Source organism: Drosophila arizonae, chromosome 2 (genome assembly GCF_054131065.1).
Source record: "Drosophila arizonae isolate 15081-1271.41 chromosome 2, UAZ_ARI_1.0, whole genome shotgun sequence".
NCBI lineage: Eukaryota > Metazoa > Arthropoda > Insecta > Diptera > Drosophilidae > Drosophila > Drosophila arizonae.
The window spans coordinates 12,253,631-12,465,230 of record NC_142922.1 but is presented as its reverse complement, the minus strand read 5'-3'; the positions used below and the strand labels follow the sequence as shown (position 1 = coordinate 12,465,230).

The 211,600-nt window shown below is 41.4% G+C and overlaps 2 protein-coding genes and 1 long non-coding RNA gene across 3 annotated transcripts; 1 reads left to right on the top strand and 2 right to left on the bottom strand.

Moving 5' to 3' along the window:
- Window positions 1–8,168: 8,168 nt before the first annotated feature.
- On the bottom strand, window positions 8,169–9,200 carry LOC149270312 (uncharacterized). The gene is made up of 3 exons (XR_016268704.1): window positions 8,928–9,200; window positions 8,674–8,864; window positions 8,169–8,615 (listed from the first exon to the last, which is right to left on the bottom strand). It is a non-coding gene; the product is annotated as an uncharacterized LOC149270312 (long non-coding RNA).
- A 70,371-nt stretch (window positions 9,201–79,571) lies between these two features.
- On the top strand, window positions 79,572–182,659 carry LOC108608951 (cytotoxic granule associated RNA binding protein TIA1). The gene is made up of 9 exons (XM_018000600.2): window positions 79,572–79,791; window positions 80,448–81,462; window positions 136,477–136,564; window positions 170,999–171,074; window positions 180,187–180,289; window positions 180,357–180,549; window positions 181,816–182,163; window positions 182,249–182,417; window positions 182,477–182,659. Exons 2-9 carry the CDS (start codon window positions 81,168–81,170, stop codon window positions 182,516–182,518), a joined length of 1,314 nt encoding a protein of 437 aa, XP_017856089.1. The 5' UTR covers window positions 79,572–79,791; window positions 80,448–81,167; the 3' UTR covers window positions 182,519–182,659.
- Window positions 182,660–192,631: 9,972 nt separating this feature from the next.
- On the bottom strand, window positions 192,632–194,732 carry LOC149270311 (uncharacterized). Its single transcript, XM_089463216.1, has one exon. The coding sequence runs from the start codon at window positions 194,614–194,616 to the stop codon at window positions 193,564–193,566; it is 1,053 nt and encodes a 350-aa protein (XP_089319342.1). The 5' UTR covers window positions 194,617–194,732; the 3' UTR covers window positions 192,632–193,563.
- Window positions 194,733–211,600: the final 16,868 nt, after the last annotated feature.

Here is a 211,600-nt window from a genome sequence, read left to right as displayed (position 1 = left end):
AAATTTATTCTCATTATCCAGCGGCAAGCAGGATAAATGTTGCCTGCTCTCGAGGTGAGTGCCATTCGAAAACATTTGTGCTTTGTTTGGGATATGCGATAGTAAGAGATGTGTGTTTTCATATGAACAACATGTGGTCCTCCCCTGGGCTCGGCAGATGGGCGCGCTGCCATTCAGTTGCCCACCTAGCATAAATTGTCATAACAAAGGCAAAAGACAACACGTGCAACAATAACAAATCAAAAAATTTCCAAAAAATATATATACCTACATACATACATACATATAAAAAAGAAGAGACAACGCAACGAAAACACGCACAGTCAAAAGCAACTGCTTGCCGCAGGTTAAAAAAGAGTGGTGGGGGCTGGGAGCAGGCGAAGGGCAGGGGGGCAGCGCGTAATACTGCCCGAATGACTGCCGGTAACGGGAACTGCGAGCAGCGAGCAGCGAGTAACGGAAAAATGCAAAGTGGAGTAAAATGTTTTAAACATATACATATACATATATATTTTTTTTTTCTTTAAAGCCCTGATAGAGGTAGACAGGGTATATTGGCTCTGCATATAGCCGGGGTTGAGCATTTGATGAAGACTTCAAAAACTCATACAGGGATATAACTCAGCCTGTTGGTGGCCGATGCTAAGCTGGGAGTAGATATTTTTGAGAATCGCTGTTGACTTCTAGAAATAAACAAACTTTGTATATCAATTAATATACATACTTCGATTCGATTGAGACTGTTGAAACTGTCGAGAGTGTTTCTCAATGGAAATTCATTAATAATATGAATGAATATTATAAGTAATTAATTATTAAGATATATAATAATTCACTTGCATGGTATAAACGCTCAAAAAAATCATGTTTTCAGATTCTAGATTCAGATTCAGAGTATCTTCTAGTTGAGCAGCAGTAAAGCAGTCGGGCCTTGTTTTTATGCCGCGGCTGGCAACGTCTTTCTGTAGTTGTTATTTCGCGCAGTGCCGCAGGTGAAGAGCTGCACACGCACACATACAAAGGAACGCGCTTATGTTTCCTTTGCGTTATTATCACAATGATTCAAGCATAACACACAGACACAGGCGAAGGGACAGACAGACAGACAGACAGACAGACAGACAGACAGATGTTCGTGTGCTTCGAAAGCAACATATGCGCCGAGGTTTCACTTTCATTTCTACATAACAAGTAAATGTGTGCATGCGTGTGTGTGTGCATGTGAGTGAAATAATAGCGCCATGTTTGATTTGCATTGCAAATCGTGGCAATTTTCCCGAATGTCTTCCTATATAAGAAACAATATGTTTTATTTACTTACATCTCGACTTTGATTTTACCGACTCTCCGCCATCTGTGTGTGTGCCCATAAATTGTCCATGCTTGTGCTTGGCTAAAAAGATAAAAAACCAACAGACAAATCAAAGCTCCAAGCCCCATTGCTTTGCTAGTATTCACAAGCCTCTTCTAGCCTTGAAGCGTAGCTATTATAGAGCTCTCTTTTAAATTTGCCCTCCTTGCTTTGTTTTCAATAAGCTGAAAACTGCGACGTATTGGCTCACGAATGGAATCAAGTTAGAAACATTAGCCAAAGCTTGCCCCATAAAATGTTATGATGGGCTTATTAAGGCAAGTAGGAGGCGGAGCAGGAGGCTGGCGCTGCAGCTGCTCATGCATGTCAAAATGCACACATAAACACAGGCACACACACACTCATAGAGTGCCTAGTGGGTGGGTAATTCAAACAATGCCACACATCATAATATTTTTGCAGACTTTATGGACGCCATCAACTGAAGCTCGAAGCGATGCGAAGCTGCATTCTGGCATGCAGACGCCATAACGTGCATTACCTTAACGGTATGGCATGATGTCCTTGTTGTTGGTGTCGATGTGTTGTTGTTGCCGATGTCGATGCCAATGCTGCTGCTGCTGCTGCTGCTGATGCTGGCTGTTTAGTTAATAATTCCCATGCATGAAGCCGTCAGTCGATGGCTGCAACAACAACAGCAGCCATAGCAGCATCAGCCATAGCGAGAGCACGACAGTGGAATAAGAAGCATTCGGTGCATAGCAGGATATTTTCTGCATATAAAGAATGTATCTATGGCGGCATGGGAGTTCGTTCAGGACGTGCAACTGCAACGGAAACCGGAAATGCGCAAATAGCAAAGCACTGAAGATTTTGACGCTCAGCACAGCAGAGCAGAGTAGAGCAGAGCTCGGCACGGCACGGAACAGCACGACATGAAACGGTGCACACAAACTTGCCGGCTGCCTTCAGTGACGACCACATGCAGTGCGGCAGTTACAACTGCAGCCGGATGCACCCGGAGTGGCTGCATTTCCATGTAGATAAGACATTAGACGCAGCCATTTGCCGTCTGATGGGCGGCCGAGCGAGGCATATGTGTGTCGAATGGATTGCTGGATTAACATGATTAATAAATGCTTGTCGGAGTTGGGCTACAGCCGGCTTGATACAAAAATTCCGCAGATGGCAATCGAGATGCTAATTAGGCAATTAATCAATTCAATTGATTGTTCGCATCAATCAGAGGGAAATGCGCCAGAGTCGCGTATCTGGCAGTCACATAAATGGAATTTATGAAAAGCTCTTCAAGCACCGGGCTGGCCCGGTATTTCACAGTTTGCTTAGGGCCAAGTCGCGGACACGTGTAGCCGTATTATCCACTGGACGCTGCTGTGCCCCAAACTGATACAGATGCCACCCCAAGGAGAGCCTCCTGCACGCCGGCCACCGCAGTGGCTCACCATTTACACGGAAAAACCTTGTAGAATGCGCTGCGTGGTGGGGGCAAAAGGAGCATGTCTTGCTTTGGGGCTCTTCTGCGCTGCGCTGTCCTGTACTGCCCTCTCCTGTCCTGTCCTGTAAGGCTGCTCTACGAGTAGCCAAATATTCCCAGTTCATAACACGGCACGGAACAAATGTATTCTGCTGATAAAGCCTCATAATAAATGTCGACCTTTCGTTTTTCCATTTATATTATCAACTGCTGCTTGAGCTGGGGCTCAAGGCCCAACCTAACCTTGCCTGGCTTTGACCAGTAAAAATATGTATTGTTGTTGCTGCCGTTGCTGCTGCTCTGTTTGCTCTGACAATGCGCCTCTTCCTCTCAATGGGCATCTTTCACCTGGGCGCCCAATGCCCCGCATGCAACGCATCGACCTACCTACATATATTAAAATTTATAATAAACAGTGAGCAGGGCGTATTAAGCGTGGGCGTGGGTGCGTGTTTGTGTGTGTGCCTTTAAATAAACAAGTTTTTGCCCCGGGTACTCTGCAAAGACGATCGAGCATGACAACTACGCAATATTGTATACGAAATTACTCGCTTCGAAATGAAGCTAAGAGCGAATAAACAGAATTAATAAAGTTCATTCGAAACTCAACAGCTTCAAAGTGGAAACTTTATTCATATGCAAATGCAAATGTAAGGCAAAGCCATTCGAGTCGATATGTTTCTTTACCTTAATTACCATTACAGTCTAACTCCACTGTAACTGTAATAATATATGTATACCATAAAAATTAAAAAAAAAATAAAATATTGAAAAAAAAAAAAAATATTATATTTATAAAAAATCTAATAAATATATGTATAAATAAACATATAAAATGAATGAAAATAAAAATAAATAAATAAACAATATAAATAAACAATAAAATAAAGAATTAAAAATAAACTTATCAATCAATAAGCATATAAACATATGAATAAAATAAAGAAATAATAAAGAAAATGAATGTGTAAATTTAAAAAAAATAAAATTAATAAATAAATAAAAATAAAAAATAAAGAAGTAAGAATAATGCAATTTATTTATTAACTATAAGAATTTAAAATCAAATTAAAATAATGAAAAAAATAAATAAATAAATAAATAAAAATAAAATAAATAAAACAACTCAAATTAACTTCGTCTACCTAAAGAGGTCTCATATGCTATCCTTAGCATGTCTCAGCGGATAACTATAATTAATTATTACAAAAATTACTTTAAATTCTTTAACTAAACTTACTAAGGTCAACCCCTAAACGAATTCACAAACATCACTTCAGTTTCAAGCAGCAGAGTATGAGCGAGTCGCTGACAGTATTTGAATGGATTCACCCTCGATGCTGCTGTACATTTTTTGAATAGACCGGACCCGGGCGAATCAAAGAGACTTGGCAAAGCAGTAGCGGCAAGTGAATTTATGTTATTTCCTTGTTGTTGGCGTATCAGATAAGCTAATAAAAATATTATAATTACATAACGGTGGCCCACGACGCTGCCGCTGCAGACATTGTGCGCAAATAGTTGGCTGTGTTGCGTTACACGTGCTTTTAATGTTGTCCCTTCGCCGTCGCTGGCTATCTGGCCCAGAGTCACAGCGAGCACCTGGGGGTATGCTCTCTATGTGTGTGTGTGTGTGTTTGCAGTCGAAACGAATGAAGCCATCAGGATAATTTAGACTTTGAAGTGCCATTGCCATGCGAACTTATTTTAATTAGATGCGCAAACGTAAATGCTTAGTGCGCTCGCCGCAGACCTTTTTTATGGCGAAGGCCTCGAAAAGACAATGCGACGCGGCATTAAAACAGGTGGGCGGCCGTTGGGCGGGGCCGGCCAACGGGCGCCAAAGTGGGGCTGTGTGGCCGGGTATGTCGTGTAGCACACATTAACCGATGCCATGCAATGCAGCCATAATAACCGTCGAGCACAAGTTTAATTAGTGCAGCCAACGAGGCCAGCGCCGGCAATGGGGAGGCCTGTGGCCAACGTTGCGTATGAGCAATGTGTGTTCGTGTGATAAAATGGCCACGCCATGCCACACACCACACCACGCCACGTCAAGGTTGTGCCTGTGTCTATGTGTCTGTGTGTGCGTGTGTGTGTGTGTGTGTGTGCACCTTTATTGCTGTCATCCATCTGAGAAGTAAAACTCTTATGGTCATAAAAACTCTAGAACGCATTGTGCGCGCAAAAACAAAGCCAAAACCCCCAATAGGATTCTCTAGAGCTGAAAAAAAATGTCAGAGTGCTGAACTAATAATGGCACATGTCAAAATTCGTTGAGCCCGCAGTCGTTTTGGGGGGAGGTGGGTGTAGCGCGGTGCGAGGCGTTCGCCAACTTTTGGTCGAATGACGAAACCCAGGTGACATTCATAGTGATTTCGTTTTGGCAGTTGGGTGTCATTTGTTAGATTTAACTGATGCCTGGACACACGGATGGCATCGGGGCCATGGCCAGCCAGCGTTCGGTCAGTTGATGTGGCTCGCAGCATAGATGGATGAGTACCAGAAAGAAGAGCAAAAAACGAAAGCAAAGCTCCAAGGGGTTCGATAGAGACTCACTGCAGTAAAGCACTTGATTATCGCAAAAGGACTTTTTACTATTTGTCCATGCTATAAACCTCTGATGCGCGCTGTATTAGTGATATCTGTCAAATTATAAATACCAGCAAAATCGTAAAAAGGCAGCCAAGTCCTGGAATATTTTACTGTCCAGCATCCAATGAACAGCTGGACAACATTGAAGCCAGAGACACAAAGTGCAGCCAGAACTTAGCTGTGGCTTGGCTGCCGCACGCACCAGCTGCATGCCAATGTCCGTTGCCATATCAACAAAATAAAAAACTTCATTCCGCTGCACAATAAATGCATATTTCTATAAATATATATATTTGTGTGTGTGTGTGGCCAAAAGCCGATCGGTGTCCCGTTGCCAAGACGACTGCTAACTGACACAGGGCCATGTGCGTATGTGTGTGTGTGTGTGATTGTGGCACTTCCGGTGACAATGTGCCATGGTGCCAAGGGAATGGATACGATGAGTACGACGGCTAGTAAGTGCACAAGCGGGTTGAAGGCTTATGACAGTGCAAAGCACAACTAGAACAAGCCAGTGGTGTCTGGGTGGCATTGATGAGCCGAGGAATACCCTAGACTAGTACTGGCGCTACAGCTAATTACTTTTTTATACCCATTGGGGAAAAAACGCTTCCTGTTAAGTTTAAGTGGTATTCTTTGCGAATATCAGGCCGTAAAAACGCAGAAGGAGGAAGTTGAAGAAGAAGTAACTCCTGAGGGTAAAATATGATAATAATAATGATAATAAATGTTTAAAAATAATAATACTCAAACAATAAGTTAACATAAAATATGTAAAGAAATAAAATATAAATATAAATGAAAAAAAAAAAAATAAATAAATAAATAAAAATAGATAGAGTGATTAACTTAGTTGAAAGTTATATATATCAACTCTAATTAAAATAGTAGATAAATATTTATTTCTTCTGCTCCTTTTTTGAGTCTCCATAGAATCCTGAGGCTTGTAGGATTTTAACTCTCTTATACATTATACCCTGTTTACTTGTATTCAATCAGCTTACACTGAAAATACCAAAAGCCGCTGAAAAACTATGTGCTCGGCTCACATATTTATACGTAGATGTATATGCATATATGTATATATATATGTGTATATATATATATATATATATATATATATATATATATGCGTCTGAAGCTGTAAGCGATTCCAAACAGTTGCCAGTTTGCAATATTTGAAATACATTTTAAAATTGCATTGCGTGGCAAAAGGGACATTCATCTCATTGCTGGCCCTGGCTCGGGCCGTACGCTCGGTCAGCTGGGCCCCCGCCCCCGGCGGCTGTCATATGATTTATGGTGAGTGGACATGTGTACTTTAAAGCTCATAAATTTGTCGCTCTGCCATGCAGGACCTGTCGACAGGCTGACACTCGCATCTCTCTGTGCCGCTGTGTCCATTCGAATGACTTACGAATTGTACCCATTGGCTGCCCAAAGCACATAGTATTTCAATGCTATTCCCTTTATTGGCCCAAATACGCGTAATCAGGGATACTCGAATCGCTCCCCGATGAGGGGGCGCCATATTATGTGATTGGCTCTCGGCCTTACTGCCAGTCATTTGCCTTGACATTAATGATGCGAACCAAAACAAATGCAACAATAAATTCAATTAATTGCATTTTATTTCGATTATGCGCGCCCAGCACCGCCGCACCGCCACACCGCCACACCGCCGCACCATCGCCCCATCATAAATGTCAATTGTGGTCATTGAATGTGGCCCGAGGACGATTGCGCTGAGCAAAGCCAAAGCTCGTTCCGACTCTTTCGCATCTAATTTTTGCTCATTAATTTCATGCAACATTTTTATGCATTGTCATAAAACTAATTTTACGATGTCAGCACTCACACGCACACACACTCATGCATATGTCTTGATGTTTGTCTAATTAGATTAGTTTGATGCGCATTTCGCATTCTTTCTCAGCTTTAATTGATCAGCTAGTCTAGCATACACACTATCGCTTTCTCTCTCTCTCTCTCTCTCCCACACTCCTCTTTTATTTCATGCTTGTCAGCTAAAGTTTAGCTGCTGTGAGCCAAATTATAATGGCTGTTTAAATTGCATGCAGTAATTGATGTTTTTATTTGCAATTTCCGGACTTCTTAACCCAATTGTCAAATTGATATTCGAGCTATATTGGACAGTGCAGTGCATGCTTCTTTCACTTCGAATGGGAACAACAGCAGCTGTCAAGTGCAAATACTCTTGGCCACAGGCAGTACGGCAGTCAACTAAGCGCAGTCATGACTGTGTCTTAAGGGGATAAGCTAAGCAATGCTAGTTGAAGACAGCTGATTATAGTTTGACTATCTTTACTAGATGTCATTAAGCTGTTGCTCTTTAGTTTTATATACAGAAACTTTCGTAAAATAGTATCCCCCATACACTTAATGCTAGCTACGCCACTGGCTGAGCACACACACACACACACAGTCATAGAGAAACTGATCTATTGCCGGCAGTGAAGGCAGCAGCAGCTATACAATGGGCTAGAATGGTACGTTATCAGTGCGTATACTTGATTTTTATACGCACACTTAAGCAAATAACTGCAGGCATTATTTCAAAAATTCGAAAATTAAAAGCAAACAACATAGAGCAGAGGTATGCGCAGTATGGGATGGGGGCGTGGCAGGTGGCCATAAGAAAATACTCAGAAATTGCCAGCATTGCAAACGACAGATAGAGACTGAGAGAGAGAGAGAGCGAGAGAGAGCAGGCAAAAAGACAGTGCTGGAGCGAGAGAAGCGTAAAGTTTTAATGTAAAGTGATGTGAAATGTTTTCTTTGCGAATTTACCTTCAATTTATGCATTTATGAATATGTAAGCACATTCGAGACCCAGCTCTTGGCTGTGTGAGCAGTCAAGTGGTAAACGTGAATACAGAAATAAACTCACACACACACACACGCATACGCATGCTGATACATACACATACACACACACACACACACACACAGCACTCTGCAATACATTCATTAACAAAATGCTTTTGGCTAAGAAGTTTTGCCTTTGCCCATTCGCATTTTCACATTTCAGATCTGAGCAGCCAGGCAGCTCTTAAAAAAGAACCATAAATAATTTATTGTTAAATGTTTTTCGTTTCTTGTTTCTCGTTTTTCGTTCTCCGTATTTCGAATTTCGTATTTCGTGGCCGACTCCGAATGTCTCAAATTGCTTATGAAATGCAATCACATAACCTACAGGCAGAGAATTTAATTGAAATTTTTGTTAAACAAGCGTAAACCAGGTGCTTACATGTCTCTGCCATTGGATTATGGCCGGCTGCACTGGAATTGCGAATCAGATTTAATCAATTACGAGACAAGTCAAAACTCGTCACTCGACTGTACGAAACATTTCATCTTTTGCGTTCTGCCGGCACGAAACATTTGGCATAGCAACCCAAGTCTGAGTCGGCCTCACCGATTGCCCTCAAAGTCAATCAACTAAATGTCGACATGGAAAACAATTATCGTGATAGTTTCGGTGACAATTGGAAATGTTCTCACCTGTGCTAGGTGTCGATTATTATTGTCCTTTATTGTTTTCTTTTTTCTGTCTCTGTTTGCCTCACTCTGCCCTCCGCCACACCTCGCCTCGCCTCGCCGGCAGAAGCAAAACGAGTATTTGTGAGTATTGAATTGCGTTTACAATATGTTGTCACGCCTACTTATTATTGATTTATTTACCCCTTGCTTGGTGAGCAATGTACCTCACATAATATATGCTACGCATACATTAACATTTTAAGTAACTGTCAAATGTTGACTTTATTTGTTTACTCTTTTTGATTTTAACATATTTAATAAGGAAGAGCAGGGTATAGTATACCCTATATAATATATGTGCAAGTGCTTGGAGCAGCAAAAGAACGCCTGGCAGGAGTCATACTCTATACGTCCGTTCGTCTATCTATTTAAGATACCGAATTCGTATAAACGATAGTGAACATATCCAATCGAACTCTGAAATAATTGAAAGAAAAATTGTTTTACTAGAACTCATCTATAAACTAAAAATTTTTTAAAATTTTTTTTTATGTAAATTAAACTCTACTCAAAATGTAGGATATTCCCCGACTTAGTTTGAACTTAGAAATATTATTATTAAAAATTTTTTATTTATTATTATTATTATTTATTATTTTTTATAATATCCCTTGAAATAACCTTGTTCATTTGCGTCAGCCAATTTATCGCATTTTATGATAGACAAATGGCACGCTCTAATCAATGCGTTGTTTTCTCTACATTAGCTATCCTAATAAACAAAACAAAATAAAAAACTAGACAAATATCCGTTACGCATCGATTGACATGGGGCACAGGAGGCATGCAACAGTGCCTAATAGTCCTGAGCCACGACATAGAAACACGCTTCGCGTTGGTAAAATTAAAAGAGCATTGCGACAATTGACGAAACAAGTGAATAGAATGTTTTATTTTTGTTTTGTTTTCTATACACATAACAGAGGAGAGGAGTGGGTCATATGGGGCAGACCATTTATTAACCGAATGGCGATAATTTCGATAATGATGCAATAGCAATAATGTTTAATCAATGTAGTAAATATTTATTATGTGCTACGAAAACATTTTATAAATTTATGATGGGATTTAAATTCTTTCGCTTATATTCTAATAAAAATTGGAGATAATTTTATGAAGAAATTCCATTTTGGAGCATTTGTTGGTGTAAATCTAATTTGAAATGTGGCTAATTTAACATATTTCGGTTTATATTTCTGCTTGAATAGGAACAAGTTTCTGTAATCTATATACAATTTTGTATACGCCTCTCGGAGCTAAAATACTAAACTATACTTATCTGATGAGCGATTGGAATATTGTTATACTTATATATTATTAATAGTTATTAAAAATGTTGTAAGTCTAAGCGCTCAATAATCACAATACTGCAAAATACTTTTTTTTTTTTTCAGAGAATATCCCCCACTTCTGCATAGGATATGCAAAGCTCATAAGGATTCTAGTTGCTCTGCAGCTTCGCCTGTGGCAGTGGCAGCTGTTAATGCAGCTTTCTTTCTGAGCTCTTTACTTATACTTATAGGTGTCTTAGATATTCCCCTTTGGTATGCTTAGGTCACTCCCGATATCCTATGCAGCTTGATGTGTTTTCAGGTCTGGCGCTGCCTTTTTGTGAAGACTTACAGTGCTTCACGTTGTGTACTGTCACTTTTTCTACTTTCTACTGTCGCCTTTATTGATTTGCTGATGCCTTTTATAGTCCAGACACCGACTGTGCTTCTCTCTCTGAAAGGAGCGTGCTCTATATGTTAGGCTCTTGAGTGGAATCTACCTGCAATGGGATTGATCGTCTGATCGTTTGGCAGACTCTCATTGGTCGAAGCATGAGTTGCTACGAGAGCGTGTATTGTGGGAACGAACACAACATCGGCTGACAGTAGTCGGTGGATGAATCAAATAAGAGTATTTCTCACAGCATAACACAATCTAATATGAACAGCTGATCCAATGGGCTGTCTCTCACAGAAAATTCTGAGTAATCCTGCTGTCGTTTTACTTGAGACTAGGCTATAGTCTCTTATGATTTTGTTATCAGAGCGCCAAGTATCATTAAGAGAGCTATGAGTAAAATTAAATAATTAAATAAATTATTATACTATAACTAATAGTTGTTAGCTATGCACATATACCTATAAACAAATATACATAGTTATTGATATATACATGACATATACATATACATGTATATTCTCATATTTCGTATATAACTTAACTCATGATCAATGAGTCGGAATTTTTGCTGTAAACTATGCTGATATAAACGCTTTATGGAAACCTAATCGGCTTATAACTACGACTGCCATATACTATATGTCTAAAAGCCAAGCGAGGGGCCACATACATAAGTGGCAATAACAATAAAAACCAAAAGTACTTTTACACGCACTTCAAATACAAATAAACCACTCGCCGCGACGAGTGTATGTAAATGTATTGCATTTGCGTGTGCGTGTGTATGTGTGTGTGTGCGCCAAATAGAGTGCGACTGTGAGCGTGTTTATATGAGCGTGTGTGTACGCATTTTTGAGTGGACGATAAATAAATTAGAAAGTTGCAAAAGCGAAAAGCGCTGAATTCGCTGCTAGGCAGGAGGCGGGAGGCGGGAGGCGGGAGGCGGGCCAAAGAGTGCGACGCACTGCGACATAATGGCGTCCACTTTGTGTTCTTATGCTTAATTTGCTTAAAAGGGTGCTGCACTACAGTAACCGACTGCACTGCTGCACACACACACGCACACGCATACACACACACACACGTGAACGGGGACACGCACTCACGCACACACAGTTTAACGGGCGCGCCAAACTGTTAAAAGTAGGCGCATTTGAAACGGGAGCGGGAGCAGGAGCAAGAGCAGGAGCAGGAGCCGCAATTGAACTGGGCATAGACATGGACACGCAATGTGAATGTGAGCAGCGCTGTCAGTGGGTCGGCTAAGTGTATTTTACATTTCACGCACAATTTTCCATTTTCCACTGCACGCAATTTACCGCTTAACGCACAAATACAGCATTGCCTCTGCCTTTGCCTTTGCCGGGCTTTGCATGGCGCGCCAATTTAAAAGCCACCTCAGCCTCGTCCCTACCCTCGCTGACACCCTCATCCTTGGCCAGGGCAGCAACCACAACCGGCTCATAACACATGCAGAACGGCATGCAGGCGACAGCTTAGCTAACGCTAAGCAAGTCCAAGTCTTGCCCTAGCCCCTACTCCTGCTGCTCCTGCTCCTGCTGCTCCTGCTGCTCCTGCTCCTGCTGCTTCTTAGTCGCATATTACATCACTCGCAGTGTGCTTCGACGCGCTCTCTTTCCAGCCATGTCACGTTGTTGTTAGCATTCTCCAAGTGGGCGGGGCGACGCGGCTGTGTTCAGGACATGGGACGCACAATATGTGCGTGGCCAAATAGTTGAAATAGTTTGATGCGCACTTTTCAGCGACTCTGACGGGGGGGCTTGGCCTTTGAGCCCTGAACACTGAACAGCTGAACACTGAATGGAAAGAGTCAACCGCCGCACCCACTGCATCGTCCCTGGCAAATTTCGACCCTACGCACTGCTCGTTGAATTGTTAATAACATTTTGGGAGTATACGCATTTAAATGAGGCGCACGTACGCGGACGATTTGTCACAAAATAATTTTTACGACTTGACGACTCCATTGCCAGTGACCAAGCCCAATTCTAAAGGAAGTCAAAGGCACACCACAACCTCGCTTGATGTTGTTGTTGCTGTTGCTGTTGCTGCTGTCATTGCTGCTGCTGCTGTGTCACCAACTGCGACCATAATGCTTCCAGTTAGCGTCAAACACTTGACAGCCCTTCTGGCCCTGGCCCTTGTCTGGCTGCTGTTGGTGCAGTATAACATACATATGTACATATATGTTTATATATATCTATATCAAATGCATTTTTCTATAGCAAATCAATTGAAATGCTTCAAAACAACATCAGCAAATAATTTATGTTAACTATGAGCAATTTAACAAAGACCTCATTATGGAATGAGCTCATGCGATGTCTGAATATGAATAAAAAATAAATAAATATGAATAGTTACAAGCTGTGAGGTTGGATTCATATACTCTTGGATTACTTCTCACTTACTTATTTATTTTTTTATTTTTTTAATTTGTTTATTTCTGTCTAAATAGATTTAATCATTAGCATAGAATATAATATTATAAGCAGATGTACTTAGAGATAAAAACGTTTCAGAATAATTCCATTTTTGCTTGAAAAATTTTGTGTCAAATTTTGGAGTTTCTCAGCCTTTATAAGCTTTGAAATCAATGCATTACATACGGAAAAATTGAAAGACATAAAACGAAGCTGGAATTAATTTCTGTAAAGTGTATAAAAATGGCGCAGAGTATTTGTAGACAAGTTCAAGTTAGAAATATTTTTAATAATTCTGGGAAATACATTAAAAAAAAAAAAAAAAAAACAAACAAACAAAAAAACTAGGTAAGTTACTATCTGTTATAAAATAAAATTGACATAAATCAATACATAACAAAATTACTGTATGCCCATATAAAATAAATATGATTCAAAGGGACTTCAGTCGCTCTGCACGTGAGTATTTTTTTAATACCGACATATAAATACTTAAATAAATATATATTTATCTATTTTCCATAAATTATTTTACAAAAGAGTCATGGAAAGTAATATTTTGGGGCTGATATTTATTTTATTATTTTTTTCCCGTTATGTTTTGGTTGGGTTTTGTAAAACAGTTAGTAAATAATTATTGGCCGCTTCTCTGCGTCCGTAAGCCCCGTGCTTCTATTCACGATTGGGAGATTGTCATTAGAAGAAGAAAAAAACTCAGAGTCGGTCTCTCTCTTCACAGTACATCGGCTGTTTAAAGACTTTACGATCCGCCTCAACACTTTTCTTTGTGCTTTGTTCCACTCTGGTTCTTCCCAGACCGTTTGCATTGGTATGTATGCGAGAGTTGTGCTCGTACTCAATTGGTATGTGAAATGCATGTGTATATGTAAAGGTGAATATAAAGAGCGTTTTCATTGATTATTCGTGTGATCACTCTCACGATTGCACGAAGGCCAATCGTATCTCTCCGAACATTGTTCGTGAATAGAGCGTCACACGAATAGTTCAGTCCAAGGCGCTCAACAGAAGGCAGAAACGAAACAGATCGAAACGAAGTCTTTGTGACAACGAGAGCCAGAGAGTACGCTCTCTTCGGCTGCTTTTGCCAACAGAACGTATTATTTTCATTATTTTTTCTGCATTAATTTATATTTAATATCAATATTTTATTTTAAGCTCTTTGTTTTTCCGCGTTTCAACAACATATTTCAATAAATAAATAAAATAAAACTGTTTTCTCCGTTTTTGCCGTCTATTGTGAATAGCTGCTACTCCGATTACAATCTAATTAGCCATTCTGCAGTTGCTTCACACACACACTCACACACACGCTGGGGTATATCATATATAAATTGACAATTTAAAATTTAAATGACGTGTGATTGAAGAATTTAATTTTCTATTCGTGTTCGCAGCATGAAATTCACTTTCAATTGCCTCCACGAAAATGGCAACCAATGACGATAAATACACTGAAAAAAAAAAAAAAAATAAATAAAATAAAAAAATTGATAATTCTGCATAAAATATAAATCGTATAGTAGTATAGTGGTAGGCATAAAAATGGGGTAGTAAATAATACATAATATATAAATAAATATTTTACGTGATGACTCAATGCTTGAGCAAACATTTTTACTATAAATTTTTTCTTTTCTTTATAGGAATTTTCTTCTGGTGTATGCAATCGACTATTTTGAGTTTATTTACTTCGCAACGAGCCGTTGATTTCTTGTTGCTGTTGCGAACGGGTACGCAGTCCGCATCGGAGTCGATGTCGTCGTATTGCAACTAACACCGCTCGACATTTGGCAAAATGACAAATTCGCCGAGCAATGCTGTCGCTCAAAACGTAGCAGTGGGCGGGGCTGGACGCCGACCGGTCGCTGGCGCTGGCTCTGGCTCTGGCACTGCTTTGTTCGTGTGCAGCCCGACGGCAGCCAATGGCACAGCGTTTGGTTTAAGTTTCAGTTTCGATCCGATCCGCGGCCCCACCAAACAACAAGCGTTGCGTTAAGGCTGTGGCTGCGGCAGGGGCAGGGGCTGAGGCGGTGGCTGTGGCTGTGTGTCTGCCAAATGCGTTGCCTACTTTTAGGCTGGCATAATGAAATTCCAACTTTTGACTTATTGACGACGACGAGGACAGCGACAACAGCAAGGACAACGACAAGTTCAGCTCTTAGTTCGTTAGCTGGCAGTTGCTGTTGTTGTTGTTGTTTTTGCTGTTTTTGCTGTTGCTGTTGTGGTTGTTTCTACAGGCAACACAGCCACGCTGGCACTTTGTGTTCATTCGTTGCTTGTTAGCGAATTAATTTGCATTCGCCTTTAGTCAGTGCTCAAAATGAACTTACAGCAAACGGATCTCAAAGCCAAATTGAAAATATGTCAATGGCTTCAATTTAATTATGTAATACCATAAAGTATTAACATTAATAAGCAATATGGACTGCTAGAATCCTCTATATATATGTATACCTATGGCCGTCTCCTCCTGGCATGCAGAGCGCAGTTTTGCTTTCACCTTCATTTGACATGTTGCTCGTTGCAACGCTTGATTAAAATGGCAAATTCTTTTGCATATTTTTAATTAACATCGGCAGAGAGTCTCTTTGACATCCGAAGCTGTCAAAGTGAAAATATTTAGTTAGAAACAAATTCCGTAGTAGCTTTGACTTTGCGTTAATTAAGACCGTTTTCTCAAATAAAACCGACTGCAGCGCTTACCTACAAATATGTCGCTTTGAGGATTCATTACTTCGTATTTATTACGATTCACAAATGCTCCGAGATCTGCGCTCCCATTGTTCGCCCTGACTGCTGACTGCTGACTGCAGCGAGCAGCAGCAGCGCCCTAAGAGGTATTTGTAGAGCAATGTGCATTATTCGTTGCTGCTGGCACCGGAAATGGCGCAATTTTCTAGATGCTTTCACAGCGCCAAAGACTCGAAATGAATTGAACTGAGCTTCCTCCTCATTTTTTAGTCAGTTTCACGCGCCAGTGGACAGTGCCTTTTGATAATATTTGCACCTTTAAAGTGCTGGCCGCTGGGCATTCTCTGGTCGAACGCAAACTAATTTTCATTTTAATTGAGTATTACGAGAACTGAGAGAACTGAGAACTTGCGCTGTTTACTCGCGCCTGTCAATATTTACATGCGACATATTAATTAAATATATAAGTATATACATATACATACATACTCAGCACACACTGACATACATACACAGATATATATATATATAAATATACATATATTCAACTGCTAGCATTAGGTAGAACAATGGCCAATTTCCTGGGCCACGTTCCCGGAACCAGCCCCGGGCTGAAGCAGTCGCATGGAGCTGCTTATTGGGAAGGAGGTCAGCACGCGAGAGCCGTAACAAGCGCGAGCAGTCAGCATTAGCCCCCTCCTGTGCATAGCTCGGCATAGCCAAGCCAAAGCCATCGAACTTTTACGCATTGTTTATGTTAACAAAATGTAAATAAATGTCGCGTACAAACGATGTTGGCGCAACGCTGACGAAAACAAAGGCCAATTAAATTTCTGGCCAAAATAAAGGCGCTGGCACACGCAAGTCGTTTGGGAGCTGCCAACGTCCAACAACAGGTGTTCAGGCTTACAGGGCTCAGTTGGCTCACCAGAGCGCGAAAAGAAAACAAAAAAAGCTAAATAAATCAAATCGTGGGCGGACAAAGGAAGCATAACAAAACAACAAAAAATACTCACTCACTCCCACAAAATGCTTGAGTTGCCCCAGGACGTTGCATATCGAACAGTTTCATCGAAGTGGCCACCATTTACGCAGCCAATTCGTCGTCGCCTTTGCCTTTGCCTTTGCCTTTGCCTTGGCCATTGCCTTCGCCTTTGTTGTCGCAGTTTGGTTAAGTGGCTCGCGTGTTAATTGTCGGGGAATGTGCTGGCCACGGCGATAATACTGGACAGCCAGACCCAGACCCCCAGTGGGCAGTGGCGCCCGCTGGATGCCTAACGTGCTCGCTGACAATTCAAAATTAACTGGCCAATTGACCAGCGCGGCAGCAAATGTAACGCATAATAAAATACCTCAAATAACCAATAGAGAACAGGTGAAAGTGTTTGTAAACTCAGTTGCGTGATACCCTGTACCTGATGGCCCCTAACTGTTTTACTGCTCTCATTTCATAGCTCAGCATTTGAAATGGCAATTTGCAAAGATTTTCCTTTATAGAGATTTTTACTGTATTTTGCTTGGCAACTTTTAATAGTTCTAAATGCAGATTTACTTAAGATGAGTGTTCAATTAATAATTTATATATCAATAATTTAACAACATTTATATATTATATAAATTAGCGATTCGTATGCAATATATAATACTATTAATTTAATTATGTTAAATGACTTATATATGAACTATAATTCGTATGCTAATTTATATAAGAATCGCTTTTACATTATCACAGCACAGGAGCTTTTACTTGTAAGAATGCGAAATTCGCTTATCCTCTACACAGGCTGTGTTCGCTCTCTCTCTCTCTCTCTCTCTCTCTCTCTCTCTCTCTCTCTCTCTCTCTTTCCCTCTATATATAGTTATATAGTTACAAAGACAATTTTAAACTGTTGTGCTATTTGAGAATCTCTATATAAGAAAAGGAAAGTCTTAAGTTAATGTCATACCCAAACAAAGTGAGGATAAAGCCTACGATAACTAACTTGAAATTCTTTTTACTTAAATTTTTTCAGCGCATTGCATAGCATTGGGTAAAATACATAGCTTATCCACAAATCAGAGTCTAACAAGATTATTTATATTTAGATGTGCTCAGCTGCCATGTTTTATCGTTTTGCTTTAAGTCAATCCACAATTAATTTTAGGCACTGGACTTTCACATTATTGTTTGTGTTAAGCTTACGAAATTTTATTATAGTAATAGTAAATTTAGACAAACTTACAGAGCTGTTGGCATTAGAGCATCTAAAATAATGAAAGGAAGTATTAGTTTTTTCTCATGCCGACATCGGCTTAATGTGATCAAGCTGAAGTACTGAAAATACGATCATGTATGCAAAGAATAGAGAGGAATCGGAACCAATGATTGCAATCTGATCTAGCGCTGTGCCCAACAAGATGTGAGTCACATTCAGATGAAACTATAAAACAAACTAAAGTATTTATCAAATTTAAATATAATTAGTTTTGAATGTAATATAAGACTTGTAGTTCAATTCACACCACTTCAATCAGGAACCAAGAATGATGTAAGCCTACGTGATATCCTACAGCAGGACACTTGAGTAATGCGAATTGCTTTGGATAAACCTGATATAATAAACCTAATATTGTTTCGCTTTTGAGCTGCTGACTCAATGAAACGTGATGTAAAACTGATACATAAATGATCTTATTACTAGTACAATTATTAATAATTCATTGCTCAATATTCAATACTCAATAATCATTAACTTATTAGCGAATAAAATATGATTGAAAATTCTAAGCAAACCTAGGTAGATTCCTCAGCTGGACTACATTTAAATTCGTACGCTGAAAACAGCTTTATTTTTTTTTTAAGAATTCAGTTTATTTATGTTATTCTATTTATATCAATTTCTATTTATATATACCTACATTTAGTTGACTTAAGCACCAATATGAGCATTCATACATATTCCATCAAGCCATCCCAATAACTTACATATCTATGGAAAATGTCTACATGGGCTAGCCAGGGCCATTTGGAATCACTTGTGAAGCCATTTGGTGTCAAATGTCTGGGACTTTTGGGCCGTGCATAAGCAGACGCCTTCAGGCAGCCAAGAGGCAATCTTTCCTTAACGACCATTAAATGCTGCCAGCCGCCATTAAAGTCGCTTCCGTTTATTTTTATCGTTTTTAATTGCTTTTTTCTTGTTGTTTGTTGTTGTTTTCGTCTATTGCTTGGCTTGCGTGTTGTTGTCTCTGTTGTGGCTGGCTCATTTGTCGCCGTGTGTGTTTGCTCGTTTATTTTATTTAGCAATTTATTTCACACGTTGCCGCAACGGCACTCCGACCCCACTTGGCCGCGGAGTGTGGAGTGTGCCTATGTGGCTGCCCCGTGCTGTGTATCTAGCGACTGTTTTTAATTTCTGGCTATTATGAGCTGTCCAGCTAGCCCGCCAGGAGCTGGGCCAGCAACTGGGGCTGCGCCTGGGGCTCGTTGTCCATTTGCAGTCAGGGCCAAAAATTATGGTCATACATATAAATTGTCAAGCGACCATTCGTCTTGCTGAATAAATGTTGCAATTTGTTGGCTTAAGGTTTTCGGTCGTTCGCGGACCCACTGCACAAGATGGCGCCCAAGATAGCCGAGATAGACAGCAGCTTCCGCTGCGCACAAAAGTATGCTACGTTTTGCGTGCAGTTTCCAGCTCGCACTCAGAGCGCCGGCGCGCACCTTCGCTTGACCAACTGGAGCTCGTCCTGTAGTTGTAGCTGCTGCTGGCAGTGCTATAAATTCTAATGCAATGCATGCGACTCCATGTGCGACACGAGACACAAATAACTCAGCGTCTGCATGGCCAAGCGCGTTTTATTAAAAAGGGCCGCTGCTGACCACTGAAGGCATATATTTGCGCACAATTAATTATTATAAATGTCGTGGTCTCCACCCGGACACGGACACGGATATGGAGTCCGGGACTGAAACGGATGCGGATGCGGATGCGGATGCAGATACGGATGCGAATGTGAATGCGAATGCAAACGCGAAGGGCTACACAAAAGGCGCACAAAACGTTCTCCGTTTGCGAGCTAAAGCGAAATTGTTTATGAAAATTTATGATTACAATATTTGTGTCGCATCGTGCATCTTCCACGTTCCGCCTCCTCCTCCCGCTCCCGCTCTCGCTACCACTTTTCAGCCATTTCTCATTTGCTGTGCATGGCTTTTAGTTTTTATTTATTCGACTCGACATTCTGATGCTGCATGCGAAACTAGCAGCGCGCCGGCCTCATAAACTGATGCGAGTTTTCTGTGAAGCGGAAATCGGATTATGATTATCACCTCTTAATATTACACCTACTTGCATGTTAATATATATATGTATGTGTATTTGTATGTATTACTAGCACGCATGCTTGCACTTGTATTGATGCCTTCTTCCCAATTCAGTTCATGTGACTGATTTCGTATTTATTCAAAGGAAAAAACTTTTTCTGCCTTTACACTTTACACTTGACACACTCACACACACACACACACACACACACACACACACTCACACGCACTTGAGCTGATGTCTGTGATATTCAACTTTGGCAAATAAAAATTCTTGACTCATTCATTCATTGATGTTTGTCTGTGGGCTCTGCCTGCCCCGCCTCCATTTAACTTCAGCTTGTCGGCATATATTTGCTGATGTGATGTTTTATTTATTCTCTCAATGGGTATCGATTTATTTGGCTTGTAATGGATATGTGATTGTTTAAAATTTGGCCAACTTGCGGGAGCTTAAGCGGTGAGCGGGGCGAGGATATTGAATTAGATTTCATGCTTCATAAGTCTCATTTATCAAGGAAAAGCAAGAATTACTCATGCTTTAGCTAAGTAAAAGGAATTTTATATTCTAGTCGGCTGATAGCTCTACTCTCGCTCTCGCTCTCTCTCTCTCTCTCTTTCTACTCACACTCTTAATCACTTCAATCCACCCTCTCAACTAAATTCCTTTGCATTCGCCTGCTGGTTCATTATTTCCACATTCATCATTCGAGCATTTTTCGCTTGAGCGCGAGGCGCTTAGGCCCACTGCCCCGCCCCTTGGACAAGGTTGGTTATCAAACTCTATGCAGCTAATTATGCGCTAAGTAGACATGCTGCACACAACAACAACAACAATAACCAACCGGGAGGCAGCGGCGAGCGGATAATTTATGGGCGCGATTGCAGCCAAAAATCCTTTGTCGAAAAGTTGCAAATACCTGGAACTTAATGTTGGACTTTGAACTTGCGAGCGACTCTGCGCCCGGCCGAAATATGATAAATGTTGTGCGGAAGTTGGCGACCGACACTGTGGCACGCCTCCTGCCGCACAGCCCAGCCGGCCAAGCCGGCAGCCGCCACAAGGTGCGCAAAAGGCCGTCAATTTGCGAATATGCGCGCCATCGAAATTCCCATAGACATAAGCATTGGCATTGGCATTGGCACTGCGAGCAGGAGTCGGTGCATAGCTCTTTGGGGTGGCCAATTGCATTGTGCAGTGCATGCGGCTCAGCTCGACTCTGTGTGTGTGTGTGTGCTTAGGCATTCGGAGTATTATCCAGCCTTTGTGGCGGCTGTTCTGTAATGCAGACGATAAACGTCGACAAATGCCTTTGAAATCCTTGGCAATTTGTCATATGCGAGGCGCATGTATGCATGTATATGTGTTCATTTGTGAAGTAGCCTAGCGTATATGTTTGTAATATTGTTATTTTGTTGCCGGCGAAACGAAACTGGAGTTATAACGCCAGAGAAAATGTTCAACCATTTTTTACCATTTTCGCATATATATAGTAATATATGCATCAGCACTCACCCACACTTAAACTCGACACCAAAGCCACGATCCCCTTCATAACTCAACATAAACAAATCGCCTCAGCAATAATCATCACTCTGCACCAAAGCCACTCAACATAAACAAATCGCCCTAGCGACTACTTATAAACAAATCGCCTCAGCAACAATCATCCCATCGTCCACACATACAAACGAATCGCACTCCAACGCACTAAACCCTTCCCGTGGGAACTGCATACGCAGCATATTTGGGAGTCACCGATCAGGCCACTCACTTCGCCACAATCACGCCACCATCGATACATATTTCTAGCTATATAAGACAAACAAATCATCAATTCTACTTCAGTTTCAACTCAGCTCTAAGACCGATTGTACATAAGTTATTAAGAATAAAATTTTTTTTTTATCTCAACAATAACGTCGGTTTTATTATTGGCGCAGCCGGTAGGATTGATTTGGTGAATAATCAAGATCATCATTCCAATCCGCTAAAGTACTACGTGACCTCTCGCGTGTGCAATCAGACTTCTAGTTAAAATATAGACCCGCTGGACTATTTAGAAGTTCTGCGTAGTGGAAATCAACCACTACATAACATTTGTGTCCGGGACTTACATATCGCTCGATCCCAAAAAGTCATAAGTGTTATATCAAAAAAAAAATTTATTTAACAGCCCGTTCAATTACAAACGATTAATCCAACTAAGTGAAATAATCGAGTGAACGAATAATTCAATCACAATTAAATGCCAACTGTGTGCAAGTTAAAAGTGAATTAACAAAACCAAAAACTGTTCAACTAATAACGATTGATCCAATTAAGCGAAACAATCAAAAGAACAGAAACCCACTCACAATTTCGTGCCAACTGTGTGTAACCTAATAGTGAGCTAACTATTTAAAAAAAAAAAAAAAAAAAAAAAAAAAAAACTCTCAAACAAACAAGTGCTTAAGAACCAATTAAACGGCTCCACCATGACTCTGGAATTATCGGAGACCCACCTCAATCAGGCCCTAACTCTTCTAAGGCAGGTGCCTATATTCGACGGTGACACCAACGGATTAAGTGCTTTCATCAGACGCATCGACTATATAATACAACTATATCCAACAAAAGACGTCCGCCAGCATAGCCTAATGTATGGAACCATCGAGATGCTACTAACTGGAGCAGCACAACGAGTGTCCCAACTCACACAAGCCACTGGTTGGACTAGTCTTCGATCCGCCCTGATCAGTGAGTTCAAAACTCACACACCTTGCGAGGAACTTCTACGACGTTTGTACAACACCAATTTCAACGGAAGCCTTCGTAAGTTTATCGAAGAATTAGAACATAAGACATTCATAATTGTAAACAAGTTAACATTAGAAGGCAACCCCGCCAATGCTATACTCTATATAAATGCAATGAATAATACAGTAAAAGAAGTTATTACTAGAAAGTTACCAGATAGGCTCTATATGACTTTAGCGAAGTTTGATATTTCAACAGTGTCTAACTTAAAACAAGTAGCCCAAAGAGAAGGCTTATATGAAAATAGTTTCGCAGATAAACCCAAGTACTCTTCGAAGTCAACTGATTCTCAAACTTATTCTAAACAAAACCAAACTCAAAGTAATTATAAACCAACACAAAATCAAACGAATTACAAACAAAATAATTATCAATCCACTTCAACAAGACAGAATAATCCTACTAACCAACAACTTTATACTGAGTTCCGTAGCAAATTAAATCACGAAACGCAACAAAATCCTCTAAACTATCAACAGACCACCCAAACTCAAAGTCCTTTCCCTAACCAACCAACTAAACGAATTAGAGAAAGCAACAGCGGACAGACTAAAATGGATTGGTCAGAAAATTTTCATCAATCTGCCTCGGATCAAACCAGACCGATAACACCAATCGAACAAACCCCTACATCAGACTCATCTTAAATGATACACCCCTTAAATGCATAATAGACACAGGTTCTTCCATAAACCTTATTAACAAAAACTTTTTCAATTTTCCAGAAACTAAAGAACATCTAAAAGTTCAAACCATTAAAGGTATAATAGAACTCAATAAAAGCGTCTCATTCGCAAGCAGCAAACTCTGCCCCACTATACAAAAATTCTATTGTCACAATTTCTCAGACAGTTATGATATACTATTAGGTAGAAATTACCTCTCGGCATCCAAAGCCATCATTAATTATGCAGAAGATAACATAACCATAGGGAACTACACTTTCAAATTCAAATATAATAAAGAAATTTCCAATGAAACCCCTTACCCTCCAACAGAATTCGAGTACGACTTATTTTCGTACGAAATAAATAATAATATTGAAGAAAAATACGAATACAGACTGGACCATCTAAATCCAGAAGAAACAAATAAGTTAAAAAAAATACTTCACGACTATAGTGACATTCAGTACAGAAAAGGTGAAAATTTGACCTTTACTAGTACAATCAAACATAAAATAATAACCAAACATGAGGACCCCATCTATAAATACCCTTATAGACACCCTCAAATTCTTGACCAAGAAGTCAACAAGCAAATTAACGAAATGTTAGAACAGGGAATCATTAGAAAATCTAATTCACCCTATTGTTCACCCATATGGATCGTACCTAAAAAAGAGGACGCTTCCAAAGAAAAAAAATATCGATTAGTCATTGACTATCGTGGACTTAATGAAATCACAATAGATGATAAATACCCAATACCCATCATGGATGAAATCCTTGATAAACTTGGCAAATGCCAATATTTTACCACTATCGATCTAGCAAAGGGCTTCCATCAAATTCAAATGGACCCTCAATCAATCGCAAAAACTGCATTCTCAACAAAACAAGGGCATTACGAATTCACCCGTATGCCTTTCGGGTTAAAAAACGCCCCTGCAACCTTTCAAAGATGTATGAATAACCTTTTAGAAGACTTAATCTTCAAAGACTGTCTAGTTTACCTCGACGACATAATCATATTCTCAACTTCACTAGATGAACACTTAGCTTCCATAAAAAAGGTATTTGACAGATTACGCAAAGCAAATTTAAAACTCCAACTAGACAAATGCGAATTTCTAAAAAAGGAAACACAATTCTTAGGACATATAATAACAACAGAAGGAATCAAGCCTAATCCCGATAAAGTAGCAGCTATAGTAAATTTTCCAATTCCCAAGACACCAAAAGAAATTAAATCGTTCCTAGGTCTTTGCGGATTTTACCGCAAGTTTATTCCAAATTTTGCCAAAATAGCAAAACCACTCACTCTAGGATTGAAAAAGGAATCCAAAATTGATATAACTAACCAAGAATTCATCTCAGCTTTTGAGAAAATGAAAGTACTTATAACGAATGACCCAATACTAATCTATCCAGATTTCAATAAAACTTTCTCTCTAACCACAGACGCAAGTAATGTGGCTATAGGAGCAGTCCTCTCACAGGACCACAAAGCAATCTGTTTCGCAAGTAGAACTTTAAATGATCACGAACTCAATTATTCAGCAATAGAAAAAGAACTATTAGCCATCGTATGGGCTACCAAATACTTCAGACCATATCTCTTCGGTCGAAAATTCCAAATCCTTAGCGATCATAAACCACTAGTATGGCTACACAATATTAAAGAACCAAACATGAAATTACAAAGATGGAAGATTAAATTAAATGAATACGACTATACTATAAAATATCTACCAGGAAAGGAAAACCACGTAGCAGATGCCCTCTCTAGAATCAAACTAGAAGAAAATCTTTTAGGAGAAGAAATTAACAGTTCCCGAGCAACCATTCATAGTGCTCAAGAAGACAATCAAACCTCAATACCTATTTCAGAAAGACCTTTAAACTTATATAACAGACAAATCGAATTTATAAAAGGTAACGAAGACAAAATCGACATAATACATTATTTCCACAAAACAAAAATAAAAGTAACATATATAGAAATGACAGATACACTTGCCAAAAACATAATTAAAGAATATCTTTGTTTAAAAAATAATGCCTTATACTTTCATCACCTCTCAGATTTCCCAATATTCCAAAAAGCTTACGCTGATATTATAAATCCCGATAGTAAAACGAAAACGTTAAGAGCTTCAACAAAATTACAAGATATCCTCACCTTTGCAGAATTTAAAGAAATAATTCTTTCAAACCATAAGAAATTACTCCACCCAGGTATTACAAAAACGACCAACTGGTTCAGAGAAAAATATTACTTTCCAGACCACCAAAATCTAATACAAAATATCATTAACGAATGCGAAATTTGCAATCTATCTAAAACTGAAAACAGAAACACAAAACTGACTTTTGAAATCACTCCAGAAGTATACAATCCCAGAGACAAATACGTCATGGACTTTTATTTAATTGACAACAGACAATTTTTATCTTGCATTGACATATATTCGAAATACGGAAACTTAGTAGAGGTAAACAGTCGTGATTGGCTCGAAACTAAAAGAGCAATCATAAAAATTTTCAATGACATGGGAAAGCCCATCGAAATAAAAGCAGATAAAGATTCAGCATTTATATGCGCAGCTCTCCAAGCTTGGTTACAATCTGAAAAGGTAAAAATTAATATCACCACTAGCAAAAACGGTATTTCAGACATAGAAAGATTCCACCGAACAATTAACGAAAAACTTAGAATTATTAATACAGAATCCGACATAGAAAACAAACAGACGAAATTCGAAACCATTCTATATATCTATAACCATAAGACAAAACACTTGACAACAAACAGAACCCCAGCTGACATATTTATATACGCAGGTACACCTGAATATAATACACAAGCAAATAAGATAAATCAAATCAAAAATCTCAACAAAAACCGAATCGACTTCGAAATAGACACAGACTATAAGCACGCCCCATTAGTTAAAACTAAAACAACGACTCCATTCAAGAAGACAGGACAAATAACACAAACTGACGAAAAACATTACATAGAAACTAATAGAGGACGACAAACTACACATTACAAATCAAAATTCAAACGAAAAAAAAAGACTAACGAAAGTAAATACGACAATTAATTCCAGAAATCACCATATTACTACTATCAGTTTTATCAATGGCATCTCCCACCCTCAATCAAAGCATTGAAATCAACCCAATAGAAGCACCGAACGGCTATTTAGTTTTCAAAACAGGAACCATGGACTTGCCATCTGACTACGAATATCATTACTTAACAGTAAATTTAACAAAAATACAAAATACGTATAACAACCTACTCAAAGAGACAGAACCGTTTAAAGACATTACGCATATAAAATACTTAATAGACAAATTAAATCGCCAAATGAATGGCATACAAATTATTAAAAGAAATAAAAGAGGCCTAATAAATGCAATAGGAACAGTAAGTAAATATCTTTTCGGCACTTTAGACCAAACCGACAAAGAAGAATTAGAACAAAAAATCAACAATTTAACTCAAAACGATGACTTAAGCTACTTAATAAACGCAGTAAATAAAAACATAGAATTGCTCAATAATTTAACCACCTCACAAGAGGCAGAAAAGAAACTAGATTATCTGATATTCAATATAGAACACTTCACAGAATATATAGAAGATATTGAGTTAGGAATGCAACTAACAAGACTAGGCATTTTCAACCCCAAACTTTTACAGCATCAGCATATGCTAAATATAAATTCTGAAAAAATTCTAAACACAAAGACTTCTACTTGGTTTAAGCCAGACACAAACGAAATATTCATAATTTCGCATGTACCGAAGAAAATAAGCAAAACACCACTTTATAAGATTTTACCATACCCAGATAACCAAAATAATACATTAATAGAAAATACTTTTGAGACTTACTACATCTTAAATGATAAAGCATATATAAGAGCCACAAAGAAACAAGAAACAAACGATTGTATAAGTAGCATAATCACTCAAAAATCAACAGAATGTAAATATACCAAAACATTTAAAACATACCAAATCAATTATATAGAACCGAACATTATTGTAACTTGGAACTACCCAAAATCAGAAATCATTCAAAACTGTAATAAAAATAACATTAATATTCAGGGCAATAATATAATTAAAATATATGATTGTAGCCTTCAAATAAATAACATCTCAATTGTAAACACACTTTCCGACTACACTCAAACTATCTATGTAACAAATAATATCACAAAAACAGAACCAATATCATTACTACAAACAAAGCAAATAATTTTAGAAAATACTAAATATAATAAGACATTCAATATTATAACCACTACAACTTTTATAATTACTATTATAAGTCTAATACTATTTGTAATCATTAAATTTAAAACAATATCTAAGAAAATTATTATAAGACACGAAACAGCTATAACATCAAGTAATTCAACACCAGAAGAGCAACCACTCCCCGAAATTCATGCACCATTAGAAACCATACCACAATTGTACCCTACATTTTCCGCCTGAGGACAGGCTAATCTCTTTAGGATGGGGAAGTAATATATGCATCAGCACTCACCCACACTTAAACTCGACACCAAAGCCACGATCCCCTTCATAACTCAACATAAACAAATCGCCTCAGCAATAATCATCACTCTGCACCAAAGCCACTCAACATAAACAAATCGCCCTAGCGACTACTTATAAACAAATCGCCTCAGCAACAATCATCCCATCGTCCACACATACAAACGAATCGCACTCCAACGCACTAAACCCTTCCCGTGGGAACTGCATACGCAGCATATTTGGGAGTCACCGATCAGGCCACTCACTTCGCCACAATCACGCCACCATCGATACATATTTCTAGCTATATAAGACAAACAAATCATCAATTCTACTTCAGTTTCAACTCAGCTCTAAGACCGATTGTACATAAGTTATTAAGAATAAAATTTTTTTTTTATCTCAACAATAACGTCGGTTTTATTATTATATATATTTTTTCTGCCATCTCAACTCTCTTGCGCGACGTCGGCCTGAAATTAACGACAGTCGTAACTTTTTTAACGCGACAATTTTAGTTTTTGGTCGCTCGGCATTTCACACGCTGCCAAAACGTTTCCGCTTCCGCAGGCAATCATAACTTTATGCCTCTGGCTCCACATCTCTTTTGTTGTTTATAATACATATAAAACTCTTTTTTTTTTATTTCACTTTTTTTTTTTTTTTTGCAAGTTACGAGCATGCCAAAAACTGTGACACTCAGGGTGAAAGGTAAAGAAATTTTCGGGCTTCAGCCAATGCAACTTTCGCTGCCTTTGAACTTTGCTCTGCGGCAGGCAGCAGGCAGCAGGGCGTGTCGGCCAAAAGCTAAAACAAACAAGCCGGAAACACGATGCAACGACGACGCTTGCATTCACCAGCGTTGCCACTCCGTTTGCAGTTGCAGCACTTTCATATGCAGAACTTGACAAAGGTTTAATTGCAGCTCTGGAAACTGCGAAGCCAAGTGATGCCACTGCAACTGCCGCCATGTTAATGATATGCATTGTGAGTGCTCATAAAAGATTTGTAACAACTCCACGGTGTATGGAATTTGAATAAAATCAATCCTTGCCTCTTGTAAAAAATAATAATAATATTTTTTAGTTGAGCAAAAAAATTGCATTAGTTTAAGTAAACAAAACTCTTCAACGAAGCTTAACAGAAGACCCAATGTCACTGTTACTAATCTACAAAATCAAATATTTATCTACACATTAAATTATATTTTTATATAATTATTTTATTTTTATTCTTTTCTTTAATATTATTTATTTATTTAATTTTATTATTATTTTTTTATTTTTATTTTATTTTGTTTATTTTTTTATTTTTATTTTAGTTTATTTTATTTTAACTAATTTGTTGTTTTTTTTATTTATTTATTTATTTATTTATTTTTTTTTTTTTGATAAGGCAAAAACTTTAATTTAATACATTTTTTTTATATTTTGAGTTTATAAAAAAAAAAATGAGTAAGCTCATGTAGCGTGTCTCTTTCTCTCTTTCTCTTATCAAAACCTGCAATATATATTTATTATAGCTTAATCGAATGCCATTAGCTTTTATATATATTTTTGGGTATATATTTTTGTTCGTATTATTTTTATATTTTTGCTCAATTCAATTTGTTGCAGTCTTGGATTATATATCGCATTTAGCTCTAAGCCTTCAGTAATCATATGAGCTTCGGCATTTACATTTGAAATCTGAATTTAATCTAATGTATTCTACAATATCTCAAGCTGAAGAGCCTGAGATCATTTCACCCTTCGTCAGTTTTTAGTGGTAGCCGGATTGTAGCTGGTTTTGATGAGCTATCAGTACATTTGCGTAGCTGGAACTGTGACACTTAGCCAGTGCTCTCTAGATGCTGCTTCTATCAAAATATGAAATGTTGAAGGGAATGTGTGTTTCCCCTACCCATTTAAATTTTACATATTTATTATGCATGACTTAATGTTGGTAAATATTTAAAATGCTTGTTACTTGGCACAAATCTGAAGGGAAACGCAATTTTAAGTACCATTAGGAATATTAAAACAATAAACGAAATTAAATCGGCTTATGGCTGCACTGATATTAGACTTTTAGCAGAGGCATAAAATGTTTTCCACCCAGGCCGGTAACCCGTCTAATTGTTACATTTGCTAATTGAGAACAGCTCAGACGGTGTAGATAAAAATAAAAAGGGAAATTATAAAAGAAATTCGTATTTTTTAACTCGGTTTCCAATCTGCTTCGCAAGGCATGTCAGCTTTCTTATTTAGACATTTAAGCCACTCGGCTTGACATACATTTCAAAATGCTTCATGCTTCATTTCATACAAAGTCTGAGGGGAAACGGCGCCCTGTTTCAGGGCCGTTCGGTTGCCCTCGAAGGCTGAGCTGCCGTACAAAATATGCACTTAGCACGAACCTTTTGGCCACTTGAGTCCCTTCGCTTGGGTCTAGAGATGACGCGTGTCGGATTTATTTGCCGGTACAGCGAAATGGTATATATTAATCTCACGAGCACGCGCTCATCTCTAATATCGATGACTGCGCTGGCTGTTCGTCTGCTGCTCGAACTCATTTCGAATTTTTTCTTTTTTTTTTTTTTTTCTAATTACTTTAGGGATTAATTTAAAGAAGCAAACGAAGTGCGCACACACACCTATATCCGCTCATTTACATACACACACACATACTCAAACATGCAACACGTTTCTTTACTTTTAATTTCAATTACTTTTATTATACCCAGCAAATGCGTTCAAATGAAGCAAGAAAAAAAAGGTCATACATATATTTATATATATATGTACATATGTACATAATAATAGCTATAGACAGGCATATGTATATACGAGCTGTAGCGCCAAAAAGTAGATATGCATATTTATATATATGTATATAGGAATACATTATACATTCGCTGTGGAGCAAACCTGGGCGCAGAAAAAAAGTTAACTTATTAATTTTCATAAGAGTAATTTTGTGTATTTTATGTTTGGCTTATGCCTGAGTGTTGCTGTTGCTGTTGGAGTCGTTGGTAGAAACGCAAATATAAGCTTAAAAAAAAAGAGAGATGAAGAAGCAGAAGAAGAGCCCAGCCACAACCACAGTGGCAACAACAAATGGCAGCTCATGAGCGTGGCGGGCCAACGTTAAACGGTTAAGGACATGCAAAAAAGGGCGCGCTCTGATGAGTTGATGAAGTGTTCAACGCCTGGTTGGCCAGAAGAGCAGCGCGAGCACCCACGAGCCCAGCACACATAGAGCACAGAGCCCGCGGAGCCCTGCCCTCAGCTAACTGAACTGGGTGGCCCCAGCTGAACTTTGGGGGCTGCCCGCAGCGCAAATAAAAAGTCAGGTTTTTAACTAAATGACTTTTTGTTGTTGTGCACACGCATTGCTACACATAAACGCACTCAGTGCGGCAACAACAACCACAGTAACAACAACAACAACAACAACAACAACAATGGTACTCGAATACAGTACATGTGCATGCATGTCGACGTGTATCGTAATTATTTTGATGGCGGCAGCCTTTTTCTACACAACAAAACACATACACACATTCTTCATGTATAAATACATGTGTGTGTGTGTATGTGTGAGTGTGTCGGTTGCCCAAATGCGTGGCAGTGTTAAGTAAAATTGCGAGGACCTCACCTTTTTTTTCTCTTGTTACGACCTGAATGTGTGTTAATGCATATACATATGTATGTGTATGTGTATATGTGTGTGTGTAGGCTTGTGTGTGGATATTGAAGGCTTTCGGTGTCTCTGTTTACCTTTACTGCGCTGCGCAACAACGGCGGCCTAAGCTGGTTTGTTGTCTCGTTGATTATGCGCTGATAACAAATTATTCACTTGGGAGCGGACTTCAGCCAATACAACAAGCTCGAGCTCGAGCCCAAGCCCCAGCAGAGGCACAGCTTATGCCTGTGTATGTGCGTCTGGCTTACATGAAAACATTAGACATAACACAGCTTGTCTCTCTGTGTACGTGTGTGTGTGTGTGTGTGTGTGTGTGTGCACGCGCTCACGCCCCACCGTCTATATCCGTTTTGGGGTCTTGGGGCTTGCGTGTCCAAAATTAATGAATAGCCGCCGACGCCGTAGTAAAGCAGCCGACTTTTTGCCTATTTGCTGTGTCACCTGCACTTTCGTTTTATTGTATTTTTTTTCCTTCTCTATATGCTTTATTATCCAAGATTACAATCGCTAAACAGCCACTGACATTACACACAGAAATATTACGCATACGCCGCGGGCAACACATTTCGGGTCCTTTGTGCAGAAGGTCAACGGAACGCGACTGTGGTACGAAATCGATGCATCGATTCCAAATAAAAATGCTCAACCAATTATTGCCCTAAGTTTAGTAATTATGTCTATAAATACTAAGCAGAAAATACATGCAAGTCTTTTGCTCAACAAATGTGCTGTACAAATCTGTGCTCAGTATATCTATATAACTGTTAATTGACTAGCATTATGATATTATCGGAGAGACAGCATGCTTATGACGATAGAATATAGAGTTTTGGATAGCTAAAATGGCTACAATGGCTACAATTCTAGCAAGAATTGTATAAGAACTTGACCAAATATTGGTAAGTGAGGCTATCTTAAACCATATCTCTTGCTTTGGTCTCATATGGCATTTTATTTATCTGATGGTAAGAGGTTTCGTATGATCCTAAATTCCTCCATGCCCTTCCACAGCCTAGAGACGGCCGCTAGCAACATGCTCTTGCTTCAACTGCAGAAACCCAATTGTGTCAAGCAATCTTTTCATTCTTGATATACAGTCATGGTCAAATTAATAGGTGTGACCCAAAGATTCTAGCATATTTTAGAATAATTACGGTTTGACAACATCTATCAGCACGAAATTTTTTTTGTTAGGTATGGCCACACTATTTGAAAAGGAAATAGGTAAATCTTCCAAAAAAATTTACTCGCTAAAAAGTTTTGGCTGTTATACATTCTCTACCTCAAAATTGACCTGGACACATTAATAGGTGTGTTTAACTTAACAAAAAATGATTAAAATATTAAAGACTTTTTGAGTAAGCAAAGGTAGTATTTTTATTGAATATAATTTGATTGAAGCATCAAAATTTTCATTTGCAACATTTATATAAAATTAGATGGATCGTGGAGTTCACTGCAGTGCTGAAGAGAGAAATCTTGTTCTCAAGCTTCGTGAAAAGGGTAAAACTTATAAATGCATTGCCTCACTAATGGGACGATCGGAAAGCTTCGTTACAAATGCTCTAAAACCAAAAAAAGATAAAAAGAAGCCGGGTGCCCGGAGGAAATAGTAATAGTCACCTTGGCTAAAAGGGATCCTTTTAAGTCTTCGAGAGCGATTGCCATCGAAATGAGCAATGTTGTATCGGCACGAACTATTCGTCGACTTCTATTAAGCTCGAATCTACCTGGGAGAGTTGCTCGCAGGGTTTCTCTATTGCGTAAATCAAATATTCGGATGAGGCTTAATTTTGCTCAAACTCACAAGGCCTGGTGTGGTTTAGAGGGAGAGCGTAAATGGAGGAACATTCTCTGGAGTGATGAAACAAACAAAAATTTCTTTGAGAATGACTCAAATATAAATGTTCGAAGACCTAAAGGCAAAGAATTGGATCCTAGATATACAAAAAAAAGGCGGTTAAGCACGGAGGAGGTGGCATAATGGTTTGAGACTGTTTTTCATGGCATGGTTTTGAAATGCACCATCGACCATTTTCATAATAAACAGATTTCTGTAAAAGGAACTATTGAGTAGTGTTTTATGCTACCATATGCCCACGACAACATACCTCTAAAATAGAAATTCCAACAGGATAACGATTCTAAATAGGACTCTCCAGTAGTTAAGGATTGGTTTCATGAAAATATAATTGAAGTTTATGAGTGGCCAAGTCAGTCTCCAGATCTCAATCCAACTGAGAACCTTTGGGGACACTTGAAAAGGCTAATTTTCAAGACTACCTGCTTCAATTACACCCAATTATTGGAAAATACTCAGGAGGAATGGAGCACCATTCCTGTGGAAAGGTGTAGAAGGTTAATATCGTCTATGCCCCAAAGAATCAGCAAAGTCATTGCGAATAAAAGCGGATATACAGGGTATTAACCATACTTATCCAAATATATTCTAAATATTCTACAATATTTCAGAATTTTTAACTTTTTTTTTTTTTAATTTGCTGGGTACACCTATTAACCTGGCCAGCAAAAATTTGAGTTTTTTGTGAAGTATGCCAAAATTATGCTAAAAATTATTATTTTTTAAACTTGTTTTTTGTTGTTGTTATTCTATAATGTGTCTATTTTTTAATATAAATTAAATTTTTTAGTTACATGAAAAAATATAGACGTTATTCTCATTTAAAAAAAAAAAAAAATTTCACACCTATTAATTTGACCATGAGTGTATATTAGAGGTATTCCAATTTGGGAAACTTGCTCATCTAGCTGATCCCTTCTTTCTCAGATTAGGGCTCGCATGATCATAATTAATAACAAACATTATTAATATTATCAAACATACATAGTAGAAATAAGTTTAATTTAAGTTCTAGTCTTTAATAATAATAATAATAAATAAAAATTAAATAAAATATAATAAAAAATGATCCTCTTGCTATATCGAATTATAAGAGCTCGACTGGTTATTTTGAGTAAATAAATTAATTGAAAATTAATATAGAGTTAAGCATTGCCCAATGGAACCCTCGGCTTACTATATTAAATAAAAAGTCAAGCACATCTTCATCTCAATTTTTTTTAAATTTTTTTTATTGATATTGATTAATATTGTTAATATTATATGCTATAAACTTATTTTGTTATTATTTCTGCTTAATTTATTTTTAAGTTTATTTTTTATTAATATTATTTATTTATTTTAGTTTTTTGTTTTTTTTTTTTTTTGTCTATTTAAAGCACTAATTTCTGGCATATAAATATTTGAAGTGTTTCTAGTTGCCTCTGCTGGTCTTTGGGGAGGCGGTTAAAGGCCATAATTAGAGGACGTCATTACGGACTCGCTGGGGAATTAGGCTCAACTCATTTATGTTTTATCTATTGGCGCGGCCCAGACGCATAAAAATAGCAATGCCGAAATCAAATGCTAGCGGAAACAAACAGGCCAACTGCCGGTGAGCCAATAAAAATAAAAAAGGGACACAACTGGCCAACCGGACCCCAGAGGCTAGGCCAGCCGCTGGGCGGCCAACTGGATGCTGGTTGCTGGATGCTGTTGGATGCTGTTTCTCAATTCTCAATTCTCACTTTTCTCATTCGACGACTGCTGCTTTATTATGCGAAACAAGCGAACGAACAACACAGCAAACAGGCATGCCGACGAATTTCTGCTTAAGAATAACACCAGTAACAACAACAACAACAACAAAAATGGCTAGAATGTATTCGGTCTGCCCTGCCCTGCCTCCTGCTCTGCTGCGACAGTTGGCAAAGAGTCGTTTGGTGCTGGAACGAGTCACCATTTATCTTAATCTACCTTTTAACTTATCTCGTTGTTGGATTTGAACTTCTTTTGCTTTCTTTTGCCTGATTCTCAGCCACTCGAGTGCTTTGTGCGCTCGCTCGTTGCGCCTCTCGCCTCTCGCCTCTCGGTTATCGCTCTTCGCTCTTCGCTATTGTTGCAACAGAAATCAATTAATTATTTATCACTTAAACTCTCCGCCACTTGTCATTATGTCATTGTTTACTCATTGCCCAGGGGGAGGAACAACGGACAAAGGACAAGGACGGCGGATGCCAGACGGCGGACCACAGCAGAAGCCAGCGAAAATTTTCTGTGCTTTCAACTTTATCAATACTCAATTGAGATGGCGGTGACACTGGAGCCTGGTCATAGGGCAGCAGCATTAGCTGACCCCATTGATGTTTGTGCGCTTAACTTTGGGCAGGCAGTTTGTCTCGGCGGGCCTTGATATCGTTGTGGCAGGAGCAGGAGTCGGAGGGGAGCAGCGGGCAGGGAGCAGTAGCAGGGCGCAGGGCAAATGGTTTGGCTGTTGCCGTTATTCTTCTTATTTTATTTAACTTAATACTTATGTTGGCATTTTTCCTTTCCGGCCACCTTCGATGCCGATGTCGTCGCTGTGGCCTCTTTGCAACAATCGAAATCCCCAATTGACAAAAAGAAAACCAATTTAGCAGACAGCAACAGCAACAGCAGCAGCTGAAGCAGGAGCAGCAGGAGCTAGGGTCTGACAAGTTGGCTTGGTGGTTTCTTCGAGTCCTGTGTCTCTTCGGCTATAGCACACGTTGTGATAAATTCATCAGGTGAATGCCAAAGCACTGCGCAAATATGCGCCCGGCTGCCGCACCACTGGCTGCACGCCTCCACACAAATCCAGCGCCTTGATGCGGCTTGCTGTGGCTGCGCCGTCGCCGCATCAAACGACAATTGAATTTGCCATGTTGAGAGGAGCATGGACAGGCGGCCCAATAGCGACAGCTGGCTTGTTGCCTTTGGCTTTGCCATTGGCCATTACCCAGTGACCCGTTGGCCACTGGCACGAGCTGAGCGAGCGTATTGTGCTGGCCCTGACCAGGAGCCGGCAGTCAGCTAGGAGCCAGCAACCAGGAGCCGTGTCTGATGCCCCACATTCCTTGGCCAGTTGTCGTTAGTCGTATTTATTTCGTTGTGTTTGCCGTCGGCATGCCTTCAATTAATGTCAATTTGTTTTTAAGTAAGCTATCGATGGCAACTTGGCAGCGATTGCACGGAGGCATGTCTCGAGCCTTGGAAGAGGACGAAGGGGCAGGAGCTGAAGCAGCTCAAGCTGACAAAACGCATCAAACGAAATGAAAACGTATGAGCCGGCAATTTGTTTATATTTGGCGTCACCATCTAATATGCCCGAAATGAAGTCAATCCCCAATGCCGAGCCCCACTAACTGGGTCAGGTGATCAGCCCGACGACAGCTGATGTGTGTGAATATAAACTTAATGTTAATGTCTTGTCCTCGTCGTCGTTGGCTTCGTCGTTGACTCTGCGTCTAATAGAAGGCTACCAGAAATGTTTTCCATTATGTTAGAATGCAATAAATTACCTGTAAAAGCAACGACAAAAACCACACACACACACACAGAGTGAGAGAGAGAGAGAGGGGGAGAGGGGGAGAGACAGTCTTTGGGTTGGGTACAAGCAATTGGGCATGGGTCTGGGCCTGGGCCTGGGGCTGTGACTAGGTCTGCGGCTGGGCACATGTATATGCACGCACATTAATTTACTTTTGTTGTCACTTTGCCAGTGGGCCACATTTGAAGTGCGCTGCCGGCAGGGATATAAAACAAATACAAATGACAATGCAAAGGCAATGACAGAGTGTGCGGCAAAGAGAGTGAGAGAGAGAGAGTGTGTGTGTGTGTGTGTGTGGGGACAGTTGGTGGACAGGCGACAGGAGACATCCCGTGCTACTCAACTCACACAGCCAGCTAGCTAGCTAGAGCTGCCAGCTTGATATGTAAATGCGTTTCGCACACACATTTCGGGGCCGAGTGTGATGGAATTGTATGACATTACTTTTAATTAAAAGTGCTCGACATTTGGCCGGCAACTTGAGTGCCAGGCTAACAGTATTCCGTGTGTCGCTCTGTCTTCTTTCGGCTGATATTTTCACTTTTTTGGTTATTTGTTGGGCAGGTGCAAAATGCTTGCCAGCTGGGGAAACAAAGGCTTAAGCCACGCACTTAGCCTCAGCTGCCAAGCCATAAAGCTCTCGCATCGAGGCGCGCACATTCGCTTGTCAGTTGCATCACATCTAATGGTCAGGCGCAGGAAATTACAAGCAATTCAATTCCACACCTGACAACGCCAAACCCAAAGAGCCCAAAAATGAAGCGAAGCCAAGCAAGCATTGGAGCTCTCATACAATGGGAACACGCTCTCAGTACAATAACTACAATTACTAGACTATTTCCGACTCTGGGCCATATTAAATTGATTGCATTGCCGAACTGTCCAACTACATCAGGATAATGAGATGTGAGAGTTGTTGCTACTATCTTTTTCTATTGCTCTCTTCATAGCAATTATTCCTATAGTCATAAAGTTTATTGAGGAGGAGTAAGAGAGAGAGAGAGAGAGAGAGAGAGAGAGAGAGAGAGAGAGAGAGAGAGAGAGAGAGAGAGAGAGAGAGAGAGAGAGAGAGAGAGAGAAAGAAAGGGAGAGCTACGAACAGACAACGACGATTGTGACTTATAACAACAAGAAATAAAATCTTTGCTTAGCAATAATCTTGTTAAGTTTAAGTTTAACATCTACCGAAAATTATTCCGATTCTATATTATTATTTTACGAAATAAGACTTAGTAAAATCAAGAAAAATAAAATGAATAATTTCTTTTGCAAATACATTGTTCATAGATCAAAGAGTTTGTAAAAGCTAACTGATTAACTTTATTGAAGTACATCGTATTGATTGATTGGTACTCAAGACTCACTAAATGAGAATTAAATAAAAACATTTGGAGAATAATAAAAAATGAAATGGAAAGTCTTTCATAATTACAAGATTTAGTAATACATAATTCTTTTATTATTTATTGAAAAAATATCGGATCCCTTTACGTGAATAAAATGTTCTATACCTACTAAACAATTCACAGACTCCGAATATTTTCATTAGAAGTAAAAGCTCTTGAACAGTGAATGGCAATTGATTGATATTCAAGCAGATTAAATTTTAATAATTTATAATATAAGAATATTCATATCTAACAGCTCCAACATCTCTTTAGATCTCACATGACAGTATATTTTACATTCACTAACTTCTCTTTTAAAGGAAAAGTCTTATATGACAGACCGTATTCGAGGCCGTGAACTGTTTGGTATCTCATTTCATTGGCACTGCAGATTTTGTGAAATATTCATACAAATAATATTTATGTTGTTTCGTTTTCGCAGAGTTTTGTATTTGATGGAATTGCAGTCTCATCTCTGCCGCATGTCAATCCCACATCCAGACACTACAACAGCAGCGCATAAAACGTCAAAGCAACAAGGGAGAACAGCAGCAGAAAAGAGTAAAGAGAAGTAAAAAGCCAAAATTGCAAATAATGCGAATCACGTGGCGCTGTGACCCCTTTGAGCAGAACCAAACCAACAACAACAGCAACAACAACAACAACAACGAGAGTAGGAACAACCATAAATGAGAGGTTACTAGGCATGTGGGCGGGGCAGTGCAGGGTAGGGGGTGTGTGTGAAGGTGCATGTAGCGGTGCCCCCTATCGCGCAATCAACCATTACCGAGCGCGATTCAAGTTGAGTGTTTCGATTTGCAGGCAAATCATAAAAACAAATGTATAAAATCAAATGGAAAATCAATGGAGCCAGCCATCAACTGCGTCGATGGCATCGCCCGCGGTTTGTATAAATTGCTTTATGGCCTAAATAACACAAAAGAGTTGCTCCGGCCCGGGCTCGGCTAGGGGGCAATTTTATTAAACATGTATGTGTGTGTGTGTGTGGGCCATATTGATTTTTTCTTATTTATTTATTTATTTGCCTATTTTCACATTTTTTGGTAACTTAATGCAAAAATAACATTCGAGCACAGCCTCCGCTGCTCAATGTCAGCTAAAACAACAACAACAACAATTAGCTCTGGCACTGGAATTCATATTGAGCATGATGCAGTGTAGGCGGAGTGGGGCTGGGGAGGGGCCTGAGGATGCGAGGTGTGGGACCTGAAATGTACACAATGGCTTCTTTGCATTCGACCGCCGAACCCAAAATAATTAAAAGTATTTGGCGTCTGTAAAGTAATTTTTAATTAAGTTGAAGTGCGCTGAAGTGGAGCGGCTGATGGGTTTTTTATATTTCGAAAGGGAGGGGGGAAAGGGAGAAGCGGCGGAGTGAGAGCGGCGATGGGCCGATGCTTATAACTGCTGCCGGTTGCTTATTACCGTACATAAACATAAACAATTTTAGAAATTAAATGATAATTTTGGAATATTTACATAATTTTGTGCATTATCCCCAACGACTGGTCCACAAAAAAGGCAGCCATTCGCCATTCGCCATTCGCCACACCCCCCACACTCCCATTCCCCCTTGGGAGGAGAGCACTGCCTGGCATAGAACAGGGACCCTCCGCAGTATTCGGGGCTGGCATTCATTTTCGCGCTCTGCCAAATTAAGATACATGGAATGGTAATGTTCGTTTTCGTGTTTCTTGCCAAATATTTACCTTATGAAATTTCATGCGCTTTGGCGTGGTGGATAGAGAGTGCTCCCCGTTAATCTCAATCTCAACGATTGCTATCAGCAGGCCCCAAATTGATTTTAGTTTCATTTACGTTTCCTGCTGTTCATTTTCGCCATCCTCATTGCATTTGGCAAAGGCCGCGCAACGCCGTCGCATAAATATTTATGACGAGCGCGGGGCGTGGCGCGTGGTGCTAAGTGGCGGCCGGTAAGTCTGCCATGCCCTGGCAGTGGAGCTCAACTTTTGCTCTATTCTGGATGCCAGCCAAATGCAATGAAATTCTATTTGAGCATTTTCAATGCGCCCGCTTCAGTTTTTCAGCTTCGCGTTGAGGTTCATTTGGCGCGTCTATTTTTTCATCCATTTTTGTTTTTTTGTTTTTTTTTTCCATCTTCCATCCAGTTTAAAGTTTTAATTAAGTGCAAATTATAAAAGTGTTAATTTATCTGCTCACAATGGAAGCGAGCCAACGTGGCATTACATGGCATCAAAGCGAATGCTCAACAAATTGCATCCTAATAATATTATAAATAAATTATACAAAAAGGCTCACAATGGCTGGCTAGATATATGCAAAGTTTTCGTTGATCTGGAGCTGGAGTGTTTAGGTGCTCGATGGCATTGTGTGCACCTGCTGCTGTGCCAGGTGCCAGGCAATTATTGAAATAAAATTATACAAATTCGGGCAGAGATATTAAAACAGCCAGAAGGTGGGTGAGCCTGCCCCTGCCCAACGAATGTGAGTCGCTAATGAGCAAGACAGACAGCTCTTAATGAAATGAAGAAGTTATGAAACAGTGGCAAAGGGGTAGATAGACGTTGCCATAAAACTTTGCATATGAATGAATATCCCAAGAGAGGGGGTGGGGCAGGTGTGTGTGGTGGGTAGTGGGTGGTGGGTCGAGGCATAAAGAAAGCATTAATATGCTGCATAATTATGCGATAACCATGGCATGTGGTGCCATACTTTTGCTTCACTTTTCACTCTGCACTCGTCTCACTATATCCCCTTCTGCCGCCCTCTCTCTCTCCCCTTCTCTCTCTATCATGCTGTCTGCCAGTTTGGGCTACAGCAAAGAGCGTAGTGGAACATCATAATATAATGATACATAACGTTAACGCTAATGATGCCAGCAGAACCGGAGCCAGGCACAACTACAACGGCAGCACAAAGGTGTGTGTGCCAGGTGTGTGTGTGTGTGCGTGTGTCTGTCTGTCTGTCTGTCTGTCTGTCTGTGTGTGTAAGTATTGGGTGTTACATGCTGCAAAGTACTCCCCAAAGTGCCCCTAAATGCAAGAAATGACAGTCATTTCATATTTGTTGTACTCAACGGACTGCGCTGTTGCTGTTGTTGTTGTTGCTGCTGCTGCTGCTGTTGCTGTTGCTGCTGCTACTGTTGCTATTGCTGTTAAGGATACGCACACAAATACACAACGTGTCATAAAATTAAATACTTCACTGGAGAATTAAATGCAGTAAAAAGTGGGCGTGGTCCGCACACAGCAAACAACAAACAAACAGCAAGCACACCTACATCAGGTGCGACAAAGCGGGGTAGTTGCTTGTTGCTTGGGTGGTGGGGTGGTGGGGTGGTTGGTGCGGTGGTTGGCCTGGCTCGAGCTAGTTGCTGTGAGTGGCAGGTCGTTGCTTTCGCCTGCAACAGCAAAACGTTGCTAATAACAAGTTTAAAGCTAAACGTGTTTCCATCATTATGACCATTATTTATTCCACTCTGTACAGCTACTCTAGATTAATATATATGTACATTTCTTTAAAACGGTGGCAGTACGAACGTCCATAAACTTTAAGCTGACAAGCTGACTTTGCGCCTGGCCTGAACCGTTTCGACAGCTGCCGCATTATCCGATAGCCCAACCACACAGCCGTCCATAAAATATCGCAAAAAGGTGCATTAAGATGCTCAGCTCGGCTTTTAGCTGCTTGGCGCTGCTGCCTAATAACTCGGCCAACAACTGACCGCAATTCCAGATGCTGGCGAACTGATGTAAGCACCTGTCAATCTCAAAGATGGCAAATGAACGCAGCTATCAACATTTGAACGGCGGATTTGCTGCTTCACTTTGCTATCGAACTGTGAGCGCTGAGGTGAAAAATGCAGTGGAAACTCTCTAGTAAATTTATGAATCTATCAATATGATATTTAATATTAAAGCAAAATATTAGTGAAGCTACAATAATTATTTTGATTTGTGGTAATATTAATATATAGTCTAATATACATTTTATTTATGTATATAAGACTCAGACTTACTGCCTCGCTTCATTTAACTTTCAACTCAACTATTCTCACCTCTCTCTGATCATCTAAGACTTCAGTGATGCATGCTCAACTGCAGTGAGCGGACGGTCAGCAAACACAGGCATAGCTAGCATAGGGAGAGTTCTATACCCATACTAAATGGCGCTCTTTGAAATCAAACTGCGAGTGTCACTCTTATTACTTACGATAGCTCAAACAAAAGATTTAACAGTATGCGTGTTCGTGAAGCCGATGCTCGTAGTTCGAGCAGTAGAAGGACCTAGCTATCGTACGACTCGTGGCGTTGCTCGGCTGACGACAGCTCCACAGCGCAGGCAGAGCGATATTCCAGCTCTTAGGAATTCAACTGTTAATGCTGCTCTTAAAATCTGAAAACTAGTTTCGTTCTTACTACCTCTAAATATTTATTACCTTAAAATATATGCGAATGACTTCATAGCAATGACAAACTGGGAAAGTATATTATAAATTTGAATTAATGGAATTTAGTAATAGATGTAAACTGAACTATGAAAATAAAATAAAATAGAAATATATCAATAATAGAGGATGTATAAGTAAAATAAATAATTATATAAATAAGTACTCAATTAAAATAATATTACTAATTTATATAATCAACAAAAGAAAAACAAAAATATTTTAGTTACATATGTATTAGACGATAGTGTTTGTATAAAAATAAAGCTTATTCAAAATTAAGCACTGGCTTCTGAGGCGTTCAGCTTGTAAATGTGTATATTTTGATTGATAAGAACAAAAATAGGAATCAAAAAATATTTATATTATATCTATTACATTATATTCAGAAAACTCTTTTCAATATATTTAAGTATATAAGAAATGCATTTGTTTTATCTGTTTTATATAATTGAAAGGAAAAATTTTTGATTCAATTTATTAATTTAAAAATTTAAGGCCAAACGAGTTCAGCTATATATATTTAAGAAAATAAATAAATTTAGTAAGAATTTAAATAGACAAAAATGAATGCATTTAATAAAATAATTTTCAAAATTATTCATTTATAATTTAAAATTATATATAAAATTAAATAATATAGTATAGTAATACCTAGGTAACAAATAGCAAATTCACTTTGTTTAATGAGAGTAAACCTATTTAATGGAGGCGCATAAATTGATGCAATGACAAACAGATTCACTTACTGCTTGAATATGGAAACTGATTTGTTTAACTAATCAATAAGTTATTTATGAGGAACACGAGCGCCACATCTGCTGTATCGGGAAGGGGCGAAAATCTCCCGATCTGATTGGCCCATTGAATGGCACGGAGTTTGGCCCAAATTGCATGGGCTCAATTGCTGTAATTAAAACTAACCAACGCTGATTTCAGCCAAGATCTGGCGCTGGCTTTTGGCTGGCGGTGGCCACCAGAGCTGACTGTCTTGAGCAGGCGGCGATGCGGTTTTGTTAAAATTACATTTGGCAAAGTTTTATCGCAGCTGCGGCGGTAGCGGCTGCAACTGCGACTGAGACTGCGGCAGTGGCAGTGGCAGAGGCAGTGGCAGTGGCATGATATCAGGACTGTAATTAATTGTGGCCGCTGCATTTCGGGGTGGCCATGGTAATTGTGGCGTGCAAATTAAAAGCCAGCAAGCCAGCGCGAAGGAACAGAAAGAAAGCGTGTGGAAAAGTTGCGAAAAAAAAGAAAATTAAACAAACAAACAAAACCAGAACATTTGCGAGTGTGCTCAGAAATAAACCGAAACCAAAACAACAGCAAAACGCCGGAAAATCCCCCTGAAAAAAAGAAAACAACAACAGCAACAGCAACTGCAACAACAACAGCAATGCAAACAGTGACAGGAGCAGCAGCAGCTGGAACTCCGGGAAGCATCAATAGAGACCAGCAAAATAAAAACATATACACTCACTCAACCTATAGAAAACATATAGAAAACGAAAATCGAAAAAAGGCGAGTAAATAGAAAAACAATAATAAAAAACAAAAGCAAACCGCAAATTTAGCTGCTGGCAATTTACGGTTGGCAAAGTGAAAAGCAACACTCAGCACGAGTCGCTGGGACTAGCAAAAAGTCTTCGATTTCAAAGTGTTTGATGTTATTTTTGTGTTGCTGTTGTTGTTGTTGTTGTTGTTGTTGTTGTTGTTGCAGCCGCTAATGGCAGCGGTTGAAGTGTTGCCGTTGACAACAACAGGAACGGAGATTATAAAGCACCACAGCGAACGGAGTGAGTGGGCGGGGCTGGGCACAAATCAGATCAAAAACATATTTGAATATTTGCCGTCACTTTGCTTTTAGCCATTGTTAAGGGCGCCGCGCCGCGAGTGGCATGTGGCAAGCGGCAAGTGGTTGCGAGGCCTGGCCCCGGTGTCAATGTCGCTGGCAGCGTTTGCCTAAGCGAAATTCTTGAAAGTAATCCAGCCTGCACATGAAGAAGAAATGATATACTACGGCTGCCAGCAACTGAAACTTGGCGTTAAACTAAAAACAATTTGTTCTACATGACAGCCGCATGGATTCGCCTGCATCGCATAAGCAGTTTCACTGAAAATTCCAAATGAGAATAAATGAAAAATTGGCAATGCTTTCAAAGTGCTTGTGCCATTACACAGAATGAGTCAGGGAAATTCAGTTGGCAATCTCGGCACTTTAAGCAGGCAAAGCCAGCCAGCCAACTCGGCTAGCATTTTAATTCGGCGTGGTAAGTAAAGCTTAACCGTTGCCTGACACCTTGTGTACATAAGGAAAAGCAACGGCACGGAGCTAACGGTACAGCTCACCTGCCTATCGCAGTCGGACAGAGTTGAATGTGAATGTGTATGTGTGTGTGTGTGTGTGTGTGTGTGTGTGTGTGTGGTGAGGGTATTGTCAGTTAAATGCCTGGGGCAAAAGTGTGCATTACGAGGTTTTAAATTACGCGAAAATACGCGCACACCCACAGAAACACACTCACACACACACACACACACACACACATAGGAGGGGGCACACACATGTCTACATGACAGAAGCCATGCTCAACCTTAACGTTCTCATGTCGTCTTGTGTGTTGTTGATTCTACTTACCGAATAGAACTGAACAGGGACAGCAACAGCGGCGAGAGCGAGAGGGCCTGAGATGGGCGCAAGCTTCTACGGCAACATTTGTGGGCACAATATGTAGTCCTTTATTGTATCAATGGCAACGCGAGCGCGCGTTTGGGGCGGCAGCAAAGACGTCGAAGACGTAGCCCCCACTGCACGTGTCAAAATTTGCGCAAAGGATATACAAAGTAACTCATGCTAATTTTACCATTGTTGCCCCATCGCTAGGCACGAGCCTGGGGAGTTGCCAAACTTCAGCTGGCTCACGATCGATGCCTGCCTGGAATTCGGTATTCAATGGGACGAAACTCTCGAATCGAGGCCCATAGAAATTGTGATGAGAGCTTAACACTCACACACACACACACATACGTTAAATTGGTTGTAATTATTAATGCAATTACTACGGATTACTCATACGTGAAGTGCCTATGTGTGGGCGTGCTTGATTGTTTCACTGCGTATGTGTGTGTATCAGTGTGTGTGTGTGTGTGTAGTGCAGCTTAATTATAACTGAGAAATTATGAGCAGCTTAAAACGGAACGGAAAATAGCTGCACTTGTTAGCAAATCAGCAATTGTAACGGATTAGGCATCGCATTTCAATTGATTTGCTGAGCGAAATATCAAATTTGAGGAATCGAATGAACAAACGAACAAAGAAGAAAAAGAGAAGAGAATTATTATAATAATTATATTTTAATTAAACTATTAATAATTTCCATTGAACTATGTAAATATGATTTTTCATGCCGTTAGCTTCATTTTAAAGCGACTAGAAATAAAGTGCAACTTTTATAAAAATCTCCGACAACTTTGATCTTTCTCTCAGCTGACCTTCTCCACTCACTGCTCAGCAGCTGAAAAGGTCAGCTGCCGCTCGACTGTGTGAGTTGAGAACTTTGAGTCTATTGACAAGAACTGTGAAAGGTAAATACTTTTGCCATTTGGCTCGCTAGTCCACTTGGCTCTCTCTCTATGTGGAGTGTAGGCTTCGCATGATATTTGTATGCACATGGCAAGAGCTGGCAAAGGCCCCGTTCTCCACCCGGAGCTAATTGTGTACTAGTTGTACATGACTAAATTGCAATTTTCGTTTTATTTTATCACATTTTGAAGGCAACGCAACGGCAGCTGGGTGGGCGGGCGGTTGGTTGGGCGGGCGGTTCAGGAGCCAACGGCTGGCTTCTAGTTACAGTGCAAGCAAATAGAAAGGCAGCTGATAATTGACTGGCCTATGTCAAGACCTTTGGCTTAGCTGAGGGACCAGAGACCAGAGACCTGTGGCCAGAGTGCGGATATCGGGGAGCGGGGAGCGGTAAGCCGAGTGGCAAAGCCTCTACCACGCAGTATGCTCAGTGCCACTGAGCAAATACAATTTGCGGCTGCCATTTGCCATTCTCGCCTTAATTTGATGCACTTTAAGTTGCAAATGGCGAGTGCAAAGTTTTTGGTGAATGCAACGCATTGAAAGTGATGCCAACTAATTGGCAAATGCTCAGTGCTGATAACGTGGCGGTGATTGCTGTGGCTGCTGTTGCCGCTGCTGCTTCTGCTGCTTATAATAATTATTGGCCATCAAGGAGAAGCGGCTTTTGAATGCAGCGCAGCTCACATTGGCATTTCACATGCGGGTGCAAAGCATCAATTGGAGCTACCCTCTCAAATGGATTTTTGGGGTCGAGACAGCTGCTAACTGTGCGCCACAGCTGCTGTTGCCGCTGTTGCTACTGTTGCTGCTGTTGCTGCAGCTGACCCGACACCCATTTCGCTTGGCAATTCATTTCCATTATCATTATCAAAAGTTTTCTGCTTTTCTGCTTGTTTTTATGCCATGATGACTCCGCTCTGTATGTGATTTGAGCTCGAGTATGAAAGCGCTCGCGTGTCTGTGTGTGTGTGTGTGTTTTCTTAGACAGCATCATAAGCAGCATCGGCAGCGGCAGCGGCAGCAGCGGCAACAGCAGCAGCGGCATTTCTTAAAAAAGCAATTACATTAAAAAGGATATGGCAGCGACAGCCCTTTTTGCCAGGCTCACGTTACGTATACGTAATCGCAATGCTCGCTTACGTGCCGCGCACACGACATTTGCCAGCGAGCGAGTGTGTGTCTCTTAAATGTTCATTAAATTGGATTTTTAGTGCGCATCGTAAAAAATTCAAAGCGCCCATTTAATTCACCCGACAACAGCAGCAACAACAACAACAGCAACAACAACGGCCTTGTCCAGACGAAAACTTCATTTGTTTTTGGCTGCAACAGAGAGGGCGGCGGCCGGGCTGCTTGGTCAGCAGAAGCACTCGAGCTCCTCGAGGAGTCATAAAAGCGAACGGGCCGCGAGTCGTGGCGCGGCGTGACGTGGCATGGACTTCGATGCCATTTGAAATATTTTGCACTTTTATTGATTTTCGGTTTACTGATGCGCTGCATATTAAATGGACAATGCACCAAGCAACTGCAGCTGCAGCTGCAGCGGCAGCCATGGCTTCGACGGATCCGCGTATATATTGCAGTTGTCATTATGGACGCCTGCTAAGTTTTTCAATTTGCAGGAATCGCATTAAGAAGCGGCGAGAGAGTCGCGAGAGAGAGAGAGTGAGAAAGAGAGTGGGAGCGGGCGGGCGTGGGCGCTCGCGGGCGCTCGCGGGTGTCAGCGAAATCCTTTTTACGGCAAATTGTGCTGCATTTTAAGCGGAAATGATGCGCGTCCTGCGGCAGCACATCCTGTCCACAAAATGGCCATGCCCTGCCACCACATTTTTATTTTTTATTTTTTATTTTTTATTTATTTTTTGTGTTTTTTCTTTCTCTTTCACCGAAAATATTTGCATATTCATCTAAACAAAACACCAACTTCCCACAGCAGCGGCAGACAAATGGCGAACTAAAAAAAAGTAGAAAAAAAAAGAGAATTTAAAAACAGAAAATAAAGGGAAAACATTTTAAAAGAAATTCGCGACGAACGCTGGGCGGCAGCAAAAGTCTAATGGCTAAAATGACCGTGACCAGAGGTGGTGCGGCAGAGGTGGGGTAGTGATGGTGGTGCACTGTGGTGCAGTGAGTTGCAGCAGGCGTGGCAGCAAGTCATCTTCAGTGCAAGTTGGCCATTAGCTTCGTGACGTTCGCGTCGTCATGCCAAGCTGCGGCATATTGGCAAAAAATCTAAATAATTGACATCACCAGCAGCAGCAGCAGCAGCAGAAGCAACAACAGCAACAACAACAACAGCATTCGTTTGCTTTTTTGTAGTCTTTGTTGTCATTTCGCTGGCTATTTCGTGGCACCTGCATTGGCCAACGATGGCGATTTTCTAATTGCCTTATCGCTTTCAGCGCTGACAAGCGCTCAGGCGTGCTCGAGGAGTCAAAGTCCTTTGACTTTGACGATGAGTGTACACAAAACAACAACAACAACAACAAAAAAAAGCAATCGAACCCACACACAGACGCCAACACCAACGACAACAACAACACCAAAACATCAACTCACACGCCCGCCAATTGAAATTTGGGTTTCAGCTTCAGGTTCAGGTTCGGGTTCTGGGTCCGGGCTTGGGTATGGGTCTGGTTCTGGGTGCGAGCGCCATCAAAGGTGATATTTGCACATGCAAATGGCTTTTTGCCTCACTGCTGATGATAACACGTCGAAATATTTCATAAAAGTTGGCCAAAAGAAGCAATCAAGTGTGCCAGCGCAACCGCAGCTGGCGGCGTCCCCTCATGGACACTCGCATTCGCATCGAGAACGTCACAGCGCTGTCATTGATTGCAGGTTAGATTGGCAATTAGGCAAAATTGGCGCACAGTTTGCCATCAAATTACACAGCGCGCTGCCAGGGACTCTCGCAAACTGATGGAAATCTATGCGTGCTGCCAGCCACGCCCACATCACGATATGAGCATTCAGCCGGAGCTGCGCTGGACTCTCCACGTTCGCCCAAGACACTTGATACTCGACTATGGGCTGACACAAAATGACGAGTGAAACCGGAGAATCTGTACAGAGCTGATAGACGTATTCTTCATCTATGACAAGTTAGCTTAAACAAAAGATTGCGAATCCACGGCACAATGAACATCTATGGGAGTATAGAGTACAGGGAGAGCTCAAGAGTGAGATACAGGTACAGATACAGATACAGATACAGATACAGATTCAGATACAGATACAGATACAGATACAGATACAGATACAGATACAGATACAGATACAGATACAGATACAGATCCAGATCCAGATACAGATACAGATACAGATACAGATACAGATACAGATACAGATACAGATACAGATACAGATACAGATACAGATACAGATACAGATACAGATACAGATACAGATACAGATACAGATACAGATACAGATACAGATACAGATACAGATACAGATACAGATACAGATACAGATACAGATACAGATACAGATACAGATACAGATACAGATACAGATACAGATACAGATACAGATACAGATACAGATACAGATACAGATACAGATACAGATACAGATACAGATACAGATACAGATACAGATACAGATACAGATACAGATACAGATACAGATACAGATACAGATACAGATACAGATACAGATACAGATACAGATACAGATACAGATACAGATACAGATACACAGATACAGATACAGATACAGATACAGATACAGATACAGATACAGATACAGATACAGATACAGATACAGATACAGATACAGATACAGATACAGATACAGATACAGATACAGATACAGATACGGATACATATAGCTAGTCACTTCTACTATATATGTATGTGTTTTTTATACTCTAAACAAAAATATTATAAAATTGTAGCTTAAATGTTTCTCGTGTACCCAACATTACAAATTAATTGTGTGGCTTTATGATCACATAACATTAAATATAAGTGTGCTCATGTGATGTAGCTTGTGCTAGGCCGTAAACTGATGTAAAGTGTAAAAGGGGACGACTCGCCTTCATTCGACTTTCCAAGGGTGGCTCGGCACCATCCATATCTTCACTTTGTAAGTAACTTGTGGCACAAGTCTGGCGAGTATGCTACTAAATAAAAATTTATGCCTTGGTAACTTTCCTCTCATACACACATACACAATTTCTCATTTACACATACATAGAAAGTGCGTCAATATTCTGGGCAAACTCATACACAGACACACACCGAGATAGACTCAGAGGCGAAGGCAACTATTGCAAAGCACTTGACCACTTGCACTTATGCAATTATGAAATTGCCATAGAAAGTGACACTTTTATTCGTCGTCCTGCTGCCATTGTCCCTGTAGACAGATAGAAAGAGACAGAGCAGCGACGCGTCGCCGGCCAGGAAAGAGGGAGACGGAGTGTGGCAAGTTTTGGGCAGAAAGAAGCTGAAGCCATAGCTGAAATGAAGAAAATTGCGTTTCGAAAACTCTTAACAAAGTCATTTGGTCCAGATGCTGCCAGTTAAGTTAGTGAGCAATGGCAAGGCGACTCCTGCCAGCATCTACTCCTGGCCGGCAAACAGACACAGTTAGTCGAGAGCTAAGAGCTCGTCCTCAGAGCGGGGAAAACACATGTGGTTAAGGCGTCTGGCCGACTGCGAAGGGTTAAGGTGCCAAGGAAACGAGACCCACGGACCAACGGACCAAAGAGGGGCGTTAAATTTAGGCAAAATGTGCTACTTACTAGACGCACTCGAGTGGGGGCTTTTTGGGTTTGGGCTCTCAAGTTGGCCAGTTGGCCAGTTGGCCGGCAATTGGGCCAATTTCAGTGTCCACATCGCATTTGGTCACTTACTGTAATTGTCTCTGTTTCAGCGATAAGTTTGCTTGGGGTAGCTCAAATTAAGTGCAGAAAGCGATTAGATCAAGGAGCCAGGCAAAAGTCTCAGATAGAAGTGTCGCAGGGTCAAGGCGTTCGTTCCATTTGATGAACTTGCGGTGCGAGAGGAGTGCAGGGCAGGGCACAATCGGACTGAGTGGGGCCGACTCTGACGAGTCTCTCGCTGCGCTATCAACATAAGTTTGGCAAAATATGCGCCGTAAATTTACAATTTTATTGGCGGCACTTTATCTGAACGCCAGTTGGAGTGTATCTATTCGGACACGTGTCGCATGCTACTCGAGGCAACAATTGCAGCTGTTTTCCCGTGCTTTCCGCTTCCGCTGCTTGCTGCGACGCGAACATTCATTTTGGCAGACTGCGTCAATGCTCACACACAGCAGTTGGACTCCATTCGGTGCCGACTCGTGGATGGGGTCAACTCTTTTAAAGTTTCCTCTACTATGCTATAAATTTGCTCTCTGCTTGGGCCACAATTTTTGCCGTCAATTTGCTGCTCGCCAAGTTTTTCGTTAGCTAATGGAAAATTTTTCATTGTTCTTTGGTCTTCGGCGACCTCGGTTGCCCTCTCGAACGTCTTGACTGGAATCTGAAATTGAAAGTCGCAACTGCAAAGCGAGAGTTGCACTCGAAAGAGTATAAATATTTACTGATTTATCCGAACTTGTAAAGAAGGCTGTTGATTTACTCCCTTATGAAGAATTGAGGAATTATGCTGAAAACAAATTATGTATAGAGAATCATGTGAGATCTTTGCCTTTATATTTAGCCACTACATTAAATTACATAGACTCTCATCCGACATTTTTTAATTTTAACTACTAATAATTAAACTTTGAACTGTAAAGTTAATATGTAAAATGCAATATTCTTAGGACTTTTTACGAGATATACTATGGGGGCATGACGGACTTGTATATTCTACATTTTAAACTCAAATTGTAGTTAAATGTGTTACTGTTGTTTCAATCTATACGGTTATCTATAATGTACAGTAACAGGAATGCCCCTTTTGTTAATTTAGAGAGCCCTGTCGAGGAATGCTCGGACTGACAAAATTAATTGCAAGCATTTACTGTTTAATAGAGACTTTGAAGTCCGCGAGCTCAAGTCTAAAGCTGTATTTTATTTAACTAAAACTGTATTATATTTATAAAATTCAATATGTGAGTTTAAATGAGTTAAATGGGAATTTATATTATGTAACTAAGACCTTTCGAGTTGGATTATGACTTCATTATGTTCGTTGACTCAATCTACTACTCACAAGTAGTATGCAAATTTCAGTTATTTAAGGTTCTAAAATATTATAATACAATTAATTTTAATTTCTACAAAAAAATAAAATAAAAAAAGTAAATAAATAAATAAATAAAATAAAATTATAATTAGGATATTTTTCTATTATTTTTAAAAGTGATATTTTTTAATAATTCTATTTCTAATGCACTAAAAAATTGTAATTATTTCTGTGTTATTTAGAAGCTTTATGCTGACTTCCATCAACACCCACTCCTCCCAGAGCTGTGCTTCCTCTCACTCTTCCACTCACTTTCTCCCTCTCTCTCGCTGTCTCTCTCCAAATGTATATACATTTATTTATATCAATATGTTTATATGTATATATATTACATATTTATATATATTGCCATATCACACCCTGTTTCTGTGGCCTGCATGTTGCCGAGTAAATTGTTGTGATGCCCTTTTCCGTCTTTTGCGTCGGGCGACCGCGCAGGGAGCTGCTGCAGTTGGCCGAAGCGACAGTCAGGCAAGCGGAAACTCACAAAATAAATGCAACATTTGGCAGCACATTTCTAAGCAAACGGAAAAGTGGCTGCTGTGCTTACGTAAAGCTATATCTGACTGTGTGCGCATATACAAATGTGTGTGTGCGTGTGTGTGTGTGTGTGTGTGTGATAATGTCTTGCTTTAGCTTATGCACAGGAGTTGTTCCTGCTGCTGCTGCTGCTGCTGCTGCTGGGCTGGCACCCTGCTGTTGTCGCACTTGCAGCGCTGCCAGCAGCCAGCTGACTGACACTCTCCGTTCAGCAATTTCCACTCTCTGGCTAACCACTTCTCGTGTTGCTTTGGTCTGGGTTTCGGCTTCCTTTGTGCCTCTCTTTTGCCGGTTGCATCTTTTATTGTTTCAAATTTTATTGCTGCATCATTTTGTGGCACACACACACACACACACACACACACTAGATTCGAGAGCAGAGCAGGCGCTTGCTCCTATTGCATTTTTCTTGACGCCCGTCCAAGTGGAGCATTTCTTGCGCTACTTCTGCCAAACGCAACTCATTTTACTGCCTGCATGCGTGTGTGCGAGTGTGTGAGTATGTGTGTGTGTGGGATACTTTAGCCCGCCGGCAGTGTATAATCTCTTGATTATGTATGACATACGCATATGTAAGCTTATTTGAGTGGCCGCTGCCAACGTCCACGTCAACGTCAGCGTCAGCGTCAGCGCCGGCGTCCGCAGCGCTGCTACGGCTGTTGCTGCTGCCCTGCAGCGTTATTTATGAGCCTTTACCATTGCAACGTCAATAAAAATTCTAAAATATTGTTTTTGTTGCTGCTCAACAGCTGCGACTCTCTATTTCTGTCTCTGTCTCTGTCTCTCTAGCTCTATCGCTGTCCCTGTCTCTATCGCTGTCATGCTGTCTGTGGCAAGCATTGAAAATTACACAGGACAATTTACGTCGACTACGTGCAAAGGTCAGTCAGCTATATGGCAGTGACTGTGGTGGCTCTTCTTCTTTTTTTTTTGTTTTTAACTACAAACAACTGCAACAGTTGTTGTTGTTGCTGTTGTTGCTTGGCTGATTTTCTGTTTTTTTGTTTTTGGCATTTGCTGCCGACGCTGGCGTTTCAACACCGCGCCCTCAACTTTGTTTGCGCATGTTTCGCATGCACTTCACTTTCTCGGTGTCCCCACCAACCCCCCAATCCTCAACCAACCAGCGGTCACACATGCGTCCTCTGTTTGCTGTTGTTGCTGTTTTCTGATTTTCATTTTTTTTTTCCATCTCGCTCGATGTTGTCGTTGGCCGCATTGTTGACTTTTGTGTATGTTTGCATCGCTTACGCAGCGCCAGAGCCGTAGCTCTGGACGTCAGTTCAGATTGCGCGCCTTGTGTTTGCCTTTCATTTGCATGCCCCGCCTTGGCGCATGCAACGTTTTTATGGCCACCACTGTGTTTGCTCTATGCCAATGCAGAAGGCACAAAACTCCGCTGCGAATTGCCAAGGTGGGCTCATAAACGTCCCACATTGCGCCATTGCTCGTGTTTACATAGCTGAGCTGTGCTTTTATGTGAACTCAACCGATCCCACAGGGTTACTAACAGGCTAACAACCCTGACTAAATAAAATTAAATAAAATGTGAATCTTTAATTTATGTATTATTTAAATTGTCGGTTAATCGAGAGTGAATCGCGAGAGTGAAGAGATCTGTGGAAATCTGTGATTCATACTTTGTTTTCAATAAAACAAATCGACTATCCCATCCTCTCTCTTGCTCTCTGTCCCTCACGCTCGGTCTCTCTCACTCCCCCAGTCCCTTAAGGCATTAAAATATTAAAAACTCAAGTCCGATTTAACTCAAACAACAATGACAACAACACAAACAGCAATTAAGCACGCTTGAGCAGACGCATTCATGGAAATGGAATGGAGATATGGCCTGAAGGCCTGCGATTCCTTCTCAATCTCAATTCTCACCAATGGGCTTAATTAACGGCGCGCCGGAATGAAATTCATTCGATACCTTTAGTTCAACGGCTTTAGCTGTCAGCGCGCCCGCCCTCTTTTGCATAAACACACACACACACACACCCGCACACACATATTGAGAGAGAGAGAGAGTTTTCTTTGGTGATTCTCTCAGGCAGCGAATTGATTGAAAATCAATCCAGGCACTTAAACTTTTAAGCAGGTTTGAGTTCTGCAAAATGCAGTGTTGCATAAATATAGACACACACACCCACACACACACATATACAGACGCATTTGCGCTGAATGTAGAGCACACAATGCTCAACACAAACAAAGTGGCCGACAAAGCGTTGGCAAAGCTCAAGCCAAAGGTAAAGAAATAAAAAATAACGGAACAAAAAATTGCATATTAATTATGTTTTACTGGCACAGTTACATGTGAGAGCAAGAGCGCCAGAGAAAGAGAGAGTGAGAGAGGGAGAGCTAGTGCAAGATAAAGAGAGCAAGTGAGATGGAGGGGCTGATGCGGATTGTAAATTTGTGTGTGTGTGTGTGTGTGTGTGTGCCTGCGTGTGAGTGCAATCCCAGCAAGGCTGAGCCAGGCAGGTGGGCAGGTGGGCAAGCGCTGTCGCTGCCGCTGCTCAAGTTTCTGTATTCAGGGCGCGCAAAGTGTTTTGTGTGTGCCTGCGCCTGACTTTAATAAACACTCACACCCTTCGCACACACACACACACACACTTACACGCACAGTCGCAGTCTCTCTCACTGGCGTACGCGTGTGCATCCTTCAAAGGTGTTTGCGTTCAGCAGCAAACTGTTTGCTTTCAGTTTTTGCATAGCTTTCACTATGCCATCACACACACAGCAGCTCACACACACACAGATGCGGTGATACCTGCCATTATCTTACACGCCGCACAGCTCTCGCTGACACCATTTGCATGTGTGTGTGTGTGTGTGTGTGTGTGTGTATGTGTTTTTTTTTTACCTCTTTGCCGTAAACTCAAAATGGGAAATTGAACAACAACTTCTGCTCGCTTTGCTGCCCGAGCGAGCGGAAGCTGCAGCGATCCTCTGCCAGCCCGAGACCGAGGAGCCCGAACTGGAGCCACGCAATACGTTCGTTGCGCCGCCTGCATACAAACAGCGGCTGCAGCAGGCAGGCAGCAAGAGGAATGTGTGTGCGGGGGTGGAGTGCTGTCGGTGGGGGCGACTGCTATCAAAGTGCAAAGGTAACCATAATGAAAGTAAAATGATGAACAAAATGGTTGCCGCTTTTGGCCAACAATAAACGGCGACAGCGACGGCACAAACAGGGCCACAACAGCGCTGCACTCCTGTGCTGAAGCCTCATGGAAATGCAATTTTCTAGGGTCTTCACATGCTGTGTGTGTGTGTGTGTGTGTGTGTGTGTATGTGTGTGTGTGTGTGTGTATTTTCAGTTGCCCTGTGCGTCATTCCACACAGCACAGATGATTTTATGGCCAGGATAATTGCGATAACATTGCCCGCTGCGTGTCTCTTCAGGTCTCTCTCTCACTCTGTCTCTCTCTCACTCTGTCTCTCTCTCTCTCTCTCTCTCTCTCTAGCTCTCTCTTCGTCTGCTGTTGCCAAATTAATTGCACAAAAATATGCCTCAAAAATTTATGGTGCATATTTCTTACCTTTTATTTAATATTAACTTTTTGCAGCAAACCGAAGGCAGAGCCATTTGCCAGCCTGCAATTGTGGTCGACTGCGCTGCATGACTGTGCGTGCGTGTGTGTGCGTGTGTGTGTTTTTGTATTGTAATCGGCTGTGGTCAATGCTTTATTTTCTCTCGTTCATGCATCGTCGGCCAGGCGACAGCAACAACAATTGTTTGTCTTTAATTATGTTTGGTAGCCTTGCCATTTTTGCATTTCACAGAACCTACTTATGCGCACACACACGCACACGCACACACACACACACACGCATACAAATACCAAGATGTTAAGATCCCTGATACACCCTGCGGAAGTGAATGGCCCCCGCCAGCTGGCATGCTGTTTCTGTTGCTGTTATTACTCGATGGCGCCACTGGCAAAAATAAAATTAAACGAAAACATTTCCTTTTCATTTGAGCACGCATAAAATGCCCTGCGACTCGCCGGGCACAGCATTGACGGACGCAGTCAGTCACACGGACTAACATTGTACAGCAGTTAGCTTGACGAGGGAGAGGGCGGTGCGGATGGTGAGCGGTAGCCAGGGGGTGTGTCTCTGGGGTGTCTGCGCGGTGGCATTTTGCATATTCGAAACATGAAAGCGCTATATATACTCTCGTATTTTAAATTAATTAAATGGACGAACTGCAATATTGATTGAAGATGCCGCGCCGCAAGATCCAGCCCAGTCAACGTCGCGTATACGTAATTTTAATTGACAGTCCTAGCAGCAGCAGCAGGAGTAGCTGCAGGAGTAGCTGCAGCAGCAGCACTTCATTTCAGCGGCCAAGCAAATGGACTTTGCGGACCTGATCAAACGAGCGACTGGGCCGCAAGGCAGCCGAAAGAGCTGAGCTGGAGCAGGAGCTGGGGCTGCCGCCGCAACTGGACAGCTTCATTTCGCGACATTGCATGTCAAAGTGAAATATTGGCTGGAGACACGTAATAAATTTAAAAAAAGAATTTTTTAAGTCCAGCAGCAACACGCCAAAAAAACGCGCAACAAGAGCAAAAATGCAGAAATGCTGAAAGAGAATGGGTGCCACATAGGGGAGACTAAAAGCAGAGCCGCTGCTAACGTTTGCCATGTGACGGTGGGGAGGATGTCGGAGAAGGATGGGTGGGACAACGACGCATTGCCGCCAAAGTGGTTTGCACGGCTGCCTGCGTGTCTGTCATGCGTGCATCGCCACATACTCGTCGCAATTGTCGTTGCTGTTGTTGCTGCTGTTGTTGCTGCTGTTGTTGTTGTTGTTGTTGTTTTTATAATGCCATTTGTTGTTGCTGCCATACGAACTCGGCGGCTCGTCAGTGTGGCGTGAATCGTAAATCAACGATTTAGGCGCATGCAGCGAACAAGCCGTTTTTTTTTTTTTTTCGATTTTTTCTGCTTTGTTTTCCATTTCAATTTTTTTTTTTTTTTTTTTTCTTTTTTTGGTTCATCTCGAGTGCCATTTGACATTTTCAGCTCTGCAAGCAAATAGGCCAGAGTTGTATGGAATCTAATGATACTCTATAGAATAGAACGAGATAACTGAAGATGTCTATTCATCTGGCTTGTAAATTAGCAGAGTTTCCCCTAGACTTTTCAATAGATCCCTCTTAAGAATTGTTGAGCGTAGCGTAGCGTAGCTCGTTTCAAACTAATCAAACCAAATCGTTTCCAACTAAAATGGTTAATCCTGTAGTTCCATTAAGAGTCCATGCATCTCATATTCATTTTTAGGAATATTTTTAGAAAATGAATGGCAGTGCGTATACGCAATAACGGGTCATTTTCCTGAACACTTTGTGACGATGCTCGCATACCGTCAACACGTCACTATAGCCGTTGTTGCTGTTGTTGTTGTTGCTGTTACTGTTGCCACAGCAGCAGCAGCAGCCCTCTCATGACATATTGATTTGATGTCCTGCTATGCCGAGAATTTCCATTAAATTCGCGCAGCAAGTGGAGAGCCAAAAACGAAGAGAGAGAAAGAGAGAGTGAAAAAATATATATGTATATCTACAGGCATTTGCCATTAGAAGGCAGACAATGAGCTCAACCGCGATCCCTGACCAAACACACACCACTCGCAGCCCGCCCCCTGCCCCACGCCCTCCGCGCCCTGGCCAGGTTCGTGTCATGTTTTCGCAATTGGCAATCGTGCGAAAAACTGCGACACACATCAATCAGGGGCCCTGACGCGTCGAGTGCCATTGTAAAATATTAAATTGGCCTTTGCTGCGTAATTGAAAACATAATTAGCCCGAATTTATTAGCTGGCCATTGTAACGGGCGATCGGCCCTTTGAGGCTGTGCCCCGCACAGCCCAAAAGTGCCAAAGCTTCGATATTCGCGCCAGCGAAACTCGCGCACAAAAGCGGGCGAGAAGCGCCGCCCGACATGCCTCTAATTTAATTAATCCGTGCGCACAGTTGCCAGAGCCCAATTACACCAGACAACGATGTGTTTCAAATAACAGCAGAGCTGTTGGCAAATAAAGGATTAATTCGACACGGCAAGCGATGCTTAATAGTTGAAGAAGGAAAGTATAAAACTCGTGTCCCAAAGTTTGAGAAGAGGTACAACAATTTAAGATTGCTTAATATTGTATTTACTCATTCTAATATTAAGTAAATACAAAAACAAAATCATGCGTTTCTGCTCTACTTCTCTCTATATGAGAAGTTTATTTAAAAACCATCAATCAATGTAAATCAATTATTAATTTTCTGGAATTAATTAGTACCCAATTCAGACTTCTTTTTGTTCATATTCAGCATGTGAAGGTATTTATAAATTTAATGTATTTAAGTCCAACTTAAGGCGCTCAACAAAAAAAAGTATTATACTAGTAGTAGTAGAAGAAGCAGTAATAGTAGCTAGTGCTACTGCTACTATTATAGTAATAGAAGTAGTAGTAGAAGTACTAGTAATAGAAGTAGTCGTAATAGTAGTAGTAATAAAACTAGTAGTAATAGTAGTAGTAGTTCTAGTAGTAATAAAATTAGTAGTAATAGTAGTAGTAGCACTAGTAGTAGTAATAGTAGTAATAGAAGTAGTAGTAATAGTAGTAATAGTAGTAATAGTAGTAGTAGTAATAGTAGTAGTAGTAGTAATAGTAGTAATAGTAGTAATAGTAGTAATAGTAGTAGTAGTAATAGTAGTAATAGTAGTAATAGTAGTAATAGTAGTAGTAGTAATAGTAGTAATAGTAGTAATAGTAGTAGTAGTAATAGTAGTAGTAGTAATAGTAATAGTAATAATACTAGTAGTAATAAAAGTAGTAGTAATATTAGTAGTAGCACTAGTATTAATAAAATTAGTAGTAATAGTAGTAGTAGCACTAGTAGTAATAGTAGTAGAAGTAATAATAGTAGTAGTAATAGTAATAGTAATAATACTAGTAGTAATAAGTGTAGTAGTGATAGTAGTAGTAGCACTAGTATTAATAAAATTAGTAGTAATAGTAGTAGTAGCACTAGTAGTAATAGTAGCAGTAATAGTAGTAGTAATAGTACTGTTTTTCTAATTATTTATATAATTATTTCAAATGATATGCCATCAGTGCATTCGACGATCAAGCTATTGATTAACCCAATGACGTATATTAATTCATTGGTAATATCAACACGGGGTAAATGGGCAATTCAAGAGGAATAATCGCAGTCTCGCTGCACCCTCGCGCACTACTATAGTTGTAAATATATCCATTGTCAAATCAAGCATTGTCAATTTCTAGCCTAGCACAGACTGTGGCATATCATGTAATGGAGGAAGCATCCATATATAATATTCATATATAATCTTAGTAATCCTAATGGCGAGCTTTCAGTATTTCATCAAATTTTTCAGTCATTGGCAACGATTACACAATCTGAGATATTTCAGATAAGTCACATCCTGTTGTTATGTGGCTGCATGAGGGTTTGGGCGCCTTTGCTGTTGTTTGCTGGTAATACCTTAGCTAAATATATAATGTTGCAGGCGTCGCCCGAAAGCCGAGACTCATGTGCCCAGAGCCCGGGCGAACTTGTGTGTGAAGTTAGTCTGTCGCTGCTCGACAGCTTGTCCTGCTGCTGCTGTCCTGTTGTCGGTGGCAGGCGCAGTTAGTTAATGTTGCACATTATTTCGACAGCAGGCACACAAACACACACTCACACACAGATGCAGACACATAAAAGCAGCAACAACAAGTGCAGTAGGTACAAACGCCTTGGTTTTTTCGCTTGTTTGTTTGGCACTGTTCTTTGGCTTCCCCGAGTTGCTGCTGCTGCTGTTGCTGCTGCTGTTGCCAGCCTGCAGGACTAAGTACGTTTTTTGACAAGCTCATGCATGTGACTTTGTCGTTTATAACTGCCATCCGGTGTCTCTCACTGCATCTCTGTATGAGCGTAGCTCTGCTTAAGTGTGTGCGCTGGCGCTTGTAAATGTCTGTTGGTGCAAAAGTCTTGTATCCTTTTTAGCTCAGCTCAGCTCCGCTCGCCTCGACAGCCGTGCATTCATTTTAATTTTGAAACTTGTACACCAGCCTCCCTTGCACAAGCACACACACACACACACACACACACGCTGATATGGGCTCAATTTGTGTCTACGCTATATTACTTCCGCTGCACGTTACGTATACGCCGCGTGCGCCGCGCTCAGCTTGCTTCCGTTTCACACGCCGCCGCCGCCTGCCGTCGCCTGCCACACACAACTAATTATTTTTCGCTTGACAATGAAAATGTTTAAGTTTAATTAAATGCAACTCTCGCCAGCGTGCGCTGCCTTCATTTCAGCTCTGCCGCACTCCCCCCACCCCCTTTGGCTGGCAGCCACTGTTGTTGATAATCTTGCCGCACCTGATGCTGCTGCTGCTGCTGCCGCTGTTGCTGTTGTTGATGTTAATGTTGCTGTAGCTATAGCTGGCATCTTGGCCGCGTCGTGTGACTGCAATTTTTGTAGTGCAGTGGCAGTTGCAGTTGCCAACTATGTAGTCGTCGCCATTGCCGGGCCCCAAATTTATGTTGCTTGTTTTCATTTGGAAAGTGTTAAATGTGCTTTGGATTTTCGAGATTCAACTGCTGCTGTTGCTGCTGCTGCTGGCACTGCCGCTGCCGCTGCGCGCTGGTGCTGTAAGTGCCTGAAATTATTTGCTGGCGCTAAGATAAAGTTGCTTCGTTTGCAGCGAATGAATTTCCCAGCTAATTGCAGCAGTTCATTCTGTGCCGTGCTAGATAAAAAGAGTTGCTTCACTGCAAATAAAACTCACACTTAATACACGTCGCCTTCACATTTTGTGTTACACACCGTTAACATGATTCTCTGTCTCTCTCTCTCTCTCTCACTCAAAGATTTTCCTAAATATTGGATAATTTTAAAGAAATGCTCATTTCTATTTTTGTTTTTACTTTGCAACTTTAGAGCCTGATGCTTATCTTTGAAACATAATCGCTGCCACAACTGGAACTTAAGCCTTCCTCTTGACTCACTGCCTCGGCCGTCCTCTTTAGCGACTCAAATGCTTCTGTGGCATTTTTGCAATCTTTCCACGTCATTTGGCACAACAGCTTAACGCCGCACGCTGTGGCTCCTGCTGCTGCTGCTGTTACTGCTGCCTACCCACTCCGTCAGGTGGACAGGGCTGGCTGGGTTGGCTGGGCTGGCTGGGCCTACGCGGCGTATACATAACTCTTTGAGCTGAGCGTGAAGCATGCGGCGGATAATGCTTTGACAAACAAAACTATTTGTCTTTGGATGACTTGGGAATCGATAATCGTAAAAATGCTTGAAAAATGTTGCGGGCGCCAAATTATTTGGCTCCTCGAGGCGCCAGCGTTGACGGAGCTGACTAACAGCCACGATGACATCGCCGAAGCTGACGCCGGCACTGACGCTGACGCTGACGCCCTGCGGTCACACTTGTCATGCCATTGATACATTTTTAAGCAAGCTCTAAACACTCTCTAAGCACAACTCATACAACTTACGCCTCAATAGACACACACATGCACACACACACACTTATACACACATCGATGCGAAAGAGAAGCTAGAGAAAGAAAAAATTATTCAGAAATGCTTGCAAACAATTTAGCCAGGAAAAGGGGCCTGTGGTAAGAGGCGTGGCCACTGCTGAGCATTGCATATGAGTACATGGTTGTGTGAGTGAGTGTATGTCGGTGTGTGTGTGTGTGACTGTGTGTAAAGGGCTTGCTTGTGTTTGCCGACTTGCTGACTAGCTGTGTGACGCTTTTTGGGGCTTGGCATTGCATACATTTAGAGCGCTCACGTTCGGCGCATGGGAGCAAGAGAGGAAGGGCAGAGAGGGAGGGTCTGTTGAAGTTTAGGGAGTCGAGAGGATGCCCGCTCATGTTTGCCAACGCGTTTTTGGTCGCGTCCATGTTTGCGTGCTAATGTTTATAAATGCTTAGCAAGCTTAGCCTCCCGACTGAGAGTCTGGCTTTTGAATATTTTAATATGATTTAATATTAAACATCACTACAAGTCTGTAAGCGGCTCTCTGTGTGCGTGCGTGTGTGCATGTGTGTGTGTGTGCGTGTGTGTGTGTGTGTGTGTGTGTGACCGAGCAGAGATCAAGATAACATGGGATTACCAAATGCTTTCATTTGGCTCTTGTGGGCGCCCAGAGAGTCGCGACTCGGCATCCTCGACTAGGACGACTCAGCCCACCAGGCGAATATTAAGCAAACGTTTTGAATAGTTTCCAAAAGTTATTTGGGTTAAGATTTTTTCGCCTCTCCAGTTTCAACCCCCCATTCAATTGCCGCTGTCGGTCTCGTTCCATTCGAATCGTGCTAAAAGCCCAAATAAACGCATTTTAATTCAAAGTTTTTGGCATCTCCTCATACAGTATCTCTCTCTCGCTCGCTTAGTCTCTCTCCCTCTCTCTCTTCTCCTCTGTGTGTACGTGTGAGCGCCATTTTGTGTATGGTTGAGCGTGTTTGTTAAAAGCTTTGAAAAGATTTGCCTTGTAATCGCATGCAGAAGAAGGACACGGTTTGCCAGGCTCGCTGGCGGGCAGGAGGCAGGCAGGCGGACGGGTGGGCAGGCGGCCAGGCGGCCAGGACATGGAGCGCCAACATGTTAAATCTCTTTGATGACATTGTTAATTTGACATACTTGGGTTTCTTTTTGTTGCCGTTGCCGTTGTTGATGCTGCGTACCGCTTGACTTTTCAGCGCAGGCCTTGATTGGCCATTAAAGGAATGTATGAAATCTGAATAAAAACTTTTTGTAGTGCACAGCACAATCATAATGATACAAGTTTGACAGCCCAAAGCTGCCCATAAACCATGCATCAAAAGGCCATAAGCGTTTTGATTTATAAGCAAAAAAAAAAAAAAAAAAAGAATTTTTCAATAAGCTGAACACTACAATTATTGGTCGAAAGGCAGAAAAAAAGTGGGTTTTTCATTTATTTCATATAAAATAAAATAAGGTAGCCCTCAAAGTGATGCAGTTGATGTATTAATTGGCTCAGCTGCATGGGAGTTCAGCATATCAATCCAATGAGCAATATTCGACAACATATATGGCAACACTATCTCCTTTGACAGTGATAGGCACAATACGCCGTACAGGTGACCATTTAAGAGATGCCATACTCAAAAATAAATTTATTCGTCGAAAATGGATTATTTCACGTCGTTGCCAGCTGTCGTTGAATATTATATTATATTAAATGTATGCTTCTTATTTATTATTTATTATTGTATATTATTATATATATATATTTTTTATTTTTATTTTTTTGTTATTATTTATTTTTATTATTTTATTAAGATTTACTGGTATATTTGTATATACATATATTAAAATTTAATTTTTATTTTTATTTAATTTCTAGAAAGCACACAATAAATTCGAATTGCATCTCTTCCAATCGCTTTTCCTCTTGAAACTCTCTGCTACTCATCGTCGCACTATAGATGATTCTTCAAAAACTATCGTCACTATCGGATGTGCTTGCTTACCTATCATCCCCTGCGATGACTCTCCACCACTAATTGCTACTGGCCTGCTACATAGTTGCATCCATACCAGTCAAGCTGCTCTCGAATTGTTCGTGGCGATATCTCTGGAGTTGCAGCGCCATCCGCATGTTTAGCTGGTGTCGCATCTAATGCGTTAAGTAAGTGGAAAAAGTGTTTGTAAGAGACTCGCAAGTGTGAAAGAGACGGACAGATGGCAGCAGATGCTTGTGAGTCACACAAACACACCCACACACGCATATGCAGCTGCAGCTGCAGCTGGAGTGATGAAGAAGAAGAGCAGAAGGCAAGGGGATGGATGGGTAGACACAAGACGAAATGTAGACAAGTTGTAGTCGTGTTGCCATTTGCAGTCCTCCGCTTGGCGTCGCCAGCTGCAGGTGACAACTCCGTGAGCAACGAGCGACAACAACAACAGCAACAACGAAGACGACGACGACGACGACGACAATAACAGCCCATCATACACTTGGCTGCTGTTTGAGTAACGCACAGAGACACCCTTTGGCGTCCACAGGCTTTCACTTCTAGCCTTGTCTCTGGCTATGTATGCTCATTATGGCCAGCCTCTTTCCCTCTTGCATGTGTGTGTGTATAATAGCTGCTGCTTATTCGGCAACAAGTTCCAGTTTTGCTTGGGATATTCGCAGTTTCTTTTTTTTTATTTTGTTTATTTTTACTTTTTTTTTTTTTTTAGCTCGCCTGTCCTCCACCCGTCGAGGACTCAACTCGAGTGCAGCTCAGTTTCGGGGCGTTCGGGCTTTTGGCCAGTGGGCGTGTCAGCAATGGCGTTCGTGCGCTGAATTCTTCTTAATGAGCGACATCAAGTGTTGTATTAAATGTCAGTCTATGTTTATATGCAGCTATCTGGCAGTGAGTGCGAGTATCTGTGTCTGTCCCTAGCCCTCTGTGTAGATGGCAGTGTGTATGCGTGTGTGTGTGTGCTTGAGCTCTATATATATATATATGTACATCTGCATCTGTGTGCCGGCAAGTATCTGTAATAAAATTTGTAATGAGTTGCAGGCACGGAAAAGGATTTTTGAGTGCAATTTATTTTATTTCAGCGCTTTTATTTTTATTTCCTCTTTCGACCCGTTTTCTTTTGGCATATTTTTATGGCACACTCGCACTCTCACACACACACAGATAAAAAATCAAAATAAAAAATATACAACTATAAAGATTTGCAATGCCCGGGGATTTGCAATTTTATGCTCTCCGGCTATGACATGTTTATTTCTGTTTGTGTTTCATTTCTTATGATTTTTAATTACGCTCGCGCTTCGTATTTCACGCGCGCCATAAAACGTAGCATACTTTACAGCGCCCGCCGGGGGCTCGCGTCGAGCGTCGAGCTTTGCGAATTGGATAGCGCACGAAGCGCAAGCGAATGCTGCAGCTGCAGCTACAACTACAGCTACGGCTACAGCTGCAGCATCATAGAGTCGCAAATTTATCGAATGGCCAAAAAGACAATTCATTACGTGCTTAGCCATGACCACGCCCATCTGGCCAGCCCCTTGTGCTGAGCATCAGAGGAGCAGAGCATCGGAGCATCGGAGCATTTGCATTTGAGATAATTGCCGCAGCGTTTTGTATGCATAGCCGCTGGCAGCTCCGGCAATGGCTGGACAAGTGCGTCACGAGCTGTGAGCTGCGAGGTGGCCCATAAATTTTGTAGGGTCCAGCATGTGAGACCCCGGCCCACTCAGCCCGAGCCCCCAATCGGAGCGAAGCCCTGGCTGAAGCGCTCACTGCCATTTTGTCTGTTTACAGTCATTGCTGCAAATTGACAAATTCGCTGTTGCCTGTCAGAAAAGAGAGAGAGAGAGAGAGAGAGAGAGAGAGAGAGAGAGAGAGAGAGAGAGAGAGAGAGATAGAGACAGGCACACACAGTGAGAGAGGGACTGAGCGAGAGAGAGAAGTCAAGCGGAAAATCCTTGGTAGGCGAAACGACCAGCAAACTGGACAATCTGCAATACAATATAAGCAACGTACAGTAGCCAGGCAGGATGCGGGGCTGGAGGCGGGCAGGATGCGGGGCATAAATGATAACATTCGCAAAGCGCTGATTCATTTACTAAATATTTGCATAGGCCTTGTCAGTGCTGGCGTTAAGGGACAAAGCGACGCCGTCGGCCATTTTTTCAACCGATTCCCATTCATTTGCCCCGTTGGCTGTTTGAGGAGGGAGGGGAGGGGGTGGCCATTGCGCAAACATTGCTCAGATATGTTGGTCAAGATTTACGATTGGCGCATGTCAAAGGCTTAATGCGTGGCACCATCCCCATCCCCATCCCCATCCTACCCAACAGCCGACCATGTCTCCGGGCATCCTATTTACCCAGCTTTATTAAAGAATGTGTCTGTCCTACTGCCCCAGCGGTTTCTTCATTAATTAAATGCATTGCCCATCGCAACGCTTGATCCGGCTGCTTCGTATGCGAAGCGCTGACAAAAAGCATAAATATTGTAAAGAATAAAAATAAATAATAAAGCGAATAAACACACACGCACACACACACACACATGCACGCACGCATTGTTTGTTTTATGCATACAAATTGTAAGGACATGTAGCTCATTTAAAAGAGAGAGAGAGAGAGAGAGAGGGAGAGAGAAACAGAGGCATATGTCGATGTTGTATCGGAGATTCTGGCTCTGCGGCATGTCGGTTCAGGGTTCTTAATTTTGAAGTTATGCAAACATCATTCAGCCTTACCCACTCCGAATATTTGTATAATTGATTTCGCATATCAATATTTACCGCTATATGAAGGGTTATGTAAATACGTGAAATATTTTTCATTTGCGTAAGCAGTCCAAACATTTTTAATTACAATTGTAGGTGAGCTTTGAATGCTCTCCTTACTTGGCTATAGATATGCATAAGGACAATTTTGATTTTTATTGCTGTACTCAGAGCTCAAGAGAATCTTGAGGAAATCGCTGAGACTGTGGCATATTTAAAATCCTAATGAATGGGTAGCAAAAATTAATTTTTTATAATTTTTAAAGGTAGATCGTTCTAAAAAAATTTCCAAAAATTTAATTTTACAAATTTCAATTTCTATATTATATAATATAATCATAATCAATGTTAGGCTACGAAGCCAGCTCAGCTGATACAAATGTATAATTATATTAGAGCTTGTTAAATGTGATATTTTTACATATTCCTTTGAAAACAATTCATAGATAAAAGTAAATTAGCTATTCAGATGCTACAGAAATTATTTTTAATAAATACAGCCATTTCGTTTTGGTTTTTATTCAGAAATGCCTCTATTTTTGGAAACGTTATTAAAATGTAAAAATATTTTCAATGTTTTCTCTCTTTCCCACTCATATTGGCATAATTTCAGTGCTTGCACAGATTTTTGCTGTTCAGAGAAACATGCTCTGAATTTAAGCTCATTAAATGCTACAACCTTTGCCGCACACGCAAACATGTCAAAGGGCAGGAAAAGCTGGCGAAAAGATGAAGAAGAAGAACAAACGGAGGCAGCAACAGCGACAGCGTCAGCAGCACCAACAGCACCAGCTAAAGTAGCAAGCATTCTGAGGCAGTCACTGATCACGGCAACATTGTAGCAAAAATTGGAAAAAAAAAATGATGAAAAAAGCAGGAGAAGAAGAAGAAAATGAAATGAGAGAGAAAAAAGCAAAAGTTAACCACGTTGTCATGTTGCCATGCTTAAATTATAATGAAAAGGACTGAATCTAGCTGCTCATGGATGCGCCCTGCTGCTGCTGCTGCTGCCAGTCTTCGTGTCTTTAAGTCACATTACACACACACACATACACAAACACATGCACACATGGTTTTTTTTCAGCTGTAGCCTTATTTTGCCCAGGAGATGCTGGGGCCGTGCAGAGCGAATGCACAAGTCGATTCCATCTCATTGAAGGCTGCCAGTGTGTGACTAGACACACTTTGCCTTTGCTGCCGGACAACTCTTGCAGCTGTTGTTGTCGTTGTCGTTGTCGTTGTTGTTATTATTGTTGCTGTTGCTGATGTGGCTGGTCCTGTTGTGAGTGACTGACTTTTGGCATCACTTACCGCTCGGAAATGGGATCATCAGCCTGCCATTTCCTTGCGCGCTGCTTCACTACACACAGCCTCGGCTATTCGGGGCCAAATGATTGTTTATGTGCGACTGTTCTGCTCTCTGTCTCTCTCTCGCTCTCTCTCTCTGTATGTGTGTGTGTTATGCGGCCATACATATTTAATATTTCATATGTCTGCAACGATTTCAAAGGTCTCTTTTTGCTTTCACTGTCCGTTTGGTTGCTCGCTCAGCGCGTCGCTGCGTATTACATTAAATCCAAAATGGAGCTGCTGATGACGACGAATTGTCCTCATCCAGCCGCCTTCTCTATATACCTACCTACATACATACACACACACACACACAGTCATCCTCTCGCCGCTGTACAGCTGTTTATTTGTCACTGCCTGGCCTAATGCGTCGCCTGCCGATTGCTGTTTGCCTTCTGTGTCCTGTTACCGCTCATGTGTATTTCATTTTGTCTTTGCCAGTTCCGCTTGACTTGCTCGCCATGTTGACTGCAATTTGTATGGAATACAGACCTCACAGTCCTTGTTTCGCTTGGTTAACCTGGGCACAGTCTCAGGCGAAGGCCAACTGCTCCTGCGTCACCTCCTACTCCTGCTCCTGCTCCTACTCCTGCTGCTGCTACTTGGCATGTCTTAGTTTTCTTATTTCACTTTTGGATTTTTGGTCGCATTGTTTAGAACAAAAGCTGCAGCTTTAATGCCATTTTAATTAGGCACAGTCCCAGAGGCAACAAAAAAGTTCAAATTTCAAACAAATTGACCGCTGGCTTTAGCTAGAAACTCTTGCTAAAAGTCGAAAAGTTCCAGCCCAGACGCTGCTGGACTCTAGCTAAACGCACTTGCTCAAACACGATGGATGCACCACTTTGCACAGAATATATGCACACACACGACCAGCACCCACTCAGCCAGGCACTTGGACTCTGCCCGTGCCCACAAGAGTCGCCCAAGTGGTTGCAGCTCAGTTAAGAAAAATATGTTGGCTTGCTGCCTGTCTGTTTGCCAGTTTGTGAAATCGGCCAAAACTTACGGTAAAAGCCAACTAACTTAAGTCAAAATGTATAACATGCCACGCCCACGCCCATACACCCACCCACATTCGCATAGGCCGCCCTTTAGCTTGTTTACCTTCGACGGGGTGGAGCAATGTACACCACTTATGAGTGGTGCAAGTGCACTTTGCACGTTGTCGTAAGCATTTTAGAATATTTCATTGGATTCGGCTACGCTCGGCAGCGCCGCATAAATACTTGAGCACTGGGACCACCCACCCACTCACGGCACCTAAAGGCCACTTTGGCAGTGGGCGTGGCACATCACAAGGTCAGCCGCTGCCTAAATGGTTGATCAAAAATGTGTCTCAAGCAGCCGAAGCAGCTCCACCCGATGGCTGCTACACGCCACACCAAGATCTAGTTACGGAAATGGGCTCAAATTTGGCAAATAATCAGCCCGAGCTGTCGCCGGGTGTGCATGACTAGCAAATATCCCGTAGCAAGCAGCTGGAGGTGCAAACAGGAAGCAGGCGCCCGCTGTGCAGCAAATTGACTGAAACTTGTGACAATTTCAAAATATTTTACATTTTATTTTCTGCAAAAAGAAAAGAATTTCTATTTTAATAAAATATTTAATGGATTGGCTCAACCTTACAATAATAATGGATATTTTTCTTCTATGTATGGGAGTAACTTGTTAGCTGGTAAAACTATTAGCCCATATTATATGCACACATACTTATATTGTGTGCAATGAAAAGGTTTTGTTGTTACGTTTACTGTAAATTTATTGTATAAAAATATGCTGATGACGCTGCTAAACTGGCTGAAAAGGTTATTGTTATCTTCTGAGAGGAGTATTTAATATAAGAAATGCACAAATTGAGCTGGCATACATACAACAGTCTTTCGCATAGACGCACTTCACTCGAAAGCACTCACAAAAACACATTAAAAGACTTCCGTTGTCCCAATCATACAAAGGTTGGGTTGCTTGCCTTGCTGGGATGTTGACTTGGGCCCGGACCACAGCCGGGATCACTAAAAAATTCCATTTATAAACGGCAACCGTATTAAACCAATCTCATCTCCGGTTGTTAATGACTCGCTGAGTACGAGGGAGTCAGAGCTTTAAGCAACCCAAACAGCCGGAGCTGTCACTCCCCTCTCCCCTCTCCCCGACCAGCCTAACAGGCTCTTCAGACTTTAACCGACTGCAGAGCGATTCACGCACTGGCCGAGACACTGAGACAAATGAAATCTGACGAAGCCGTCAACTGTCCGCCATGAGCGATGGTATTGCTCATGTGGGACCGGGCTTGATTGGAATTTGCAGGTTGTCGCTGGCTGTTGCAACTGTTTGCTGAGTATCGCCAACAGCAGCAGCAGCAGCAGCAGCCGCAGCAGCAGCAACGGCAGCACAGCGACCGCAAATTAGTGCTAAGTGCCCCCCATAGTGCGCTGGGTGATTCAGTATGGATTTTCTTTGGCTCAACGCAGACTGCGTTGGCCAACGTGTTTCATTTGTTGCGGCAAGATTTGAAAGTTGATTAATGGACACAAAAACATTGAGAAAGGCTGCAGCCAGCGGGGCAAAGAGAGGCGAGGCACAAGCATCGTTTGCTTACAACATCGAGTCCGAGCTGACCAGACGCGAGTCGCCGGAAATGAATAAAGTGTGAATTTTTGTGTTTTCACTGCAATCTCATTGCTTCTTGTGTCTCTCAATCTATCGCACTCACTCGCTCACTCACACTCTCTCCCGCTCGCTCTCGCTCTGTTTGCAGAATGCAATTTTGTGATGAAGAAAAATTGATTGTCGTCGAGTGGAGGAACAAGAACAAGAAAAAGAACAAGAAAAAACATACAAAAGAAAAACACCGCCGCAATTGTAAAATAAAAGAAAATCCCAGACTTTGCCGAGTAGATTCATGAATAAGGCAAGTCCTAGACCAACATCGAAGGACGACAAGCGGCAGCCGCTACTGCACCCTAAAAAAAAAAAAGAAAAAAACTTAATATTTGTTCAAATTGCGGCAAAGAAAAATCGTTCATTCTAAAGTTCAATAGTGCGTAAAATAAATTGTTTCCGTTTTTAATATGCCAGAGCGAAACAGAGCGTGTGCGAGAGAGAGAGAGCGAGAGGGGAGGAATAATCGAGCGAGCTCTCACTTAAAGCAGAGCATTCGCCATGTAATTTCGATTCAATTTAAGCGACTCATGCTTTATGCAGCAACTGATAATCAATTTGTCACTTCGGCCCAGTGTTTTGCATACCAAAACTCAATTAAATGGAGCACACACACACACACATACGCGCGCACAAATATCGTTATATGCCCATACAGATACAGTTACATTAAAATTTACATTTACAGTTGCATTTAGAGTTTGCCGCCCGCCGCCCGCCGCCGGCAGCTGCGACCATCGCGACGGCAAATGCACAGATTTATGCGCTTCGGCATCGCCAATGTCCATGCATATACATTATAGATATAGATATATATATATATATATATGCAAATACATATGTATGTATGTATGTATATGTGTGTGTGACTATATGCAAGTAGTATATTCTACAATATTTTTGCATGAATTATGAATTGTGTAAATTGTGAACACACGCACACACACACACACACACGCACTTACACTAACACAGTCACGCCTATGCGATGCGATATATTGAGCCGCTTGACTGTGCTTGCGGGGCTCTGGATACGTAAGTGTTGCCAAGTGGCGTGTAGGCCAAACCGCCGCGCCAGCTGCGCGCTTGGCCAGGGTAACCCGAACGAGGGACACATAATTTTACAGCCGGAGCCTACAGAGTACAAAAATTTAAATCACTGCGTGGCCTCGAGTGCTTTTTGTTACAATTTACGCTTTATGGGTGACATTTTACAATTTACTTGCTCGCAAAAGCACTTTGGCAGTGTACGTATGTGTGTGTGTGTGTGCGTCTGACTCAAAGCGAAATGGCCAATATAAATTATACAGTTATGTGCAGTTACTGTGACACTGTCTATTGCCTATGCCGCTGCAGTTCGTTATGTTCCTCCCTCCTCTGCCAGCAGACACCAAAATATTTCTAGCCCCATAAATATGATAGCATTTTTGAATAACCGAAAGCAAAAGATCAATTACCCTCACACACAGCTATTTAAAGTAAAGCAAAAGAAAAGTAAAGTAAATTTAAAACACTTTCATTTTAGTTTGTATTTAAATGAAACAAAATTAAATATTTAGTATAATATTATCATAATTAATATCATGTTTTCTGTCCCATATATAGTGGATAGTGAGAGCAATACTCTTAAAAGCTGATTGGGTATTTTTTATGTTATTTATTAAACTTTTTAAGTGACATTTTAACCATATACCATATTACTTTTATGGAAAATAAATAATTTGAAAGGTTTTCAGAATAAATGAATTTATTTAAGATCATCAGAAAGAGAAAAGTGTTTCATTCAATGGACAACCAGCCATACCTCACATCGCAGCTAGACATACAAAAAATCATTTTATAATTAAATTTGCAAAATTAATTTAATTCTAGTTACTGTGTGAATGCGCAAATTAGGTATATTATTAAAGAATATTTTTTATTTAAATAAATAAAATTTTAGATAAACAAATGCCGTGCAGAATGGCATTAAAGCTACCAATTACTTATACATATAATAAGCTCTCCTAAGTTGATCAGATTTTTGGATATATCACGCTTATTTACTCTTATTATTACCTATGGGGCATAACTTTAAATTGATCTTGGATAGAGCACCAAATTTTAATAGGCAATCTATTGAAAATGGCAGCCAAATAAATATTTACATACGAGAAAGTACAGTAAAATGGCATTGCAAAAAAAAAAAAAAAAAAAAAAAAAGAAAAAAAAATTAATAAAAATAAAAATAAATAAATAAATAAATTAAATAAATAAAAAAAATTAAATAAATAGAAATCTTGCTACTGTTGAAGGGCTTACCTTTCGATTCCCAAATTAATGCCATCAATATCATGTTAACGTGTTTCGTATCGAATATCCAAATACTAGCTATTAGTGTACAAATCCACTTGCCTCTCAGATGATGATGTGATAATCCAAACGTAATTGCAGATATTCAAGCTCGCCATTATAATTTGGCTTTGTTTGATGAAATTCGGCTGATTCCAGTTATTTTGCGGTACGTTAGGCCACAGCCGGAGCACAGCTCATATTTAAATAGCCCATTACTCATATAAAGCATTGGCATGGTCAGTCAGCACTCGCTTCGACTCGACATTCATCACGATTCACAGCAACGAATCGGAATCAAACTGGGTGGACAGTGTAAAATAATGGGCATGCGTCCTGTCGTAACACTAAACGAAAGTTTGTTTTTTCAGCACTTCTATTTGCTTTGACTTTTTGCGCTCTTTATTATCTCAGCTCGATTACTCTCAGTCGGGGCATTATGAAATATTCAGCAACTGTGCAGCGTGCGTAGAGAAAATTAAACTATTGGAGCATTTTTCTGAGCAAACAAAAAATATTTTTGTTGCTCGCCTCACGATTTGTTGCTATAGGATCCGTGCCTACGCATTCACGTTGGAAAAAGATTAAATTGTCGTAAAAGCAATTAAGTTAATGACTCCAAGAGTATCGCATAGTTGGCCAGTCGAGGTGTGGGTTTTCCTTGTGATTTGCCCGAGTGCTCGGAAAACCTTTTTTAGTGTTTATTTGTGTTGGACTTGTATTTGCTTTGCTTATATTTTATTAATTTCTTGTTTTTTGTGCGGTCCGAGCATATTTTAATTAAAAATATTAATAATTAGCATAGCAAAAACCTAAAACCCTAAGCTGGCTCTAAGCGCGGCTGAGGCGGAATTTGCCATTGTGGGCCTTGGTCATATCTCAGTAATACACATTAAAGGAGCATAAAAATTCATTACGTTGGCGGCAGTTGCCAAACAAATTATCGTTAGCCCAGCTAAAAGCCAAATTGTGGCGGTCGCCGAACAACAACACCGAATAAAATTGTCGCACTGCAGCCCAAGGAAAGCAACGCACAGAAACAGGAATAAAAAAAAATAAATAAAATAAAGCACTGAAAACACTAAAACAGGCCGCAGCCCAAAGTGTTTATCCGCACAATTTTCAACAAGCCAGGAGCGAGAGAGAGAGAGAGGGAGACAGCAAGAATGAGAGAGAGAGTTGGGAAGTGGATTCAGCCTTCACATGCTGCTTCTGCTTATAAGAATATATACACAAGTATATGTATATGTATGTATGTATGAATGTATGTATGAATGTATGTATGTATGTATATATGCACTGCCGCTGGAGCTCATCAAGCAGCTGAACTCCCTGGTTGGGCACTTATGTATTTCCATTATCTGACACACCTATTTAAACATTTAAAGCGCCGAGTGTGACCCCCATTAGGCAGCACCTTGCTAAGACCCACTCGCCCCAAAATGTGCATAAATATTTCACTTATTTCGTTTTTACTGCACGCTCTCAACAAAAATATACATATGTACACATGTGTGTGTGTGTGTGTGTGTGAGTGTGTGAGTGTGTGCTTATCCTTGTTGTTGTTGGCTGTGCTTTTTGGGTCGTCTTGAGCATGTGGACATCAATTTATTTAGTGCGACTCCGAAGCAACCGAATTTGCACATTCCGGATATATAACTGGCGCACGAGCGAGCCATGGCCATGCGCCATCGATGGATGAAATTGTCTGGGCTGGCGCTTAATACAAACTGCCGCCCGAAAGGTGTTTTTGTTTAAAGCATCCTCATTAAGACTCGGTCTGCGTTGTGTTGTCCTCATGCTGGGACCATTTGGCGACCCTCTTTGGAGTCGCTGGGCGCACTTGACTTGTGTTTGGGCCTGCGTGTCCTTGATTGAGCAAGGATTTTGGGAACATCTTTATTTATTGACCCTTCGTCTGAGCACGCCTGCCTGGCTGCCTGTCTGCCCCAAGTGAGTGCCATTGTCTGCCACTTGCGCATAGGTAAAAGACAGCCCTCCACTAAGAGTTTACTGTACGGCTCGTTTCACAGATCTAGCTCGATATTGGCCTCTTTGCCTCTCAGCTACTCTCAGCGTATTCAGAAACATGCTCAAGTCATTTAACTTCATATACTTGAGCCGTACTCGACTGCCAGCGATGGGCACTACTCGCAGCCAGTCTCAGTTTCTCACTCATGAAATATCTAATTGGCTCAAACAATGCCCTAATTTTCTGCTCAGTCGCGGGTAGCGACAGACTCAGCCACAGGAACAACAAGCGTAGTAAACAATGCGCCATTGTATTGTCTTTACACACATAAACAGAAGTCATGCCCACGCACACACACACACACACACACATACACAGACTTGCACTTCATTATGAGGAGATATTTTGAGACTCATTTCGGTTAAAGAGGCTTAAGCACGTTATAACTTTACCCTTCACCCCAGCTGCTAACTCGCCCATTGTTATTTGCCCAGCTATTGTTGGTGTTGTTGTCGCTATTGTTGTTGCTGCTGCTGTTGCTGCTTCTTGTGACGCGAACGCTGCAGAGTCCAATTTGACGCTGATTTACCTAACAAGCGCCAGAGCACTAAACAAAAGACAAAGGCAGCGCAGCGGGCAGCGGGGGGTATACACGTTTTGTTTTCATTTAAAGTGATTTTAAAAATTTAAAGGGCAATTGTCTTGACGCTTACACACATCCGCACACACACACACGCACACACGCATACATGCCCAGTGAAAGGAGCTGTCCTTATGGGCTGCAAAGACAAAATGGCCCTTAGCTCGCCTTTGCCTCGCGAGCTGTAGCTTGGCTCTCATTGTTTACGTCACTTTTGTTATTATGCACACTTGTTGTTGTTGTTGTCGTTGCTGCTGTTGTTGCATTAAAACATATGCAACACGACTCCAGTCTGTGAGACATCAAATACGCTTACCGTTAGCTCTCCCCTCTTCACAGTGGCAGCTGCTGCAATTCGCTGCCTTTTTCCTTCACATTCTTTAAGCACGCGCGAGTGCATATGTGTGAGTGAGTGAGTGAGAGTTTATGTGTGTGTGTGTGTGTGTCTTCTTGTAATGACTCTGACTCTTATGCTAACCAGGACAATGATAATGTCGCATGCTAAATTGCATGCAATTATGTAATTTTCTTGTTTTTGCTACCTTTTTTCGCTCCCCTGCATGACGACCATTGGTCTCTGGTCTGCATTCTTCTCACTTAGCGCTCATTTCTGTCTCCACTGCTGTTGCCCCCAACGCCAAAAGTAAACACACACACACAACAATATGAACCGTCCTTGTGTCGTTCTCGTATTGTTTCTGTTCGCTTTTATACTCCACATACTATTTACGTTTCTCAGTAATTATGACTTGAAATGTTGATAATGAGTGCTCACTTTTCGACGACCGTATGTGTATGCGTATGCATGTGTGTGTGTCCCTGAGTGTGGCTGCCACATTGCTAGTGTTGCACTCCGTTCTGATTAGCATCCACACAAACACAGTTCGCGGCTTCTGACCCACCCCCTTTCAGCACTTTTCCTTTGACTAAGCTGTAACCCTTCATTCATTAAGGTTCGCTTTCCTCGAATTTAATAAACTTTGCCATCAAAGAAGATATTCTGGCTTTGCTTTGACTGCTCACTACTATACAGCCAGCAGATATTTGCGGAGCATAAATTTCGCACAAAAACGTAGCGTGGGTTCTTGATCGACCTTGCAAGGGAGACCGCTTGAAGAAATTTTCATAAATTATTATAATGTAATGTGAAATTTCTGCTTTGCTTTCTTCATCTAATTCCATTGATTTCTGGGAATTTTATAATGACTGATATAAGTGGGAGATTGGGATATACATATACGGCACATTATTATATTTATAACATATCTAAAATAGTAGTAGTAGTAGTAGTAGTAGTAGAATAGTAGTAGTAGTAGTAGTAGTAGTAGAATAGTAGTAGTAGTAGTAGGTTAGGAAAAAGAATAAAAATTCTAGTCAATTTAAAAATATTGGAGTAGAAAGAATTCTTAAAGTTTCTGAGGTATGTGTTTACATCATCATATTAATTTTTTTTTTTAATAATAATAATAATAATAATATATAAATAGTTTGCTTTATTTATGTTTTAATGGTTAACATATTAAATATTTTCTTATCAATTGCAAAATATATTTCAATTTTAATATTTATTATGTTATATAATCTTTCTGATAGTTGAATTTTTATTTTCATTTTAAAATTTTAATTCATATTAAACTTATTATAAATTATTTTTATTTTTTTTATTTTATATTATGCATAGAACAGGCCATTAAAAAGTTCGTTCAACCCTCTTTGAGTCGGTAAAAAAAAAGAAATTAATAATAATAATAATAAAAATAAACCGATAAATTAATAATAATAATATTAATTTTTAATTTACTTCATATATACAAATTTAAAATTATTATTAATATTATTATTTTTATTATTATAATTTTTTTTATTTTTATTTTTTTTATTTATTCTTATTTAACAGATACAGTAAATGCTAAATATCAAATAACTGCTAGTTGACGGACCTTCAGGAGTATAACAGTTTTCACATTTGGCCATACAAAATAATGGGAATTTCCAGTAATGACAGAGCCAACGAAAATTTTCGATGATGTCTTAAGAGTCGAATGACGAATGGGCTTAATTAAATTATTATAAATAAAACAATGATAAATGAACGAAATATATTGCATTTATCTACATAAAAATAAAGAAAAAGTAAGCTTAATATTATTTTATATTCGATGCTGCTATGAAATTTCAAATTTGTAGCAACGTTACATTAGTTTTTGCGCTCAACTCTTGGGCGATTCGGCGCAATGGCCCGAGCTGGTGGTGCACAGCAGAAATTGAGTGGCGAAAAAGAACGAAACGAAGTCACACAGACGAGCGACACACACACACAAGCGCACGAACACAGGCATAGAGAGACAGCAATGGTATATTGTAAATGGCGGCGGGAGCGCAGCGACAGCCACGAAGCAGAGAACGAGTGGGAAAACGATGACGACAACGACGACGTCGGCGACGATAAGAATGCACGATGAGGAGAGAAGAGGAGCGTAGCTCGCATTGGCACTGGCGAGAGAGCGAGTGAGAGCGAGCAATTCGTGAATATTTTATGAACGAGCGCGTTACTGGGGGCTTGTTCGCTTAGGCGACACAAATAACGGGACTGTGGCAATTGGCAGCGTCGGCTCCTCATCCTCGTCCTCGTCCTCATCGTCGTCGTCGTCGTCGATATGCTACTCGCCGCAGCTCGTCGCCCGTCGTCGGAGAGAAATGTAGGGAAACGCATCCCGACGTGCTCGTCGTCCTCGTCGTCGTCGTCGTCCTCTTCGGTGTCCACTGCTTACGCGGATCGCTCGCTGGCAGCGGCAGCGGCTGTCCGCCTGGCATGTTCTGGCCAGGATAGCGCCACCGCTGCCGCCGTTGTCGCCGTCGTCGTCGTCGCAGCAGCGGCAGCAGCGCTTTTCAAATTTTGGCCAATGCGTGCGCTGCTGGCGTTCAGTAAGAAAAGCGTCGCCCAACGGTCTAGTACGAAATCGTACCGTACGCTTTGAGTTCTTTCTGTTCTTTGGGTAGCCAGCGATGATATAGTCGTAAAGTCGCCTAGTCGTATAGTCGCATAGTCGCATTGCTAACTAAAGAGTGTGTGTGCGTTGCGCTCGTCTCTTGACTCGTGCGTTACTTGAAACTGATCAGAGCAACATCAATAAGTAATGATAATTGCTTTTAGAATTCACTCAGCAATTCTGTGCATTTGTTTGGTTTTTGTTTCAATATTTTATTTAGCTGACTTCATTTATTGTGCAAGGCAATGATCCCTCAACTGTTTTAGCCTCGTATGCGAGATTCCTAGTTTTTAGCCAAACTGTAAACAATTTCTCGCCATTTTCAAGCCGCTAACTTTGGCGACATTCATTAAACTTGAGCTATGTTTGTTGATTTTGTGCGGTTCTGGCCGGCTGTTTGCAGCATTCAGCTGGCAGTCACTGACATTCAGTGACTTCTAAAGTTCATTGCGAACTCATCAGAGCGCCAGCAGCTAGGAAAATAATTTGCAAACTGTGCGCACTTTTTGTTGCTGCTAAAAACTTTCGAAACGACATTGAGCTGAGGCTTCTCGGCTGACTAAGAACTTCCTTCACTTTTTTTTTCCTTGCTGAAAACATTGAAGTTGAAGTAGTATTCGTCTCGTCTGTGACGCTGTCTGGCGTACATATGACAGCAATATTTATAATTTCCGCAGCTGTTGTTGCTGCTGCTGCTGCTGCAGACACAACAAAAATGGCAAAGCGATAAGCAGCAGGCAAAATAATTTGCGATTACTGGCTGGCAGGCAAATACATAAACCCCTATCCCGTTCCCACAGTTGAATGTAACGCAACGAAAGCCAAGAAGTCGGTAGAAGGAACAACAACAACAACACTAATAATAATAATAAAAAATATATATATATATATATAACAAAAATACAATCCAAGTGCGCTCGTGTTCGTGAATTTTCGGTTGAACAAACACATGAGCAAAACGCAAGAGAAAAGCGAGCAAAAATTATAAAAATAATAAAAACAACAACTACAAACACACACATACACACACAGGCACACGCACACTAAGACACAGCATCGAGTACATAGGCGAAGAGCCAGAGACGCAGCCACAGCAGGAAAAGTGAAAATATACGAAGAAAAGTTGCACAGAGCGGCAAACATATTTCATAAGTTTACACACACTTGCACAGCCACAGAGACGGACACAAACACACACACACACCCACACACATATAGAGCCATATAAAACATTGCCCGAAGTCAGTTAGAGCGAGTCCAAGTTGCTTGCGAGAGACGGAAACGGATACGAGGGACACAAAGGCTAACGCACGACCTTTGGCACAGAGTTCAGCAGCTGCAGCAGAGGGCACGGACACGGACACGGACACGGGGACCGGGCACGGAGACAGGGCACAGGACACTGAGGCGAGGTCAACAAATCAATAGAAACAAAGCGCAGAGCGAGCGAGCAATTGGCCACAAAAACAATATCAACAGCAGCCAGAGCTAAAAAGAGTAGCAAAATTCATTCACAAATTATGCTGGCCATGTCGACTCTAATGATGCCCGCCCCAACTATAGCCATGGGGGCCCCGCAGATCACGATGGGCCCCCACAAGCCACCGGAAACGAAGCTGCTGGCCATACATCCAGCTGCAGCAGCCGCCGCTGCCGCTCAGCAACAGCAGCAGTCCGTGACGGCCGCCCATCTGCAGCACAATGGACAGCAGCAACATGTCCAGCAGCAGCAGCAACAGCAGCAGCTGCAACAGCAATCGTCAAATCCACAGCAGCAACATCAACAGCAGATCCTGGGCAGCAACTCCAAGCCAGGTAAGCTAACGATTTGTATATAAAATAAATATATATGAAATAACTCAAATTGGATAAGAAAGTCGGATATATATGTATGAGATTTTCTATTTTTTATTCACAATCGACCAACAAGAATTTTTAAGGTAATACGTGATTTTTTTCAACCGAATTAATTGAATTTTATGAGTATAAAAAGTAAAAATAAATAAAAATAAAATATGTTTCAAATATATATTTACATAAAAATGGTAAAAGACAAATGAATTTAAGATTCGACCCAAAATATAAATAGAAATTTTTACTTTCAATTTATATGCATTAAAGTCTTGTATAAATAAAAATTAAAAAAATAAAAGTCAAATATACTTAGGATATTTTATTAGCAAATGTAAAAACTTTGCGAACGAGACTTTTAAACACGAAGATTTCAATTGTCTCCCTTTATTCACAAGTATCAAAAGTTAAATATATTTTGTGAATACTTTGAGATTTGAGCCAGCCGAGCATCGTGGCATAGGCAGGCAGTCGAAGACTTTGTCTGTAGCAATCAAAAGTGTCAGTTTCCTGGATTTGTAACTTTTTCCTGGACACAATAAAAGTATTGCCTCGAGGCAGACAGGAATAAAAAGTAATTTATAGAAAATTTGTATGCAACCAGGGCAACCAGCAACCAGCAAGGAGCAACCGAGCAATGATTTAAAAGCCGAGGCAACCAAGCAACACATTCAATTACACTTCGTGCCAGAGCCTCTGGCTAAAACTCTGAGCTGAGAGAATTCCAATAAGTCATAATTTTAACAGACACTCTCAGCTCTTATTTTGTTGTTGTATATTTTTGTGAAACTGTAACCTGAATGGCCGAATTTGTACATTCGTGTATTCGCATGCCATGGCAATAACAAGAATTGCACACGCATTCTGAAATGAATTATTGTCGGCAAGCCAGGGCAGAGTCCGGAAGCGATGGATGCCAGTGGGCGAGTGGGCCCAAATGTCAAACGTTGGCATTACAAGCATAAATATCAGTTACAATTTTCATATTTGCAGCCGCAAATACAAAATTTGATACAGACTGTGAGCTGCCTGGGAGCTGAATTATTTTTGGTGTCGTTGGGTGTCTGAGCGGGTCGGAGCGGGTCGGAGCGGGCCGGAGAAATTGCACAAAACGAGGAGATTTACAACTTAAAAACAACTTAGGCCAGAACTTGATAACAAAGCGCAGACCAGACCCTCGCCTCCTGCGTTGCTAATGGCACAAACTATATAGGAGTACACAAGTAGTCCCTGCGCCCCGCACAGTCCCTGGCCAAAGGCGGAAACAACGGCTCAGGAAGCTGCATGCAAATGAAACGTTGGCAGCGCCTGCCCATCGACTTGAAACTGTAATGAAAATGAAAAACAGAAAATGAAAAATGGAAAATAAGTATATATAGTTGGAATAGTGAAGTGTGTCTAGGTATATTATTAAGCCCGTCTCGCTCAAACAAAGGGCGAAGCGAAAGCAACTTGAAAATGAATTTAATTATCGCAGAGAAAAAGTGAAAATTCCCATACTCGCGTCTGGCAAGTTTTCCTTTGCCGAGGCGTTGTGGATGAGCCCGAAGAGTGTGAGCAAATTGCCAGACAACACGAAACAGCATAACTGCGAAAAACAAGAGCAGCAGCAACAACAACAACAACAATCAAAAGCACTCCAGTAAAGTGGAGTGCCCGCCCACGCCCGTTCGAATACTAAGGAGGAAGATGAAAGAGAAAGATGCCCCAATTCCGTTTGTTGCCTCAAATGACCACACACAGCAGCGTCAGGGCACAGTCGCCACTCTCTGATGACAATTGACTGGGCAATGAGCGACACTCCAGAGCTAATTAGCCAAGCGGGCAGAGCTCGGCGAGCGTTGGCTCCAAATGATTGCAAATTGATAATTAAGCACGCTGCACATTACCAATTCAAATATATTTGAATTTGCCACAAGCCAAAGCCAGAGACAGAAACAGAAACAGAGCCAGAGCGAGAGCGAGAGCAGAAGCAGAAGCACAGGTCACAGCAGCCAAGCAAAACAGTTACGAAACTGAATCTGCGGCCAGCTGGTGGCGCAGCCAGCAAACAGACGAATGCATTTAAATTTATACAAACACATGTACGTACATACATATATGGACCGCAGTGTACGGTGCATGAACTTTCGAGCAGCACTTGCAAACACACATACCCACACACACCCACTCACACTCGCACTCACACATTGGCAGACAGCAGTTACACCTATGCGACGCTCCAAAAACAAACTCCAAGATCTGAAGTGTTGCAGCAGCGCGCTGTGGCAGGTGGCAGGTGGCAGAAGGCAGAAGGCAACAAGAGCCAACAAGTGCCAACGTGGCTGTGTAAAGAAAGAGACACTAACCGACAACAACAACAGCAACAACAACAACACTTACAATAACTACACAGCTACAGTGAATACCGCTATGCCACCGAACTTTTTCATTGAATTGATTGGAATTTTCACAATGTGGAAAATAGTTATAAAAACTGCTCAATCCATTTCAAATTCAAGAATTTTTATTACAAAAAAAAAAACTTGGTGAAGTATGGTTTTATTTTTATGGAAAAGAGTTATAAAAAATTGTTATTTTTATTCACGTAAAAACTTTCATTTGTTCATTATTTTTGAAAAGCAATTTAAAATAATTTGATAGATAAAAAAGTTAATTATTCTTTTGTTATTAAATATAATTTAATTTTTAAAACTATTTGATCTAATGTCATAATAGAAAGCTAAACAAATTTGATTAAATATTATTTCGTCTTAAAAAAATTTCTTTTATATATATTACACTAATTTTTTGAAGACATAAATATTTGAAGAGAAGCTTCCTTGAGTCAGAAGTGATAATGTTATTATCTTGGCATCTTAAATTTATTTTTAAATGTACATATATCTCTATATCAAATGGAGTAATATAACAAACATGCAATAAACATTAATAAGAAAAAAAAAATTAATAAACAAATATAAATAAAAAAAATTAAACTTTTTTTTTTTTTGTTATCCTTAAAGGAAACACAAATGCAATTGGGTATGTTGTCTATGCTATCATAAACAAATAGTTTTCATAGTCGTTTACGGTGTAAGAGTTTCGTGTGAAAATGTGTAAGATTGGCAATTTGGAAAGCGTACGTATTTATTGAATATTTTATGGAAAGTGTTTTATGTAAATATGCTGGAAAAATTAAAAAATAAAAAAATAAATAAAAAAAACTAATATATTTCTAGTCGCCAATAAAGAATTATTTTTATCAACGATTCAAACATTTAGATAGAGTTTATAAGAATTAGAGAATCCTATCGAGATTAGCCACATTTAATCTCTATCCATTGCCATCTTGCAAAGGCTTTCTTCACTGTATGCCGCATTAGTCTCTTATGCTGCGCACTGCACTTGCTTGTGTTTCTTTGACAGCATGCGAAACGGCGTGAACAAGTGAAGGGAAGGCTGGTGCTTCACTTTCGCTTTGCCGCTGGAGACGGCGCCAGCAAAACTTTTAAATTGGTTGGCAACACTTGCCACACTCACAGTCACACTCACACTCACACACACACGCACGCACACATGTACACAAGAGCGCAATGACAGTCGCTTCACACAGATGCATGTTTGTTTTGGAAATGAATTTGGAAAATTTTGTGCCCGGCTCTGCGCGAAAAGCGAGCGAAAAAGCAGCAGAAAAGCCATAGCCGTAGCCGTAGCCGTAGTCGTTGCCGTAGCCATAGCCAAAGCGAAAGCCAATCCAGGCGAGGCACACGACTGCGAGCAGCGACTAAACGTAATTTGCCAGCAAATCATTGGAAAAGCGTTGAGAACAGCAAGAGTAAAGCGAAATGGCAACAGCCGCCGAAAAGTATGCATTGGTAAATGTGATACATAAATACAGACATGCACATGAATGTGTGGGGGCGAGTGGGCGTGTGGGCGTGGGTGCGTGCATGTGTGTGACTACCCCTCCGGGTGCGGGTGCGGGTGCGAGTGGGTGTAAAAGCCACTAAAGTGAAATGCATTTATCGACCGCAAAGCGTTCGAAATGAAATCTGTTTAAGGGATTTTAATACCCTGGCGAACGTGCTGCCAGTGTGTGAATGTCGAAAGGGCGATGGGTGTGTTTCTCTGTGTCTGTGTGTGTGTGAAATAAGGACAGGCAGGCGAACACAAAAAGTCAATGAATTCGTTTGGCGAATTGAAAAATTAATTCAGTTGCCGTTGCTGGCGTCGATAAGTAGAAGAAAACGAAAACTTTACACGCTGCCGCTCACTTCATGTGTCTTGAACTTTGTCTGTATGTGTGTGTGTGTGCTTGTGAGTGAGAGCTTTTTACTTACTAATGATTTCTCATTTCGCTTACGGTATTTCTGTGTTATTTGCGCTTTTTGTCTTACTCCGCGTTTTACAGCAACCATCGAGCCAACGAACCACCCCCTCGGCCGGGCAGGCGGGGGTGCGGGTGGTCGGTCTGCCTTGTAAGCTCGGGAACAGAGGCCAAATTACTCACTGCCGTTGTTGTGGATTTTCCTCATTTTCTTCGTTTTGCTCGCTAGCAACAACAGCAGCAGCAGAAGCAGCAGCAGAAGCAGCAGCAGCAGCAACAACAACAACAACAACAACAACAGTAACAACAAACAGCAAACGACGAGAAGGAAATTAAGCAAAAAGCGCAAAGATTTATTTCGCTTTGATCAAAATTAAATGAATTGATTTTAATACGCCCCGTGGGCAAGATATTTTCTACGTTGGCCAAATGAAAACGCATAAAAAAGGTGCCGCTGCCGCTGTTGCCGCTGCCACTGTTGCTGCTGGTCGTGGGCGTTGAACGATATATACCATTGCCATGGGCGTGGCAGCAGCCTTGGCTTGCCTCGCATTCCAATCGAGCGTGTTGTGTGTGGCCTCTTTAAGCTGTTCGGTTCGACCAGCTCTGCTTAAGCAGCGCACAATCAATTCTGGCTGAGTTAAGCACTTGATGCACAGCACAGAAGCGGAAAAATAGAGTTGCGCAAATATTAAATAAAAGAGCTAGCCCAACATTGTTTCGCAATTCTGACGAACCTCACTTAAGTCAATTCAATTCTACACCAATAAAAAACGTTCGCTTGATATAAAATGCACAAAGTGAGCAAAAAGTTATTATGGAGTTTGAAATATAATAGAATTCAATTACATAATTTATAAATGTTAGGCCCGTCTAGAATATTCACATTTTACTTGCAAAATTTGAAATGTTTCTAATATTGACCTGAAATTTAAATTTATAAATTATCTGTATGATGTCGAAGCTTATAAATTTTGATAGACTATTTGAAAGTGAACAAAATAAGGACATGAAAGTATGACAAATTATAAATCAAATTATTATTAAATAAAATTATTCGTGAGAACAGCACAGAAAGTGAGAGAGAACCTGAGTAATATGAAAGGTATTAGAAAAAGAGAGAAATATATAGACAATGAACGAAGCACGAACTGGACACAAAGTGAGGAAGAGAGATCTAGAAAAAGAGTAAGTGCAATAGAGAAAGAGCTAAAGAGAGAGAGGGAGATATATGTGTATAGAGACTTATTTATATAGATGTTAGAAGAAAGATATAGAGACAGATGTATAGATATCTAGAAAGAAGATTGATTGAGAGCGAGACATACAGGAGTGAGAAGAACATAAAGAGAAAAAGATAAAGAAAAAAGAAACATAAAAAGAATTGTAAAAAAAGAAAAAAGCGAGAGAGTGAGAGCCAAATACCCATGCAAAGAAGTAAAAACAGAGCGAGATAGAGAAACGAGAAAGACAATGAAACAAATTTTGAAAAATAAAAAAATACCATTAGCAGAAAATAATAATATATATTGAATTTTATGAACTCTTTTTTATTTAATGAATCATTCATATTCATATTCATAAATAATATTACATTAAGATAAATATTTATTCAAATAATTTAATATCTATAAAAATATAATTTAATATATCAATTGATAGCAGCCCATTTGAAATTATATTTTTAACTTGAGCTTATTTTTAATGTAATTAAATTAAAGTCCGAAGTAGGAATTTTCGCGTTTAGCCAGTTAAGTTTAGATCTATTCGTGCTTTTTAGAAAACGTTATAAAAAAAATACATGGAAATCGGTTGATTTCGAGTTTTTGTTGCTTCAATTTGAATTTTTTTTCGTTAGTTCAGTCTGCCAAATGGCAAATGAAAATTTAACATTTTATTGTTCACTTCAATTGACATTTGGCACTCGCATTCGCATTCGCATAGAAAATGAGGCTCGAATTCGCGCCATCGACATTTGGCTGCCTGCAAAATGTTTTTCACCGTCAACAACAGAAGCGACAGGAACTCAATTTTCAAAATTCAGACATTGGCATCGCTCGCTGCACTTGTCTACCCTCCCCCCCCCCCCCCCCCTGGACGAGTCCTGTCGCTTAACCCTTTGCCGCTTGGATTTCACCCACATCAAAACTGCCTGAGCGCCTGCCTAGTCGCTGGGGCGTGCTGCCCGCCTGTGCGTGGCTGTGTGTGGGCCTGGTCAACACTTTGGCACAATTTAAATTTCATGCATTTTTCATTAACGCCAAAAAAGGGTGACCACTTGAGTGGGGCATCCATTTCATGGCAGAGCAACGATACGACGACGTGCTCTATACGGCTTAAGAGACAGCCCAGCCAGGCAACCAGGCCATCTTAAATGGCCAGCTCTTTTACTGCTGCCCATATGACAAACAGAGCATTTGAGTGCCCGATTCCATTTACATTTTGTGCTCTGCTTGGACTGTTTGTATCGATTTTGAGTGTCGCCTGCCATTCAGATGGCTTTTATTTCGTATTTATGTGCGGTGCAGACTATCGACCCTCTCCCAAACCCCTCAGTTCCCAGTGCTTTCGCCGCTAACTTTGGCACGTTTAAATGCATCGACAGTAGCCGAGGCTAAGGCAGCGACTGAGGCGGCGGCTGGGGCAGCGACTTTCCGGCTACGTGTGCAGTTTTTTACTTAACCCCGTGCAGGCGCACATTGTTCACCTTTTTTTCTCATTTGGGGTTTTATGCCTTCTCTTGGCTTTACCATAAAGTCATTTGGCTCTCGCTGATGGAATTTTAGAGTAGTCTTTGAGCAATGGCCATGCGAGCTCGACCGATTGCCAGTGATAAAACCAGCAAAAACAAAAAACAGCGAAGCAGCAGAGTGGCTGAGCGTAAGCCGAGTTTAATGGGCTGTTGCTACATTTTACAGCATCAACAAAACGCACAGCAAACGGAAACAATGCACACACAACAATTTTATGCAAATAATAATTTATGAATATCCAAATATGTAGTTTCGGGTGGCGGCAGCAGCTTCTGCTTAAACACTAGCCAACACAAAATAAATAAAAATCAAAATCAAAATAAATATACTTGAAAATAAAAGCAAAGTGTAGGTAAATAAAACATGCAGCAAGGACGATAGACTACGGACTACTATGGAGTAGGGAATATGGACTATATAGACTATGTACTATGGACTATAGAGTGACCAGCCGAGGATATGGACGCAGGCCATAAAAAGTGCTAAGTAAACACATGTGCGACTCCCCCCGGCGCCCGCCCCCAGGCCCCTGGCCCATAGACGTGGCCAAACGAATGCCTGCACATAGTGTAAACACATAAATTTATGCATTTTCAATGGAGAACTGTTAGCATAAATTTACGGCCCAAAAAAACCCCAACAAACCAGAGCAGAGCTCGTTGCGGGGGTGGCCGACCACTGAGGCTGAGACTGAGGCTGCCAAAGCCAGGCAAAACAAGAGAAGCCAAATGTAAAAAACAAAAAAAAAAGAAAGGAAAGCGTAACAAAACAAAACAAAGCAAAAATAGCGTTAAAGCAGCGCAAAGCAAACAGTCAAAAGCTCGACAAAAAGCAAACAAACAAATAACAAACACAGCAAAAAGGCAACTCTGAACAGGAAAAAAAAAACGAAGTAAAAAAAAAAAAGCAAAAGAAAAAAAAAACACAACGACCCACGGGTCAACAGGCACTGTGGGCGGCGGCACAGACAGTGAGTGGGCGTGAGGCAGCTGCGAAAACTACAAGCAAGCGCCAGCAAATTTCGGTGCTTTAAAAAGGATCACACAAATCCCAATCATTGAATCAATATACAGTGACAAGTGCCTGAGCATTGCTCTGACTATCTCTCCCTCTCTTTCTCTTCTTTTTCTCTCTGTGTGTGTGTGTGTTTTAGCCAATGCATTGGCAATGGTCAAGTATGATATGCGCAATGATTGTGTGGCAAAAGCTGGATAACATATAGAATGCTTATCCGCTTATTAGTTGATCAGATATTTAAATACTTAAACTGAGTGAACAAATTAAATTAAAAATGTTTAATGCTTAAATATCTAAATTCCTTACCTTAGTACATATATAACATTGAATATTGTCAAAAAATAATGAAAATAATCGCAGACTCCCAAAACAATAATTAAGCGAATTTGATAACATTTGTGGAAGCCCCGGGGTAGAGCAGGCATAAATTGCAATATTTTGAAGGCTTTTTTGTCGATGTGTAATTGAGAATGTAGAAGCTTCTCAGTTTATATTTTCAGTAATACGAAGCATTAGCTCAAGTTGCAGCTGTGAACTTAGCTCAGGGTTAAGCTCAGTTAGGTCTCTGCTGAGGCTTCAGTTTAGCCTTCAGCTCTGCTCAGACTTCAGCTCTGCTCAGGCATCTTCTCAGACCTCAGCTCTACCCAGACCTCAGCTCTGCTCAGACTTCAACTCTGCACAGTGTTGAGCTCTGCTCAGACTTCAGCTCTGCTCTGCCTTCATCTCTGCTCAGGCTTCTTCTCAGACCTCAGCTCTACCTTCAGCTCTACCTTCAGCTCTGCTCTGCTCTGCTCTCAGCTCTGGGTTTCGCTCTACTTTACTACAATGATCGAGACAATCAATTTCGACCCTTTTATTACATATGCTATTATCTCTTAGCACAGCAGCTAATTTGAAACTTTCGTAAGAGTCTTAGGGCAGCCCCATTCTGGTGCAAGTTCTCTGACAGCTCGATTCCATTCAAAGCCAAAACTTTACACAATGCCGAATAACACTCGATGGTCCAAGGTGCTCAGTTTGTGATGGGAGGTTAGATTTGTGCTTGTGTCAATCGAAGCAATCAGTTTTCTGAACTGGGCACAGAGGTGGAATGCGCTGGCATTTGACTAGCGGGAGGCGGCAGGGGGCAGGAGGAACGCAGAGGGCGTAAAGCGGGGCCAAAGTCAAAACGATGCCGGAAACGCCATTGAAAATAGTTGAAAAGGGAAATTGAGCTAAGCCAGTTGCGCACAGCAGCTTACCAGAGGCTTGCCAGCTGGCGTCTCACGTTCAGCGCTCAGTATCTTGTTCTCTCTCCTGCTCGGCGCATACCACATGCACTTCCTGCCTGGCTTCTTTGCGCTGCTTCTTTGTATGAGCTGCTGCTGCTGCTGTTGCTGCTGCTCTTACTCTGGATAGATATTCCATTTGCTTTCGCTTGCTGTTGCCTGCCGTCTGCCCCCTGCCGTCTGGCTCCTGCCTCCTGCCGGCTGCTTATGGAAATCCGCATGATGATTGCATATCCTTGGCTGCGTGGAAACGGGGACGCAGCCATATCCCTAATTCCGTTCACGAGGATGGGTGCCGAAACTTTGCGTTCATTTGGTTGGCTTGCCGTATTTTTCTTCATCGTTCCTTTTTTGGCTTTCAGCTGGCTAAACTTTTACTTTGCTCGGTTTTTCCCATTTTCCTCAACGGCAGCCCAGCCAGCGTCCTGCCAAAGTGTTTTTCTTCTTGCATTTGAAGAGCTTTTTCTTAATGTCACTTATGCATAAGTTCCTATGAGTTTCCCCACACACACACACACACACACACACACGCAGACGAGATCCAGGCGGGAGCTCATGCTAGTGTTTGCTTGCGGATAAGTGCAACGAGCACCGCACACACACACAGACACATGCTCCTCTCTGCGTGTGAGTGTGCGCGTGTGTGCGTGTGTTTGTGTTTGAGACTAACTTGACGGCACATCCTCTGAGGGGATTTACAAGTGCTTAGTTCTATGTCGGAAAAAAACGCTTTAATATTATTATATTTTCTTTTCTATGCACTTGGAATCAGGCTACATGCATGTGCCCCCTGCTACCCCCACCTGCTCCATGCTCCACTGCTTGTGCTTTTGCCAGCTGAATAAAATTAAATTAAATGAGATATCTGCTCAACTGTCGAAATAAGATATAAACTGCCGCGCTCATCTCCGTTCTCCTCTGCTCAGCTCTGAGCGGGCACAATACAAATTGACTACAATGACTGCCTACCGCAGGAATCATAAATAATCAGCAGCAGCAGCAGCAGCACAAATGCCAACACCCACATTCGTTCCTCGGCCTGATGTATTACATGTGTTGGCATTATTTACTTAACTCTCTGCTCTATTTTTGCCGCTCCAAAAAGTCAAAGTCTACGCTTGTGCGGCTCTGGCAGCTACTATTAGTGCAGCAGCAATCGAGGCGAGCAGCCGGAAAGTACAGAACAACAACAGCAGCAACAACAACAGCAGCAGCAACAACAACATTGAAAGCAGAGCTAGGGACCATGAAGAAGACATTAAGACACAGCATGCGTTACTTACAGCATCCAAAAGACGCACACGCACACACAGACACACATGCATATATATATTAATGTACATGGACATGGCCACGGCAGACATTGGTGGGCGTAAAGAGAAAGAAATATAATGCCAACATAACATTTAATCCAAGAAATTCCATATCGTTGCCAGTTGCTCACAAAAAAAGAAAGAAAGAAATACAACGACGCAGCCAAGGAAAAAACTGGCACAGTGGCACAAAATTTATAAACACTCATTATTAAAGCAAAAAAAAAAAAAAAAAATTTAATTTTTCAACTCATATAAAATTTAAAATAAGTAGAATATAAAAAGCTGCCTGGATCTAAGCAAACAATTCAAGCCAACATTAGTTGTTGCCCACTGTACTCAGATTCGCCCACTGTCTCAGGTGCCTAGCTGGGCTTAGAGCAATGGCTCGCTCATGGCTAATGCTTGGCAGATCATTGCAATGGGCGCTGCTCAAGGAACATAATGCTTATTTCCACTGTGCTTATCTGCCTCGCCAGCGCACTGGGACAGCAGCAGCAGCAGCCGCAGCAGCAGCAGCAGCCGCAGCAGCGGCAGTTTGGCTCTGATGCTGACTGCGGCGCACTTAAATTGCGCCCGAGAAAATAGAAAATAGAAAAGCGCACCAGAAACGCGGCTGCCAAATGCGCACACATACTGAAGGAGCGGCATGGAGGGGGCCAGTATAAAAGCCCGCGGAAGGAAGAAATAATCATAAAAATTATTTCAGCACACATACACACACACTCACACACATGCACACACACACACACACACACACACATGTGATGTTGATCATAATGTTGCAAGGCGTCGTCCGCTGGGGAATTTCTGTACTTTCGATGCCGTCGCAAGGTTTTCATTTTAATGACCTGGCGCTGGCAGACTTTTTAATTTTCGTGCTTCATATTTTTCTATTTACCCAGCGTCCACTTTCCCTCACTCACACACACGCACACACTTTCTCTCTGCCTCGCTCACCCTCTGTTTATGGGGCTAAGGTAAATAGAAGCAGGCGCAAATTGATATCCCGTCGTCACTTTTAATGCCTCCTGAATGCGGTTAATGAAAGCTCGTGTGCCTCGCTCGCTGTGCGCAGCTATTTTTAAATAACATTTTACAACATTTCTGCACACCTTATTCACAGGTGAGCCAAGTCCCGTGCCCTGCGTCACATTAAATATTTCTTTTTCGTTATATTTCTCACTGGGCTGGCAGAAGTTGTAATCACATCAGATTTTATGCTTGCAGCGGTTGTCTTGGACGACATTGCGAATCTCATTAACATTTAATTAGACCATTTTGGTAATCGTAATGAAATGAACTTGTTAGCTGCCAGCGGCTGCCATTGTTCAGCTCCACTCCGCTCCGAGTCGGTCAAGCAAATTATCATTGATTTTGCCGCTTAATCTGCTTAGCCAAACCTTACGGCCAGTCGAGTCAGTTGGCCAGTCGAGTCAGTTGTTTACCTACGAAGTGGAGTGGAGCATAAAATCGAATTAATTTCAGGTGTTCTCTGGCCGCATCTTATTTTGGCTTTTGTCTCCGGCTCTGCTGACCCTCGCAGCCTCGACGCGCCTTTTGTGTGTTTTGTTTTGGGGCGAGCCCGGACCGATCCGTTGGTGGCCAACGAATGGTCATTTGACATTTGTCGACAAAACGTTTACATTAAATGTTTTGCCATTTCTTTGCCTGTTTCTGCTCTCGCTTCGTCTGCTTCCTCCGCCGGCGCCCGTCCACGGCGACATTCTTGAAATTGTGCGCATTGCCTTGGCAATGGAGGCCAGAGATATCGTCTCCATTGCCGTTGCTTGGGTAGCCTGGCGCTCAAGTTGAGACATTTGCGTTGACAAGTGTTTCACTTTTCAGCTCTATCTCTGGCTTTTCTTTTCCACGAAACTTTCCAAATATAGTTTTCGAAATGTCAGCAGCAGAGAGATCGAAGATGGAGTAAATATGATTTGGACGTTGCTAGAATTGTTCATTTCAAATGGGCAAAAAATTCAATTTTACGAGTACTGCAACAAATATCATGTTGCACTTGCAACATTTTTTAATTGCTTCCATTGATTTGATTATGCGAGAATTTTGCATGCTGCATATTTGCCATTTTCTGCAGCTCTCAGTGTGCGAGAGCACTTCTAATTGCATTATCCAGGCCAAACGAAACGAGACGAGACGTGTGGCTCTCATCCAGCTGCTGCGCAGACCACAAGCTCTCCATATGCTTAGAGCTGTGCATTTGTCAAACGGAACGAAGGAATTCAATTAAGCACGTTAGTCTGTCGGCTGCCTAGGGCCGTCGGCCTGCCTGCGTATCAGGAATCACTCAATTTGCAATTTTTGTGAAACAGCAGAAACCACACGCTCCATTTAATGGCAAACAAATGCCAAAAAGCAAGTCAGCCCGCCCAGGCCTACGCCCGCGCCCCCACCCACGGCAAAGCCACAAATGCTGGCAGCTCGAGGTTTGTAAGCAAATTTTTTAATTTATTGCATAAAATGTTTGGGGTTTCGTTGCTGGCAAGCCACAAAAGCCAAAGAAATTGTTTCAATTTGTCATGACAATTTCTTTGAAATGAAAGCACCGTCTCTGGTGACAAGCGAAAAGGGGCGTGGTGTGGTGTGGCGCGGCCACATTGCCGAATTCAATTTGGCCTTAGCTGCCGCTTCCTCCTAGCGCGCTTTTAGGACTAAGTATGCAGCAGACATAGGTCTATGTCGTTCGTTGTTTATTTACTTTGATGTAATTTGCAATTTTCACCTTTCCGCTGGTATAAAAAAAACAAGTAAGAACGTTGCAGTCGGGCGTTACCGACTGCGGAATACTCATTCACATCCCATCAACTATAGTTAAGTTTCACTCTAATACTGTATAATATAGAGGCTTTTCCAATTTGCCACGCCCCTACTGGGCGTAGACACCTAATTTTTGGTTAGTTTCTAGAACGAGATAACAGTACCCTAACTGCAAAGTTTGAATGCTTACTCTCAAAAAAGTGAAAATTACAGGGTATTTTTCGATATGCCACGCCCCTAAAGAGACGTAAAAATTATTTTTTGGAGAATTGATAGAGGAGGCTACCAGTAACTCAACTATCCAAATTTGAAGCTTCTAGCTATTATGCTTTAGGAGATATAAATTTTTGCGGTTTGCCACGCCCCCTATGGGCGGACATATATCTACCATAGCTCGTTGGACTTGGGCGATCAACCCGCGTATATATACCAAATTTCAGATCTCTAGCATCAATAGTGCCTAAAATATACCAGAATTCGAAAAATCACAATATCTTCAGGTCCGATTTGCCACGCCCCTAGTGGGCGTAGATATATAATTTTTACCCATCTTCATAGAATCAAAACATCAGCTTACGTGCAAAATTTCAGCATTCTAGGTTTATAACTTTAGGAGATACAGTTTTATCCGATTTGCCACGCCCCTAATGGGCGGAGATATATCCGCCATAGCTTGTGATCTTGGATGGTCGGCGCGGACCTACATACCAAATTTCAGTTTTCTAGCTCTTTAACTAACATGATTTCTGGTATATCGGAAAATGCATTTTCCGATTTGCCACGCCCCTAGTGGGCGGATCGGGAAAATTTTAACACTTTATAAATCGGAGATATACACGAGTATGTGCTCCAAATTTCAAGTCTCTAGCTTCGATAGCGCCGAAATAGATTGCGTTCATACGGACAGACGGACAGACGGACAGACGGACGGACGGACAGACGGACAGCAAGACGGACATTGCACAAAACCAATATACTGATTTACTTTCGTGAATGAGTATAAAAAATAAGAGAATGAGCAGAGAAAGTAATGTACGGTAGAATGAAATAAAAACACTCCGAGGAAGGAAATTGTCGAAAGCCAGGCCATTATCGGAGGCGGCGCACCGAGAGTTGACAAATCGGCAGCGCCTTCCAAATGAGATTTAAGCCAGCGAAGCTGCGCCTTGGGTATTGGCTGAGGCTCAGGCAAGTGGGGCGAGCAGCAGTTGGCGGCGTTGCAATTTGGCCAAGACAATCGTAAATCTGATATTTCCCCATGGTTGGCATGAATAAGCAATGAATTGATCGCTATCTAAAATGGCTGAAGCTCTAATGGGGCTGGGCTGGGCTCCACATGTAGGTAGAGCAAATGAATATTGCAAGCATTGTGGTTCGCTTCTCAATTAGCGCCTGTGCAAGTCATTGTCTGTGTGTGTGTGTGTGTGTGTGTGGAGGAACTGGAGCTGCTGCCTGTTGATCCTTGACAACTTATGCTCAGATATTTTGACATGCAGTCGAAAAGTTGAGCCGAGGCACAGCCAGCTCACTCCACTGGCTGCCGCTCGAATTGAGGGCAGACAACAGGGCTTAAGCGCGACCTGGCAGCTGCTTGAGTGCACTGTTCATGGCTGAGCTAAATGGCCAAAACAAAGGCAACGCCTGCACAGGACAATAAATCTCCTCGCCTGCCACTGCGCTGCACTCGATGATGCGGCTCTCAAGCTGCTTAGCCGCAACCCTGGCAGCCCTTAAACACTGCTTGTCTTGTGATGCAATTTCCGCCGTGCCGTGGGAACGGCTCCAGACGACGCCACAGACGGCAGCAGGAGGCGAGCATCTGCAGTTGATGACTGAGCGCCGTTCGCGGATGTAACGATATGATTGGATTATTATTATTTTATTATTTATTGAGACGCTGCGCTAAGCGCTCCTGCCAGACTCCTGCGAAGCAAAGAAAAAACACAGACGCGGCTAACTGCATTTGCCCCATCCGCCCAGCCCACTTGGCCCCTCTTGCGACTGGCCCTGATGGCGGCCAGACATGCAAGTGGCTGGCGAATCTTCATCGCCAGGCGCTCTATAATTGGCGCCTTTATCTCGCTCACCGCTGCCCAATTAAAGTTAGTTTGCAAAGTAATTAGGACGATTATGTGGCGCTCAAGTATCAATAGAAGGCAATTAAACTGCGACTGCAACTGCGACTGCGATGGGAGCATCGATTGTCTTAGCCCACTTGAAAATATTTCAGTTTTTTTTTTTTTTTTTTTTGTTCTGGTAAGTTTTTTACTTGCGCGGCTTAAGTGATTGCCATGGCAAGAGAAAATAGCTAAGGGAAAAAGCACTTGAGGCTGATAATCTGAAGATGGAAGAAATGAAAAATGTTTAATCACAGGTGCGATTGTTGTTGCTCCTTTGGGTTGTGCAGTGAAGGGCCTGAGCTGAACTGGGGAAGTGGAAGAATTAATGAATTGCTCGAAGAAGAAGAAGAAGAAGAAGCAGCAGCAGAAGCAGAAGCAGAGCAACACATGAGTCTTTATTTGATTACTGCTTGGTTGCATTCGATACTCTACGAGCCTCTCGTTCAATTAGCCGGTATCAGGTGAGGCCTATCTCTCTGCATTTGGGTTTCAATCAGTGCAATGGCATGCCTTGGCAGGCCAGTGCATAGTTAAGCATCTGAAAAGTGCCTAATGAATTGCCCAAGTGCAGGCACATCTTAGATACAGACACAGCTGAAAGGAGGCGACGCAGTGCATCAGACTGATAAGTTTTCGCCTTGCTAATGAACTTCAGAGCGCATGCACTAATTTGAAAGTCACTCAGCTTAATCCGCAAAACACAGCCACGCCTTCCGCCTACTACACACAAATAGACACACACACACATATATATACACAAACATTGAGCCAAGTCAGAGATGTCGGAGTCAAGTCGAAGCTATGCCAAAAAGTTAAATTTTAATCTGTGATGTGGCAAAAGTTGATGAAGAAACTTAAGCTTGGGCGAAACGAACCATTTGCAGTGCGCCGCATGTTGATGTGAATGCAAACACACACACACACACACACACGCACCCCCACACACACAAACAAAGAACTATAGCTCTTCATTCGCACACTCCATTCAGAGTCGCTGGCAATTCGTTGGCGAGTTTTGATTTCCCCTTGCCATGGCCGAAGCAAACTGAAAAGAAAAATAATAAATAAATAGTGTTTTAGCGAGCTGTGAAAAGTTATGGGTTTTGGATTGGGGAGGTTGGGGAATTGGTGCTAAAAAGCATTTGTTATCGCTGCCCGAACATAAATTCACTTTTGTAATTATTTCTCGCATTAGTTGCTGAGGTGGTGCACGGAAAAGTCAGTCAGCAAATGTGAGCTGACCGTGCTCCATCATGGCCACCCACTCACTCACTCGCCCACCAGCCCCCCCCCCCCCCCTCCCCCCCTCACTGCACCATCAGGATTCACTAAAATGAATGGACGCTGCTCGGGATTATTTGTTAAAGCACACAGCAGTCAACTGCTGCTTCAAAATAGCACACTCATTCACACACACACGCACACACCCACACACACGCACACATATGCAGTCGCACACTCTTACACAACTTTAAAATTGAATCAATCATTCTCACTTTGATGCACATCAGCAACAGAAGCTGCCTTAACTGCTGCTGCAGTTTTATCAAAAGAAAATGCTTTCTACTCTCTCTCTCTCTCCTTCTCCCTCTCTCTCTCTCTCTCCCACTGTGCGTGTGTAGGGGGCTGGACGGCTGCCTGGTAGCATAAGCTGTAACTATAAACAAGCAGCTTATGTGTTTTAGACGCTCGCTCGCTCGCTCGTTCGTTCTCAACGTCATTCGGTCGATGTTGCTCCATCTTTGCACAGGGTGTTAATTTTTGTTGGTTTATGAAGTCGACTGGTTGCCATTGCCGTTGCCGTTGCCGTTGCTGCTGGACTGTGGGCCCTTCTCGCTTAAACACTTCAGGCACGGCAGCTGTGCACAGTTCTAACGAGCAAAAACTAATAAATCCCCACGAAAATGGCTGCGGAAACGGAAGCCGTGTGTTGTTCTCTGCTCTGCTCTGCTCTGCTCTGCTCTGCTCAGCTCAGCTCTGCTTTTTTGCCAGAGCTACTGGCAACACGAGTCCAATCCCAACTCAAACCCAAATTCAATGGAAAGGCCTGTCTACCCGTGTCTGTGATGTGTTTTCTTGCTTAATTCTTATTATTATCCCAGGCATTATTATTATTATTGTTGCTGTTGCTGTTGCTGTTGCTGCTAGCTACTGTTGCTGTCGTCTTTCACCGACTTTCTTTTAGCTTTCTACTCAAATAGATATACATATATATCTACACGTTTATATATAGTATATTTGTACATTTCTTTCCTTTTTTTCCAAGCTTTTCTCATTCATTCGCCCGTTCTTTGGCGCTTGTCTTTGGCTGCGCACGTTCGTGTTGCTTATCGTTTGCTTGTATTATGATTGCCGTTGCCATTGTTCAGTGTCGTTGTCGTTGTCGATGTGTTTGTTGCTGTTGCCCAAATTGTTGTTATTGTTGCCTTGCAATAGTTCATTTTAATCTACAAACAGGATAATGCAAGAAGGATTCCGTAATGTGGCCTCAGCTCAACTTTTTCGACGCCTTTCCCCAGCAATGTTCTCGCTCTTTTCTTTTTACTTTTCTTGGGCTTTGTCTTCCCTATCGCATGCTTTTTATTAATACATAACTCAGCGATTTATACCTCCCCCATACCAGATCCCGAGAGTTAAGTTCTTCCCCCGTATCTTTCTCCCCAATTTCGTTCCCTTTCATTTCAGACATTCCTATTGCTGTGAATTGTCTACACTTTGCACTCCATTCTAAGCTCGTTTCATACATTTCAAGTGTTTCTTATGTTTGTTGACGTTGTCCAAGAGACTTTCTGCACACTTTAAATAATAGTTTTCACTCTACATTGTCTGCTTGATATTGATTTTGTATCTATTCCCAGTATTGCTATGAAGCAAAGCTGTTGAATTCATAGCATTTTTTATGGAAAACTCTTCATATTGTATTGTATTTTGAATATTTAGTATGAAAATCAAACATTTAATTTTGAAACGATTTTGATTACTTAATAAAGTAATTAAGGCTTTAGAATCATTATTAATTAAGATTCAGTATTCCAAGTGTACAATTAATGTCATTTTGAATAAAAACTTCCTTCAAAGGTCAGCGGATCTCTGCACGTAGCAGACTTTTATCTTAGAAATCTCTCAATAGGACTTCTCATCACAGCACTCTGAGATCCCAAACAGCTGATATGAATAATGATAAGATATATTAATATAGATAAGTCTACATATCACAATACTAAATATATCTCCTCCTATATATGAATATGTATATATTTGTATATTTGTATATATCAGGAACTGGAACAATACTGAAGATTTTTAACACATTTTTATATCTACATATATTTATATATCTATATAATTATATATTATTTATTAATATATATTATAATTATTTATTTTTATATTAATATTTAAGCTTTAGCCCTCCTATTGCAAAGAGTCGCACCTTCGTTTTAGCTCTTCTCATTTTGTATGTCGCTCACCCTGCCTCAGTGTTAGTGCTACGGTTTCCTCTACAATAATTGTGATGCACTCGATCGAAACGACTCTCTCGCTGTCAAATCTCATTTTTTAGCTGATTTTCACAGCATAAGAAGACTTCTGTATGCGATCTATCATATGAAGCTCTGAATTTTTTGCATTATGATACAATTTTCATATAACAATTCAATTTAACCATTTCAACATAAAACTAACATTTAATGTAATTCCAATAAATACAGAATCCAAACAGACATGATTCAAATTCAGGACTTTAAATATATAATTGATCAATGTTAAATACGATACTCTTGTAAATCATTCCTTGCTAGGAGCTCGATATTCGGTTTTCAATTGATGCTCCCCTGACAACGATTTGGAATTTTGAGCGCTGTATGTGACCATTTATACTGCGCTGCGTTAAATGTGAAATCTAAAAAGTTGCGAGTGCAAAACTCGTTCTGAATATTCCCCCAAAGGCGAAGCGGCCAGTGGAGAGCGCCAGTAGAGAACGACGAACGACGAATGGTCATTGGCCATTGCAATCGCACAAAGTTGGACAGCAATTTGAAAAGTAAAAAAAAAAAAAAAAAAATAGATATGAAAACTTCAGCTGCAAGTTCGAGTATGTATGTGTGTTTGTGTGTGTGAGTGTGAAACAACAAAAATCTAATTGCGCACAAAATGAATTGATGTCGTTGCCAAGCGAAAATGAATGGATGGCAATGGCAGTGGTAATGGGAATGGGAATGGGAGTGGGAATGGGAGTGGCAATGGAAATGGGAGTGGGTATTGGGAAATGGCAAATTCGGAAACTGAGGGCAGACTTTCACGCAGACGAGAGCAGCGTTGAAGGCCCTTTTCGGGGAAAGCCAGCCTCTCGAGTGTTTTATTAAGCGCATGTATCTAATTTCGAAACGGGGCTCAAGTGGCCAAAGTGGACAATGGCTGGCAGGACGAGGGGGACGCGGCACGATGGGCCGAACTAATTTATGGCGCTCCATTAAAACTTGAGTTCAATTGCCAAAAATTTCATAAAAATTTTATTTAAAAAGCAACAACGAGCGAGCAGCGCAAAAAGCCAAAGCGAACAAACACAGCAGCGAAATGAATTTAATACACATTTATATATGTATTTTGCTTATATATATATGTGTGTGTGTGTGTTTGTATGTTTGTGTGTGTACATAAGAGATGCGCAATCAAGTTTATTACGTACTCGCAGTCGTCGCCCAAGCGGCGCCAAAATTGGACCCCCCTCAAGCCTTTGCAAGGCTGCGCTTTGAGCATGTCCTGGGCTGGCAGGACTCGTCCCGCTGCGCGCATTGCGCAGTTCATTTGTGCAAAAATGAAATAAATTTAAATATATTTTTAGTGCATTTCGCATAAAACAAAAAGATGCCTCGCAGGCCAGCCCCATCTCCTACTCCTGCTCCTACTCCTACTCCTGCTCCTGCTCCTGCTTCAGCTCCTGCTCCCGCTCCTACTGCGACTGCCTTCCTGCCCGCCTGCTGGGCAGCTTTTGGCTGCTCGTTTGCTCAGCCTTGGGCCGAATGCCACTTCTTTTATTTTCCGACCGTTTGCCGTCTCAGCTTTTCCAGCGCCTTTTATTGTTTGTAGTTTTCCCCAGCCAGCCACCCCGTCCCGCGTCTCTGCTATTGTCTCTGTTTACTTATTTACTTTTGCGCTTTATTATTCTCCATTAACTTGACAAAATGAGCAGAGCAGGAGGCGCAGACATCTTTGCTTGCTGACCACCACCCATTCAGTGGGCCGTCCAGCAGGACGTCCCCCAGCTCCGCAGCACCCACACTTTACTTCTTTCTCTCTTTTTTCATAAAACATATAAAAAGAGAGACAAGAATTAAAGAGATAAAGTCTTCTACGGAGCCTCATTTAGGCAAAGGACTTTCTGCACTGCACCACACAACATGTTTTCACATTTCACAGAAGGCTTTACAACTGATCCAGGTGGCTGGCCTAGTTCGAAAATGCTCATGAAAGGGACAAATTTTCATACTAAATGCGAATGCGTCTGGGAGACCTTTGTGCCAATCAAACGTTTCACCTTTGGCTTAACTTTTTCCCTTTCGCATTATATTCTTGCCTAACAGAAGAAGAAGAAGCAGGAGCAGCGGCAGGAGCAGCGGCAGCAGCAGCAGTAAACATGCTCATTACGTTGACAGCTCAGCCAATTTTCAAAAATCTGCCACAATTCTTTTGTTGGCAGCTAACCGGAAGTTTGCAATTTAGGCTCGGGACAATTTTTGTGGTGAAAGGCTTAGAAAAAAGGGCATTGTTGTTGTTGTTGTTGTAGCTGCTGTTGTCGAAATTGTTGCGAGTGCTTAGCGCGCCTTAAATGAGTTTCTGCTCTGATTGTGCTTAATTTGTCGGCCTCGCTGTGTAGCGAACACTTGCGCAAGGCAGCGCTGTGCGGAAAATTAAAGAAAAGCGGAATTTCCATTGAGCATGTGTTAACTCATAAGCCAAGTACGTGTGCAGCTTGTGTATGTATGTATGTGTGTGTCTGTGTGTGTGTAACTGGGGCAATCTCAGAGATTAAGCCAATTAGCCGCTCTGGCACTGCGTTGGCTCTCAGCTTTTAGCTGTTGTCCTTGCTTGGCTCTTGTCTTAGTCCAATTGCCAATCTAATGTAAATTCCATTCAGCGACAAGTATGTATGTGTTTGTCTCTCTCTTTCTCTCTCTCTCTCTCTCTCCGTCTCTTTCTCTGTCTGTCTGTGTGACCAACTTTTCAGGTTTAATTAGCTGACGGCTAGTTAACTCGGTCCCCACTTCAGGCCACCTCTGATCCCTCTCGACGTGCAGCCATGTGAATTCCATTTCCATTCCCAGCACAGGCTCGCATGTTATTTTGCCTGCATGCATCCAATTAAGAGGTTTGCCCTCTGCCACGCCCCACCTTACGCCCGCCCGCCCGAGGCACTCCTTGAACGTTTTCTTCTCTGCTTGTTGTCCTCCCTCCGTCCCGCGCTCAGCTGATGAAGGACGGGGTGTAAGTTTTTAAGTGAAAAATACTCAGCGCGATTTTACTTATTTAGTACGTAACTGCAATTTACGCCATGCATCTGCATACAAAATGCATTTTTTCAGCTTTATTTTCTTTCCTTCATTTTTGTTGTTGTTGTTCGTGTTTCGCTGGGCGGCACGCCCATTTTTTACGCCAACTGTGCACACAGACCCACACAGACATATTGTTTGTGTATATCTATGTGCCTCTCTATGTGTGAGTGTGTGTGTGTGTTTTGGAATGAGTATGTGCACTGGGCCTCTCAACTTCCCTTTTTATGTACTGGCTACTAGCCTAGCCAAAAAAACAGAAAAAAAAAAAAAAAAAAACATCAAAAAGTAGGGAGGAAAATGGGAGAAATGCAAATAGCATAAAATACAATGCTGAAGTGCCTGCTCAAGCTCCTCTCATCTCTGGCTCTGTTCCTCTCCAGCTCAAGCCCTTTTTCACTTAACTCCTCGCTGTGGATTTTTGTATATTTTAAATGCATTTTCGACAAACACACACACACACATACATAGCCACTCATACAGACACACTCACTGGGCACATACCAGAGTACGATGCATACTTTTGGTCCAACAAAAAAATCTTGGCAAAAGGGTTCGCATTGGCAGTTCTTTTTTATTTATTTCCTTTTTTTTTTTTTTTTTTTTTTGTCTACGCTTCCTTAACATTTGATTAATGAGTGCACAACGCGTTGGCAGTTCATTTTTGGCGCACTCAGGGCAGCTTAAGCGGATGTAGCGACAGTAGTTGCGAATATTGCGCATACGCCGGATTGGCTCTATCGGGCGCATCTTGCAATTACGACATCATCGATCGAATGCAACTGGCATCGCATATTCAGCTGGCTGAACTGAAGAGCGTGAATTGTAGTTGAGACTTTTACTTCATATTTACTCTTCTTCCACTACACTGGGAGCTACGCAAATCAGCTGCATTGGGCTCACTTAAAGCTTTAAAGCCCTTCGTGGCTCGCTTGCGGTTATTCCCCTCGCCACCGTGCATTTCAATTCAATAACAATGCCGGGAAGGAAGGCGCACGGGCGGCCAAACGACGCTGGGGCCGCAGTCAATGTCTGCTCAGAAATTGAATTGTAAGTAAGGCTAGAAATGCCGTCGCATAAATGCGATAACAAATAAAAAACATAAACTATGACCCGCTCTGACGGCAGCCGGCAGACGGCAGTCGAGAAGCCAGCAGCAAAGGCAACGACAAAGGCGAAAGCACCACAAGCACGGACCGCGCCACAGAACGAGGAAGCCCAACATCAATTCTGGGATTTAGGATACTGATTTGATATACTTTTTATTACCATTAAGTATAAGTTGACAAAATGCCGCCACAGCGCCGATTTAATGGAAAGGACCGCCCGCCCGACTGGGCAGGCATCACACCCAGTCCCGCTGCCACTCCCACTCCTGCATCCCCGCTGACTGAGCAAAATATCGAGCGCTGAAATTTAAAGCTCGCAGTACTCGCACTTCATGAAATAGAAACGGCTCTCTGCTCTCCAGTCATTAGCTGCGCACCATTAGTGTCGGCGTCAGTCGACCGCACCCTCCCCCGATCCGTCTTCAATCTGCTGCCCAATCCACAGCGCTGTGGCCCGAAAATCGTGGCTCGTTATTATGGCTGATAACATTTTTACGATGCCGACAATGACATGACATGATTTTTTTTCTCTCTCTTTCGTTTTTTGTTCTGCTCCCACCCGCACTCCCTATCCCTCTCTCTCTCTATCGCTCACTCGCTTTCATCGAGTTCTCTGTGATGCTGATGTTCACTGTCAAGGGACAAAACGATTTTTTATGCTAGCAAAATGACGCAGTTTTATTGCGCCTCGGCCAAATAGTCTTTACGTTTTTTTCCACACGCCGAGATTTTCATTTTTAAATCATTAAAAATGGCTCATAAATTTATTGCTAAAGTAGCCAAAGCAGACATCACAAAAATATGCCTTTGTCGGAGCTTATGTTTCGACAGAGTCCACAAATAATATTCGGTCCCTGTTCTTGGTGTTATAGTTATATTCTAATTTCAAATGAAAACATATTTCTACACTTGTTTTTACAACTTAATTATTAGGAAACATTTCAGAATGAGAGCAACAGATTCTGATGCTGTGGGTAAGATAAAATAGCTGTAATATTTTGGAAAAAGGTTTGGTGTGACAGATATAGTATGAAGATATCTTTGCCTTTAAGTAAGGGCTGATGGGTTTTATTTATTATTATTATCTGATTAAATAAAATATAAAAAAACTATTTATTAAAATTAAATTTTAATATTATTTATAATATTTTAATTACCTTTCTTATTATTATTAAAATTTTATTGTTATTTTTTGATAATTAGTCTATCATTAATTTTATATCAATTATATTAGAAATATATTAAAAATATATTTATATACTATATAATATTTAAAATATATAATATTTAGAGCTTCAAGTATTTAATATAAAAGTATATTCTAATCAAAGTTAATAACTATAATATCTGAAACTTCAAGTAATTAATGCCAATAATATATTTGAAAATAATTATAGATCAATTCGAATATTTGTCAACTATTGCCAAAAAAAAAAAAAAAAAAAAAAAAAAAAAAAAAAAAACTGCTCAACTAATTAAGTTTCTGCTTGAGCTAAATTTATCGAAGTAATCACTGAATATGTAGCTTATGCATAAATTAGCTACACATTATTACAATGATAACGACAAGCTAGTGGGGGCGGAGGAACATGTGTATTAAATATTATGTAATTAATTGGCATTAAAAGCCAAACAATGCGTAAAACAAAACATGAGTGAACAGGCACAAAAAATTCACATGAAATCCATGCCAGCCGGCCACAATATGGAATATGCCACGAGTGGCGCTTACCTCAGAATTATCGAGGACCGCCGCCCCCCATTAAGTGCTTTCATGTTCGGCTTATGTTTTATTAATGACTTGGCGTCAAATTTATGTATGCGTATATATCTGTGTGTGTGTGTGAGTGTATGTGCATAATTAATAATAAAAGAAGGATTTGCTAGTATTACTTGAATTACGCACTTGCAGCCGCAATAAAAATACTAAAAACTTGATGGGCAAATTTTGCATAATAGAAAATCTATGATGGGATTATATTTACTTATGCATATATATATATTTGCTATATTCGCTATATTCGTTAGCCTAATTAAATGTAAAAATTGTATTTTTGTATTTTTAATTGTTTGTTTTTTTCTATTTATATTTTCTCTTCTGCTATTATTTATATTGCAATATTCGATGGAGCACAATGAAAGCAGAAATTACTGATATTGCAAATAATGTCAATGAGCGCATACTAATTATAATCTATGTTATATTGGGCTCGATTGTAAGTCGTTAAGCTGCTGTCCGAACTGTTCACTCAATCAATTTGCCTGCCCCATTGTGCTGCCTGGTCACACTTGAGAAATTACATGATGAAATTTGTGATTTGGAATTGTGTATTCGGCTGGCCTTAGAATTAATTTGAAAATTACTTAAATTGCTGATTAATTTATTTGCACACATATACATATATGTGTGTGCTCGAGTGCCAAGCCATATTCGAAATAGACAAAGTTTCGGTTTTGGTGAAATTGTCACGTACTCGTCGTCTTTGACAACTGGCGATATCTTCAATCACATGTCAGCGTCAGCGTCAGGTCAGTGCATGTCATGAAGTGCCTGGTAATTGCCAAACTAAACCACAAAAACTCACACACACACACACTGGCACACACACACACCATTACGTTTGTAGGACGATGGCTCTGTTAAATGCGTCATCAAATCGCCTTTGCATGACTTTGAGCCACTTAATGCTATTTGCATCCAATTGCGGCTGACGACAGGCAAAGGACATTGACGTCCCTTCCGTTACGGTCCGCTGCATATTTCGGTCAGGCCGGGTCCGGGTCCGGGTACGGGCGTCGCGGCACGGTCCGTTCAGGGCACCCCCCTCCCCTTCATAAGGCTGATGCCTTGTCGGGGCTGCACGTCATTATTATAATTTCTGTATTTGCACAAATGTCGCCGGCATTGCCAGCCCGTAAATTGCAATTGCCAACGATTATTGAATTTAGTTAAACAACGTTTGTCGTGGTCGACAGTTGCCCCACAGACTTGGCACGCCCCCCTCTCCCACGCGCACGCCCCGCCTTCGCAGTGACTGACCACAGCTGTCCGCAGTGCACCTAATCGCCAGCTGTTGTCGCCAGGACATTTGCAGCCTTCGCTCCCCCATCACGCCCCCTGCCAGGACGAGACGACGTCGAGCAGTACGTCGCCGGCTCAATGCAGCAGCATATCCGGTGCGCTTGCGTATCAAAGTCTGTCTGCTTGTCTGATTGACTTCCGTTGTCTACGTTTGTCAGTTTGGCCATTTTGGTTTTGACTCGACCCGGCTACATAGACAGACAGACAGACAGTCACACAGACAGACAAATGGACAGAGTGGCAGCAGGCGAGCAGGAAGAGCCATAGCCAACATGAAAGCAAGAGTGAAACAGAGCGCATGCACTCGATGCAGGAGAGCGAAAGAGATGGTTCGATTGAGGCATCTGCTTCAGCTGGCTGCTTTCTGCACTTATTTACACTTTAAGTGAATTGTTTGCTTGCGTTTTAACGCAAATGCAATTATGCGCAGCCAACATTGCAGTCGACGTAGCCGCAGCTGCAGCTGCTATTGTTGTTGCTACTATTGTTGTTGGTAATGTAAATTTCCATGCTGCTAATGCTGCTGCTGTTGCTGTTGCTGTTGCTGCTATTGTTGTTGTCGAAAGGCAAAATGTAAATCGTGTTCTTACTAATGTTTGACCATTAGTTGTTAGTTGTGGTTGTTGTTGTTGTTGCTTTCACAACTTTCCATTGCTATTTGTCGAATGGCAATCATGAAAATAACGATAATTTTAATAGAAGTCTTTCGGTCAAGCGGACGACTGCACGGCACATGTGGCCCAGAAGGAATAAGTCTAATCCTCAGTTTAAATTCGAAACTAAAGCTTTAACTACTTCTTTCATAATTATTTCAGGCATATATGTATATGATTCTATAATATAATATTTTATTATAAATAATTTATATATTATATATGCTAAATGTGCTAAATATCTGTAATGTAATATATTTAGCACATTTTTTCAATTTTGCATATATATTTGCATATACATTTATTTATTTATTTTATTTTTTTTATATCTAACAATTATAATATATATTATAAATTTATATATGCATTGTATTATTTTAATTGTATATTTAATTAATTTATTTATTATTAATTTTATATTATTTATTTCATTTAATTGTATATAACCCTTTTACATAAATATATATATTTAATTTTTTTCTTTATCAACATATGTAATATGTTATAATATTATATATTTATATATAATATATATAGATTTACTAGATTTTTTCATATTATTATTTATAATTTTAAAATATATTTATATATTTTTTATATTTACCAAAATATTTTATATATTAAAATATTATACAATATATTTAGTATATTTATACATATATATTTTAATTTTTTTAGCCTATCATATATGTATGTACAATATTTTTTTTTCCATTTTCAATATGCAAATGCAATACAAAGCAGCAATTAGCCAGAACGCGAGATCTCTGACTGGCCTGCAATTAGGCTGAGCCGTCAGCTCTGGCAAATATAATAACAGAGAGCAGAGCACATGTATGAATTGTAAATTGAATTCAGTCAGACTCAAGTTTGCCCTCTTAACACATTGAACGCGCAGATATTGAATGGGCGCAGCTGGCCCCATTCACTTCGTCTGTAATTGCTAACAATTAATGGAGAAAAATATCAGTTGGCCGCAATTGAAGGCGGAGTCCAGGGCATATAAAGGGTATATTTAATGTCCACTATGGCCAACTACAAATGCGTAGCTGCATTTCATTAGTGGAACGTGATCAAATCGTCCTCTGCCTCGACAAGAGATAACCGATTGGTCTGAAGTTTTACAAAACCACTTGAGCCTCAATAAAAAGGCTCTCAAAGTGTTGAAGATAGAAACACCCCCATTGACAGCCAGCCCCCAGCCAGAGCTACACACGTTTCGAGTCGCAGCCATAAACTTATGGCTTATCAATCAACACAAATTATGGTCATAAAGGCAGCTAAAGTGAATGGGACAAGAGGGCCCAATATTGGCTGCAGCTGCTGCCCGACACAACATGAATATTTACGAATAAAAAATGAATACCCCTGTCCGATTCGTCCCTCTCGTGTCAGTCCTCTGCCAATTTGAGCTAATACCAAAGTTCAGCAGGGCTGTCGCTTTGTTAAGCAATCACATCGATGACCCGAAGGTTGACTTCTTTGCATCCATTTCGAGGGATCAGAGTGTGCGTGTATGTGTGTGAGCGACCTTCCTCCATGAAGCGAATGCCAAGCAGGCATGGAAATCAACTTAACCAAGTTACATGCAGAATTACCTTTAATTGGCAAAAGATGAAGCGCATGCAACTCAATCCATTTCTTTGAGCCTCATTGAAATATTGTTAAAACAGTTCAAACAAAGTTAAGCAACTCCGACAGCATTTCCCCACCCCCCAACTCAATCTACCTCACGCAACATCTATGCTCAGATATATTTCCATTTCAGAAACGTGGCCAAAAGGGAGGCTGCGTTTGGGGCGTTTACAGAATTATTGTTGGCCATATTGAGCTGCGTCGTGCTAAATGCAAATTGAAAACTTTTGCAATAAAATTACATTAAAGAACAATTTGTCTAAGCGCTGGATCTTCGTCGAGCAGTAAGCAGGAAGAGGGTGGAGAGAGGGGGGCAGGAGGCTTAAGTGTTGGCACGCCCTGTCGACATGTGGCTCCTGCCGATTCGAACTGAATCAATCAACTGCGGAAATTATGTTAACAGCAGGAAAAGTTTTTTTCCTTTTGCCTTTTTACAGGACAAATGTGGGCATGCGAGGCGTTCTGAATACAATTGTAATCGCAACTGTGTGAGTGTGCGAGAGTGTGTGTGTGTGCGTGTGTGTGGGTGTGGGTGTGGGTGTGCGTAATATATCATCGAGTGACCGCAAATGGAACTCAAGACAGCAAATGTGCTGCCTCAAAGTCAATTGGATATGGTGGCACGTTTTGCCGGCAGCGGGAATACGTCAATGTCAGCGCCAGGCCAGGCCAGACTAAGCCGAGCCAGAGCAATCCAGGCCAGACCAGGCCATGAGCTCGGCGCAGGCTAATTATTTTACATTAAATTAAATAATGATACACTTTCGAGAGCAGCGCGTCACGAAAGAGTGGCAAAAGGTGGCAGCAGCGTGGCAGCGGGGCGGCAGCGGGGCGGAGGCGGTGCCGTCATCATCAGCATAACGCTGCTACCCGGTTGTCAGTTGAGTTCGTGCAACGACAAAGAAATCATTGGGGCACGTGACGCAATTTGCATAAATTTGAAGCAGCCACAACGAGCCCCGAAACGGAAGCGAGCGCGTAATTTCAATTGCGGTTAAACAGCAACCAAGTAGAAAAGCAGCAAAGTGCCAGACACCAGAATACTCACACACACACATACACATAAAGAAGTAGAAGAAGCAGCTGAAATAAACTAGCCGCTGTCTGGGAGAGCTGCTCCTGAGAGGCGAGCGTAATGCGCACATTATTGAATACGAAGACCCGTTATCGACATAAATGTCTCAGAACGTGTCTCCTAATGGCTCTTGAATTTATTGAAAAATTATGAAAAGGACACGTCGTCAATGGCCACAGGTCAGGTGGCTGGAAAAGCTGGGCGGAAAAACAGCCAGCTGCCCAGACGAGGCGTGGGCCTGCAAGTTATTTCTGTGCGGATACATCCTAAATAAACAATTTGTACGTCACGCCAAATGGCCGAAATATATTTCCCTATTTGCCATTAGATTTCTAATGAATTTCGGCCAGCAGCCACGCCCCGTCCCGGTCGCCCACTGACTGCTGTCAGTGTTCCGGCAGAGATAACGCAAGCCACTTGAAGTGTTTACTTGCGACAAATTGATGTGTTTGCATTAGACGAAAATAATAAATTAAGTTTTCTGTGCCGCAGTGTCCGACTCTCTGCTATATGTCACAAAAAAAATATACATATATACATATACCTATATCTATATATAGTTTGTAGCGAGGCAAGGATTGGGAATGATTTCTCAGACATGTATATCCATCATAATGTGTGCGATTAATCGAAAACAAAAGCAGAAACTAAGCAGACAGAAGAAATATCTACAATATTAGATAAACTCTCTAATTAATTATCCATCTCTCTACTATTTCCCCAGGTAAGCGGCACACACGCAAGCGGCAACGCAATCAAAAACAATGTTGAGCCCATTAGCTCTGGCCCAAGGTGAGACTACATTTATGGTATACATATCAGACGATGAGCTATGAACCCGGCGCCCTAGTCACATTGCCTCTGGCCCGGCTAAACGTTACACCAGAGCTCTGAAGCTCCGGCCAAAGTAGCGTATAATGCACGGTTATTCTCAAGCAGAAGCTCGAGCAAGGGCCGCAGTGAATTGTGCCAATATTTTCTAAAAATAAAGGAACAGACGCTGGTTGCTTGCCTGCAGCTCGATGTGGCACGCTTCTACCCAATATGCGGCAGCTAAACGTTTCCGTGCACGCGAAAAAATCGCAGGACTACGGCTCTGGCTCTGCTTAGTCCAGGCTGCTTTGCATAGGGGCGCGAAGCGGTGTAGTAGGGGGACGAGCTGAGCTGAATGGGGGGCAATGCAGTTGGAGAGCATGGCAGGCCGTTTCTTTGCACTTTTCGTGTGCTTTCATATTTTCCTAACGTTAATGTGGCCACAAATTGAAAAAGAACAGTAAAAGAATGAAACAAGCACAAAATCTGAAGGGATAAAGTGGAAAAGAGTGGGTAAGAGTTTCGGTGCAGGACGTGGGGCATGGGGCATGGGGCGAGGGACAGGCGAACAAGGCAGCGCACCTGAACTCAATAAAAGCTTCATTTTGGGTTGTTCAAGCAGCAGAAAACCAGCAGCAGCAGCAGCAGCAGCAGCAGCAGCAGCAGCAGCAGCAGGAGAAGTGCAAAGAAAACAAAAACCAAAAAATAAATTATTTAAGAAAAATATGTTTTACATAAACTTTCGAAAGCAACGAAAAAAGAAAAATAAACGGACGAAAAAAAGGAGCCGCAGCAACACAAGCCAAGCAAAAAATCAACAAAGAAAGCTTGGAACAAATGGCATGTAGTTGGAGCGTTGAAAATTGCAAAAGTAAATAACTAGGTAGTGCTCAGAAGAAGGTCCCGGAACAGAGGTTTTCACTTGGCAGTCGACAGTCGGCACTCGGCTTGGCTTGGTTTGGCTTGGTTTGGATGGCCCGCCCGGCAGAGAATGAAATCCGCGTTAAGGCAGCGCCAGCAGGCGAAACAGTTGCACAAAAAGTTGTAAAAGTATTATGAAATTTCAAATAATAACTGCATCTACATAGAATCTAAGAAGCCGCAGCTGCAGCGGCAGCGGCAGGGGCAGCGGCAGCGGCAGCATCAGATGCAGTTGCAGTCCGAGAGGCCAAGGCGATGCGATGGCTGGCAAGTAAATAAGTTGAAATAAAGTTGAAAGTAAGGTTCTTAGTTTGCTTTAGCCGTTGGCTGCTGGCGCTGCCTTAAAGGCTTAATAAAATAAGTATCCATAAAAAGATATGAGCTCCATAAAAATGTGCCAACAACAAAAAAGGTCTTAAAATGGAGAAAAAGAAAAAATTAAGCAAATATAAGGGATTAAGCTCAGCCAAACATCGTGGCCCGTGGGCGTGCAACAGTGTTTAAATCCATTTGAATGCAACAGCTGAGCCAGCCCGCATTAGCTCAGCCAGAGGCTGGCCAAAAGTCCTTGAGCAACGCGAAGCAGCTCTGGCAAATTATCGGATGACAGCTCAGCAAATCGCCATAAAAGCTGCAAATTACACTGCGTTTACTCAGCGTATGGCAGGGGCTGTCGCCAGAGCGCCATCAATTGACGGCGCTGCCAGCGAATTGCAGCGATCCATAAATGTTGCAAGTGTCAGAAGTGCCAAGCCGACAGCACAAAATGCTGAGCGGTCGACCTAGTCGACCCAAGCTTAACAACAACAATTACAACTACAACAATTACAACTACAACTCGGAACTGGCCAATGGACATTGTGCCCTTCTCACTGGGCTCTGGGCAAAAATAAATGTCACACTAGCTGAATAAATTTTATTGAAATGAGCAACACAGTGGAGTGAATGGCCACTGATGGCTGCATAAACAATTCAAGTGCAGCTTGCAGCTGCAACTGCAACTGCAAATAGCTCGAAACCAATGCAGGCGCAGGACGAATGCCCTGCTGAGATCTGATTTTGGGGAGTTTAAGTTTGAAGCAGTACTACCTAGCTTAAATCGTATAAATCCACAGAAGTACACCATATGATTACTAAAATCTGTGCATATTAAATGTTTTGAAGTAGTAAACTCATCCAAGTTTTAGACCAATTTTCGAACTCTATAAAGGCTGAAAAGCTATCAGTATTTGCATATGCTATGTATCAACATGATATTCATTTATATAAATTCAAAGTATTCAAAGTATTTAATTCATCTCTAGATTTCTTTTAATAATTATTATTATTTTTATTTTATTTTTTTTTGTTTATCAATTGAATAACATCAACTAAATATCTGAAGCGCTTCTTAAAGCAGGAAGAGTAAAACATATTTGCATATATCCATGATCCAGCTATTAAATGTTATTTTCTGTTTAAAATCATTTTTTTTTTTTTTTTTATTATTATTATATTTATTACAATTTTCTTTATTTTTAAATTTGTTTTTATTTTAATTATTTCTTTATTTTATATACACTAGTTAGTTAATATACGAATTTTACATTCTAATTATTCTACATTAAAAAAAAAAATACAGTGATAAAAATAATAAATAAAATAATTTTAAAGTTTTTAATGCTGAAAGCTTTAATAAAAAATAAAATAAATAATAAAAAGAAAACGTACTTATTTATAAAATATTTTTGCTTTCATACATTTATTTTTTTATCAATTAAAATAATTAATTAAATACAAGCGATCATTTTAAAAATTATTTTTAATTTTATTCATTTCTTTTTTGTTAACAAAAAATCTTTCAGAATATAGTGAACATTTAAATTTATTTATTTGAAATTTTATTATTTAATTTATTTTCAATTACATATCATAGTATTAACTTTAATAAAACTGAAACTCTAAGAAAGCATTACGCAAAATCAATGCTCTCTTCTAGCATAGTTATAAACAAATATATGAAATTCAATTTGCCTCGATCCAAATATATATATATTTATTCAAACGAAATGCGTGACGAAATCGTGATGCCCATGGTTGTCATTGTGTGCCAGCTGACAGCCGACAGCCGACAGCAGACAGCAGAGAGCCGAGCTGACATTCAGTGCTCATCTGTCCGCCTGCAACGTTTTGTCCACTCGGCTGCGCCCTCGCCGCGCTGTGTGTAATGGCTGTGTAGTCGTCTTTGCGCTCATTTTGTTTTTGCCGCTGCATAAATTTAATATTTTGACATATGTAAGCGCAGCAGCAGCGGCGGCAACAACAATGAAGGCTGCAACGGCGAGAGGAGTACAAAAATGAGCACAAATAAATTCACATGCATGCATTTTGGTTAAACTGTCAGACCACAAATCAGAAATACACTAACACCATGACATCTGTCCCCAAGTCCCGCAATTGCTGGCTGTCGTCTCGCTCGCACAATGTGTATGTGTGTGTGTGGGTGGATGCGTATATCTTTACTTGTATGAATAACTACTGTCAAGCGTGGCAACATGGCCGTGAGCATGAGCTACCAGCCCCCACTTACCGACCACAGAGGGGTACACTCACACGCACATACATCTATATGTATGCACGTGTGTGTGTATATATAAGAGATTTATGAACGGCAACGGTTTTTAGTTGACGCTCGTCTCCCTCAGCTGAGCGCTGGTGCTTATCTGCATTTGTGCCGGGCCTGGTTGGGCCTGGCCTGCTCTCCACTTTATATTTAATGAATGCCATAATGACTGCAATGCAACGCATGAAATATTTATAGATGTGAATGGATACGACTCAGTCAGCCCCAGGCCCAGGCCCACACCTCACACAGCCCGGCAAGGGGACTGCGCACTCATTTCAAAGGTTATGCTTGGCGTATATCATTGAAATTTGTGAATATATGTATATGCATTGAAGACATAATGATCACTTGTAATTATGATGCATTGTCACCGCCGCTGCTGGCTCAAATATTGATATTGTGTCTCCTGCTGTTGTTGTTGTTGTTATAAATGCAGCGGTTGTCGCTGCGGCCGGTTGCGGCAAGGCCAGCGCATAAAAAATACTTAATTTCCTTTAATAAAGCCGCACAAATTTAATTAACCGGCATGGAAATGCATTTACACCTTAATTATTAATTGAATTTAAATACATAAATACACGGCACAAATTGCAGCAGAACCCGGACATAATGCACACACACACACCCACAGACATTAAGCCACATATTAATACATACGCCCGCGCTCACACACACGCTCATAACTGTAAATATATTCCTTTATATAAAACTCATATAATACATCCCTTTTGTTATTTTGTCCTTTTCGCAGTGCCATTCTTTTTTTATTCGTTTTTTATTTAATCTTTAAATATTTATAATTTTAAATTATGGCCATGTTTGTTTTATTAAAGTCTGTTATTTATTTTTTTCTTTTTTCTTGTTTACTTGCATCATTGTTGCTTTGTTGGCCTTTGTAGCTGCATATGGCCAGTCAATTGCCAGAAAGCACTACAGAAGCTTCAGCTTAAGTATGGACAGCACAAAAGAAAGTTAATAGATGATAGTTTTAGTTGTATCTAACTTGAATAAGATTAATTCATGCTGTACTATGCTATGTCATGCTAATAGGAAGACCGAGGAAAAGTGCTTAAATAGTAATTTCATGAAATGCCTTTGGCAAGTTTAATCGACCGTCCAGCTTTAAGCGGTTGGTTAAGTATGATGATCAGAGTATGATCATGTGATTATGAAGTGAATTACACACTAAATGAAACAATTATATTCAATTTTATTCACTTTATGAATTAGGTAGCGCTGTTAAAAAATAGATTATATTCTAAAAAATATACCATAATAATTTTTAACCAATACATAATAGAAGGCTGAATGACTTCACTCACAACATATACCACATAGAGATCTGATATGAAGTCGAATAAGTGAGTGGGAACTACTTCGTATGACTACTTCGTTTTGGTTCGGCTCGGTCGCTTGCAGCTCGGGCAGGGGAAATGAGGCACGACAAAATAGGAGCTCTGTAAGCGCTCAAAAGGAATTATCACATTTCCATTATTTCTCTCCCATTCTCTAAATCTCTTACTCGTTTTATCTCTCTTTGCTCTCTCCCTTTGTGTGCGCACAGGAAATTTGTTTGCGCCGATCATATTCTTCCCTTTTCAATGAATAGTAAGCCAAACTCTTGTCAGGGTTTGCCATGCTCATGCAGAAGGTATATCAGAATGATTTTAAATAGATATTTATGAATCAATTTAGATACTCAATGATTTGTACTAAGGCTCATCTTGAATTCAAATTGCCATGCAAATTGGAAATTTGAGGATTATCATTATTGCATATATGTTTTACAAGATTATGAATATAAACTGCATTGTGTCTCTAGTCTCTGTTCGAGTTATGACCCAGAGCAGACTCTCAAAATCAATTCATATTTTATCTGCGAAATATAAATGTCAAGAAGTAGAAATAATAAACAAATGCTCAAGTGTTTCTGGTTTCAATAGCCTGATCAAAGCGTCGCACTCAGTTAATCAGAGACGGTAAAGCATTTATAGAATTTTAGTTGGGGTCATCTATTCGCACTTTAACCTTCTGAAACATGCTTTATTCCAGTTTGTTGTCTGCATAATTACACATGCAGATTTTGCGGCTGGCCTTAAGTTACTTTGGATATTCAACACACATACACACACACACGCACATTCGATGTGTCAATTGTGTTGTAATCAGCAAATGTCGTGGTAAGAAGCAACGACCGCGAGGCATGCAACATCAATATAATCGATCGACTATTCAGTCAATCGCACCGCAATTCCGTTTCCCAAGTAGGCGTGGCGCTGTGCAAATGTCATTATGTAACTGCGTATAATTAACCGAAAATCGTTTAAGTGCCCAACTCCAGGCAGCTCTGCTGCTCTGCTGCTCTGGATCTCCCTCATTAGCGATTCGCCCAGTCGCTGACCGCAGCATACAAATTAAAAACGCAGCAGAGTACCCGGAGGCGTGGCTCTGCTGCACTGCACTGAACTCAGCTGAGCTCCGCTCAGCTCTGCTCTGCTGTGTTTGTGTGTGTGTGTGTGCAGAAGAAGAACGACGACAGTTGCATTGCGCTGCGTGTTTACTTTGACATTAAATTAAGTTGTTTGGTCGAGCTGCGTTTTTAATTTGCAACACAACTCAGGGCCGAGTCACTGTACCAGAGGCTGGACGATGTCGTGGGTGCGGTGGTGCGGCGGTGCGGTGGGGCGCTGTACGCATATATAACAAATAAATCATTTATGGCCACAGCGAAAATATTTATTGAGTTGCCAGCTCGAACGCACAGCATGTAAAAGAGACAGAGCGAGAACAGAGCGAGAGAGAGAGAGAGAGAAGCGCATGTTGAGCAGAAATAAATTAATTAAAAGTTTGAGTGCGTGGCTGTATCAAACTTTTTGCTTGGCCAACGCGGCGTATGCGCGATGTTTGCCGATGTTAGCTGCGACGCCAGGCAGTCGCCGTTAACAAAGACGCACACACAGGCACACACAGGCCCAAGCACAGGCACACATGCACAATTGTCAGGGCCAGAACAGAACAGAACAACGCTCTGCCTCTTTGGCTGCCTTCCCGCCTGACTGCGCCGGCACAAATGTCAAATTGAGGACACAAGTTGGGCAGGCGGCTCATTGCTGGCATTGCTGGCATTGCTGGCACTGCTGGCACTGCTCGCTCTGCTGGCAGCAGGGAGCTGGGCAGCAGCAGGAGGCACTGCAATCAGCAGCCAAGTGCAAAGCTCTTCACATAATGCGCTATTGGTTCCACATGCAGCTGGCATTTTTAATTTGTCTTAACATTTTAATTGCAACAGCGCTCGCGACATTTTCATTTCGTATTGACGCCCCAGTGCTGGGCTGCCTAAAAGTGTGCCGCTCCAAAATTCGCTGGCACACTTGTGCACAGACAGCGGACATGCCGGAAGAGATGTGCTGTGGCAGTGGAGGCGAAAATTAATCAACACGCTGGCAACAACTTTGTGCCAGTTGCTGTTGTTGTTGTTGCTGTTGTCTGCTCTACAATTCGCATTTTTAGTTTCGCTCGTAATTTCTATGCATTTGCAAAATATAAAAGCCAACAGCTAACACTACCAACGACACTCTCGCAACGTTCCCTCATTGCGGCTAGCACAACTTTGGCCCTCCTCCTGTCAGCCTGCTCAACTGTCTGCTGTAAAGCTTGTTATTTCGTGCTTATTTTAACATGGAACTTTTGACGTTCTCTCTCTTCATGCCAGATGCTTATCAATAATTTATTTATAAGCTTCACCTCAAACACATGTTGTCAGTAGGATGCCATGTCAGGCCCCCTCAACCCGTGCCCTACACCTCATGCAGATGTCGACGCTCTGCTGCCGTCGCTGCTGTTTTCTGCTTTATGAGCTGCTCTCACCGTAATAGTTGCGTTGGCAGTTTAGCTAACAAGCCGCAGTTGCCGCCTGACACCTGTATTCCTGCCTGCCATCCCCTTACACACACATGCACACACATGTGCGAATATGCTGAGCGTGGCACTACTCCTGCTACTCCTGCTGCTGGTCCAGCTGGCAGCTAGTTTAAGCTGCTCTCCTGCTTGCTGTGAACTCACTCGAAGCGCTTGCATAATTTATGATTGCAAAATGTGTTCATTTAGTTTTGCAAATTGTTGACATGAACAATCATTAGGGCCCAGCACAGATTTCAACACCATTTCATCCATGCACAAATTCATATGCGGCAAATAAGTGCCAGCCACGCCGACAAGCTGTGTGCAGCCAACGAAATGAATTGGGCTAATGAATCAACTCAGGAAACCATGAATTGAAAATGAATCGAAATATTAAATGAGAGCAGTTAGACAATATTTCGAATTACTTAGGCACTAATGGGTAAAAAGAAGAAGCAAATCTAATTATATCGTAGGATTATTTATTTTGTAATCAACGATTTGGGTCGATCAACAGAACATAATATGATCTGAACGAACAGAAATCATCTAATTGGAGAAAAGAAATACTAAAATATTGAACATAATATTTTTTTAATAATAAAGTTTAGTATATTAAATTCAATTAAATTTTGGAAAAATAAATGTATTATTTTATAATAAAATACTAAAAATATAAAATACTAAAAACATAAAATACTAAAAATATAATGATACTAAAAAACAATGTTTTGTTAATAATAAACTTATAAATATTTTACGATTATAATAAACCCATTAAATTCTTTAAGAATAAATCCAAAAACAATAACGTATATATTATTATTAATACTAAAATACTAAAAATGCAAAAAATACAATAAATACTGAAAATAATAAGAATTGTATAGGTAACATAAAAAGGATACACTTTTTAGGAATATAATTAACCTCATTAAATTCTTTAAAAATAAATCTATAAGCAATAACGTATATATTATTATTTATACTAATAATAATTTTTAAAAATACTAAAAAATACTAAAAAATACTAAAAATACTAAATATACTAAAATAATGTATTATTAACATTAGAAGTGTACACATTTTAAGAATATAATTAACCTGATTAAATTCTTTAAAAATAAATCAATGAACAATAACATATATACTATAATTTATACTAATAATACTAAAATACTAAAAATACTTGAAATACTAAAAATACCAAAAAAATACTAAAAATTAATGTTTGTTTTTATTAACATTAAAAGTATACTTTTTTTTTTACTAATATAAATATGTATATAATCAAATTAATTTCTTTAAAAATAAAGACATTGTTTTCAAATTATTCATAATAAAAACTATTTAAATTGTCATTACACAATGGTTTCCCATTTTGAATGGCTGCAGGGCTTACAAATATAAAAAGTATGTTTTTTCTGTATATATTATAAAAGTCAATTATATGTTATACATTTATTTTTTAATTAAAATAGAAATTCAAATAAATAGAGATAGGCTTGTAGCTCTTCTAATGTTTATTTGCAAAACAACTTAGGAAGCTAACACAGACTCACTTATATAAGCATGTTCATCAGCCAGACATCAAGACGATGAAAAATTAGCAAGTGTCAAAGATAAATAACTGACGCTTCCCTCAATCTAGGCACGGAACTTTCAGCCGTATTCAGTTTTTCAGGCCAAAGTATTTATTTGCCTGTAGAAATAGTGCCAAACTGAGTGGCTCTTCACATACTCTGCGCCCAGAGCTACGGCGCGACGTGGCCCGAGCAAAACTTGACTAACTATGCAAATAAGTGCGACATGTGTGCCACGCCCATTTATAGCGAGCCCAACCAGAAGCCCGGCCAACCGGCCGCCCAACCCCAGCCCGCTCCGACCGAGTCAGGACGACACTTGGCGCGCTGGGTAAGTGCAGTTGGCAGAAATTAAGTAAGTTTGTAGCTGCAATTTTTGGCTAGAACTATGTCAAGTTTGGTTTTAGTTGCCAGCAAAGTTTTGCTTAAGAAAATGCCAGCAAGTATGTATATAAGTATATCAAACAGGGCACGGCAGAGGGCAGCTGCTGCTCCCGCCGTTGCTGCTGCGGCAGGAGTGCGGGCGGACTGACACTAAACAGACTCGGCAAAACCTAATGAATTTCATGCATGACATGCAATTCTCGCGACGAGTCGCTTAATTAAAACCATTAGACGTGGCCCGAAGTTGGCTGGCCGAATAAAATTGAATGGCCCCAGTCCCCAGTCGGCCAGAGAGTCGCAGGCTGTCTGTCCGCTCTCAAGCCCATTAAACAATGGGAGCCACAGCAGCATCCAATTTACATAGTTTCTTTAATGTTTGCTGCATAATTTTCACATTTTTCAATGTCAAACTGTGGCGCTGCATTCTGTGTGCGACTGCCGGCAGCCGAGAAGAAGCAGAAATCTTTGCATGTTTCGGTCATATTCTAAAAATAATAGCAGCAGCTATACATACATACATGTATATATATAAATATATGTGTATGTATATGCATTTGTGTGTATATGCATATCCTTGCATATGGCATGGCTGAGCCTGGTCAAGCGACCCACTAAGCTGACCCGGTGCTCGGACTTTTATGACTCTATGCCAGAGACAGGCGCTGCCAGCGGGCTGGGAGTGTGAAATTATAACATTTGGTAAAATAATGTCGCTTGGCTGCAACTGAAAGCAAAAGCTTAACAAATTTGCTGCATAGATTAGAAAAAACTGACACAATTTATGTGCCGCAGGGGACCAGCATGCATGAGAGTGAGAGAGAGAGAGAGAGAGAGAGAGAGAGAGAGAGAGAGAGAGAGAGGAGAGAGAGAAAGTTGAACTGATTAAATCTGCTAGTACAAAGAAAATGCTGCAACTGGCAAAATAATGATGCTTGCCAAAATGAACTTGCTTGCATTGCGAGCGCAGGCTAACTTTTCTCTCTCTCTCTCTCTATCTCTCTCTCTCTCTCTCTCTCTCTCTCTGTCTCTGTCTCTGTCTCGATCTCTCACAAGTTATTGGACAAGATTGCAAAATTAGAAGCCAAAGCGGCAGCGGTAAATGGCAAACAGCAGCGCAGGATGCGAGCGACGCCAAAAGCCCAAAGCAGCTGAGCTATGGCCAAGTCAAAAAGTTTAATTCAAAAACTTGTACAAAAATGCACATTTAATGGAAATTTACTACCTGCAGTCGCGTCAAAGCCAGCTGCAGAAGCAGCAGCAGCAGCCGCAGAAACAAAAAGAAATACACACAGAGAAATTGCAGCAACAACATAACAAGTGCCACAAAGTTGCAGTTGCAGTTGAGCAAAGTGGTTGCTGGGTGGGGCGGGGGCAGGACAGCAGAGCTAACAGCAAGAGCCTGGATACACAGCAAAGTGTTAACGGTTTGTTTGCGCGCCAAATGGCAGAAGCAAAGGCAGAGGCAGAGGCAGTGGCAGAGGCACAGGCCGAGGCAAGGATCCGCTATTTTTGGAGGGCCTCGCCTCTGTCGTTGTCTGTTCGCTGCGCTGCGCTGCGACAAGCAGCAACCGGAAACGGAAATTGCGTAGCGCCGTTGCATGGCTGGCAGCCAGCTAGCCCCTCTCTGTGACCATAACCATAACACGAGCCACCGCACCACAGCACACCACACCAATCTACAGCAGCCCACCCCTGCTGGGCAGTGCAGCAGTGCTCAGATGGCACCGCCTGTCCGCCATTAACGCGTATCCAAAGAGGGGGGGCATGGCATGGCCAGGATGGCGCAAGTGTTTTATAACCTGTTTGAAAATGTCAAGGTTATAGCGTTCGTAGGTAGCAGTTAATGTCCGTATAATGGCAAAATACGATGTTGTGCATTATTGAGGCGTGCATCCCACTAAGTAGAGAGGGGGGCAGGAATCGGGCGCATGGGCAAAGGGTTCATTTGCGAGCATCAGCGGGAAACTAGCTACGACGCATCACAATGAATGAAAATGCCAAAAAACTTTTCATGTGCAACACGCTGGCCGCTATAAAAACCGCTGGCAATGTAATGAAAATGGAAAATGGAAAACTCCATTTGCTGACCAGCCAACCAACCAAATAACCACACGGTCCGTCTGTGTGTGTGTGTGTGTGTGTGTGCTGCTGCGCTAGAGCCAAACAAATAAGAAATTAGTTGTTGAGAAATTGTTGCAGCTGCAACCATAAGAGGTAGAAGGAAAAGTAGCAACAGGAAAAAACTTTGCGCTAATGTCTTAATGCAAAAGTTTGTTAACGGCAACGCGCAACGCACCGAGGGGAGTTCACCTGGCTCGAAACTTGTGTGGCAACTTTTGGCTAGCACGTTTGATTGAAATTTGTGGCATATTGCCTGCCCCGCCCACGCCCACGCCCACGCTCGACATAATACCATGCTTAAACAGCTATCAGCGTAAGCTGAACTAACTGAGCAGAAATGAGGCTTCAGATCTGATGCAGCTCGACTGTGTATATGCTTCAGTTTGGCAGCGAAATAAAAAGAAAGTGAAGAAGGAGACGAAGAGGGGCTCACTCACACACGTTCGCTGCAATTTTGCAATTCGAAAATGGCAACGGCGGCAGCCAAACAAATTGTTGGCCATTACCAAGTGAAGGGTAATTTTTACTTTGCAGCTCCTGCCTGGCGCTTTATTTGCCAGCCAAATTTGTACGAATCGCAACAGCAGTTGTAAGAGCTAACAAAGCCATCAAAGCCAGCAGTTGCTACAAATACAACAACAGCAGCAGCAACATCAGTGAACAGCAAGAAGCTGCCTGTCGATTCCTAATAGGTGATTTGCCAACAGGAAATTGAGACATCAATAAATGTGGCTTGCCTTGGCTCCATTCACTGTGTGTGAATTGCAAAAGTTCAAGGGGCAATACACATGAAGAGACCAATACAAGCAACCAAAGAAAAAGACAAAGTGAGAGAGATAGAGAGAGAGAGAGAGAGAGAGGGAGAGGCAGCAATTGACTAAGCTGAATATTGCGTATACGACCCATTGGCCGCTACTAATTGACTAGAGCTACTTTTAGTAGTTCAAGTTATGTAGTTAGCACAGTCTTGCTCTCATCATTCACTCAGCAGTCGCCTGCTGGCAGAAAGTCAATTTGCATTCGCCTTCCAGCTTTCGTTTTGTGCAAACAAATTGAACGTTATTGCAGCGACAGTGCACGTGTGTGTGTGTGTGTGTGTGTGCAGGTCAAATCAACGCGCCCTTTTAGAGAGCAAATGTTGATATGACGAGTGCAATAAAGATAACAGGGCACTGCACGGCAGGCCAGCGAACGAATCGTCGACTCCAGGGCTCACGCAGTGCGCGCAAGAAATATTTATGATGTCAACAATCAATGCACCAAATGCCAATGCAAACAAAGTGCGCTGCGTGAATGAGGCAGGCTCTTCATTTTGTTTGGTTTTTCCTTTTGCGGCATATAGACATATTGACACACAAACACACACGCACACACACACACACACACTGAGCTAAATGCCTGATGTGTAAACTATGGCAAATCATTTTAATATAAAAACAGGAGCAGAACAGAGCTGGTTGCCCCTGCCGTTTGCCTTTGTTATGCCTGTGCAGCCATCAACCAATGCCAATAGACAAAACCACTGAAAATTCCCGTCATCAAATAGAAATAAATATGTTCCATGTAAAGTGGAGGTAGGTGAGAGTGCGGAGTCTGGAGTAGATAATACCTGAAATAGCAAGTGAACTACGGATATGCGGAGTACACTTTAGAAGTCAATTTTGAGAGCGACTAATTTATAAAATGAATCACACCAACATTCTTATTGCATCTCTTCTCTTGTGTAACTCTTGAAACACAAATATACATAGATCGTTCTTAATCACTATCGTCACATTGAATGGCTAACTATAGTCACCATCGATTGATCTCCAGCTCTATTTTAGAATGTATATTTAATAATTATTTTATTCTATCGCTTTAAAGAGATAAAATATCGCTCCTATATTCGTTTGCTGTGCATAATCTTAACTTTCGCTTTTACTAAATAAAGGAATTTTTAATTAAAATTTAAGACGATCAAATGTTGATGAGATATTTATGATTCCCTTAAGCAGAATAAGAAAACCTCTATGTAAGACAATCAAATGCTAATGGAATATTTTTTATTCACTTTAGCAGAAAAATTAGGCTTCTTTAGTGAAAAGCTTTTATAATACTTAGAAGTTTTCCTTTAAACTTCCCATTTATTTCGCTTTAATTGAAACGGGTTTCATTCAAACGAAAGCTTCAAGACCACGCTATAATAATAAATGACAACTGAACTTAGTATAAATAAATAAAGTCGCAAGATGATTATCGGCTTTGTGAAAATTTTTAATATTTCTATGAAGCACTGCCTCTTCTTTTCCTTGCTATCTCTGATGCCTCCATAATTTTAGCTCTTTTTCTGGCTTGTTGTACTGTAGTTTGTTTCTTACTGCAAGCAGTAAGCAATATGCTAATTGCATTTTCACGGCGAGCCGTGGAAAACCTGAGTTTTCACTTTGAAAACAAATGCAGAAGCAGAGATTGCAATAATGACAATGACAATGACAACAATAATTAAAATAGCCGCGGCTGTGCGGGAAAAAAGTTTGTAATATTGGCTAAGCAGCTTGCGGCATAATGCAAATATAGTCATCATTTGCACTTTACCCTGCTTACACACACACACAGGCGCAAACTGCATATGTCATAATCAGCGTGCAATTTACGCCTAAAAGTTGGCTGCGATTCGCAATGCAACGGCGAGAGTTGTGTGTGTGTGTGTGTGTGTGATGATATTTTTTCGTGCATGTGAGCCGCTGCTGCTGTCGTATGTTAAATGTATATATACTTTCTACATTTACAATTTAACATGCATGAATTTTGTCGCCCGGCGAGCAAGCCAAAAATTTGGTTAACAATTTTCCGGGCCAACACATGAGTGTTGCGTGTTTGAGTTTCCCAGCAGCGGAGCAGGCAAAGCAGCGAAAAGCTAACAATAGCACACAAGACAAATACACACACAAAACTCGTAACACACACACACACACACACACACACAGCATGCATAACGTAACGTAGATGGAATAGCTTATATATTATTTGCAGTTAAATTAAACCTAACAGCTGTGCATTTTACATATGTGGGACCAAGCACGTCCTTCTCTCTCTCTCTCTCTCTCGCTCTCTGTCTCCTTCTGTCTCTCTGCATGCCCACGCCCACTCTTTTAACAGCTTGTGAAAACAAATTTAGGCAAATATGAATTTTTAATACAATTGCTGTACGTTATTTTTGTTGGCTGCTTCAGCTTCAACTTTTGCGCATTGGAAACTTTGCTGCAATATTTCTGCTTAATTAAGTATGCTAAAAGTGGGCGTGGCAAGCCACCCACCTACGCTCGCACACATATGCCTGCACTCAGATGCGTCACGATGCGGATAATCAAATTAAATTATTTATATTAAATTGGACATTTCCGACAGGCTAACGCAAAAAAGAGAGGAAAGAAGAGAAAAAAGTCATGAAGCGGCGTCAACAATGCGATATCCGATTTAGTTCTCGCTGCTGAGCCACTTGAACTAATAATTTACACAAATTGGCAATTTCGCTGGGCGAGCAAACGTCCGTCAAGAATCGGGCGGGACTGGCTCGTAAACTGCGAAATTCGGTCAAAACTTTGTTTCAGTCATCTCGCAAACTTGTTCTCACTTTATCGCATCTTTATCGCCTCAGCCGGCAGCAGCAGAGGCAGCTCGACAAACACGTCGAGAAATTCAAATGATAAGGAGCCAGAGTCGACGAAGCAGCTGTGGCTGCTGGGCATGGCGCGTTATGACAACATAAACGATATTTACTTTTTGGTTCGGTTTTGTTGTTGCTTTTGCTTTTGCTTTTCCTCTTGCTCTTGCTATTCTTTGCATTTTGTCGGCTCTATTTTTTGCTTTCCTCAGCCGTTCTAGCCATTTCTTTATGCCCGTCTATGGTTTTTATGCGCGTTTGCCATTTTATTCCAAGTCGAACTTAACCGAACGCAAAACTTTTCGACTGTGTGCCATTTCCATTCCCATTTCCATTTTCAATTTTTATTTTATTTTCGCTTTTCGTTTCAGTTTGTTTCTTTTGCACTTTTTGCTATTTGAAGTACTTCAAAGATTTTAGCATATTTTATTTGAATACTTTATTTCGCTGAAATGCGTTTGCCTCTGTCTTATTCAGCGGCTGTGTGTGTGTGTGTCTAGTGTGTGAAAGAGAGAGCGAGAGAGTAGAGCGAACTAGCCAAACGAACGACACGACTTTCAGCTTTGTTGACCTCGTCCCCTCCGCAATCAGTTCTAACTAGTTTCTATGTCTTTGGCGCAAAGTTTTTCTTTAGACATTGTGAAATGAAATTTTTGAAAATTTTTCCGCGGGGAAATGAAAAAGTTTGTCCTGGCGGACACAATGCGGCTGGCCGCGCTACACCCGTCCATCCCACACAGCGCCGCTGGGCCACTGCATTCGATTCTCTAGCTGGAACTGGAGCTGGAGCTCGAGCTCGAGCAGTGTCATAGTTAATATAACGCATACGCCGCGTTGCCCTTTTGACTTTCGCCGCCAGAGCAAACGGACTGAGTTCATGTCCTGCTTCTGCCATTTGCGTGCCAATGTGCCGAGCGCAGCTGTCGGCGAAACCCAAGCACCAAGCATCGAGCATCGAGCGTCGAGCATCGAGCATGGAGCATGGAGCGTGGAGCGTAAAGAGCGCAAAGCATGGGATAAGCAATAAAGGATAATGTCATTCAATGTTTTGTGTGTCGTGCACACAGAGCACCGACAACGAGGACGCTAACAACAACAACAACAACAACAGCAGCAACAACAATAGCAACAGCAACAGCAACAAAGGCGGAAGCGCTTGCCATCATCAACGTCTTCCTCATCGCTGTCGCTGTCGTCGTTGTTGTCCTTGTCGCTGTCGTTGTCGTTGTCGTTGTCATTGGCAATAGTTTCGCACAGACTTTGTTGCTGTTGCTGTTGCTGCTTTTCGAGCTCTCGCTCTGCTCTTCGTATTGCTGTGCGGCAGACAATAGTCAAAAATGTCTTCATGCTCAACGCGATGCGCATAACGGAAATTCGCATTTGAAAAATACTTTCTTCATTTAACAACAATGTCGTGGAGTGGTGGATTGAGAAGGGGGCGTGTGGGTGAGAGGCGAATTGGGCCAAGCAAATGCCGGGGTGGCAAAGTGTTGGCATTACTGTAAATCGCTTTCGTTTTACGTTTCATAATGATGAAGACAGCCGAGGCGCTGCCGCTGTCAAGTACAATGGGTGAAACCAGACAAAATGCACATACAAAATAACTAAGTAGCTGTGAATGTGTGCTCATTCTGTTTTATATGCATAATCCGATATTTAGTGAGAATTCTCATGCGTACAATGAAAATAATATATTTGCTAAAATTTCTTCAGCTCGCAGCGAGAAATAAAATAAAATAGAACAAAAATATATTTCTTGCTCTGCTGTTCTCAATTTAGGATCAATATGGAATGGGTTTCGTTAGATTCATTCCATTATGCCGAGCTCGTTGATTTTGAGTCGCTTCTTGCTACATTGAAAAACTTTTCACATAAACGTAAATATGAAATCGAATTGATTTCGCTGCGATAGAGAGAGCCAGGAGACAGAAATAGTTAGAGTGAGGAGAGGGCTACATGAAATCCACCTAAATCCTCACTAGGATTCAAAGAGTTTTTCCAATTACATTTAGTGTTGTTTTCGATTTCAATAAACACTCCGTGTTCAGTGAGTGTTAAAAAACAATTTCGATGCGCTCGCCCAGCAATTGCAGCTGCTGGCCCCACATCGTGGTGGCATGCCGAACATCCTCTTAACGCCAATTAAAAGCAGCGTAAATGCGGTGAAAAAACTGAGCCACTCGATAGACGTGTGTCACAGCTAATGGCAGCGCCCGGGACGTCAGCTCATTTCGATCAGCAGGACATGCGCTGACATTTCGCCAGCAGCTCCCACAGCTCTATGGCCGGAGGGGAGTGCCCGGGTGTGCCATATTTAAATCTAATTTTGTCACCATGCAAATAACGACACGTTTACGCGCAAAGACACATGACGCCCTGCTGCAGCTCTTGCTGCTGCTCATGTGTCTCTCTCTCTCTCTCTCTCTCTCCCTCTCTCTCTCTCTTTCTCTGTCTCTGTCTCTCTGTGTGTTTGTGTGAGGTGCTTTGACTCGTTGTAATCGTGATTTCCTGCGCAGCAGACGGCGTCAGCATCATGAGAACGAGGGGGAGGGGCGGATGGTTCGCTGCTTTGGTTAGCTGGTCGACATTGTTGGCGCTGCTGCCTTTGTTGACGGCGTTAAAAATGTCACAGCGCATTGCATACTTATTGGCCCGTGTGTTAATGCATCGCACCACACTGCAACCAGCAGTCCGCAGTCAGCAGTCCACATCGTCGGGAGCCACACCTACAAGGCAGCCGCGTCCTTGCAGCGCCCGCCAGCCATTCATACCGCGGGCTAAATGTTATACGCCGTGTGCATTTGCGGCTGCAGAAATCCTTTTGATTTTATTGTTGCTGTTACTGTTATTGTTCTTGTTGTTGCCGTTACTGTTGTTGTTGTTGTTATTGCATTGTGTTGCGCACACCATTCGACGTTTGCATATGCCCTTCACACACACACACACTCGCACACACACACACAATAGGTATATCTCGTCTATTTGTGCCACCTTTTGTGCCGTGTGTTGGAATTAGCTTTCAGCTGGTTGGCGAGAAAAGACCACAACTGCTCGCAATTGCACAAAAGCTTATTATATATATATATATATATATACATTTTTCCCTCTTCTTCTTTTGCACTCCCCTCTCTGCGTATGCGTATGTGTGAAAGAGAAAGTAATACATTTTACAGCATATAATGCGCTTTGAGGTCGCGAGCTTAGTGTGCATCAAACCTTTGGCAGCAGCTCGCAATGCCTTTCCATTTTAGTTCCCCAACAGCTGAAATGCTTTTAATGTTATGGGTATTTACAGCATGCGCGTGAATGCTGTTACAAAGCTTAGTGCATCTCCAATTGTTTATAACTTAATATATATACAAGCATACTGGCCTGCATGGGGAGATATGGAATAGGAGTTTGCCGAGTCCTATTACAATATCATCTAAAGAATATACGTATCTGGGAGAGTTGCGTAGTAAACTAGCAGGATGATAAAAAGCTTCTTTGGCTGAAGAAGATGTAATTAAATTATTCCAGGAATAATAATTAAGTTATGCCAACTAACTGAGCCTTAGATGCAAATGAGCAAGACTCGAGTAAATTTAATGTATTAAGTAATCTAGCACTCATCTAATATTTGACAAAGCATCTCATATCAATTAAATGGGAATCTTAAATGAACAATTTTTGTACATCATCCTCTTTTTTAACATCCATACAATATTTTATTTATTTATTTATTTACCTAACTTTTCTAGAATACCATATTAGCATCTTTATTTAATCAAATAGAATCGAGCTTTCCTGAAAATCAATCGAGTCAAAGCAATTACATTTTCTAAAGGATACTAAGGAATCTGCAACATATTATAGCGTTGTACAGAATTTATTTTAAGAGGAAAACATTGAACTATATACCAGTTTTATTTATTTATTATTTATTTTTTTTTTTTTTTTTTTTAATATTAAAAGCACATTTTAAAAACTTATAAAGCGAGAGAACTTACTTGAATAATATGAATTAAAATATGTGTATTTTATATTATATAGCTATCTAACTGCATTTCGATCTGTCAATGATTGGCCATATTATATATAATATTGGTATATAAAATACGGGCCATCATCAACAGACTTATACTCAGACAGAAAGAAACATATTATCAGCAATTTATATAGCACAAAAATATTAAAGAATTCCAGTCGACTGAGAGCCTAAAATCCTTAGATGCCTAAGCCTATATTAAGTCAACAACCGGAGATTATTGAGAACTACAATAGGAATAGAGAAACCCACACAAGTCGACTTAATTATCAACTGGTTGCCAAAAATTACTGGCCTCAAAATCTTGTGCAAATTTAAGTTTTAGATTATTATTGACCAAAACCCTTACTAGGCTTAGGGGTAGTTAAATCTCTCTCATATTCCTGTATGCTGCTTTCGAGAGAGCTTTGCATTTCATATACATATGTATGTATGTAGAATCGATGCTGGGAATAAATATCATAATCAGCTTAGTCGCTGAAGAGCTGTGAGGCTCTCAGCTGTGCAGCTGGAGCTTTGATCTCTTGTTCTATTCAGAAATGAAGAGCAAAATTGAATATGAAGACGACGTGAGGTGGGCGAGCCTAATTTCGCATCCTTATGTCCTCTATTCAATGCTCAGCAGTATTTACCACAAGTGTAAGCCTGTTGCATGGCAGACCGTAGACGGTGTGTGCATGCTGAAAACTGAATGGCAAATCTTATCTTGGGGCTATGTCGATAGCAATGGTCAGAGCTGGGGCTGTGCCTGTGGCTGCGCCTTGAATATATTTTCGGAGCACTTCCGCTTATTGTTGTTCGAGCTGTTGTTGTTGTTGTTGTTGGCAGGAGATGTGTGTTTGAGTTGTTGTTGATTTCATTCAAGAGGCAATGCATTTTACAGTCGAGTGTTCATATGAAAAATGTACAGCAATTCGAGTCAGGACTTCTGCCCACTTACGCTTTTATCCTTTTTATCAGTGCTATTGTTGTTTTGGATGATGCACTGAATGTAGTTGGAGCCATGCATGCAGGCACTCGAACCAACAATGGACGCTGATAGTCGTTTCATTTATTGTTGTTGTTGCTGCTGCTGTTATTGCTGTTGTTGTTGTTATTGTTGTTGTTGGTGCTGGCAGCACGGTGTGTCTTGCGGGTGTTGCTCTAAAGAGGTACAAGTGCCAGTGTAACATTATTTCCGTTGAAAATACATCAAAATTCGCCAACGTGGTAATCCCGCTTTGTGTGTGTGTGTGCGTGTGTGTCCGTTTGTGTTGGACACTGTGAGTGTATATACATACACGCACACATGGCCGATTGCTGTGGTTAGTTAGCATCTGTGTTTATATTTGTATTTGTGTTTGCATTTGTTGCTCCACTCATACCAATACAGAGATTTTAAAACATGGCAAGGGTGGGGCAACTCTGCACACCCACCCACACACACACACTCACACAGACCCCACACACATATGCATATATCCATCACCTTTCCACCCTTGTATGTATGCCTGGGCTTCTCTTTTTTTCATATGTATATACATATAAGTATATATGTTAGTTACCAACGATTTGGCGTCGCACATTTGTGTTTGTTCAGCTACTTTTGCGGTTTGCCGCTTTTCGCGTACATTTCAACCACATTTGTAGTCAGTCCGGTTTCAGTTCGCGCATTGGACATATGCCAAAATGTATGCCTCATCCGGGGGGTGGATCGAGGCAGCTATGCTGGCCACCGCAACATTCCATTGCCACAAGCTTCACTTGAGTTCACTTTATGCTGCCTGCACGCAAATGAAGGTAAACACTTACTGGAACTGTGTGCATACTTCAAGCGCTGCCTGTAGGCAGACCCATATTCACTCGGCCGACTCGATTCAGTATTTTTTTTTTTTTTTTTTTTATGTATGGCTGGAGATGTAGCGCATTTTATTTTGGCATTATAAACATTGTTCGTGTAATATGCCAGGCCATTTATTAAAGCTGAAGAAATTTTGCGATAGGTATTATAATATAATATACAATTATATCGATAGTTGCAAAAAATAAAAAAGAAAAAAGAAAAGAAGAGGTAGAGGTATTCCATAAATACAATAGAAAAATATTATATTTATTTTTATTTATTTAATTTTATTTTTATTTTTACTTTGCTATACAAATAAAAACAAATATTAAATATACATTTTTGTATCCTAACTTATTTGTATTTAGTTCAGATTCAAAATTTAAATTATTACGTAGTTTCAACCCTGAAAAAAAAAAAAAAATAAATAAATAAAATAAATAAAAATAAAAAATTAAAATTTTTATATCATTTCGATAATTGAAGTTAGAAATATTTACACAAGCAAAAAAATAAAATAAAATAAAATTTAAAAAATCGATAGTTTTAAACCGAATAGGCACGATAACAATTTTTATGTTTCTTTATAAACAAAAAAAAGTAAAGCCATCCACACAAGAATAATAAAAGTAAAACTCGAGCTCGCTAACTTTGCAGGCCATATATGACGTCATCAGTGGGCAGGCAGCATTTAGATTCTCATGCAGTTCGTGCACTTGGGACATGGTGAAAATTTTGAATTTCTAATTGATGCGCAACGAGTAAAGTGCGATAAAAGCGCTGCTAAATTGAAGCGAATTGCAATCACAATGCGATGGCTATAGACAAATAGGGTCTTTACACACGGGGCGTATGCGCAATTCAATTATAAATGACAAAATGTGAGAGGCCGTATTAAAGGGCAGCTGCAGCGAAATGTAATTTCTTAGGTGTGTGAAAAGCTGCTCGTTGCTTAGCTCACAGCTCCCAGAGGACCGGCAGCTGCACGTATTTATTGGCTGACTTGCACTGATGAAGGTCGCTCGCTTCCCGCTGCCCGCTGCCCGCCGCGTGGCCGGCGCAGCTGCGACGGTCCCAGGTCGCTGATTGACTCACGATTATGCAATAAAACAACAGGCGAGGACAACAGCAGAGCGAGCTGAGACAATGCTCGTGTCTTACTTTCTCTCCCTCTCTCTCTGTAAGTGTGCGTGTGTGTGTATGCCCACTGTTTCATTGGCTTTATTTCAACGCCAGCTTTTCAAAAAGCTCCAACTTTTTATGTCCAACTCATTAAAAATGTGCGCCAATGGACTTTCTGCCGACCCGCTGCGGCCACGCCCACAACTTTGGGGCATTTCTGCTGTGGGAATTTGGGTTCGTTTGCCGACTCAATGAATGAAGCCCATGCAAAGACCGCGCCAACAACCAGCAGCAGCAGCAGGAGCAGCAGCTAAATGCAATTTCCAAGTTTTTAATGTGCGAAATTTCTAATTTAAGATTTACGATATTTTTTATGTTGAATTACATTTCCGTCTTCGTCTGCCCCGCCCACTCGCTAGAAGCCCTCAGCCTTGATGTTGGCTCATTTTCGTTTGTTGGCGTTTGGCTGCGAATTCATTGCGCCGGGCTTTGTCTAGCTTTATGCCCCGTTTTCAAGTTTGGCTGGACTTTTTTATGTGGCCCATCCTTAATTGTTCGCAATGCTTTGGCCAGATTGCAGGCGATTAATTGCTGTTCCTACAAAGTCCTAGCAGATATCCCGACATCATTATAGCCGAGAGCATAGGTCAGTAACCGCCATTTCATCTGCTGGAACTTTATTGGCTCACATGCCCGACCAGACCAGATCAGACCCGATGTGTAAATCCCCCCATTGTATTTGTTGTTGTTGCTAAATGAAATGCGCTGATTTAATTGTTTTCGGCTGACCAGTTGACCAGATGCGGAAGGGAAAAAGTTTGTTGTGTGAATACGCTTTGAAGTTTATGGCCTGTTGTTTACGGCCGAGTCTGCTGTTGAGTGTAACGAGTTCTCCTGCTGCACTTTGTCAGGCTCGGGGCAATAAATTGTAGGTTGGAGCAGATTTAGTTGCACACACGGAATGTTTGACTCTGTGATTCGAGAAGATGAATTGAACCACGATTGATGGGGCAATGCATTTTCAAATTTAAATACATTCCGTTGAAACAATCCAGAGTAGAGCAGGAGAGGCTATGTTTGCAAACTCTTTAAATTATATTAAGCGTTAAGCAGACTCGAGCGCCTGACATCAGACATCAGTGTGGTGCAACTCGAACCACTTATGCGAAGTGCCGGCGCTTCAGCCCAAACCCGAAAAAAGAAACCACAAAAACCGTATCTCAATTGCAATCACTCAAAACAACGGAAATGACGCTTAGCACAACTTCCTGCCGTTTAGCCGGACAAATGGAGGAGCGCGTGCCAAGCTACGGGACGACGCGCAGCTTAAACGTGGCCAAAGCCAGCTGCAGACACGATAAACCAAATGGCCAGGCGGATTGGCAAGAGCAGGAGCAGGAGCAGGAGTAGGAGGAGGCGAAAGAGGAGAATGGGTAAAGGGAACTGGGAAACTCACGCTGGGAAATACGTTTTTTGGCATATTTGTCAACGCTGTTGCCACAGTGGCAGCAAATGAGTGCCACGCCCACAGTGCCATTCATACATTTGCCTTTGCCGCTGACTGACATATTCAAGTGCAATTTCCTTGTAATACGAAACTATGTCATTTCGGCACGGACACGAACACGGACACGGACACGGGCACGGACACGGGCCGGAAGCAACAGCAGACGAGTTGGCCAGCTGAGAGATAGCAGAGAAAATTGTTACATCTGCGAATGCCTGGCATCTCTCTGCATAGAGACACCACACACACACACACACAAACACACAGAGAGATGACACGTCACAACACTTGGGCGCCTCTCGTGTCCAGCACCTGCTGCTGCCGCCTGCTTGTTGCCTCCTGCCTGTTGGCACGTTGCAGTCGAGGCGACAGCTCCTGTTGGACGCACAGCTATATATGCCAGTATCTGCGGCAACCAGCTGGCTGGCTGGCAGGCTGGCTAGCTGGCTGGCTGGCTGGCCTCAAGTAGCCTAAAGAAGCGTGTCTGCAGTGTCTGCACTGGAACTGGAAGCGCCGCTTGCCAAACAACTCGACAACGCAACTAAGCCGGACGTGCGACAGCGGACCGGCTGCCCGACAAGCGGCATTTGATAATGTCAAGCCCAAAATTCAGCCACGAGTGCAGATCCAAATACCACCTCCGCAATTGCACGTTGCGATTTCAGTAGCCGACAACCGACAGACGACGAGCAGCAAGTGTTGCCAACGATTCTCGTGTGGGTCTCAAGTGTGCGTCAAGTGCTTTGGCCTCAGGCCGGAGCTGCTGATGAGTTTTGGTTGCCAGGCGTTTAATTAGTTTTAGTTGAACTTGTGAGCGTTCCTCTTTGTAATTGCCTTTCGGTGTTTTCGTCTCTTTTGTCATTGCAGAACAGTTTCACATCTTTGTGGGCGACTTGAGTGCTGAGATCGAGACGCAGCAGCTGAAGGATGCATTCACACCATTTGGAGAAATATCGTAAGTTGAATGAACAATTTGATTTGATGAACAAAATGAGTCCAAATTATATTTAATTATATTGTATATATATTTATTATATTATATTGTATATTATATTTAATAGTATGTATACAAAAGTATATAAGAGTTTTGCCATGTGCATTTGAGGAAGAGATGAAACATGTATATATATGATCTGACTTATACAAATATTATTCAAAATACATCAGAGCTTCATTATAAGAATCAATTTTCTGGAGTGCTAAAAATAGCTTTTTGTTTACCTTGAAAATATTTCCTGTTTGGCTAGCCGTCGTGTATATAATATTATTATTCAGATTAATTATTCTTAATATCAAATCTAATTTATTGGCATTGGGTTTGTGCTGTGAATTGAAAGTTAAATTATATTGTAAGCAAAAGAGATATTTGCTTGTGTTATATAAGAATATTTCTATTCAATATTTATGTATTATTATTATTATTATTTTTTTATTTATTTGATCAATTTTATTTATTTTTTTTTTTATTATTATTCTTATTACTCTCTTTAATATTATTATTGAATTAATTTTATACTCTAAAATTCTGATCAGATTTATGACATTAGTTTGTCTTCGGTTTTTGTTTCAATAGTAATATATTATACTCATTTTTCGAATTACATTTATAACTGGCCTCTAATGTATTCTGATGCGCCTCAAATAATTAATCATTGAAAGAACCAAACCATTCAGAAATCCATTGATAACAGAAATTTCAAGACATCTCCGGCAAAGGGAAAGGGAACAAAAAGCAAACGGAAGCTGGGCATAATGGGGCTGTTTGTATGCTCTGATTATTTGTTAAACATGAAAATTAATTTTATATATCTATGAGCATTTAAGGCTGTTAATTGCTTTTTCATTGCGACTGCGATCGACGAACCTAAGTAGGCCAACAGCCAACAGCCAACAGCCAAGAGCCCAGTTTGGCCGTTTGGCTGTTTGGTTTTGTGGCAGCGACTGGCGAATTGCTTTTTGGCCGGCGCATTAACTTCAATCAAAGAACATTTTGCGGCACTTGTGCAAATTATTAAATAAATAAGCAAACGTCGAATGCTGTGCCCTGTCGGCACAGCTATTCCCCAGCAGCGACCTATGTACGCTTTATTTATGAATAATTAGCAAGCCGTGGGGGCCAGTGCTGAGAGCTGAGCTGAGGAAAGCCACAGAATGTGGCGCCACAGTAACGTAACGGGCAGGTTATTTTGGTTCTCTCTCTGTTTGCCTTTTCCTTTTTTATGCTGAAAAGAAGACCGGGCCATAGAAAGTGGAGCTGTGCCGGGGCTTCGAGCAACGGGCAATAAATTAATAATTTAATTTTCGACTTTTTTGTTTGAGCCAACAACAACAAAATGCAGTGGCCCCAATGCTGGAAAACCGCAAGCGGCGACGCGGCAGCAAACAAAGCGCCCTTCAAACCGAATGAAAATGGGGGAAGCATAATATCAGAGCAGCGAACAAGTGAAAGCAAATAAAACCTGATTTATTCGCAGTACGAACGGACCACTGCCACTCCTACAGCCCACCACCCACCACCCACCGCCCACAGGTCAACGGCAAACGACTCGTCGTCGTCGTCGTCGTCGTTGTCGTCGCACTAGGAAGCCCCTTAATTTGAAGCGTGTTTTGCTGGCTGTTCATTTGCCACTTTCTTAATTAATGAGCAGCAGCCGGGCGCTGCCACGCCCCCCAGTGCACCTGAGCCATGCCCGCAAGTTGTATGCGCTAATTTCTTTGAGATTTTGCAAACGCCAGCTACAAAAGTTGCTCTCATTTGGGCCAATGCTCTGTGTCAGCCACTATTTGTTTATTTAACATTTTATGGGCCTTTTTGCCTTTTTAAGTTTTTCCCGTTTGGCTCTTGCTCATTAGGCTGTGAGCAGCAGCAGCAAGCAGCAGCAGCAAACAGCAGCAGCAAGCAGCAGCAGGCAGCAGGAGCCGGCGTCCGTCCCACTGCTCAAGTGGAGCCCGAGGCCGTCAAATAGTAACATTTTCCGCGTGTTTATTTTTGTGAACGCAAATCTACGAAATAATTACATTTTTCATTTGCACCTAAAGTGGCTGCCCGGGGGCAAATGAACGGTGCTCCTTTATTTGATTTTTAGCGTCTTGAAGGACGCTCGCGCGCGCTGTTTCATCAGAATCCTTGATGTCGCTGATGGCCTGGCGACAGTCTACAGTCTCCTGCTCATCCCCATCCTCAACCTCATCCTCATCCTCATTCTTGTCGTTGTCATGGTAGTTGTCGTACTTAGCCGTAGTCTGTGGCCTTAGCTTTTAATTTATTGCTCTTTATGTTTTGAGTGCCCGCGTGGGAAATAATCGCAAATGTGCTGCCGCTGCCAGCGTCGCAGTCGCCATCGTAGTCGCAGTCAAAGTCTCACTCTCAGTCGCCGTTGCCTGTTTCGCTTAAGGTCTTACCTACTTTTCATCAGGTTAACAACACTCATGGGTAGATTTTTCATTTAGTCGCGCATAAGGAGCAAAATTTATACAACAATTTCGCCCCATTGCTGCTCCTCCTGCCCCTGCTGCTCCTGCTGCTGCTTCTATTTTTTTTAATTAACTAAAAGTTTCTTTGCATACACTTTGTACCCTAGCAAACAACAGCAACAACAACAACAAGAAAAGCTTTGATAAATATAGATATGTGTATATGCATACGTATATGAGCATCGCTCTCTCTCTCTCTCTCTCTCTCCCTCACTCTCTCTCTCACTCTCTCTCTCTCTCTCTGAGTGTGTGTGCTGGCGTGGTTTTAAATAATGACAGCACAAGTTCTTACGTAAATTTATAATGTCTTCAAGTTTTTGCGGGTTTGCGTTGCCACGAAACTCATTAGACGACGCCTTGGGAAGCCGGTTCGAGTCTAATTTCCCAAACTCACGAGCTCAAGCACGTGTTCAATAAGGCTTAAGGCATGAGCCCGAGCTCCCTCCTCCGTAGCTGTTGCAATTTCACATTGAAGCGCATTTAATCAGGCCAATTATTTGGCTATAATAGTTTTCATGGTTTGCTTATTAAATTCGGAGCAAAAGTCGAGTCGAGATAAAGTAATAAAGCAACGTCTGTCGGATATGGCCGACAATGGCCATCCAGCACATGGCCCAGCTCTTGTCCACAGTTTGATTAGAGGCAGGCACATAGCTGTAGTCGTTCGTATATGGCCAATAAATAATTTGGCTATTGAATGAAACTCGAGTGGACCAAGCAAAGAGCAGCCCAGCCAACAATTAGATGGAATCAGTCGACAGCAGCCATTCAAGCGCTGCTAGAGCTGGAGCTGGGAATGGGGCTGGGACTGGGACTGGGACTGGGACTGGGACTGGGACTGGGAATGGGGCTTCATATTGAATTTCTATTATCTATGAGCCCGGGGCGATTCTTGCTCGAATTACAGCTGCTTGCCGGGCTATGCGATTAAGATTGATGCAATTAAGCAGGCGCACTTAACGACCGGCCCGAGCGACACACTCCGGTACATTGGGCTGATTAATTAATTACATGCAATATATTTATGGCGTGCAGCTGGAGTGGGTGTCTCGCATAAATGTGCCCGTCATAAATAATCGAAGCCTTCACACGTTGTCTGTGTGAGTGGCATTATTAGTCGGATTTCGTTTGATGAAATTCACATCCACCACATCAGAACAAGCGCCCATTTCTTTGCCAAATAATTGAATAACATTTGCTGTAGCATACTTTTGTGCGCGCCATAATTGGCAGTCGGCTGGCAATTGTTGCTGCTGTTGCTGCTGCTGCTGGTCTATTTATTGTTGGCAACAAAGGGCTTAACTTGCCCTGGCTGGCTTCTGGACAAACTTTGGAAAACATATTTTAAGAGCGGCGCTGCAGCAGGAACAGATTCACACACAATAAAGACCTGACCTTCTGCTGCGGCAACAAGGTGGGCCAAGTACGTGCCACCGCCCCAAAGAAAGCAAATCAACAAGATAATAGCTGAATGAAGGCACCAGCAAATGGAAAGAAAACTCGCTCGCTCACTCGTTCGTTCTTTGGTTCGCGCTTTTCCATTTTTCGGTTAGTTTTAATGATACTTGAGAAAGTTTTGATTTTGGCTGTGTGCAACGTGGCCCGGCCCAGCTCCAGTTCCAGTTCTATGGCGTTGACATCATTACGTTGATTTCGTCTTCTTCGTCTTCTTCTTTCTTTCATTTTTTTGTTTTCTTTGCCAGCGGACTCACATAGGTGATGCAGCTCGTCGACGCTTAGGCAGCAGCTCTCAATTGAGGCGATGCTGAAAATGAGCAAAACTTTTAACTTAATCTATTCAGAAAGTTGGATTTGTCGCCGCTGCCTGCTGCTGCTGCTGCTGTTTCATAAACTTCAAAATGCGCTTGTGCACGTCGCAGAGTTCGACTTGCAGCTGGGCTGGCTGGAAACGGAAACCAATGATCGGCGACAAGTGGGCGCCTGCCGTCTGATGGAGCTGCTTTCATTTCTGAATGCTGCTGCGGAAATGGAAATGGCAATGGCAAAGGCAATGCGAAGGGTGCGGGGAAAGGGTAGGGGTAGGGGTAAAAAAGTTGTGCGCGTCGCACTAAGTAGGCGTCGGCTTTTGTCACGACGCAACGAATGACAAATCAAAATCGCATTCAAACGCGACGCGGCGTGCAGCGGAAGTTAATGCGAAAAACTTTTGCCCCAGAGCCCGCACAATCAGTCAGTCAGTCAGTCAGTTAGGCAGTCAGTTAGGCAGTCAACAGGCGCCCCCTGCTACCCAAGAGATCTTAGCTGGGTGTGAAAAATGAGTCTTGGGAGTTGCGACTGCAGCAACCGCAGAAGCCTGACACTTTTTCACGCTGCCTGCAACAATTTATATTTGTTGGCAAGTGTCAAAAGTTGTTCTAGGCGAAGAAGCTGAGCCTGAGCCATATACATACGTATTCTGGCTTTAAAATGCCACTTCATTAAACGCAAATTAAAAGCATTGCCCGGCTCGGCCCGAAAGTGTCAGCACTTAAATTGAAATAGGCCAAACGGCTGCCGTGTAAACTTTTTAATATAATTTTAATGGCCGCTCGTTGAAAAGTTTGCGCCCGAGGCAGGCAGCCGATTCAGGCAGCCAAATCATTAAATTGCTAACAATTTCCATCCCTATTTTCAATTTGTACAGATTGTGTATCAATAGCAGCAAGCAGGGGCCGAGCGAGCAACCTAATGTTCAGTTAATAGACAGCAAATCCGCTTAGATGCGAGGCCGCCGTGTGCAACATAAATTTATTTCATTTACTTTGCTCTCGTGCTTTCGGGCAGCCGCTTTATGGCAGCAACTTTTCACATAAAATACGCATTAATTCATTAAAATTGACAAAAAGGCAAAGCACGAGTGCCAAACATGGTTGGCTGCCTTTTGACAAGCACTGTGCCAACTTCTGCAACTAACTGAGTTGACTGACTGCCGGACTGACGGACTGCCGGACTGATGGACTGACTGACTGGCTGACTGGCTGTCTGCCACAGAGCTGCGCTGAATGGGCATGGAACACTGGCATTGTCCTGCGCCGAGGGCCAACTAAACGGCTCTCAGTTGGCAAGCCAAACAATTTGCAGGGCCCGGCCGCTCGAATATATAAATAAAATTGCTTCGCTGCGCAATGAAGAGCCTGACGATGGCCGCCGTCACCATTTAAAATTAAATCAACAGAAAATCCCGAATAAAGGCTCGCCAGAGGCGCCGCTGGCTGGAGCAAATTTTCTTTCTTTTTTTTTTTTCATCGCTCCAACAAAGCAGCAGCGAAAATTATGCTGCAATGAAGACGACAATTTTTGGCTGCCATTTAAAATGGCACTTTATGCTCAGCTACAGCTACAGCTACAGCTACAACTAGAGCTATAGCTATTGCTATTACTATTGCCCCTGCTTCGTGTCAGGTTTCGGCTCGCATTGCGGCTGTCAGTCGCAGGCAGCGCAGCCCAAATTGAATTTAAGTGCAGTTTTGGCTTTGGCCAGCGGCTCGGCCATGTTGAGCGGCTGCCAAAAAGCGGCAGCCCCTAGCTGTGGGGCGCCCCCTCCAGCCGGCGCGCACATATGTTGCGAGTTTATCACTGGGGCAAATAAAAATGTTTGAAATTTCTGCCGCTTTGCTGCTGGCCTTGCTCTCAACTTTTTGGCTACAAATTTATTGGCAATAAATTGACTGCCATTAAAGTAAGCGCCAAGGCGAGGCATAAAAAATGGCTGCCAACGCATAAATCCTCAAAATAATTTGACACAATGAGTCACACAGATTGAGTGGGGCCCCCACTTTATGATGGGCTCAAAGCGGGCCTATGGGCCCTTGGACGACCTGCGACCTGGTATCTGAGGAGCCGCAGGTGCTGCATTGCCGCGCGGCAATCTTACTTTAAAGCACTCGAGCAACGAGAACTGGAGCCGAAAAATTAGCAGCGAACAGGAGTAAAGCAAAGGACGTCGCACAAGTCCCATAATCATGGACCAATAGACTGCTGAGCCAACGTCAGATGTGCTTCGTCCACTGAGTGACACTCTGTGGCATTCATTGTAGTCCAGCAGCCTGGCTGCGCAAATAGGGGGACAAAATCTAATCAAAGCTAATCCAACAAAAGCGAATGACGGCCAATGTCAAGAGCCTTCCTTCCTTTTGTTTGCCCAAAGTGGCGTAAGCGCTGGAATTTGCACAGCTGCGGCAAGGTGAGCCACGCGGAGATGCGCTGAACATTTATTTAAAATACAAGCTATAAAATGAGCTGCCACCAGCCCCAGCACACAGCAGGACAACCACGCCCCATACCCTCCATCACCAGTCAAGCGCTGTCCAAGTGCCGAGTGCCGAGTGCCGTGTAATTGCAGCACAAAGGTGAGGCACAAGGAGGACGACGAATGGAGGAGGTGGGCGGATTTAAATGAATTTGATTTACGTTTTTAAAGCCAAATAAACGCCTTTCAATTAAGTCCAAGCGTCAGCCACAGTCGCGACCCTCTGTGGCAAGCACCTGCGTCTCACTTTCCCTCCCCCTCTCTGTCTCCCTTACTCTGCTCTTCCTATTGACTTTGCAGTGGCGTTGACAACGCTCACGTTGGCTGCCATTCGCTCGAAATACTCGAAAAACCACCGCAAACACCTAGCAAGCATTCATTCGACTACATTCAGCGACTGCCGAGCGGAGCCGAGCCGAGCCAGGCGCCCGCCTCCTGCTCGCTCGCAGCTGTCCTTTTGCATGCAGCACTCATACGCCCCATTGTCTCTCGTTTCGCTTACGTTTCGTCGTTACGTTTTGCACGCTCTACGCTTTGCTCGTTGTCGTTTTAACGGGTGGCCAGGCTGGCTGGACGGCAGACGTGTTCACTGATTTCACTTGCAAATTAATGAGAAATTAGAGACAACGCCAGGGCCGCACAGCCACAGAGCCAAGCGAAAGCATCCCAGTCATTGCCATTGCTATAGCTGTTGCCGTTGCGATTGCTCTGGCCGCTCTGCCATTGCTATCGCCGTTGGCCGCTGTCAAAGTCATAAAAAGAACATTTGTGCTAATTTAGGAAAAGGCAAATTTGGACAGGACTTCATTACGGGCACGTAACGGCATTGGCATTGCCTCTTGTTTGATTGATTGAATTTGTCTGGATTTGGGCTCGCTCTAGCCATACACTTCTTATTGTTCTCCTTCTTCTGCTAACTCCTCATCGTGCCCATGTGGGCTCACCCATGCATTTCATAATATACATTGAAACACTCGTGTTCCCAGATTGATATCAATTTGATATGTTTTTGGCAGCAGTATTAACATAACGACTTTTTAATTTTAAATTGTTTGAATGAGCTCTTCAGGTTGTAGCTTGAAATACTTGCAAGAAACGGGACATGATCCTATGTTTAGACAGCTATTGGAAATTTAGATACAGTTTGCGCAATTGCATAATAATAGTTCACTCAACTTTGTACAGTTAGATGCCTTTTTGAAGGGCCTTAATATTTGAAATGTAAATTATATAAATTATTTATACATTTTTATACCCTGAACCCATTGAAAATGGGAAATCAGGGTATAATGGTTTTGTTGAAATGTATGTAACAGGCAGAAGGAGGCGTGGCAGACCCCACAAAGTATATATATTCTTGATCAGGGTGACGAGCTGAGTTGATTTGGCCCTGTCCGTCTGTCTGTCTGTCCGTCTGTCCGTCTGTCCGTATGTTTGAACGCGTCGATTTCCGAAGATATAAGAGCTAGAGACTTCAAATTTTTTTTTAAAATGTCCGCTATTACAGCGCGCATATCAAGTTTATCATTAAAAATCGATAACTCATCCCGATCTTTTTTTATCGATAAAAAACCTTATCGAAAACCAGTTATAAAATTATATCTTCTACACCTTTATTGCTAGAGTCTCCAAATTTTTAATGTATGTTTACATGCAATTTATACAATTTCGGTTTTTGTTAAAATGTACCCCCCACCTCAAAATTCACCCCCTCACCCTCACTTTTGTAAAAAGCGTGCTTTGGCAATTACATGCATATTCATGTTATAATCATAATCTGAAAGTTTCATAAAGATCGTACGTCCATAAAAAAAGTTATTAAACAATTGAGTTCTCATAGTAAGCGCACACTGCAGCCCGTGCGTGTTTATGCGTGGGTGCTTGTGTATGTATGTGTGTGTGTTTCTTGTGTAAGCTGAAAGACGCGAAAAATTATTGAAATAGCTAGCACTCCAAGGGTTCAGGGGATCTCGTAGTCGAGCAGTCTCGACTAGAGCTTTCTTACTTGTTATTATTTATTTTATGCTTTTTTTTTATTATATCTTTTTTTATGTAATTATAAAAAAATATAAATTTAATTTCATATAAATTCATAAAAATTTTTAGCTATACAATAAACAATTTATTTTTTGAATAATTACATACGTAATAATAATAATAAATAATAAAATAACACACAAAACACTTCACTTTTATATATTAGATTTTTGTTCTGCTAGTTCTGCGCCCTTGATTACTGTGGAGACCCGTACCAAGAGAGCTTTCTGTGGAAGACGATCCACTTACAGAAAGCTCCGCGGCACAAGCCACGGAATGAGCTTTCGTATGCGAGCTTTATTATTGTTGTTACTTTTGTTCCTTTTTACTACTTCTATTCTTCTTGCCAGCGAGCGTGGCTGATCATTGTAAACGACGCGTGAATAAATAAATATTACTTTCTCAAGTTATCGAACCGAACGGCGTTTATTTAAACTCGGGCAAACACGGGTTTGTACATTGGCGACGAGGTGAAAAAAAAGAAGAAAGAGAACATAAAGAAAACGCGGCCTACCAATTGAAAAAAAAAGTGAGGTTAAACACGAATCTACCCATCCAGCACTCCACAGAGCACCGGCATAAACAAAAAAAAAAAAGGAAAATAAATAAATAAATAAATAAATAAATAGTAATATTAATCAAAACCATTGTGATAATAATACGTGCATACGTAGGCTGAGTTGAGAGAGTGCAAAGGCGACTCTAAGACAAGCCACAAAAATAAAAGCAATCGCAAAAGTACAAGAGTACATGAGCTGAGTTGAGAGAGTGCAAAGGCGACTCTAAGACAAGCCAAAAGAGAAAAAAAAACAGCTGAGCAAGGCAAAACAAACGCCCGTGCAAGCTGACTAAAGAAAGAACGCAAAAAAAAAATATTTGAAAAACAAATCAGAGCTGGGCACAAAAAGTGCAAGCCAAATAAATTATCTGAAAAGTCAGAGGCTGGGCACACAAAAAAAAAAAGAAAAATAACATATATATCTATACATATAGATATATAATAAAAAAAAAAAAAAAAAAAAAAGTGCAAGCTAAAACAGATCGGTAGAATGACAGAAATTAAACCATTTCTGTGCGCGAGCATAGAAAAATCGTTGTGGCGCAATGAGTGGGAGAAGTGGCTACGGTCATTTAATATCTACGTAGACACAGAAGAAATTTCGTCAGTAGTCAAGAAGCGAAACAAATTACTCCATCTAGGGGGACCACAGCTACAAGAGGTAGTGTACAGCCTGCCAGGCGCGTTGGTGCCATACGATGCGAACACCGAAAATGACGTATTTACTCCACTGGTGGACAAACTGAATGAATACTTTTCACCGCAACGTAACGCAGTTTTCGAGAGACACATGTTTCGCAGCATGACGCCTCGCCAAGGTGAGTGCTTTGCTGAGTTCTTGTTGCGTCTAAGACAGCAAGCCAGCAAGTGCTCGTTCGGAACAACCAAGATTGAAATCCAGGAGATCTGCATTGCGGATAAAATAATCGATGCCTGGGCTAAGGCCACGTTTAAAAAGAAGCTACTGGAATCGGAGCTAAAGCTGGAGGAGATAATAAATATGTGCACCATTGAAGAACAAGTGAACCAGCAGTCAGAGGCAATGCTGATCCCGCCGGATACCGAGATTGTAAAGAAAATCGCGGTTCAGTCAAGGAGACAAGACAAAGTAGGTGTCGTGTGTGGCCGGTGTGGAGCAGAAGACCATGATGAACGGAATATGGCATGCCCGGCAAGGAAATCGAAATGTAATAAGTGTTCCCGGTTCGGACATTATGCTCGTATGTGCAAAACCACATTAAAGAGGCAGCGTAGCACACCATATGAGTATCAACGCAAGCGACAGCGAACCTCACAGTCCCACGTGCACGCCATCGATGAGGAAGAGACTAAAAGTCAGGGCGGCCAGGGTTGGTCAAACTGTTTTAAAGTGATTAGCGAGCCAGGAGGAGAAGAAACCGTGTCATGCCTAGTTGGGGGATCCCAGCTGCAGATGATCATTGACTCAGGATCGCGGTACAACCTGATAAGCCACGGCGATTGGCTGCGATTGAATCGTAAACAGGCGTCGGTGTTTAATATTCGCACCACTTCGGCTACCCAGTTCAAAGCTTATGCGTCGGACGAGACGCTGAGAGTGGTTAACGTCTTTGAGGCCCCGATTAGAGTTCAAGAAAGACCAGAAATGATTGCCACATTTTATGTAATCGAAAATGGGAGACAATCGTTATTGGGTCGAGACACAGCCGTGCAACTCAACGTCCTAAAACTTGGTTTAAACGTAAATAGAGTGGAAGCTCACACATGTTTTCCCAAATGGAAAGCATCACCTGTGAGACTGGCCATTGACCACAATGTGAGACCAGTGCAGCAGCCAATGCGCAGATTCCCGACTGCGTTAGAGGACCAAATCGCAGAAAGGATAAACCAGGCGGTGCAGCAAGATATCATAGAACCAGTTCGTGGACCGAGCCCATGGATTTCGCCAGTGGTAGTTGCATTTAAAGGGAACGGAGAAATAAGGTTATGTCTGGATATGCGAAGAGCGAATCTAGCCATCTCAAGAGAGAATCACCCACTGCCAACATTCGACATGTTTATGACCAAGCTTCGAGAGGCAAAATACTTTTCTAGGCTGGATCTGAGAAATGCCTACCACCAATTGGAGCTCGACGAATCGAGTCGGCAGATCACTACATTTATTACACACAAGGGACTATTTCGTTACAAAAGACTATTCTTTGGGGTTAACTCGGCCCCAGAAATATTCCAGAGGCGGCTGGAAGAATTGCTAGCAGGCTGTTCAAATGCTCTTAACTATATTGACGATGTCATCGTATTTGGCAAAAACGAGGAGGAGCACGACAAGGCACTAAAAGCAGTTCTGAAAATCTTTGATGCCCACAACGTGGTGCTGAATGAACAGAAATGTGTGTATAAAACTAATAAACTCAAATTCCTAGGTCACATTCTGTCGGACCAGGGTATTGAAGCGGATCCAGAGAAGGTAAAAGTGATCGCAGGCTTTCGGGCCCCGAAAACTAAGGAGGAGACAAGAAGTTTTCTAGGCCTCGTAACATACGTTGGGAAATTTATACCAGATCTAGCCAACACGACTGAGCCATTGAGAAGATTAATAAAGGCAAACACCACATTCGAATGGAGCGACAAGGAACAACGAGCTTTCGATATCTTGAAGAAGCAAGTCGTCGAGGTAACAAATCTGTCATATTTTAATAAAAATTTTCGTACGTGTCTCATAGCCGATGCAAGCCCGGTGGCATTGGGAGCTGTTCTAGTGCAGATTGATGACAGCAACGTGCACCATATCGTATCGTTCGCCAGTAAAAGCCTAACTGACGTGGAGAAAAGATATTCACAAACGGAGAAAGAAAGTTTGGCACTAGTGTGGGCAGTGGAAAAATTCTACTACTACTTAGCGGGACTGGAATTTGATCTGGTAACAGACCACAAGCCTTTAGAATCCACTTTCAAACCAACTTCGAAACCACCGGCACGGATCGAACGCTGGTTACTACGCCTGCAGTCTTACCGATTTCGGGTCATTTATAAAGCCGGAAAAGAAAATATCGCAGATTCCGTGTCGCGTCTTTGCCAAATAACTAAAGCGGAAGCTTTTGATTGGCAAGAGGAGCAGAATATCTTTCAAATTGTAGAAAAAGGGGTACCAAAGTCACTAACCATATCGGAAATCATGGACAAAAGTATGCAGGACGAGGAAATAATTGATATAATGACCTGCCTTAGCACCAACTCATGGGAGGCAAACGCATCCAGTCCATATTACCCATTCCGATGGGAGCTATCGACAGTTGGCAATGTACTTTTACGCGGAACCAAAATAGTCATACCAACAATGCTACGATCTCAAGTGCTCGAGCTAGCCCACGAGGGTCATCCGGGCGAATCTGCTATGAAACGGAGACTACGATCAAAGGTGTGGTGGCCAAGGATCGACCGAGAAGCAGAAAGCTTTGTCAAGGCCTGTAGAGATTGCATCTCCGTATCGTTGGCGAATAAACCAGCACCAATGGATCGACATGCGTTCCCAGCTGGCCCTTGGCAATGTGTCGCATCCGACTTACTGGGCCCTTTGCCAAGCAATGACCATGTACTGGTGTTAATCGACTACTTTTCCAGATACATGGAATTTAAATTTATTAAAACTATCTCTTCGAAAGTATTAATCGAACAAATGCAGGAGATATTTTCTCGTTTGGGAATACCACGAACGCTGAGAACCGACAACGGTCGGCAATTCGTAAGTCTCGAATTTCAAGATTTTTGCCGGAACAACGGTGTTACCCAAATAACGACTCCACCATATTGGCCACAGGCGAATGGCGAAGTAGAAAATATGAACAGGTCTTTAGTAAAACGCCTAAAAATCGCGTGGGCGAAAGGGAAAGACTATAAACAAGAGATTCAAAACTTCGTCATGATGTACAACGTCACACCGCATGGGACCACAGGAGCAGCCCCGTCGGAATTGATGTTTAACAGAATCATTAGAGACAAGATACCAGACATTCAGGACTTGGTAGGTGATGTTGGTGAATCCTCGGAAAGAGACTTAGATTGCTTAAACAAACAAAAGGGAAAAGAGAGAGCAGACAAGAGAAGAGGCGCCAAAACATCGGATATCCAGCCCGGCGACAAAATCGTGCTGAAGAATGTCCTGTGCCCACATAAACTGACACCCACGTTCGATACAACCGAGTACGTGGTGATCAACAGAAAGGGGAATATAGTTCAAGTGCAAGGAGGAGGAAAAACACTAACAAGGGATGTGAGTCATTTAAAAAAGATTACAGTTACAGGTACCCATGGAGCTGCAGCGACAACCGATAGTGCCCAGAACACAGTCACACATAGGCAAACGCCTCAGGTACCGGAAACTGGAGCCGACGCGCAGGACAATGGGTTGAAGATGAAGCTGAAAAATATTGGAGGGATGTGGAGACCCGTACCAAGAGAGCTTTCTGTGGAAGACGATCCACTTACAGAAAGCTCCGCGGCACAAGCCACGGAATGAGCTTTCGTATGCGAGCTTTATTATTGTTGTTACTTTTGTTCCTTTTTACTACTTCTATTCTTCTTGCCAGCGAGCGTGGCTGATCATTGTAAACGACGCGTGAATAAATAAATATTACTTTCTCAAGTTATCGAACCGAACGGCGTTTATTTAAACTCGGGCAAACACGGGTTTGTACAATTACATATGCTAGAGTGAGACAGCTGCTTAGCTTAGTTCTCTAACAGAGAACTGTTAAGGCTACATTGTAAGCAATGTATTGTAATATTGTAAGCAATGTATTGTATTATCCTTTGTCACAATTATGTATTTGATTATAGCAATGACTGAATAGCAAGACTCGTAGGAGAGAGACAGAGATAGAGAAAGAGAAAGACAGAGGGTAGAGAGTTGAACTAATCAAGCATTGCATGCGAGGGCCCAACCCAGTTTGTTAGTTCAGCTATGAAAAGTGACGCATTGTGATGCGTTGTAATTTGAGATTAATTTGCATATTGAAATGCACAACGCTAACAACAAAAGCAACACTGACAGCAGCAGCAGCAGGAGCAGCGACAGTTTCACGTTTGTACTTAGTCAAAGCAATGACGAGCCGATTAATTGCATTAGATTATTCAAGCGGTACACGCACGCACACAAACACAAACATACACACACACACAGTCACATGCGTATACTTAATTTGAGCTTTGAGTTAATTTCATTTCTTTGTTGTTGGTGCAGTACGCAGAGGACGAGAGGCACGTCAGGCGCATGGATGAAATTATAATTGAGAAGCCGCAGCGAAATCCTCAAGCAAGCACACACACACACACACACACACACCATGCGTTCTAATGAAATCAGCACATACATGTGAGCCAGCGCGAGGTGGGCTGAGTGGGCGTGGCTGCATATGTGTGCGGCTAAATAGCCATGCATGCCAAATGCCCTGTACTCAGCTCTGCATGTGCTGTCCCTCTTTAGCTCTGGGCACGAACGTAATTATAGACACGGGAGCAGCGGCCCCTCCTCCACTGGCTTCGCCCATTCTCGGCTAATAATCAACTAACACATTTCTACGTCCACAAGCAGGCGAAGATAATGTGCCTTTGTCTCTCTATCGCATGGCCACGCGCTTTTTATGATTAAAATAACAAAAATATATACACATGCATGTATATGCGTGTATGCGTGCAGATGTGCGCGTGTGTGTTAATTCGCTTGCGCGTGTCTCTGTGTCGAGTGCTCAAATTAATTAGGCAAAACAAAAAGCAAAGCGCAAAGCCACAACAAATTTAATAAAAGCGTCGACAATTTACAAAGTGCCACAACTGGAACTGGAACTGGAACTAGAGCCGGAACCCAAAGCCAATTCCCAGCCCAGTCCCTTGCCTGCCTTCATCCCCCTTGCTTATCACGAAAACAAGTCAGGCACTGTGGCCTGCTGCGCAATTAACAAATTTCATTTTACGGTGCAGCGCAGCCCTTTGATTAGATAAAAAACCTCCTTTCACATACCTCATTTGGGCAAAATACAATTTCGTAATTGACGCAAATTGTGAATCTGTACATTTTTTACCTACCCTTTTCTGTTTTGCTTTGTCTCCCTGTTCTTGGCCAAAATAAAATACTTGACTGGAAATTGCCTGCCTCTTTCCTCCTCCTCCTCCGAGTGAAAAGTCTACCACAATTTATTTGCATTCATATGAAAGCCAACTGTCGAAAGCTCTGTGAAATGGCTGGAGGTAATGCATGAGTAGAAGCACAACTAAATGGCAATGATTTTTAAATAATTTTTACAATATATTATGAAAGGAGTTACCTCAAGTGCCATTGCGCATGCAAAGTGTGAAACATCTTACAGAATGATATATAGGCACAGAGGTTGGGCAAATGTCGCTGTCTCGGGACTCTGTCAGCTCACTGTTTCCAGCTGGCAACTGCCGACGGCCATATGATGTTTGATTAATTGTTGATTTATCGCAGACAAACAGAGACAGAGATAGAGAGAGACAGAGAGAGAGAGTGAGAGGAGTGCGGCTTAGGCATTTCACGTATACGTAGTCACATTTATAAATCTAACAAACGGACAGGGAAAAGACGTCGCATATGAATAAGCCGAGCAAACGTGAACCGTGTCACAGAAACTCGAAAGATTTTGCCAAATGGTGCGAAATTTATTTTCCAGTTGAAAACAAGTGGCAAGGCAACGCCATGTGACAGCAGCAGTTCATTGGCATCTAGCAACAGCTGCTCAAAAGTGTAAAGCGGGAGAGAGAGAGAGAGAGAGAGAGAGAGAGAGAAAGACAGACACTTTCCCTTTGTTATATAAGTAAGTGGTAAAACGGATGATCTGTGTTTTTCTACCCCAAACAGAGAGAAACTTGTCGCCCCTTAGCGCCCCAGCAGCTGCAATGAAGCCATCATAGGAGCTTGGAATTTGTGGCCACAATATTTTCTCTGCATATTTATTTATGGGGGCTGGGGAGTGCAGGAGGCGTCTCTAGTTCGGGACACACCTCTTGAGTAATTATGTGCGCCAATGCTCAGGTTGAAATCATGTTGTGTATTTCCGTAGCAATTTCGAAATTTTAAACTTGTTAACAGCAAATTGAAGTCATTTCCTGCGCGAACAGTAACACCAAAAACAACAACAACAACAACAGCTACAACAACAAGGTCTCCTGGAGCAGGCAATGGCAATATGTTGGACAAACGCTTTACTGTTGCTGTTGCAACGGCACCAAATAAATGAGAAAACCACAAAGTGCAGCAACAAAAAATGCACAAAAAGGCAAAAAGAAAAGCAAACAAAATGCCAAAAAGCTTCAGAAACGGAAATAAATGCAGCCGGCAACAGGCAACTGGCAAAGGTAAAGGTAAAAGGAAAAGCAAAGGCAGAGGCAAAGGCAGGGGCAGAGGCAGAGGCTGAAGCAGAGGAGAGCTAAAAGCTGACACCAAATGCAGAGGCGGACGGCCAAGGCGCAGCCAGGAGTAGCAGGCGGCCGCAGGATAACCTGTTGACCACGTGCATACTGCAATTCGAGCAGCCAACAAGCACACACCCACACACACACACCAACACACACACACCCACATACAAACTGAGACACTCAAGGAGCAGGAGAATAACAAAGTCCAAGTTTTCGGCAAAAGTGCCAAGAAAATTGCATTTTCGTATGCCAAAAGAAAATAAAAAGGGGGGGAAAAAAGAAGCAAACGACAAGGAAAATAACAAAAACCGAGAAACATGAAAAAGGTAGCAAAAGGCTGCTGAGAAATAAACTGCAGCGTTTTGTGCTCGTCGGGCGCAAGTGAAATGCGCTCGTCGCGTGCTGTGAATGCAATTTTGGAGCAACCCACAACAGCAGCAACAACAACAACAGCAACAGGACAGGCAGCCACACACACGCACACCCACACACACACACACACACACACACACATGAACGCTTACAATTTCAGTATGAACGCCGTGTTGAGGGTGTAGCTGGGGCGACAAATGCAATCTACAAACAATGAAATGAATTGTCAAGTGCACAAACATGTCGCTGACGTGCAATTGCAGCAACATGCCGATCCTCTCGCCCAGCCACCCCTCCTTTGCTCCGCCCTGACCAACAAGGACAACAACAGGCCTTCATTGGCTGCAATTGCAGCAGCACCCACATGCATTGCCACTGCCATTTCCATTGCCAGCTCCCAACTGCCAGCTCCCAGCTGTGAATGCACACCCAGTGCTTGTTAACGCGCGGCTCAAACTTAAATTTATTTGCCTGCATCTGGCAGCTAGAAATCAGCTAAACAAAATCCCGCAAGTGTCGCGATCTCATTGGCCAGTCTCACATCGCAGCAATTAAGAGTGAGGCAAACCCTTCTAAATGCTCCCGTGCCAATAAATAAAGCCGAAGAGCCGAAAGCTTTAATGACTCTGCAATTTGGCTCAAGCTATTGGGCTGTTGAATGTCCGCATTGACCCTGAGCTGTTGTCGTTTCGCTCTTCTAGAGTTTTGAGTTGATTCGAGATTTATTGAGCTCACTTTAGCGCTTGGCCGGCGCCGACACGCAAAACACTCAAATTGCTGTGGGCCATGATGGAGCTGCAGACAAATTGCTGAGCGAGCTCACACGAAAGTGAAATACTCTAAGATCAGCATTGAATAGAACAAGTGACGTAGCAATAGCAATTAGACGGGAGAGACTTATGGAGAGAGAGAGTAGTTTATTTAAGAAACATCGATCGTGAAGCTTGATCATTGATGAATAGTCGAAAGTCTCAAGAGGGAAGTGAAGAGACACAAAAAGAGTTTTGGCTGGATGAACATCCGTTCAGAGAACGCACAAGATTTTTCTTTTTTATAGAGAAAAAGGGACGAATAATATGTTTATTTATTTTTTTTTTTTTTAATTTATAATAATTTATAATTTGTTAAAAAGTTATATATAATATTAAAGATTATTATTTTTTTTTTATTAATTTATTATTAGATATAATGCAATACAAATTTGTTTTATTATTAAAGATAAACAATGACTGGTATTATTACTATTTTTTTAATTATTAATTATTTATAATAATAAAAAAATATATATATCACATTAAAGATAAACTGACGACTATTTTTATTTCTTTTTTATTAATTTATTATTATTTATAAATAATTTTACTAAACAAGCTTTCAGTTTCTTTTTATGTAATTTTCATATAACTTTACATTCAATGGCCATAAGCGTTATTTATTTTTTATTTATTAATGAAATTTATTTTAACTAAAATAAGGCTATATATCCCTAATAATCATGTTGAATATAGGCTATATTTTGTATTCTATTGTATCCACGTCTGGGGCTAAACAGCCCACTGACTCAGCCGCACTTTCGCTTTGACTTTTGTAAATGGTTGATTTGAACTTTTGTTTGGCCTTATTTATTCTTTTTATTTTTTATTTATTTATTATTTTCTTTTTCGTTGACTGCCGCAGGTTGCTTGGGTCAACTCGCTTCGCTGTTATCTTGTTGACATGCCGGACGTTGACATATCCATTTTTTACGAGCCTTGTTTGGCTGCCCGTTGGGCAGAAGTTGATTTGGGTGTCTATCTGTGTGTGTGTGCGTGTGGGTGTGTAAGGGATATAAGACGAATCGGCAGATGTAGAGGAATGCCAACAATAACAATCAACTAGAAAGTAATTTATTATTTTTATAGCGTGAACTTAGTTCTTGGCAAGCTGTGGCCAGCCAGTCCACACCTTCTTGAATCTGCCTTTTAATTGAATCAATCTGCAATGACGTCATTATCGAATTGCCATGGCAGACACGGCCACAAGTAGTCAAATGTGTGTGAATGTGTGAGTTAAGTCGACGGCACTCACACGACAATTAACACTTGGCCATTACTTCCATTTGCGGCATGTTAATTTGTTGCCACATCAATTGCTGCTACCAATATGCGAGGCACATATCAAGGCCCACACACACACACACACACACACCGATAGACGTTGTCTGGACCTGTGCCTGTGCCTGCGCCTGCCTGCGTAGCAATCTCACCGACAGCTGACACTGTTGCGGTTTGCAACTACAACTATTACAACAGCAACAGAAACAACAACAACAGCAGCATTAACATCAGCAACAACAACAACAACAATAGTAGCAGCAGTAGCAGCAGCAGCCTGCTGACAATTGTCCGACACTCGGCAGCTGGTTTATTTGCCACACACACACACACACGCACACACACGTGGACAGTGCACGTACATATGTGTGCGTTCGTCCCCTTCACCCGCAAACCCACCCACCCAGCTAGCCAGTCAGTCAGTCAGCCACCCACTGTTTTAGTGCGGCCAAGTCAGAGTCAGCGCCAGATAGAATCACATGGCCTGCAGCCAGTGGGCGGGTCGCGACCGGGGGCGGGACCAGCAGGCGTCGGCTGAGCAGTTGAACAATAACGCTTGAGTGATTATGCAATTGACAGCTAAATCAATCAATGATGTCAACTACATGCCGACAACGGCCAAACCGAACCAACACCAACACACACACACACATACACACGCACACGCACGCACACAGACACAGAGCGGCGGGGGCATAGGCAAACATACACAACAAGCACACTCAATGTTTATTTCTACGTTTTGTGTGACACACAACAACAACAGAAACAACAACAATAACAACAACAGCGCACATTGAATCCCCAATTGGTAGAGCGATTGACGTTGTTTTTGACATTTTCAATTTTTTATGGCAAAATTCGAAATTGGTGCAACTTTTTTTTTTTTTTTTTTACTATACTTTCCATTTTCCATTGTTGATATTTGGGTAAAAAATAAATTCAGCCATTTTAGGTTTAAGTATTGCGCAGTTTATATATGTTTTCAAATGAAATATATAAAACATTTTCGCCAGCAGCAAAAAGTCAAATCAATTGCTCTTTAATTTAAATAAACTGAACCGAACTGAATATCAGAGCCTCATATCATTCTTCCTTTTTTTTTTTGGAAATTGAGCGAAAGGTTCAATCACATTGTGAGCTGAGCGACTAAATAACAAAATTATGACAAATTCTGACAGCAGCCACAAGGCGGAAGGAGGGACCCAGATATTTGTCAATTCTCGGCGCTGATTGCCGGCAATCGTCGAATTGACAAATAGCCCAAACGCCAACGCACGGAACGCATGGAACGTGCAGCATCCAACAGATTTCGCATACGCAGTTCGTATTGTTTGCCTGAGAGATGATAGATATTTTAGGGTATTTCTTTTTTGTTTTTGCTTCGCCGTCTCACTCTTTCTCCCACTCTCTCTCTCTATCGCTCTGTCCCCCTGCCAGGCAAGCAGATTGTAAAGAGCAGTCCCTCGAGCAGGTCATGTATATTTCATTTATTGATGACGTTTAATATAAACATATAATGAAGTTGATGTCCTCGCTCACACGACAGACTCGAGATAAACGAGCCTAGGCATGCAAAGCATTCAATTACCTGAAAGCCAACATGCAAGGTAAGGCAAGGGAAGCATCTCCTCAGCGGAAGTGAACTGGATGTAGATTAGTGGCCATAGAATATTTATATACGTTGCTGACGCTACTTCCGCTCCCGTATTGCTAAGCAGATGGCAAGAGAAAGGTAGAACAGATATATATTGGTGTGATTTTTATATGGTTTTTAAGAAATATAGGATATAAATATACATATAAATGATGAAGTTGGCGATGATAAAAATGTTTAAGTTCCGTTCCTTCCGGCTTCTGCTGAGCTCTAAAATAAGCGATCACACGCAGAGCGAGAGCAGGATGTGTAAGAGCAGACAGCGCACGATTCCCGATCTTATAAATTTAACTTAAATGATAAATAATAATTATTTTTTATTTATTTACTTTTATTTATAAATATGATATTTACATGCATTCAAATTTGAAATAAATAAATAGCTAACTCCCTTTTTATATTTTATTATAGTTATGTGAATAATTTCAGTTTGTTACAATTCATTATTTATTATTATTTTTTATTTTATTAGCTACATGACTTATATACATTCAAATAAATAATTTGAATTTTTTTAAATTTTTGCTTCTAATTATTAAATTTTTATAAAATTACTATATTATACGTACTAATAAACAATTGCAATTTTTGTTGATAGATGTCTGTCCACATTATACACAATTTTTCTGCAATATCAAGAGAAGATACTTTATATTTTCATCGCTGTCTTTAACTACTCTAACATGTAATGCAGCAATTGAATCGCCTTGACGAGTATTTCAAGAGCTTAAATACTCTTACTCTACAGAGTATACCTAATGCTGCAATTCATACCACACTTACGTATCGATATCTTCGCATGGACTCTATGTACACATAATACATATGTGCATGTATGTGTATATGTATGTATGTGCTTGCATACTTGAGAGTGGATGTTGTGTCTGCTGCTGTAGCATATCATCAATTATTTCAAACGGAAGTTACATTTTTGTATATGTATGTATCTTCATGTTGTTTTTGAAAAACAACAGCATCAACATGAGCCAGAGCAGGAGCAGGAGCAGGAGCAGAAGCAGGAGTAGGAGGAGGTAGCATAGCGCAGACTCTTCAGCCGGCTATTGAGACTTGGCTAGAGGGGTGTGTGGCGATGTGGGCGGATTGCAACCAGAACGCTGATTGTTTTTGCTTTCATCGTATAATTGATGCTTTTCGGCAGACAGAGATAAGACAACAACAGCAACAGCAACGGCAGTAAAACAAATTTACTTGGGGCGCGAATATCTAAAATACGCTCAGTACTTAAATAAATAAAAAATCTGAATGGATGAACAGTATGGATGTCACAATAGCAATGCGAATTCGCTCACATCTCACATCTGTCTCTCTCTCTCTCTCGCCCTCTGGCTTTGCCGCTCGCGTATTATGTAAATTATAAGAGAAGGAACATCTGTTGAAAATCTTAAATATTTCTACTCTGATATTTGCGTGGGAAGCACAGTTACTTCAGCCATGTGTGCTGTGCCAGCCCTGCCATCCATTCCTGTTAAATTTGGAATTTGATTTCTCTCAGTTTATTTTGCCTTCAACACACAGCCCATATCCCTTTTTTTTTTTTTGCAGAGCCAAACGGCAGCTTCAGCCTGTTGGCACTTTCATATATCGTTGTTCAATAAACATTTTTCAATATTTCTAACCTGGCACAAATGGGGCGCCGGTGCGGCGGAAGTTGCCATTGCTGTTGCGGGATTAACAGGGCAACACATTGTGTTTCGCATGCATGTGTGTGTGCCCGTGTGTGCCTGTGCATGTGTGCGTGTGTGGCAATAAAGGATGCGTGCATAGCATCTGCTGTACTGTGCGGGTGAAGTCATAGTTGTACTCGCAGCTGAAGCCCTATGCGCTACAAAATCTGTTGAGTACAAAATACCAAAAATTTCTGACAACGAGCCAGATTGCATGTGTGCTATGCGATTGGAAGCATTACATAAATATTTGGCCAATACAAAACGCTGGCAGCTGGAATGACAGGCGCCCCGCTCAGCCCATTCGATATGTGAAGCTCTGCATCTTCTGTTAAGCCAACTGCCAACTGCCAACTGCCAGCAGGCAGCAGGCAACGGTAAATGAATGAAGCTGGAAGCTGAAACTGCTGCCCACTGACACCAGCAGTCGTTCATTAGACAATAAGCCCAGTCGAGCAGCTGTATGGCGATTTTTTGGCCGGACTCGTGCAGATAATCAGCGAACCCAAAGGTGGACCTGAATGCCATGAGTATATCGCGTCCGGCAGTAAAACAATACGGATAGCTGCAAAAAGAATGCCCCAAAGCTGCTGCAATGCGCGGAGCTTAAGCACGGCGATGCACCGACTGACCAGCAATTCGACAAGCGGCAACTCTGACTGACAGTCGGACGGACAGTGCTTCAGACATAGGTACGGCGCATCGAATGCAACTCGAGCCCTTCTCAACAGCTGGATTTCGGCTTTCGGCTCCGGCTCCGGCCCTGGCTCCGGCTACAGCTTCTGCTTCAGCTCAGACTACGGCTACGACGTTGGATCGCCACTCGACGTTGCAAAAGTCATGAGCATAAAATCCAATAGCTTCCGCTAAGCTAGCTTATTCGAGCGTAGCTTGGGCCAATAAAACATTTCTAAGGATTTCGCCAGGATTTCGCAGAGCGCCCTTGCGAGCGCCGCGAACCCGCGCGTAAAGCCAACGTGGGGCAGCCTGTGTGGGGCAGGTTCACAGTTCGCCCCTCCTGCTACTCCTGCTGCTGTCGATGGCAACTGGTGGCTACTGCACTTTTATTTGCCGAGTCCGAGTCCAATCGACATGCGATGGCTGAAGGTTTCAGGCTTGGATAGCTCGCTAGTGCCGTAAATTATTTCCTAATTAGTTGGGTAGTTCATTTAAAGCACGTGCACATGTTGTCCAGCCCCATTGGGGAGGGGGCGGGAATTCGTATCAGGGCTGGCGCATCTGCGGCTCCATTCGATTGCCACAAATTTAAGCATTATTGTCGTGGCACTTGCAGCGACTTTCCCATTTAAAGGACAAAGCCTTATTTTATTGCCATCCTTTGTCCTGGCCGCTGCCTTGCTTATCTCAAGGAAGTTGTGCTCAAAACGCAGAATGGCTACAAACAAAATTCAAAGCCAGTTTGATGCTTATCCTTAATGATGCAGTAAAATGTTTTTTCTTCTTTCGTTTTGCTTCTTCTTCTTCTTCTTCTTCTTTTTCTTGCCCCTGGCCACAGAGCAGAGGACACAGAGTTTGCAGTTTAAAGAATGGAGCCAATGGCAAAAGTTTTCCACTGCCATTTCACACGACCCGCCCCTCAGTCCACTTCCTCAGACGCTTTGCCCTCGGAGCAATCAAACTTTTGCCAGCTAAATAAATGCCTAAAAAACATTTGTCCCCCCCGCCCGCTGCTGCAGTCGCCCCCTCCACATTTTTAATTGCAGCCAGCGCTCATCTATCAATAGAACTATAGACCACGCTGATGATATTGCATGCAAATCAAATTACACGCCATATCTGCCGGGCCTCCCATTGTGTGTGTGCGTCTGTGTGTGTGCAAGGCTTAAAAAAGGATAACGAGCCAAGTTGTTACAAGTTTTTAATAGAGCAAACTATCAAATGGCGACTGAACAACAAAAGGGGAACGATGAATACGAGTAGGTCTTGCGAAAGAGATACCCAGCACTAGACCTGGTTAATGAAATGCAGGACATTTTATTCTTTTTGGATAGATCCATAGATTTTGCTGCCTATTTAGAAAATATATACACTCAACGAAATTCAATATTGAACATATATATTATCTGATCAGTCCTATATGATGTGAATGATTCCAAGCTACAATTTTAAGATTTAGATGAAATCATTTAGTTTTGAATCATCATGGTAATAACTGCTTGCTTGAGTCTCAATTTTTTTTGCAACTCTGCTCTGCACAGATAATTTCCCAAATATACATACTAAAATGCTTCAGCATCTGACAGCTAACCCTATAACATATTAATTTGTGAACTACTTATTTTATATTTGAAAATATTAATTTTATTTTTACTACTCGATTTTGGTTTTGAATTCCTAATCACACTCGAATATACAGTAGAATCCGGCTATAACGACTCTGGTCAGTACGGTTATTCCGACCCACAGACAAAGTTATATGAGTACACTCATAGGTTCATAGCGTCTTCCGAGCCTTGTTATGAACGGATTCCTCTGTATCTTGATCCACTATGTGCGATGCTGATGAGATATCATTGGAGCTCTAACCATAGTCAAATAGAGTATCAGCATCTTCAGTTAAGGCCAACGGACTTCTCTACAATCCGTAGTGACGTGACCCATTCTCCTAAAACTGTCCGCTGACTAACGCGACGTAGGCGGCATAACAGCCGCATAAACTGCTAAAAAGATGATGAATTTTCCGACTTTATAAACTTGCCAGTCTGCAGCTCCCTGCAAGTCCTGGCCTGTCTGGGCAGCGCGCTCTGTAAGCTACCGACTTTCTTTGTCGGCTGTCGGCGAGTAATACACAAACTTTTGAGCAAACTTTAGTTCACTATATTCCACTTCTTCTTCTTGCTTTGCTCTTCTTATGCGTTTTTTATTTCGGTTTCATCTTGTTTTTTATTTGCAAAGTGCTGTGCAGTTCGTGTACGACAAGTTTAACACCGAAAAGCGACTGCAACACGGCACGCTTAGTTAGTTATGTAGATGGCCAGGTCGACAACTGCCAGCCAAGCGGAGCAACGTCCATTGACACACTCACACACACACAGAGGGAGAGAGAGAGAGAGATGTACCATGGCATGCGGCAGCTGCGGTCGCTCATCTCTGACATCATTAAGCGCCATTTTGCAGTGGGTCGGCAGGTGCCAACTGGGCAGGAGGGGGGCGGTGAGCCGGTGACTACAAGCTGCTCAGATTTGGCCAACAAAGTTGCCAGAGTGTAGTCGAGCAGAAACTGAGTCTCAACTTGAGCTGCTGCGCCCACATAAAGAAACACACAGCGAGTAATTCACTTTTATTATGTATTTCATTTTCTGAGCACCTCTCTCTCTCCCCCTGTTTCGCTCCCTCTTTCTGTGTGTGTGTGTGTGTTTATTTGTGGGCTGAAATTTTTATGAACACGCAACTTGCGGCACGGGCTATTTTCGGGTCCATCTAGGCAGAGATTTGAGCGCAACGGCCATTAAAGTAGCCACAAGAACCGATTCGACCTCGCTCTCCTTCTTTCGCTCTATGCCAGCGCTTGTTTCGCTTTAAAACTAATTAATCTAAATGGATTTTTTGTAGCTGCATTTTGCACTGGCGCTGGCACTGGCACTGGCGCATAAAAACAACCCGACACACACGCATACACACACACATGCGAGAGAGTTTCGATTTGCGTGTGTGTGTGTGTGGCGTAAAATAAAAGTCGAGTAAACTGTAAGCGAGGCACTCATTGAAAGCGAAAAACCGAAGCGAACCGCAAGCAATTTGCATGTTTGAAACGCCATGCAACGCCACAGCCTTCTCGGCTAGCCCTGAATCCGTCCACAGCGCCGCCCTCGCTGCCCCGCAGCCCCCTCCCTGCTGCCATTGGCCAAAACATGAAAGGGGCCGGTCCACGTGGTATACTCGTATCATGCACAAAATGGGGACAGGACAGCGTTAAAGTAGCCTTATCGCCAACCACACATCGCATCTGCTTCAGCGCGACCACTGCTTCCCCTTCTCCTGCTCCTGCTCCTGCTGCTGCTCCTGCTGCTGCTCCCCTCCCGCTGCTGCTACTGCTGCACCAGCTCGGTGCTCAGTGCTCTGGTCGTTGCTTCAATGTGGACAGTTTGAAGCGCTTTTATTGACGTGTGTCCGGGCGTGGCCAGTGCAAGGCGGCAGCAGCGGAAACTATAGTTGCCACAATGGGGATATAGCTGTTGCGTTATAAATAAAACCCGTTTACCCTTCCCATCAAGCGGCCTTCCCACTGGGGTTAAATGTACTCATTTCAATGTATAGCCGGGGGCAGGCAGCATTTCATGCAAATATACATATACACAACAGATACACATACATATAATAACATATATATATAAATATAAATTGCTAAAACAAGAAAATTAAACTTTAAAAACATTGACTCAGAGCGCTCACTCTCTCTCTCTCTCTCTCACTCTCTCTCTCCCTCTCTCCCTCTCACTCTTTCTCTCACTCCCTCTTTCTCAATTTCTCTGTGATTTCTATAATTCATGCTAAATCAAATGCCTCAGGCAAATCGTAATTTATCGAGCAACTTTTGCATAACACACTTACACACACACACACTCACACTCATATATAGAGACATTTGTGTCGGCAAAATGGCAGCGGCGCCATTTTAATTTGATTTCCAATTCTTTTGTTTTTTTGTGTTTTTTTGTCAACGTCGGCGTCGTTTTGGCCATGTGTGACAGTTGGTTGACCGGCTTGGGCGATTTTAGCTGATGGCTTTTACAGAGCGCACACAAGCGGACAGTTATAAATTGCAAATATACTGAACGTTCTCTTGACCTCCGTGGAAACAAGGTCTATATTAGTTTCAGCTAATATAGTATTCTGCAGCAGTCATATTTATATATAGTGCCATTGCAAGCAATCCGAAGAGCTTAAAACAAAGGGCACATTACACTCGATACTCCATAGAGCCAAGATATATATTATGTGAGCAATAATAACAGTCTAATGGACAGGTCAAGCAAATAGTTAAGGCAATTGATTTTTGTAAATGTTCAATAGGAAGTATGAAAACTTCGAAGGCTGGCCAAAGTTGGTGATATGATGAGCTGATAGCTGATGCTATCATGGTTGACCAGTTGCTGTCATATGCGCTGTCAAAGTGTCCCTGTTATGGAATCGATTTCAGTTATGTGTAAGCGTATGAATACAATGGAGATGACTTACCCCTAAAGCACTAGGCAGCCAGATAGTTCAAGAAGAAAAGTTAATGTTGAAGAATACTTTAATAAAATTGTTGTGGAAACTGATTTTTATTTAATATATATCAAAAATATATAATATATTTCTCACATGAGCATAAAAGAGTTCTGTTAATTAATTTATATTGTTTTATTTAATTTGCTTAAATTATTTATTTTTAATTTATTTATTATTTATTTATTTTCTTGGTTTATTTGCTTTTTATTTATTTAGTTATTTATTTATTTTATTTATTTATTTATTTTATTATTATTTTTCATTTATCAAATATGCCATGGGAGTCTTTTTCGTAGAAGCACGCCTCGTCGATGTAATCTGCATATGTTAATGTGTAATGCAATACTATTTTGCAGTCATCGAGAACCTGAAATCTCATTAAATTTAAAGATCCTTCGACCGATTAGTCAGCTTGTCCCATTGACTCTGGGAGCGACTGTTTCAGAAGCTTGCAGTATTTATATTAAATCAATACTCATAATTAATTGCAATTAAATCAAGCCGAAGGCCCCAGTTATCTGTGCTTAATTATTTAGTTACTTTTAATTTTAAATTTATTCTAATCTTCAACAAGATAAAATAAATAAATTACTATTAATTATATCAGACCTTTAGCTGCTGCTGGTTTTGTTAATGAGCCAAGCCAACAATTAAAATGACCTTTCCAGTTGCCTGTTTCGCTCCATTACGATTCTACACCAAGTTAACCCTAATAGATGTATGTGTGTGTGTGAATGCTCTGAAACTGTTTGTATTTTCGTTGCTTTTTCGAGGTTTTTGTGGCTTTTTTTGGCACATCGTTTATTATGCCAAGCGAAAAATGCAATATTTTCTCCTGTGCCGCTACGTGGCCGACAAAAATATTTACAATTTGGCTGTGCCCCCCGTCTTCTCGCCACATATCAATCCCTAAAGCCAGCCCACCAACAGCTGCTGCTGTACAAAAAGAGGAAAAAATGAATGAAAACGGAAGCCATAAAAGGAAGCGCCATCGAGGCAGGCCAAGCAGCCACCAGAAGCCGCTGCCGCCGACTGTCGGCGCACTCCATAAAAAGAGGCCACACACCATTCGGCTAAGCTCAAAAGCGGTAACTTCAATCTTTGAATGTTTTATTTACTGCAAAATCGATATGGTTTTTTATAAGCGTGCCAGAGTGTGAGTGCGAGTTTAAGTGTGTGTGTGTGTGTGTGAGTGTGAGTGTGACTGGGGGGTTTGGTGGCGCCACCCGGGCTTAACACACAAGTGCCAGGCGTAACGAGTTGCATGCAAATTCGTGACCGATTTTTTTTTTTTGTCTTCCCATTCTTTATTTTTTTCCTCTTATTCTGCCTCTTCTTTTTCTGCGGCTTTGCCTTTGGCTCTTTGACTTTTTGGTGCTGAAATATCGCCTGCGCCGCGGCTGCGTCTTCGAATCGCGTCTCTGGGCACAAAAGCAGCAGAAGTAAGTCGAGTTGCAACTAGACTGTGAGCTGGGGCAATTGCTGTGTAAGCCGGGAGGCTGGGTGAAATGTCTGTGGCAAATCACACACCACATAATTTGCCGCTGCACTGCGCGCTCCAATTCAAACAGCGAGCGAGAGAGAGAGTGAGAAAGAGAGAGAGGGGTAGAGATAGAGATACAGGCAGACAACCGGCTGCTGCTGTGGAATTAGTGAAGCAGCTGCCTCTGCCTTTGCATCTAATACTCCTCTCCTGTCCCTTCTCCTGCCCCTGCAGCTGCTGCTGGCTGTGCTGCGTCGCTGGCATCCCCGGCCGCATTACGTATGCATGACGCTGGCGCTTGCCCCAAAACTCCAAGCCGCTGCCGTCCAGCGCGTCGATGGTGTAAATGCTTGAAAGGAATGAAAAACGTGGCAGCCAACACAGGAGTGAGCGGGCATGTAGTAACAGCATTGCTTAGCGAGAGAGGAGATACTCTCCCTCTCTCATTCGCTCTTTTTGCTGGCCCTTTTTGGCCAGTTCAATGCTGATTACGATCGCTGCTTTGGCCATTTGTTTGGCCGGTGCGACAGAGCTGGGCGCATTTGACTTCTGTTCGTGTCCCACGTTGATAATTCGAAATTTGTATTCCAATCTTCAAATTGTCTCCAAAATGGAATTGATTTTATGCAGATGAGCATGAAATTGTCTCAATGCGAATTTACCATGTTAGTGTAAATAAATGCCGCACTGTCGCCGAGCTACACTACGTGACACGCCCCCAGTTTCCACGCCCGCCCCGAGCCAGCGAGCTTGAGTGCATGCAAAGGGTGCGCCGCAGCTCAGCGCCTGGCGATTTTACTTTGAGTCATGCCGCATCGATTTATGACTCGGAATCAAATTGAAGCGCTGTTAGCTTTTGGCCAGCAAATGAAGTCAATTCAAATAACAGAGCCACTCATAAAATGCTCGGGCAAAGCCACTTTAAATAGTTGGCTAAGCAAAAACCGAACGCCCAGCCAGACCACCCAACCCACCCAGCCCCGAACCACTGAAACCACTTCAAGCAATGCGCGCGCTTGCATTTCATTTGAATTTACAACTGTATTTAATCTGATCGATGTAACTGCAACCAATCCAACCTCGCCCACACGCCCCCACGCCTACTCATCCGGTTAGCCCATGCCGCCAGACAAGCCAATAAAATGTTAAAGGCGAACGAGAGAAATGAGATGAGCAAATCGCATAAAAATTCGCTGGAATATTTGGGAAAAAATTCAGAGCAGCGAAAAATGCTGCCCAGTCAATGGGCCAATATGCAAACATGGCCACAAAAGATATGTATATATATGCATACATATATACATATATATTTATATATATTTCAAAAATTTCAAACATCCTGCCAACGACAATAATCGTGATGATGATGATGATGAAGCTGACGATGTTGTTGAATGCCAATGTGGACGTAGTAGCTCTGGATGCTGATTGCTGAACGCTGCTACATGTCTGGGCCAGGCCAATAACAAAATTGGCCAAAGGAAATTTAAGGACAGCCGCAATTCATTGACTCTGTGATGGATTTCAGCTATTCCTCGCCTCGCCTCGCCCCGCCTCTCCACAACACTCGCTGCTCTACCGATATTATCGACTCCTATTTGTTTGCACTGCTGAGTAATTTGTGTTTACATGCAGTGGAGCTGGCGCTCACGCTCTGTTGCATAATATCGCACACGAGCTGCAAAACATATAGAAAGTGCCGTTATGTGAGTGCGATGAAGTATCGATAAGGCGTCTTCAAGTGGCCAGGAAATTGCAAATTGCTGGTTGAGTCGACTCAGGCTCGCCAGCCATTCATATGCTGCGCATTTATACATCACATTCGAGCCATTCACAATTTGTAATGATAGTTTAGCTTTCTCAAAAATAAATATTGGCTCTGGCGATAAGCGAAGAGTGTAGAGTGGAGAGCGGGGTGCGGGGTGCGGGGTGCGGAGTCCTCGTGGATTGCCATTCAGTGGCATTCGCTTCGGCAATTTATTGTTTATGCAATCGGGCATTCGTTGCTTGTGTGATATTTTACAGCATTTCTTCGATGGGTTGCGCCAGACAAGACCAGGCCAGTCCATTTCACTTTCGTTGTCCTCTACGGTAAAAATCTCATGCATAAGTTTTCATCTTATTTACCCGAGCCAAACAAACGACAAACCGCAAGCGCGCCAGTTCGATGCAGCAGCATCTGCATCTGCATCATCACGATCTCGAATTTCTCTATAAATCAACTATGCAATTTTAATTCAAACACAAAAGAATTTCCACCGCACATGCCGCACAATAGATAAGCCCACACAGACTCGCTCGCCGAGACTTGGGGGCATTGTTAGCATAAACCAATTGTAAGAGCCAAAATAGCGACAACCTCCCAACTAATGCGCTCAACGCGCCCCAAAGATACACTGAAGAGACTCAGCCTCAGGCCGGGGGCATGAGTAGTTGCCCCCCGGGGAGTGCGGGCCAAAAGCTGCACGAGGCACGGGCCAAAGGCTTGGGACTCTAGCCAAAATATGTAGTATAAATAACCGCATTCGGGTATGTGTGTGTGTGAGTGTGTGTGTATGCGAAATATTTTGTTTAACGTTTATAGTTTTATGCACTTAAGATACGAAAATATTTTTTGGAAATTTATTTTTGAGCTGCAGACAGAAACAGAGCCAAGAGCCAAAAGCAGAGCCGAAGCTGAAGCCGAAGCCAAAGCCAAAGCCAAAGTAAAAGCAAACGCAAAACTTTTGCCAATATTTGTAAAAAAGATATTGATTGGCCTGAGCTGCATACACTCCGCACTCCACACACACATACACACACATGCACGAGTCCTGCTTATGCACATAAATTTATCCTTTCAATAAGACATGCCTTGTGTGTGTGTATGTGTGTGTGGGGTTTGTTCGTTGCCACCCAACATCACTGCTCAATTGTTAGTGCAAACACAGTGCACGGGTATGAACACGCCCTCGACACGTCGCCCATGGCACCACACCGCACCACACCGCACCACCTCGCACCGCCCTGTCCCCATCCCGTCCCGCTCCAGTCCACTTGACTGCTGCATAAGTAAACGTCAGCGGATAAATTGCCACAGTTGTTGCCGCACTCGGAGACGTAGTCAAAAATTTTTGAGTTGAGTTTTTCGTGCATGATAACAACTGTGGCAACAGTTTGAGAGCCATTGAAGCGAAGTGGCAGACCAAGCAGCATATATGTATCTGCATATACATACGCTTGCATGTATATCTGTATATCATATGTTTCATTTACAAATATATTTATTGCAGCAGCTGACTTCACATTCGGATTTATTTCTTGAGCCATGCCAAAGGTTATGTTTGCTTTATGTTAAATGCTCGAGCATATTATTGCAATACGATACTCCAGCGAGTGCTTATCGAAATTTACGCATTTATTTGCCTTACACACACATATATACATATATATATATATAAAGCCTTGTTGTTGTTGCTGCTCGAAATGTTTGAACAAAAATGTTAGGAAAATATGAACTGATGCTTATCGATTGTGAAATATGATAAGTTTGCTTGGAGCCTCGGCAAACATGCAATGCATATGCATGTGTGTGCCTTTCTCACTCTCTCCCTCTCTCTCTCTCTCTCTATCTCTCTCTCCCTCTCTCCCTCTCTCTCTTCGTCTTGCATATATTTAATTTGTTGGCACAACCAAAGCCAGGCAAAAGGGCGGCTGCATTATTTCATTATTTGTGTGCATTGTTGCCGGACTTATGAATGTGTGTATGTATGTGTCTGTATGTGTGTGTGTCTGACCCTGTGTGTGTGTATTTTCATATCATGTACACTAGTTTGTTTGCGTGTCAGCCAGACCGCAGAGAGCGAGACAGAGGTAACCAGACAAGGCCCGACCAATTCCGGCCAAACCCAAACCCAAGCCCGAGCCCAATCCCAATCCCAAACACAAGCCCATGTCCAATCGGCATTCCCTAGCCCAATTTCATGGCCCCGAGCAATTGCAGTCGAATTCCTTTGGTAGCTAATAAATATTAAAGTTTAATTAAATATGCTTTTCCCCCAATATTTATGTGCGTATCGATTACACTGGGCTTGGCCAGCGAGCGCGCGGTCCATTGGCCTGCACCAATGCAATTTCGCTCTTGGTCAGCGCCATAAATTGCAGCCTTGAAGCTTGAAAGCTGAAAGCTGAAACTGAAGCTAAAGCCGAGCCAAAGGCCATTAAAATACATTTTTTTTACTCGCTTTCATTTTTATTTTATTTTTTGTTTTTTTTTTTTCTTTTTTTTTGCCGCTTTACATGGGCCGAAGTGTGGGCATGGGCTAAGCTAAAACTCATATTAAAAATTGACTTTTATCGTGATTTACAATCAAGTTGGCCTTTTTTAAATGCCGCGGTCGACATGCGGGTTGCCCGCCCATTCTCTCTCTCTCTCTCTCTCTCTCTCTCTCTCTCCCACTCTCTCTCTCTCTCTCTCTCTCTCTCTCTCTGGCCTTTCTTCACTCGATGTTTGTTCGTGTTAGTGTTGCGGTCGAGCCAAGTATTACAAGCCCAAACACACACACACACACATACTTATATACATGTATATATACCACACACTCATCAGTGGGTAGCGCAAAATATTTCTTCGTGGCTTAAGCGAGACGGGCAGACATATTTAAAGCCCTGCTGCTGCTCTCCAGTGAGCCCAACATCCGACACGTGGTCTAACACTTTCTGTGGCATTTTGCAGCTGAAATCCTTTTAACTAACGGCTAACGGCTAACGGCCAACAACGCCATGCCCAGCGTATAAGCCGCATGCTAAGGTACTTAAGAAGCTGCCTTTATAATTCTGCTGCTCTTCGTCTTCTTCTTCCCCTTCTACTTCTATCTTGACTCGTCCATACGGAAATCCAATTCCCAACACCTTTTATTCGCACATGCAATTCTATTGGATTTCTTGGCAAGCGACACTTGACTTTCAGCTTATGCACTTCATTGCGGCCATCCTCAGGCTTTCTAGGTCACTTTTTGCGGGGTGAAGTAATAATTTAATATAGAATTTATAAACTTAAGCGAAACTCCCAGTCTCTCCCTTTAAAATAATTAGATAATAAGAGGTTGTTCATTGAAATGTTAATATTATTTTAATGCCTATTCATCTGTCATTTGCAGAGACTGCCGAGTTGTGCGCGATCCGCAGACACTAAAATCAAAGGGCTATGGATTCGTCAGCTTTGTCAAAAAATCGGTAAGTCGTCACCCAACTAGCTTAGCTGTCACACCCGAACATCAAAGGCCATCACAGCCAGCAGCACTTAACAACAGCTAAAGAAAATAGCAACAAAAAGCTCAACGTGAAAAAAATTAATATATTATGTTATTCTTCAACATGTCAGTTTCTAACTCGCTAACCACATTGATTGATAGCAACTATTTTCATTAAATTAAATTAAATTTAATGAATAATGAATAAATTTTAATGAATATTAATATTAATGTATAATGTTAAAAATGTATATGCTATAATTTTATAATTATTATTAATTTATTTTATTAATTTATTTTATTTTATTTTATTTTATTTATTTTATTTATTTCTTTAATTTGATATTATTTTATTTATTTATTTTGAAATCATTTTTTTATACTAATCAACTAATATTTCTGTAGCTCATATTGTTATAGGCAAGGAAAATTATATTACAATACGAGAGTTTTATATATAAGAATTTTTACTCAGTATTTTCAATCAAAAATATGCGGAAAATGTGAATTGAAATGTTGACTCAGTTTGGAATATTTTTGGAAAATACTTAATTATAATTATTATGCACATAGGTAATGATTCCTTGCTCTGTTAGAGCCTTGGGATAAACTTAAATGAATAATTCAAATCTACCTACAATTAATAAAGGAAAAGAAAGATAGAGAGGGAGAGAGTAATGATAAAAGTGTGCAGTTTGAGTCACGCATAGGTAATATTTTGCCCCAAGTCTTTGCCACAGATGCAACAAGTCTCACGGTGGCTCGCAAGAAGAATAGAAGAAGCTGCCGGAAAGCGTTTTCGCTTCATATTTTATGTGTTTAAACCACAAGTGATAAGGGTACAAATGGCTCGTAGCAATGCTTGAGTGTGCGTGGGTGTTTGTATTTGTTGTGATTGAATTTCATGTGCTTAATAGGTAGAAAATTCGACAAAGCCGAAAGTTGACGCCCGAGCCGAGTGTGAGGCTGGGTTCAAAGGAAACCAAAACTCAGCTGGCAAGCAGCCATGCAGAAAAAATGCGTAAGCATCGAAATCAATACCAACATCAACATCAAAATCGAAATCAAAATCGAAATCAAAATCAAAATCAAAGCTAAAGTCAAATCAATGCTCACGTCATTCATGCGAGTGACGATAAAGCCAAGGGCTCAGCAAGTTAATTACGCAGCATACGTTGCGAGTTGTTAATTAAATTTTAATGCCAATATCAATATTTTCACAAAGCGTACACAGATTAGGCAGGAGCGTGGGCGAGGAGCAGCAAGTGAGACGGTAGCTGAACGGGATGCGAACTATTACAAATACATATACACATGGCATAATCCATGACACTTAGACTTTGCCACGGCCACATAGCCACTGGCTGGGCTGTCAGTCAGTCAGTCGTAAGCCGGAGGCTAAGCCATATTACCAGTGTGGCTGCTGCTCTTGTTCTGTTCCAGCAAACGTGAGTGCGGAGGCGGCGGCAATGCGGCGTATACGCAATTTGGTGAGCTTTTCGGTGCGCTCTCAAAATGCGGCTGCGATGTGTCAAACGCATCGCTGCCACTAACTAGTTAACTTTTTATGTTGCATCAATGCTCTAGGGTGTAGGGAGGCGGGTGGGAGGGGCTGGCGACAAATTTTCGAACTTTCTCGATTAGTTTCGATGCGGCAGCCAAGGCAAATGAAAGAAAAACAAACGCGCTCCAAATACCAAACTCAAATATTTCAAATTAAGTTTCTCGACATGAGTTTTGCACACAAACACTAGCACGACCGCACACACACCAACACACGCACACACACACATAGACACTCATATGCGCCGCTCTAAGCCGATGCCCAACCCATGGCTGCCGTCGCTTGCAGCTGATTTAATGCAAATTTTATTTATGCGAAAAGTTTTATTAAATTTTTGTGCAAAGTTTATATATTTTCTGTGGTTTTGCGGAAATTGAAAAGTTATTTTTCGAATGGCTTACTGCACACACACACAGAGTGAGAGAGAGATTCGCATTGCTAACCCCACATACGCTGTGTGTGTGTGTGTGTGTGTGTGTGTGTGTGTGTGTGTGTGTGTGTATTTGCGTGCACTTCGATTGCAACTGCAAACGGAAAAGGAACAAACATTTTCTTCATTTTACGCTTCCGCCTGCGCATAAGCATTTCGCCAATCCGGGAGCTTTGCATAATGCGTAGCTGAAGGAGCCCTCAAATATTGAGCGTAAATTGTTTGGCAACATGTTTTAAATAAACACCAGCCAACGCTGACGATGTACACAAATTGCCCTAATTTAATAACCATCAAGACAGGCGAGAGCCGCAATAGCAACAGCAGCAGCAGATGCAGAAGCAGGAGCAGCCCTAGAAGTCTGCCCTGGCGCCTCCTGGCTGCGTGTCATTAGCATCATAAATCACAACAGAAAAGGAAAAATAAAAAACGAAAATCAAAATGCGAAACGCGAAACGCGAGCGTAAACATTAAACGCAATACACACGAAGCTGAAGCAGAGGCATGAAGCGGCTGAAGCTGCCTGCTTGAAAATGCTAATGGCATCGTTGGCAGCATCAGTTATTATCACACATCACATTAACATATTATTGCACGCCAATGCGACAAAGCGAGAATGCGGCTGACGCGGCGTATGAGCAACGACTGCACAGCCGCTGAGCGACTGTTGCTGCTGTTGCAGTTGCTGCTGTTGCAGCTATTGTTGCTTACATCTTAAGTGGCCACTGCCACGACTGCCATTGACTTCAAACTGATTGCAGACAATGTACGGCGCCGGCTCAAGTCGAGAGACTGGCTTTAATCGCATTAGAGTTGCAGGTGCCATTGCCGCTGTCTGAGGCGGCGGGCAACAATAGTTGGCAGCTTTGTGCGTTGCACAATGCGATCAACTTTTTTAGAGTGTACTTTTCGCTTTTTTTAACTGTCAAAATGTGTGCAGTGAACAAGATATAATGCCCGAGTCCCTCCTCCGAGCTCTGCTCCTGCTGTTGCTGCTGCGGCGCCCCTTGCTGACAATGCTTGCGACACTTTGATTCGGCAGTGAGTGCAGCTTTTCTGCTTTTCATCAACTGTGCTTATTATTGCTGTTGCTTTCAGCTCAGAATGAATGAATTCATATATATAGATATAGATATATATAGATATAGATATATATATTACCTAATATAATATAATGTATTTATATAAATGTACATAAATATATATTAAATATATATGATATGAAATATATATAGAATGTTTCTATTGATGCTTGATTTTATTCCTTTCAAGCTCGAGTTGGTCGACTGATATACTTATATATTGACGTATACATATTACATACATATCAACTTCATGAGCTCTTCATATTTTTCAAATTAGAAAAGTATTTGTCAATGAAAAATCTTTTAAAATCACGACTGTGGAAACGTCTTAAAGCTTTTTTAAATTTGAAAAAAAAAACAATGTGAACTGAGGGAAAGCTAAAACACCAAATTCCTTAGAGCATATGCATATGTCAGAGATTTTATTGAACTTGTTAGATTCATGCAAAGAACGAGGTTTGACAGTTTATTACTCGACATATAAAGAATAGAAGAAATATAGATGAAGCGTAAGAGAAGGTAAATATATATGTAAAATGCATCAAAATCATTTCCATATACGATATATAACTATATTACTAGTATACATTGTTAGACTTGAGAATAAAAAATAAATAAATAAAAATAAAAATAGAATTAAAAAAAAGCATACACAAATATTTTAGAATATAAAGTAGAATTCATTAAAAATTAAACAAAACATAATTTGTATTTATTTTAGCTATTTTGACTTTGTAATTTATTTTTTACATTTTTTAGTGATTTGAAAAGCCAAACAAAGTCAAGTATTTTAAAATTGCTCTTTGAAGCTCGCTTCGAGTTCAAGCTAATTTCATTGGAAATACAAAATAGCGGACAAAAGTTTTGTGTAATAAATTCGGTGAAGCGGACAAAACTCGGTTATAAATATAAATGGCCTGAACATTCATTTTGTGCTTTCCATAATAATTCAGAAACTAGTGATTTTAGGTCCAAAACTGCCAACACACGCATAAGCTGACCCACTGGACACGCTGAACACATGGACAGAGAGCCGGCTCTGGGGGGCAGGGACTATAAAAAACAATTGAGAGGGGTGTGGGAAGCAGAAACAGAATCGAAATGAAAAAAAAAAAAGAGAATCCAAACAGAAAAAAAGAAGAAAAAATGTAAAGGAAAAAAAATGGCATACACAAATAAATCCCATGGAATTATGTCTTGACAAAAATGCGCTCTTGCGTAAAATACTGATTTTCAGGCCGACGTCCACGTCTACGCCCACGCCCATGCCCTCGCCCACACCCACTCCATTGAAAATGTTGTGATGTGTGACCGACCAGACGATGGTCAAAAATCGAAAACGTTTTTGGTCAAAACGAAATGAAAACAGTTTTTTAGCCATCGATTGGGCGGGTGAGGGTGAGCTGGCCCCGCTCGCTGTGGGGCTACACATCGATATATGTTTGATGCTTTAGAATGCGACAAATGGGACAGCGTTTCAAGTGTGTAAACGATTTGCCACTTGAGTTATTCTATAAATATCAAGAAATCATCAGAGATGGCCAGAAATCATGAGTTTGCCAGACGAACTGGCCGTTGCTGCTTGGTGATTGCTGGAGACGTTGTGGCTTCTGACGTTGCGACTTTAAAGATCCGAACTGGATGTGATGGGCGGCCTTAAAGACGCTGCGGCTGCTTTGGCAGGTCGGGCGCTTATCTAAATAGCCACGTTAATGAATCTGACCGAAGAACATCACAAAACTGGCTTAGAAACCCGACTTGCGAATCCTTTTAGCCTGATGATGTGCGGCCGGAGAGCTGAATGGGCGGGTTGACCAGCACTAAATGCCTCGGCGTCTGCTTACCTTATTTGAAAGACAAAACGGCAGCAAGTGGAAAAAAAGGCAGCACATTCTCATTTTCTTCGAGAGTATTTGTGTGAGGATAATCCCCCTTTTGTATGTTTGACTTTGCCTTTTTTCACCTTTTCGCTCGCTACAGTTTTTTTTCCTTTTCCTGTTTAGCCTTTTTTGTTGTTGTTTCTTTTTTTGTTGCTCGAGCTGGGCACAAACCATTTCCTTATTGTTTTAATAAACATTTAAAATGTCTTGCTGCCGACTTGCGTTGCGTACACAAAACGTCAGCCCACCCATTTGCGGCAGTTAGAAAGGGGGCTGGGCATCCACCCCGGCCTAGGATGTTGGTGGTATCCAGATGAAAAGTATGACAAAACCCTTTTAAACCACTTAAAAATTCTTCAACTTACTTTGCTTTCTTCATTCGCTTAATGAAGGTATTTCGCCTTTTTGCTTCTGTTTCTCGAGCTGCACAGCAACAAAAACTTTTTCTGACTTATACCAACGCACCGACTCTGCCCCTACCATATCTCAATACTATTGCCAGGAAGCCATCCTGGCCGCTTGGCACTTTCATTTCCCTTTTTAAGGCCATGCGGGGGCATTAAAGGATTCTCAACGCTTATCAAGTAATCAATATTTACAAAGGCGCACGGCAAAAGTTCCAACAAAATGACTTACAACAAGTTGAACATCAAATTGAATTTACAGAAAATTTTCTTTAAATTTGGCCGTCCAGCGAGCCAGAAACTTTTGCCGCCATCTTTCGTGGAAATTAATTATCTTCTCCTTAAGCGGAAGTTGTCGTCTCTCTTAAATAAACTTGTTTCCCCAGCAACCGAATTTCAGCATTCGTGCAATTCCTGAAGCTTAGCACACGTTCTGTTTCCCACTCGAGTAGCCAGCCAACAGGGCGAGATCTTGAATAAAATTTAATCAAATTACAGCTGCCTCAATTCACTCAATTGAAATACATTAATTTGTTATAGGTAAAATATATGCCTATAGAGAAATATATCTAGTTGGTCATTCCAATTTCTTAGAGCTATGTTTATCACACATTATACAGGGTATCTCCTAGTCGTATGTTCAATTCAAATGTCTGCATTCCAGTTATTGTTTCTGGCTCTGGCTGTGCTAGTTGTCGCAACCGCAAGCAGGCAAACATGTCTGAAGTTTTCTTCGCTATTAGCTGCAAATTTTCCATACACAATTAATTAATTTTGTCTACCCAGAACGGATGCTACAGCAATGGCAATGCCACATCTCGACATCTCAGCCATACCACAAAGATTGCCTAAAACTCCAATGGCAGTGGCAATGCCAATGATCCGAAAAGCAATTGTCTTGATAGAACCAAAATATTCTGTTCATTCCGTTTGTTATTTTCCCCATGTTTTTGTCCGGAAACTTTGCAATTAGTTTTACACATTTTTTGAAGCGGTTTTGCTCTTGTTCATGCTTTTTTCGAGCTCTCTCTCTCTCTCTCTCTGAGTGTGTGTGTGTGTGTATGTTTGTACTCTAAATGGAAGTTTCATAAATAGTTTTGGCAAGTTGAGGCCAGGCAATCGGGTGTCAGGTTGCGGCACTCAACCAACACTTGCACACCAGATGAATTGGCAAATTATTTAAAGGTCCTCGCACTGTGCACCGTAAATGCAAACTTATGACAGGCAATGGAGCAGTTAAAAGCGTATTTACGCTCATGGCTGACTCATAAATATCATGGCAGCAAATTTGCTGCCTGAGTCTTAAACAAGTCTCGAGAAGATGCACTTCAGTTCACGCCTTGCAGTTCATGTTCACCAAATGTTTTCTGAGCAATTTACCACCAAAATGATTGATAAACTTTTTGCCAGGCTGTTCAAACAACAGCAACAACAACAACAACAAGTTGCCCAGCAGCAGAGGCAAGTTTTGGCCAAAGTTCACTCTGTCGGTGGCATTGCATTAGCCGTGGCCATCAGCTGGCTGCTGCCAAAGTTCGAGCCAGCAGCTAAGCTGACCGTTTGTTAAGACAATTTCCGTTGACACATGGAATTGCAATTGCAATTGGCAAAGCCAAAGAAACAGAAAATGAAGCAGCAACTGAAACAGAATCGAAATCGGAAAAGGAATCAGCAACAGAAACAGAAACAGAAGCAGAAACAACAGCAAAAAGCTGCAAACTGCATTTGTTACAGCGACTGCACTTGAAGACCGCCTGTCAAATGAAGCCATGCCAAATGGGGAGCCACAACAACGACAACAACAGCAACAACGACAACAACAACTGGTTGCTGGCAGTAAATTAAATATTGCATGTGGCTGTTTAAAGTTGCAGTCGCCTCAGTGCCACGGCTGATAAATAAATGTAAAATATTTAAATAGCTTCGGTTGAACGGGGTCGGAGACGGTGCAGCGGGCCGTCGCATTGTTTGCCAGCCCTGCTGGGCCGGTGCTGTCCTGATTGTTGTCCTGACCGTACTGGATGTCCTGGCTGTCCTGGCTGTTGCTGCTGCAGTGTCGCAATCAACGATGCGTATCGGTTAAAAAATGTAAAATTTATAGTTTATGCAAATATGAAAAATGCAACTGGCAATGCATAAAAATGCGCACGCACGCAAACTGCGTGACTTAACCGAGGCAAGCACACGCACACACACACACACACACACAGTCACACACATACACTCACTCAGTTTAAATTATGGACAAAGTTGCGCGACAGTTGCTTGGTTTATCGCTGGGGGCAGCCACTCAATTGTTGACTTCTGTTCAAGTGGTTAAATTAAAGCAAAAAATTACCAAAGAGTCGAGGCACATGGATAGACTAGGAAATACTCTTGAATACATATACATATATTGCAATGAAATGCTAAGCTATCTCGCCTTTAAATATATACTAATCTGATTAACTCACTTTTTATAAAGCAAATAAATCAAAGAAATAAAGCAAATATACCTTAGACAGACGAAAATACTATTCAATGAACTTTCAGTGAAGCTATAAGCTTATTATATATAAATATATAATTTAAATTAAATTTTAACTCATCTACTCTCTCAGATAGAGAATAGAATATGATTGAAAAACTGCTCTGTAACAATTATTTTATTAAGTATATATTGTAAAATCTTTTATTTTTCTATGTTTTCCAGTGCTTTACTTTCCATTCCATAATCTATTCCTTCTTCAGTTATAAATATATTTTTTTTTTTTTAATTAATTGCAATTTATAATGAATTTATATGTCAGGTCTCCTTTTCATTCAGTTCAATGTGCTCAATATATTTAATTTTTCCTATTCTTTTACTGAGCTCTCTTTAGATATCAAATAGAGTGTGAGATTTTGATATATTGTCCATTAATTTCCATATTTTAAAATGTTGTATAAATATATTTTTTTAGTTCAATATAATTTCGATTCGATTCTCAGATCTTTCTCAGATAAAAGCTCATTAAAGATTTCCTTCAAATTTGCTTTTACAGAGCATAGCGTCGGGCGACACTTTCAATATCTTTTTGTGCCTGATTTCGAGCATGGCACGTACCTGGAAAGTTAAAAGTAGAAAAAGCTTAAGAGAACCATCGGCGGCCGGTGCCTGGTTACACAGTCCGTGTTGCACCACCGCCGCACGGCACGAAACGTGCACCGCCAAATGCCAACAAACTTCATAATGGCAATGTAGCTCGATTGCGACTTGGTCTTTCAGTATGCGGCAACGAAAATTGCTCTGTAACGCCCAACTAACACACACACACACACACAGTTAAGCAGCTGCATGCAAGAGTTGCAGCTGGCTGCAATCATTTTCATATGAATCACGTTTGATACGCACGAAATACCTTTTTCGCCAAATTGAAATTATAATTTGTGCATGCGGCGCCCGCCGAAGGCCAACGGGGGGAAGGCTGGGGTGGCTGGTGGCTGGATTAGCGAGAGGAAGCCTGAGTCGAACGGTGGCCAAGCAACAATGTCGCTGGCAACAAGGAGCAACTTTTCGACGAACGCAATTGTTTTTTCTTCAACACTTTCTGAGCTGTTTGTTGATGTTTTTACTTGGAGCCTGCTGCTGGCTGCTGCTGGCTGCTCTGGCCGGCAGCTCTGGCTGTAAGCGGCTTAAGCGGCTAGACAAACTGTGGCAAATAGCGCTCAGCTTTTAGCTAATTGCTTTCCATTTAATTTGGCACTTTGCAGGAAGCGGAAACCGCCATCAATGCCATGAACGGCCAGTGGCTAGGCTCGCGTTCCATACGCACAAATTGGGCAACACGAAAACCGCCGGCCACCAAGGCAGACAGTAAGTGCACACAGACACATTCCCAAAATAATATTCTTGTATGTATGTGTGATTTACCTACTCGCAGTCAACGTGAAGCCTTTGACCTTTGACGAGGTATACAACCAGAGCAGCCCCACCAACTGCACCGTGTATTGTGGCGGCATCAACGGCGCCCTCTCTGGCTTCCTAAACGAGGAGATATTGCAGAAGACATTCTCGCCGTACGGCACCATCCAGGAGATACGCGTGTTCAAGGACAAAGGCTACGCATTTGTGCGGTAAGTAGACCCAGTCACCCATTGCGTATACGCAATGTTCGCAATGTCTTTGTCTAAAGAGGCGCAGAGTTTGTTGGTTGGGGAGCAACAATGGCGAGCAGCGGACGCCTGTGCCACATTCACTCATTGTTTAGCGCCATTTTGATTTCGTTTTCGGCAACTAGTCCCCTGCCCCGGTCTCCCTCTCTCTCTCTCTCTCTGTCCCTCTCTTTTTCTACTGTCGTTGTCGTTGCAATTGAATGCACGGCGGTGCGCTACAGCCCCGTTAATAAATCAACTACACTTTGCACTCAGCAGCAGCATTAACAACAGCAACAGCAACAACAACAACAATCAGCTCAATTTTGAGCCAGCTAAACAATGAAACGCAATAACAGCAGCAACTTCGATGCCCATGCAAAAGAAGAAAAAAAAGGTGGAAAATATTCTTTAAAAAAAAATAGCATGTAGCCCACTCCCCACCCATCCGCCCACAAAGTAGTCAAAATCGAGGAACACGAGTCGAGGGAATGCATCTGAGCTGCGGGCAGATCGCAGCTGCCGCCGCGAATGCTGATAGGGTTTTAATGGCGCACCATTGGGCCACCAGGCGAGTGCTGGGGCTTAAGGGCGCCCCGAAAAGCCCAGCAGCCAAAGGGGGCGGGGCAATGCACTGCTACTGCTGCTGCTGGCCAGGTTCATGTGCGCCTTTTGTGCTCTGTCCAAAACTCATTTCTGTGGTATGTAAAGGGGGGAGAGAGAGAGAGAGAGAGAGAGAGAGGGCTAACGGGTCATGTAGAACAGCCGGCAATGTGGCGCGGCGGCAGGGGGAAAAAGAGAGCGAATGAGCCGCATTGGCATTGTTTGGCGCTTTGTAACATAATGAGCTTGGGGACTACAAGTGGTCTCTGCCGTAGCCGCTGCTTGCGCAGTTGCACCAGTTATACTCAAACTCAGCCACAACAACAGCAGCCGCAGCAGCAGCAGCAGCAACAACAACAGCAACAACAAGAACAGAATCGACTCTCAACTAGCAGCCACTACGAGTACAACAAGCACAAGAACAATTCCACAGACGCTTGTACCACTTTTACGCTTTGTTCTGACAAACACAACTTGTTGTCGAAGTTGCTGCTGCTGCTGCTGCTGCTGCTGCAGCAGGTTAAATGGAAATTTAAGCAGGTCAATCTGCTGCCAGCTCCCCCTAGAAAATTAGCTTACTCTAACTTTACACTCTGCTACCACAACCACACCCACACACTCACGCACACTAAATTGCGCCCTCAGATTCTCGACAAAAGAAGCCGCCACACACGCCATCGTGGCCGTCAATAATACGGAGATCAACCAGCAGCCGGTGAAGTGCGCGTGGGGCAAGGAGAGCGGCGATCCGAATCACATGTCCGCAATCGCCGGCCAGGCGCTGGCGCAAGGCTTTCCGTTCGGCTCGGCGGCCGCCGCAGCCGCAGCAGCTGCCGCCTATGGGCAGCAAGTGGCCGGCTATTGGTATCCACCGGCACCCACATATCCCACTGCAGCACCGGCCAGCGCCCTGCAGCCGGGCCAGTTCCTGCAGGGCATGCAGGGCTTCACCTACGGTCAATTCGCGGGCTATCAGCAGGCCAGCTACATGGGGTAAGCGAATCTTGTTAATTGAATATGAAGAAGCAAGCCGAGGCAAAGGTATAACGCTACTCTCACATCTCAACCCCCAAAATAGCATGGGCGTTCAGCTGCCGGGCACTTGGCAGAGTGTGCCGCCGCAGGCGCAGCTGACCAGCGCAGCGGCCGCTGCAGCGCCACAGATCACGCAGAGCGTGGGCGGGGCTCTGCCCCAGGCGGCTGGTGTTGTTGCCTATCCCATGCAACAGTTTCAGGTCAGTCCGCAGGTAAGTTAGCAGGCCAGCATTACGGCGTATGCTCGATACTTAGCTTGTGGCACTTTCAGCTGGCAGAGGACGAGTGGCTGGCACCCAGTTTGCTAGTGTAGCTGCCATGAGCGGTGGCCATGTATCCCACACAGCAGCAGCAGCAGCAGCACCAGCAGCACCAGCAGCAGCAACAACAGCAGCAGCTGCACCAGCAGCAGCAGCAGCAACAACAGGAGCAGCCACCGTGCGGCGATTATGTGAAGGAGCCGCGTTTCCAGCTACAACAGCAACCACAGCACCACCATGTGCAACCACTCCACCACCAGCAACAGACCTACGAATTGCAGCCACAGCAGCAGCAGCAGCAATTCCACCAACAACAACCGACGACCCAGTACGCACCACAGTTGCACTACGCGCAGCCACAGTGGGTGGCCCAGCAGATGCCCAGCAGCGAGCAGCAGCTACAGCTTCAGCAGCAACAACCACCTGCGAGCCAAGTGAATCCAGTCTATGGCATGCCCGAACTGTACAAAGATTAAGATTCGAGTGAATGAGCAACGGCAAGTTTTATTTCATTACCCGCGTCGACATATTAGCGAAATTAGCATAGCGAAAAGTGAACCAGTAGCCAGTACATTAAAGAGGACACGTTTGAATAGCAAACAGAAGGGAAACCGATCGAGGATTATCACATCAGATATTCAGAATTCAAGCAAAGCATATTAAATAAATCTAGTATAAATATAGAAACGAAAAACAGAAAATAGAAATAAATGCCATCAGCTGCAAAATGAAGGCAAACGTAGTTTAAGTTTAAAGAGCAACAGCAACAACAACAGCAACAGCAACAGCAATAAAGCCAAATGTGCAATAGCTAAATAAACATTAAATGTACAACTAATTCAATCAAGAAACAAAAAATTATTTAACTGATATACATATATATATGTGTGTGTGTTATTTTGTGTCTACATGCTCGCAGTCGTGGGGCGCTAAGGCAGCTCTAGTTATAGTCGTAGCTACACACATATATGGTAGACATACATATATAGCAGCAGAAGTCGGAGTTTGAATAGAGTTGATGCTAAGGTCAAAGGTTTTCTGTATGTTGATAGGGCAAAGAATTCACATAAACCTTTCGATTCCACCCGCATAGTTGGTGTTTGTAACCAGAGGAAGAAGATTTCGAGCTAAATCTTTCTATTGACTGAGATCCAAACTATTTAAGCTGATTCGCTACTATCTTCGGACGTGTTGTCATTGAGCTGAGAAGACACCACCTTGAAGCATTAGATACTCGACACGAGTACTTAACTAACTAATTTATTAGATGTGCCTAATTTAAGATCCGGTTTAACAGATGCGGCGAATGAGTTCGGTCCCACTTACTTGAATAAGTTAACTCCAAAAGTTTGTTAAGTTTAACCATTGAGCAAAAGAACCAAAACAAAATGAAATCGTAAACTAAAACTTACAATTTTAATATGATCGTCAAAAACTATATAGATATAAAAATAAAAAATAAACAAAAAATATATAAAAACAACTTCAAATGAAAACACAGAAATACCTTCGAAATAGCTAAATGTAAACACGAGTCAAAAGGCAAAATTAGAAAATGTGCACATAGGTAAAACATAGTGATAAAGCAACACAAACCAAAAGGAAACTCTAAGAAGAATATAAAAATTATTAACATAAAATACATCTAGATGTACCCATGAGAATCCACAACTACTTAGGAGTGCAGCACTTGATATGTGGACGTAATTAATCGAGGTGTAACTTATATAGAAATCTCTTCATGTATTTGTGTAATGTAAATGTGAACAAAATACAATTATTAAGTAAGTAAAAGTCGAGTCAACTGAGGCAGAGGATAGTGAATTATTTAGAGAAAGTAAAAGAGCATGAAAACAAGTAGAACAAAAAACCAAAAGAAGATGAAGATGAAATTAAAATTAAAAAGTAAATTATATATACATATATATATATATATGGACAGCGCGAACCTTGTGACGTCAGCTGCGACGTGTAGTAAAGCAAATTTCAAAGTTTAGTCAATGTTTAGTTAAGATTGTAATTGTAACTATATATTAAATATATACTATATGTTAAATGTTAACGAAACACAATTATCTATGGTATTTACAAAACAACAAACAAACAAAAAAAAACAAAGGCTAAGGCGAACCACAAAATCGAAAATCATCAAAATTGTAAACTATTTTTTACAAGAATGCAAAAACGAAAAAAAAACAGAAAAAAAACATATATATATATTATATATTAAAATTAAAATTAGCTCACTTTGGAGGATTGGGGAACTGTGGAGAGCCCAACAGGAAGTGCGTCTAATTTCTCTAAGTTGTGATTAAATGCGATGAGAGTAAACGATGCTATTGACAAAGTAAACTGATTTATTTTTTAAAACTTGGCAAACCGTGTTTTTTGAGAGCCAATGGCAAAAACTGTGCAGCGTTGTTTGCAAACTTTAACTTTACATATTATATATATATATACAAAAACAAACAAACAAACAAAAATCTATATATACTTATATAAATATATAAATATGTATACGTATGCATATACATATATATACATATGTATATATTTATCTATACATATATACTAAATGTTATTTGAGTAAACAACAAAACTGTCTGCTTACCAAAGAAAAAAGCTATGCATACTTTTAAATAAACACACAAATGAATACACTATAATAGAGGAAAATGGAAGAGCGCAAATATTTAAGAAGAAGACATCTTGGCAGAAAGCAAAGAAAAACAATTGAATATACCTTTAAGCATTTGTGTGTTGATAAGTGTCTGAACATAAAGGGCTAAAGCAAAATTATAAGAATACAATACAAGAAGTTAAAAGCAAAAAAGAAAAAAAAAAGAAAACAGAATGAAATAGAATGAGTGTGGAGCAAACATCTTTATAATACTATTACCTATAATATGAGATATGGCTATGTATTTAGCATAATTATATTTAATTATGTACACATATACATATATACACATATATGGTTTAAGCGAAATGCATATACATAAAAGGGCAAAAACAAAATTTAAAACAATAAATGATTCAATGTTGTGTATGTACATATAAATATATATATATAAATGGTAAAAAACAAAACAAAAAACAATGCATATGATTAAAGAATGTCTATCAATGTATGTGTGTTTGTGCTTGCGAAAGCAAATAGCACACATGAACACTCATCCATACAGAAATAAATAAAAATATAAATTTAAATGTATAAAACAACAAAATGCCAGAGATTAAACAAAGCTGCATAAAACAACAGAAATATGTTGAAAATGACAAGAGCCACACACACACACACTCACACCCACGCAGGCACCCACACACACAGACATACATGTAATTGCATTGGAATTAGCAGCAGGTCAAATAGAAAGAGCGTAAAACAGACGAATAATTATGAACAGCGTGAAAGCAGAATGGTATAATTATGTTAAGAGCCTTTCAAAGCCTATCCAATCCAATCAAATCGAACATAGCTCCCCCCTGGATAGCTCTCACTCACACACGCACACAGCAAAACCACACACATGCACTCACAGACACATGCACACACACAGACACACAATTGCACGTAAGGTGTGGAGGCGAACCAGTTAAAATATGCATAGTGAAATGCGGAAAAGCAGGAAAATAATCAAATAAAATGGAAATGTTAATCAAAAAATAAAAGCAGAAATAAATAAATAAATAAATAAAAAATGATTGCATTTTTTTTTTTTGCATTTATGGAATACCAATTAAGGTGGGCAGAGGTGAGTAAATCCTTAACGTCTATTATGGAGCGTTGATTGAAGCGTGTATGAGAACGACAAAGAATAACTGAGAAAGGACTTTAACCGAGTGCAAGACTGAGCGATACCCTTTAAGCATGCATACCTATAGCTATGCATGCTTCAGCGGATATGTGTATATAATTGAGGACATCAAGTGATTAATTACAAATATATTTGTAAAAAAAAAAAAAATCAATTTTGGTGGTTAGTGTTAGTGGGTAGAAATTGAAAATAGTTTCTTTATTCCAGAAATTATAAGCAAAGTCTTCTATTGCTAATTTATTATTATTTGTTATTTAATAAAATCAAAGTCTTCTGTCTTCTACATATGGAATATACTTGCAACTGAACATAAATTTATGCAATATTGGGAAATTTGCAGATGGTTTCGAAACAATCGAATTTAAATTTTTGATAAAAAAGAATAAATTTCAGAAAATCAAATATAATAATAACAAAAAAATAAATAAAATTATAGAAATTATATATAATAATAATATAATTATTATAAATTACCTAGATATTTTTTATGTATATATTAATATAATATAAATTATAGAAATTATATATATCATTTTTTAAATGCTGTAATGAATAATAATTTTTATTCTTGTACACTGAAACAGTATTAGTTTTCGATTAATTTGAGCACAGCTAAACTTTTATCAATTTATATACTAATTCAAAAGAACGTTCGAGATAGGCCTAGTTGCACGCTGCAATTTGGCTATTTGAATTTGCTTAATTTCAAATGGATTCATCTGGCACAGGAAAAATCTGGTAAGCACTTTAAGAGTGAGAGCTATCAGTTGGTATGTATATATACATATACATTTCATAAATACAACTGAATGTGTCTGTCTGCATTTGCACATGTCGCGTTTCCACTTGACTCGGTTTGCCACCGCTGCAGCTGCTATGGCAGCAAGAACGCCAAATGCAACTGCCACATGCTGGTCACGTAAAATCAAAATCTCACTGCGCATACACGTCTACATGCATGTGTGTGTGTGTGTGTGTGTTTGAGTGCACCTTTCAACTCGCTTGTAGCGTCACTCGATGTCAGCGGCAAAAACTTGACTGCCATTACGCATCATTGCACAACGGGAAACTGTATAATTTCAATATTTTACTGCATTTTGCACTTTGGGATCGCCGCAGTCGCTTTTGTCATTGAACCTATTATGCCGCTTGTGCCGCTTTGGCAGCGCTGGTACAGCCAGCAAAAAGTACAGCTAATAGCCCAAAATTAAGCAACGACTATTCAGTATTGCAGCCATTAAACTCATTCATTACTCATACGACCATTTGCACGAGCCAAGCTCAGTGTAGTGTAACGAGTTACATTATAAAGCGCTGATGGTGGAGTAGGAGGCTTGGAGCAGTGCACGCGCTGGATCCGGCCAATGGGTCATCGGGAGAAGGGAAGGGGTAAGAGGAGGGGAACTGCGACTCCTAGCGCTGCCAAAATATATTTATTAATAAAAATCGCGTGCGAACGATTGTCTTCGGCCACTTACTTCGAAGAGAGGAAAGAAGAGAGAGAGAGAGAGAGAGAGAGAGAGAGATAGAACAGATTTATACACACACAAACATACCCGTCCAAGCTGGGTCTCGCTTCGCAAGCAAATATGTGCTTGCTCAGCGAACGTCGGCCTTTGATATTTAAGGCGACCGACCGTGCCCACCCTACCTTGGTCGCTGGCTACCTGCATATATTAACAGCGACCCCATACCCAGCTTGGAGAGCTAAAAACCTACAGAGACGCGCCGCATGGCCCCAAAATAATTAGACTTAATTAACCTTCATTGGATATATTATTTACAAAATAATCGTACATTGGTAAATAGTGGCTATGGGCATAGAGAATGCGAGATTATAAACAGATCAAAAAGAAAGCTTTCGGGGAGCTTTTTCTCTCAGCTGATCGAAATGAGGTAGAAGGGATAGAGAGGTTAAAATTTATGCATTATGTTCTTTCTTTTTTAATGCAGCGGGTGTAAAAAAAAACGCTGACGGATACGAACAAAAAATAAATATTGAATTTGTTAAATTTATAATGCAGCTCCACTTACTGTGCTGTCCCGCGATGAAAGCGCTTCCATTTCGGTTGGGCGACAGGCTGTGCTAACAAAAAAAAATTTATATGCAACTGCAAAAAAATATAATGCATAAAATACGAATGGGAAATGTTCATCGGGAGGAGGTTAAGCTTATTGACTAATGTTAATTTTAAATTATTCTACTATTTAACTATTATATTATATTCATGGTGAAATAAAAAAAAGGAAAAAAAATGAACTCGGTGCCTATAATACAAATTAGTACATCAATATTCGCCAAAAGTGGGACTTCTTAAATAAAAAAGGCAATGATTATTGTGCAACAGGTGCAGGTGCGGAGATATATGTATGATGCGGTATTCTGCAGCACAGCTTATATGTGGTTGTGCGCCGATGCAAAGATTTAGTTGTGCGCCGCAATTGCACTTTGGCAAAAAAAATTAAAAATTTTTTTGCTGGGTGCCAAACCTGCAAAGAGGTTTGTGCGAGATTATTTTAGGCATATGTTCTGCCCTTTGGAAATGCCACTACTTTCTTCTTACCGAATAGTTTGGCACTTGCACAAAAGAAATAGCACTTGAATTTAAAAAAACTTTTTTTTCTTTAAGTTTCAAAGTCCCTTTTCACTATTCACAGCGTGATTTAGCAACAACCTTTTCAGTCGGTGGTTGGGATCGGAAAAAGAAAGAGGAAAATATGGCCGATCCCATGAAGCGGCAAGTCATCGCTTGGGAACAGTTTTTTATGGCCTAGGTGAGAGTGACAATTTCTCCTGTTATTGATCCAGATTTGGGATTGCCACATCCGTGATCGCGTGATCAAATTTTCTAAGCCACTCCAAGCTCAGCGGATTGCCTACTTTTAGGCTGCTTCCTTTTTTTCTCTATTCCAGCGCCACTACAAGACCCCCCTACCAAAATCACACTATAGGGTGATTCGCGCTGGACTCTGCGATTATTGTTTTAGGTCTTTTGCATGGTATTTACCAATCAAGCGACCCTGCAAATCTTCAATTTCATAATAACTATTGCCAAGTTTTTTCTTAATTCTTGCCTTTACGAAGTTCGGAGCTAGTTTCGCATTGAAGCCCCGTACAAAATTACTCTGTTGAAAATTACGCCTGTAAACTTCCTGACCTACCACAAACGAAACGTCACGACAACGCATATTATAGATCTTCTCGTTTCGATTACGTTGTTGTTGCATGCAATCCTTTGCCCTGTCGCGTATAAGATCAAATGAATCGTCACGATTAAATTGAATAGCGCGATCTTCTAAGAAGTTTAAATTACGTAGCAGTTTGTACGTGGATGCATTGGTCACCATATTTTGGCCAAAGGCTATTCGATAAGGGCTTGTGCCGATAGCCGAATGCACGTCTGAACGCAGAGCGCAACAGATGGAGCTTAGATGAGCGTCCCAATCTTTTTGGTCAGGTGCAATATATGACTTTATTGCTGCTATCACCGATCGGTTGACTCGCTCCGAAGCATTTGCTTGTGGGGAATAAACGGCCGTATATGTATGATTAACTCCATACTTTTGTAACAATGCGTTGAACAACTGAGACTTGAACTGTACACCGTTGTCAGAGACTATAGTTTCAGGAACTCCGAAGCAATGAAACAACTCCTGTTCTAAATAGTCTGTGATGGCGTCGGCAGTCAAATTTTTGACGGGTTTCAAAAAAGGAAATTTCGACATATGGTCTAAAACAACAAAGACTCCTATATTCCCGGTGCGACTTCGCGGATATGGACCTAGAAAGTCAATATAAAGTTTTTGGAACACGCGTTGCGTTGAACCCGATTTTCCTAAGGGTGGACGTAGTGTGTAATTTGGGTGCTTGTTGCACTTGCAACTTTCGCAATTATTAACGAATTTTTTTACATCTACTACCATTTTCGGCCAATAAAGATAGCGGCGCAGCTTATCTAGCATCTTGTTTATGCCTGGGTGAGAAGCTAGTGGAGGCTCGTGGGCCTTCTTAAGGACTTCTGGAACCAGCGATTGGGGAACCCAAAGTTTCCAACACAGATCATCGGCTACTTTCTCACCCGACGCGTGATCAGCTCTCCGATATATATAATCGTCAACTACCTTCACATCTGGTGATCTAGATGGATTGGCTAATATTTTGGCTTTAAGTTCTAGATAATCAGATGTCTTAAAATGAACTGAGTCGAGATCCACTAGACAATCGGCTGAGATTGCAGACACATCTTCTGTGTACACCCGTGATAAAGCATCTGGTACAATGTTTTGACTGCCTTTTCTATGGACTATTTTAAAATCATAACCCTGAAGTTTTAAAGCCCACCTTGCTAACCGAGAACTCAAGTCAGTTTGAGACATGAGCCATTTTAGAGAAGCATGATCTGTGACTACAGAAAATTCTTGTCCTTCAACATAAGCTCTAAATTTTTTTATCGCTAAAATAGCTGCCAGACATTCTTTTTCCGTTACGGAATAATTCCTTTGACAACGGTTAAGTTTACGAGACATAAAAGCCACCGGTACCTCTTCATTATTCTCTGTTACCTGGACTAACACAGCACCAACACCTGTATGGCTGGCATCGCAGTGTATAGAGAATGGTCTGTCAAAATTTGGACTATGCAAAACTGGAGCCGTACTAAGCTTCTCCTTGAGTTCTTCGAACGCTTTTTGAGCTGATTCACCCCATACAAATTTTTGTTTATGTTTCAGCGTGTCTGTTATAGGGGATGCAATGGAGGCATAGTTCTGAATAAATTTATTATACCATCCCGTCATACCTAAAAACCTTCTAACTTGTTTGACTGACCTCGGGACTGGGAATTCTGTAATAGATACAATTTTATCTGGGTCTGTGCTAACTGTGCCATTGCCAATCACATGACCTAAATATTTTACCTCTTTGAGACAGAAATTACTTTTCTCAATATTGATGGTCAAACCTGCTGTTTTTATGTGATTTGCCAACTCTTTTAGGACATTTAGATGCCGTTCGAAAGTATCTGAAACTACCAACAAGTCATCTAAATAGATAAAAACTTCACGACGCAGATTAGTGGGTATTATTCTATCCATCAACTTCGACATTGTCTGTGGAGCATTACAAAGCCCAAAAGGCATAACAGTGTATTGATACAATGGCCTACCAGGTACGCTAAATGCGGTTTTATCGCGTGACTTCGGCTCTAGTGGAATTTGCCAGAAAGCATCTTTATACCCTGAACCCATTGAAAATGGGAAATCAGGGTATAATGGTTTTGTTGAAATGTATGTAACAGGGAGAAGGAGGCGTGGCAGACCCCACAAAGTATATATATTCTTGATCAGGGTGACGAGCTGAGTTGATTTGGCCCTGTCCGTCTGTCTGTCTGTCCGTCTGTCCGTCTGTCCGTCTGTCCGTCTGTCCGTATGTTTGAACGCGTCGATTTCCGAAGATATAAGAGCTAGAGACTTCAAATTTTTTGTAAAATGTTCGTAATTACAGCGCGGATATCGAGTTTATCATTAAAATTCGATAACTCATCCCGATCTTTTTTTATCGATGAAAAACCTTATCGAAAACCAGTTATAAAATTATATCTTCTACATCTTTATTGCTAGAGTCTCCAAATTTCGAATGTATGCTTATATGCAATTTATACAATTTCGGTTTTTGTTAAAATTTACCCCCCACCTCTAATTTCACCCCCTCACCCTCACTTTTGTAAAACGCGTATTTCAAATACTAGAGACTTGTGCTTTGGCAATTACATGCATATTCATGTTATAATCATAATCTGAAAGTTTCATGAAGATCGTACGTCCACAAAAAAAGTTATTAAACAATTAAGTTCTCATAGTAAGCGCACACTGCAGCCCATGCGTGTTTATGCGTGGGTGCTTGTGTGTGTATGTGTGTGTGTTTCTTGTGTAAGCTGAAAGACGCGAAAAATTATTGAAATAGCTAGCACTCCAAGGGTTCAGGGGATCTCGTAGTCGAGCAGTCTCGACTAGAGCTTTCTTACTTGTATTATTTAGAGCAGTTGAAAATTATAATTTTGATATTGTATTGTCTATATACAGAGATAGAATAAAGTGTTCTCTTTAATCAAATTTGTAATATCACAATAAAGTCAAGATATTTTCAAAATTAAATTATATGTAATATTATTATATTGAATACAAACTTTTAGTTTAGAGTACAACTAAATGTATATTAATTAAATATGTATGTATTGTATGTTTTAGATTTTGATTGATTTATTTTATTTGTCTGCTTCTCAAACATCTCTATACGTTTTGTACTTGCTTACCAAATCATAATAACCCCTTGTTTAAATCTAAGCTGGTTATGAATTCAGCTTTTGGTAGCCTACTAAGAATACCATCAATGAACGGCATAGGATACGCATCCTTAACGGTAACCGCATTAACACGCCTGCTATCTAAACACAAACGAACCTTTCCTGGTTTGCGAACTAACACAACTGGAGAAGACCAAGCGCTTTGTGACTCCTCTATCACGCCTAATTTAAGCATTCTGTCCAGCTCTTCATACATTAACTTTTCTACTGCTGGTGAAACTGGATAATGACGTTGCTTAATTGGAGCGGCTCCGGCGACATTAATCTCATGCGAAAGAAGAGTTGTTCGTCCCAAGCCCAGTTTAGCAAAAGAAGGGAACATGTTAATGTGTTGCAGCAGCAATTGATGCTGCGTGACTGTAAGTGGCTTTAGGTTGCGATCCTCTAAAGAAGACAAATTATTGACTGTGGGCACCACCTCCAGTGGAAGAAGATTAAATTGGGTCCAAAAATCTATCCCTAAATATAAATCTTGAGATAAGGAGGGTACTATATAAAATGTCAACATTCTAGCTTCATTTTTAAATTTGATTTCTGTAGTGATTTTGCCTATTATATTCTGTGCCTTGCCATCTGCAGTACGTACAGCTGAATTCAGAGGCTTAAATACGATATTTGAATTAAGAACATGATTACAAAATTCACCACCAATACAGCTTATGGAAGCGCCTGTGTCCATTAGGCCAGTAATACTCTTTCCTAATAAACTAACATTTGCATATGGCCTAATATCTTGAGCGTTTGCTATCACAGCTAACATTAGCTGCTTCTGCTCTATCTTATGACGTTTTTTTGCTGAGATACGACGTAGTTGAGAGCGAGATTTGGAGCTTATTTGTGTGTGTATTGTTTCGGAATGGGCATCATAAAGTTGTGAGGTCGTAATTGGGTCGTTGGTATAGTCAACGGACTGAAAATCTATGTGTTGGTTGATGTCGACTTCATTTGTTTGCGTGCACTGGTCGACGGTGCACGGGCTGACAAGTTTTTTGAATGCTTGTTGCATTTCATGCACGAAGGCTTATACGTGTCGGGTTTGCCACAACCATAACAAAATACTCGACGTTCCGCAGTACAATCTTGGTACCTGTGCCCTGTCGCATTACAGTTCCAGCACAGTAAATTTACTGCTGATACTTCTGGACTGTCGACGTCCTCATCCGAAGACTCGTGCTCTATTGCGATTCCATTTACTGAGCGACGTGGCATAGGTATAGGATGCGGCCTATTCACTAATGGCTTGCCAATCGTTTGCAAGAAAATTTCGCGTGTGCGCACCAACTGACGTAGCTGAGCAACTCTTTCAATTCTCTCATAAAGAAGTTCATGCTGAATTTCAGGGAGCAAATTATTACGGAGAATTTGGAGTAGAGATAACTCACGCAAGGGACTCGAAAGTTTGTCCGCAAGTGATACGATGGCCTCATGGAACTCATCGAAGGGTTCGCCTATCTTTTGCTTACGCCTATCTATGGCAGCTCGGATATGAAGGTCAGTTCTATCATCATTAAATTGCTCTCTAAGTGCAAAACAAAGTTCTTGCCAGCGAATCCCAGGCACACTTTTGTGATAGCGCCAAAACCAATCACTCGCACTACCATCAAAGAGGTTGCTAACGTATCTAGACAACAGCTCAAAATTGCCTTCTAGAGTCTGATGCGTAAGAGCTTCAGTTCGATAAATGAAATCTTCTACTGACAAGGCCGTTTTGCCATTGAAACGTACCTTCCAATTTGAAATAATTTGGCTGATGCGATCTGGTCGCAAATCCGTTCCTAATGACGTGAATCTATTGTTTGAATGGGTGCCAGATACAGTTGAAGCTGGTTGAAACTCTTGTTGGCCAAGATTGCTGGTATTATCTTGCACTGGCAGTATGGGACTGCGACTTGTATGCGGCTCTGCGGATGATGAAAGCAGTTTCTGGAAGCCACTCTCTATCACCTGCGACAGCGTCTCACTTTGCCTCATAGAAATCTGAGCTATCAATTCTGTTTGCCGAAGTGAAGCGGCAGAAATGGCGTCAGCTGTTATTGTAGCCAAGTCTGGAGTGAGGGGGGGCGCCACTGAAGAAACTAAGGCAGGTGACGAAATATCGTCTTCAGACATATTGGAGGTTGCTGTCTTTCTTGCCTGGGATCTAGTTTTAGTTGCTACATTCGACCCTGATGGCTTATCCTTTAAAGATTCTGTACTGACGGCAACACTCGGTAATCGCAGCGACTGTTTACACACTGGACAGACTGTCTTATTAGCTATCTTGGTGTTAAAACACGATTGATGAAAGGTATGGCCACAACTTGTTTTAAATAGCTGGCTTTCATTAATAATAGATTCTGTACAAATAAAACAGTTTATGATAGGCTCGTCAGGCCGGGATAAATTTTCGCTACTACGCGTTAAAGGCATTTTCGAATCGATATAATTGGCAACTATATTGCAAAGAAATGGCAAGTAAGTAAAAAAAATTAACTGACTATTAACTAGTAGGAATAATAAAGAATTAAATAATTCAGTTAAACTAACTAAAAAAACTAATAAATAAAAAAGAAAAGGAACACAATAAATCAACTAATTGATAATTCCCTATATAAAAGCAAAAAAACTGAAGAGAGCAAACGAAATTAAATCTGCAAAACAGTAACTGCAAAAAAAATAAAATAATAAGTAAACCAAATTCAAAAGAATATTTCAATTACATACGATTTTGGGGTACCATGCGAACACATCCATTAGATAAATTTAGACGGGTACAAAGGTGCTAAGAAAGTAGAAAATTTTAGTGAAGAGTACAAAACGAAACAGAAGCAAAAATGACATAAACCCTATTCATGACTAAAATTATAGTCATTAAGGCGGCGATACCACAATTTCATTGCGCGGAGGATAATAGAGCGTGTCCATTGAAATCCACATCCAGCTACAAGAATATGTAATATTAGGTTCGCACGTCCCATTTAATAGACTGGAATACATAATTGCTTTTGCAAGTGAACCGCGACAAATCGAAGAGATAAAATAAGTCAGCTGATAATGACTTGAATCGATTGTTGTCGGGGCTGCCGGACTGTTGGGCCCCACGTTGGGCGCCAAATAAATATATGATTTTAAAATTAATTCTGTAACGAGTTACATTATAAAGCGCTGATGGTGGAGTAGGAGGCTTGGAGCAGTGCACGCGCTGGATCCGGCCAATGGGTCATCGGGAGAAGGGAAGGGGTAAGAGGAGGGGAACTGCGACTCCTAGCGCTGCCAAAATATATTTATTAATAAAAATCGCGTGCGAACGATTGTCTTCGGCCACTTACTTCGAAGAGAGGAAAGAAGAGAGAGAGAGAGAGAGAGAGAGAGATAGAACAGATTTATACACACACAAACATACCCGTCCAAGCTGGGTCTCGCTTCGCAAGCAAATATGTGCTTGCTCAGCGAACGTCGGCCTTTGATATTTAAGGCGACCGACCGTGCCCACCCTACCTTGGTCGCTGGCTACCTGCATATATTAACAGCGACCCCATACCCAGCTTGGAGAGCTAAAAACCTACAGAGACGCGCCGCATGGCCCCAAAATAATTAGACTTAATTAACCTTCATTGGATATATTATTTACAAAATAATCGTACATTGGTAAATAGTGGCTATGGGCATAGAGAATGCGAGATTATAAACAGATCAAAAAGAAAGCTTTCGGGGAGCTTTTTCTCTCAGCTGATCGAAATGAGGTAGAAGGGATAGAGAGGTTAAAATTTATGCATTATGTTCTTTCTTTTTTAATGCAGCGGGTGTAAAAAAAAAACGCTGACGGATACGAACAAAAAATAAATATTGAATTTGTTAAATTTATAATGCAGCTCTACTTACTGTGCTGTCCCGCGATGAAAGCGCTTCCATTTCGGTTGGGCGACAGGCTGTGCTAACAAAAAAAAATTTATATGCAACTGCAAAAAAATATAATGCATAAAATACGAATGGGAAATGTTCATCGGGAGGAGGTTAAGCTTATTGACTAATGTTAATTTTAAATTATTCTACTATTTAACTATTATATTATATTCATGGTGAAATAAAAAAAAGGAAAAAAAATGAACTCGGTGCCTATAATACAAATTAGTACATCAATATTCGCCAAAAGTGGGACTTCTTAAATAAAAAAGGCAATGATTATTGTGCAACAGGTGCAGGTGCGGAGATATATGTATGATGCGGTATTCTGCAGCACAGCTTATATGTGGTTGTGCGCAGATGCAAAGATTTAGTTGTGCGTCGATGCAAAGATTTAGTTGTGCGCCGATGCAAAGATTTAGTTGTGCGCCGATGTATAGATTTAGTTGTGCGTCGATGCAAAGATTTAGTTGTGCGCCGATGCAAAGATTTAGTTGTGCGCCGCAATTGCACTTTGGCAAAAAAAATTAAAAATTTTTTTGCTGGGTGCCAAACCTGCAAAGAGGTTTGTGCGAGATTATTTTAGGCATATGTTCTGCCCTTTGGAAATGCCACTACTTTCTTCTTACCGAATAGTTTGGCACTTGCACAAAAGAAATAGCACTTGAATTTAAAAAAACTTTTTTTTCTTTAAGTTTCAAAGTCCCTTTTCACTATTCACAGCGTGATTTAGCAACAACCTTTTCAGTCGGTGGTTGGGATCGGAAAAAGAAAGAGGAAAATATGGCCGATCCCATGAAGCGGCAAGTCATCGCTTGGGAACAGTTTTTTATGGCCTAGGTGAGAGTGACAATTTCTCCTGTTATTGATCCAGATTTGGGATTGCCACATCCGTGATCGCGTGATCAAATTTTCTAAGCCACTCCAAGCTCAGCGGATTGCCTACTTTTAGGCTGCTTCCTTTTTTTCTCTATTCCAGCGCCACTACAGTAGTTAGGAAAAAATCATTCTCTCGGCCAGAAATTAATGCAGGTGACGAATTTATTCAAATTAAATTTATTAAAAGAGCAACTTACAAAACAATATCTGTACTTATTTTGTATGACGTAACAAGAATATATGGAATATGAATTAAATGAATTAATTGTAATTATAAGAAAATACAGAATATTTAATAAGAATAACTAGTTTTGATATACACATATTACATTATCATTAGTTCAAAGATATTTAATTTTGAGCTTGCGACGCTTTGTTTCAATGCCTCCATTCTTCATTGCCCAGCTGCAGGAAGCGCACATAGAGAGAGCAAGCTTATTTAGAGCGAGTAAAGGGAGAACGGGCAGAGGCAGAACAGGAGCAGGGAGAACGACGCAGACAGACCGATATTTCCTCTTAAGCAAATCAAAGTTCATATGCCGCTCTTATCACTTACAATTATATATTACTACATAATTAAGCTGATAAATAGCATATTTTTAAAGCATTTAATCGTACAAGCTCACTTAAACGAATATTCCTAAAAATATATTTAAAAATATTTTCCACTCTGGAAGTTTAATATGATTTTCATATTTAAGATAAATTTGTATAATAATAATAGTTATAATAATAATAATAATAATAATAATAATAATAATAATAATAATAATAATTGGTTCCTTTAATATTACTGTAAACTGGCGGCTTGCAGTTTCTTCGTTCGTGGGACCATCAATAGAAATACGACAACTAGCTTTTGTTTATTATTTAACAATGACTTAATTCATAATTTACTCAGATACATCTGCAATTAATTAATTAATTACTTTTGACTATGATTCTTTGCATACACATATAGCTTATTCCATTCCAGTTATTTATCATATAGGTTTTTTGCTCTTTGCAAATTAGAGGGTCCAGACAGGCCACAAAATATACAAATCTTAAAAAAAAAAAAATTCCATGAAATATATGTAGTTTTACCTTTTTTTTATCAGCCAATTTCTCAAGTATTAAGATCAAAAATCACAAGCCACATAATTAATTACTTGGAAAATATCAGTTCGACTTGAACTCTCGTAGTAATATCGCATTACTTGTCAAACTCTATTTTGACCTAATTTTTCTCTCTATTTCTAAGAAGTTGTTAAAGATTTGAACAGTTGTTTATTGATGAAGTTTCTGACTTGCGCTGACATCACAGCATTTTTAGTGGCTAATATTTTTTTATTATTACTCGACAATGCTAAAATATGACGCATTAAAAAACTTATAAAATTTGAGTGCGTTGCAAGTTTTTCTTATATTTGATTATTTTTGTTTTTACCTGAGCTGCTTTTCTTTCATTTTGTGGCATATAAAAAAGCTTGCCAAGAGGCCAACTACAAAAGTGCACCTAAGTTTCTTTATATATTAAATAGAATACAAAAAACCAAGCATACACAAAATAACACTAAAAACAATGCAAATAGGCAAGGTATGCCAAATACCCTGCTTTTCACAGAGATTCCAAGCAATTTTACTAAGGCATAAATTAGGAATCCAATTTCAGTATCATACAAAGTAAAGTAAGGACGAGCTCTATAAATTTCAATACGCATTGCAGTGCTGCATATGCCTTTTGCAACTTGTAAGTACAGGGTATCAAGAGCATCGAGCGATTGCTGGCATTGTGAGCTGCATATAGATTTGGTGGGGGCTTATTACGGAGCCGTTTCGCTGTAGTACAGCTGCAAATGGAGACCCTTTACGACTGACGCTGCACACTATGAGTGCTTTCGGGCACGCCCACCTTTCACCTTTATGCTCTTTTAATAGCACTTGTTTAGCAAGCAAACAACGCTGCCAACTTAAAAAACACAGCCCTCGCCCGTCCCCGCCCGCCACCGCCTCTCACGCTTATCCAGCCAGATATTTTTATAGCAAAAGTTTGAGTGTTTGTCTGTTTTATTAACCGCGCTCGCTCGCTGACTCCAGCAGGAGCAGCAGGAGCAGCAACAGCAATGGCTCCTTAGCTCGTTGCATCGCAATGATAAGAGAGGCAAGGGCAAGGAGTGTGGTAGTGGTAAGGGCTGCGCCAGAGTCAAGGCAAAAGTTTCTTAGCTTATTCATAACACACACATGCGACTGCCTGACAATCATTGGCAACTTGCAACAAACTTTTTTCTACATGTCTGTGTGGGTGTGTATGTGTGTGTGCTTGTGTGTGTGTGTGTGTGTATTTGTTGTATCTTAAATAGCACTTGACGGGGCTTCCTGTTGTTGTGCTTTGTTTGGCTTAGCGTTGCTGTTATTGCTTTAATTGATTGCTGGATGCGGGCTCTGGCCATAAATAAGCGTATGATGTTGCAGGCATCTTCTGGCATCAGGAGCTGCAATTTCTTGCCGCAACCGCAACGACAAACAACAATCTCGTTTCTAGAATGCAAACACTAATGACAAAATGTCTAAAATCTAGCCGCCATCGTCGCCAGCGCTAAAAGCAAACGATGTGCTACTCGCTGTGTCCCCCCCCCCCCGCACTTCCCCTTCCCCGCACCATTACCCCTTTGCCTAAACGTCACGTTGAGCCGTTGCCCCGCAACCATGCGCCATGTGCTGCTCGGTCGTCTGGCAGCGCAACCAAAAACCGCACAAAAGCGAGGCGTCCATTAATTTTCGCGCAACCGCAAAATTCAAAATTGTTTATAAAGCTACGCAGGATGCGGCTTCAGAGACACGTGCGCCATCCTGTTCGCTCGCCCACGCTATCTCTCTCACTTGCTCTCTGTTTCTGTAGCGCTGTCTCCGTCTCTGTTTCGCTCCAATACTCGTGCTGTCTGTCACGCGGCTTGGCCTCTCCTTATGGCCAGCGGCATTGCCCGGGCAAACAGCTACAGCTACAGCTACAGCAACAACTACAGCTACAACTACAAATTAAAATGAATTTTAACGAGTCAAAGCGAAAAGTGTCAGCGAGCAAAGGGGCGCCCCAACTCCACCTCCAGTTTCAGTGCCAGCTCCAAGCTCTTCTCAACCAGCTCCATATGCCTAGGCAGTGCCACTAAATTATACACACGCGTGGAGCCAAGTTCGGCAGCGCGATATCCACGCGGCTCTTCTCTGAAATTGCGAACAAATTACGCAGAAAACTATTATCGTTAGGAGCATATGTGACGCCGTTGAAGCGCCAAAGGCCCAATCTTTCTACCTACCACCCACCAGCCGCCCACCTATCCGCACCATCCAGAGTCCTGCCAAGTGACTACAACAACTGCACCGGAGTACCTAAATACGTTCGCTTCTCTTGCCCCTCCAGCCTCGGGCTGCATGCGGCGCGCTTTGTCTGTTTCTCCCAGCCGCATGCATTGCGTGTGTGCATGTGCAATGACCACCAGCACCACCAGAGCCGCCGGCACCACCAGCGCTCAGTCATTGGCACTGGCAATGCATGCTTATTGTCTGGCATGCCGAGGCTCATGCATAACACCCAGACCCAAATCTAATACCAATCCCAATCTCCAGGCTAAGCATCGGCGTCGCTAAAATTTCGCTGCCCTGTTAATGTTGTTAGTTGATTTCAGTTTAGCCTTTCAAACAGTTGTTGTCATTGTCGTTGTTGTTGTCGCTGTCGCTGTCGTTGTCATTGTCGTTGTCGTTGCGGGCGCTGCCACGCCCAGCAGTTAACTCATGGGGTCATGGCTGGATTTCATTTCAGGTGTTGCCAGCAAAAAGCATTGCCAAAATTGTTAAGCATGCACACAAAGAGCGCCATATCAATGCAGCCAGCCAACAACAATACAATGCTGAGCATCTAGGCCCTGTTGTGTTGCCTTTCACACACACGCACGCACACACACATACATATGCTTAGCTATGTATATCGAGCTTAGGCATTTGTGTTTATGTATTTGAGTTATGTGCGACATTTTGTTTTTGGGGCGTCGGGATGAAGCATCCGCTTTTAATGGTAATAAAAACTAAAGCTGCATTTGAGCACTCATGAATTTGCAGCAGCATGGCCTGTCCATTCTGTCTGTTGGTCTGCATTTTGCCTGTTTGCCTGGCTGCTCACCTACCCGTCCACCCGTCCACCCGTCCGTCCGTCCATCCGTCTGCCCGTTGTTCATCCGGCACTGCGACAAAATGGCCGCCGTGTGCAACGGAAGTGCACTAAACTCAACTAAGCCAAATTAATTGCCGCTGGCAGAGGTTGTTTAATGTGCCAACAAAACTTTGATTCAACAAAACGAAAATGGATGGAAATCTGCATGCGACTGTTATATATGTATGTGTATACTTGTATGTATATACACATACATATACACATATGAATTTAATCGTATTCCCATCAAACAAATAAGGGTTGAGATCCAAATAAACACAATAAAAGCTATACACAAACCCTACTTTAATGTAAGATGAATATTGGTTATAATATTAATATTGAAATTGGCAACTCTTTGGTAGATTTAAATTACTTAAAATTAGCTCATAATTATACGCTTAAATATTGAAAAGATTGAAAGTAATTGAAAGGCTTTATTTTTTTTTATTATTATATTATTTAAACAGGCTTTTTACTAATAGAGCTAGAGCGAAGCGTGATTCTCATTTGGGTTTCGCGGCGTACATGGACGATATATATGTACGATATTTATGTATGTATATATATGTATATTTATATACACTAATATATATATACATATAGATGCATGCACAGTCATATATACAAATATAGATTAGCACTAATACACATACATAGTGATTTGAATGATTAAGAATTCATTTTTTATGCAAACCAAAAATGAAAAATATACCTAGACAATATATCATTTAGTATAAAGAATAAAGCCAATATACTCTATAAGCAACTCTAAAATAAGATCAGTTTATATTGTTTATTTTGTGTTTAATTTGAGCAATTTAATTATTGAAGACTTGATTAAAATCTGGAAATATTAATAAAAGTAGAAAAAAATAAAATAAATATAATATTTTTTTAAATGAGGCCAATATACTCTTTAGACAACTCATATTGCTAGTCTTATAATGTGATCAATTAATATTGTTTATTAATAATACTGATTGAGCAGATAAGAGGCTCTAGACTTGATTTAGGTATGAAAAGATTGATCATAAAAACATGAAAATATAAATAGATTATATAATAAACTCTTTTAAGAAGCTTCACTATGTGATCAATTTATATAACAGATAGGCGAACGGATCTTAACTTGGTTGAACTATGAAAAGGTTCATCACAAATATATAATTTCGAATAAAATATTTAAAATTTTGTGCAAACAATAAAGCCAATATACTCTTTAAGCAACTGTTACGGCAATGCCCCACTGCATCAGGCCGGAGGCCGTTTCCCAGCGGCCAAACTGCCAAGAATTAACTGCACTAAACACCAGCCCGGCAGGCGAACGAGCAAAACATCTCTAAGCTAAAGGAGAGAAAAAAAAAAAAAAAAAAACGAGAACAAATAGCAAGTTGCACGAGCAGGAAAATTAATGGTTCCAGTAAGGAATTTTAATAAAAATGCTTGCAACTAGATAGCTAGAGGTGAGCAAAAAACTGGCCAACTGCAGCAACGAGCCAACTGCTGCTGCTGCTGCTGCTTCTGCTTCTGCTGCTGCTGCTGCTGCTGCTGTCATAATGCTGCAATTGTTCATTATCCACTAATGAACAAAAAGTGTATGAGAAGAGAAAAAGAAACAGAGAGAGATAGACAGGGTGCGTGTGTGTGTTTGTGTGGAAATCGCACACACTAAAAACCTAAATAAGGAAAATGCCGCACGGCGCACAAAGATGAAAAACCGGCGACGAATGACAGCGTATGAAAAGAGGGGAAAGCGCACAGTGTTTTCTGACTGAGGAAGGTGGTGGGGGGGGAGTGGCGGAGGGGGGTGCTGGGCAATGCACACAGAATGCAGCGACTTGTTTGAAACACATTGCTCTGTCAGCAGCTGAGGAGTCAGCCCCGAAGAGGACCCCGCACAGAACACAGAATCCGACTTCCTGCCCAGCCAGCAACTTTAATTTGCGCCACAGCTAGCACGTTTTCTTATTTGCCGTCTGTTTTCGGCCATGGCTATGGGGTAACTCTCTCTCTCTCTCTCTCTCTCTCTCTCTCTCTCTCTCTCTCTGGGGGCTAGGCGAGGACTGGGCAGACGTTGCTTTGAGTGCATTACGTGGAATTTTTGAAGCACTTAAGCTGTGCCATAAAATGCTGCTGCTGCTGCTGTTGCTGTTGTTGTTGCTGGTACTGCTCCTTGGCTCACATGTGACAGTTGCAGTTGTGCCTGCGCCCGACTCCGAGTCCTTGGTGAGTTTCGGCCTGGGCGCTGGGCTCCTTTTGTCTGCGTCGTTTTTGTTCGTGCGGCATTTTCTAATGACAATTGTTTTGCAATATAAATTGCACAAGTGCGCAATATTTGCTTTTGTTTATGCGAAAACTTCAGCGCCCAGATCCCAGCCAGCCAGCCAACCAACCAGCCAGCCAGCCAACCAGAGCCTGACACCTGCCCACCCAAATGGAAAGGCGACTCAGCGAAGTAGCAGGCATGAGCAGACGCTTTCAGCCATTTGTCTCGCTTTGCACGTTCCACACTTGATCCGTATGTGTGTATGTGTGTGTGTGTGTTTGCTTTTGTTTGCGGCTCTGCCTGCTGTTTCTTGTTTCATTAGGGGCCTGATACCCCCAAACCAGGCAGCACCTCAAGAACCAACGTCTGTCCTCTAACAACAAAACCTTCCACCGCACAGCAGTTGCATTCAATGGCTTTTGTTCAAGTCGTGATATTTGCTTAAATTAAATGACGTGAGTTATGAAATTACGCTGAAAGGCCGAGGCCAAAACATCCTCTCGCAATGCAAATGCACGTCAAGGGCTCGTTTTAATGGGATACAAATAGATATTGCTGAAACAAATATATATGTACAGATATATATTTAAATAATTCCTTTCAAGCATAGAACAAATCGATTTCATTTATTTTCAGAGGAATATTTGCATATTTTATTCTTTTTAAGTTTTAGATTGAAATGGAATAAATCATTATGCATTGGGAAAGGAATATTTTATTATATGTATTAAATATACTATTTTATTTTATTTTATTTTAATTTTTTTAATTATTATTTTTTATGTTATTTTTTTATTTTTTTTATTATTTATTTATTTAATTTTTTTTTTTTTTTTTTTGTGAACCTTTTGTAGTTCTTAAACTTGAATTCAGATTTATTTCATAAAATAGTTTCCTTTTATTTTATTTTTTTTTTTCGATTCCATTTTCTTTTGTGCAGTTCGCAGTGCTAATGCATAAATAAAGGTTTGCAGGTGTTTTTAACCAAATTCGAGCTTTCAATTTAATTATTCAGCATTTAGATGAAATGTTGACAGAGAAAAATGCAGCATGTAAAGCAAAGCAAAGCTGAGCAATGGCAATGCGAGTGACATTGAGGTTGGCGGCTTGACTTGGCCTGCCAGCAGCAGCAGCAGCAGCAGGAGGAGTAGCAGCAGCAGCAGGAGGAGTAGCAGCAGCAGCAATGTCAACGAGTGACGGATTTATCCTTATTTGCATATCATTTTGCTCGTTAACGGTGAGTGCGTACCGCGCTGTTACCATTTACATGTGTGTGCGCGCATTTGCGCCACGTTAAAAAGCTGTCCTAATTTCCTGCTGCCTGCTGCCCGCTGCCCGCCTCCTGCCAGAGTCAGGCTGATTTTGAAACTCGCGCAGCAAACAGTGCAAATATGTAACAGTCTAATGTAAATTTATTGTTAAGCCGGGCGGGCGGACGAGAGGTGGTGGGAGCGGGGAAAACCCTTAACGATGTCCCCGGCAGGTCAGGCGGGTGACCGCAGTGGCCAGCAGAGCTGCAGGCATGAGGCATGAGGCATGAGGCGAACCGAGGCAGAATATCTACAATAGCACGAGCAGCGGCAACGCCAACGGCAACGGCAACGGCAGCAGCAGTAGCTCCAGCACCTGGCAGGTGCAGTGGAGCACAATAAATCTAATTTGCGTCGCATTTAATGACTTTGTCATGGCAGCCAGCACCCCTGGCTGGGCGACTTTCCTGGCAGCTGACTCGTAAAAATAGTGGCCGCTCCACGCCTCCGATGGCCGCTCCAGCGGCCCGGTAATGGCCGCCACTTGGCAGCGTCCAGTGCTCAGGTGATATTTAAGCTGTTCCCAGCGCAATTTTAGCCAGCAATAATTTTGGGTAACGGTGCAAAGTGTCTCATAAACAAATTAAAAGCGCTAATTAGAATTATGTGACAAAGTTAATGCGCAAATTGTAAATTAAGCAATGTGCAGCCAGCACAACACACGCTTTCTTACACTTTGGGGTTAACGCTGCGGTTACGTAACACTTTCATAACTGGACCACAAAGCGCGAAGAAAACAAAAATAAAACCAAATTAAGAATTAAATTATGATCGTTACGCACGCATAGCATTATGGCTCACCAAACATGGAATTTCCCACAATACACACATAAACCCCGTTGAAAACGTATTTTTCACACATACGGCTTATATATTGAGCCCCAGTCTGCTACGTTTTTGATCTGGTTACTTCATTTCAGGTTCGATCAACAAACATTTGGGACGACCTCAAACATAAACTAGTATTGTAGATTCCAATTTTATATATAGAAATTATGTTTGTATGCTCTCACACGACTTTTGCGCATCAATTCTCCGCTTTTTCTTTTTCAAATATTCTTTTTCAAATATTCATGTTTCGTAACGTTAATAAATATGGCTTGATACTGTAGAGTTAACAGCGGCGTCCAACAGCAAATCTAACAGCAGAATATAACAGCAGGGTCTAGCAGCAGAGTATAACAGCAGCGTATAACAGCACAGTCTAACAGCACGGTGTAACAGCACAGTCAAATAGCAGAGTCTTCAACTGTTACAGTATTGTTGATGTGAGCCTCACATTGTGAGGTCACTGTGAGTGAGGGAGAGAGAGGGAAAGATAGCTGCTGCACTACGTAGATCGGGTGTTGCTGAGTGAGAGCAATATTACTATTTAAGTGATTTGGAAAGGCTCCTTATCGTTGCCAGTGAGCACGATTGAGTGAAAGTCTCTTAACAATATTGGACGCCTTTTCATAAATGGACAAAGGTAAGTTGGTGAATTTTTGAGTCTGGTTAAATCATGCACTTCAACATTCACTTGCTGACTACATATATTACAGTTTTATAGAAATGACGAGAAAGTTGTTGATGCGCTCTGTGCGTAGGGCAGGTGAGATAGCCAGCCAATATTCCGACAAAAAAGCTTACAATTAAAAAAAAAAAAAAAAAAAAGACAATAAATAGGAAGGACAAATCTATCCAAACTGATAATTTACATTTCTTCACAGACAGCCAGTCCTTTCAGAAATATTTTATACAGTTGTTTCGGCGCACAGGTTTGAACACTCGAAAAGTAACCAATTGAATTGTTTATTAATTCACGTTGGAAATAGAATAAGAATAAGAATAAAATTCCATAGCACAAGTTTGCAATTTGAAAGCCAGGCTAATATATATATCTGAAACATCTTCGTCATATTGCAATTTTAAATAAGAGTTTATTTTCTTCTACTCTCATAGCGTGTGCACTCACACTTAAAGGTGTCTATTTCGAAAGAAGATTCAAGTTTCATAATATGGAATGCCTTTGTTGTTTAAATAGTAAATATAATTAAACAAAAAACAAAAATTTGAGAATTTAAAAGTTGACTTATGCTTTGATTTATCAATGCAAATGCATTAAAAGTATGAGCAAAAGACCATAGACAAAGGAATATTCTTGATATTCATCCTGTTTCATTTAAATTAAAAGCATTTTTATAACGAGCAGTCAAGGGGAAATGAATAGGCAGCACCATACTTTGATTTGATTGATAATTGCTGCATACAGGCCATCAATTGTTGGCATTCATCGATTTAACTGCTGAACTCTTGATATCTAAAGTACTCTAGTTGAGTGTTTCATAACTGTTAGGAATCCGCGTATAATACTAGGTGGGATGAATGGTTCGGGGAACGCGCTGCAATGGCATGGGTAGAACATCAGCCAGTTCACGTCTCACATTTTCTCGTCATCGTCGTGAGTTGGTACAACATTTCTTCTGTTTGGCTCGTGAGTTGGCTGATTTATGCGCTCCTGCTCCTGCTCCTGCTCCTGCAGCTGCTCCTGCTCCTGCTCCTGCTCCTATAAGTGCTCCAGTGTGCGACCTGATAATCAGACGCCATTCACACAAAGGCACAGCTTCATGTGTCCAATAAAAATGTCGGCAGCGACGAATTTTGCCTGGCAACAAAAAAATGTGTGGCGCAGTACGCAGCGCGCAGAACGCGGCAAACGCACAATGAATGAGAAAAGCAACAACAGCAACAATACGAAAAGGCAACAATTTACAATTTACAATTTGCATATTTGATGCTTGATGCTGTCTGAAACGTCACCCCCCGAACGGTCTGCAGAGCTTCAAGTGGGGCCCCGCCCCATCCCTAAGAGCCAGGCGAAGGACCTAATATTTTACCAATACGCTGGCATTTTTGATTTACAGCGCGAGAGCATTTTGAAAATTATTTATTTGCGAATGAGCTGCTGGCAGCGCAACCAAGCAGCTAAGAGCCCCCAACGCCGTTATTTTTCCCTGGCACTCGAGCATATTTAAGGCATTCACTCAGTCAGTCAGGCAGGCAGGCGGGCCATTCATTGATTCATTCGTTTGATTGGATAACAGTCGAGGCGAGATGCCGCGAGATACGCATTTCATGCGAAATGATTTATTAAAATTCCAGCAGCATATCGAATAGGTGGTTTACAATGGAAGCCTCGCACTGCCCAGAGCGCATAAATAATAAATAAAAAATTAGAAATTCTTTGACTTCTCTTGTGTGGTTAAGGCGTTCCGTATCGAATGCAACAGTTAGGCGAATATATGCCAAGGCTGCCCAATCGAGGCAGCAATTGACATTGGCTTCGACTCACCGCAGACAAAATACCAAAATTCATTTGTCCAGTAGCCAGAACAACAAACGAACAACCAGACAACAGCAACAAATCACAGGTTGTCGCATAAAATATGCATTAGACAACAAACTAACATCGACCACTTAACATTTTATAGGTGAGCAACTGAGAGGGTGAGTGCGGGATTGGGGGAGAGAAAAGGCGGGCCATGTGGCCAAGTGGCTAAATGAGCGAGTGGCTGAGTGGTTGGGGAGAGTGGATGCAGGCTAAAAGTTGTTGTTGTTGTTGTTGTTGGACACATTTAAATTTGCCGACTTTAAGCTGGTCACACTGGACAACACAGCACGGCTGCATGCCAGTGCATGCATAAATTGCCATGAAATTATGTTGTTCGTGTCAGGCTGCGTTTGCGGCTGTGGCAATTCCGTCCGTCGGCTCGCAACTGACATGTCAAGATTTAATTCTCCCATGAAACCAAACTGAATCTTAAATGAGAAGCCAGCAAACGTGTTGGCCATTGTTAAAGCTGTTATTGTGGTCATTGTCATTGTTGTTGTTGTCCGGTCGGTCGCCTGTTGTTGCGACTGTTGTGGCTGCGCTTTTGTTACGGCGGCAGTTGCTGTTGCTGTTGCCATTCAGACTCAGGTGTCTCTGCCTTGCCTTGCCTCTCCCCTCCCCTCCCCTTCCCTCCTCTTCCCCCTTCACAACTCATTGAGTTTCTAACAATTTTATTTGGTTTTATATCACTTAAATTGCATTTCATTTGCTATGCAAAGATTTCCCAAGCCGCATACATGTACACAAATACTTTGCAGTTAGCATTAATTGCTGTACAAAAACAACAGCAACAACAACAACAACAATTGCTTGACCTCAAAACACCAACTCTTAATAACATGTCATTGTTTGCCATGCATTTATTCCCTTTGATACTCGGGATTTGCATTGCAATTCACTTCAATTTATGATTTATTACATTCTCCAAATTCATTAAAACAAATGAGCAGCTGGAGAATGCAAGCAACTGCCCGCTGACATTGTTTTGACTAGAGCACTGAATCAGTTATTAATATTACAAACTCAAATATTTCCGACTTTAGCGGCGAACCCAAAGCAAATATTAAGTGCAAATCTGTTAACCCTAATTCTCTCACATGCACAGCTTAAACAGCTTAGAGAGAGTGCAGAAAAAACATTTGCTTTATGCATATAGGTAGATTTCCTTTGGCCGATCACATTCCTTTGCCAGGCAGCTGCATGTGCGCATACATAAATAGACATATATTCAAAATATTTTGAGTTATGCCAGCTGACGCCATTGAAATGTCCTCAACGTGTACTGTACTTTATTACAACACAGGCAGCGGCAACAGCAACAGCAACAACAACAGCAACAACAATGGCCACTAATAACACCAATGCAGCAACACAGACAAAAACAATAAATAAATAAAAAGATGGCGTTGCCTCAGCCATTGCTGATGCCTGCAAAGCCGCAACAAGCACACAACACACGTAGCAGTTATAAAACACAGAGCGAGTAAGAGTGAGTAAGAGAGAGAGGGAGAGTGGAGGGGAGATAGACTGAGAGGAGTAATCTGCCCGTTTTATTTGTTTTCACAATTTTAACGTTTGTGCCTCTGTGTGTTTGTGTGTGTGTGTGTGAAATGGTTTTGTGTTTGTGTTATTTTGGTTCCTTTTGGCGCACACATGCAGAAATTTTTCTTCACGCGCTTGTCAAACCGTTGCACCGCGCTCATCCATTTGCCTGGAGTTGCCCAGGGTCTGCGCCCAGTTCCGCTTAGTTGTCATGCGCCGCCATAGACCAAAACTCGTGCTGTCGCTAGAAGGATTCACGTATGTGGACACAACAACAGCTACAACAACAACAACAACGGCAACTGGAATACATTTTGCTGTCCACAGTTGTGAATTTTTACAAGGTTCGCAGTTTCTTTTTTTTCGCTTTTTGTGAGTTAAATTTCTCTTTCTCTTCTTTTTTTTCAGTTATTTATTTTTTGTTCTTCTGCTGTTGTTGTTGTTGTTTTTGGTTTCATACTTTTTAGTGAGCCGCTGACAACGTGGCGGTCAGCAGCAGCATTGAGGCTGGGCTTATTTGCTTTGCCCAGCGGGCAGTGCTGCGCCGTTGCTTTGTTTGCTTTTGCTGCGGCACGATTAAAATGTGCTCGACAAAGGAATTATTTAATACACGTTTCACCTTTTCTGCTTTTTTCTCTGTTTTTTTTTTTTTTTTTTTTTTTGGTCGGTTCGGTTCACTCTTGCCAAGATTTCTGTTTGCATTGCGTCACATGTGCCTCGCCTCGAACAACCTCTCACCTCTCGCGCTCCGCGTGTCTGTGTGTATGTGTGTGCCTGAATGTATGCACGTGTATAGGTTGCCTCAAGCAAATAGCGTGTTGGTTACACATTTGTTTGCCCGCTGCTCAAATATTTGGCTCGAGCAGCGGCGCTCTGGCTACAACATTTGCAGTTGCTGAAAATATAACGTATACGCAGGTCGCATTAATATGCATATCTGTCTAGCTGTGGCCGTGTTTGCAGGTGTGCGTGCGTGTGTGTGTGTGCACACACCTTTAACACTTGACAGCATGCACGATTTTGATACGTCACAAACTTCTGGCCCATTACAATAAATGCAAATGCCATTTCGTCAGCCCACTGGCAGCAGTCTGAAGTATTTATGGCCCACAGCTGAATGGCTCGAGATAATAATTTAATTTGCGGTACTTCGTTAAGTGCAACAAAGTCGACAACATATCTCAGGTGTGTGCCAAATGGTAACTGAATCACACACGACGCACACACATCAATTCGGGCACATAAAAAGTAATGCTAATGCCCTCGCAATTGGCACTCGTGCACGTTACACATATCTTTATTTACATTCGGGTCCGCTGGCTGCGCCTTCTCTCATTTCCACTGAGCCTTTACGCTTCACTTACAATTAGCGATAAAATAGCGCTTATCGCAAGCCACACAATTGCCTCGATAGAGTGGGCAAAGGGCAGGGGGGCGGTGCGGGCGTTGCGGGCGTTTGGCTATGACTATCATGAGCATTTATAAGCGCGGCAAATCAGAGGCACATTTATAAGCAT

Bases quoted from the DNA above. Each gene is read 5' to 3' on its own strand.
- LOC108608951 (XM_018000600.2), top strand. From the start codon at position 81,168: ATGCTGGCCATGTCGACTCTAATGATGCCCGCCCCAACTATAGCCATG. The intron at 180,290-180,356 runs GTAAGTGCACAC...ACCTACTCGCAG, and splicing joins GCCGGCCACCAAGGCAGACA to TCAACGTGAAGCCTTTGACC. The intron at 182,164-182,248 runs GTAAGCGAATCT...CCCCCAAAATAG, and splicing joins CAGCAGGCCAGCTACATGGG to CATGGGCGTTCAGCTGCCGG.
- LOC149270311 (XM_089463216.1), bottom strand. From the start codon at position 194,616: ATGAGGCAAAGTGAGACGCTGTCGCAGGTGATAGAGAGTGGCTTCCAG.